The 242,893-nt window shown below is 41.3% G+C and overlaps 17 protein-coding genes and 1 pseudogene across 36 annotated transcripts; 12 read left to right on the forward strand and 6 right to left on the reverse strand.

Moving 5' to 3' along the window:
- Nucleotides 1-2,780: 2,780 nt before the first annotated feature.
- brdt (bromodomain, testis-specific) lies at nt 2,781-22,485 on the forward strand. 9 transcript variants are annotated; one of them, XM_084547755.1, is made up of 21 exons: nt 2,781-2,797; nt 5,370-5,415; nt 5,870-6,139; nt 6,879-7,016; nt 7,253-7,388; nt 13,080-13,207; nt 13,686-14,036; nt 14,489-14,617; nt 15,135-15,335; nt 15,436-15,617; nt 15,713-16,002; nt 16,147-16,257; nt 16,336-16,476; nt 17,567-17,622; nt 17,718-17,895; nt 19,135-19,205; nt 20,304-20,367; nt 20,459-20,565; nt 21,010-21,203; nt 21,327-21,540; nt 21,637-22,485. In XM_084547755.1, the coding sequence occupies exons 3-21, from the start codon at nt 5,948-5,950 to the stop codon at nt 21,700-21,702; spliced, it is 2,949 nt and encodes a 982-aa protein (XP_084403881.1). In that variant the 5' UTR covers nt 2,781-2,797; nt 5,370-5,415; nt 5,870-5,947; the 3' UTR covers nt 21,703-22,485. The 9 variants fall into 9 exon arrangements, with proteins under 9 accessions (XP_084403881.1, XP_084403882.1, XP_084403883.1 ...); XM_084547756.1 differs by having other exon boundaries at nt 13,086-13,207; XM_084547757.1 differs by having other exon boundaries at nt 13,086-13,207; nt 15,138-15,335.
- Nucleotides 22,486-24,634: 2,149 nt separating this feature from the next.
- On the forward strand, nt 24,635-37,708 carry ephx4 (epoxide hydrolase 4; the record flags this gene model as incomplete). Its single annotated transcript, XM_084547676.1, has 7 exons — nt 24,635-24,877; nt 27,661-27,746; nt 29,968-30,125; nt 32,423-32,551; nt 32,911-33,014; nt 34,622-34,770; nt 37,468-37,708. 7 exons carry the CDS (start codon nt 24,635-24,637, stop codon nt 37,706-37,708), a joined length of 1,110 nt encoding a protein of 369 aa, XP_084403802.1.
- A 1,488-nt stretch (nt 37,709-39,196) lies between these two features.
- On the forward strand, nt 39,197-61,691 carry btbd8 (BTB domain containing 8). Of its 2 annotated transcripts, none has more exons than XM_084548651.1 (18): nt 39,197-39,449; nt 40,366-40,483; nt 41,637-41,816; nt 43,712-43,836; nt 44,217-44,334; nt 45,822-45,911; nt 46,601-46,681; nt 46,766-46,862; nt 48,269-48,357; nt 49,799-49,901; nt 50,753-50,935; nt 51,049-51,219; nt 52,029-52,158; nt 53,058-53,119; nt 53,690-54,233; nt 54,922-55,018; nt 56,218-56,342; nt 56,581-60,914. In XM_084548651.1, the coding sequence occupies exons 2-18, from the start codon at nt 40,380-40,382 to the stop codon at nt 58,524-58,526; spliced, it is 4,245 nt and encodes a 1,414-aa protein (XP_084404777.1). In that variant the 5' UTR covers nt 39,197-39,449; nt 40,366-40,379; the 3' UTR covers nt 58,527-60,914. The 2 variants fall into 2 exon arrangements, with proteins under 2 accessions (XP_084404777.1, XP_084404778.1); XM_084548652.1 differs by lacking the exon at nt 39,197-39,449 and having other exon boundaries at nt 40,298-40,483; nt 56,581-58,515; nt 60,856-61,691.
- Nucleotides 61,692-61,869: 178 nt separating this feature from the next.
- On the forward strand, nt 61,870-63,838 carry cUnh1orf146 (chromosome Un C1orf146 homolog). Its single transcript, XM_084548653.1, has 5 exons — nt 61,870-62,389; nt 62,638-62,731; nt 63,133-63,304; nt 63,465-63,543; nt 63,652-63,838. Exons 1-5 carry the CDS (start codon nt 62,324-62,326, stop codon nt 63,757-63,759), a joined length of 519 nt encoding a protein of 172 aa, XP_084404779.1. The 5' UTR covers nt 61,870-62,323; the 3' UTR covers nt 63,760-63,838.
- Nucleotides 63,839-63,950: 112 nt separating this feature from the next.
- LOC311491186 (glomulin-like) lies at nt 63,951-70,361 on the reverse strand (annotated as a pseudogene). The gene is made up of 17 exons: nt 70,314-70,361; nt 69,858-69,983; nt 68,471-68,581; nt 68,294-68,402; nt 67,740-67,989; nt 67,486-67,576; nt 67,237-67,403; nt 67,063-67,116; nt 66,949-66,979; nt 66,766-66,855; nt 65,624-65,665; nt 65,437-65,510; nt 65,161-65,245; nt 64,911-65,020; nt 64,381-64,666; nt 64,177-64,271; nt 63,951-64,085 (listed from the first exon to the last, which is right to left on the reverse strand). The product of its transcript is annotated as a glomulin-like (transcript).
- A 12,752-nt stretch (nt 70,362-83,113) lies between these two features.
- Nucleotides 83,114-86,796, reverse strand: gfi1ab (growth factor independent 1A transcription repressor b; the record flags this gene model as incomplete). The annotated part of the gene is made up of 6 exons (XM_084548451.1): nt 83,114-84,131; nt 84,281-84,446; nt 84,591-84,728; nt 85,005-85,381; nt 85,937-86,125; nt 86,685-86,796. The coding sequence occupies 6 exons, from the start codon at nt 86,794-86,796 to the stop codon at nt 83,953-83,955; spliced, it is 1,161 nt and encodes a 386-aa protein (XP_084404577.1). The 3' UTR covers nt 83,114-83,952.
- A 2,649-nt stretch (nt 86,797-89,445) lies between these two features.
- Nucleotides 89,446-126,015, reverse strand: evi5b (ecotropic viral integration site 5b). 8 transcript variants are annotated; one of them, XM_084548446.1, is made up of 21 exons: nt 125,362-126,015; nt 119,435-119,472; nt 118,297-118,529; nt 114,140-114,329; nt 109,953-110,177; nt 109,700-109,774; nt 109,474-109,599; nt 109,235-109,378; nt 107,828-107,917; nt 107,473-107,570; nt 106,959-107,019; nt 106,826-106,879; nt 105,770-105,802; nt 105,217-105,369; nt 104,266-104,397; nt 103,989-104,129; nt 103,679-103,837; nt 102,010-102,156; nt 101,722-101,817; nt 94,830-94,925; nt 89,446-91,294 (listed from the first exon to the last, which is right to left on the reverse strand). In XM_084548446.1, the coding sequence occupies exons 3-21, from the start codon at nt 118,446-118,448 to the stop codon at nt 91,022-91,024; spliced, it is 2,445 nt and encodes an 814-aa protein (XP_084404572.1). In that variant the 5' UTR covers nt 118,449-118,529; nt 119,435-119,472; nt 125,362-126,015; the 3' UTR covers nt 89,446-91,021. The 8 variants fall into 8 exon arrangements, with proteins under 8 accessions (XP_084404572.1, XP_084404568.1, XP_084404567.1 ...); XM_084548442.1 differs by lacking the exon at nt 125,362-126,015 and adding an exon at nt 124,158-124,669; XM_084548441.1 differs by lacking the exon at nt 125,362-126,015 and adding an exon at nt 124,158-124,669 and having other exon boundaries at nt 119,435-119,525.
- Nucleotides 126,016-128,355: 2,340 nt separating this feature from the next.
- Nucleotides 128,356-132,923, forward strand: rpl5b (ribosomal protein L5b). Its single transcript, XM_084547943.1, has 8 exons — nt 128,356-128,434; nt 128,914-128,983; nt 129,075-129,190; nt 129,494-129,628; nt 129,770-129,972; nt 131,523-131,700; nt 132,511-132,599; nt 132,764-132,923. Exons 1-8 carry the CDS (start codon nt 128,432-128,434, stop codon nt 132,861-132,863), a joined length of 894 nt encoding a protein of 297 aa, XP_084404069.1. The 5' UTR covers nt 128,356-128,431; the 3' UTR covers nt 132,864-132,923.
- Nucleotides 132,924-133,418: 495 nt separating this feature from the next.
- Nucleotides 133,419-134,910, reverse strand: dipk1ab (divergent protein kinase domain 1Ab; the record flags this gene model as incomplete). Its single annotated transcript, XM_084547782.1, has 4 exons — nt 134,776-134,910; nt 134,562-134,669; nt 134,312-134,491; nt 133,419-134,231 (listed from the first exon to the last, which is right to left on the reverse strand). The coding sequence occupies exons 1-4, from the start codon at nt 134,887-134,889 to the stop codon at nt 133,419-133,421; spliced, it is 1,215 nt and encodes a 404-aa protein (XP_084403908.1). The 5' UTR covers nt 134,890-134,910.
- A 16,167-nt stretch (nt 134,911-151,077) lies between these two features.
- On the forward strand, nt 151,078-153,922 carry LOC311490139 (uncharacterized protein). The gene is made up of 2 exons (XM_084547496.1): nt 151,078-151,646; nt 151,768-153,922. Exons 1-2 carry the CDS (start codon nt 151,466-151,468, stop codon nt 151,983-151,985), a joined length of 399 nt encoding a protein of 132 aa, XP_084403622.1. The 5' UTR covers nt 151,078-151,465; the 3' UTR covers nt 151,986-153,922.
- Nucleotides 153,923-159,585: 5,663 nt separating this feature from the next.
- On the forward strand, nt 159,586-166,593 carry scinla (scinderin like a). The gene is given in 18 exon segments (XM_084548691.1): nt 159,586-159,652; nt 159,655-159,746; nt 160,707-160,896; nt 160,996-161,150; nt 162,018-162,179; nt 162,301-162,450; nt 162,562-162,648; nt 162,768-162,900; nt 163,044-163,132; nt 163,221-163,430; nt 163,520-163,653; nt 164,145-164,235; nt 164,516-164,686; nt 164,779-164,953; nt 165,036-165,151; nt 165,524-165,601; nt 165,688-165,748; nt 165,833-166,593. Coding segments are annotated over 18 exon segments (2,319 nt in total). The 5' UTR covers nt 159,586-159,600; the 3' UTR covers nt 166,006-166,593.
- A 128-nt stretch (nt 166,594-166,721) lies between these two features.
- Nucleotides 166,722-169,827, forward strand: LOC311490920 (retinol dehydrogenase 8). Its single transcript, XM_084548692.1, has 6 exons — nt 166,722-166,982; nt 167,812-167,973; nt 168,110-168,289; nt 168,369-168,462; nt 168,945-169,128; nt 169,219-169,827. Exons 1-6 carry the CDS (start codon nt 166,886-166,888, stop codon nt 169,453-169,455), a joined length of 954 nt encoding a protein of 317 aa, XP_084404818.1. The 5' UTR covers nt 166,722-166,885; the 3' UTR covers nt 169,456-169,827.
- A 191-nt stretch (nt 169,828-170,018) lies between these two features.
- dr1 (down-regulator of transcription 1) lies at nt 170,019-172,793 on the forward strand. Its single transcript, XM_084548824.1, has 3 exons — nt 170,019-171,017; nt 171,152-171,315; nt 171,988-172,793. Exons 1-3 carry the CDS (start codon nt 170,798-170,800, stop codon nt 172,132-172,134), a joined length of 531 nt encoding a protein of 176 aa, XP_084404950.1. The 5' UTR covers nt 170,019-170,797; the 3' UTR covers nt 172,135-172,793.
- A 601-nt stretch (nt 172,794-173,394) lies between these two features.
- On the forward strand, nt 173,395-178,529 carry LOC311490896 (protein wntless homolog). The gene is made up of 12 exons (XM_084548654.1): nt 173,395-173,524; nt 173,737-174,000; nt 174,101-174,225; nt 174,298-174,453; nt 174,542-174,678; nt 175,984-176,152; nt 176,231-176,328; nt 176,406-176,469; nt 176,570-176,713; nt 176,802-176,885; nt 176,962-177,127; nt 177,252-178,529. The coding sequence occupies exons 1-12, from the start codon at nt 173,419-173,421 to the stop codon at nt 177,350-177,352; spliced, it is 1,614 nt and encodes a 537-aa protein (XP_084404780.1). The 5' UTR covers nt 173,395-173,418; the 3' UTR covers nt 177,353-178,529.
- Nucleotides 178,530-179,085: 556 nt separating this feature from the next.
- gng12b (guanine nucleotide binding protein (G protein), gamma 12b) lies at nt 179,086-207,620 on the forward strand. Its single transcript, XM_084548655.1, has 3 exons — nt 179,086-179,102; nt 205,093-205,214; nt 205,305-207,620. Exons 2-3 carry the CDS (start codon nt 205,122-205,124, stop codon nt 205,428-205,430), a joined length of 219 nt encoding a protein of 72 aa, XP_084404781.1. The 5' UTR covers nt 179,086-179,102; nt 205,093-205,121; the 3' UTR covers nt 205,431-207,620.
- A 2,253-nt stretch (nt 207,621-209,873) lies between these two features.
- gadd45ab (growth arrest and DNA-damage-inducible, alpha, b) lies at nt 209,874-212,139 on the reverse strand. Its single transcript, XM_084548874.1, has 4 exons — nt 211,703-212,139; nt 211,218-211,319; nt 210,880-211,087; nt 209,874-210,670 (listed from the first exon to the last, which is right to left on the reverse strand). The coding sequence occupies exons 1-4, from the start codon at nt 211,930-211,932 to the stop codon at nt 210,557-210,559; spliced, it is 654 nt and encodes a 217-aa protein (XP_084405000.1). The 5' UTR covers nt 211,933-212,139; the 3' UTR covers nt 209,874-210,556.
- A 2,149-nt stretch (nt 212,140-214,288) lies between these two features.
- Nucleotides 214,289-225,093, forward strand: sec16b (SEC16 homolog B, endoplasmic reticulum export factor). 3 transcript variants are annotated; one of them, XM_084548028.1, is made up of 26 exons: nt 214,289-214,745; nt 214,900-214,971; nt 215,067-215,351; nt 215,611-215,705; nt 215,784-215,889; nt 216,778-216,992; nt 217,080-217,231; nt 217,716-217,777; nt 217,948-218,086; nt 218,198-218,428; nt 218,696-218,793; nt 220,340-220,421; nt 220,543-220,660; nt 220,739-220,850; nt 221,027-221,132; nt 221,248-221,385; nt 221,479-221,592; nt 222,317-222,401; nt 222,489-222,648; nt 222,780-222,943; nt 223,060-223,088; nt 223,273-223,380; nt 223,686-223,778; nt 223,862-223,976; nt 224,246-224,289; nt 224,362-225,093. In XM_084548028.1, the coding sequence occupies exons 3-25, from the start codon at nt 215,089-215,091 to the stop codon at nt 224,260-224,262; spliced, it is 2,802 nt and encodes a 933-aa protein (XP_084404154.1). In that variant the 5' UTR covers nt 214,289-214,745; nt 214,900-214,971; nt 215,067-215,088; the 3' UTR covers nt 224,263-224,289; nt 224,362-225,093. The 3 variants fall into 3 exon arrangements, with proteins under 3 accessions (XP_084404154.1, XP_084404153.1, XP_084404155.1); XM_084548027.1 differs by having other exon boundaries at nt 214,289-215,351; XM_084548029.1 differs by lacking the exons at nt 223,060-223,088; nt 223,273-223,380; nt 223,686-223,778; ... (1 more) ...; nt 224,246-224,289; nt 224,362-225,093 and having other exon boundaries at nt 214,289-214,971; nt 222,489-222,791.
- A 13,515-nt stretch (nt 225,094-238,608) lies between these two features.
- On the reverse strand, nt 238,609-242,364 carry glulb (glutamate-ammonia ligase (glutamine synthase) b). The gene is made up of 7 exons (XM_084548068.1): nt 241,243-242,364; nt 240,771-240,953; nt 240,512-240,673; nt 240,277-240,423; nt 240,044-240,171; nt 239,763-239,962; nt 238,609-239,677 (listed from the first exon to the last, which is right to left on the reverse strand). The coding sequence occupies exons 2-7, from the start codon at nt 240,934-240,936 to the stop codon at nt 239,359-239,361; spliced, it is 1,122 nt and encodes a 373-aa protein (XP_084404194.1). The 5' UTR covers nt 240,937-240,953; nt 241,243-242,364; the 3' UTR covers nt 238,609-239,358.
- Nucleotides 242,365-242,893: the final 529 nt, after the last annotated feature.

Consider the following 242,893-nt stretch of genomic DNA (forward strand, 5'->3'; position numbering starts at 1 on the left):
TGAAACCAGGACATATCTGACGTTAAGACATAACCTGAGACCAGGTTGAGAAGGCTACCAGCCATGGAACATTAAATGAGGAGAATTGTGATTAAAATATACTCAGTTGCCAATTTGTTAGGTACAATAGTGAAAAGGAATACACTGTAAACACCTTCATGATTGTTATAATGTTCAGTTTGTTGAAACAGCATCAGAAAGGTGCTAATTCAACTGAATGATCATTTTGCAGAATGTAGTGTGTGGTGCTGCTAAACTGGATTGAATGAAACACTGTTATTTAGCCTTATCTAGCCCACTGGCAAAAATTGGGTTGTCAAAATAACAGAAACACGTGTCAGCACAACACAATACACTGCCTCCAGAATGAAAACAGTTGAATTAATGGCTCTCTCAGTTATTTAAAACAAATGCTGAACAACAAGCTCCTTGAAGCTGAGATCTAGTGCAGGACTGTTTTCATTAGTGTACCTAATGAACTGACATTAATTTGTGTTTCATTTCTGTACCGTTCTATAAAATTGCAGTTAAGACTCACTAATTTATTGTTCTGGGGGTGTTATTTACTCTAATTTATGCATTCAATCAGCAAAAGGTCAGTTTTTGTAGGATCTTGACAAATCTCGCTCAGCCCTTGTGACGTGGACACAAAGACTTACGGTATTGTTTTAAAAAATTCTCCAAAGTATCTCTTATCTACAGAGCCCAAGCTTGTTTTTGTTGGCCTTTATCTTACTATGGAGTCATTATCTCACTGAATTTGGGGATGTTTTTTTAGGTGGAAATAAAGTAATATAGGTAAGTAGTGCCTAATAAGAAATGGAAATGGTACCTGTTAATTCTGAATTACAGTATATCACTGTATTACTCACAGTATTACCTACGTGTCACTGTGCCGCTGTTTGTCCAGCTGATTCAAAGTATTTAATGCCTCTGCGATGTGGTAAAGTAGAAAAGTTGCACAAAAATGAAATACTCAAGTAAAATACAAGTAGTTTAAACCAGTACTTCAGTGCTGTAGTTGAGTGTACTCGACTAACAGACACTGCATGTGTTATCAATGGCTTTTCCCTCACTTATTTTGAGGAGTTTATATTTATTCCTTCTCAAACAAATACCAGTTGTTACTCCTCACTTTTGAAACATCAGGGGGCAGAGCCTTTTCCTTTATGACCTCCTCCCTTCTGAACAAGCTTCCTGTCATTGTCAGGGGAACACACACTGTGTCAGTATTTGTGGTCAGATTCAAAACTTATTTAGCGGATGACAGTATGACTGGCCACCCATTCCTTTCCCTTTCTGAACTTTACACACCTCACCTTTCATTACTAGTACTGACTACTACTATGTGCCCCATCTCCCCAATGCAAAATTAAACATTAATTTTGCTAAAGTAGCATTTCCAAGGGGTCTTGACGAATCTTAGTGGAATTTGTTGAATTCTACATCAACTTTTTGATTTGTCTTAATTTTACTTTGGAATTTCCCATGAATGTGCAAAGAGTTGGTCCCTGGCAAACAGATTAAACATCTTCTAACAGAATCTATATTACTTTCAGAAGCCAAATAATCGCATATCACTTTACAATTAAACAAAATTGCAAATGTTTTTGTCTATCATTTCTGGGTATAAAAACCATAAATCACAGAAACAGACCGCATGTCTCTGCAAATAAAACCCAATGGCTCCATCTTGTGGGCAAACAGTGTAAATGATAATATGGTATAGTTTTAGTCCCTTCACTTACAGGATAAAAAGTAGTTATGCCTTTGGTAAATTAATTATAATTAATGATGTGTTTCTGCAGTGTCATATTTCTGAATAAAACGTCAATGATTTTTTTGAGTTTTGAGCAGAATTTCTACTTGACAGGAAGTAAACTCGTGTCTACTTTGAGTGAACCTTGTAAAGAACAAAATCGCCAAATGCCTTTTAATACTGCCGACTCTCTTCACCCGAAAAGAAGAGTAGCTATCTCTTAAACTTTCGTAATCCTATAAGATGTTGGCATTCATCGTATCGCATTTCTTTTTCCATCACAAACATTTCCGAAAGGCATCTACCAAAGGCATCTACCACGCAAGGCAGTAACTGTTGTAATAACTTGGAGTTAATTGTAGTCGTTGCTTATAGCTATGTTTTTCTATAAAGGTCAATATACTCGTGGCATATGTTACAAACAACTAATGCATTACATGCTCCTGGTGAAGAGGGGTCGGTTGGTAGTATTTTTTTATTTATTTTTTTAAATAAATCTGTTCGATGAAACCATGTTTTCCTCTTTTCGGTCGGGACGTGAAGTCACCGCTCCGCCCAGAGTTTTCCGTTCCTTGTAATTCACCGACAGGAACACTACCCCTCCATTAGCAGCTAGACAGCTACTGCCTGTTAGCAGCCACAGCTTGCATTTATAGGCGGGTAACCAGGCGAGCGGCATTATTTGCAAAAGGTTTGGCATTATTCAGTCAGAACTCCAGCCGAGCGATAATGCTTCTGAATCCGTCGGTGAAATCGAGTTGCCATTTTGTTTCGAACGGCGAAACACAAACCTGTACCTAATGCTTTAAAAAAAAAAAAGATTCGGTGAGCTACAACTTTGCAGGAGACGGGTGGCTATTTTTCTAATATTAAAGAACTAGTTTCGATCCCATACTGCAGTACGTGTAGGTAGTGTTTAGGCCAATCAGTTCTGGAGCCTTGAGCAGAGGGGTATAAATTTGAGGTGGTTGCCGTAGAGACGTCTGCCACTGAAGAGTTGAACGCAAGAGCCCGTGTATGGGAGGTAATATTAGCAAGGTAATGATTACCCAAATGCAACATTTGACAAGCGTAAACTCGTATTAAGGTAGTTGGTGCGATTCTATTGACAAATCAAACATTTTTGACCGCTAACAAACTGGCAAAGAGACCATAACTGAATGCAGCCACTTCTGAACAGCTAATTTAGCTAACATTAGCTAGACGTTAGCATGGTTTACGTTAGCAATGCTAGATTTGCGCATAATGTGCCTGGAATTAAAACTTTCGCGGAAAGGAATTTGCTTTATTTCGACAGATAAAATGTCCCAAACGTGGAAGGGAAGGAAGGAGAACTATTGTGACAGGATAGTCTTTAGCCAGTTGGGTAACGTTAGTATTTTTTATTTTTTTTTTTTTCTTCCAACAGTTACCAAGCTACATAAGCTAATGCTGTTGTTTAGGTTACCATTGCGGCATTTATATAATTCATTGAGCGACATTGAAGCAGCGTAATTGTATAACCGAAGCACTGACATCTGTTTTTTCACCGTCTCGCATTTCGCCTTTTTCCTAATGCATTTTCTCGTGTCGGCGTAGAAGTTGGCTAACGTTAGCTGATAAACTAACCGGTGGGCGTGACGGAGGCTTCACGTGTTGGACTGAGGACTGTCAACAATGCGGCATGCAGCCATCTTTGCCGTTAAAATGAGATATCAAACGTTCGTAGTTAGAAATGGGATATCACTGTGATGTGGACACAGTTCATAATGACCGACGACCGACTCACAAACCTTTAGAACCATTAAATTATTAGCTAAATGTTCACGATGCAGGTTAAAAGAACGTTAATTATTTTTTGCCTGTTCCTGATCCTAGCTAGTAATTTCAAGATGCTATTTCAGATGACATATGAAAGAGTAAAACCATGCGTTTGAATCTTTTAATGGCCAATCAACATATTTAGATGGTTTTATATTGTTCCTAATTGCATGTGTACTATTGAATGGTTATCTACTTAGGCTTTAGAATGATGCCACAGAAGCTTTGATAATTATGGCGTGGATAACAAGATGCTAGCTTGCCCCCCCCCCCCCCCGCCTTGTGCATGCCCATATGTGAAGTCATTGATTTGATATTGCTACAATATCCCTGAAGATTTTATTTGATCTTTTGCCGAGCACCTCAACTAATGGACATTTTACATTAGAGTCTGCCAAAATATTCCTTTCTACAAATAGTTTGCTGCATTCTTCTTTGTATGTAAAATAATGACATTTGGTCAGGTTGGCTGAATAGTGAGTGCGTTGAAGATATGGTTGAAACCGTTATGTATTCGTCAACTAGAAGTGGGAATTAAACATTGGATGGCCTACAACATGCCTACAATTATTTGCATTATCATTTAGTTTCTGCTCTTCACAGCTGTTATTACCCCAACTATTTACATGTCTAATAGGCTGTATACAGAGAGAAGTATGAAAAGCAGGCTCTTAATACCCCAACACCTTTTCATTGATTGACTAAATGTGTCCGCTGTGATATTTTCAAAATAAGATAATCCTTATCCCACAGTGGGGAAATTTGCTATGCTTTGTTAAAATAATGCTCAGTGAGTGATTGTGGATGCCAAATAGCACGTGACTCCCTTATTTTTTAACTCAGGAAGTATACAACACACAGGAGACTGTTGTGTACAATTCCTGCGATTAGGCTCCTGTGTTCCCTGAAATTCACCAGATCATTGCACCTACATGCACCCAAGAACAGGACAAATGCAAGATGCGCTGGACCTCATTGCACCCGTTTATGTGTGGAGGAAAAAAAAATGTTTTCGTTTGTCGTCTCTTGAGAAAAATAAAACGCAAATAATATAAAAAGAACTTGCAATGTAAATTATTTGGGTTGGGATGGCTGCATGGGACTTGAATGAAGATATCTATTGCTTTTATAGCTGTTTTTGACTGTTATCAACTGTTTTGACATGATCATTTGGATGATGATCCTTAAATTATAATTAGAGTGCGTTTTGAAAACTATTTAGTTTCACTGTTTTTTTTTGTTTTTTTTTCAATGTTTTAGTCAGGGGAGGGCGTACTGTAGCTTAAGAGATGACATTTCTACTGTTTTAGTACTTGATCCTTTCGCACACAAATTTGGATAAAAATGTGGATCTATTATCATCCACTGTTGTCGAGCTAAAACATACATTTGTACAATATCTGAGGGATGCAGTAGGTGTCAGTATTACTCCTAGATATCTGGAAAGAGGCTTTTAAGCATCCCCTTCTAACTTTGGAGTTTATACCCGTTTGACTCAAATCTCTGTTCTTTCAGTTCTTCTACCTGTAGATGACATACTGGTAAATGGTATTGAGCATACTGTAATCAAAAGCTAATCCCTCAGCATTAAATGTAGGAGAAGTGAAATCGTATATTTTTCATCTGTACTTACTGGCATCCTTTTTTCCTTTACTTTGTTTAAAAATATAAAACTGCTAGTAGGTGTTGGGCCAGTCTTACAGGGTCCAAGTGTATAACAGATTATGTACATGTTAATATGTTTACTGTAAAATGGAATAGGGTAGCACAATCTTTTAACATGCTGATAAATGATTTCCGTTTGTTACAGGCAACATAGTTTTGCATCAAGAAAAATAATGGACTATTTTAAAATGGCAAGTGAAATTTAATGTATCTTTTTCAAATGATAAAGCGGGTGCCAACAGAAAATGCCAACAGGTCTTTAACCTTCCAAATGGCTTCTAATGAAAATATGTTAAATAAATGGGATAAGGATGCATTGTTTTGTTTTTAATTGTTAAGGATATTAAGGTTGGGGTTATTTGTTGGGGGTCTATTCTGCAGAGATACATTGGATGTTTTGCTCTTTTCCTATATTTTTTTTTTTTCATAGAAAACATTCACATTTGCAGTTTGTTGTATTTAAGGTTAACATTTTGTGGCAGAAATATGAATTCTAAAGCAGTGACACCTAATATCAATACTTGTTTGTATGTGTAAGTATGTAAGATTTAAGAGGCATCATATGTTCCAGCATTGATATTCTGAACTCGTAGTTTTTTCAAGATGTACTTAAACACTGGAAATTACTCTTCATTCCTCACTCAGGAAAACGTGCGATGAGCTCTAAGTTGCAGCAAAGCATACTCTGGACAGTTTCCCACTTCATGGCCTTCGGACAACACAATGTCTGATGTGAAAGTCTGTCCCACTGTGAGTCGAAATCCCCCTCCACCAGAGGTCATAAATCCCAAGAAGCCTGGACGTGTAACCAATCAGCTACAGTATCTGGAGAAGGTGGTGATCAAAGCTTTATGGAGGCATCAATATTCATGGCCTTTTCGCCAGCCGGTTGATGCAGTGGCTCTGTGTCTCCCAGTAAGTGGTAAAATTTTAATTATAACATTGGAGTGTGACTCTGGAATATGTTGCTGTTGAGCTGCCTTGAGGTTTTTGCATTAAAATCTATAGAAGAGGGCTTTTAGGAATTATATTCATGCCCTTTCCAAATGAGTTTCCACAGTGCTGATGAAGCAGATCAATGCCAACTAAGTCTCTCTGTGTTCTGCAGTATACTCAACCTTTAAATATATTGGTTGTAGCAACATTACAGTGCTGGTGAATCTGTAGCGATGTTTTATTATCAGTAATGATTTTTTTCCCAGACCAGAAGCAACTGTAGCGATGGAGACATAGTAACTTACTGAAACTAGGAGTATTGAAAGCCTATGTAGAAGAAACGAGAAGTACAAACGTAACTTTGGGTCTATGAAATTAACAGCTCTGGTGGGAAAGAGTGAAATGGAATCTAGGAAGACTTGTAGAAAACTTTCTTATGATCCAGTTCTAAGTCTTTAGAGAAAGGATCACAGTCTAAACATGCAAATGAATGAAGGCCAGTATAAACTCAGATTACTTTTGAGCTAGCTTTTTTTCCCCTCACTGAAAGAAGAGAAGGGACCGTAGATTGCAGGCATACCTTGTAGGTGCTGTAGCTTTAAAAGCTTGAACCTAAAAATTGGTGCATTTAACATACCTCGTTTGCTGTATTGATTGCGGTAGAGCAGTCTGAGCAAGAAAGTCTTATATTCATGTCAGTGTCTTTGTTCTATTTCAGGATTATTACACTATTATTAAAAATCCTATGGATCTTAGCACTATAAAGATGCGCCTTCAAAACAGATACTACTGGCAAGCCCAAGACTGCATACAAGACTTCAACAATATGTTCACCAACTGCTATGTGTACAATCGGGTAAGGGCATGCTGTTTGTGGTGCTGTGTAACGCACAAGCATATACATACAACCTCTGTCTAATTCAAAAGTTGTTAGATATAAATAAGACGTTCACATTCATCCGCAGTAGATTTATGTATTTATTTATTTTTTGTGCAATCTTGGGGTCTGTCTTTGCAGTTAAATCAAACTGTCTAAAGAATAAACATTGCAATGGATTCTTCTATTTCAGTATGTCTGTTTTCTCTCCACAGCCTGGAGATGACATTGTTTTTATGGCACAGACCCTGGAAAAGCTTTTTTTGCAGAAATTGGCCCAAATGCCCAAGGAAGAGTTCGTAACAGCAATCACTGCAAAGGAACCAGTGAAGGGGGGAAAGACAAATACAGGTATTTTTCCTCTAAGGATGCGGAAATATTCTGTATTTTGGAAATTGCAACCATATACTCTTTATTACACGTACTATTTCTTACTGTCAGCACAGATAAGAGCAAAACTCTTTAAAGGGACTACATCCATCAGCACAAAAAGGCATAACGTACAACATTGTGTGTAGAACATACACCAAAGAGCCAATAATGGTTTGCTGCAGTATTTACAGTGAATCCGGAAAGTATTCTCAGTGCTTCACTTTTTCCACATTTTGTTACTGTATGTTACAGCCTTATCCCAAAATGGATGGACATTTGGATCTGTTTCCCCAAAATTCTACACACAACACCCCATAATGACAATGTAAAAAAAAAAATTCCTTTTGAGAATTTTGCAAATTTATTAAAAATAAAAAACTAAGAAAAACTACTCACATGTACCTGATGAAGACTCTAGAGCGGCAATTCCTCGGCCTCCTCAGGCCTCAGGTGCAGCACGCTGAGGACCCTATACAGTTTGTCTCCCGGGCAGAGGTTGGTGTAGAGCAGTGGTTCCCAAACTTTTCACCTTCTGACATTTGACCTCCAGCCATGTACGCCCTACTCTCACGCACTTGTAGCAGCTAGAAAAAGAAATGTCTGTGAGCCTGCTGCCACCCCCACCACCCAGATTTAGCATGCATAACATACAAATAAAATCTTTTAAAGTTAATTATTTCTCACAAAATAGATTTATTTACCAGCATTTTCAGTGAGCAGCAGCAGTTCACTTTTGAAAAAAGAAATCTACCAAACATTTCTACATTTGTGGGCTGACTGGTGGTAGCAGTTGAGGTCTCTCTGGAAGGGCAATCTATCCGTTTTAGCCATTTATCCATTTTTGGCGGTTAGCCGGGCGACCTAGTTTACCTCAGATTGATGACTTGACAGCTCAAATGACAGAAAGTTATTAGAATTGTTGACGACATAATTTATTTTTTAATCACGAAAAATTGGTGCACTGCACCTTTAGAAAAATAGCGCTGTCTCTTTAAGAAAGACGTAGTCTTCAGTTGTTGTTGAAGTTGTGCGTGGCTGTGGATGTGTGCCGCTGAACTGAGGGCATGTTGCAAATATAAAGTAAAAATAAATAAAGATGAACGTTTGTCTGTTTGATTTTGATCTACCCGCAATACCTTCGCGATCTTCCCGCACTCCCTTTGCGATCTACCGGTCGATTGCAATCGACGTAATGGGCACCCCTGATCTAGCTATTAACATAATTGACTCACAGGAAAAACAGTCTTTTGATTTTTCATTTAGGTGGAGAATCAGAAAATGAGAAAACAACCCTCTATCTGTTTTTTCAGTTTCAAAATGTAATCAGGCTGAGTTCAGCGTAGCGTACTCCCCACAACCCCAGATTGGGAATCACTGGTGTAGAGGATGCCATCCTCTACCTCTTACACAGAGCCCACTTGCATCTGTACAAGGGAAACGGCACTGTCATGATTACCTTCCTGGACTTTTCGAGTGCGTTTAACACAATCCAGCCCCTTGTACTCCAGGAAAAACTCAGCGGACTTCTGCTACAACTCTGAAACGTGTCACATCCAGAAGTTTGCAGATGACACAGCCATCATGGGGTGTATCAGAGACGATGAAGAGGAGGGGTACAGGAGCCTAGTGAAGAATTTTGTTGTCTGGTGCCACACGAACAACCTGCAGCTCAAAGGCTAAGGAACTGGTCATTGACTGAGGGACAGACCCAGCCCTAGACCAGTTCGGTTAGGAGCGGAGGAGGTGGAGGTCGTGAAGACCTATAAATATCTTGGGCTGTGGCGAGACAACAAGCTGGACTAGACGAGCAATACAGGGCAGCTGTACAAGAAGGCCCAAAGCAGGATGTACTTTCTGAGGAGGCTAAGATCCTTTAACATCTGCAGGATGCTCCTGGGGATTTTTTTTATTAGTCTGTGGTCACTAGCGTTCTGTCCTATGCTGTGGTGTGCTGGGACGGCAACATTTCAAAGGCAGACTTCTCCAGGTCGGAGAAGCTGATAAGGCTCGGTGGTTGGCATGATGCTGGACCCTCTGGCGACAGTAGCAGAGAGGAGAACACTGTGCAAACGTCAGGGTATCCTGGACAATGGCAGCAACCCTCTGGACACTGCCATCAGCAGCCAGAGAAGCATGTTCAGCGAGAGTCTGCTCCTTCCAAAGTGCAGGGCTAACGGACTGAAGAACTCCTTTGCCCCCGTGCCATCAAACTGTTCAACTACACACTGGGGGGGAAGGAGGGCCAAAAAGAAAGGAACTGTAGGTCGGGGGGGCAGTCAGTTTGATTGGCCAACATAACGTGCAATATCTTAATGTGCAATAATAAAAACCATGTACAATCACTACAATCATTACATACACACACACACATATATATAATCTTTATTTGGGTGTTGGGTGCTTGGGGTATTCTTGTTTATATTTTTGTATATTTTGTACATGTATGTCCAACAGTGCTGTGTGTGATGGAGATGTCTATTTCCCTGCGGCAGCCTTCCAAAGGGATTAATAAAGTCGTCTATCTATCTATGTATCTATCTATCTATCTAGCTATAGTTGAAACCAGATGTTTACACTGTGTTAAAAGACATAAACCTTTTTTCCTCACTCTCTGAAGTTAAATCAAACTAAACCTCTCCTGTTTTAGGTCAGTTAGGATTACCAAAATTATTTTTATTTTCTAAATGCCACAATAATGAGAGAGAGAATTTCTTAGAGAATTTTTTATTACTATCTTCAAAGTCAGAAGTTTACATACATTTCCTTAGTATTTGGTAGCATTGCCTTTAAACTGTATGACTTGGGTCAAATGTTTTGGGTATCCTTCCACAAGCTTCTCGCAATACTCTGCTGGAATTCTGGTCCATTCCTCCTGACAGAACTTGTGTAACTGAGTCAGGGTTGTAGGCCACCTCGCTCGCACACGCCTTTTCCGATCTGCCCACAAATTTTCTATGGGATTGAGATTGGGGCTTTGTGATGGCCACTCCAAAACATTGATTTTGTTGTCCTTAAGCCACTTTGTAACTACTTTGGCAGTATGCTTAGGGTCATTGTCCATTTGGAAGACCCATTTGCGCCCAAGCTTTAACTTCCTGGCTGATGTCTTGAGATGTGGCTTCAATATTTCCACATAATGTTCTTTCCTCATGATGCCGCCTATTTTATGAAGTGCACCAATTCCTTCTGCGGCAAAACAGCCCCACAACATGATGCTACCACCCCCATACTTCACAGTAGGGATGGTGTTCTCAGGCTTACAAGCTTCCCCCTTTTTCCTCCAAATGTAACGATGGTCATTATGGCCAAACAGTTCCACTTTAGTTTCATCAGATCACAGGACATGTCTCCAAAAATGAAGGTCTTTGTCCCTGTGTGTATTTGCAAATTGTAATCTGGCTTTTTTATGTTGCTTTTGGAGTAATGGCTTCTTCCTCACTGAGTGGCCTTTCATTCCATGTCGGTACAGGACTCGTTTCACTGTGGAGAATGACACTCTCTTACCAGCTTCAGCCATCATCTTGACAAGGTCTTTAGTTTTTGTTTTGGGGTTGATTCACACGTTTCGGACCAAAACACGTTCATCTCTGGGACACAGAACCCCTCTCCTTCCTGAGCGGTATGATGGCTGGACATTCCCTAGTGTCTATACTTGCGTATAATTGTTTGTACAGATGAACGTGGCACCTTCAAGCATCTGGAAATGGTACCCAAGGATGAACCAGACTTGTGGAGCTCCACAATTCTCTTTTTGATATCTTGGCTGATTTCTTTTGATTTTCCCATGATGTCAAATAAGGAAGCAGTGTGTTTGAGGTGTAGCCTTAAAATACATCCACAGGTGTGCCTCCAATTAACTCAAATGTTGTCTGTTAACCTCTCAGAAGCTTCCAAAGCCATGACATCATCATGAGGGCTTTCCTATATTGTTTAAAGACATAGTAATCTTTGTGTATGTAAACTTCTGACTGAAGAAAGTAATAAAAAATTCTCTAAGAAAATTTCTCTGTCATTATTGTGGCATTTAACAAATTGAAATAATTTTAGTAATCCTAACTGACCTAAAACAGAGGTTTAGTCTGATTTAACTTCAGACAGTGAGGAAAAAATGTTTGTGTCTTTTAACACAGTGTATGTAAACATCTGGTTTCAACTGTATATCTAAGTATTTACAGCCTGTACCTTGAAGCTCAAAACTGAGTTCAGGTGCATCCTGTTTCCACTGATCATCCTTGAGATGTTTCTACAGCTTAATTGGAGTCCATCTGTGGTACATTTAGTTGATTGGACATGATTTGGAAAAGCACACACCTGTCTGTGTAAGGTCCCACAGTTAACAGTGCATGTCAGAGCACAAACCAAGCTTGAAGTCAAAGGAATTGTCTATAGACCTCCGAGACAGGATTGTCTTGAGTCAAATCTGGGGAAGGGTACAAATAGATTTGGGCTGCTTTAAAGGTCCCAATGAGCACCGCAGCCTCCATCATCCATAAATGGAAGAAGTTCGGAACCACCAGGACTCTTCCTAGAGCTGGCCGGCCATCAGAGGAGAAGGGCCCTAGTCAGGGAGGTGACCAAGAACCCGATGGCCACTCTGTCAGAGCTCCAGCATTCCTCTGTGGAGAGAGGAGAACCTTCCAGAAGGACAACCATCTCTGCAGCAATCCATCTATCAGGCCTGTATGGTAGAGTGGGCAGACGGAGGCCACTTCTTAGGAAGAGGAACATGGCAGCCTGCCTGGAGTTTGCCAAAAGGCACCTGAAGAACTCTCAGACCATGAGAAACAAAATTCTCTGGTCTGATGAGACAAAGATTGAACTCTTTGGCATGAATGCCAGAGGAGGAAACCAGGCACCACTCATCACCAGGCCAATACCATCCCTACAGTGAAGCATGGTAGTGGCAGCATCATGCTGTGAGGATGTTTTTCAGCGGCTGGAACTGGGAGACTAGTCAGGATAAGAGGAAAGATTAATGCAGCAATGTACAGAGACATCCTGGATGAAAACCTGCTCCTGCTCTTGTCCTCATACCAAGGTGACGGTTCATCTTTCAGCAGCACAACGACCCTGGGCACACAGCCAACATATCAAAGGAGTGGCTTCAGGACAACTCTGTGAATGTCCTTGAGTTGCCCAGCCAGAGCCCAGACTTGAATCTGATTGGACATCACTGGAGAGATCTGAAAATTGCTGTGCACTAACGCTTCCCATCCAACCTAAAGGAGCTTGAGAGGTGCTGTAAAGAGGAATGGGCAAAACTGGCCAAAGACAAGTGTGCCTAGCTTGTGGCATCATATTCAAAAAGACTTGAGGCTGTAGTTGCTGCAAAAGGTACATCGACATAGTATTGAGCAAAGGCCGTGAATACTTATGTACATGTGATTTCTTAGTTTTTTATTTTTAATAAATTTGCAAAAATCGCAAAAACTAATTTTCACATTGTTCATAGGGTGTTGTGTGTAGAATTTTGAGGGCTCTGTGAATACTGTCCGGATGCACTATATTTTTTGAAAATGTTTTTATCCTGACCTTTAGTGCTAAATAGTATAAAAATGACAAGTGAAAACATTGCTCGAATTTTCGAACAAAAAAGCTCCAGTTTTGTTTTTTTAAATAGTAATTGCATTGATTTATTTATTGAAAAGTATATTCCCTTTAAATGTTGAGTTGCAGGTGCAATAAAGCATCAACCTCTTATGTCAGAAGTGGTTGTCCAGCAGACAGTGACCGTCATTCCTCCTGATGTGCCTCAGTTCAAGCCATCCATCCAGCTCTCTGCACAAACTGATGCCACAGTAAGCATTTAAATGGTTTGCAAGCAACTTGTATTTTATACATACTTTATTCAAATGTATATACACATGAAAGAAGTTTTCATTGTTACTTGATTGTTGCTTTGCTCATTATTTCTGTAAGAAAATACTATGACTGTAAAATCTAGTTTTATTTTGTTTGGCCATGAATGATTTTTTTAATAAAATGGTCAAATCATTATTTTACTATAACTCAATCTCTTGCCCTCTGACATCAAACAATGGCTTCATATCATGGTACAAAAATGCTTTGTCATGGTTGATAGACTTTCTCAATTGCATGGAATTTGTGAAAGTGTGCATAACAAAATTTAATCATTCACAGCATTTCAGACAGCTGATATTGCCAGATTGCATTACCTGTTCTGTAGCCTGTGTTTGTGCCTGAAACCTAGCTCTTAAATGTCAGAAAGAAAAACAATCGGTTAATTCTTTGTTTCACTGCTTTCTAAATTTTCAGATTAAAAAGGCTGTTAAGAGAAAAGCATACCTTGCAACCCTGACCACCTCAGCAATCACCAGCCATGAGATGTCCCCTGTTGAGGATCATTCAGCACCTAGTACAGTGCTCTCCCGGAGAGGCAGTGGAAGGCCCATCAAACCTCCCAAGAAAGACTTACCTGGTATAGAGTGCAAGAAAGCCAGACTGTCTGAGCAGCTCAGTTGCTGCAACGATATCTTGAAGGAGATGTTCTCAAAGAGGCACTACGCATATGCGTGGCCCTTCTATACACCAGTTGATGCAATGGCTTTGGGCTTGCATGACTACCATGACATCATCAAGCAGCCTATGGACCTGAGCACCATTAAGGTAAAACTACTACTACATATGTACTTATTGGCCACATTAAGTATACGTTGCCAGGACCAGGTTGTCCCACTTTAGTTTTTAGAACTGCATAAATTCTTTGTGAAATGCTCTTATTGCTGGAAACATTCCTTAGAATAGTTTTATACATCTTTCGGCTGCACATCCATGATACAAATCCCCCTCCAGCGGGTTCTGAAATACTCAGACCAGTCTGTCTGGAATTTGTTGCTTATATCACGTCCATTTCCTCCCTGTTCTGATGCTCGGTTTGACAATCATCAGATCGTCTTGACCATGTGTACATGCCTAAATGTAGTTGCTGCCACGTGATTGGCTGACTAGGTATTCGTATTAACCAGCAGTTGAACAGGTATACCTGATGAGACAACCAGTGAGTGTATTATTTTCAATATAAACACAAATTTTCCTGAAACAAAGTGTTACTCCCTCAGAAAAAAATGGATCAACGAGAGTATGGGAGTGCCAAAGAATTTGCCGCTGATGTCCGTCTGATGTTTTCCAACTGTTACAAATACAATCCACCTTCCCATGACGTGGTCTACATGGCAAGACAACTTCAGGTATAGTTTTAATTATCCTGTTAAATCAGCAAGGCAGTACTTGAAGCTACAGTATAGATATTCTTGTGTGCACATATCCTAAAAAACAAACATAGAATTCTTTGAGGTAGAATTTGAAACCAACGTTGTTTGCTTTCATGTTTTCTCACTAGCTGGCTCATTTCCGGGCACATCACGAACAACCACTTATCCTTGCTACAGTGTGAAACCATATCCAGAACCTTGTTCTTTATACATTTAAAGATCCAAGATCTTTAAATGGTAATTTTGTATTATTATTATTATTATAATAACTTATTTATTTTTTCATTCCTTGACCATAGATAAATACACTCCGCTTCTGCTTGACAGTAAATTTGGTATTTTTTATAATAATATTTATATTATTCAACTGAACTACAGTCTTCTTCAGTAAACATCAGGAGGGTTGCCACCCGATTAACGTGCCTGTGAAATTGGGCACTTCACTGCTTATACTCAATTTTATATATAATGCTTACATGTTTGTCTGTCTCAGCAGGATGTTTTTGAGGCCCGTTATCTGAAGGTTCCCCAAGAACCTGAAGGTTGTTCCATGTATCCCCATCAAATGGACAAGGGAAAGGGAAAGCGATTTGGGAGTCTGTCAACCTCCACAAGTTCTGAAAGTGAGAGCTCCTCAGAGGAGGAGAGTTCATCAGAAGAAGTGGCCTCACAGCTGGCCATTCTAGAGGAGCGGGTTGGTGTCATACATGACAGTAACAGTGCCACTGGTTTTTGGGAACTTATCTAGCTTCGTGAACCTGACTTACCTTTCTTATTAATGGCTGGCTTTTCAGCTGAAAGCTGTCAGTGATCAGCTGAAGAAACTTACCCAAGAGCCTTTGATGAAACCAAAGAAGAAGGAGAAGCTGAAAAAGGAGAAAAGATTAAAAGAAAAACGTATTGCTCAACTTAAGAACAAATCCTCAAAACACACGTCTGTTGAAGAAAAAAACACAAACAGCAAGAGCTCTTCTTTGTAAGTGAGCCCCATTTATTGTTTAATAAAGCTTAAACATTGTGTGCTACAGTACATGCTCAGTGTAATTTTACATGTTTGGTATACATGTGTAGGCATGGCAGCAGACCTGACAACAATGGAGCACCCATAAATTGTGAGGATGAGGTCCTATTCACACCAATGACTTACCAGGAGATGAAGCAGTTGAAATCGGACATCGACATGCTGCCTGGTGACAAACTGGGAAAATTGGTCAACATCATTCAAGCCAGGGAGTCTTGTCTGCGGGATTCTAATCTAGACGTGATTGAAGTTGACTTTGAAATGCTCAAGACTTCCACACTGAGAACCCTTCAGAGGTTCGTTGCAGCGTGTCTGAGGAAATGCGACAAGAATGTAAACAGTAAGTGCATCTCAGTCCTGCTTTGCTAAACCTTTACTCAGCTCTACTCAGCAAAGGCGGCTTTTAAAAAAAATTAGATTCAGCTAAAATTAAAGCTTCTTTTCACAATGAGAAGCCACGGTGATTATTTCTTCTGTGCCTCAGAGAAAAAACTGATGAGAACTACAGGGGGAATGCAGACTGGGAAACTGGATGGTGCAAAATCTGAGGTTGTCAGCAAAGTACCGCTATTAATTAAGAAAAATAAGCCACTAGGTAAGAAGAGTCATAATTACGCTTCCACATGCAACGAAGGAGTGTAAAAAAAATCCACTTTCTTCTTTTTATTGGCAGGTAAAGTCATGGCCTCTCCTGACTTCAGCTGCCCTTCACGCCTCAGCGATAGCAGCATCAGCTCATCATCCAGCACTTGCAGCAGCAGCAGCGGCAGTAGTAGCAATTCTAGCACTTCTGATAACAGTGACTCTGAATCAGGTTAGCTGCTCTCCTCAGCTACCCCCTCACCTTTGTTTGACTCTTCCCTTTTCCCTCTTGGGTGCCTCTCTACTGAACTGCAGTCCTGGTTTTCTCGGTTGCACATGAAATATTAAATCACTTTCATATTCTTACGCATACACGAGGCGCGCTTTGTTTTTATTTCACACACACTTTTTATTAGCTCTCTACAAGGATGAGGTGCACGCATATGTACCAATAACATCTGAGACTACTGTGACTACTTTTGTGGCAGGGGGCCAGCATACTGCACAATATTGGTGGCACAGATGTAAAGTTAAAGGCAAAATCATAGATTGAATTAATATCAGTCCGAAAAGCAGTTTCCTTGCACCCTTCAGCTGGAGGGAAGTTTTTCTGCCCTCATTCATCATCATTAATGGACATACTGTGTGGTTTGGTGTGGTCCAATGCCAGCTTTCATCTGCCATCATGAGAAAGAAATAGCCTTCTTAATGCTTTTGAACCCATCTGCTGAGTTGTGCCTATTTGGTGTTGCAAAACATTGCAAAAGGCCCTCACGAGGACCGTCGCAGGATCCACAATTATGAGTAAAGTCCACATCATTGCTCACTAGATCTCTAAACATCAACTGTTCAGAGGATAGGGTAAGAATCAGGCATTAATGACCAAGAAGAAGAAGAAAACCACTTAAGCCAAAGAACAGACTTGCCTATTCTGTTCTTCGGAGACTCAAGTTTATTTTCCCTGTACACTCACATAAACTGCTGTCTTCTCACAGCAGATAGGAACTCATGAGAAAGAAAGAAATTGTAAAATCTTTAGGGACACTTTTATATGATTTTTATGTGATTACATAAAACCAAGGATGTACCTCTCCTCCAAAGTGTTGTGATGTTTGAACACAGTTACTTTCGAAATTGAATTATTAATTGGTGTATATTTTACTGGAAAAGAGGAAATTCTCACATTGCTTTATTGGGACTTGTATCTCAATGTCAAATTTTATGATGGTCATTTTCAGGTGATGCTGCAATACACAGGACTATTCTGTCACATACCCCCCTACATGACTTTGAGTTATTATGTTAATGTGCTTGTTTTGCAGAGCGAAAAGCAAAGCGGCAGAAGTCTAAAGACTCTTCTCGGAGGTTTTGCCAAAAGGTCAGTACATTCCCAGTTTAATTACTGCCATCATGATATTGTAAGCTAGTTGGTTACAGTGAAAAATTAGAATGTCATTTTTGCTTGGTTCAAAGGTGACTCGCACTTCCAGTAGTAAGAAGACATCAGTGAGAAAAGATGTGACAAAAGCCTTAGTCAATAATTGTCAGCCTGTTCCTCCTGGGCAGCAGTCCTTGGTAACAGAAAGTAAAGGCTACCCAACACACCGTAATGGAGACCAGACTTGTGATGAGAGGACTTTATCACCTCCAGGTAATGTTTATGTCTGTATCCTGTTTGTCCATCAGATAAGAATAAAGATTTGTCCAAAAATGCATGTTAATTTCACTCAGTAATTTACAGGAGGTAGAAACAGAAGTCAGCAGGGCTTGACATTATTTTTAAATGGCAAGTGACTGATGTTTTACTTGCCCGACAACCAAACTAGGTCTGAAATGGTAATTTGACATTTGTAAACTTCGCAGCTAATTTCCAGACATTGTAAAGAATACTGCTGTAGGCACCAGCTAGCCTGGTGTAGCCAGACTCGATGTGTATGACTACATTGCTGTTACTCCTCTGTCTGCTGCATAAAGCCTGCCCAAACAATTTAATTGGCCTGGCAGATCTTTGTTGGCGCATAATCAGTTATCAACAGAGCGCCCCACCATAAAGAAATTGTGGGCATGGAAGTTGATCTGGCTTCCAGGCTAGGTATTTATTTTATTTATGTATTTATTTTTTTACATTAGCTACCTTGTTTTGTTAAAACCAGATTGGCAGTTACCCACAAAAGCTGGTAGATAAGTTGAAACATCTACAATCTCATCTAGAGCTTCTTAGAAATTCTAAACAGTTTTGCAACCTAATGCTAACTCCATAATGTTAATATGATCTCATGTCAGCACTTGTCATTCAACTGGCAATACCTAATATTTTCATTGCTACTGAATTATTTCAGCATGCATCTTCTCCTATTTATGGCAAACTTTTCAGACTAGCTCTGTAGGAATGTCTGTTTTTCATTGTCTTAATTTGCGTTTCGTTTTATTGCCTGTTTTGCTTGAAACTTTGCCAGTTTTAGTTGTTTGGAGGCATTTGAGATCAGATTTGCCACATAGTCAGAAACATGCCCTCTGATTGTTCGACAGTCTCACCACAGGATAACATTAATGGCTAGCAGAAGGCAAACGGGACAATGGATCATACAACTGCTAGGCCTTCCATTTGCCTAAACACAGAGTTTACTTGCCTATGCTCCAAGTACTAATATTGAGCCCTGGTCAGTAAGCCTTGGTTTGAGTCACTCCCTGCTCTCCTTGCTTGGTAGCTCTATTGGTGTATGTGATATAGGTGATTGAGAGCCAAAAAGTGTATGGCTTTGTAAATCTCTAAGGTGAAAAAAAGCAATGTTCTTGCCTTACTACCACCTGTTTACCCTTTCACAGTAGCACCTTGCTTCTTATAATGTTGTGGTCATGTATTAAAGATCAGTTCCTTTTTATTTAACAGATTTGTCTGCGCTTTTATCTCCCATGGCATCTCCTGAAGGTGGGCTGGACTGGACTGTTGCCAGATTTGAGGTATTTAAAATGATCCCTCATGGGGAAATTCTCTCTGTATTTGACCCATCCTTTGCTTCGCACAGTAGTGTGTGCACTCAGAGCAGAGGGTTGCCACTTGAGCAAGTTGAGGGTTAGAGACTTGCTCAAGGCACCTTAGCCATGGACAAACCTAGGACCCATCAGTCCTAAAGATGCTTCTCGAACCACCACTATGCACTTGTGACTCTCATTGCGAGCTATTGGCTCTGTGAAGTTTTTACAGTGTGTTTAATGAATGCCTTAATCCTCATCCACAGAATAATTTAGGAGTGTGATTAACCTACAGTCAGCACATTTTGTTAGATGTGAAGTACATACTCTATTATATGACACTTAAGGGCCAAGTTGCATTTACTTGCCCAGAAGATGTGCCAAAAATAAGACAACTGATTTGCCAGAGGCCAAGTCCAGGAACTGATTTATCTACTGATAGAACTGTAGTAGTTATATATGAAAGGCTGGCAGTATCTTTTTCCTCATCCCTCAGCAGTTGCAGTTGTAGTTTCTGCTAGTCACCTGGATAGTTTCCATGCCTTTTGCTAAGTCTTGATTTCAATATAGTGTGTAGTGGGAAAAAATGGAGACATCCTAGCCCTCCAGCCCAAACAAAAAAAATCAAACTGTAAATGTTGGCAGGTATATGAGTGGTAATTCCATGTGCCACATTGCTGCCACAATTTTATGTCATTGATATTTTATATGTAGTTGTTTCTTAATCGTATGAATAGTTCTTCTGTTTGGACTATGATACATGATGCCTTCACACCTGTCACCCGGGACTGAATGACTTTTTTAACTAACCTGCAACAACATGAGTGCAATAGTAAAGTGTAACAATATGCATCTGGTATTTTTCTATTTATGCAACAACCGTGTATGTACAGTACAGTCACAATATTTATTATTATTATTATTATTCTTTTCTGGGTGTTTGGTATTTGGGTTTATAATTCGTGTACATGTATGTCTGACAGTGGTGTATGCGATGGAGATGTCAATTTCCCTGCGGGAACCTCCCAAAGGGATCAATAAAGTTTTGTATCTATCTATCTAATAAACTTAAGATTTACCTTTCAGCAGGGTGCAGTGCTGTCCCCTCTTAGAGACAGCCCGCTGCCATCCAAAGATGTGACGGGGTCCAGTAAGTACCTTGAGAACTCTAACTTTGACTTCACCATTTTTAATGCACTAATACCTTTACAGATTGTCTCTTTTTAATGTGACATTGCCAGATTTCAAATACCTTCAGGATGTTCCTGACAGTCAAGTGACTGATCTGTCTTCCACGAATACTGAGAGTAAATCTACTGAAGAGGAAAAAACCCAACTGCCCAAAAAGGTCAGAGTTACTTAACTGAGTTTACTATTTTAGGAGAGTGATGATCTTTTATCTAGATTGTTTAAAAATCATTCAAGAAATCAAGATGCACACAATGGATTTAATCTAGAAGGAATTATTTTAAACTGAGGACTAAAGTGACATCAGTTTTGGTCCACAGAATTTTCTTCATTACTGCATGAAAATGACTCAAAGCATCAGCAGATTTTCACACAAGTCCTCAAAGTAGACAAAGAGAACCCAGTTCAACAAATGAAACAAAAATATCGTGCATTTGTATTTATTTGTTGAGGAAAGTGAGTCAATATTACATATCAGTGAGGTGCAAAAGTCACCGAGTTCATTTCAAGGCCAAATTAGAGTCCATCAGCTCAGAAGTGTTTCCAGTCAATGTAATTCGATATACCTGGATTGCAGTTAAACTTTGTGATTTGTTTTCTCTAGGACATTGTGCTGAAAAATGCTGAGTCTTGGGCGAGACTAGTGAGACAGTCAGTCATACCATGTGCAATCAAGTCCTCCAAAGAGAGCTTTGAGCAGTTTCGTAAGGCTGCCATAGAAAAGGAAGAGCGTGACAAAGCTCTGAAGAAGAAACCAGTGAACGAAAACAAGGAGGAAAAGGCTCCTGAAAAGAGCAGGTGTTCACACAGAAACCGTATATGCAATTGCTGTTTGTATGTCAAAGCTACGTTGTTCAGCATGATTGCCTGTGAATAATAGTTTATTTAGAGAGCTATCTCTAAGTACTATTGTCCTTCTAGTCTCCCAGGCCCATGTAAAAGAGAGCAAAACCTGAAGCCTGTTAAAGACGATCCTGATTTGCCAGAGAACATTTGCACAGAGGCTCCCTTGGATGCTTCCGAACATTTTGAACAGTCTCCCAAGGATACGCAGCCTTTAACCACACAGTCCGTTGTGGATGGGCAAAGAGAGATGGCCCGTAAAAAGGAGCAGGAACGTCGCAGGCGAGAAGCTGTAAGTACTTTTGTCTGTGTTTTAGTGAGACGTTGTTATACTGTAACTGTAATGGGATTTTCAACAATTAGTTGTGGGTTATTTCTCTTCATATAGATGTCTGGTATTGACATGACTATGCAGCGGGACATCATGACTACATTTGAGCTGAACCTGGACTAAAAGTCAGCTGAGATTTACCTGAAAAGTGAATTCTGATTGACGTCTTGATGAATAACCGGAGCTGTTGGTCCTTTCCTGCTGTTGGCACAGAAGGCAGCCTTATGTATGTTCTTGAGAGTAAGAATAAAATCAGTGTTTAATTGTGGGGATAAGCAAACCTGTACATTTAAATTGGGCTACGGCCCTTAATTAGCATTTGATAAATGTTTGCACTAATGCACTCTTGAATTTGGCATGATTTGGGGTGAAGCACTGTCATAAAAAGCAAACTTGAATCTAATATTTCCTGCATGTTTTTTTTTTTTTTTTTGGTAGTCTTCACATTTCAATGAGTTGTCCTACGGTTAAAAGTTAACGTATGACAAGCTAATTAATGCATCCATCCACTGTAGTTACAATGCCACATTGTGTTGTTTACTTGAATGTGCAGTGTTGTTGAGTTGTCTTTACCACCATGTTTCAGTTAATCCTGACTCTTAAAATACACCAAATGTGCACAAAACACAGGTTTGTATGTATTAAATGCCTGAATCCTATTTTCTTTAGAAAAACTTTTTCCATAACAGAAACGTATATTTTGATCAGAGATGCATAGGTTCTCTCCAAGGTTTCCAGGGCAGGATTGACTTAATCTCAGTTCCTTATTTGCGTTACTACCTGAAGACATTGTACAATGTGTTATCTGTACTTGCACTGCACTTTGTTGTTCATACAGTTGTGGCTGTTCCAAAGTTGAATTTGGGCATTATCAGCATATTCTGTATGTTACAGTTTGTAAATGTTAAAATGAATAAGAATTCCTTTCTTTTTTTTTCTTTTTTTTACTCCAATAAATAAACAAAGGTAATTTTCACTAAATAATCTGCATCTTTATCCTTACATCAGTTAAAACTGCAGTGCAATCAGACACATGGAGTTCCCTCACTCTCTGCTAACTTCTAGGTGGTTGGCCAGGCTCAAAACCTTTGTTATTCTAACTTTTGGGCCCATGTGGAATAGAAAATCCTTGTTATCATTTTACAAGAATAATAATGCACTGATGACCTTCATCAAGGACAAAGTCAGAAGTGGAGTGACCATCAGCCCCATCCATGGACGACCTCAGGCTGTAAACCAGGGGTGAACAACACGTCGACTCCATGATCCACTTCACCAGGATCTAGACCAAGGACACTGGGATGTCATTCAGGCTCAATACGCAGTAACTAGATAAGACTGCATGGTGGTGAAGAGAAGGGCAAATTATCAAGAGTGAAGGGGTGGAATTCCCAGGAGGGAGCATACCGGACATTTAGTACTAGATATCCCACAGCCCAGTAGACGCCATGATGCAAGGTTGTCATCCACGGTCAAATTTGAGGACATGAGACAGGTGAGAAAATGCCAGGTCTGTGGAAGGAATAGGATCGACCAGCTGTTAACAAAACCTTTTTATGACTTATTGAATGTAAGTATATGTTTGTTTGTTTTGTTTTTTTTGGCTAGTTAGTTTTTTTAAATTATCTGTTTATTTTTAACATTTCACTAACATAACCAACAAACAGTCTAGTTATATTTTTAAGCAGCAGTATTATTTCTTATTTCTGTTGTAATGTCATACGCTTTGTCATTGTCTTGACTCCATATACTGTAATCCATTGCTTTGGAGTATAACTGTCTTAAAAAGTTACACCGATCAGCCACAATATTAAATGCACTGACAGGAGAAGAGAATAACATTGATCATCTTGTTAGAATTCAGGGTTCTGCTGGGAAACTTTTGGACCTGGCATTCGTGTGGATATTACTTAGACATGTAGCACCCACCTAGACCAGACCAGGCACCCCCACCCGATAGCAATGACACTCCTTGATGGCAGCAGCCATCCCCAGCAGGATGCAGCCTGACACAGGCACACACACAAAAACAGTATAGGAACAACTCAAAAAACATGGAAAACTGCACAAGGTGTTGACCTGGCCTCCAAATTCACTAGATCCCAAACTGATCAAGTATCTGTGGGATGCAATGGAACAAACCTGATCCACAGAGGCCCCTCCCCTCAACCCATAGGACCCAAAGGCCCACACTAACAACACCTTGTCGCCACTCGCCAGACACCGCAGGACACCCTCAGAAGGCCTATGTCCACAACTGTTTTGGAGGCACAAGGGAGACCTACACAATATTAGGAAGGTGGTTGTAATGTTATGCCCATTCGCGTGGGGGATTCATCTAACCTAAAGTTTGTTATCTGGCTGCTTGTGTTGTCTCCAGCTGTGTTTCCTAACAGAATAATTGACCTGCTCTGATGTGTGTGCTTGACAGGACCTGATAGTCTCACACCTGTGACCAGATCACAGCTCATTGAATATTCCTGCGCAGTCACACCTGCTAATTAATCCACGGAACAGTACGGTGAGCTATCTAAAATAACTACAATTATTTCTCCAATTAGCTGAAATAACGTTATGTTGAACCTGTACCCAGTGGTTTTATTTTATTTTTTATTCTTTTTTTTATTTTTTTATTTTTTTTCCTCCTTGCAGTCTTGTTGCCATAACAGCAGTGCGAAGCCGCGTCGCTTTACAGTATTTTCTGGGGGGGGGAGATCCCGTGTGCCTAACAGCGCCTCTTAGCTGCGCTGAAATCGCCGTAAAGCTCCGCATCCAGCGGCTTATTGCTCGATTTCGGACTTGCCTTGTATAGTCAACAACACCGTCTCCTGCTAAACAACCACCGCTGTCACACGCAAGCGTGAAATCTGACGTGATGCTCTTGCCACCGTCCCATTCAGCCGTTTGTTGGGATCCTCCCTTCACACAGTCGTGCGTATGCGCTGGTAGCGAAACGACGGCAGTGTCAGAGCAGTATTTAAACAGAAACGACCAATTAACAGAAAGGAATCAATAGGTAACGTGGTCTGGATTGATTCCCTGCGGCAATGTAAAGATGGCGAGAGTGCTCCACAACTTGCTTTTATTTGTAATTAGACTTGCGCTGAAAATCAGAGTTTTGGGGTACTGGTCATTGATATACGGTTATTGTGCTCTTTGCACCATCGTAGCCCTGCTGAAACTTTGGTGGAACATCGTCTTAAGGCCGACAACCACCTTCCAATGGGCGATTCGTGAAACTCCCCCGGCTTGTCTGAATGACACGTCCTTGGGAACCCACTGTTATGTTCGGATCAAGGTAAGACACACACACACATATGCACACATGCACACACATGCACTTGGCCATGAAAGGCGTCTGGTCCCTGTAAGGGGACGAGCCCATTGTGTGTGTGAGAGGCTCTCTTCTCGTGTGCTGCTGCGTTCACACGTAAAACACCTTTGTGTGCCGTGTCGCATCGTGAGGAGCCAAACGGGGCCAGATCTTTTGAGCTGCTAAATCACGAGGCGTCTGTTTATTTCTTATTTTTTATTTATTTATTTTTTTGGTTATTTATTTGCTGCTGGCTGGAGTCACGGTTTGCTGGCGCCGAGCTCAGGTGGTGCTGAAAGAACAGCTCCTCCGCCCCACGTCTCTGCATGCAGCGAGCTGCCAGCCTCTAACTACCAACCTACTGTATGTGTTCAACATTATGTAATTAAATACCAAAGCATGTCTGTCACTAAATCCTGTCCGTAACCGAAGTCCTGGGAGAATTATTAACATCTTTCACTTTATACGTGCTTCATGTATAATATAATACAAGTAACGTCCCGCATCTAATTACCAGCAAAATGTACTCAATGAATGACAAGTACAAGAACTCGGTAAACATCACACTGCTCCCTGCCATTGTTATGTTATTAGATGATGTTGCTAAGCTGAGTTTACTGATGCATTAATATTATTAAATCACGTCAAAGAAATCCGCTGCTTTATAATCTGCTCACTGTGACAGTGCATCATATCTAATAAGACAGTTATATGTTATGAGTTCATGTGAAAACTAAATCTTGATCTGGCTACAAGTTCATCTTAAAGTGACTACTAACTTCAGATGTTAGAAAAAAACTGCTTTGCAGTCAAGTGTTTAGTTGTTATTTGTGGGTACAAAGTAATAGAAAATGAAAAAAATTCAAGTTCCTCAACATCTAACAATATCTAGATCGCTGAATGTATTTCTAAAGGTATCTATTTGCAATCAACTGCTTCCAAGTGTTTTTTATACATGGGCTGTGTTTCTGCAAGGACACTCGTTTTCAAAAACAGATGCATCAGATTAGAGCATGAAAACAGTTGATGAAAACCCTGCACATAACAAAAGTTGAGTTTGTCTGAAGACAGTATAATGTCAATGTTATGTCAATGTAAAATCAAAATCATTTAAAAAAAAAAAAAGATTTTGAGCCTGCTGACATGCTGCAGCCAGACAAAGAAAATGCACGTTAAAACAAAAAGCTGCAGTATCTATCCATGTACAAGCTGTATCACCAGAGATCAGAGCTGCTTTCTGATATAATCAGTGAAAAATCTCAAAATCTTGACAAAATTCACAGCAGTAGTCAGATGAGGAATACCTAATCCACTGAAATAATGAAGGTTGCAACCTTATTATTCAGACAGCATAATACAAGGTGAGAGGTGGAATTAAATTTCTCCTAAAATATCCCTGGAATAAACATGGCATTATTATTATTTGGTTTGATTTATTACAAATCTGCAAAGCACTCTAGTCCAAGGGATAACATTTGAATGTGAGAGAACATTTATATCTATGGCACAAAGAAAACCATTGACATCTGTGAAGACAAACATACAGGAGCTTATTATTAACCGATCAGCCACCACATAAAACCACTGACAGGAGAAGTAAATGATATTGACCACAAGGTGTTGACCTGGCCTCCAAATTCACTAGATCCCAAACTGATCAAGTATCTGTGGAATGCACTGGAACAAACCTGATCCACAGAGGCCCCTCCCTAGACCCCCACTAACAACATTCTGTTGCCAGACACCACAGGACACCCTCAAAAGCCAGACCAGTAACTGTCCCACACTTCTGAATTCTTAATGTATTAAGGTGGTGTATTCATTACTGCTGATGTTTTTATTTTGCATCACCCGTGATCTGATCCTAGCTGTCAAGCCACTAAACCTTGCAGGATGTGCATAATCAGAGTGTCCCTGTTTAAGTGATGACTCGCGATGTTTCTGTTAAAATGCTTCATTTTGCAAAACAGGAAGTTAAATCCATCCATATATATTACAGCTTATCCCCCTAGAGTGTCGGGGGGGGGGGGAGCCTATCCCTGCTGACATTGGGCGATAGGTGGGGATGTCACCTTCGTCCTGGACGGGTCTCCAGTCCATCACAGGGCTAACACAAAGAGACAAACAACCATTCACACTCACATGCACACCTACAACCACCTTGGACTCACCGGTTAATCTGACAGACACAGACTCGAGGAGAACATGCAAACTCTGCACAAAATAGCCCCAGACGGCCAACGGGTTCAAACCCAGCACCTTCTTGCTGTGAGGCATCAGTGCCAACCGCTACACCACTCTGCAAAATACTTCACAAAACGAATGCCAACTGAATTTACAGCCGCTCCAAATAAAAGTTATGCTCATTATTGCCTCACGCGATGATTGATGTCCACTGTGCAGAGTGAATTTTGGTGATATCACATCCACATTGGAAGCCAATCTCCATCCAGCACGCAGCCAAATTCAATGTGGGAACCTGAAGACTTTTCAGTGAAATATATGATTTTGCTGAAAAAAAACAACAACTGATAATCCAGAGAATGTAAGGATTTGAATCATTTCAGCTTCAAACTCTCTTTATTTTAAATACATAAAAAGTGCAAAAGCTTTTATTTGAACAGAGTCTGATATTACACTTGAGCCCTCACTTTTACTACATGGAAATCCTTGCTGACTAGTGTGTCGCATTCCCTGAGTGGCTTTTGATAAGACTGACAGCTCAGTGTTTATGTTTAAATGTGTTTATGTGTCTTCTTTCCACCCAGGAGTCTGGCCTCAGGTTTCACTATGTTGCTGCGGGGGAGAGAGGAAAGCCACTCATGCTGTTTTTGCACGGCTTCCCCGAGTTCTGGTAGGTCAAAGGGAAACCGGGGTTGCTCTAATAGCGGGAGCTCCTTGCGCACCCGGGTGCAAAACACTACGTGAGATTTATTTCTGTGCACTCGCTTTGCGTTCGTTGCACCGCTCTAAAATTTACCTTCACTGTTAGAATTCCTCCACTGTAATGTTTCAGCAACAATGTTACAGTAAATCTCTGCGGTCTGGCTCGGGGGCTGCAAATATAAATCCGCGCCATCGGAGGAGTCCTCATTCACAGACAAGATTTGCCATCGGGGGGATAGAGGTCCAAAGCATTTAAGATCTCTTCCTCCTGATATGAGATGAAAAATGATGTTGAGCGTTGCGCCTGGATTGGGGCCAAAGAGGTTGTCAAAAGCTGTAAGCCTGTCCATATCTCCAAACATACTATCTAAGCTGTGGACAGGACAGGGATTAATTAACAGTGGAGGGGAACTCTTTCTGCTTCACTTGCCGTATTCTTTACAGGAATGATGAACCATGCAGAGAGTGAGATGGTGAGAAAGAAGTCTTAAAATGTGCTAATTCCCTCTTAGAGATGAGAAAGAAGTGTGTGCGTGTCAGGAGGAGGATGTAGTGGTCCAAGGGGCTTACTTAGCTTCAAACCTCATCTATATTCTAACATCAGAGGGTTCAGTGCCGGGATCTTATCCTGACTCATCAGAATCCCAGGCAGAGCTCTGCGTCTTTCTTCCCCCATCGCCCAGCTGAGGAGGAGGAGAAGCAGGGATAGGGTGGTGGTGGTGGTGGTGGTGGGGGTGTGTGTGTTCAGGCTTGATGAGCATCCACAGTACAGCAGACAAGATCTTCAATTAGGGAAGTCATCCTGGTCCACTTGATGAGTGGGCTGATTAGAATCTAAAACAGCGTCTATTATCCAGAGGTGACCTTCACTCAGCTGGAAAAATAGCTGAGTCCCAGCTATGTAAAAACAAGGTTTGCCTTGTTTGTTTGAAACTATCTCATAATTTTGCATACTAAAAAGGGGCCCTCTGCTAATTTTACACATCAAGTTCAGCTTCATCATCGTGGACGGTTCTATTCTGCCTCTGAAAACAGTCGCGTAGTGTGCCGTTTGGGCTCGGAGACTCTAAATGTTTTGTCGCAAACTTGTCGATTGGAGCTGAATGAACAAGCAGATTTACACTGCAGAGAAGTAAATATAAGAACTGCATTATGGGAAATGTAGTTCTGGGGGCTTGTATACATCGCAGGGACTAAAAGTTCTGCTGCACCAAATTGTGTATCTAGTTGTTACAATCACAGTGGGTTCTGTCCTTTCACCATGTGGCATCTAAGAAAAGTAAAACTGCGTAAATAATATGGATTCTGTTTTTGAATGCAAATTGAAGAATGTATCTGCTATCAAAAGTCTTGAAAGTCAATATATCAATGTCCTTTGAAGGTACTCGTCATGTATAAGCTAAAAGTGGCATTGTGCAGACTGAGGCTGTTCATTGCATTTTTCGTTTCCCTGAAAGAAAGAAAACTTGAACTGCAGCCTGGAGATGGCACAGCTGTCACTGTGGCTGTTGCGATGACTGTGCTTCCTTTGTTACAGTTGTGTTTGTTTGAAGTGTTTTTAATTGCTAGTAGGACCACACGTGCGTTGGCTGTGTATGCACAGCCATGGTTGTTCTGGTCACGGATCGCATTGATCTTCTGTCGTGTGTTGGTAACACATTGCTCTTTGAATCACTGGAGGTTCAAATAACGGCTGGACAGATTCACAGCACCTTCGGCTGACCGCAGCAGCCGCGAAGGTCTGAGCACTAACCATATGACCGACCACAGCTTCATCATCACAGCAAAGCAGAGCAGCTGTAACTGTGCTCACTGCCAGCTGCTGGATGCTACCAGAGATCGGGGTTTTAAAATGAGCAATGTGTGCTAAATAACACATTATGTGCCAAGTTATCTCTCTTCTTTCTCTCTTGTCTTTTGTAGCGTGTTACCTTAGCAGCTATTATAACTGAACTGAACCCACATACCAACTGTTCATAAGGGTCAGAAGGACAGCTGGGTAGAACTGCCAAAAACTACTGTACAATATCTTGTTATCTGATTAATTTATTTCATCAAGGGTTGTCTCTACTGAATTAAACCTCATAGTATGATATTGAAGAGGTCTTAAGAAGTTTGTAATTTAAGAGCTGTACAGAAACACTGAAATTAACCAAAAGTACATTTCATTTCATCTGTTTGTGCCTCAGGTTCTCCTGGCGCTACCAGCTGCGTGAGTTTAAGAGCGAATTCCGTGTGGTGGCCATTGACATGCGGGGCTACGGGGAGTCCGACTTGCCGTTCTCAACTGAAAGTTACCGCTTTGAATACCTGGTCACTGACATCAAGGATATCGTGGAGTACCTAGGTGAGCCAATGCAGGATGACTGCCTGTCTGTGGACGGTGTTTTGACTGAGACTTGGCTCAAAAATAAACTTGTTTATCAGAATTAAGCTGTGGACAGCCCTCAGGCCTGCGGCACAGCATGACAAACTTCCTGTGACTCATTCACAGTGAACATGGGGCATTGTGCAGAGCCAGAGCCCCGCAGCCTGCTGACTGCATGCTAACACTAGCAGGGAGCTAGCCCGAGGCTGTGTGCACATACCAGCATCCACTAATGATTATTTGGCCAGAATGACATTTTTTGCTCTTTTACCAACCAGCACATTACACTCTCTGAAACTGTCATTTCAGCTCTGCGTACATGCTCTCTGCGGCAATCTGTTTTAGCACTGAAATGTCAGCATAGATTCCCAAATGAATCTAGGAACAGTGTGTGGGAGCTCTTTCTTTGTCTTCTTCTTCACACCTGTCACCACATATTCTGATGTGCCACTGTGGCTGTTTTACCGTCAATTACAAGAAAATTGAAATATTTCCAATATACAATGGCATTTTAAAGTTTTTGTACCCTTCACAATTTTTCACATTTCTGCATAAAAACATCAGCAGATTCACTGAAAGCCCTGAAAGTAAACAAAGACAACCCAATCAAACAACTGAAACTACAATATCATACTTGTGCAATTTATTATTGCAGAAAATTAATCATCCTTACATGTCTGTGAGCGGCAAAAGTATGTGGGAAAAATAGTTTTCAGTGTCGGGCTTGTGCAGCAATAACAGCAACTGAACATTTCTGGTAACTGCTGATCTGCCAACTTTAATTCGGCCTTAAAATTAACTTGTAATTCTAGAAGAGCACTTGCTTTTGCAACTCACAAGTATATGTCTCATTTTCTTGAATAAACAAATGCACAAGTATACCATTCCCCAAATGTTTTAAGTAATTTTTATGCAGAAATGTAAATAATGCCCATTAACTTTTAGACAGCACTGTACATGTCTTGTTTTCTACATCATATCTCAGGAGCTATCGTCATTCCTTCAGTATTAAAAGAAAGAGTTTCATTTCAATCCATGTCTTAATTTAAAGTTTTGCTTGTCAATAATAACCTCTTATTGTAGATGTGGATCAGGACACACTGACACACTGCTAAAATGAAGTGACCTGTGGTCATAGAACATCACTCATCAGACGATCACATACTTCCTAGTTAGCTAAATGCCTCCTCAGGGAAATGTCTGTTTACTGAGCCATTTATTTCTCCTCTTTGTTCAGCAGCTAGTTGCAAACTTAGTTTGTTATTTTGTTTTTCTGGGCAGGAGTGCCAAAAGTAAAGGGTGGCAGTAGACACAACAGTAGAGTTCTGGCCCCTAACGGCAAAACACTGAGCTGAAAGGTTCTAAAACGCTCTGAAGAACTGAGGGGAAAAGCAGACAGTTTGTAATTCTCAGCAGATTTATCAGTATGAGTGACCCCTATCTCATTGCACATTGTTAGGTGGACTATTTAAAAAGAGTATTGTAGCTTTAATCAAAGTCAATACAGGCCAAACTATTTTGACCCATTTAAGATCCAGCCCAGAGGTGCTGTAATGGCTCATAAATATGTGTTTTTTTTCTATATGTTCCATGTAAAACATCGCCTTAGAAAGTGCTTTTTTAGAGAGGTTTATAGTTGATGTTTTGTAGCGTCTTACATTGTCCTAGCTGTCATTGCCAATTACTTTACAGGCTGTCAGGATGTAAGCACTCAATAATGGATATAGCTGCGCAAATGATTCTCTTAATGGTCGTTTCAGTGGAAGGGTGCCTGCCCTGATTGTATCGTAACTGATGTACTCTAATCTGGGATCAGACTGAAGAAGTCTCTCCAACTCTCAGAGCCCGCACGGTCCACACGGCAGTCACATTCACAGTAAACAAGTAGCACAACTATCGATATTCTCAGCAAACAAGGCAACAAACCCATAGACAGAAACTGTTAACAAGTGTTAACAAGTGTCTCCTTGACTTAGTTTTCTATCTGTTCCTCTTTAAGCACATATTATATCAGTGCTCAGATGAGGCTTGTTGGGCTGATTCACATTAGTAGGTGTTAATGGAGCTGTCACAGGTAAGAGGATTACTTTAGAAGGGACTGGAGCAGTAATATGATGAGACTCATACCCTGACCTTGGTCTGCATTTGTCGTGAAATACATATATTTGGATGTGTACTGGTCACTCTCTGACAGAGAAAGCCACCAGTAAAGAAACTGTATTGATTTTCAGGCAGTAATGAGTGTGTATCCTTAATGAGTATCCTTTTCTTCCAAGGGTACAACAGATGTTGCCTTGTTGGCCATGACTGGGGTGGGACCATAGCGTGGCTGTTTGCCATTCACTACCCCGAGATGGTGACTAAACTCATTGTCCTCAACTCTCCCCATCCGTCTGTGTTCTCAGGTATGATTTGCACACCAGCAGATCCGATGTACTTATTTATGTCGTGGAGGAAGCCCAGTTTTCTTCATGCTCATTAGAGATGCTCTGGTTTGGTTCTTGGATTATTGCTGTAATTATTATCATTAATTAGGAGGTATTATTCCTTCAGTTCCATGTTTGCATCCATCTGGCAAATCCTCTTCTGCCTTAAGGAGAAGATGATGAGAAGCTAATTACAGGAGGCTACCGTGGAGCTGGAACAGCTGGTTTTACTGTTGCAGACAGAGAGGCAAAGTCACTGAGAATTGTTACATCCTTGACTTTACGGTGATGCTTTAATTACTATTGAAAAACTCAACCTCTCCTCTCCTCTCCTCCAGATTACGCCCTCCGTCACCCGAGCCAGCTGCTGAAATCCAGTCATTTCTTTTTCTTCCAGCTGCCCCGCTTCCCAGAGCTCATGCTCTCCATCAATGATTTCAAGGTAGCCTGTTGTGTGTGAGCTTAAGCGGTTTCAAGGTCAAGGTTGTGTGTGTGTTACTGTTGTGCACTTACATTTGTGTTTATTTGCCTGTGCACGGTTGTATGTTTCGCATTATTTCTGTGTCGGCCTGTACATCAGTGCAAACTCTAGACATGTCCTGCAGTATAAGAGATTATTGTGGTAAACAAAATGACCAACTAATCCTGCAGGAAATATGTAGATTATAGATTATTACCAAGCCATAGCGTGACCTGGTTATTTTGTCAAAAATTACACGGCAATGTTGAATTTTCCATCTTCTGCACTTTAATGTTCTGCGTATTATTTAAATATCACTAATGTTATTGGGAAACTGATTGTTACTGTTAGTTTGTCATCATGTCGGGGGGATAGTTCAGTTTTACAAATGCACAATTTTGGTCATGTTTTTACTTCTTGGGCACAAATAGAACCACATTTATCTTTCAGTTTAATTGAAGATTAGATTAGTAGGCTTATTTTAGTGAGAGATGGCGCTCCTCCGGACTGCAAACAAAGGCTTGCTAGCTAGCACACAATGTCTCATTTGTTAAATCAATACAAACCCTCATTGTTTCTACACTGTGAGCAGAGTGTAGTAGCAGGCTGTAGTTTTATATCTAGAGTTTCGTAAGAAAATCAATAAATGCATTTTCCTAAAACTGTTAAACTACATATTTAATTTAAATTTAAATGGCTACTTCTAAATGAGCATTAATATGCTGGTGAAATATAACAATACTGCCATATGTCTGTGTTGGCTCTTTCAAGAGAGGAGCATGAGGTTCTCTGCTTGTAGCTTCAAATGCATCACCGTTATTATTATCTTCTTAAATCAGAGTGGCACTTAAGAAATTTATTCATAAAATCAAATGGTGTGGACCTGTCTCAGTGAATTTCAAACAAAATAAAAAACAAAACAAAAAAGGTTGCCTTCAAATGCCTTTGATTTCCTTTCGGTTTAATTTAGTTTCATTTATATAGCGTCAATAACAGCACAAGTTGTCTCAAGACACTTTACAGAACCTGCAGCGCCTGAAACCCCCAGAGCAAGCACTAAGGCGACAATGGAAAGAAAACCTCCCTTTAAACAGGAGCAAAACGTTCATGTGGATGGACCCATCTGCCTGAGGCTGGTCTGGTAGAGACAAAAAAAGAGGGAGAAGAGAAAAGAGAAGGAGAGAGCAGCAGGAGCAACAATAATCTGAATGAAGCATACATGCAGCATCTCAACATGATACAAACAACAAAAGATACGGCTGATGCATGTTACATGAGAGATGCTTCTTTATAAATGAGTTAATCATTGAAAGGTGTTGCTGGAAATTCAGTTTTCATGCTAATGAGATATAAGAATGCTGCCATATGCCCATGTTGGATCTTTCAGAAGTGGAAGCACAGCATGTAATGTTGTCGAGCCAGCAGTCATGGTGCCAGAGCTGCAACTGAAGGTCATTAGAGTTGAATTAACCCCTGAAATACCTTTTCTGACTCACTGTACAGCAACATAGACGTCCTTCTGTAAATGTTTTCTAGATTGTACTGTATCAGCCTCATAAACTCTCTTGCTGTTGCTGTCTCCGCTACAGGCTCTGAAGGCTCTGTTCACCAGCCGCAGCACAGGGATAGGAAGGAAGGGTCGGTGGCTCACCGCAGAGGACCTGGAAGCCTATCTGTATGCACTGTCACAGCCAGGAGCTCTGACAGGAGCCCTCAACTATTACAGGAATGTATTCAGGTGAGTTCACTCACACCAACATAGATCCCTTGGTAACCTTCTAAAAGAATCTAACAGTTTAGATTCGATTAAGAATCTAAACTGTTAAAGTAGTGAGGCAACGTAAGAATATGGCATTCAATAAACGCATGCATCTCACTGTGTATAGAAACTGTAGTGAACAGTACAGTACAGTCCACGACTGAGTGACATTATACAGCATCGGTTAACCATTATTCTTGAAACACAATGACTTTATTGTTGAAACTCTATAATTTTATCACTGAAGCATTATGGGTTTATTCTTGAAACATTATCACTATAATCTTGAAATATTTCAACTTCACTCTTTAAACATTATCACTTTATCATTTAAATATTACAACTTCACTCTTGAAACGTTTCGACTTCACTCTTGAAACATTATCACTTTGCTATTTAGACATTATTACTTCACTCATGAAACATTACCACTTTATACTTGAAACATTATCACTTTGTTCTTCATTTGTAAATCACTATAAATGTATTCTTGAAACATTATCACTTTGTTCTTGAAACATTATCACTTTATTCTTGAAACATTATCACTTTATCGTTTAAATATTACAACTTCACTCTTGAAACATTATCACTTTTCTATTTAAATATTACGACTTCACTCTTGAAACATTACCACTTTATACTTGAAACATTATCACTTTGTTCTTCATTTTTAAATCTCTATAAATTTATTCTTGAAACGTTATCACTTTGTTCTTGAAACATTATCACTTTGCTCTTGAAACATTATCACTTTATCATTTAAATATTACAACTTCACTCTTGAAACATTTCCACTTTATACTTGAAACATTATCACTTTGTTCTTCCTTTTTAAATCTCTATAAATTTATTCTTGAAACGTTATCACTTTATATTTACATATTACAACTTCCCTCTTGAAACATAACCACTTTATTGTTGAAACACTTTATTCTTGAAACATTATCACTTGAAACATTATCACTTTGTTATGTAATTATTATGACTTTATTCTTGAAACTATACGATTTTATTTTTTTTAATTATTCAAATGTGCTGTATGCTGTTGCCCTAGGAAACTGTTTCATCATAACTCCAATACTTTTAGATACTTTTTAGCCCTTTTTCTATTTTTAGTTGGTTAATGTATGTTGTGATAGCAAAAACATTTGATATACAATGTGTGCTTTCCAAAAACGCCATGTTATACACTTGACTTTGTGCACATGCAGTGGATTACAAATTTAGTAGCGCCATCTACTGTTAGAGGCTTGAAGGAGCAGAAAGTTAAAGCTGTCTCGTCAATGCCAAAATACTGTCAAATATTTATATTCACATTTACACCTTCATTCTCACACCTGTGAATACTGAGCAGATTGATCGGTGATCGGCACAAACCTGATCAACAATAAAAAAAAAGAAAAACAGTGCATGGATATTTGACATGTGAACTGTACATGCATGGTTGAGCTCACCATCTGCTCACTTCTCAAGCAACGAGCAATCTCAGAATAGCTTTTATATTACGTAAAAGAAATCTCGCTGACCCATGACCAATTAGTCTCTCCACAAGCCCATACTGTGTACACCTAGGCACTGTCGACAAAAATAGACAGACATCCATGCGTCCATTTAGATGTATGGGCATGACACAGGAGCTGGAGACTTACTCGGTACACACTGGCTGATTTACTGACGCTGATGATACAGTGTCTTCAAAGTCTGAACCAGCGGGACTACAGAGAAACAAGGAAAATTTGGTGCACATGCATCAGAAATCTGGGGTCCCAAAAAACTCTTCATGCTTGAGTGAAGGTCAAACATTGAAAAACAAAAAACAGAAGTTGATGTTGCAGTGTTTTTCTTCTGCTGGTGTAAAAAATGCCTTCATGTCATGTTGCCTCTCACCATCGGCATGTCTACACTTCACCAAAAAGAAGAATGAATATCGGAGGTGTTTTTGGTCTATTCAGAATGTTACACATAGAGCTCCCTCTCCAGGAGCACAGCAGCAGATAAAAATACCACATATATCAGAGTGAAATAAGTCGTACGTGTCATTTTCGGTAAGAATCAACAAAAGGCAGGAGCTGACTCAAACATTAGCAGTTATGTCACACTGACGTCATGAGAGAGAAACAACAATGCAAAGGACAGTCAGAAATGTGTAAATTAAAGAACTTAGAGGAATACAAATGACCCCAGTTAAAACTGGCACTATTTGTTCTGGTCTGTATCTTTTAACATAAAAAAGGTAATTGTTTTAGCTTTTTTTATTGTAGTATTTAACTTAGCTTAAGATTGAGAGATTGAATTACACTTTCTACACTATTAGGGCCCAGTTAACAAGACTGTTTTCAACTTTTAGCAACGGTTCGTTTTATTTATTTATTTATTTATTTATTTTTATCTCTATTAGTTAAAATCTGAAGAGAAAAACAATTGCAATTTTTCCCCTTGGTCCAGTCACTTTTCTTTCTTCACCTTTTTGTGAAGGTTCTCACAAATTATTTACAGTAGCTGCAAATCAGAAGAAAAAAAAAAATCACAAATGTAATTTTTGGTTGGAATCAAGTGAGCGTAGTAATCTAATAGATACATGACCTGAAATCACAGGTGCAGTTTCTAACTTAGGCGCATCTATTTTCCCTCTAAAATCTCTCATACAGCAGCGCTTTTACTTTCTTTCCGTAGCTCCCTCCCTCTAAACCACAGTCACGTCCGGTCTCCGGTGCTGCTGCTGTGGGGAGAGCGGGATGCGTTCCTGGAGCAGGAGATGGCCGAGGCTTGCCGCCTCTACATCAGGAATCATTTCCGCCTCAACATCATTTCTGGGGCCAGCCACTGGCTGCAGCAGGACCAGCCCGATATTGTGAACACCCTCATATGGACCTTCCTGAAGGAGGGAGAGGGACGTAAAAGCTACAGGAACTAAACCCACAGCGAGGCCTCCTCCACCACTCTTCCCCCCCCCCCCCCACTTGCCTCCCAGAAGCCTGGAATATGCCTGTGATACCAAGCAACATAGTGATAATGCAATCATTCTTTAAAATCTTTAACATTTCAGATATTTTTTAAAGATGTCAGCAGTAAAGGAAAGAATCAAAGCACACTTCACCGGAGGGGACGCTGAACAGCACGTGTGACACATATTCAAGATGTTTTTTGCACATGGCATCCGCCTTAAAGTTTGTCGGTTACAGCATTACAAATGTGTGGCAAAATCTCCTTGTGACTTGTATAGTGTGGTGCCTTTTAACTTCTGAGTTGTGTAAAGATGTCCTGAGAGATTGGGATGTGGCGTTGTCTGCTATACCTGTATGTTTCACTGGGTCGCTCCACTCTACTTTGGGCACAGTCCTTTGAGAGCCATAACTCTCCCACTCCCTTTATCAGGTAGTGTTGTCAAAAGGAGTTTTCTGTTTTGTATTTTTTGATGAGAAGTAGAGAATGTCGTTGTCTTGATCTTCCTGTATAGAAACGTCAGTGATGGTTGATTGTTGTACTATTTTGTATCTCTTCCTACACACTGCATTTTGAAATTCACTGAGCCAGGTCTACACTATTTGATTTTATAAATAAACTCAGTAAGTGTCAATCTGTCGGACTACAGTGCTTTTTACAACATCCTCCATGATTTAAGAAGATAACAATAATGACAGCAGTGGTGCGTTTGAAGCAGAAAGCAGACAACATCATGCCCCCATGTGTTTGGCGCTGCCTCCAAGCTTTAACACTGAGGAGATGAAAAACACCAGAAATAGAAATGGATGTTGTGTTATAAATAGCTCAGAGCTGAGTGACACAGCAGTTGGCTTCATCTCTAAAACAGACATTTAGATATTTTTAATGTCTTTTTGTACCTTCACTTTGTGTTTATATGAAAACAGAATTGCTGATGTGGCACTTATTAATTGCACAGAATTCATAAAGCATTACATTTTTAACACTGCCATTAGTTTAAATTGAACCCAAACATGTTTATCATTAGTAAGTTGTACTAATGCTGCACCAGGTCACTGTGCATCTCACTGTTCAGCTGGGCGTCTACGTCCTTTGTGTTTCTGACTCTGCTGAGTCTGATTCAAACATTATCAGTGATATTACACTGACATCATGTGGTAACAATGCAGGATGAGACAAGTACGTCAACACCAGTGGAGACCTTTTGGTGCCTTCACTGGACAGTCGGAAATGTAAACATTATATCACGGAAAAGAATACGAACCACCCCAGTAGAAACTGGCACTATTTTCTTTCTGGTCTGTGTTTCGATTTTTTTTACTATAGTATTGACTGAAAATTCAGTTTGTACTATACTTTCTACGCTATTTATTTATTTTTTTAAATTGTAATTACACTCTTAGTCCTGTCACTTCCTCCTTCACCTTTTTACCAAGTTTCTCATTCAGTAGCTGTCAATAAATAGATTTGTCACAATGGTGTCCAGTAACTGCAGAAATGATCAAAATCACCGCTGATGGCACACAAAATGTGTTTGTCTTCGGAATTTCGAGGTTGGGCGCGGAACCTGAAAGCGTCACTCGTGGCCGTTTCTGACTTCTACTGCGCATGTGCTTCAGCAACCGGGCTGCTGACTCGTCCCCTCCTTCTTCGGTTGACAAACCGTCATAGTGGGTGGTGAACAGCGTGCAGCAGTGATGTCAACAACAACGGTCAGTGGGTCAGCGCGTTAATGTATACGCTTTGCTAGTTTATATTTGCTAGTCTCATGCTAACAGTTTTCGGCTGCGGTTTATTTTTGCTGGTCTATATTTTATCTCCAGGCATTCAGAAAACAATAAGATAACTGTTAACGGTGCCTCATTTTAGCTAGCGCTAGCATGCTAGCGGTGGGAGGAAAACGAGAGTGATGTTGTTTAGCTAACTGTACAAAGCAAACCGCAACCCACACACAGAAACAGCAAATACGTGTGCATCTGTAGGTATATTCGTGGTGATGAATGTGTTTTGTTTTGGGCGAAGGTAGAATACATTTTAAAATGTGTGACTGGTTTTTCTTGGTGACGCTATCAAGGCTGTTTTTTCCTGGACGCCAATGGAGGCAGGCCTTATATTGTTGAGACGGTTACCACTGCTTTACTTGTACAGTTAATTTAATTTAATTTTTATCATAACTTCACAAATTCGTGTCGTTTTCGCGATCACTTCTTCCCATTTTCATTGATTTTTTTGCCAAAACTAGCAAAACAGCGCCTCTCTGGATTACAATGACTGTCAAACCTAAGTCAATAGGAGTGGTCACAGCTGGTATTGCAGTCCTGACAGGCAGGGCTAATCATGTCAAGTCACTCACAGGAGCAAAGAGAAGTTACCAGCATAGTGTATTTATATATTAAACCTCATGTTGTAGTATGTAATAGTAATTCAAGGTCACGATTAACTGATTGTAATGTGATTCCAGCAGCCGTATTTGTCACAGTGCATTTCGTTTACAGTTTTTTAGACGGTCTATCCCACTGTGCTTCCCTAGAATATTCACACAGCCTGCCAGTAGATGTTATCTAGTCCTGTTTTGCTAGAGCTGGTTCATGAATTCACAATTCAACATGTCTGTCTTCTCTGTCTTAGAAAACATAATAAACATGATCACCACTGAGGCCGCGAGGGAGTTCCAGGCCAAAGAGCGCAAATACAAAGAGCAGCTGAAGAGATGTTTATCATCTGCTTTGTCTGCAGACCTTACCAGGTAAGTCATGTGACTGTATGCGCTGACCTGCAAAGGACTGGGTTACAAGCTGTTAAAGCAGCGCAAAGCTACCAAAAGATGGAATTGGTTTTGTGATTTTGCAAAGTCACTTGACATGTTCTTGCGAGACCAGTAACACAGTGTTTTGATTGACCTGGCAAAACTGTAACAGTAATTATCTTGATGGTAGATTCGATTTACTCAGGATTATTGCAGCTCTATGAAACAGCTTCAACGCTTTTTTAAACAAAGCATTCAAGCGCAACTTTTTGACTTTAACAGTTCACCACTAAGTTAACACATGAAGTTCAAATCACTTGTCACAAAGAGTAGAACTGAGACAGTAAAACAAATAAATCATAGTTTATTGTACTTTAAATACATTTTCCAATCATAACCATTCATGACTCTCTACTTACATTTTTAGTAGATGTTAGAGACTGGATATCTGAAAATGTTCTGCAGTGAAATTCTGACAAAACCGAGATTTATTTTTTACTGATCCTGAAAGCATGTACACTGCGTTACTTTATTTCCCTTTTGTCTCAGTTTTTTTATTTGATTTGTGCCAAGCATTTTGTGACATTGGTTTGAAAGGCTCTGTACTAGTAGTAAATCTACTATTCCGTTACATTAGGGGAATTGAAGAATCCAGCTTTTCTTTTTAATGTGCCCTAGTTTAATGGTAATATAATAATAAATTGCTGGAGAACCTTTTTTTTAAACACATTTTCAGAGGGTGTAATTTCAGGGGTATGAATTTCTTTGCTGCAAGAATAGCTTGTCCATTTGGGCACTTCACATCAGATAGTGACAAAAAAAGACACGGCACCAGTATTTGAACTCGGAGCACCCAACTGGCCTTAAGCTGCCTGGTTTCTGGGTCACCCAGATCAGCCACTGAGGCGGGATGAGATGTAATGATGTCGAAGAAGTTATGGACTGCCTCAGGATTCTGCATGTGTCATTCTGAAGTGGAAAATGGGCCAACAGATTAACCTTGGAATATCTGGCCTTTGTTTATTGTTGATAGTCTATGCTGGCATTTGAATGCATATTTAATATGAAAGAAATCCAATAATACTATATTGTTTGTGTGACTGGTATTTATAGGGAAGTTTCCCTCAATAAGTGTTGTATCATATTTTCCCAGGTTGCTGCAGGAGGAACTGGAGGCCGATGTGTCTCTGTATGCTGGCTCAGGCTCTGTTCGAGCACACAGAGCAATACTGTTGGCCAGAGCTCCTCATATCCTCAGGGGACAGACGCACAAAGATCCTATCATCATCCATCTGCCTGGTTGTGAGCTGTCTGGCCTGAAAGATTTCCTTAGGTAGGAACTAGGTTCTAGTGTGATTTCTGATTTAGACAACAGAGGAATGCTTTAATAGTTTCTGTGGTTACAAGTATGATTCTAAAACCTTAACTGGCTTCTGGTGAGGGCACGTTATGGATGTTTCTATCTGTCTGCATCACAGTTTCAGTGTCTCTCTGACAGGGGGCGCCAAATATACCATGTTTAATCCGTAGGGTTTATTTGTGTTTGTATTTTTGTTTTGATGTGCACTGAAAATGCTGCAGCTAGTAAATAATACATTGCACTTCACTTTTGCATGTTAGCTTAGAGACACTCCAATCCCATATCTGTATGAGCGTTTATAATGATCTGCTGTAAGATCTAGTGAAGCACTTGCGTCTTCTTTCACTCATGGAAAGTGCAACACTGCTAACTCAACTTCCTACTGCTAACGTAATGCAGTTGTGGAGGAGGATTTTGGCATTCACGGATCTGTCCTTAAATATAATTGTGTACAGAGTTATCTCTGCTACTACAGAACATTACCGGTTCCAATAGGAAGAAATTTAGAAAGAGGGATTTTGATGGCCAGTATGAGCTGGAGGAATGCTGATAACAAGCATTAAATGTTTAAATGCATATGTGGACATGTGAGGAAAAATAAATAAAAAAATGTGAGAGGTTCAGGTAGAGGGGGTGATTTCATTGAATTTTAATGTTAAAACGATGGGCAAAGGAATCTTTTTGTACTTCCAGAGATCTAAATTAGCTTGCAGTAGCCTATTCCCATATCTGCTTGAGACTACTCAGAAGACGGGGCTACATTAGCAATGCTCTCTCCCTCCCCTTTTACAAGGCTAAAACTTGAAGCTTTCAGGCCTGGATTTTACAGGCTAAGTGCTGAGGCTGGAAGTCTCCCGTCAGATTAGTTCTGGGTATGACTGACTGAGAGACCCAGGTTTCACTAAAGGGTTCACATCAACCATTTGACCTAGCAGCATTTGCGACTTAGGCTCTGTTCACACTTGGTATGAACATGCGTCCTGGGTGGTACAGTCACAAGTGGACAGCTCTCAGTACGCGTGTTCACACCTGGCATTAGAATGCATCACCACATGCGTCCTGAGAGACCACTTGTCATCAGATCTCAGTTTTGCACTCTATGCGCTGTTTGCAGCAGTGAAAGAAAAATCCCTGGCAACGCAGGTAAATAGAGACACCAACCATTATTGAGGGAAAAGTGTAACTTAACTCCACATGGCTGCATTGCACACATCAACATGAAAACATGGCCAATTAACCTTGTGTCAGTACCATTTATTTGAGATGCTGTTACTTATAGCCTACTCAGAAGACAGTCCGTCACTGTGGCTGGGACACATCGTGTGTTGCAATTGCTGAAAGAATGTAATCACAAGTGACCCATACCACCTCCATATGTGGTCTGAGCAACTTAATCTCAAATACTTCCTCAGTGCGTCTTGGGTGTGTTCCCATCTATACTTTAATCTGACCCCTTATGATCAGATCATTCGGGACTTAATTTCAGGTATGAATAGGGCCTCGTGGACTTAATAGACGAAGCTGCTGGGAAAATGACTGTTGCTTTTCTCACTCTTTTCCTACTTTGACTACAACCATGGTAACAACTGATGTAAAGAGCAGTAAAGGAGTATCATCGGCAAAACAAGCATTTTTCCAAAGCAGTTAGGGATTATGCCCTATAACTGCTTGTCTGCTCATTACAGAGTAACTTCATAAAGTTTACAGTCGTTTTATAAAATCCTCCGCTGAGCACAACCACAAAATCCTGCACATTTCAGGCTGTGGCTGGCTGTGTCAGTGAATTCACGGTGCTTCAAATGAGACTGTAAATTAAATATGTATGGAAGGCCGAATTGTAATTAACTTTTAGAGTCTCCACCCTGCAGGCGGGTGTACACAGAAGAGCAGAGCATGCGCTCGTTCAAAATAATCCCAGATGTGGAGGGCTCCTTGCCAGAACTTACTCCCTGTGTTCCCGACCCGGCAGAGCTTCAGAGTTCCACTGACTCAGGTAAAACAGATCAACGCTCTTTCCTGTGACGGGTTTATTTTAGGTTATGTGACCGTTCAGCTGCCCTCCTCCCTCCATTTTCTTCACGTCATGTTATCTCAGCCGTAATCCATTTAAGAGCTAATCACATTCAAATCCCTGCTGTCATTACGGTTTATTAAGGCGTGGCCATGCTACAGATTATTCAGATTTAGTTCTAGTTTATTGTTTGTCTTCTAGTGTTTTTTTTTTTGTTTTTTTTGTGAAGTGGGTTAGTGAAGCGAGTGTGTGTGCCTTTTCACAAATACACACACATAAGTACTCATACATGTGGCCTCCACAGATTAGTGTACACCTAAATCCGTTCTCTTCTTCACTCTGTCCTTCCTGTGTCTGTCCAGACGGTGTAGTTCTTGAGCCAGCCTCCGGCCTCGGAGCTGACCTGCTGGGTCTGTACCAAAGAGGAGAACAGTGTGATATCACCATCCAAGTAGCAGAGCAGGTCTTCTCCTGCCACAGGTAGAACTGTTTACGGTGGCATCTCAGCCCCCTGTATTCACCCCTGTGATCCAAACGCACATTTTTTGTGTCATTGTAGGCTGCATATGTGGCGACAGCATGGTCGGTTTAGCTATTCACAGCCACATTTACTAGACGTTAAACTCCGCATATGTAGTAGACTTGTGAATGTGCAGGAGCAGTAGGCGGTCATTATGCGATGCAGAGGTAGTAGCAGCAGCTGGTAACCATGGAGACAGGTTTCTCCTAGCTCCTGCTCCAGGGAGCAGCCAGCCAGCGAAAGCTCATCAGAGAGGAGAAGCTGGGCTATTTTGTTGACTGCTCTGAGGGAGTGTGAGCTGTTGCAGTTAACAACCAGAGTCAGGGCTTCCCTAGCCCTTCACCAACACACCTGCTTCACTGTATTTAATCATTTATTGACATCCATAAACACACATTAACCTTTTATTAAAGAGACACGGTGACAAAATTAAAACTGTCTCGCACACAAATATCAACAGAATTTATACCACAGGACCTAGTGTTTATGAAGTTGAGAGCTTATCCGCTTCTTCATGTAACATAGTTTATGTTTGGAATTTGATTGTCTGATGTGAAGGCTGAAAGCGGAGGAAGTTTGTCACTATGGTGTCATTAAAAACTTATATGTTGATGATCCGTGGAGTAAAGCTAGAAGTGATTTGAAATAGACGTAAGTACACAGTTCAGTAGGGCTTTGAAGATTGAAATGTACAGAGGCATTCTCAGTGTGGCCCATCCTGTACAGTTTTTTTGTTTTTTTTAACTTTTTTTTAGATTTAGAAAAACTAGTGCAGTGCCCGTCGGAAGTATGTATTCCTATAGTGGGAGCCTACAGGTGCTGTGTATGAGGATTAGTGGAAATATTAGAGCGGAGAAAACCTATTTTACCGATATATTTTACATTTCTTATCCAAACAACGTCAAACTTAGCAGTGCACATCTTCGTGCCCGTAGCGAGACACCTGGCCAGTTTCAAATCAATCGGGACAACGGTTCGCGAGATATGCGTGCCACAGACAGACAGACAGACACACAGACGCTTCTTGATTTATAGATAGATAATGCTAGACTGTAGTGAGCCTGTAGCATGTACTCTTTGTATGTAAGTAACCCTAGTACAGGGCAGATAACGGTGTGCCTGAATATGATTTTGTCTTGCTTCAAAAAGAAAGCATTACAAATGATTAAAACCTAATTTGAGTTTGTAAACAAAATTTGCATCTCTCAAATGAAGCTAATTAAATTCCACAGTTATAAGACTAAATATTTCCTTTTCAGTGACAATACAATTAGGTCAGGGAAAATAAAAACACAGCCTCCAGAGATTAAAGAACACAGTGTAATTTTTGTCCTCTTGCTTGTCACTTCAAAGCCACTTAAGTACACAAAGTCCCAGCAGATGACATGTGAAATATTAAATGGTGGGAGGATCTGACATGCAACTGCCTGCTCTATTGGGTTTCTAGGGCAATCCTGTGCGCACGGTCTCAGTACTTCCGAGCCATGCTTAGCGGGAGTTGGATGGAAAGCTCCAGACAGTGCATCACTCTGCAAGGGTAAGACACTGGGCTAAAATCAGCATCATGTAGCAGCAGGACACAGAAATCGATAATACACATCCATTCCTGTTCTAACGATTCCACATATCATTCCTGAACAACACAGCTGAATTACAGCATATTTTGCATTCATTATTCATGCCTTGCCACAGAGGTAGCTCTCTTTCTATATGAGGTTTCACTCTCAATGCCATGTTTTAACTCCACATGACCAAACACGCAGACACACAGCCACCCACTGCTAGTGAAATCTGAAATAGGTTGCTCAGATTTCTACTAAACAAGGTTGCAATGTTCTTTTACATCCACTGCCTGCCGAAGAACCCCCACTACCACCCACAGTCTCAGTCTTTCAAAGTGGCAGAGGCAAATGAGGCCCTTTTGTTCCTGCAGGAAGGGGCCTGTCACTTTAGCATTACTGATCTGAGGGTAATGGGAGGGGAGACAAGGCTGTTACAATGGAGAGCGGCAATACTGATGTGTGTGGGGAACCTGTTTGGCAGACACACGGATCAGGAGTTAAAGGATAATAGGCATTTGTTTACTGCAACCATAACAGAAAAATGCACAACATACACTGAATGTTTCGGTTAAATTATAACATTATAATGGGGACTGGGTTCAGTTTTGTATGTTAATCTGTGATACGTGTCTTGTAAACAATTTATTGTGTTAACCCTTTTCAGCTTAGGTCCAGATGAGATGGAAATCCTGCTCCAGTTCATGTACGGAGCCATTGTGGATCTGCCCAGCGGAGCCAGCGCCAGGTACTATATGTGAACAAACAGGCTGAAGTAGAAGACAAGACCAGAAAACAAGCTGACCTACATGTGATGTCTCCTGCCCCACAGTCAGGTGGTGTTGGCTGCAGACATGCTGGGTTTGGAGGGACTGAAAGATGTAGTGGAGATGGTTCTGACCCGAGACTACTGCCGCTTCTTCCCCAAGGTTAGAAGTACCTTAAAGAATGGATTTTGTATGTACGCAAGATCATGAGCGATGTTTAATAGGTTTATTATTATAATATGTTTATGAAGACTACAGAGATATTAAGTATAAAGGTCAGCTTTCGCAAAATTCTTAAGAAATTTGAACTTGATAAAGAACATCTTTTACATTCATACATATATAAATAAAACCCTTTCAAAAGTAAATCTGTGTTAAATCAAAATAAGATTTAAAATCAAATCATTATCTGGGTTGTCCTTAGTTTGATACATACAGCATAGCTTGAACTTGAAAAACAAATGGCTGTATTTACTAGGAAAATGTGTGCTCTGGTTTTCATTGAGGTCGCTGCTGCGGTCTTTGTGTATTTAGCTCCTGATCTGCTCAGACAGCAGCCTATTACTCAGCCAGCTCCTGGACTACGCCTCTCTGTGTGAAGGAGAGCTCAAGGCGGTGGGATTTCTAAGAGGTCACTGAGTTTAGATAATAGACAATACCATAGCGCCATCTTGATTCTTAAACATCTGCTTGAGAAAACCTGTTGGAGATTGTGTAAAAAAAAAATAATAAATAAATACATCGGGTTTTTCAAGTTGGATGGCCTCCTAGGTCAGTTTATTTTACATTACATTAAGTAGATATTAGATCTTTAAGTGCTTTGTTAGTGTGTCTAATAATGGGATTATATCTTATTGCTGATCCTAGCAAATCCATCAGAATGTATTATCAGTGTCTGTTAACTTGTTTGCATTGCAGTGGACTCTAGGAACAGAGTTCACAATTATCAGTGTATACGTTCTGCATACTGTTATCTGTTGGTAGGATGTTGGGGGTGGGGAATTTTTCTGCACTAAGATAGCATTGTTGTATTAGTAATACTGTCATTCACTTGTGAGTCTGGGGAACTGAACAACAAACTGATCAAAGGGCAAAATTGTCTGCGTCTTTATTTCTGTAATTTCTGGAGCTTTTCCTCAAAAGCATTTGCAAAGATGAGATCCAGACACAAATGACACAACCTTAACCTTTAGGTCCAGTCTGCTGGGACAGTTTGACAAATACAAGCAGAAGTTTGCCCTTTGTTTTGGGCCAGAGAGTGTGAATTCTGCACCTGAAAAACAAATGCAAATGTTTGCTGTTCAGTGTGGTGCTCTCTTGTAGTCCAAAGTTCAGAAATTAAGATATGTGAGGAGTATCTGATATCACAGCTGAAAACGCCAAGAACAAATCATTTAATTTCTTTATTTTGTTGACTTTGCATGGTAAGTGTCAATAATGATGTGTAATTCTCTAATGTCTCTCTCATGTGCTAGCACAGTATGTCCTCAGAGCTTTATCGTGTGATTAAGATACACTTTGCCACTTTTACTTGCTTCTCACGTGTTTGTTTCCTCCTGTGTTTGCAGTCCGTTGATGGGGTGCAGAGAACAGTTCTTGAGTGCCTGTCCCTCACGCATGCCTTAGGCCTTGAAAACCTCCACATCCTGTGTAAGAGGTAAGTGCCTAACTCCAGTTGGGCAGTTTGTTTTAACCGTCATTTACCGTAAAAGACTTTTTATTACACATTACATTGTGTCATGTGAGATATTTCTGTTTTGGATGTATTTAAAGTGCAATACAGATGATTTTGTCATCTTACCACTTTGAGTATCTGCATTAATAACAGCAGAACTTGAGCTGCATGAAATCCTCAAATTTGTTTAAATCTGATCACTCATGCTACCACAGCATGATGTGACAATTACCATTACGTCCATTCTTGGGACAGATAAGTGGTGAGTTCCTGGGAGGAGCAATACCAGAGACAGAAACACAACAAGCTGGAACCAACGTGGGTGGTGCTGCTGAAAACTTGTGTCCATCTTAGTTGTGTTCTGACTAAGGTTTCCAGGCACGTAAATGCACATATCTATATCAGGTCACCAGTGTCCCAGTAAATGGTTAAGTTGGAATCACTAAGGAGAAAGATTTCAGTTGGAGTGAGGCAATATTGTCCATGTAAACATAGTTATTGTTGCAAAGAGTATTTTGTGATTCTTAGTATTGTTTGGGTTTCTAAGTGTTTAACTGCCCCATGAATGATCCCGGTTCTACTTGGTAAACAATGTTCTGCTGGTAACTTCAGCACAGCCATATTTATAACAGCTGACAAATGGCTTCAAGTTGATTTGCTTGAACAAGACTGATGAGTAAATGAGTGTCATCTGAGTGCTGCGTTAATGGAAGGATTTAACTGGAGGAAATCTTCTTTTGTACATAGGCTTGATCAATGCTAATCTGATTCAAGTTGTTTGCTGACCTAGAAATGCCGCAGAATATAAAGTGTTTCTTCCACGTTTTGCATTGCAGAACTAAGTGCTATACTAAAACTTTCCAAATCCTCCAACTGTCAAATAATTTCCAGGTTAGCCCCCTCCTCCCACAGCTTTCATCACTTTTCCTTTTTTATTCAATTGTGTTCACACAAATGCAGAATCTTTTTCCATTGAGTCCTGTGCTGATACTACTACTGACTGTGGTGTTGCACAGTGCAGCGAGTTGGCAAGAAATTTGTGAATGTAGGTCAAGGGAATAGGATGTGTTGATCGAGGCTGTGAGCTGGTCTTGATGGCTCTTATTTGAAGTGGTGAGTGGGTGTATGCGTGTGAGGGGGGGGCACTCTTGCCATGTTGTCTCTGATGAGTCTGATGAGTCACGCAACTCTGACGGGGAACCGAGCAGCTCAACTCCGTGCAGCTACGCATTGCTGAGATTCTGATTCCCACTCACTTCATTCTGTTCTACCCTCAAGCAAAGCTCAGCTGTTCACTGCTTGGTGCCTTGGGGTTACACTGCAGAGACATAGAAGAGGCACCATGACTTTATCGAGCTGACATGAAGTCAAATTGCGGAACTAAAAATGATCTGTCCTGTTTCTCTACACCATATATTTCCAGGTGGGTTGCTGAACATTTTGTGAAAGCATGGTGTGAGAGAAACTTTTCTCTCTTGTCTCCTGAGCTCCACAGAGCCTGCTTAACTGCTGTAACTGAAACAATGGTGAGTTGTCCAGAGCAAATATCATCAACTCGTTCACCAGTGTTTATCCACAGGAAGGAAATTTGAACCTGATCTAATCAAAGATGACCTTTATTAAATTCTCAGTTATTAAAGACAGGATAATTTAGGAACATGATGTGGAAGCAGACAGCTTATAATTGATAATTGAGTCTTGAGTCTGTCTTTTATCTCTCCAAAGGAGGCGGTGTGCCTTCTGTGGAGCAAGACAAACATACTGTTGTTCTCTCTTGGCAAGCACTGAAATCTAGGGCCCGGCCAAGAACTGTTGCGCTATGAGGGGAATCCCTCCACTGATCAATAGTGGGGAATCTGGGCAGGAACGAAAGAGTGATTTCATATACACTGGTCAGCCACAACATAAAAACCATTGACAGGAAAAGTAAATAACACTGACCGTCTTGTGACAATGCAATGTTCTGCTGGGAAACATTTGGACCTGTCATTTGTGTTGATGCTACAAAATAAAAAATAAAAAAACATGGAAAAACAGCACAAGGTGTTGACCTGGCCTCCAAATTCACTAGATCCCAAACTGATTAAGTATCTGTGGGATGCACTGGAACAAGCCACAGAGGCCCTTTCCCTCGACCCATGGGACCCAAAGGCCCCCACTAACATCATTCTGTTGCCAGACGCCACAGGACACCCTCAGAAGGCCCATGTCCATTCTCTGATGAGTCACAACTCTTTTGGGGTCACAAGGGAGACCTACACAATATTAGGAAGGCGGTTTTAATTTTGTGGCTGATAAGTGGAGGATTGTACCCTTTTGACTTTATGTTGTGTTCTCATGTAGAGAGTTTCTTTAGCTGATAGATGTTTCCACTCAGACTGTGCAGAACGCAGTAACCATGCTCTGTGGCACTGAGCAGTTGCTTGGCAGTCTCCCCGAAGTCAAGTGGGCCCAGCAGGTGAGGAGCCTGGCCACAGAGCTGCAGGAAGAGAGCCTCCGTGTCATTGTCCAACACTTTCCCAAAGTCACCCACGCTCAGGCCTTCCAGGACCTTCGGAGGGTAAGGTGGTGTTGTATCCATGCTGGTGTGCTCAGATTTATTATGATGACCTTGGAATGCAACATAGGTCCATATTTTTTTTTTTTATCTCAGTGTCTGACATTGTGTTACAGAGGGAAGAGTTTACCACAGAGCCGACACTGTTGAGGAAGCTGTGTTTGGCCATCAGGGAAGGTGTTACTGTGGATAACTGCTGTGATCTTTTTACTGCGGTGCACTGTCTGTGTGGAGATGACTTGGAGGAGGATTTTCACCTGGAACAGCAATCTCAAAAACATGACGAGGTGAAATGAAATAGATTCTTATTACGTCATACTCTGACCGTTGACATTCACACCTCATCAGTGCAATTGCTAATTTAATTCACTCCATGTGAGCTGCTTGGATTAATGCCAGTAAAACTCAGGGACAAAAATGTCGCACCGAGAACATCTACAAAGGTCGTCCTGATTTCTATGTTGTTTTATCATCAGTATTAAAACATTGATATGAACTACCGCAGTTCATTATGTTCTAAGTCGTAGACGTTAAAGTTCATGTACTCTGTGAGCTAAGGTCATTTGATCTAATGAGACAGTATTCAGTTAAACAGAAGCATTGTGAAATAATACAGCCATATGAGCAGGCAAGTTAAGCCTTTCAGATGACTTCCATGGAGAAAGTGACCTGGCTGATCAAGTTAAAGCGCATAACCCCTGTAAATACTGTACAGTATGGCAGCAAGGATTAGGCTGAGGGAGACAGTGACGCGTGCCAGCAGCCTTCACTAATCTGTGGATCTGCTGGTGAAGGGTGTGTGTGTTTAGTAAGCGGAAGAGGTCGAGATGGCTCCTCCCTACCTTCCAGCACTGTTTTTTATCATCGCGTGGAAAGGGGAGTATGGGCATCAGCCAGTGACATCACAGATTTCGCTCAAGTGGATTCTGCAACAGAGACGGAGGGGGGGAGGGAGGGACAGCGAAAGAGAGAGCATGGAGGAGGGAGGGGTATTTGTTGCCATGGCGAAAGGTTCTTCAAGCAGCTGCTGATTCGCTTGTGCTTTAGTGCACCCCTTCCATTCTTCTCCTCCCTCTCTCCTCTGTATTACCGCCAGCCGTTCAGGCAAGAGATTTGTACGCTGCGCGGGCGGCTCTGGACCTTCCTGCTTCAGACCTTTTACGCGGTCCGCCACACGCAAGGATGGGAGGCTCTGTCGTCCAAACACAGAGAGAGGATACTGGCAGGTAAAGAATGATTTTTTTTTTTCTAGACACACACAAGAGGTTTATACTGCAGTGGGTATGTGTTTTTTTCTCCCTCTACCCAGCCTAGTGCTGAAGCAGTGGTTTTGCATCATTACAGATGAACTGAAACCCTTGAAGCTTTTTCACTGTTTCTTTCAACATAGCAATCTGGCCACTACTAATGCATTTATTGTCTGGTCAGAGCTTTCCTTCTACATTTTAACTGTGTTTCTGGGCTACATTTTAACCGTCTTTGGTAGATGAGTGCACACTGACACGGCAAATGCACCAGATGCGCCATGCTTGTTTTTAATGGGCGGGAGTGTAAGGCCGGATTCCACTGTTTTTGTGGGTTTGTGGATGTTAATATCCATTTACAATAATATGTTGCTTCCTTACTTTTGAGCTAGTAATGCGATAAAATGCGCTGCATGAATAATTTATTTGACTGGTATCAGTGTGTGACTATTACTGATGCATTTCTTGTGAGTGTTATCAGATTCCCGGTCTTGCATGCAAACATTATGAGTGCACTTTAGTAAATACATTTCACAAGATTTATTTTTGATTGGATGAGACAAATCGTTAGGTTGGGATATTGTTTATGTGTGGAAAAATAGAAATGGCAATGCTTTGTTTGAAAGATTGCTTTCCAGACACGACTGACCAAGGATCAACCCATTGATTTAATGTTTGTTTCCTTATAGTCGGGTGGTAAACACAGGGTGTGGAAACCGGGATTTGTGAATGAAAAGAATGGCCGCTCTAGCTCAGATAATGACGGACCTAGTCAGAAAAAAATTGGTGCAGCCCTTACCATCTGTGTTATGCTCAGATCTGAATCATTTGTTTTTCTGGCAAAACACTAAGTTCATTTTCCTTTTCTCTTGTTTTGACAGACGCTATTGATAAAGGAGACAGTCGAAGACTTGGTAAAAAACCTGTATTCACTAGCTCACAGGTAATAAACAACAATTTGATCATTTTATGTCTAAATGTTTTTGAAAAGATTGAAATAAATATTGAAGTTTAATTTGCTAATAAGGACTCTGCTATGGAGTTGCTGCCATGTCATGAATGGCCCACCATCACAGCAGTGAGACACAGTACGAAATAAACAGCAGGGCCTCTCTAAACAGATGTATACCTAAGATAAGCCTGACTGAGGTGATCCAGATAGGGATTGCCAGCATGTAAGGCATGAGTGCTTAAGAACAGTGGAGCTCCTGTAGATATCTCTAGAAAGGGTTTTGCCTCCCTTTGGACTTTTTGTGCAGATTGCAAGATACAATTTTAGGATGTATTTGTTTCACTATCTATAAAAGGAAATTAGTTCCCAGTTTGGTCACAAAATGGCACACAAAGCAGAACAAGAAAACAGCGCAATTTATTGTTCCCTCTGTCAACTAAGTAACTTGAAAGTAAGAAATCATGTGTTCCGAAAGTCAAAAAAGAGAATTATTCAGTGTTTTTTGCAGGTCAGTGCAGTATATGGAGTAATGCAGCTGAATGTGCTTATCTTTTCCTGCAGTCGAAGGCTGTAAAATGCCCTTCATCCAGACCTGAGAGTCCTCCTGTGCACAGGACACAGAGGGTGGTAGAAAACAGACATTCTTCCTCTCGTAGCGCTACATCAGCCATGAAGTCTGATGGACTGGGGACTGCGAACAAAGCTGGAGATGGCCACACATCCAAGGCAAAGAATGTTAAGAAACCAGGAGACAGGAGCGCAGTAGCAAAAGCAAAGACTGCAACAGCTGGCACACCAGTTGTCAATGGCACAGGTGCTGCTGGGGCCAGGCGGGATGTAGCCAGTGCCAATGGCCCCAGAAGCTCTCATGGGGTTAAAGAGCAGGACAAAAAGCCAAACCCGGGTGCAAGGCCAAAAACGTCTCCCCCGAGCTGCACGGTCACAGGCCAGACAGCATTAATGAAGGCTCACAAAAGCTCAGCAGGAACGGCTGACAACACTGCTGGCACCACCCAAACCCACCCCGGTGCTTCATCCACATCAGGCAGCGCCTCGCCAGAGAATGGTGCCAGCAGCCCTCGCAACGACACCCACCCCATTCCAGGTTTACACTCTTTATTGACTTCTTTACATTTCGTCATTGTGACTAACATCAATTAGTATGTAGTACATCACTGCCGCCAGGCTGAAGTGTCAGCAAGTCAGCTCCAGGGATAATACTGCAGCTGAAATGTGAAAAGAACTGCAGACTAATTAGTATGATGAATGCTGTGCTATGGCCAAGAGGGAGTTTGGGAAGACAAGGTCAGTGTCATGTACAAATGTTGATTTATCAGGAAACAAAGCGCATGTGGCTGTCCTTCGCAGCATGCTGGTATTAGAGAAACAGCAGAGGTCAAAGCTTCATGCAGCTGTCACACAGGATGGCGTGACTGATCACTTTGAGTGTTTGTGTCGAGTATAGCTTTTAGAAAGATGCTGTAATCCCAACTGATATTAGTGCTCAGAGCTCAAGTGGGCCTCAGCTGTCAGTCCCATTGGTACAAGTGAAACATGTGTCACTGAACTCCACCCTGAAAGCGACTGTCTGCTCGCGCACTAAGAACACGGCACATGACACTATCCTAGTATTTAACACTACTCTGAAGATTAGAACAAAGCAAATGGAAAGAAACAGACGTAGAAGGGAGAGGAAAGAAAGAAAGCGATTTGTGTAGTTTTGGCTGACTGACATTAACTGACATATTTTTGCTTATGCGTGTTGTGAATGTGATTCATCTTCTGTGTTTTAGGTACAAAATCCAAACACCAGGCCAAGGCAGTGGCAACAAAAGGCAACAAATCCCCACTGACAAAACCTCAGAGATCAGATACAGCAAAGAGCAGCAGGTGAGGTTTATCAGTTAATTTACCCAGTGTAACAACTTGACCTTAGATATTCTGTTTGGGTGCATTGGACAGACGTGGCATTCTGCAGCCAATGTTGTATACATAACTGAACATTAAAGAGTATTATTCTGCTGTTAATAAACAGTGCTCAGTTGCAAGCATCTTTATTGCAATTTCGCTATGAACAGTTCTAGATGTAGAATGAGCTACACACCCTTAACTTCAAGCATTCTGGGCTGAGGAAGGAAACCAAACATGCAAACAGACTTTATGTAATTAGTAATGCAAATGTAGGGCAAATATGATTGGTGCTGCTTCTGCTTTTTTTAGGTCACATGCAGTTGTCAGGAGGATAAAAGCAGCCGGATTGTGTATTTTGTCAAGCCTCTTATGTGTCATTCAAATATGTTAAAAATATCTGTTTAACTGTCGGCGTCCAAACTGTCTGTCTTGGGAGCACATTAATATTTAATTGTCTCCCCAGAAGGACACCATGTAAGATAGCAAATAAATAGCTGACTGCCTAATAAAACATATCTTTGTTGCATTACTGGGTTGGTATAATTCGAGAAGAAACTTGTGGTAGACATAGTAGTTTATCCACTCAGTATTTTTCTGGATTGTGTTTTCCTGTCCACCTAGACATGTAATACACTAACATGTAGGTGTTCCAAGAGGGCAGTTTAACACTTAACGCCTCTAACCTGACATTGAATGACAGAACTAATCATTTGTACACTCTGTATTTTCAATAAGACCAGAAATACCATACTGTTCTGTACCGTTCCATATGTGAAATCTTTGAGTGAGTTCACACTGTAAGGTTTTACAGAACCAACTGGATGAAAAGTGAAGAGATTTTCAAAATCACCTTGACCTCGAGTTCACAGCAAATCTCTATTTGTCTTCCTAAAGTAAGATTTTGTTAAAAGCAAGGCAAGAATGTCCTTCATAATGACACAAGCAACAATCTAAACAATCTCCATGCATTGAAAATCAGCGCATGGCTCAGAAGCTTGCCCTTGATAAAATGTTGAAAAATAGCATTGCTGCCCTATGCTAGTGTTAAATATGAATTCATTTACTTTCCCTGCAGCTTGTAAAAAAGGGGGATTCATTAAATGGGATATTGTGGTTAAAAAGGTTTTACTGTCACATTGTTTGTTAATGGTTTTGCCTGTCTGTTTCATTACTTACAGTCCAACCAATAAGTCAAGCGTGAGAGAAGCTACCAAAGCCAAGGCTGCTGCAGCGGAGAAAGCGTCCGCTGGAGTGACGGCAGCAAAAGCAGACACCAAGGGAAGAAGCACACCAGACCACCACGGTGAGAAGAAATTAAATTTCACTCTTGTCTTATCCCACTCTCACATATATACGCTTACCCCGTCCCCATCCCACGACAGAATTAAAAAAAAAAAAACAATCCCAATCCCAGAAGACTGACATTCATCCTGTTTGGAAATTCCAATAAAAATGTCAACCCCTTGTCTGCTTGATTTGATTGTCTGTCAATAAACTATGGCAAAGTATAATATTCTATTCTGTTTTCATTTTGGGTTTAGTCTCCAAACATGGACCCTCAATGAAAAAGCCAGCTTCCCCCAGGAAGGAAGACGGCAAGGATGGGTTGAAATCCTCCGCAGCAGACAAAGCAGCGAGTGAAGCCCCTAAAAAGAAGATCACTAAACCTGTTTCAGCAACTGGAGCCTCGGCTAAATCCGGTGCTAAACCAGCAAAAGCCTCTTCAGCCCCCTCCAAGCAATCCTCAGTAATAGCTGCCAAATCTGGACCAAAGCTGAAAAGTACTGGTGAATTATCTACAGAGAAAGCCCCACCGAAAGCCAAAACATCTGCTGCTGCCTCCAAGAAATCTGAAACTAAAGGAAGAGAAGTTGAGAACGGTAAAAAATCTGATTCTAAGACTGAGCTTGGTCCAACTGAAAACTGTTCTGTGGAGCAAAATGAAAATACAGATCTAGTGCCCTGTGACCAGCCTGCAGCACCCAGTACACAGCCAACAAGCCAGGGTGGAGGTGGAGCGCCTCATCTAGTCTCTGGCCCAAATCAGAATGTCCAGAAAACTCGCACACAGTCAGGAAACACTAATGCTGCAGGAGATGAAACCAGCGTTACACCAGCAGCTGAAAACAGCCCCCAAGCCAAATCTGCCAAATCAAATGCTTACAGACACACTGAAGGGAGTAAAGTGAAACCCTCTCAAAGCAGTGTCATCCCTGCTCACATCAGTGGAGCACAGGTCCATGATGTGAGCTCCCCTAATTCCCCAAGAGACGGTGAACGCCCCATAGACACCCCATGCAGCATGGGAAGCACTGACACTCCCGTAGAGGACTCCTGGAGCGGCATCCACCATCAGGTCAGCCCAGAATCCGAGACTGGCAGCACACACACCACTTCTTCTGACGACATCAAGCCCCGCTCAGAGGACTACGACGCAGGAGGCTCACAAGACGACGACTGCTCCAATGATAGAGGTGTGTCCAAATGCGGCACCATGCGCTGTCACGACTTCTTGGGTCGCAGTAGCAGTGACACCAGCACCCCAGAAGAGTTAAAGATGTATGAAGGCGGGGCCGGGCTGAGAGTGGAGGTGCGGCTGCGTGGAAGAGAGGCAGAGACCACCAGCGAGGAAGAGGGAGTAAGACAACGCCCTCGTTCCTGGCTGCAAAGAGACGAGGTTCAGGTAGAAGAGGAGCACTCAGAAGTCGAGGCAACTGTGACTGTAAAGAGTGTCCCTGAACACCAGCTCTTCTCCTCCTCCGAGGAAGAGGAAGATGATGATGAAGAGGAGACGGAAGATGAGCGGTCAGAAGTTGAGGTGATTCCTGGTCAGGCTCCGCTGCCGCCAAGCGAACCATCGCCAAACTTTCAGGGGATCGTCAACCTAGCTTTTGATGACGACGGTGTGGACCAGGAGAACGATCAGCCCGACTACCAATCCAGTTCCAACTTCCGTCGCTCAGTTTTGCTGTCTGTTGACGAGTGTGAGGAGTTGGGCTCAGAGGAGGGTGGTGTCCAAACTCCTCCTCAGCAGCAAGACGATGCTTTGACCCCCTGTGAGGTTTTCGAGTGTGACTCTACAGCTCCGCCCAATAATGCCCCTGTCAGTGACCAGCAGAACCACCTGCCACATCAGCTTGAAAATACAGGTATGAAGCACAAAAAAACTGACGAGGAACAGAAAGAAAAGTCTGTATTCCTTACTGAAATCCAAGACCCCATGCAGGAGGAGAATAATCATATTAAGGCGGATGAAGTTAAGTCCAGCTGTCCTCCCGTGGACTCTGACACTAGAGACCTGCCTCCCCAGGAACGCCCATGTCACCTGGATCTGCGGCACACTGAACAATACAACGGAGGGATGAGAAGAAATTACACCCATCCCTCAGAAAGCAAGAAAGCTGATTTACACCTTGACTTAAATGAGCCTCAGCTGACAGGGGACTCTCCTGTACATGCTGCACAATCTCCAGCAGGTAATGTATGATCTACGGACTCTTCCTAGACCCCAAATCCATCTTATCTCCCCAAACTCCATCAGTGAAGGTACAGCTTATCCCCGCAAGATTCATGCTCCTTTGTTCTGATTCCTAAACCTTACCTACTTCCAACAAATACCTTACCCCACCTTTGGAAAAAGGATATTCTTGAGTATACTAGTTTAGTAACTAGTTACAAATACAAGTTCAAATTCAAATGAAATCTGTGGTCATCATATTTCCATAGATAAATGCTTGCGCACATCTTTCCCCACTGATTGTATAGCTGTTTTCAAATTTGAATTTGCAACATTGGTATCCTTTTAAAGATGGAAATTGGTCTCATCAAGTAAATAAACCAAAACTGTACATATTAAACAACTGAACTACCTTTAGTCAGAGGCGTTTAGGCCTGGTTTAACTCAACGAATAATGAAAGCAGTGTACATTTCACTAAGCCTGATCATAGAATTGTATTTGTCTAAAAGAATCTGCCTTGTGACAAGGCATGTGATATAGTTACACCAATGCACTTTTTATGTACATAAAATAAGATTTTTTGATTACACCTGTCATTTATTTTATGCAGTGGAGTCTTTGGCCTTTTTAAGCCATAGATCATTTGACATAGTCGAAGGTGCTACAGTATAAACAGCATTTTAACATCAATATATCCTCACTAAATTCATTTTGATTTGTCGGTATAATTACTAGCGCATTGTTGAGATCATTTTATGCCGTGCCACTGATGGCGATAGTCCTCATCGCCTTTTGTTTTAGAAGAGGCTACTACAGCATCTCTCTTCACATACTTCATAAGCATTGCTTTTTTTTTTGCTTTTTTTATAAAGGATAAATATGTTTGCCTTTTCATTAACGACACAGTTTCTGTTTTGAGAAACACAAACCTCTAGCTCCATAAGCTCTTCGTTTGCCTGTGCCATAAAGCACAAACAAATCAAGATCTTGTGGTTCACAGTATGAATGCACTAAAGCATCACTGCGCACTGCTTGGCTTCTCAGTGATGCTGTTTTCTGTTTACAGTGATTATACAAACATCTGAAAGTTATGCCAGACAGATTTGTTGATGTTAAAATGCTATATTTAGCACATTTAAAATTGTGTTCAGGTAAATTGCAAGCAATTCATTATTTTATTTTATTTTTTCCAAATTCTGGAGAGTGACTACCTGACATAAAAGTTTAAACAAACAAAATGTCTGTTTAAAACAGACAAACGCTAAACTGCCACTGCTTCTCAGAAGAGATTGTTATACTGGGAAACCTTTTTCCCTCGTCTCCTTGCAGTTTCTGTTTATTTGTATTAAAGAATGTACCTGTTCCTGAGTTTTTGTTTGGTTGCTTTATTTAATTTTTTGCACTGCACACATGCATGCTACTGTTAATTTGTCATTCGCCTATCCCATTCTTTATTTATGTGTGTTGATTTGATTTCCATTACCCCATCATACCCAGTAGACTTGTGTCTAGATGCACAGAACTCCATCCTTTTAGAAAATGGTGTTTTGTCTATAAGCTTTCATTCGGTAGGTTTTGTGTAGTGTCAGTAACCTCCTCTGTAAAATATGTGTTGCGCGTCTAGAGCAGCTGCCATGGTTCTGTCATGTCTCTCTTTTTTCACTACCTACCATAGTCGAAAAAGAAATCCTGCTGCACCATTACCGCAAGTCTAACACGATGCAAACGTGTAATATTTTATTTTCAGCTTCAAGCGGTGATTAGTTACGTCAATGTTTGCCATTTAGGGACTGTTAAAAATAGAAGAAAAAAAAAAAGTCGTCAAAAGAAACAACTTTTGTGCTACTAAGTAGAGCGCTGTTGCTTGCATTTAGATTTTTGTGACAGTGTTTAAGTCTGTTCCTTAGGTCTGCCTGTTCAAAGACCTGCACGTAAATGTGAAAACATATCACTGTTACTTCTGATAAATGCAAAGTTCCCTGGTGCTGGCAATGCATGGTTTACTTTGTTTGAACAGGTGGATAAAGAGATGCATTCAGAAAAACATTCCTCTGTACATTTACCTTTAAAGCAACTGTCTCCCCTTTGACATAAGTTTAAAATTGCTGTTGGTAATGGTTTTGCCATTTAACTGACCACCTTGTGATCATCTGTATCACTGTTTCTCTGCTGTGTTGTCCTCACCTGACATCACCGTGGATAATTTTTTAAAGGGCACAGTTGCATTAAGGATAAAACTTTAAGTAGTCTGTGTTTTTATTTCCGTAGGCAGTGACTAGTCTATGAATTGAAAAAAAGGAAAGAACTGTGGAGGAGTCATTCAGTTTGTCATTTTGCAGTATTGTCAATTGTTTTTAGGGGACAATGGTTGTGACAGATTGGATCAAACCTCCAAACATGACCGCCGACCATCCAAAGTCCTCTCTCCCATTTACGAGATGGATGTGGGAGAAGCCTTTGAGCACTGTTTGGACAAGGACAGGAATGTTAAACAGCAGGCAGAGGAAGAAAAGCAGAGAGGGGAAGGGGACCAAAGTAGTGAGTTTGCCGAGCGGGACTGGAGCCTGCTCAAGCAGCTGCTCTCAGACCACGAGTCCAATCTGGGCATCATAAACCCCGTGCCCGAGGAGCTCAACCTGGCCCAGTACCTTATAAAGCAGACACTTTCCCTGTCGCGTGACTGCCTGGACTCGCAGGCCTTCTTGTCCCCAGAGAAGGAGACCTTCAGACGGTGGGCAGAGCTCATCTCGCCCATGGAGGACTCCTCCACCAGCATCACTGTGACCAGCTTCTCCCCAGAAGACGCTGCATCTCCACAGGGGGAGTGGACCATCGTGGAACTGGAAACACATCATTGAGTACACAGAGGACACCCTGCTGGACAGTTAACGCCTTCTGCTTGAACTCTGAACGTCTTTACACGGATTTTGTCCCAATTTATTATAATTTATCATCTTATTCTGTCTCTTTATTGCGTCCTTTTTTTCTCGGACTCTGCAGAACTCTGAACTTTTTCATTTGCATTACCCATCATGCCCCCTGTGGACTGTCTCCTGACACAAACGGGCTGTTTTGCATGCTGATATTTTTGTATGTTTGTCTGTTTAATTAGTGTCGCTTCTGAAGCTCTAGAAAACTCAGAAAGGCTCAGAAAAAAAAAAAACATTTCTTTCTCAGAAATTTTATTTCTTGAAAGTCTTCTGATATGTTTGAATTTCTTAAAGAAAAATAATATTGGCCTACTGGCTTGCATTTAGTGTCATACAGAAAATAAAGGTGTTTCTGGAATAAAGAAAAATTGTTTGCGACTGTCATGTCATAGGAAGATAAGCCTGTCTGGAGAACAGGCATACTGTACTATGTTTTAGGATCAGGGTTATTTTTTTTTTGTAATTTTATCAGTTTGACCTTTGGTGCAGCACACATTAGACTAATTCACTTGAACGTTTAAATCAGGAAAAGCACAAGTAATTATCGCAGCAGTAGCAGTGAAGGCTCCTGCGTTCACAAAAACACATATGCAGCGATATATGGTAAGTTTCTTAATTTTTGATTTTCATTTATTTATTTATTTATTTATTTTTTAACCTTTATGTCCACAAAAACAAACTTGACGAAAATACATCCAGAAATTTGTAACATGGTACTGCAGCGGCCTCTAGTGGCTTCCTGTCATGACCACAGCACTAGTGCTCGTGCGTACGTTCATGGTACAGAGGCGGCTGACTGACTGATTGTCTCGAGGCCAGCAGGTGTTGGTGTTAGCAGGTTGAACGTCTCGTCGTTATCACAGGTCCACCACTGATTTATCTTCAACCAGCAGCCAATGGAAACACACAAAGAAACCACTCCTCAGTGGAAAACAACGATTGTTGTCAGCTCGTCTCTTCAGGTGATGTTAAATTTTAATTTTTAAACTGTAAAACAATTTCGACAGCTTGGCTTCAAGTGGCGGCTAATTAAATAAATAGCTAGTTTGCTACTAGCTATGTATAGCTAACCCGCTCCTAGCAGAAACCAAATCTTACTTAGCCTAATAAAAGTCTGTGAACTGTTACTTATCCGACAGTTTGTGACTTTTTAAAGAGAAGTTATTTTAATTACCTTTATTGTTTTTGTTTGTTTTCATTGTTTCAACAGAACCACGAAACTAGCAGGATGCTAAGCTCGCAGCAGCACCGCATCAGATTTTCAGACAGTGTCGATTCCGGTGTCTTCATTTTTCCTCTGTCAGGTAAACGTGTTTGATTAATGCCATCAATACAGAGCCTTACATTTAAAACCCACTCAGGCTTGTTCCAGTGCATCCAGCAGATACTTGATCAGTTTGGGATTTAGAGAATTTGGAGGCCAGGTCAACACTTTGTGCTGTTCTTCATGCTTTTTAAGTTGTCCCTGAACTTTTTCTGCCATAGAGAAGTGCCATTGCTATGGGGTGGGGGTGCCTGGTCTGGTCTAGGTGGGTGGTACATGTCTAAGTAACATCCACATGAATGCTAGGTCCAAACGTTTTCCAGCGGAACACTGTGTTGTTACAAGATGGTAAATTTCACTTCTGCTGTCAGTGGTCATAATGTTATGCATAGTATAGTGACATAGTATGTACAGTGACATTAGTAACTTTTGCTTGCCTAGGTACTGCATTTCTGTTAGTTGACCCTCAAGATCTCTCAGAGCCTTTTGAGGATTCAGGACTCATTGAGAAGATAAAGACGTTTGTGCAAGTTCACCGGAACTGCTTTCTACTTCTGCTTGCTCCCTTTAATGGGAAAAAGGAACTTGGAGCATTGACTCTCATTCAGGACAGGTAGATAAGCAACTTCACAAGATCTGGGAACTGTTTTTTTTTTTCTTGCTGGGCAGAAAGGTTATCAAGTTTCCAGTTAAATTGGCTATCTAAGATTTGATATACTATCCATCCAGTCATCATCACCTCTATTAACTGAGTCAGTCTTTGTCTCGTTCAGATTCTTTGGTAGCAATCTCAAGATCCTGCCTGTACGAAACAACGCTGAAATTGTCAAAGGAATGTTGGCAATAGCTAAGGTAAATATAGAGATAGTGCTCAAAAGTTATTCTGTAATTTCTGGACAACAAACTAAATATGTTCTGCTGTGAGGCCTTGAATAAAAACCATCGCTCATTTATCCGCAGGCTACCAGTAAACCCCACGTAGACCGTATCAGGAATCGGATGTTTCTTGCTCGGGCTCACATCATTGAAAGCAGTCCTGTGTGGGAGATGCTAAAAGACAAACTGTAAAGCTCAGCAGGTGATCTGTTTTATTTTATTTGATGCTGACGAGCACAAGCAGAGGTAAAAATAAGTTTCAACGTACAGTTTGATCTGTTTAATTTTTTTTTTATATAATTTTGACATAGGAAAATTCACTTCATTCAATGTGTGCTTATCTTTACTAAGTTAAACAAAGAGAAAAAAATAAAACTGTATTTACAATAATGGCCCAGTGGTCTGAAGGGACACAAGCAGCCTCAGTTTACGCTGGTCACCTTTTCCTCTGTGATCTCTTCGATACGGACTATAAGACTCTCCATCAGGTCAAATGTCACCAGTGCACTCTGCAACACCTGAGACACATGAATAGTCACATAATAGTGAGCTAGGCATATAGAGACTGAGATCAAACTGAGAATAAATAAGAAAGGAAGATTTCTGTACCTGGTGCTGGACCTCTGGGGTCATATTGGACACTTTCTCATGTTTTATTGTTGCGCTTTTGACCAGTCTGGTTGCTCTAGCAGCATCTCTGGCTTCTATAGGAGAAGGCAACACAGATATTTGAGTATATAAAATCAGGCTATTGCACCATTTGTGAAAGGTTATTTCAGTGTGATTTAGTTACAGATTAGCAGCCATCCCCACCTTTTGCTTTCAGCTTTTGGTTCTCCTTCAGCGCTTTCAGTTCAGTGGAATAATGGGCTCTTGATATGCTGATGCACACGCGCAGCATTTTTAGGTATTCGTCTTTGATCCTGCACAGCTCTTCCCACACATCTGCCTGAAGGTAGCAAGAGTGCAGCATAAGCTTTCTGCATTAAGTGAGTTGGCCGGCAGACGAGCATCTAGAGCGCTCAATTGACTTACGTTGCTCTGCAGTTCTTTGTCTCTGATGAGCACATAGCGGAGAAGATTCAAACTCTCCATTATTCTGGACAAAAAAAAAAAGAAGCATTTCTAAATGGCTCTGTCTGAATGTTGAGTTGCAGTTCTCAGACCTTTGTCTCCGCAGGAAAGGCAAATTACTGGAGAACCGTGTGTAGAGCTTGTATCTAATATAGCCAAACCAAATATACATGCTTAGGAAAATAAAACGTCTTTGTGACTAGCATAGACCCAAAAGTAACAAATGAGCAGACCTGTTTGTACGTTACACTCTTGTTCTTATTACTCACTTGTCCATACTGTTGAGCAAATCTGTCTCGGCACCCTGTGGTAAATTCAACACCAGTCTTAGCAATGAGAGATACTCCGTTCCCAAGAACCATTCATTGGCATTTCCCGGCTAGAAAAGAATGAAAAGGTTCGAATAAAATCACTAGTTCAAGCTGTCCACGCCACCAGAACTGAGGTCAAATAAAGGCGGGATCTTGTGAGTTATTTTAAAGTGTGACTTTTAATACGCCTACATCGGCTATCCGTTACCTTCATGGAGAATTCTGTTTGATTCCTGATGTTCTTGATTATATAACTTTCAACTCCTGCATGGTTGCTTGTTTTTAACATTAACCTGCCAAAGAGGGATTGTGAACAAACATTAGTTGGTATAAGAAAAGATATAAAAGCAAGAAAAATAAGAAGGTAAAATGGACTTGGATATAATGTATGCAGATACTTTTTATATGTTATAATGTAACTGCATTGTATAAATATGTAGAAAACAGCAGGTTGATGTAGGAACTCCTGAACATTTTTCCTCACCTGAAGAACTTGTGCTTTGCTTCAACATCTAATTTATTGATGAATAGCTGGAAAACCTGCAATCCCGATTCTCTCTGGACAGGGTCAAAGGTAAGGGGGAAAAGGTGCATGAGGAAAGGTCAAAAGTGCATACCTTTCATAGTATTGTTGAATGCATTCCTCTAATCAAACGTAACTGTATACTCACCAGATGTTGCATTGGGCAGTCAGTAAGAACTTGTCGCAGGTTCTGTGAATTTCAGCACACAACTACTTCAGAGAATGGTCAAATAAATGCTCACATATAGTTCAGTAAATTGAATCAGCTACATTTGTAGATGCAATGTTGCCATAGTGCCTATTAATACACAGATCAGGCATAACATTATGACCACTGACAGGAGAAGTAAATAACATTGACCTCCTTGTGATAATTCAGTGTTCTGCTGGGAAACTTTTGGACCTGGCATTCATGTGGATGTTACTTAGACATGTACCACCCATCTAGTTGTTTCCAGGTACGCCAGCCCACCCCGTAGCAATGACCCTCCTTGTTGGCAGCAGCCATCCCCAGCAGGATGCAGCCTGACACAGGCACAAGGTGTTGACGTGGCCTCCAAATTCACTAGATCTCAAACTGACACTAACAACATCTTGTTGCCAGACACCACAGGACACCCTCAGAAGTCCCATTTCCATTCTCTGATGAGTCAGAAGTGTTTTGGAGGGACAACGGAGACCTCCACAATATTAGGTCATAATGTTATGCCTGATTGGTGTATTTTAGTCACAATAATTATAGTAGCTTCCAGTAGAGAATGGTGATTAATGATTTACATTTAACTAAGTATAGCAGTATATTTTAAAATAGTTTAAACCTACATCTACTTTACGGTCAGAAAGTCCTGAAGTCCAGAAAGCAAAAGACCTCTGTAGCTCAAATGATTTTGTTGCTGAACATTACTTTGTAAGTTGATGCATAATATAAAAGGTATTTTTTGCACATTAAGCAGTTATAGTGAAACATTATCAGTCTTTTTTATTGTTGTTTTGGCCACCTGACAAATGGCGGTGCTGCACTGCTGATGTTCAGTTTCTTAAAAGCTTAAAAAAAAAAAAAAAAAAAAAGCTGCGTGCACCAAGACTGAAAGACGATTACAAAGTTGAAGACTGAACAGATGAACTGTGAGCTGCAAAACTCAGTGTCTGTAGGTTCATCCCTACAAGCATCTCATAGGTGAACATTGTTATCAAATCACCATTTGATACACTGTTAAAAGTATTAAGTATAGTTGCTTCAACACAACATTTAAATATATAAAACTGAGTCTGATAACATGCATGTCTTACCTGTGGTACAGTATTGAAACTCTTCAGTTCCAGTAGACTGACTGGAAGGCTGTTGTCCTGCACACTCTCCAAGCTCTTGTCAAACAGTTTCTGAGTAAAAACAAAACACAATCGCCCCTTTTGTATACTTGATACTTGGTTAATAGTAATCTGAGATTTTTCTTCACAAGTACCGGGCCTTACCAGTCCTTTAAGCAAATGTGATTCTTTTTTGCTGTCAAAGAAACAAAACGACATGAGAAAGCAATCATTTTGAAACCAAAACCACGTTCACATCATGTTGTACTGATAGCATACCTACTGAGCAGCTGGTTGATGTATTCCATGTTGCATTGAAGAACAAATACAGGACTGAAACAGTAGGAAAAGTGCAGGGCAAAGAGTTTGTTACTGTGCATTTACAAATGTATCCTCTGTATGTCGGTGAGTATGAATTATCAAACCCGACCAAACGATGGCTTCTCATCTTACCTGAACACAGCTGGGAAACTCTCCATGGTTATGAGCTGTACAAACAGCAGGTAGGCCAAACATGCTCTTGACTCCTTGGACTGACTGTTGTCCATCAGAGTGCTTTTTCTCAGAGAGCTGAAGAACAGGAGCCCTGAAAGGCACTCTCTGATGGCAGGTAGAGTGACCTGCAATGCACACATGAGAATTGGAGCGCTAAAAAAAACACTCATTCAATAAAAATTCCAAAAATGAAGACATTGCACCTACCACGATCTCTACTGCAAATAGCCACAAAGGTGATTTTCTGTTCTGATTCAGTTCAGCATCAAGCAAAGGCTCTCTCAAGCTCCTCATGCAGCTAAAAATGGAGAATTAAATAAATAAGTAATTTGCATCAGTTAGTGGATCTGCTTGTAACAGTACACCTGCATTTTTCTGGGATGGGATTTTTTTTAATATCGTAATATAGTTTTTTATTTACTCAGCCCTAAATAGAACTATTCATTGGGACAGAAACTCACAATTTCAGAAGCTCAGTCTTCAGCTCCTCATCGTCAGCAGTCACCGCACAGTTTCCATCTTTCCTCTTAAACTCTTCTACAAGAGGCTTTGTAAGCGCAGTCAAAGCGGTGCAGCAGCGACACAGGCCATACTCATCAGCCTCCTCCTGCTCCTGGGTGTAAGGCACAGGCAGCCGGGACAGCTGCTTCTGCAGGGCCGACAGAGCCATACCCACACAAGCTGCCTTTCTTTCATCCACCCTGAGCAGGACTTTAAGAAACGCGTCTTGTTAGTTATCCTTAGTGACCAGCAGGGGGAGCCAAATACCATTTTAAATCAAGCGCAATTTTACATTTCCTATTTCAAACATCACAGTGATGTTTGAGAGATGTTTGCGTGAATGTCTGTTAAACATCATGGAGACAATGAGTAAATGTAATATTAAATTGATCATTAATATAGCACCATAGAGCCATACCTTCTAATTTCATACAACGTGTAGGAAGTGTTACTTCTATGCTTCGCTGCAGTTTGATAATGTGTGGGTGGTTCATTGCATGAAGGCTTGTGTTACCTGTTTGAAGATGTGGAACTAGGACTTCAATGGTCTCAGAAATGGCACCCGGATCAATGTCTTCAATTATGTCAAGGAAGCTGTGCAGGACTTCATTTGGGCTGCAAGTCTAGACACCAGAAAATACATTTAAGCTGATGTAAAGTCTTGTTATAGAGATAAATAGTTTGTGCCTACCTTGGTGAGGTGTGTGATGGCAGCCTTGCAGTGATCAATACTATCTTTCTTTTTAACTTCTTCATTAACAAGATGTGCCAAGAGACCACAGCCCATAGACTTCACAATCTCCTGTGCGTAAGAGGAAATAATCAGTACTCATCATCAAGTATCACTTAAAAAAAAAAGGGAAGCCCTGTTGATGTGGATTTGGTGTGCCCTTCCTTTCCATTTGCATGTGTTGCTGCATTAACAGGTGCATGCAACAAGTGCAGTTTCACACCCGCTTTGTATCGGAAGGATCTGCCAACTGCAGCATGATGTGCCAGGCTGAGAAGCAAGATTATATTTGATAAGAGTGGCATGTTTGGGTATTTCCAAGATGCTAGGGCTGCAGAGCTTTAAAAAGCCATGAATCCTAGTGGCTGAAATCAATAGAAATAAACACAATGCACATCCTCAGAATGTCTGCTAGCATATCTGAGATTGGCTGGCTCAGGGCATAAACTGTCATCCCACACTGAAATCTGAAACTAGTTTACTACCGCACCACAACTCGCTGCTGTGCATTCGTGGGTATCACTTTAATTTTCTAATCATTTCTAAAAGGTTTCTTAGAAAGAATGATCCTGTGTGGTAATTGTTTTTGATCAAATACGAATGTCTTTAAAATAAAAATCTCGATTTAAACCTAAGTAGCTATTTATGCAATGCACACGTCTGTTCCTATTTTTATTAGTTGAAGTTTCTTCTAAGTTATTTTCCTATAACAAAATTTCTTTTAGGAGGCTACCGGAAATTCTGAATCTTTTTAATAGAACTGAATAAATTGTTATAAAACTACAACCCCATCTCTAACAATGCATCAGATTGTGCTAAGCTTAATTTCCTTGTCTGTCCTCTATGATGCCAAGGTTGAAAGCCAGGGATTTCTCATTTTATAATCAATTATTTGAACCCCTGAGAGTGTCTTAGCTTCAGAAAAAAAGGAAGGAGTAAAAATGACATGTGCTTCTAAAAGTGCGCCACACATAACTGCATGAAGCGTGGAGAGATGGGACAACCAAGGGCACTTAGAGAAGTGCCGTATCTGCTTGTTTTCCCTCCACACCTCTAGGTCAAGAGGCCAGCATGCACACAGAGTAGTGACTGCAGCTTAATGTTTAGCATAGTTGTGTATCAAGGAAGTGGCTGCTGCTGCTGCTGTTCGCTTCAGTAGATATGTGGCTGTTGCTCATGAGGGTGCAGTGTAAGTGTATGGGTTTTTTTTTGGTGCTATGTGACAAATTGACGCTGTCGTTCTGCTGTCACCACATATTTTTAAAGTGTAGCTACTGCAGCGCTTGTGAGGATCGAGCACGGAGCTGGTGTGCTTCTACCAGCTGTGTTGGTGCTAGAAGAGATATACCTGGTTTTTCACATCCTGTATGAATTTCAAGAGTTTTTCACTTTCACCCCCAGTAAGACAGGCGCATCCCAAATTCTTGAACTGCTGGTAGTCCTCAGGCTTCAAATCTTCTGCAGTAGTATCTCGCTAAATACAAGAGGGAGGATTAATAACATGGCATGTTGTGTTCTTTTATTCTGTCTGATAAATAAGCTTTGACATTTCCTGTAGACTGCAGATTAATAAGAAAATAAGGCAAAACACCCAACTGTGATCACCTATTTTGATAGGTATCGGTGGGAGTGAGAAGAATGGCATGATACAAAATGTAGACTGCACCACCAGTGGATGTTAGCAATGAATACAAAGCAGACGTGTTGTTAGAGTTATATTCCACCGGATCATTAGGACAGGTGATCATGAGCATGGATAGCCTCGGCTAAATTGTATTGCAGGGATAAAAATTTGTTGACTTACCCATCTCTGGATTATGTCATTCACTTGATCTTCATTCATCATCAGCATCTTCTTAGCCCTCACCGGCAATCCTATTATCAATATGTCCCCTTTTTATTCAGCACAGCACAATAGGCGCTGTGGCAGCGATAAGAACCAGTGTCAAAATGACCAAATATGTAGCTCTCTTGATGTCTCGAGGGAGAGAGAGAGAGTCACTCTGTAAGGAACACAAACATAAACCTCTTATCTCCCTTTGTGCTTGACTTGTAATAGGATTAAACCAGAGCAGTTCTCTGTGGCTGCAGAAAATGTGGAACTGTCTGGAAGGATTCGTGCCAGTAACTCTCAGTCACATTAAAATAAATAGTGCAGAAGTTGCCACCTTTTGGGAAAGATTACAAATCAGACATTAACTGTGTCACACCAGAAACCCCACTGAATATTTTGTAATCGATTGAAGATTTTGCTCACCGTCTATTCATATGTTCACTCAAGTGTTTGCCTAATTCCCTTCAGTGTAGGTGGGGATGTGCCATTTGAGCGTAGTCTGAGACTGAAATAGAAATGAATATTCATTCTCACATAGCGGTAACATCTTGAGTGATGATGAAATTTACCAGAATGACAGAAAAAATAAATAACTAGCGAAAAGGATTGAAGCAGCTCATGATGTAAAGCATGCCGTACTGTCTGTGGGTGCAGAGTGATGACGCGGTTATGCACGGCTTACCTTCCCCAACCTGCAGGACATTTATACAAAACGTTGCAGGTTAAAGGCCAAGAACATCCTGAAACAGCCCAGTCACCTCGGACACTCTCTCTTCTCCCTACTGCCATCAGGCCAGCGTTTCCACTGTCTGAGGACAAAGACTGAGAGGCTGAAGAAGAGTTTCTATCCCCATGCCATCCGTCTGCTTAACTCTTAGCCTTAACTAGACTTAAGTACCACAGCATCACTTCACTTTTTTATTTTTTTCGCAGTTATACATTTATACTTACATTGTTTACCTTGTGTGCTATGTGTAATTAGGGGTCCATGCAACGACATTGCAGGATCCCTATTGATTTTTATTCTTCGCGTTAATGATTGATCTTATTCTGCTTAGCTAAAAGTGTCTGCCCAGGACAAACTGCAAGGGGCGAAAGGCATCAAACCTGGTAACTTGGTAGATGTCCTGGCATTCCACTTTGCCAAGGTGTCAATAGGTGGCGCTATAATGAGCCACTTTACATTTTGGCTCATATCTTGAGTCGTGTGCCCTAGAAACAAAATTCTTTCTCCCTATGATTCCTTATATAGCCCTGGATTGCATCCCGTAGTCGTGGAAAATATGTTTGAGAAGGGTCAAATCACTAGCCTTAAGAAAACCACTGATCAGTGAGGCTAACTGGGGAAATAAGACTTCAGTTTGCTGGGGAACATAAAGATTGGACTCTTTATGCAAAGGTCATGTGGTCTGATGAGTCCAGATTTACCCTGTTCCGGAGTGATGGGGGCATCAGAGTAAGAAGAGAGGCAGATGAAGTGATGTACCCATCATGCCTAGTGCCTACTGTACAAGCCTGTGGGGGCAGTCCTATGATCTGGGGTTGCTGCAGTTGGTCAGGTCTAGGTTCAGCAACATTATGTGCCCAAAGAATGAGGTCAGCTGACTACCTGAATATACTGAATGACCAGGTTATTCCATCAATGGATTTTTCTTCCTGATGGCACGGACGTATTCCAAGATGACAATGCCACAATTCATCGGGCTCACATCGTGAAAGAGTTCATTGAGACATCAGTGAAGTCATAACCAATGAAGTTTGAGACATCATTTTCACACATGGATTGGCCACCACAGATTCCAGACCTTAACCTCATTGAGAATCTATGGGATGTGCTGGAGAAGGCTTTGCGCAGCGGTCAGACTCTCCCATCATCAATACAAGATCTTGGTGAAAAATTAATACAACAGTGGATGGAAATAAATCTTGTGACATTGCGGAAGCTTATCGAAACAATGACACAGCAAATGTGTGCTGTAATCAAAGCTATAGGCAGTCTAACAAATGTGCCAATGTCTAAAAATATATGGACCCAACTGTTCATCTGGGAAAGTGCTGTCTACAGTCCTACTACAGTTCTTCCTGGGAGATTGTGACTTAGTGCCAGAGTGGGTTGTCTATAAACCAGAAGGTTAGTGGTTCGGTCCCCTGAACATGAGCCACATGCCGAAGTGTTCCAGACTGATATTGAACCTCAAGTTGCTTTCTGAGTTGCACTAGTGTGTGAATGTGTGTGCACTGCACACAAAATGTGTCATTGTGACCACAAAGTGCTTTGAGCACCAGTAGTTAGAAAATACTTGTTTTGGCTTGACAGTTTTAAATAAATAAATCCCTCTGTCCAGACTTTTCTATATAATTAAAAGGAAAAGCCTGTCGTACACAGAAGCACAGGGATTAAGAAAGCCTTTCCATGATTGCTTAATGACAACATATTGCTCCTCTATGTAAACACAAAGGCTTGGATCCTCTTTTCCCTTCAGCATTCGTGTGTGTGTGTGTGTAATACAATAGAAGTACAATCACTGACTTCCTGCTCCGGGCCTGACAGCTCCAGCAAAAGGAGTAGCTCAAGTCCTGATTTCTGATGAATAGGTCAAGACGCGTGTTTGAACGGTTGGATTTAGCTAACATCTGCCGGTCAGGTTTGCTCTCTGTATTGCCGTGTGATGAAAGCCTTAGACAAAAGCCACAAAGCAAACACAGCAGACTGCTGCTCACTCCTTGTTTGTCCCTGATTTTGTCGTTCTTAATTGCCGGCTGATGAGGTTCTGTTTTGACAGTGCTCCTGGGTGCAGGAAATAACAAAGCAAATGACATCTAGGATCTAGGATCAGTATGTATTTATGATACTGGAGTATTTCTGTACTTTCATACTTGCATACTTTCATCCGATTGCATTCAATCAAGTTATTGATATTGAAATTGAACTAACTGAACAAACTCTTATCTGCTGCAGATTGACTATTAGATGCATTTGGAAATAAATTAGCCTGAATTACTGTTTCTAAAAATAATGTATAGGTGTGTGATGGACGTCCTGCTTCTTAATGCTTACAGTACTCACTGTATACAAATGTATTTTTGCCTAAAATAGCTTGGCATAAAAAATGAAAATTCTCTGGTCAATATCACAGATTTTTGTTTTTACTATAAATATATCTAATGAGTGCGTTATAGCAGTGATTTCTGTCCAACTCAGGGGGGCACTGTTTGTCTGAGGGGCCATATTGGTGGCTTTAGAATGAATCTGTGAATAGACACTAGTGGTCAGATTTAAGCAAAAGAGGAAGAAATTCCACAAATTTCATAAAAAGTAAAATATTAACTTTGAACTGAACACACTATTCATGACTAAACAATTCATGAGCAAAAAACAAAAAAACATTAAGGTATAATTTAACGCTCAATACTCATCAGTGTGGGCAGATTTGACCGTCATCACCTTCTGATTCAGATGTGACTTAATCTGATCGATGCATAGACGTATGTAACATCGACTTCCTCCCACCCACATTAATCCAGTATGATGTTAAATGATACTATTAAATATGTAGTACGTGCCTCTTAGCAAATAATAAGCACGTGCTAGTAAGCATGGTATTTAAATGAGTATCGTAAGTTACTTTAATAGACACAGACTATTTTTGTAGTTTGACGTGAGAACCTTCTGTTCAGAACGGTTTATTTCACCTGTCTATTTCCAGGTCTTAATATACTTAATATTTTTAGATCTTCTTTAGAGCTTTACAGACTGCTCATGACATTGACAAAAGGAATGCAAATTAATCGCCTATAATTGCCCTTATGTACACCTCGTGGTCCTTTTTGCCGCCTGTATTACGAGGAGAGGAATTAACTGTGACACACGATCTGGATCTTTACACCTGCAAAATATATTAGAGTAGCTTGTGAATCTTATTTGGTTGCTTCGACTGAAGTATCAATTTTCGCGAATGCATGTCCTGAGCAATCCTGAGATCAGGTGGACTCGCTGTATGACAGTCGGTGTACCGTCTAAGCATGTGGGGAGCGGTCGGCAGTGTTTGGAGGCATATCTCAGGTCACTGATATCACATATCCATTTATATTTAATTTACTGGGCTACAACAACACAGTTGTGTTACAATGTCTGGAGAGAATCTGTCCAGCCCCGCTAGATGAGATTAGGATCCTAGTTTTAGGTGTTATTCATTTTTCTGTGCATGCATTTTTCCACAGTGAAATCTGAAGGTATGGTGTAGATTTTTGAAGACTAGACTGTAGTTTGTTCCTAAATTGGAGGATTGAGCCAGGCTGACTGTATCATTTCAGTCGTGCAGCAGATGCGTGCAGTATTTATGGAGCAGTCTAGTGTACAAACAGGCAGCAATCCTATGAGAGCGAGATAAAACCTCTCCATTTTCCCTTTCCATTCCATATTTCCTTGGTGACCTCTTAGAGAGCAAGAGGTTCTAAGTGAACTATTTATCCAGTCAGATTCCCCAGGAGGCCTCGGCAGACTGCTGCAAGCTCTCCTGTCTGCCCAAAACCTCCCCAGGCCCTGCTGTGCTTGTCAGGAAAAGCTGCCGTGTTTAGGGCCCTTCCCCCGGGTCCTGCTGCAGCTACACTGCTGCTTTCTGAGCCACGAAGAGGAATTTGATTTTAAGGTATTTTTTTTATTTATTTTTTTCATACAGTCCAGATTTGCTTTTGTGATTGTTGCCTTGCTGAGAATCTGAAATGAATCTAAATGTCTCATAATTTGAAGTCCACCCAAATCCCCCCAGTAGAAGATACACAAGATATTTCCTCATTTGCCCCGAGTAATGTCTGAGGAGATGTTAATTAAACACTTTTGTCTACACTTGTCGAAACTATAAGAAAAGCCTTTGGTAAGCTTTCTTGGTGTTCAGCAAATATATAAAGGATAGTGGAAGGTCTGAACTTGAAGTAAAACCTGTTCCTTATGCAGGTATTATTGTAATATTCTTATTACTAATTCTAGCTGTTGTCTACTGCTTCCTTTAAATCATTGCAGCACATTTTAGATTTTATAAGCTGGTTGTATGTTTTGTGTGCAGAACTATTTGCAAACTATGACTTTAATTGCAAAATAAGCTTTTAAATTGACACGAACAGCCGACATTTGATCTCTTAATTACTGTACATATTTTATCTGAAATGGAGTCCCAAGGTGGTCCAGAAGACTGTGCAGGACATCACCGCTCCATGAAACTGAAAAGAAATGGTTGTTTTTGATCTGAGGATACCTGTAAGCACTAACAATTCTCAGTTTAATTTGATCTTTTCATTGCATTTGCTAAAAATAGTAAAATATTGGCACATCTTTTGAGCACTACTAATATAGATCCATTCACTTCCTTTCTATTTGTGGAACAGCTGAAATGAACAAATATCTCAGAACCTCTATAAAATGTGAACTGTCCTTGTGCTTAGATGTGAGGTGGGTGGAAGAATACATCAACACAGAGACTCATCTCTGAGTCTGAGTCCTTGAGATGTGGAGGTGAGTTCACATTAGCATTTTGCTTTTTTTTTTCCTTCTTATTCTCTCACCATTGGTGGGAGCCTAGAAGTGAAATATCTTTAGGGGGCAAGAGATACCCCAGTGAACTGAGAGCTAATGGAGATGGTGGTCTCACCAGGGAAAATCTTGACCTTGGCCCCTTTTTGTAAAAGCTTTGCCCCTGTAGCAAACAATTGCAGGGAGGGGCTGTACGGGGAGTGGTCTGAGTGTGTTTAGTGAACATCTGTTTGTGCTCTGTCTGTTGCTGTGATGTAGCCCAGTCTTTCAACATGCCGTAAAGCGGCTTTATGTACAAGTGTACTATGAGTTGAAAGCTCCCAGTGTGAGACAAAGGTCCGGGCCGGACACCTCAGTCTTTCCTGAGCCGCAGCATCTGGTCTCATATTGAGCGACGCTGGGGAACTGCAACAACAAATCCATACAGCCTGAACCATACACGCAGACTTCGTCACCGCCTGCTCGAGCTTTTTGTAAATCGGCATTTTGATGACAATTCCCAGTGTCAAGTTGTTCCCAATCAATACACACAGAGCGGACACCTTAACAGACATAGATAACTGCTGCTTGTCTGCTGTAACTCTGGGCTGGGGAGACTGACACCCTGTCTGACTCTGATCAATAAGTGGTGCGCGGCACACAGGCTCAGCCCTGCCCGCTCTGCTATAACACACGGGGCACGGTTATCCCCAGCAGCGGGGTAAAACTGCCCAGCAACTCCCCAAGGTGGATGAATCGGAGATGTTACATGTGAACTGGCTGTCAAAATGATTTTGTCATCTCCTCTTCTCTCCGGTGTTTAAAGATGCTGACACACAGTGTTTTGGGTACCAATGTCTTGTTGGAAGTGATGGAGGCTTTTAGCCTTTTTTTTTTTCTTTCTTTCCCAAACTCCCTTTATCCATTTAAGTGTTCACTCAAGTGTTAGAATTTCTATTTCACCTGCCACAGATGTCTCCTGGCACCTTCTGCCCGCTTATGGCTTCCTTTCAGGTCATCTGATCTGCACCCTTCTTTGAATTTACAGATGTTACAACTTCATTTTCTTTCACGTCTAGTTGTGAAGTTTTCCAGATGCTCTATTATTTGGTAGCTGTTAAACTAATTCAATTTGTGACGACGTTGGTATATTTATGATGAAAATTAATCTTAATTTTGACACAGCTAATCAATATCTGTATATATATTATTCCACAGATGAGGTTGAGTGATAATTATTATTAGTGGGTAGACTGTTCTGAATAAGGATAAAACCCTGAGTAAAGTAGACCAGATCAGATTCAGCTTGGGGTCATTAATGTTTCAGAGGATGCCAGAGGGAGAATGGGAGAGTCACTGCTCTGCTGGGATCCATTTCCTTTGACTGCAGCTTTGTCATTTTGGATCAATCCCATCATACGCTGTCCTATTGTAAAGTGGCTTGTCTCTAATGGAGTGATTGGCAACATACTGACACCTGATAAAAACAAGTAGAGGTATTGGGTTGATGTTATGCTTCAAAGGCAGGTGTCACCTTTTCATAACAACTGAACTTTTAATTTAGGGATTTAAAAAGATTTCAAATACTGCTTGAAAACACACCGTCTCCTGCAGGAGTTTCCAACAAAGACATTAATATAGTAAAGGATTTGCCCCTTTCTCTTTTCATCTTCCCCACCAGTGGCCCAGTATAGACCTCTGGGGCTGTGGAAGTACTTACCATCCTACTCCTCTATGCTGTGATCCCTGCGATGGCGTTACTCCTGCTTTGATCCTGCTGCAGTCTGACACATGACCACACAGACCCCTGAATGGGCATTAGTGCAGGCTTCAGCAAACCCAACATCTGTGCCTCCCAGCCCTGCTACTGCTCAAATCATTCATTAAATCAGAACACAAAAAGTAACTTTACTTGAATGCCTCGGCATAAATATTTGATCGTGGCTGAGAATAAATCTTTGTCATTTTGTACTCCTTTCCTCTCGCTGCGGCCTCTTCTTATAGATCTTCCTCGCCTCGCTCTCTCTTTGCTATTTAGATGCTGGCACGTGCTTGGCTTGGTCATTTGTGAAATGGATCTTATGAATTTTTTAGACAGATTCATAGCTACAATCAGGCCCCGGTTAAGGGGATGGCTGTATCACAAAGTAACATCTTGTGCTGCCTTGCCGCTCGCAAATCATATTCTGTTTGCATGCATAATACAAGCTGAAAGAAGTTTTCTCTCTGTTATTTTGGCAGGGGCGTTAAACTTCCCTGTATTATTACACACATTTGGCGGCAACTGCAATTGTCTGGGTGGATGGGTCCGTATCACCGTTGCACATCTGTACATTTGGTAGTTTTTATTTGGCAAACTGCTCAAACTAGGAACAACTGAAGTATAAAATATCCCAGGCCATGACAAAAAATCCATAATATTTGTTTCATCTGTGTGCAGTCCTAATATTCTGGCTAACTGATGTATCCTACAATCACTTGAGCGCCCCCTTGGGAACTTAATGTCAGATATCTTGGTGGGATTCTTCTTGAGTGCTGTGAACACTTTTTTAAAAAAAGAGTGCGCTTACTCATTAGATACTTTCAGTACCAATATGATAAGCATATTTTCCCAGTTTCTTACTCTGACTGATGTAAACAACTTAAAACTGCATTTTCATTTAAAATAAACCACACTTTGAAACCTTTTACATCCAGGATCAAATGGAAAATTGAAACAAATCTGAGCTTAAACTTTTTAATGCAATTTAACATGAAAATGTTTCCATTAGAAGTGTTGAGGCCCATTCCCTGGGTCTTAGATTATATAAAAAGCACAGTCTTATTCTCTTAGCCGTGTAGCATGCAAAGATTTGTGCAGCTTTACATTCTGCACTTCATCTCATCTCAAATTCTCCAGCATGTAAAACCTTTTATGAGTGAACAAGAATATCATCTGCACACTAAAAGGCTGCTCAGCTCTCTCTTTCTTGTCACTTATGTTCAGAAGATTTCTTTTTTCTTTTCATGAGTTTTCTTTCCCCCCAAAGAGAAGAGAATCTTTTGTTATCAAGCCTTTTAACCAGAGTGGATCCTTTTAATGTCACCTTCAGGATTCATACGTTATTAGACATGGCTCGTCTCTAAAGGACAAAACCAGGCCAACAAGGTAGAAGAATCCATACAGTGAGGATTAAACATGGAAGTAGGGTTTAAACACCGTACAGAACAGAAATAGAAACCTTTGTACAGATACAGAATAGAAAATCAGATGCCCAGAGAGGAGGGGGCTTCTGACTGAGGAGTGGCCTTTTTGTTCCAGAGTGACAGCTCACATCCAAATAGTCTAGTGATATGTAATGCTAAATGAACCACATAAACATGTCTTTAAATGAGCGGACAGCCTTAGCAGCCCTCCTGCCTTTTTATCAAACGTGCGGGTCCGCATCCCAACCTGCCCCCTCTCTCTCACACACACACACACACACACACACACACACACACACACACACACTCCCCCTCCCCTTGTGGACTCACGCTGTTCAGGGCCCCAGACCCTCAGAACAGAGGCCGGCTAATGGAAAGCTTTCAAGGCGGCCGGAGAAAAATGTCAGTCTCATTTGGCCTCCATCTCTTTCCAGTGTCAGTAGCGCGTGCGTTCGTGTGTGGTCACGTCTTGAGCATCACGCACAAACACCTTGGGACGAGCCATTATAAACAGGCCTGGAAACGGAAAACAACAACACGGTCCACATTCTGCACACACACAAACACACACATGCATATACACACACATCAGTTTGGAGTTTATATAACGTAAACTGACTGGATAAAATGGGTGAATAATAGGAAACTGATCAACTAAAATCAGGGTAAGCCGATGATTAAAGAGTATTTTATAAAGGGTTTGATAGTTGAGTGACGTAACCAATAGATCATAGTTTTTCATGTACATAATGCTTTAGATCTTACTGTAATTTATCATTTTACTACTAAGATGAGCAGGTGGCCAGGGTAGAGAAGCTGACCCACCTCTTTGTTCTTATTTTTGTGAAATCTGTAGTCTTTAATGCTCTCAGGCAAAATGGAGGCCCGCACATGTGTGTTTCACCCTCTTCAGGCCAAGGGAACATCAATTTGTTGCTTTGGATGTTAAGTTGATGAAAAACTTGTTTAAAATTGAAGTTGTGTTCAAATGTTGCACAATGAGGTTTGGCAGTACCTGATTAGAAATATCTATGCTAATGAGAATAGCTGTGTTGTCCAAATTTGACTAAACCCATCTGACTAAATTGTGACGTTACTGACTCTTTTTATTTATAAAGTGTCATCAGCATTCAGATTCATGAGTGCTGGAACCTTTTTCAGGGCCATGCGAGACAAACACGCTATCACAACGTACTAACCTAAGGTCATTTTCTAAATTCTTTATTGGTGTCAAACTCTATAAAAGAATATAAAACCCATACGTGCCTCCTTGTTCAATGCTTCACTGTTTAAGTCTTCATAGAGTGTAAAATCAGTCTGGTGGAAGTGGGGTGCAGCCGCAGCCGGTGCTCCAGGAAGAAGCTTGTTAGCCCGAAGAGGCCGTCTCTCGCCGCACGTGTTCAGCCTGTCAGCTGCCTCGATGATGTCTCTTGTTATTATTTTCCCTCTCATTCTGCTGCCTTTTCTTTGCAGAGTCATGAATAATTTGTGTCTACGCCTTGTTGCTCGATGACAGCTGTGCAGTTGGTTTGCAGTCTGTTTTTCAGATCAGGTGAATAATGAATAAGCCTGTGCAACAAAAGAGCTGTGTCCTATATGAGCCCTGCCTCTCTTCGCCTGTCCCAGGCTTAGGTGGCGTGTCAACCACAGGGGAGGGGACAGGTGAGCAGGAAAGTCTCCCTGACGCAGAAACTTTCCTAGACCAAAAGTGTAAACACAAGGTGTGAAAACAGCTTATTTCACATCTTTTCATCTTCCGAGAGCGTTTCCTGTATTCGAGCATATTAATCAGTGCTTTTTCTTCGAAGCTTGCCCTCAGAAGCCCTCTATCTCCATCAGGTCATCTCACTCTGTAACTCGTCAAACCTGTGCGAAATCTGCATGCGAGCAAATACTGCATTATTATTACAATACACACGCCAGGTCTGCTCACCCTCGGGGAGAAATAATCACATTTGCTCTCTCTCTTTATCTCCTCTCTCTTAAAAAGTTAAACACCGCTCACCAGATGTTTTCCAGATATTGACGCTTGTCAGTTGCGTGGGTGTGATCTTGATCTTCTATTTTTTTCATGTTTTTAATCTATGAAACGTTGCATGTGATGCCTTAATCATTCTTTCTTCTGCTGCATCAGCCCACATATCACAGTTGTAAATCAGGAGCTGGGGTCTGGTTTCCAAAGCTGCTGCAGCTTGGTGGCCTATGGTAACGTCTCCTACGTGTTTTTCAAGCAGTTTCGAGAGTTTTTACGTGGAAGGAAGTTTTCAAAGACTTGTTACATGGAGGTGTTTCTCATCTTTCCTTACACAGGGACTCACAGTTGTAGATATTCTTGTTTAAGTCCAGTTTTAAATTCATGCAGCTTATTTTGATACCAAAACATCAAAGTGTGCCTCTGAAATCTCTCTTTTATAATTCATGTTTAAGTTTAGATGAATAAAAAATCATCCAAAACCACAAAAGCCAGACCCTGAACAGCCTAATTGCACAACTGTGTCTGTCAGGATAAATGAATCCAGCCATACCTCTGCATGTATGCATGTGTGGTTGTGCACACAGAGGAGTGTGTGAGTGTGCATGTTTCGCCACCGTGTGCACTTACGGGCCAAACTGCAGGCCCTAGATTTGAGCCTCAGACTGCAGTGCTCTGATTACTCGCCCGGTCGAAATCGATCGAGCCGTATTCTATTCATATTTGATATGCCTCGGGGCAGTGGGGTAATGCTTTAAAAAAAAAATCCACCCATGCCCTTGGAGGAAATCTGGTCGGCCTAATGGCTCGTTTGAAGACTTTTGCTTGAAAAGCTTCTCCCTGAGATTGAATCAAGCAATACCTCATTAGATACCACATCAGATGCAAATGACTCCGTTGCTAAATAACAAGATCCTGTTTAGATGCTTAAAGAAAGCAATGAGAGGTGCTCAGCTGATGTGTACAGTGAGATGTCACACCTGAGGTTACCCACTTGCTTATTACTTCAAAAGGCTTGTGGTCAGGCTGGTGGCTTGAGGCTTCCTGAGAGTGTTAAACGTACTTAATGGAAAACTCAGCTTCATTCCAGCAGCCGGAAGTTCCCCTGTGACCAGATTCAGCATCGCTCACTCTGAACAGAGTGCGGCCTTTTCAGACAGCACCATCTCCCTCCCTGTAATTTACCTGACGCTTGGTCATTTCCTTCTATATCTGAGTCAAGCTTCAAATAATTCTTTTGGAGTGTTCCACAAGTTTATTTCTATTTAAGGAAAGTGAATGATGTGACTCACTCTGTGCCCGGCCCCAGTGTATCCCGCTTTAAAATGAGCCTGCCTCTTCCTGTTCTCTTTTCACCTTGGGGTTTAAAATATTCAGTATTTTCGCAGGCCTGGATGTTGTACGATTTTAGGGGGAAGTGAGGCATAGAAAATCCTTGTGAGTCACTGATTTCAATCAATGTTGAGAGAAGACAGCTAAGTGATAGTTCCTCTTTTTTTTTTTCTTATCTCTCTCCCTCTCATTTTCGCCTCGTTGGAAATGGAAAAGATGAGACAGTGAAAGAAATCCGGTTATTAGTAAGACACAGTTTAGATCTGTTCATCACCGTCTAAACTCACCAAACCAGTTTAACCCAGAGTGGAAACGTTCTCTGTAAGCCATGCACCTGTGTCTTGAATATATTGCCGTGGTATTTTTTTAAATGCAGTTGTCTCTGGATTAATTATTTAATTATTTTCTGCTAATCATTTATTTATCACCTCTGAAACTTAACCTATATCCGGGCTTTATTCCAGCACCCACTCCCCCCAGGTAGAGGAACAGCTGCCACATGTGGATGACCTGTTCTGACAAAACTTTTTTTTTTGTCTTTTGTTTTGTTTTTTTCTTCTGAATAACAGCCATGAGGGTAAAAGGCATTTGGTTAACGGTTAAATCTGCTCAGATTGTTTATGGTCTAAACACATGGCAGCAGTGGTCAAAACAAACAGCAGCCTGTGGGCAATCACAATCACGGCAGCACCATGGTTAAACTGACATTTTTCATTTTCTGAAAATCAATTATGTGAAGATGTCGTTTATATAAATAATAATAATTTTGCTATAATTTGAAGCGTTAAGCCAGACTTTAATGACTGTTCGAGTATGTTTAAAAAGCAACCTTGTACCGTGCCACCTTTTCATTTTACTGTCAACCAAAAACTTGAGAGCAATCCGTGTGGAGGGGGGTAAAAGTCATTTATTTCTTTTAACAACAAAACTTCTATTCCGACAATTAAATGTGCAAAAAAAAAAATATATAGGCCTATATATATATATGCACGAAAGGAGGAATGAGGGCTGCGGGATAGAGCTTCTGTTTGTTAAATCACACAGTCTGAGGAGGCTGTTTTGCCAGCATCGCTCCCAGCTCAAAACAAAATACCTCAGTTCTTTGGAAGAGCGCAGATTTCCATCTGTTTTTCTTTCTTTGTGGCTCCTTTGCCGATCCGGTTGTCGAAGTGTGAGCACGGATATTTTGGGTTAAAGACCTGCGCACGATAAATGTATTTTTTATTTCATTTATTTATTTATTTATTTTATCATGTCCGTTTGTACAGACCACAGCTTATCTCTGGTTCTCTCGGGCCTGCCTAACAGTCCACAGCGTGGTGTAATTGTAATAATTAGTGTTGCTCCTGTCTGCACACTGCAAAGTCTGCTTCGTCTCATCCTCGTATACGTTTCCTTTAATAAAATAAATAATCTACCGTCGTTAAATATATTGCCAATGCACCTCTTACAAAGCTGAACGTAGATCTTGATCCAAGAAATGTCCTCAAGCTGGAAGATTGTCTAAAACGCTTTTCGCCTGGTATTTTTTTCCCACTCGTTTCAAAAACAGGGGATATTTGTACGGTGATTGTTTTATTGTTTTGGTTGTTTTGTTTTTTTTAAATCCTGCTTCATTTCAGTCCGTGCTGCGTCTCCTTGTGTCTCCTCAGATCCACCTTTCTTTGGAAACCTTTGCCGCAGAGGTCGCAGCCGAAAGGTTTGTACCCGGTGTGTTTCCTGCTGTGTGTGATGAGGTTGGAGCTCTGGCTGAACGCTTTCCCACACACCTGACATTTGTGCGGTTTCTCACCTGAGAAGAAAAACATTTCGTCGTGAGTGTTTGTTGTTGCGTTGAATAAATTCCGCAGCTCTATGCGTTCAGACGTTTACGCACAGGGTCGGCCTGTGACGCACAGAAGGCACGCACTTCTGTTTATTTTTTTATTTTTCGTTTCTTACCTGTGTGGATGAAGGTGTGTTTCTTCATGTCTGACTTCTGGTGGAACCTTTTGCCGCAGTACTGACAGGGGTACGGCCGCGTGTCGGAGTGTATGAGAAGGTGAGTCGACAGCGTGGACGACCGCTTAAAGCTTTTACCGCATATTTTGCAGTCGAAACTTCTTTCCTGAAACGTGAGCAGAGGCCGGTTTAGTCACGATTTCGAGTCAACGCGTCAACATTGACAGGAAGGCGGGTTGACGACAAGATGCAAATAAATAGAAAGAGAGAAAAAAAAGTGTGAAGTGCAGGATGCGGTGTTTAAAGGTACCTGAGAGTGCACGGCTTTGTGTTGCTCCAGGCTCACTGCGTGACCGAAGGTTTTTCCGCAGATTTCGCACGCAAACGGCCTGGTGCCGCTGTGCGATCTGCGGACGTGGACTTCTAAACCGTGCGGAGTGGAAAACACCTGAGGAAGACATTTAAATTTAAAGGAGAGATTTAGAATTTGTGTTTTTAAATATAAATAAAGAAGATTCTGTTTATGTAGATTGTTAACTGATAAATTGGCTTTATATTGCTGGTCCAGGAGGTCAGAGGTCCGCCACAGCAGCAGTGTGTGTATGTCTAAGGCCACATTAACGGTCTAAGCTGCTGCTTGTAAATAAATTTAGTATTTTCGTCACAGGTTAATTCATCTGTTTGTCCCTACAAAGCTGGGTTGTGTTGGCAGCTCCATCCTCACCTTACTGCACTTGACACACTTGTAAGCACCATTAAGGATGAGGCTGGAGCACAGCAGGTCAGATGAAGCCTTCACATTGTGTGTTTTTCCACGCAGGCCCGCCTCAGGAAACAGCAGGGCAGCAGCGTGCCTCCTGTAGTCACCGTAAGCCTCCTCTCCCAGAGCCCGGTCTCCGTACAGGGCCGGATGCGCGCTCCTGTCCCCGTAGAAGGCCATCGCGGCCGGGCCTCTCTCCGCGTCCATGCCGGGGTGGAGGCTCTGCTGCACCAGGGGCCTCAGACCCGTCCCTGGGTAGCTGCTCCAAGCGTACGGCCGGAAGGGAACGCTGAAGGGCTGCGTCTCATCCACCAGAGGAGACAGGGATTTCTCTGAATCAGCTGGAGTGGGGAAGAGATCAAACTTTAATGAAACCAGTGACATGGCGGAAAGGGAGCATTTCAAGGGCCTCAGAGGGCTGATATGAAGAGCCATGCGATGAATTCCCAGAAGATGATTGTTGGGGAAACCAGGAATGTCAGATAAAAAAAAAAAAAAAAAGCTCTATAGGCATTATGACAAATCAACAACAACTCTTGTGATCAGCTTCAGTTAAAAATAGTTTCTCTAGAGTGTGACAGAAGAAGTAGAATAAAAGACAAACTGATTGCAGTCTATCACAAAGGCCTCGCGCTTTAGTAATCATTTAAATTCACCAAACAAGTGTTGTATTGCTGTTTCCTACATATGCTGAAAAATGATTCTTTCACTAGAGGCTATATTTATAACAGAAATTATAATATCCCCCGCGACCCTTAACAGGAACAAGCGGTTACAGAAGATGAATGAATTATAATATCCCATGTGTTTCCGCTCTGGGCCTTATTCTTATATTATGTGTTTAAAACGCACTGCAGCATCTTAAGAGGTGTGTGTGTTTATGTTTCTTTCTGTACCCGGCGACGCAGAGGGAGAAGGAGGCCTCCAGAAGTCCTCGTAGTCCGTGGAGCGACCGCAGAGGCTGTCGGCGCAGCTCAGCGGAGACTTGGGGGAGTAGTCGGCAGCGTCGCCCAGGCGGGAGTCCGGAGAGAGGCCGTACGCGTCCACGGACGCGTCGGTGTCTTCTTCTGGCAGCTTGTCTGCTTCTGTGAGGACGCACAGGACAGTCAGCATCTTCAGGAGAAGGGACTCGAGTGAGGTGACGGATTGTTGTTTTAAAAATTAAATACCGGTGGACTGCTCGCATTCTTGAAATATAACCGGTGCGCAAAGTTATGAATAGGTAAAACCATATTTAAACTTAATAACAATAATAAAAAATAAGTCTGTAATTTAATGGTAAAACAACATTGCAGCTCTTTGTTGAATTTTCGCCATCATAAATATGCGGATGTTTAAATGCAGGCCGATTTATGAGCGTGATTTTTCGTTAGTGTGAAATCTCACCACTTGTGTTCAGAATATATATTCACCACATTCATTTTTCTTTTCCTCATTTTTAAGGAAACGCTTTCAAATCTTTTTTAAATAAACCGCAGTAATTCTCTCCACTCTGACAAACAGTAAACAAATCAAATCAAATCAACTAAAAGATCCTACTAGCTACTAACAAAAATCTCAGTTTAGTTTGTTTTGCGGTACACTACACGCTGACGCATTTTACGCAAAGACCAGTAGAAAAGAAAACGCTTCCACTTTGCATACCTGTGCATATGTGCGCCAGGATCGTGTCCAGCCTGCTGTAGTCATCCTCAAAAGTTCTTGGCTGGTGGTAACTGTGCGCCTTCTTACTCTTCACCAAGAAGGAGCGGGGCATCTCTGAAGTGCGATGTGGGGGGGGGGGGCAAATCACTGATGGTAATCCAACTGCAGAGAGGAGTCCTCCTGTGCGCGGTGCCACTCGCTCGAAGATTTGATCTCCACTGGTGGGGGGAGATGTGGCTCCCCAGTGCTTTAAGAGATTTCAACCTGGCCACGGAGCATGCGCGCAGTCACCCGTCCCGCCTGCCAGGTGTCGCTCGGACAGGTGTCACAGAGGCCCCCGCCCGTCTCCTTCTGCGCGGTGCAAAAAAATATCCGCCTGCGGTGTTTTAGTGAGTAGTGCGTGGTGCGGTGACAGGTAATAGGAAAGCAGTCTGCAGTGGGGGCGACTTCTTGTCACGGCAGCTCAGAGCAACTCCACTCATTTCAGAAGTTTACTTGCTGAAGTGACGCCATGTTTTACCTTTGTCCTGCGTGTGTTACAAGAAACACCAGTGGATTGACATCAGCTTATAATGAATGGCCTTGAAAGAACATCATCTCCTAAGTCAAAGGCTATCAAGTGACTCACTTTTTTTTTTTTCTTCTTTTTTTGTTGTTGCAGTGTTCGCCCCGCCGCCTGGAGCTGAGGCCGGTCCCTCGGATCAGACTGCGGCTCGTGTCTCCAGAGGACCCCGTGGCAATCAGGAGAAGTGATAGAAGCTTTATCGGCGTTACTCAGTCTTTTGTGGAGGGACGGAGCGAGAGGAAACGCGGAGGCGCACCCCAGGGTGTCTCGCTGAGAGCTTAATGTTGCACGTAGTGGTAAAATAAAGAGGGTGGGGGAAAGTCCGAGGCGACCTCTAGTCACTTAAAATAATCCAATGCAATGTCACCAGATGTAGCGGGCTTGACACGAGCGTCTTTGGTCCAGTTTAGCCTAAAAACACACACAAAAAAAGAAAATAAATGAGAACCTTGCATAAATACACCTCGTGATTAAGGCTCAGTTTGGCTCCAGGACACTACAAAGTGTGCTGGACCTTTGTCCCGGTCCGGTGGTCAGTTGAGCGGTTATTACGCGACAGACACTCGCCGTCCTCACGCCCGCGGTGACAGTTTCACATTACCCTGGGCTTTTCTTCTCGATAGGAAGAAGCACAGAACAGAGGCAATTTGTTTTCTGTCCGCAGACCAGAGCGCATGTTTAGCGTCATTACGCGTTAACAATAAAAACGGGTGCCTTTCATCCGCTGCAGGTGCAATACATCAATCCCGACACTTTGACAGAGGATGCTCTGATTATCAACAGTCACTGGGAATAAAATAGACCAGGTTTGACCGTAATATGCCAGGCCATTTATTGGATTAAAGGTTGTATTTTTTTCAGAGCTGTGGCTCACCGCACAGCTTCATGTAACACACACATTGGGTGTTTTTTTTTTTTTTTTTTTTAACATTTGCACCCACACGTTTACTTATCAGCAAACCAACTCCCCCATAGCTGTAAAGATTTCACTAAAACAGAAAATTCCAGATTGGTTTCAGGAACCTTTTCTGTCTGTTCGCTCGCTTTCTTTCTTTCTATTGTAGTTGAATTCATTTGTACTCTCGGCCACAGGCAAACCGGTATCAGTGAATGAAGGACAGGAAATCAAAGGGCCACATGTCCAGACTCGATTAGACATATCACTGCCGTGGCATCCGGACACCGTTTTGGTGAAGATATGAATCCTGATGGCGATAAAGGCGCCAGCAGCGTAGGCCCTGGTGCCCCGATAGGCGCACCGGCAGCTTCGTAATCGAGTAAACGCTCAAACCCGATATAATAATATTAATAACACCACATAATATCAATAATAGTACATCTAAAATTTATTTTCATGCCGCAAATCCACAGACTTCAATTTCTGAAAGTAGATTTGATTTTTTTTAATATTGTGTCGTCAATTCGTTTCCTAATTACTTCAGATGAATTGATTGAAAAAAAAATTAAAAATTTTTTTTTTGCTCTCCGCAGAAATTCAGCTTTAAAGACGCCCTTACATGTGAAAACACCAAATGATTCATGCCTCCCACACTGCACCACAGTCTGTGATTCTAACGCGTCCTTCTATAGTAAGTAGACTTTACACTTCAATCTGGTCAAATAAGAAGTTGTTGGGGTTTTTTTTAATGAGGCTAATTTTAAATCAAAACTTTCAGATTAATGTTGATTAAAAAAGAAAATCGGATTACTGTGATTGCGCGCCTTCACGCGTGTGGCGACGGCAAAAAGAAAAAGGGGGAAAAAAATGCGCTATAAACGGACGAGCAGCTTTTCAGTGCACCGTGACAAATATCCGTAAGCAGCAACAGTCACTGCAATATAAAAAGCAACATCACACTGAGCTCATTTTGGCCACCACAACTAAACTGCCCTCAGCGTCTAATAAAGACTCATCTCCGCCAGCGTTTGGTAATGATACAGACCTGCTCAATCTGTCAGAGTGCCCGAAGAGTGGAGCTCTTTGAAAATGTGGTTTTCTGCTTGAACTGATTAGAAGTTGACTCTCAGTGAGAAATCGCTTCCTGAAAGAAAGTCAATCTATGCAAGAATCTTCAGAGGAAGGCAGCGTTGACTAAACATCCCACATGTCACAGGCGTCTGAACGCTTTTCAGTCTGCATGAGATTTGACTCAGCTCGGCTTCGCTGTCACCACTGAAACAAACACCAGGCAAAGAATTCATCAACATTTTATTGTGAGCTCATCACACAAACAGAACAATCTCATTTAGTTTCCAGAGTGTGCTGGCTGCTCCATAGTGTTGCCATGCGTGTCCTTACTGCACCGCAGACCCCAAAAAGTGCCATAACGTGTTCCTCTCCCATTAAACAACACACAGCATCATGAAAGGGACATCGTCATTATCTCAGTCTTTTCTGTTTCCTGGACATGATAGTCGCATTCACTCTCACTGTGTTTTTCACTGAATACAGGATTTAGTGTTCATTAAAGACATTCAGAGAAATACACTTTGACACATCCAGGCCCGTGCACTTGAAGTGGAGTGGAACTGGCTTGTGGATGAGCACAACACAGACCATAGTGCTTGCTTTGGTAACACTCAGCAGCTCCTGATTCCTCTCCAGATTGTGCACTATGTTGCGTTATCTCAGCCTTATCTCCCAGTTCACGTTCCCTCGGACTGTCATCCATTTGCGTGCAAATTTGTGGTAGAAAAATACATGACAGGCGTCGCTCAGGTTTGACTCATCAGCAAATGTACTGTGATCTTGACTTTTTCATTTCCCCTCATCACGAAAGTAAAGTGGGGATGCTTTCAGAGAACATTAGCAACAGTCGCTAAGAAATAAATCTGTCCCCTTCCGCTCTTGTTTTTCATGTTCTCTGCTTAGAAAACGGTGTGATAAAACCTTCTAATGAATGGAGAGTTTTTATTCTAACAGGAAATCACCTCACTTGCCTCAAAAGCAGGATCCATCATTTGTGTCACCGTAACATATGTGTCCCTTTTTCTCAAGTGTACAATATATTCTAAACATCAGATATGCAATAGATACATATGTTCAAGTTCAAAAAGGCATAATACACATTTACATATCTACATTTATGCAGATGTCACATTGACCCCAGTTCACCAGCCGTGGTGAAAGGCATGCAGCATGTGCTAAGGCCAAAACGTCATCAAGTCTTCGCTGGCTGATAGGAGCGGCTTTGATACCAAGCTCATCAAGACAATAGATATATAGATATAGATATATATATATATATACACACACAAACACACACACACTCCTACAATTCTGCCTCTGAATGATGGACACTTAGTAGTAACGGCATCGATACATTTCTCATGTTCATTTATAAAACACTTTAAAAATATAAAAACACGTTGGATGAAGTGTGTAATGTAGCATAAAACGTTTTATTGCACAGTCTCTGTCTCTGTGTTGTACCTGCAGGAGGCATCAGAGGAGTGACACAAAGACCCCTCCTCCTCCTCCTCCTCCTCCTCCTCTCTGTGCCCTGGTAGAGTTAGATATGCTCCACATTATTTTAACCTGTGCTGAGGTCCAGACTGACCTCTGTTTCTGTCAGTGGTGCTCAGACAGACAGAAAAAAACTGCAAAAGGGAGGTAAACAAAGAAATCTAAATCTGTAAGTGTGATCCTAGTATGAAATGATGATGCATTTCCTTTTTTGAAGTTCAGAACTCCAGATGCAGTCCTCTCCACTGAAGTGGCTGCTGGAAGCACCCTTTCTCCCTCAGTGAGTGCTGACAGCCAGGGTGCTGGTCACACGGCAGTGGACTTGTGGCTGCTGCTCTGAGGCACAGAGAGCCGCAGGGCCTCCCCGTCGTCCTCGTCGCTGTCCGTGTCTGCAAGGTTGGCGCGCAGTTTGATACGCCCGCCGCTCCTCTGCTGGGTGTCCTGGAGGGTGGGGTCCTTGACACCATCGTCATCTGAAGACTGGTAAGACTCGTCATCCCCCCCATAGTGATTGACGATATGGATTCCATCAAAAGTGGGCTGGCTGGCCAAGCCTCTCTGGCCTTTTAAGCAGCGAATCTGAACGCAAGTAAGATGAGCATTAGGAGCAGCGTAAACAGTTTGATAGAGCATGCAGAAGTAGACCAAACGCACACACATAACTTCTAGAGTTATGCTTAGTTGCAATCTGATCATTTATCAGTGGCTAAAGGCATGATTGTGGATTGTTTTCCTCTGCTAATAATAAACAACAATGGTAAAAATGGTCTTTAAATTATGAATGTTCATTCTGCCAATCCAAACGTGCAGCATGCAATCTGACAAAAAACATATATGCTCACCAAAGCATGTCATAGCTTCACAGAACCATTCTGTGTGTCCACAGACGGGCTTTTGTGGCTCTAGCTCTTTTCCAGCTCTGATGCATCTCCATGCAGCAGTCTCTTGTTTCTTTATTCACTCACATCTTAATTGTGAGTGTACACCGATCAGGCATAACATTATGACCACCTTCCTAATATTGTGTAGGTCTCCCTTGTGCCTCCAAAACATTTGTAACTCATCAGAGAATGGACATGGGCCTTCTGAGGGTGTCCTGTGGTGTCTGGCAACAGGGGGCCTTTGGGTCCTATGGGTTGAGGGGAGGGGCCTCTGTGGATCATCCCACAGATACTTGATCAGTTTATGATCTAGTGAATTTGGAGGACAGGTCAACACCTTGTGATGTTCTTCATGTTTTTTTTAGTTGTTATTAAACCGTTTTTGTGTGTGTGCCTGTGTCAGGCTGCATCCTGCTGGGGATGGCTGCTGCCATCAAGGAGTGTCGTTGCTATGGGGTGGGGGTGTCTAGTATATGTCTAAGTAACATCCACATGAATGCCAGGTCCAAAAGTTTCCCAACAGAACATTGTGTAGTCACAAGATGATCAATGTTATTTACTTCTCCTGTCAGTGGTTTTAATGTTGTGGCTGATTGGTGTATACAAATGCCCGTAACTCATTTTGTTAAACCCTGCATTTCATTTTTGTTTATAACATTTAGGGTGTTATTAATCTGTGGCTTGCAGATATAATTCATTATCAAATAAAATGGACAAAAACACATGAGTGTATTTGAGGGAGACAACAAACACTGGGACAGGATCTGAATGGTGATAGTTTATCAGCATCTAGGGTGTTAACCATCAGAAACTCGCATCATTGTGCGAGTTTCTGATGGTTAACACCCTAGATGTTCTTAGTTAAACCCTAACTCCACACAAGTCCATTAGAACTGAAGGAGCTACTCGGATGAGTAGTGAAACATCTTCAAGAAACTCTACAAGTCCTTTAGTAAACTAACATGTAGGCTGCAGTTCAACCAAAACAAAAATCAAAGAGAATAATGCAATACAACATGAGCCCATTCCATACTGCACATCCACAGAACACAGACTTTACGGTTAGTTCACATGGGATCAGTATGATGTATTTATCCTCTAGAGTCCAAACAGGGAGTGCAAACAAACTGACTTTATAATGAAACTGAGAGAGAAACATCTAGTTATTTTACATTTTTGTAGAAGGACAAAATGTAAAATAACTGGATGTTTCTCTCTCAGCATGTGACAAAACAAAGGAAAATGAGCAACAGTGGCAACGTGCACGCCAGATTGCATTTTCGTATATGCACAGAGAATGCTGTGCAAATACGGAAATCCGCTGCGCACATTGCCACCGTTGCTCATTTTCCTTTGTCTCGTTTCCAGTGTGAAGGTGTCGTATGGCTCTGAGACAAAGTTATTAGAGTTTTGTTCTTGTGTGATCCATTTGTGACAGTGTAGGAGACAGACAGACGCTTCTTACTTCAAAGTTTAGGGAAGTGTTTTTTTTTTGGTTGTCTTGTTCAAAACCAAGTGCACAAACAGCCATTTGCCATTTTATTAGGTACACGGATGAAAACTGCCCTGCACTAATCCCCTCCATATGATCTGGGTTCTGCTCAAGGTTTCTTCCTGTTAAAAGGGAGTTTTTCCTTGCCACCGTCGCCTTCAGGCTTGCTCTGGGGGTTTCAGACCGAGTTTTTGTAAAGCGTCTTGAGACGATTTGTATTGTTATTGACGCTATATAAATAAAATTGAATTGAATTTAGAAAGGTCTGTTTCAACATAAACTACTAATGAGAACAGTCATGAAGGTGAGAAGTGGGATTTAGTGCGCGACTGTTTTATTAGGATGCGTTCGATTTCACCAGTGAATGGTAATGAACTGGCAAGTAAATCACACTTTGATGCAGCTTCAATGTTTTGCTTTTTCTACTTAGGTCCCTTCTGTTGTACCAAGCCAAAATCTACTGCTTACTGCCCCTCCTGTTTGATGGAGGGAAATACACTGCATGTACACTGCATTAGGGGAAATCCAGAGTGGTAGTGTTTTTGCTTGGTCAGTCATAAAGGAGAGCAATTTGAATACAACAGAGAAATACTCACAGGTCTAAAACATTTATGCTTGATGTCAATTTTCTAAGAATGACTTTGCAGAGAAGAGTCAACAGATAAAGACTCCAGTGTACGCCAGGTTAACTTCTCCATCTCTAGTTAAACGGTGCACAGTCACTTCCCTGAGCTTCTCTATAAAAGCGTGCAGGTCTGTCTCCTTGGTCATGAATTAAACAATGTTTGGATGAAAACCGTAAAGCCAATGAGGTGAGGGTCAACACAAAGTCAGGTATGAAACCGTGCAGGTTACATGGAACGTCTAAGGCCACTCACCTGGGTCGGCCTGCCATGCAAGCGACAGACATGTAGGAAGAGACGCATTCAGAGGCCAGTTCAGAGCACAATACACAATAAACCGGATAAATAAACCTACGTTCACTCGCACCTGTCTAAACTTGGCTTTCCTGTTGTTGACATGCAGAAAGGAAAGTGTGATCAAATCAACATATGACTGAATGCAGTCAAAATTTCCAGAAACCTGAATCAGGTATGAGCTAAAATTGTGAGGGAGGATGACGGTGGGCCTTATCACTGAGCCACGCTATTTTTAGGTTTGCTCAACACAGTCGCTCTTAAGGCTCAAAGATGACCAGCATGCAACAGTGAGAGGGGAAGTGACTTTGTGACTGCACTGGTTGCATCACACTGGTCAATAAGCAGGAGTGGACTGAGCAAAGAATAAAGGGTGAATGTCTGAGGTAGTAAGATTTACAGGGAAAGTCTTCAAATCTCAGTTGTAAGCTGAATTAATCAGTGCTGACATTTTACCTAAATCTCAATCTTTTTTTTTTTTTTTTAAATTTCATTTGTGTTCTGAACGTGCATCCGCTACGTTTGAATCCGGGCTCTGTGCTGTCATAAGCTTGCTAAGGCCCCATCGTACAAATATATGTAGCTTATGTTTGTGAAGGTGTCAACTCCGCACAGGAAGTCTATGGGCGTAGTTAGCACTTCTACTAATCTGTTAGCCTCAAAGTAAAACCATATCTGAAAGAATCTTTTGAAATCCTGTGAAATGCTTGATCAAAGAGCTGGCAAGAAAATAAAAAATCTGAACCTCTACCTCAAAAAATAAGCTGCAAAATAAGGTGGTGTGATCAGTGGCAGACCTGTTGCTTGAGTTTTGCAAGTCTCACCTCATGCTTTAGCTCTGCTATTTGATCTTTGAGGTCGCGGATGTACTGGCTCGAGTCTGTGTGGTTCAGCTGGCCTTGGACTTTTCCTTCTTCTTTCTGTTGGAAGGACAGACATGACTTTAAAATGGCAACAGCACCAAGAGACACAAGTGACTTCTCTAAATACTGAACATGTATTTTAGCATCATATAACGGACCAAGTAGACGCACTTAAATAGATACATGTCTCGTTCTATTAATTATGGTGAAACATTTTACAAGCACGACAAACGGTAGGAGATACTAGAGGCCCGCTAAAAAATAACAAAATCACATGTGCCCTGCATGTGTGGTGGGTGAGCAAAGTGGCAGATGTCTGGGGAAACACAAAACAGTGTCATTTGTGCCCGATTTCCTCCTGGGGCCCTGGGGATGAGGCTGGTTGTTAGTGCTAACAGTTAAACAGCCCATGTGATGTTTACCTTCCTGAGTGAAGACATCTGCAGGCATTGGAGAAAACACATACTATATTCAAACCTCAATCACACTCTTCTACAGTGAATGGTGCGCAGACGACTTCAAAAACAGACTGTAATCGCAGGAACGCTGAGACAAAAAGGGAAGACGTGCGCACAGCGAGGGGTGGGGTGTCGAGGTAAATAAGTGAGACCGAGTCTTCACCAGGTGGCCAACTCCCTAAAATACAAACAGGGTATTTTGATTCCTGTGGTAAGGTGGGGTTGAATTTGGTGGGTCCCAGTAGGCTTTGTTTTTTTCACAAGGAGAGATCTAAACAAGTCAGATCATTCCAAGTATCAGTTGTTTTGGGGGTTTTGCTGCTCCAAAACACTGCAACAATAAGTGCAGGCAGTTAATAAGACTTCCTCATGTTCAGCTGCGTGAATCACCAGGTGTCAGGCTGTTGCTGAGGATGTCAAACGTCTCGCAGAAACGTGCCCCTTAATGTCCCTCGACTCTCATGGTCGTTGCTTTGTTTAGTTGCAACGGCGGTGATGAAAAAGGAATAAAAGTACTTCCTAATTGACAGGAATTGAAATGCACGCTGCTTATTATGTTTGCATCTGATAATCCGTTATGTTATCTGCACAAGTGTCAGCATCACATCATGAGCAAGTGTAAGCAAAGACAGATATCAGTCAGCTCAATCACAGTGTTTATGTGCATCACCACTGTTGTGGCAATGAGGTATGAGTTATTCTGCATCTCCAAATACGTCTGTGATAGATGTGTGAATATTCACAGCTGTAGTGTGAAGATGTATAATTATGACTTACAATGACCACATTCTATTGACTACCCCCTCAGTAAAAGAAGATAAATGATTGAAAGATTCCTGCAAGCGCAAGCATAACTTTAAACAGGGGCACAGGTGCATCATTTTCTTTTGTATAATTAACATATAAAAAAAAACAAAAAAACAGATACAGATTTATCTTGAGCATTAGCACGACAAACACAGAGTTAACGTCCAGGAAGTAAACAAGCTTAAACTTTTAGCTTAAATCTCTGAGCATGTTATAGAAACCTCAAAATAAACCATGCATGTCACCTTTGGCAGAGTCTCTGCTTCAAGATGAGAAACCACTTCCTATCCGGCCCTGAGACAGTGGAGCTGTGGCGTTAAACAGAGGCCATGACTGTGATAGTGAAAGAGCCCTACACCTTTCTAGTTTCACTGATAATGTTTTCCATCGTTACTGAGTTGTTGTTATCAATATTTTGCATCTGTTCATTAAATCTCTGCAGAATTATCTAGTGCGATACTATGAGCATGATGTTCAAACTGACTTGGCCTACATCAACACCTGCTACTCCTCTGACTAAGTATTAAGAGTCAGAGCTAATCTGGCCTCACTCTAAACTCTGAGATGTAACCAACAAGTCGTCATCTCTGAAGAGGAAGTCAAGAAATCGATTTTTTTTCTTTTTTTTTTGCATTTTCTTCTAATTCAAACGAAATCTTCACCCACATGCTACAGACCCAGTAACCAAACCACAGACCAAGTAGTCATAACTGGCACACTGATTTATTACATTGCTCACTGGATAAGCTAATTTGCACGAAGCATCTGCAATAGATACTGTAGCCAATGGCGTGACTTAAGTGCAAGGTTTCTGCATGTTATTGACATACTCATTTCAGGGTTCATTATGCAGATTCTAAAAAGCACAGGGGCGTCAGTGGTGAGCTTTTGGTGTTGCATGCTTTTGCTCTATCACTTAGTAACCAAACCTCAGACCACACTGTGTGATTGTGTGTGCGCCTGTGAAGGAGAAGAAGGGGAGGTTTTTTTGTAGGCGTCATACTTATAAATAGCCCAGGCCTCTGGCTTAGTCGATCTGAAACACCTTTAACGTATACATCTACTATATATTTACAACAAAACTTTAAAAAGTCTCAGAAGTCACAGATGTTTCCATTAGGGCCCTTACCAGGTAACCAAAGTTTCAAGGAAGTGTATAAGTATTACATAAATGACATATCCAATCCAATCCAATCCACTTTACGAGGTTACCAAAGTGCTGCACAACAGATACACAACAGTAAAATAAAGAAAGTAAAAGTTAATACAATAAATTAAAACATATGAAAACAATAAGAAAACCATAAGATCTGGGGTATAGACATGTATAAGGTCGGCGATATACTGAGGTGCCAAACCATTTAGTGACTTAAAAACAAATAATAAAATTTTAAAATTTATTCTAAAATGGACAGGGAGCCAGTGGAGGGATGCAAGAATGGGGGTAATGTGGTCATGCTTACGAGTTCCTGTTAAGAGACGAGCAGCCGCGTTTTGGACTAACTGCAGGCGAGCGAGAGAGGCCTGGTTAATGCCAGTGTAAAGTGCATTACAGTAGTCCAAACGGGTCGAGATAAAAGCATGAATCAAGCACTCAAAATCATTAAAAGATACAACAGATTTAATTTTAGATAAAAGCCTCAGATGATAGAAGCTGGTTTTAACTATTGAGTTTATCTGTTTATCAAGTTTAAAATCACTGTCCATTTTTACACCAAGGTTAGTGACTATGGGTTTTACATATGGCTGCAGGGAGCCCATGTCTATAGAGGAGACACCACAGGCGCGACTGGGACCAAACACCATAACCTCAGTTTTTTCTTCATTTAAGTTTAAAAAGTTACAAGCCATCCATGCCTTAACGTCTTTAAGGCATTCAAGTAAGGGTATAGTGTGATTGTAGTCTTGTATAAATAAAAGTGTATGTCAGCTATTCTAATTTTATATTGTTAATACTGGGTATTACTATAGTGTCCTTCATTGACATTTAAAGGAAATGTACCACTTATAAATACCAAATAGGGTACCGTGTTGCACGCTATCTGAATCAGTTAGTATAAACAATAAATACCATGAACATTAATGCTGGGGCGGCTACTACAGACTTACATGCGCCTGTTTGTGCACCATAAATACAAACAAAAAAAGAAAGTGCAAAAGTCCCTTCTATGTAAGTGTCAAAGCAATATGACTAGGTGACAATTAGCAACTGATGACGCCTCCAGAGATGGTAAATTTAAATAAATATGGATCAAGCAGCTGACTGCAATTTGAAAATGAAGCCAACCGATGCAAAGCAGGGTAATATCGGAAAGATATATAAAAGAACTTCCAGCCAACAATTTCCACTGTCTGAAATGTCATTAGGAAATGACAGTTAACGGGAACTTTAAGACAAAGTACTGCAGAGTACTGCAGAAAGGCAAATATATATGTATATATGACTGCAAAGGAGCTGCAAGTAGGTTCGTCTGATGCGTTGTGGTGGTGCACGCAGCAGAAGTGATGCACAGATGAACAGTTTATAGGGAAAAGTTATTCAAAGGAAACTTTGTCTGCCACCTCACCGGACATATGAGTGATTTGAAAACAAGTGTTGTGGTCAGATGATGTGAAAATGGAGCTATTTTTGCCACAATCATTAAAGGCATGTTTAAAGGTTAAAAAGTTTGTGGTGAAAAGAGGCTGGCTTTAGCGCTGTTCTCTGGTATTAACATGTGTTCACTCGCAACTGGCCATCTTAAGATACAAGTGTAAACACATCAAGATATTGGTCACTTGAGATTCAATCACCACATTTGGAGGAAGTCAGGGCAGTTTGTGACCATATTCCTGGTCAGACTTTTGCCTCATTCATGCAGAAAGAAACACACAACCGCGATTATGAATGATCGCCAGAAAAGACAAAAGCATCAGAAGTGGTCTCAGGAACTAACTCCCTGCAGCTCTCACAGACACATTACATGTTAAACAGCACAGTGGCCAAGTAAATCGTCGCTTTGGATGGCCATCACAATCCAATTCAAGTGTATGGCATACCATGGACCACCTGCAGAAGCAGACAACCAATGAGCGACAAGAGATTTTTAAAACTCATTTGTATTCCCATACAGCCCCATGTTCAGCCCTGCATAACAGCTTGCAGTGCACACATAAACCACTATGCATTTCTTCTGTATTATGTGTGTAATTACAGTGATGTATATTGAACTGTTAATGCAATCTAAAGACATGGACGTTAAAGTGAACGTTGCTGGTCTGGTAGTTAGAAATCATACTGGACTGGATACAGTGATGTGTTGCCTTCATGAACAGGCCATTTGACTTCTCTGACATACATTATATCCTGAAAAGCTCAAGTCACCCGTCACAGTGAACGCCTAATGAGATTTAAGAAACAAACAATGCAGTTGCGCAAAGCAGATACAAAGTGTCCACTTAAATGAAAAGGATGCAACTGCTGTCAAACCTGAATCTGGTAAACACTGACTGGAACGGAGGTACTGTGACATTCAGCTTCTGGGATTTTGATCAATTTGTAGAGCTATGTTCCACATAAACGCTGATGAGTCAGCAAGCTTAGAGACCATGTCACAGCAAATCATGAATAATTCCAAAGTAATTACGCATTATTAACATATGTGGGTTCAGTACCAAGCAACACAAGTGTCAGACGCTTACTCATCTTGGCTCATCTGAAAAGATTCACGTATTCAACCACCTCAAAAAAAAATTCCAAAAAGGTGACAAAGTAGACAGACACATGTCTGACAACATATTTATATACTCTGAAAACTGCAACAACAGCAAAATCAAATATAAATCTAACTTCCAGCTTGTAATCAAACACCAGGCTTGCAACACAATTGACCTGAATCTTCAGCACCGTTCACACAGCCCATTCAAGGTGCTGCGTCTTTATCCTGCCTCATTGTTTTATGTGGAAAGTACATGAGAACAACACGCCAACACAGACAGTGCGCAGACTCTAGCGGCGTAACTGACATGCACCTCTCCAGAAATGTAACTTTGTGTCCGCTTGGTTGTTGCGTATTTTTGCTTGAGTATTTCTGGCTGCTTCTAGATCTCCGCAATTTCTAATTGACTGTTTTGGATCAATACAGATGGAGCACATTGTGGAAAGGTTAACTGAGGAGGTTCGCAGATACAAACATTTGTATGACTTGCAAAATTTTGGCGAAAGTTTCAGTCGCCGCTGTTGAAAGTGAAGCAGGAAGTAGAAACAAAAATTGACCCGACTGGCAAAAAAGACACAGCGCCGACTAGTGTTTGGGTAGTGCTGTTAGAGAGCAAGCCAGACAGCCGAGCACACACGCATAAATGGCTTGGACCAGCGCAGGCTGCACGCGTAAGTTACGGCGTTTATGTCCCGCAGTACTCTAAAAGCGCCTTTACTCGTCGCATCATGCTATGTGAAAACACATAGTGGGGCAACATTACAGTAGCGTTGTTTGGAGGATGATGAGAGGTTAGCATTATGCTTAGCAGCATTATGGTGTGATGACTGTGTGAAAGGGGCTTCTGAAATACAGAGGTCTGACTGCACGTCCAAGTTTAAAACCATAATCCTGATTGCATCACAACAAAAAGCATCTTGAGATACATTCACAACCAAATGCATTTTCAAGCATATAAAAGGATTCACAACCATCATCTATAGCTTGTTTACCCACAACACTGTGACGTTCATGTTGCCAAACACACACAGAATTCACCAAGTAGCTTTACTCATATCAAAAGTGTGGTGTGAAAAGTGTTGAGCCCGAATACAAGCCTAAGGTGAAACAAGATTGGTTTTCTGTTCACTGCTGGAGCTGTAAAACGAGGCCTGTATTTGTTTTGGTCATCCTTGTTGTTGTGTAGCATGTTACATTTGTTTGGGGATAAACACTGCTTCGTTCCTTCCTGCCCGCTGAGACTCATTCACACAAGGAGCAAGTTGAGATTCGGGCGTGTCCAACTTCGTTAAGCTGCTTTTATATTTAGCGCTGGCACAATAATAGACGTGAGACAAAAAAATTCCGTTTGTCATATTTGACAAACGGGAAATCTAAAATAACATAATTTCATTCTTTATAATGCATCTTTCATTTATATTTAAATTTGGGCCGTTTCCTGAAAATAGTGTGACATATTAATGATGAAATAAGTAACAGTTAGGGGAAAAAAGTGATAATGTCATCTAAGGTGCTTCATGAGGACTGTAGGAGTGCGTGGTTTAACCAGATTTGATTGACGCTGGTGTCTCCTTGGCAACGTAGGCAAACAACACATTATCTGTGATCGGATTCAGATAATTATATTTTTTGAAATACTGATTGGAGGACGGAAATTCACAAAATCATCATCTCCCATCAAAGACCTGTGCCCAAGTATGATTCTACAGCTCAATGTAAAACTAGTTGAGAAACATAACTTCTGTCACTACTACCGTATACTGGACTTTCCTGTATAGGACTTTTCCTGGTGTGGCTGAAGGGAGTTTAAATATGTGTAATGTGGTTTGTGAGGCAGTGGAGGAAATCCACTGCTCAATGCAGAGACAAGAGTCTGAGTTGGGACTTTACCTGAATTTCAAGCTCTGAGATCTGCTGCTGGAGTTCAGCCATAGCCGCAATGTTGTCAGCTTCCCTCAGCCTCACTGCCATCACCTCCTCCTTACTCTGCGGAAAGTAAACCAAAGGCAACAGCAAACAGAGATCAAATCTCAAAGTTTACACGTCAACTCAACCCATTTGATTTTGATTTAAAGGTCTGGCGTTGTACTTCACAGATTATGCCACAACAGAGCTGTAATGGTTTGTGCGTCAGCAGCTGCATTGCCAAGTGGTTCACATAAACAGCAGAGTGCGTACCTTGCATTCAATCTCGGCTTGTTTTCGCTTGATCTCTTGCAGTTGCATAAGCAGATCTTTGTTTTGCACCGTCAGTTTTTGAACACGCTCGCTGAGACAGTGGTTCTCCTGCTCCGTCCGCCGCATTTGGTTACTGTGAATCTGATTCTGAAGGAGCAGAAGAAGTAAATAAAGAAAAATATATATTATTTTATCTTCAATGGATGAACAATTAAATCTAAAACAAACTGACAAAATCTGAGTGGTGAGACTGCCAGGGCTGCTTAAAACTACGTTTCTGAAAACAGACAACTGCTGCCCTCTGAAGGCTTTGTGTGACACTACAAGTGTAGAATTCCTTTCTTTTCCAGCTCACTGGTTGTTACTAGGGATGGCTCGATCCAACTTTTTCATGTCCGATACCGATACCGATACCGCAATTTGGAGTATCTGCCGATACCGATATCAATCCGATACCTTCTTTTCTCCTCTGTTAAGTTGTTAATAATACATATAGTTTGTATAGATGTACTTTGCTTAATATGGACATCTAAAAACACCATGGTCAAACTGTGCAACAAATATTCTGCTCCCCTAAGAAGAAAGAAATAAAATAGCCCACGATGTGCCTCAAGCCATAAGCTCTTTATTTAAACTTCAAATCAGTGCAAAATGCAAACTTGAATGTTTCTTCTTTCACATGTAACCTCTGGGGTTGAACTTTATGTAAAACACCCATATCAAACTAGATCTAGAATGGACTCAGTTCCAATGTTCCATTGAAGACTATAGGACAGGGGTGCCCACACTTTTTTGGCTTGCAAGCTGCTTTTACAATGACCAAGTCAAAGTGATCTACCTGTGTATCATAAGCCATATTAATTGTTGCTACAGTGTTAAAAGCTCTATCCATCTTTGTTTTTATTTTTATCAAGAAAAATTGGTGCACTGCACCTTTAGAAAAAGACTGTAGTCTTGTAGTCTCTTTAAGAAAGACTGTAGTCTTGTGTTGTTGTGGTTGAAGTTGTGCGTGGCTGTGGATGTGTGCCGCTGAACTGAGGGTATGTTGCAAATATAAAGTAAAAATAAATAAAGATGAACGTTTGTCTTGCTGTTTGTTTTGGTGGTGCAACAGATAATTGTTAAGCCAGACTAACATCTAAAACATTTTATTTTTTCCAATGGCACGCGATCTACCCACACCGGTCGATCGCGACGTAATGGGCACCCCTGCTAAGTGACTGCTAACTTTAAATAACTGTAACAAACACCCCTTGAGACACTTGTGTTGCACAAGTTGCATTCGGCTGTTTTACATTTCTCTTCCGTGCAAAGTAACTCCACACAGCTGACATGATAAGAGCGCTAGGCTAATTCACTGTCACGAGGTTCTGTTTACACACGCTTGCAGCAGCTGCTCTCTGTTTACGGCATGTCGCGCAAAGTTAAGTTGAGCATTTGGGTATCGGATCGGACGGGCTATAGTTATTTTTTTCGATATTCAATCCTGAAATTTTATTATTTAACCAATATCGGGCTGATACCGATCCTAAGTATCGGATCGAGCCATCCCTGGTTGTTACACACACTGTACATCCACCTGATGTGATGTGTCCATTCTATAAAATACATTTAATACCCTAGAAATCTGAAAAGGAATTCATATTGTTATAATGATGTGACGTCTGACCTGTGTCTCAAGCTCCAGCATTCTCTGCCTGGTCTCTCTGAGCTCTGCCTGGGCCTCGGCCTCACGCAGCCTCACACTCATCAGCTCGTCCTGCAGCTCACTCAAAGTGTTCTTCTTGGGGCTGTCCTTCCAGCGACCAGCCGTGCGTGCCAAATGACGCTGGGGAGAAGGTTTCCAGTCAGTCCTCTTTACCATCACTCATTCATGTGTCATACATGTTTGCACTGCACCTAGCACAGCATTTGTCATCAGACACTTGGTCTACGACTTCTTGTCTGATTGTTTTGTATGCTCATATGTTGCTGCTCACCTGCCAGTGCTCTTCCAGATCTCTAACCTGCTGTCTCAGCTCTTTCAGTCCAGTCAGAGCCTCAGCTTCCCTCAGTTTCACCCCGATCAGCTCCTCTTGCAGTCTCGCCACATTGGTGTCATCCGGTAGAGACGTGTTCCTCTAAAGAATTGTTGTAAGAAAGGTGTTTATAAGCCGGTACACATGGAAAAATATTAATTAAATAAATAAATAAATAAATAAAGCAAGCAAGCAAGCAAGATAACATAGATTCAGACATTACAGTGTCAGCACACACCTTCTCCATATCAAGGATCTTGTCCTGCATTTCCTTGAGAGCACACTGGGACTCTGCCTCCTTCAGTCGGGCCTGCACAAGCTCCCTCTCCAGCTGCAAGACGGACTCCTCAGAGAACCGATTGGCTCCCTTCTACAACCAACAGGACGGGTGAGTAAGATACCTGTGCATACTCACTATAAACAAAATATTCTTCCTCCAGTGATGTAAGGCATATCCTTAAAATAACTGCAGTCAAATAAACAGTCTCAGCTAATTACTCATTCTACCTGTATTCTTCTGCTAGAAATACACCACAAAGCCCTCTATACTTCACGAGAAAGAATCAAACCTCAATTTCAGCTGACATCAACCATTTAGCCGTTCACTTTCATGTAAATAATTCATGAGCACTTATTGCATAGCAAGATGACAAATTATGTAAAACATGGTGATGCCTGAACATTAACATCTGGAATCCAAACCATCAATAATTAAGAATGTTAACAGATATACAAAGGATTCTGTGCACAGGAGCCCATGTGTGAAATCTAACATCCTGTAATGCAGCTACTTACAAATTAATGAATGCATTTCAAAGAATGCAGGAGACTGAAAATGGTGGCAAAAGTGTGGAGTACACCATGTCCCAATTTGAATTCATGCATGCCAAAACAGATCATTACCCAAAGCTTATGTGCAGAGTGAGAAAAACCCTGTGCTGCCACTGCTTGGATTTTGTTGCTAGGCAATAATATGCCCCAGGAACCAGATACCCATGACACATCCGAACTCTAGTCAAAACATATCGTTACTGGCCGAAGAGTGAGTCGTAGAGGACCATGTAATCTTAAAATGGTCACCCTGAGGTTTTAAGCACTGCACGTCACGAACAGGTCTGGGAAATATCCCAGTCTCACTGTCACTGACAGGATCTGAGCCAGTGCAACCTGCCACCGTGGCCCTTCTTACCGCTTGTGGCTGCTGCTGCTGCTGGAGCTGACTGATGGTTTTCTTGGCCTGCTCCAGCTGAGCACTGGCCTCCTCGCTCTGCTGTTTGACTGTGGCCAGCTCCCGTTTGACCAGGTAGTTTTCCTCTGCCTCTTGAGCTCGAGTCACTTGTCCCTTTGGACGTAACCAACCGAGGAGGGGTGGAGTGAGCACGACAAGAAGTTAAAACGAAAGGGCGGAATGGGTGGACAAATCAGAGAAGATGAGGGGTTGGGTTTTCTGATGACATGCTTGTTTTAACTCTAGCAAGATGGGATCTATATTTGAATTCCTAAGCTTGATTTATGTATCCCCTTCTTGTCCAATTAGTCACAATGTGATAATCCATGCACTTATCAAACAATGTAATCGACCTTCATAATCAGTTTAGATTCGTCAGAGTTCGCTAGAGTCAGCAGTATTATTGTCCTTCCATGTGCTAATCGTAAGCATGCAATGCTAAAGAGAGATGGAGAGAAGGAAGAAGGAAGGTGCAACATAAGTCACAAAAGTAAAGAGAAAATGAGGCATATACCTGGATCAATCTATCTGCCAAGGAAGCACTTTCCTACAAAACAGAAATATCAACAAGAGACAGCAGAGAGAGAGAGAGACACAATCCAGAGGACAGTTTAAAGCACACACAAGAACAATTGATTGTTTTAAAGAAGAAATGCAATGTTCATTTTCCCTCCAGAAGGAGTTCTTTACAGACCGTATAATGAGGTTAACATTTGGAGGTTGAAAAAGAACATTGCAAGCTAGCACGGTGAAAAAGGTGCAAATAAGCAGGTGACAAAGTGAAGAATGAGGCAGTGTTGATAGCGCAGGCGAGTTTCAGACAAGAAAAAGCACAGGGTAGTTCTGGTTAAAACAGAACGATAAGAGTTAAGAAGCTACGCGTTTCACTAAACAGAAGCTCTGGGCTTTGATGTGGTTCATCCAAGCGTTTTAATGGTTTCAGTTAGTGAAGAGTTAAAAATGTCCTGGGAGTTATATGACAGAGAGCAGCAGCCTCGAGCTGGATTTAAATAACGGACTCATTTAGACCACAATGTTCCTCCCTGCAGGCAAACACAGCGTAGCGGACACCCTCACTATCAACGGCAGACCCCATGCATGGTGCCGCGACCTGGCAGCACAATACCGTGCAGAGTGATACAAACAGCGCAAATTGCCATGCAGTGCTTTGTATCGACTTCAAGCATCAAGCAGCCTTGTTCACATTCAAAACAGGCTTGTTACAAAGTCTGCTTCGGTTAGTGGTTTCTCGTGAGTTTTTAACATGAAAGTATTCGAGCCATAAGGACGGTCACCTTGACAACCTGCAGTCCAAATCCGGCAATGTTTCTGATTTTATCTACAGTCAGAAAGTTCACCATACCAGTCAACAACCGGTTTGTCACGCACATGAGCAACTTTCAACTAACACAGCCCAGTTAGTGAAAGACAAGACTCCATCATTAGGAGAGATGCATGGTGTATAGACATACACGGCTGGATGGGTTAATGTGAAGTTGATGAGCAGGGAGCAGAGTCTGTTCAATTTGTCTGGTGACGGAGCACCTCTGACAAACAATGATGCACTCACTTTCTCTAGTGTGTCAATCCTCTGCTTCAGAAGCCTGTTTTCTGTCCGCAACCTCTGCAGAAGAAGAAATTGCAAAATACGTCAGACAAAAATACAACAAAATATCACATTAGAGACTTTGGTGTCCACCCACCTTTATCTCCACCTGTTCCTCCATCTCTTTAGTTTTGATTGTAGTGTATTCTTTCTCTAACCTGAAATAAATGCCCCAGTGAACAAGTGAAGACAAAAATAATAGTTTCCTCCACTGAATGAATAAAATGTCTCTAATGTGAGCATCAAAACATGTTGCAGAATGTTTTTCAAACAAATATTTCTGACATAAAAACATCAGACAAAGCTTTTCTTTACATGGCTGTACATTCCTAATAATTTCCAAGGAGGACATGTCTTTTCAAAAACCTTTAATTAGTTTAATCCATTTTTGTCTAAAATCCTATGACTCTCAAGTTCGTCTCAAGTCTTGAATATTCAACATAATAAGTAAAAGCTGCTGTGCAATTATTTGCAGTCATGGCAGAACATTTTGGCAAGAGTAATGGAATGTTTACAGAAAAAAAATGGCAGTTCCAGGATCTTGTGTATAAACATAATGTAAAACCAAAAAAAAGAAAGCCGGTAGGTCATGAGATGACAGCTGTGCTTACTTTTTCATCTTCTTGGCGTTGTATTTAACTTGATAAGCAGCCTGAATCACCTTATCTGGCCCACTGTCAAGTTGGTGAGGGATGACCTTCTGAAAGTGCTGAAGCACAGCAAAGAAAGAGAGAGATGGGATAAGTGGCACGCAACTATGCATCCTGCTGTTTTGGTTGTCTGACTACTTCCAACGTCAACATGTCCACAGGTACAAGCTGGGACGACACATATCAGTTAACTGGGTGTGGTGAAAGTTCCTCCCTTGAGGGTGCAGCATATTTGTGCAAAAAAGTGCAAAGTGCAAAATACACCAGAAATCTGAGCTGCCTGAATGCTGAGTTATGCTGAGGTGTTGTGATATACCTGTAACATTCCCTCCATGTCGAGCTGTATGAGTTCAGCTTGGTTCATCTGAAGGATGGCCAGTCCCACACGGAAAACAATCTCCAGACCCTGAAGAAAGAGATCGCCAGAAACCAGACGAGAAAATAATTAACAACAATTCAGTCTCAGGAGAGAGATAAAAACAATAACGAGGACTATTAAATGTGGACTATATTGTTTCCTCCAACAGGTGGCGCTAATGGATTATCTTTCCTTCACAGTTTAGTTGACTTTAGGGGTTAGTTTCTTTCCAGTAGGCTTGTATGAGTTGCTTATCCTACAGTAGATGGTGATTGACATGCCTCCAGTTTGGAGAAGCAGAGTACTGGCACTGAAGCAGAGCAGTGAGCTGTTGTGAAAGGGTTCAACAACAAAACCTAAAAGAAGGGCATCACAACTTCACCATGCCACCTTTTCCAGCAGGGAACTAAAGCCATTACATCACTCTCTTCAAAGACAACAGACTCCATTAATGAAAACATTTCATTTTACCTTGCACAACACAGGAGCTACTGTCCTACCACAGTGTTTAATTTCTGGACTAACACGTTAACTCACCAAAGTCGCACAATAACACTAATTATTTAACTGATTGATGCAGCAGTAGACCAGCAACACCAGTGTGCTGCACGGTTAGATTGATTTGCAGGTGTTCCTGGTTTTGCATTAAGAGGCTAAAAATACTTTTGGCAGATGACCCCATCCACAGCAGATCACTGCATTTCTTCGGTGCTGGTACTGCAAACTTCTGCAAAGTGGGTGTTACATGCACCATCTACTGCAGGTAATACATTAACAATGTACCTTATATAACCTCACTGCATCATTAAAACAATGGAAGAAGTGTTCACTTTAAACCGTATTTAGTTAAATGTGACTTGACACAAAGTTAAATTCTGCTTTTATCTGCTTTTTAGACACTTTGTCTGGCTATTATCTACAGCGGCACTCAGTAATGATAAACTGCAGTTTAAGATTTAACATATTTCCCTGTGCAGCAGAAATTTTGACTTGTGGCAATACGGAAAGCAGAGGCTAATGACAGATGACTCAGTTCTCTCAAGTTTTCCTGTAGGTCATGACAGTGAACCAGAATGTGCAAAAGCACAACCTCCCTTAAGTGGACGTTAACCATAATTAATACAGCGTGATTCAACGAAAGGCTCTTTTAGATCACAAACATTATAAACAAACAAAAGGTAAAGCCAGAACTGTGAGACCATTTGCTCCAGGGTGTCAATAATACGGGACAGCAATGTGAGCACTGTAAATCAACTGACAGATATGTAAATATGCAACTTCTTGATAGACTGGTACATGTAAGTCGATACAGATTCTCATTCAAAGCAGGCAATTAGCTCAAGAGAACAGCTCTTTTTGACCGACCTCACACATGAAGATATCAAAGATCCTTGTGGCGACGGGCAACGGGAAGGAGGTGAGGAAGATGGTGAGGAACCAAGAAGAGGCGTACATGGAGGTATGAAAGCTCTGAGCCTGGAAATGAATATGAAGTTCTGGGAGATGCTCCTATGAGGGACGCAAATCAAACAGATTTACATCAGTACTACTGTACAAGAATTCATTTGTCTGACTGTTCTTGACATTGAATACGAGGGCTCTACCTGGATCATGCACTCAAACTGGTACATGCATAGTCCCAGCTCAGCCATACTGGGTTTGAAGAGCTCTCGTAATCTGTAGTCCTGCATCAGCTTTACAAAAACACAAAATGCTTCCTCTTCTGGCATCTAGAATGGTAACAAGGAACATTAAACCTCAAAACCTGTGTTACATCAATCACAGATATCAAACATGTTTGTGTGCATGTGTGGTGAACGTTATTGTTACCTGCATGAGCAGCAGTCCTACAATGAAAGCACTTCCCTGACAATAGCCAACTTCACGGTCCACCAGAGAATATGCCTGTGGTATGATCAAGAGTACATGTTTCTCAAAAATCCACCGTGGATGTACTCAACCATTTTGTCCCACCTTGAAACTATTTATCAAGTCAAATACCAGTTTTTGTTATCTGTACACATGACTAAGAACCAGTTCATCTGCATACAAACAGGTTGCTCGGACGCAAGAGGAGATGTACCTTCATGACATTGAAGAGCACTTCCTGGCCTAAGCTGTCCTTCTCCTTGAAGAACTCGTGCTCCGGATAAGTGCGGGCAATGTCTCTACGAATCAGCTTCTCGCAGGGTGACGTCATTTTCAGGAGTTCTGAGTACTGATCCTTGATGGGCATATTCTGGGCGTTACACAACAGCTGCCACACTATTGCCCGGAAGTGGTGCGGAATCCCTTTTCTGACAAGATCCTGTGGAAAAAGAAAAGATGGTTTCATGGGATTTCTGGGTCTAACAGTGCTAAAGTGGTGTGGCTGATGGTGTTATTATAATATTTTTAAAAGGTTTCAGTGAACATTAGCAAGGTGAACAAATCACTAATAAGTGTTCACGTTTTATGACTAATAGGTGGTTTAGGCTTCTGCTTTAAGTACAGCACTTTGTATGACTCGTGTTATGAGAAATTTTGGTAAGATTCAGCTGAAATTCAAATTTTGTTTAAAATGATGCAGGAAGTGGAAACAAAAATTAAACCGACTGGCAAAGAAGACACAGCACCGACCAGCATTTGGGTAGCGTCTTTACAGAGCGAGTGACAAGTGCACAAGTATAAATGACTCGCATCGATGGTGGCTACGCGAGTAGGTCCTTGTGTTTAGGTCCTGTAGTACCATATAAGCGCTTTAACAGCACCAGACAACATAACATTGGTGAAACAAGGCTTACAGGAAATAGATTTCAACCACCATTATAATATACAATTAAAACATTTTTATGGAACTGGTATTAAAATCATAGATAAACTTCCACAAGATATTTAACTCGTATAAATTTCAGTGTGCAAAGATGTTACAGACTGACTGAGCTGATTCATGACTTTCCAGCCCACTGTAGTGTTCCTACTGTTGTGAATGCAGAAGGTATAGTTTTCACGCTGCACTGTTTATTACAAAAAGTATTACCTCAAGTTCTTCATCAAAGTGTAATGGTTGGGAAAAGTGATATTAACATAAACTGATTTTAAAGACATTAATCAGGCGTGTAATTGCACATGAAAAGTAAAAATGTAAGAAAACACAACAGCCTACTGTGACAGTTGCATTTCTTGCAACAAAACCATGGGTGTGCTCATGCCCCAATATTTATTTTGCCATTTCAGCATAGCATGCATCTCAATAATACACTTTCCACTGCCAAATACAATATTTTCAATGAGGCACTCATGATTGTAGAATGATTTGTTTCCATATATCAGTGCTGGCACAATTTGATTAAGCAATTTCCTGTGCTGACAGGGAAGACTGGTCTTTCCTGCTGTGTTGAGAGTGCACATGGCTTTTGTGTGTGTGTGTGTATGTGTGTGTATGTGTGTGTGTGTGTGTGTGTGTGTGTGTGTGTGTGTGTGTGTGTGTGTGTGTGTGTAAGCATCTGGTCAATGCAGGGTGCATCTGGAGCAAAGGTCCACCCACACAGGCTTTCAGCAGGGGATCCCTCTCCCCTCCCAGAGGCTAGACAAGACAAACAGTGCTTTGTTCTGTAGTTAAACAATGCACTCTCATATCTTGATTGGTGAACTTTCTGAGACACACCGCTACTTTAACAACCCATATTTTCTATTCCTTCCATTGTTATTGCTTCTAAGATTCAGTCAGATCCTTATAAATACACTTATCTTCAACAGCAGTAGGTCTTGCAAATTTTGATATCTGATATGAGATATTTGATTTCAATCTGACATGCTGAAAAAATGAACACTTTAGGGGTTTTGCTGACAATTACAAAAAAAAGAAATCAAGGTTCCTTCCTCCATGTCACTGAAACCGGATTTTACTGCAAACTAATGGGAAAAAACGTCAATTCTGTGGAGGCCTCAGCAGTTATGATTAATATCCCAGGCTGGCTGCACCCGTCTGGTGATTATTACTTCTGTTAAATTACATAATAGCACCACGCATGTTCACTAGTCCTTCGCAACACTTCCCCATTTACACACGCAAGGGACAAGAACTACAGAGACCCCACCCCGACAGAAAAGATTAGCCTTCAGTAGCTGATGACATGGAACTCCACATCCATACAGATTTTTGTCAGTTATGTGATTTACCAAAAAGAGGCTTGGAGTGTCACTGGCTAAGAGAAAGGGATGATCAAGGGTGCTGGGCATTAAATTGTATCACCATGACTTTACATTGTGATTCCAATGCTCGCAGGATTATTCCTGTTATTTAGTAGCACTGCATATTCAGAAACACTTAACTGGAATGCACTGGGTGCTGCCATAACTAGAGAATTAGCATGTTTGAATCAAACCATGGATTTCACCTGTTTGGGCATTTGTGAACACATGACTCGTACTGTGGTGTGTACCAAAACAACAGAGACCCTAGTGAGGAAATTGGCAAAGTCTGGTCCCAAACACACTGTAAAGATATATACCACTGTCTTCTACAAGTTTGAACTTAAGTCATTAGCACCCTTGTTCTGCCCAGTAGCCTGAAGACAGCATGTATTATTTGCAGAGTGAAGCAGTATAGTACATTCAAGATGTTCCTTTAAAGTTAATTTGCATGATATACTGTCTAGTAGAGTTGTCACGATACCAAAATGAGTAACCACGATACTATACCAGACAAAGTATCACGGTTCCGGGTATTATCGCGATACTGCAGCCTTTTTTATATTATTATTATTTTTATGAACTGCAATGTATTTGTACAAGTTATAAATACTTATTAATTACTTATAATGTTGAGCAAAATTAGTGGTGCCACTGACGACGACGCCGCGGCAGACTCGCCGCTCGGGCCCGGTGCTTCTGCCGTGGTGAGTGTGTTGTCTCGTGTTTGTGGCTGTAAGCCGTGCGCGCGTCTGGGCGAGACAGAACTTTAGCTTGTTGTTTGTTTCGAAGCGAATTTATATCGAAGCGGAGCTGTCTTAATGGAGTTCGTTCTTGCCAGCAGAAACACATGAACAGCCAATCAGCTAACAGACGGGCGATCCCAGCGTGCAGAAACAGCCTATCATATCCCCGGACGTCACCAGTAACAGGCAAACAGCCAATCATTCAGCAGCTGTGTAGTTCGGTTGCAGTAGTTGCCATGAGGGTTTTCATTTACAAGGGAGTAGCATGCAGTGAGAAGCCGGGAGGAGACTAGAGGCGGCCGCTATGTAGCGGAAACTGGCACCGGTAGTATAGTAATCCACGATAGTACCGTCGTGTAGAATTTCTAGTACAGTAGGAACCGTTACGATTTGGCACCGCGGTGTACCGTGGGTACCGTGCAACTCTACTGTCTAGATAATTACCATGGTTATCAGTGAATGTCTGCACTAGTCCAGAATACAGGACATTCTTCTTGTATTTACTTACTTGCTCCCACCTCAGACACATCTGACCAATTAGCTGAGAGAACACTCTCACATGTTTGTAGTGGTCACTTTCATTTGGATTTTTCCCTGTGTGAAATAAAACCAAACCTAGGGGAAGATTCTCTAGTTTACAAAGTCATCAGCTGATTTGAATGAGACAATCTGACATTCAAACTGTTGCAGCTGCATCAAGCAGTTTCACATCAGGAAAACATTTTTCCCTGCATCGCTATGCCCATCAATTATGTGCAGTTTAAACTGAGACTACCACGGTGACTGGGCACAGGGTTATCACAAGACTTTGCAGAGTAACTGTAGAAACAAGCAACCTAAAATTAGCTTCAAATGTCAAGAACTAAAATAACAAGTTCAAGGACAACACCACCTAGGACAAAGATAGCCAGAGAAATGGTTACTACACCAAGTAAACATTCAAACAGATAGAGCCATTGTAGCATTAGAGCCAGAGCTTATTACAGTTTCCAGTGGAGTACACATGTATAACAACAGAGGCTATGTAGCCTAGATTTGAATTGTCTTGTAAAGTTTAAAGTAATTTAACTGTGGAAACATTATCATGGGAGCTCCTGCCTCTTTCTTTGGGACCTAGAATAATGGACACCGAATATTATTCTTGTTAAATTGGCAATTAACAAAATCATCAAATTTTCATCTAAATCATCTAATATATCTTTCCATTTTTAATAGTATAAAAGCTGGACATCTTCTGCAGACAGGTCAAATGTGTGCTAATAAGCCTGGAATATATTTGTGTTGGAGTAAGCTCTTAAGTAAACCTGCACGCGGCTATTTCTTCACAGGTTGTCATGCGCACTAGTCTCACCTTAAGCTGCTTCTCTTTCTTTTTGCGGACCTCCTCCCACTCATTGACAATTCGACCCCACAGGATCCATGTGTCCTCCTCCAGGTGGGAGAGGTTGGAGGAGGCAGAAGAGCTGGACACCAAGGAGGAGCCACTGTTTCGCCGGGAGCCATTCATGGAGCGCAGTGACTTGCTGTCTGTTTCCAGCAGCCTGCAGTGAAGGTAAGAAGGGGGATATACTGTTAACATTTCATAAGCTGTGTACAGACACAGAATTTTAAATGTTTCTCTTCAATCACTCAACAAAATTTACTGAACGCTTTAATCTTTTCAAACGTGATGCTGTTTGAAATCACAAAACTGAATAGAATATTTTCTAGATTTTACTAGAGTAACTAGAGAGGCCATAATGTCAGGATTTCCCAAACCACTCTGACATGGCAAGATGTTTATTTTAGGTCAAAGTACGAACAATTCCCCTTTTGAAGTCCAAAAGAAAGCTGCATGTACTAATTAATGCATGGCCAGACATTATATTCTCAATTAATGTAAAATCTAAAAAGATTCATACAAATGACCAAAATAGCTTAGCACAATACTGATCAGAATGAAAGGATCTAAAACCCTTCCTTTCAGGAAGAAAGTTGGCATTCATTTTAATTCTACTGGCAGCAGCTACAGTACAAGCGGCACGAAAGAGCCAATCCAGTCAATGTCAGTAAAATATTTTGCAACTCATTATGTTAATCGGATTAAGTGTTTTGGTTCACGTTCAGCATGTGAAAAGCTGACAGTGTAAAGCCAGAGCTGTGTGTTTTTCAGCAAGTTAATCTTGCACTACATCACGTCGGTGACTCAGTTTGTCACCGACGTTACATAGCGTCCCGATCAAGGAGCAGTATGCGGCGAAAAGAAGCTGTGACTCCCAACCTGTGTGGCACCAAGGAGCTCATGACACACAAACAAAGGCTCAGACACCTGATCTCGGAAAAAGGCCGGGGCCTCTGCACTGGAGCCCATGACGTCACTGAGCGTGCTCCCAGAATGGCTAGGGTTACAGGCAAATTTGGGTGTTGTGGGAGGGGGTGAAATGGACGGCCCGAAAGAACAGCCAGCAAGAGAGCGTCTTCACTTGTATTTAGAAGTGAATAAGAAGTGCATCTTGTACCTAGATATTTGCAGGAACGGAAGCATTTCAATTAACCCGTCACGAATTGTAATACAAACTACAGCATCGGGCAGTGTTACACGTGAACCTTAACATATTTACAGGTCTGCTAATAATTCACCAACAGTCAAACATAGGCCAGAAGCTTCATAAACAAAACACATAAAAAAGCTCAAGAAAATTAGTTTGGATCAAGCAATATTTGGGTGATTAAAATAAAATTTTGATTTAAATCGGAGCTTGGACATGAAACAAAGCCAATTACAATTTACATTTTCTTTCAAGTGTCTCATGACTTCAATTTTTAGTTTATATAGCAGTAGAACTGGTCAGTAAATACTACCATCTTACCAAGATAAACTCATGATGTACTCCGCATGTCTCTGGTTTCTAGGAATTCTTAAATGCTGGCATGTCTGATTTCCAGATTGTAGCAGTCAATGCAGGAGTTCCTCATCTAAGTGACACTACTGAACAAATGCCCGTGCCTTTATCTGCTCTGTTGGGTACAAAGGCCTCACTACACACACACACTTGGTAAGCAACTGCAGGATGTGTCAGTTATCTGTAAAACACATGAATACCAAAGTCCTCCCTCCTGTTGTTGCACCTAAACACCTTGACGGCAAAATGATAACATTTGTGTGTTATGTGGGTGTCAGTAAAGACAAACAGTGACACTTAGGCCCTGTCCACACGCAAACGCAAAAACGCAAAAACGGAGGTTTTTTTCATCGTTTTGGCCGAGCGTCCACACGTATCCCGTAAACCCATAGCCCTAAAATGCACTTTTATGAAAACGGGTCCCAGGGTGGATAAATTTGAAAACGCACCTCTAGCGTTTCTGTGTAGACGCCTAAAACGAATACGATGACGTCATCGTATTCGCCCCCCCCAGCAGCCTTCCACCTCCCGCGAGACGTCTCATAACAACATCAACAACAATGGCGGACTACATGCTAGTTTACCTGCTGGAGAAGATATTGAGCCTATTAGGGCTACTAGGGCTAAATATCATGCTCCTGTGCCACCACGCTGAGCAAAAAAAAGGAGATTTGTAAACAGCGCTCAAGATTTGTGCGCATGCTCCGTCTCTTCTTCTCCGTTTTGGGTGAATTTCTGAAACTGAAACAGCGACACCTATAGGCCTGGAATATGAAGTAGCGTTTCAGGTCGAGCTAAAACGGATACGTGTGGACAGGATATTTCTTGAAACGATGACGTCAAAAACGGAGAAAAAAAAGATCGTTTTCCTTTTGGCATTTGCGTGTGGACAGGGCCTTAATCTGCCGTTCAGATGCAGGTGCACTTGGAGCTGCTTAAAGGACATAAGAAACAATATTTCAGCTTATGTATTAATTTAGGAAACGCATCACAACGAGTGTTTCAGGCCATTCTGGAGCAGTAACTGTTGTGGGCGTACCCATGAGTCAACGACTTCTGCATTCAACAGGGCTTTACTGTCTTCTTCACGGGAGTTAACTGTGACACAATCCCCAGTTCTGAACATCACGCTTGGTTTCTATGCTGACACAGAGGGTACTAGCCATGGGTGAGACTCGCAACAGAGAAAGAATTCACAGTTGGCGATGGGGGTGATATTGCGTCACCCTCTAATAGTACTTTAATCTGATGTGGACAATGAGCACCTCTGGGACAGCGCACTGAATCCTCCTCACTGATCCAATATACAGCAAACGTGTCTACAACTACACATGCTACGAAGAAGCTTTTTGGAGCTGACAGTTAGAGCTTTCTGTCCCATTTCCAACCAACTAAATGTTGAACAACCAGAATCCTTCAAAGTGCAAACTGTCACATTTTCCTCCATCTGTAGTTATCCCATTTATTTTCTGGTTAGCTAGTTTGCAAGTCATAACTTGTTCAACGTCACTCGTGTGTCTGTGTGTGCAGATCAGGAAGGGGGATGGTGGGGATTTGCACAAGGATCCTCTACACCAGTCAGAGTAGAGCAGATGTGTAGAGGAGAGCACAAATCCCCAATCACAACAGAACCTTCATGTTAAGATAAAGGCTTGAAACCTATAAATAAAATAGCAACATTTGAGTACACCATCTCTACGACTATGTGAAAGTTCATGCATTTGATGGCAATAGACTTGATTATAATTTATAATCACATCAACTAAACTGTTAATGAGTATCTCACTGTAACCAGCACAAACAGATCAGAAGCAGTTTTTACTTCCTGAGGAAGTTTAACTTGTTTGGGCAGGAAGCTGATGATAGCCTACAAGTCCTTTACATTTCTGAGCACTGCAATCTGTCTAGTGCTGACAAGAGCAACCTGCACAGAATAATTGAGTGCCCAGTCATAGGTCATCAACTGCATTAGGTACAGTCCAGGGCAAATGGGGTCAAAGTCTTGCAAAGGCCTATGTCAGCAAAGGTAGATGGTCATGCTGAGTGATGCTAATGTGTTAACTGTTCATTATAGGCCTCAACAGGGATATACTTTTATTGTGCTCAGTTTCTGATTTTCTGTAATAGATTTACTTTAATAACGATCTGAAAGAACCATTTTCATTCAGGAGCAAATGTATGAACAGGTTCCTTATATGCACCTTTGGAAATGGGAACATATATTCCCATTTCCAAAGGTTCTGACAGTCTGGCAGTCTGCCCACCGGTGAGACTACGTTCTTTAACCCCTGGAAACTATCTAATGACGATTTCTCTGACAGATATCACAATTACATTTTGATCTTAGCCATAAGTCAAGCTTCATTTTGGTATGCACTGTGTAATAGATATAAACCACGTGATGGAGCACTTTTCATCCATTAAACCATCAAACACATCTGCCTTGCATAAGTGTATTAAGTGTCAATTACTAAAAGAAATATTAACTCTAGGTCAGACTTATTGTATAACATTTTATCAAAACAGCCAATTTTCTGATTGCCTTGTTTCAAATTGCGATCATGATATGAATCCATGCGCTGTTGAGTTGACGGGCAAAGAGAGGCTTCAAAGACTGACTGCTCACCTGTTCTGTTCCTCGAGCTTAGCAAGCAGCTCCACATCATCGGGAGTGAGCTGCCCCGGTGAAGACGGTGAGAGGGCAGGCGAAGACAGAGACGTGGAGGATGAGGTAGCAGTGGTCTGCAGGGACGTGGGCGTGGCCACCTGGCTAGCCATCTGACTGACCGTGTGCGACACAGAGTTCTTCACCCATGAGAGAGTAGAACTCAGCTTACCAGCAACCTTGTCTGTCGCCACCTGCAGAAGACAGATAAGGAGAGCATATGACTGTCAGCACTGAAAAAGAAACCAGGTTATTCATTTATAATATGCAGTTGTAAAACCTCTCAAGGAGCAGCCTCAGACGACAATTTCTTAAAATCTTTCCCTGTCAATTATATGAAGCGTACCTTCGCAGTGAATACAATATTAAAGCATCTGGTTCCTTTTACAACATCAACACATGGCAGCATCCTCTCTTCAGTGCTACATTACCAGTTCTGTTAGAGCAGCACCAGCGGTCAGTATCATCTGGATCGATGCAGCTGCTTAGTTTACAAAGTCAGCATTGGCAAATTAATTTGTCTCTTTCTGATAGGAGGCGATCAATACTTTAAATCACTTGCCTGTATTTCAGTAAAAGTGCGTTGAGTAAGGACTGAATCATAGGAATTATTATTGGATATTCTGTAGATCTGTTCCATTTAAAAATAAGAAGCTCAATTTTCATCCATGTCGGGCCACACATTTCAATAAATGAAGTACCGTCTATTGTTTTCTTCCATATGTGATATTTCAGTTTGATTGAGGAAGAGATTATTATGCACAACATGCCAGAAAACTAGACACACTTCCTACCTGCTATTCCAAATCCAAACAAACTGGCCTTTAGCTGCTTTCCATGAGTAAATCCAGCATGTATCCATGAAAAGAACCGCTTCCAAAATATACATTAAATGCTGCTCTTTTAAAAAAAAAAGTAGTCCATGCTTCTGAACTTTCGACCAACTAAATGGCTTTATAGTCATATGCTGATCACACTCTCAGGAAGGGTCAAAGTGCTCGACGAAAGATAGGCTTTCCTTAGGCCTCCTGTTGGAATTAGATTAAATAAGGAAGTGTATCTGTGTGCTCAGCAGGAAGAAATTAACTTCATACTGTACCTGAGAAAAAAAACAGCAGTCTTGCCTTTGGTTCCAACCTAACAGGAAGTCCAGATATTACCACCAGGCAGGAAACCAATCATTCCATGCACTACACACAATGAAATGATGAGTCATTCAGATCTTAAAAGGACTAAAGGCATAAAGGAGGAGGAGAAAAGCAACAAAGAAGGAAAACGTTGAGGTAAATGTGAGGACAGGAATGAGCTATAATAAACTGAAATACATATGAGCTAAGGTGACATTACAGTTCACTTACTTTAAATACAGTATCATCATCACATCTTTAGGAAAAAATGTGTATTGTTGTTTTGGATAGTGACTGGAAGCAAACTCTGAACTCTCAAAAGGTAAAGCTAGAAAAACAAATCAGAGGATAGCTCTTGCATAGTAATTTTCTGTCAAGACCAACGTTTTTCCTGTCATTACACAGCAGAGCTTCAAGTTCAAAACATTTGAAATTGGCACAGTTTTGTGTTTTTGTCTACAACCATCCTCATCATTATCCATTTTTCCTTATACAATATTAACAGGAGTTTCGGGAGGCATGTCTGTTCTGGAGTGGAGAAAAACAGGAAGTTGGTACACCAACTTTACCATTTTCGTAACAACACCCAGGTCCTGACCTGTCACTGTGGGGTCCACGTTTACTGACCATCATCAGCAGTATGATGATAGATCCTCATTCTGTAGCACTACAGGGTGGCTGCATTAAATCAACATGTACAATGCCATCTAAACCACAGATTCAACTTTCACATTGCAGCAAAAACACGGTAAGAGCCAAAAAGGTCTACAGGATAAGATTTTAATGATTATCTTCATCGGTTTGATTCTAGTATGAGAATTTCAAAAGAGGGCAACACAGTTACGTTTGGCTGGGACGGATGACAGAGTGAAATGCAAACCACAGAGTGCTGTAACTGTATCACTATCACAATTAGGGCACATTTCCCCTCCCTGGTTTCAAAAAAACTTGGCTTACACATTAAGTAGAGACGATTAAAAGCTAATTAATCCACAACAGACACCGTGATATGAAAAAAAGGCTTATTTTTTTCTCCATATAACCCAGTACAGCTGTCTCACAGACACTTTGAGGTTTCATCTACTCAGACCTGCACATATTTCATTTACACTGAAATTGTTGTTAAGACAGATAAAAGAATAGCATGTGTATCTTTATCCTGCATAAAACAAGATCTACCAGAGGTGTGTGCATTGCAGACGTCTTTGTCACATTATAGTCTGTATATTGTTGCACCCTAACAGCCACCAAAGTGAGCCTTACACTGTACACTCATTCACCTGAACACCACTCTAAACAAAGCAACAAATTAAAAAATAACTCCAAAGAACGCGCTAATGGCTGAATGAATGTACTATATGTACTGTGTGAGAAGGGTGAGCTACGTCACTAACAAAAACTGCTTATCCTGACAAACTACACTCCTCAAAGTGTATCTTCCATGGATGTTGCTTTTCGCCCTACCCAAAGCTTTGTTCACCACTGAGTCAGGCTTGCATTGTGTTGTCCAAACACACCCCATTTGAAAGCAAAAGAACAGAATGTAAGAGCATGTGGTTTCTTCAAGGACTGACTTCCAATGTGGGATGCCATGCAGAACTAACTGGGGAACGAAAAGAGGAACATGTAAACTAAACATGAAGTTAGGCTTGCCTTATCTACATGTGCTCTTGTCTACATCTGAATAACCTTATTAATGGTAAACATCAATTTCCTATAGCAGAAAATTGTGAAAAAACAAATCCCCTGGGTACAACTGTGACTATTAAATGACCTGAGTAATACATTTAAGGAGCAATATTTGAGTAAACCTTAAATCTAGTCTACTCAATCCACGAGAAAGCCCTGCTCTGACAGATGTCCAGGTGGCCTTAGGAGACATTCCTTCGAGCACGCTGAGCCAACTGAAGCAAGGCCTCCCTGTAAATCCTGGATACAGAGATTGTTGCTGCTTTTGTTTGCCAAAGAACTCAAAGGGGCCAGGAGATGCAGTGTGCATAGCTAATGAAGCCCACAGCAAGGCATGAAGAAAGCCTCAGCAAAATAACTTCAAGGCGAGTGGGGAAGTGAGAAAGGCAAAAGGAAGAACTGAGAAGTAGTTTTTCTTCTAACTCAAAAAGCACAAGCAGCTTGCAGTGCTCTGAAACAGACCAGGCAAAAAAAAAAAAAAAGTGTCACAAACTCTTACGCCTAGGCAAATCTAAACTTCAAGTTTCAGTAGAGAATATTTTTCATATTCATCTCCTTTCTCCTTTTCTTTCATTGTTCAGGTCCCGAGTTTGGACATTAAATAAGAACAAACTTGTCTGGCCGTGCAAGAGAGACCATGGTAATCTTCTGGGGAAAAACCCAATGTCCATGGGCTTCATGAGGCTGTTAAAGCCCAGCAGAGGCATGACTTATAACAACACACTCTCACTTCACACACACACACACACACACACACACGGGGGAAGCACAGATTTTCCTACTGTACAAACAGCATATCAGTCATGTGAAGGTTATTCTTCAATGTGCGACAACAAAGGGAGCTACTAATGCAACGCTACATCGGGCCTCAAAAACTAGAATAGTAGCGTAGGACATTGCGGGAAAAACAGACATAAGGTTGTTTACAGGCAAATGATGGCAACACTTGAATTTCATCATTTGCTAGTTGTTTCTTTGGGAGAAACAGCTATAAAGTTTCTAAAACAATAAACAGTCCTCTTATTAGTCAGTGACTGGCACTCTTTAACAGAGTACTTCCAAATCCTAAACACAATCTTCTCATTGACTTATTTCATCATGTGCTACAACTAAAACTGATTATAAACTGATTTTATGTGTAACATGGTGACAGAAAAGTCTTCCACAACAGGCAATTTTCATTGGTAAATATGTTGATGTGTCACTGCGGGGAAATCACATCTGAAATGAATAACATTAAAGATGGCTGCAATTAATTGATATACTGCACATGTATGTGGGAATTGGTAATGCAATGATATGCTGCGTATGACTTTTTACTATTAGTACTAGGAGTGGGTGACAAGATCTCTGAGGAGGCAAACCACAGTCACGTGAATATAATAACCAAAAACAAAAGAAGTGGCTTTAATTTTTTATCACGGTTAGCTGACAAGCAACTAAATTCCTAATACTGTATCAAAATACTGTAATGACAGTAGGCAAACAAATGTCACAATACTTATATTCTGTTCCCAGTTATTTACAATGGTAAAGCATGTGGAGAGCACATAAAACAAACATGCCGATCTTCTGTTCATCTTAGTCACATAAGATTTATTGTAACTCCTTGATCTGTGCTCGTCCGCGTCTCTGTGTCTACACTGGAGCCAGGGGCCACGGTAAAGACTGCAAAGTGTCCTGTCCTAAAAGCAACAAGCACTGACATGTGTATCCTTGGACATGGCCGCCTCAAGCCTTCCCGATACAACTTAGTGACTTATAAAAAAAAGAGAAAAGTTTACAGAAGCACGACCACATAAGCCACACTCATTAGTGTCAGTGGAGCCACTAGTTACTGCAAGGAGACTGAATTCAGATAACAGAAAGTACCAAGAAGTGTAATGAAACTGAATATTTTAGTCAAATGATGAGTAAGATGTAGTTGGAAACATAAACGTTACTTGAGAGTTTGTAAAATTCCTTAACTATGTCTTGACATTTACAAGCTCAAAACACTGTTATACTTGACCAGTAGTAATGTAATGTATTCAAAACTGCAAACCTTCATATAACACTCATTTAAAGGGTCCAACTCAGTGGATTACATTTAATGGAGTGTTACTCCTTTACAGTCAGAGGTGATCTGTTTCTATTAAAAGACCAATTTTCCCTGTTTACTGGGTTAACATGTTGTGAGATGATGCATCAAGTCAAGGTAATCAAATTAACCAAAACCCTGTTCTCTTCCACCTCAACAGGGGCCTACAGTATGTATCAAACCGGTGCTTCCTCCTGCAATAACCATGTCTGTCAGTCGAGTACTTTCTGCAGCTTAAAGGTGTTAATCTTTGGTGCGTTTAATGTCCACTACCTTCTCTGGTCACAGCAATGCTGCAACTTCCATGTCTGAGTTAAAGATATCCTTGGCTTTAACACAGTCAGTGTCAACACCGCTGAGCAGATTAAAATACGTGGCTCAGACTTTCACATCATGCTCGCACCTATTGGAAACATTTTGGTTTACGGGCAATGAAACCGGTGAACCGATGCATTAGACGCAGAAGTCCCGTGTTCCTTTTATGGCTCGCTAGTGTTGTGAGCTGAAATGGAGATCTAGCATCAGATGTAACAGTATGAGCTCTAACGTCGACGAGTTGGACGAGACTACCGCAGGGTTAAACGTTAAATGAGTATGTCAATATGTCTGGTACATAACCCAGCAGAAATAAATAACACCTTCAGTTACATTGTGTTTTAGTTCCAGGCGATAGTCGGAGTCCTTTACGAACCAATTAGAAGTTCAACAGCTAGCGTTTAACCCAACACGAGCGACAAAACAGACATGCCGTGATACAAACTAATATTACTAACAACTGCGTGGGTGAGTTGTGTGTTGACAATCTCTACCAGTCAGATGTAATGTCACAACACATAGTGATAACAACTAGGAGTGTTTTTTATCAGTTGGGTTCGCTCCAGTAAGTAGACAGGGCCCGAAGAAAAAAAAAAAGCAACACGGTTTACCTTGAAGCGTTTTTAGCCAGCCGCAACAAACGTCGTCTGCTTCCCATGCACGAAACTATAGTCCTACTATTGTGAGAAAACGGGTGTTTTTCCAAGCGTTCCGCCAAGATAGTCTAGCTAGGTTTCCATAAGTAACCTACGCTAGCCAGAGTTAAGTTAGCTTGTTCCCATTGACTCTTCGGTCCTGCCCATGCAGCCGTATAATACGTGTACACAAATGTCTGCAGACAGACGGCGGCGGCCTACCAAATGTTTACATCGCACGGAGCATGCGCCAACTTGGAACGATACTGCCACCCAGTGGATGCGCAGCTGCACTTAAAAGACCAATTTTTTTTTCATTCATTCATCTTCTGTAACCACTTATCCTGTGGAGGGTCGCGGGGGGCCTGGAGCCTATCCCAGCTGTCATCGGGCGAGAGGCGGGGTACACCCTGGACAGGTCGCCAGTCTATCAATTTCTTTTCATTCATTCTAAAGAAGACAGACTCCATTTCCAAGCAAAGAAGACATGTATTGTTATGTTTTCTTATGTCTTCCAGACTTTGTGGACAGCCTGGCCTATGTTTGTCCTGTTACTGACATTTAATTGATTTACACTTAGTCGGCCAGTAGTGGCCTTTATAGCAGTTCAGACACAAATCTGAACATAAAAAGAAAGCGTTTTAGCCTTTTAGCCTTGGTAGTATTGCATATTATGGAATATATTGTTCTAAATATGACTAATTAATAGATGGTGAAAAGTTTATATTACATCAACTCGTTTGATAAGTATAATGTTTGTGGCAGAGATGTGCAATAATGCTGTAAACAGTGTTAAACATATAGATATAACAATTTCAGGGACACAATCCTTGTGTTTGATATCAACCTGTTTAGCTATACAAATATTTAAAGAATGAGAGTATTATGTTAAAGCTAAAAAGGACTATGAAAAGTTATTTTAAATCAAATTTAAATTCTTATTTAATACGGTTTATTCTACTCCAAAGCTGGGGCAGAATAAGGATATCAAGAAAATGAAGCATCTTACTCACAGCCAAATTACACTCATGTATTCCTTCCCTAAGTTTATCAACAGTTTAAAATTTAAGTTCAGCAAAGCTTTACAATGTACAACCTTCAAATCAAAGAAAATAGTCCTGTAGCATACACATATGTGCAGTACTTATCTAACCAGTATCAGGTCTGTAAAACATCTTACCTGAACTTCACTGATGTGAGAAAAAAATACTTCTGTTAGAGCAGACCGGAGGCTTGAACTCTTTGGTGTCTGGGCACTCTTTCAGTTAGGGCATGCTGTCTTCATTGTCAAGACTGAAACTATCAGAAATCAGTTTTGAAAAAAACAAAAACAAAACTTCCGCCAGAAAATAGATCTGTAATCCAAATAAAATACAAAACAGAAATGTATAGGTAATAATATCTATAATGTGCTATTAACTGCCTAAAAGTCTCTTAACTATTGCTTTGCACAGCTGGCTCTCACAGAATGAAATATGTCAATAGAAACTCGAAATAAAGTTGCCACATCACAGCAAAGTTGCTCTGATGAAAAACGCACTCCCTCGATTCACATACCAACCACACATAAAACCAACTTTTCAGGTTTTACATGAGAGCTGTGACGCATACCTTTTGTTGGCTGGTAAGACACTCCCCTTGTCATAGAAGTAGCTGAAGAGCAGATGACGTTGTAGGCTGCACTTGGCAACGCCATGGTGACTGCAGGACTCTGAATGTGATACACTGACAAAACAATCACATCTCCCCCTGTCAGAAATAAATTATCACAGCTATTTAGCTGTGAACACAATGCTAAACAGTGATGTTAATTTTTGAGTTTGTTCAAGAGGAGACAGTTGAGTTCCAAAAAGAATAGCTTCCTAAAATTAAAAACAGATGTGTCAAAATATTAGGCTACCATGAGAGTGTGAGTTTGCCTTTAATGAATAATTTAACTTTTATAATTTTATGACAGTCACCATTTGTCACATGAGTGAGCAAAGGCCATAATCATTGTGTATTGTTTTCAGTCACAGCTGCATGGTCACAGATAAATGCAACTTTAAAGGCTCTATTTCTGACACAGAAGTAATGTGACCTGATACATTATTTTGTGTTTGACCACATTTCTAAGCCCAATGTCACGCACAGGAAAGGTCTCTTTTTTCTTCTCTGACTTCAGAAGGTGGATTCCCATAATTGCAAAGACAAAAACACATGTTCCCACTTTCTCCGCATTTCTATCTATCTATCTATCTATCTATCTATCTATCTATCTATCTATCTATCTTGTTTTGCACGTGGAGTTCTGACACCGTTACAGCAGTAATGGACTACACACAACATTGTAATATTATATTTCAACAACATGGTCTCTGTCCAAAGACATTTCTCAGAAGAATTTGCTGAGCTTGCTGTAGACAAATCATTTTTATTTCAGCTTCAGTAGAATATAATTTTCACTGAAAATAAGTCACAGTTGGATTACTCTAGCTAATCAGGACATTGACTTTTAATTACATGTCTTTTTAAAATATTGTTTTTCAAAGCAGCGAACACCAAATACCATTCTGCACTTCCTGTCTGGCAGTGACGTCAGACGTAATGTTGATGGCTACTATTTTTAAACATTACATAAGTAGCTATCAACCTGATAGCACTGCTGGTTGGGGGGATCTGTGAACTGATCTTGCAAGGAGCGCAGAGGACCACACTGGAAAATACTAGTTCAGCATTAAAATCTCCTGTATTCCTAACACAATAAAGAAATGTTTTGTTGCTAACTGTCATTTGAAGAGTGTATCAACAACACAACTCCCTGAAATGAATTAACTTGTAAGTCAGTATAGATTGAACATGGGCACCAAGCTCAAACAGTATCTTCTTCTTCTTCTTCACGGGGCCTGTCTACTTACTGGGGGGGGGCTATCCCAGCTGTAATCGGGCGAGAGGCACCCTGGACAGGTCGGCACTCTGTCGCAGGGCTAGTTCAAACAGTAAAGGGAGAAATTTGACTTAACAACAGGCCTCATGCACATTTTCTTGATAGGGCAACAGCAGTAGTTAATACCAATAGCATTATTGATTGATTTTCTATATGTTTCCCATAATGCTATGACTAGCTGAGACTAGCCTTAAATATGGGGGGCATATGAATAAAATAACTTCCACTAACATAGAACTATCTAGTATGCGCCGCCAATGGGCGCTGTGTATTTTCTTTACACTGTGAATGTAAAAACAGAAGTCGCGATAGCACAAAGTTTAAAGTTTAAATTACATTATCCCGATCAAAGGAAATGTGAAGAATAAAAACTGTGGAAACTATGCTTAAGTGAGAACATTCAAAAATTGAATTCTATAATGTGAAACCATTTAAAATGGATTGTATTAACATTTTGCTATTGTAAGTATCATACGCCATATCACTTGACTTTATCTTTCCCCACTAAAGTGCCCCCTCCAAATTGCAAGTTCAATATGCCACTTTTAATTTATTACTGAGTGTATGCAATGCATTACACAGATTCCTTGTGACATGAAATGCCTTGTTGCTTTTCTGGTCATCAAATCAATTCAGGCCAGTAGTCAGAACTATCCACTTCCACCATGCTAGGTAATCCTTTAATTTATCCCATAGTGGGGGATAAATCGTGACCAGGATCATGATACAGCATCAGAACAGGCGGATATAGAGCCCTGTCAGGCAGGTGATCTGATATCCATGAGTTGGAAAAAAGAATAATTAATAAAGGTTAAGTTCACATTTTTGCTGCACGGTTATTTATAAGATAACAGCTGTGAATGCTGGTTGGAGAAACCCCCTGGAAAATTTGGCCCAGGGCCCCAATAGACTCTATAATCGTATCTGTATGTAGGGAATAAAGACCAGAATTCATGTATTTTCTACAGTATTTTTAAGGAGAAGTGTCAAACTGAGAGTCAAAACTAATATCATCATACTAACAAAAAGAGAAGAGCTTGACCTGAAAAGTGCATTGAATACATAAAATACCTTGACCAGATTTAAATCGCTTACCTGGTTAAAAGAAAAGACTGATATGTTGAGTGTGTTTGATAACAGGCCGCCCCAGCTCGATAGGGGGCAGACTGGTAAATCCACCGCAGCATGGCGTCCCTGCTTCTCATCCTGTGACACGGTATTTACTGAGCATGCGCACGAACATCTTCCTTTTTCCAGTGCAGCGGAGTCAAGCCACAGTCTTTGGCTCCGGGCTCCTTCATAAGGAGACAAAAAGACTGCAAAAATGGTTGGTAATTCGTCCACATATGTGCCTACATGCATACCTAAGACATACATTTAGTGCTCTGTGCTCTCAGATGTTTAAAAACATGCCGCTGGTGTTCAGATGAAGATAGATTCAGTCCTGCTAATGCCTACCCCGGTCTGCTTAAACGTGGCCTAACTGCTGGCTTCACTAAGTCAATACTTCCTGTTGTCTGATAACTGTTTTACTGTGACATTTTCACTAGTGTGTGACCAGCTAGTCTCTATGGTCATAACCACTTATTTTCCATTTTAACCATCTTAACTGTGGTCCGTTAGCTTCTCTTCAACCCTGCTTAGCAGTTGTGCTAACTCGCCTCGTTCATTTCCATTGGCTCAGCCTGCTAATGTTAGCCGAGTGTAACGTCACCCCCTGACACTGACAGTCCAACTACTAATGTCGTGTTAACATTTGTTGACTATTGTTTACCCGTTGCTGAGTCGGTGTATTCTTTCTTGCAGGGTTTTGTTAAAGTGGTAAAGAACAAGGCCTACTTTAAGAGGTACCAGGTCAAGTTCAGGAGGAGGAGAGGTAAAGCACCCCGTCACAAGCACTGACAATCATGTTTAGGTTATTGTATACTTCTACTTACTAATAATAAAAATTCTTGTGTTCTTTGTAGAGGGAAAAACTGACTACTTTGCTCGCAAGCGCCTGGTCATTCAAGATAAGAACAAGTACAACACACCCAAGTACCGGATGATTGTCCGTTTCTCTAACCGGGACATCGTCTGCCAGGTAAGCGTACGCTGACATTTTTCACCGCAAGGGACGGGGCTCGGTCTATGAGGAGCTTAGATGTTTGATATGACGGGGGTCGTAGTTGTATAAACTGAAACACTGATTTAGATGAGTCTATGATAAATGTGTGCGAGTGTCCTTGGCACAGTCACATATACACGTGGTCAAGTCCAGATGTGAAGTGTTTGTGTTTTAGATGCAGTATCAGTTGATGATGCAACATGACACCATTGTGAAGATGTCGATGTGAAGAGTGCTATGTACGTTCTGTAAGCCTGTTTGCCTGTGATTGTGTTGCAGATCGCCTATGCCAAGATTGAGGGTGACATGATTGTGTGTGCTGCCTACTCACACGAGCTGCCAAAATATGGGGTGTCCGTGGGCCTGACGAACTACGCAGCAGCCTACTGCACTGGTCTGCTGGTCGCCCGCCGAGTATGTAGAAATTCTAACTCATGCCTATACATCAATCCCAAATTGAGTAACTACACAGACTGTATTGGTACAGATTTGAGGAACCTAGTCCACAGATGTCCAGCTTAAACTTTAACGAATACTGTCATTTTCTGTCCTCAGCTTCTCAACAAGTTCGGTCTGGATAAGGTGTACGAAGGCCAGGTGGAGGTGACAGGCGATGAGTTCAACGTGGAGAGCATTGACGGTCAGCCAGGCGCTTTCACCTGCTACCTGGACGCTGGGCTTGCTAGAACCACCACAGGCAACAAGGTGTTTGGTGCCCTGAAGGGGGCTGTGGATGGAGGCCTGTCCATCCCACACAGGTAACCTGTCCCACATTCAGGTCATAAGCATGCCTGGATGTTGTCAAGTGCTGCTGTTGACAATTCTATGTGAGAATTGATATATGTTAGAGTAGCATCAAGTAATGAAAAGACGGCAGGAAGCGAAACCGAACTAAATATGCAAATGCAACCGTTAAACATACTCGCACAGTAGTTAGAAACGGTTATCTTTGTTTGTTTTTCTGTTGAAGTTGAACCCTAGGCCTTTATCATTGAAAGCCTGTTGACAAGTCTGTGTACAAATAGCTCAAGGAAAAAGCTATATGTATGATGGCTGCATGCCATGTAGGGTTTTTTTCCTTGGTGAAGATGTTATTTAGCCAGGAAGCCAGACCATTTTCCCAGAAAGTTGGTCCATAATTGATTATGCTCTTGCAAATATCTTATGTTAAGATATTAACATAATTGACAATTAAGTCGTTCAGGCAGTCTTTGCCAGTCTCAGGCAGGCGATGGACAGCAGAGTAACAGTGATATAGTCATACCAAGCGATTCCCTGATATGATATACCGAGAGCAAGGAGTTCAATGCTGAGGTTTCACCGCAAGCACATCTTGGGCATCAACGTGTCGTGAGTACATGAGCTACGTGATGACAGCAGAGTAATAGTGATGTAGTCATACACATCATCTGAGTGCCGTGGAGTTGAATTTAACAACAAAATGGCTCTTGTTGTAGGGATATCCAGTTGTGTGCAGAGTTTTTAGTTGTACCAGCCCACTCTTGGGGTTAACTGGGTCACGTGGTGGAACATACGACCTTGTCATGCAGACTTTTCTTTCAATAAGCTTGTAATTTGGATGGTGCTTGTACAGAAATACCACTGTGACGATATGGAGTGCATGTGTGGGTGAAACTGCTGTATGCCGGTTCATCTTCTGTCCAGGTGGTTTCATTTATTTCTAAGCATGTTTTGAAGCCGTTTTGTTTAATTCTGACCTGTAATTAGTTTCAGGAGCAGACTTTTTGCACAAATTAAAAAAAATATATACTAAAATCACAACTGATCAGCAGTTCCACCTCTTCTAGACGGAATAACTGCCATCTGGCTGTCTACACGTTGACTCGCTAGTCAGTTTTTCAGCATTAAGGGGCGCTGTGAATTCTGGGTTATTTAGCCATTACAGCTGACAGATGAGTCTTCTATTGACAATTGGAGGACGCATTCTAAAAACATCTGTTACGTCCCGTTCTAGGGACATCTCAAAGCAAGCACATTTGTCAATTTGCCCAGCTTTGCAGACACTGACGTGGCACGCACTGCACTGCACATCTGTACTTTAATACATTTTGCATTTTATATTATGTACCTGTCAAGGTATGTTAACATGGTCTAAGCCAGTTTCAAGGTTGAAAGACCCTCTGTCGTCATGCTATTGAGTCATTTAAATATGCCAAGAACAGTTTTGGGCAGAATAGATGATGACTGCAAATTAGTACCAGTGCAAAGTGCTGGATGTAGGAGTGAATGGGCTGATGTGAAAATGAAAGTGTTAAGTTATCAATTAACTCTTTTGTTTTTCCTCCAGCACCAAGCGATTCCCTGGATATGATGCCGAGAGCAAGGAGTTCAATGCTGAGGTTCACCGCAAGCACATCTTGGGCATCAACGTGTCTGAGTACATGAGCTACCTGATGGAGGAGGATGAGGATGCTTACAAGAAGCAGTTCTCCCGCTTCATCAAGAATGGAGTCACCCCTGATTCGGTAAGTCCTGTTTGTGCATTACTAAATTGCCTTTCCATTTAGAACTCCACAGTGCTTATAAAGTATCTTGATGGTTTTGAGGCCAAACCTCAAGTGAACTTGGTCTCCCAGTAATGGTGCAGTTATTGCATTCTTTCAAAATACAAGCCTAATATTAGTGGACTATAAAGTGCCCTCAGCATTTAAAAACTTGTACAAGCCAGACACTTGACTTTGTTTGTATTAACAAACTTGTACATCATAATCCCAGTGATGATGTTGTTCTTTTACAATTTTAGATAATGGTTTGAGATGCACTTCTGATGGCTTCTCAGCCGCTTTCATGTCAATTCTTCGACCCTGTGGATTAAATAATTTACAAAACCAGTCGAGAATCGTCAATCTGTGCCTTTGTGTCAATGCTGAACATTTGCCTGAACAGCCTGACACTCTGCATGTTGTCTGTTGGTAAATTCCTGGACAACAAGCTATAGCAGGGCGAGAGTCAATTGGGCAGAAGATTTAAATGCTAGCTTCAAGATTTGCCTTTAACGGTCAATCTGCATTTTTAGAACTGTAAATGACTGCATCTTAGTCCGTGTATAATTTAGTGAGGAAGAAAATTACTTTATGCTGTAAACGGTGAAAACGAAATGTGGTGAAGCTGGATGAAGTCTTATTTTTTCCAGACACTTATTTTGATGCTGAAAATATGTACAAAAGAACACATCTAATGTTAGTGGCGAGTCAGTTTTAAAGAATATATTGTAGGAGCTGGAGTTGAACCTGAAATAATTTGGACAGGAGACTGAGCAGTTGTCTTTCTTTCAGATTGAAGGAATGTACAAAAAGGCTCATGCTACCATCCGCGAGAACCCAGTCCATGAAAAGAAGCCTCCCAAAGAGATCAAGAAGAAGAGGTGAGGAATGCCACTTTTTGTTCCAATTCTTTCTGATTTTGGTCTAAGCTCTCGTCTATTAAGAGAATATAGTGACTCATCAGTGTGTTTAATTCTTTTTTTTTTTCTCTCAAAACTTGGCGGTTAAAACTGAAAATGCTAATTGTGCTGTTCTTGTTACAAAGGTGGAACCGTGCCAAGCTGTCTCTGGCCCAGAGGAAAGACCGTGTCGCCCAGAAGAAGGCCAGCTTCCTCCGGGCTCAGGAACAGGAGGCTGCAGATTGAGGTGTTGGTCTGCTCCTTTCCTAATGCAGAAATTTGTTCTAATAAATCGTATGGAAAACATTCATTACTCTTGTGTACTTTTTCACGTCATACTCAATATGCAATTTTACTTGCAGTATAAATTACAATACCAATTAAATACTAAGACTTTTATACAGTAGTTTCTAGGATGCTACAGTCTGGCAATAAAAAGTTATTTCAGTAAAACACCGCTAAACAGAAGACTTACAGTTGATGATGGTGGAAGGTGAAATTAAAAGGACATGAAGGGTGTTCACAAACTACCTAAATGAATGTAGACAATGTAGTTTCTTGGTTTAAATTTATTAACTTATCTGGTTTCAAAAATTGCACTTTCTTGGTTTACTATGACCTACATGTAAAGTTGACCTACATAATATTAAAATAACATTCCTGACAGCTGTATAACTAAAAATACATCATTAATATATGCAAGTGGGATATTAGGAGATATATTTCCAGAGTGAAAACGATTGTCAGTTTTACTGGGGAAACTTGGAATCAGTCTTTGTGCCAGAGTATTGTGCTTGTTTACTAGGAATCTTTAGTATGAGAGATTTTCTTCCAGAGCAAAGTCTTTAAATTGTTCAGAATTAGTGAATGCTCAATTTCCATCTGTTCTGCAGAACCTTTCAGTGCGATACAAGCGTACAGCTGCTTCTCAAGCTCCTCTCTCACGTCGGACGGTGCTCCCCTCAGAATGTAGTCTTTGAGTGCTTCACAGGCTTTGGCCAAGTTTGGCCTGGTGACCTCGGGTGTGCAGCGATGCTTGGTGAGGTCACAGGAAGTGAGGCAGTCGGCCCCGTAGAGACAATCCTCGTCCACATCGCAGCGCTGCTGCCTGATAACTTCCTGAAAGATAGCTTCAGGAACAATGTAGCGCGCGTCCATCACCTTCAAGTCATGGCGGTCGTTGTAGCCAAAACTGGTAGCGCTGACGTCGCACATTATGAAGCTGCCAAAGGTGCCGTGGAAAATGTCCTCGACCAGCTCCAGCAATCCGATGGAGATCTTGGCCTTGTGTGGCCAGGATGGGGTGAACCACTGGTCCATGCTCCGTCGCAGACCAGCAGGAATCCACACCTCCATGATCCAGGGTAGACTAATCCCATACAGGGGAGAGTATGGCACCTTCTCCATCACGTACAGGTCTCCACAGAAGCCCAGTAACTTGGGTGTGTGCTCTCTGTCTTGCAGGACTAATGCTAATAGGAATTCGTTGAGCTGCAGCAGAGCCCACGTGGAGCGGGCTTCTGGCAGTGAGATATGGCCGTCCTTATTGGCATCTGCTATGGATAACACTTGGGTTGCTAAGTCTGCGAGGTTGGCCCGATCCCCCACTTTGGCCTGTAAAGAAATAAAAAGGTCTCAAGGCAAACCAAGGCTGTAAATTCAGATTGTTTATTGTTTAATGAAGACCTCCTGACCTTGAGGTGGTTGAGGATCATCTCCCTGAACTTCTCCACAGAGGTCCCCTTGGTGGGCTTGCTGAAGGCTGCTGCCGCCTCCTTCTTTGGCTCCATCTCGCCTCCCAAATCATAACGAGGAACCTCCTCCATCTGGCACTTAATGACCCCCTCTAGGTCTCCCCAGCTCCCAGAGTACACCTAAAATACACAAGGTAGGGCTGAGCTCGATCAATACCAAACAGACTGGGCAGGAGTGTTTAGGACTGACCTGGCTGTTGGGCTTGGCAGTGAAGCACTTTCCCAGGTAAAGTGTCTGTTTCTCACACAGGCTGCTGCAGGCCGACCCATCAATGACTCCCTTTCTGTATTTGTCACACTGGGAAAAAAAAATACAACAAAATATTTTTAAACATCACAGAATATTCGTTTTGCAGGACAAGATCTGATTGGATGGGAACAGTTAAGGGAAATCAAATACCCACTATTGAGTTTTTGCAGTCGTGCCCTCGACACAGCTCTGTGTAGGAGGAGTACTCCACATACACTATCCAGCTCCCCACAAACACTGCCAGCCAGGAAAAGAACAGGTACTTCATGTGCTGGTAGGAGAATCTAGCCTGTTGGCAACAGATTTGAAAGGTTGAAATTACTGTGAGAGCGAATGTCAGCTTTAAAAATTCTTATTGAAATTGTGACTTAGTATTATTGTATTAGACTCAAATACTACTGAAGTTCAGTTATGTAGTAGTTCTTTCCAAAAACAAATAGACTTTGGATGCACCAGTGTTAAGATGGATTTTTTCCAGATACATGACGAGAAGAAAAGGGTCATGTTTGTAGCTTGAGGCAAGTTCATCATTCTCCTTTTTCATATAAGCACAAAACATTCTCTTGCTGCGATTTTTCTTTCCTAGAGTGACCCTTAGACCTGACTATAGAAGAAATGCAATGTTTGGGATGGGAACAAAAGTACAGCGCGTGAAAGGGTCACACGTCGTCACGGCTCTGCTGCTAATGTTGCAAAATTTAACAGAATTTTCCGCACGTTAAGGTCATTTGTTGTGAGGAGTAGTCCACATCCTCTGGAAGTGGTTATATGATATCTCCTGTTGTGCGTAAGTATCTCTGCAAAGTTGGGACAGAAGTTATTTCAGTTCATTATCACCTGAATAGCTATTCTAGGCTCGGAGAAATTGTCTCCTGACAGAGTAAGAATATGTAGTTGCATTTATAGGAATGCAACATCCAAGGTTTCAGGGGCTTTGTAGGAAACAAAAGTGAGGACACATCGACTTTTGCCCCTCTCCTTTTGATTAATTTTTTTGTTCATTTGTTTTTGTTTTTCACTCTAATGGAAATGCACATTTTTGTATTTTTACCAAAGAAATATATTCATATAATTATATTAATATAATTACCTTTTAACGGGAATGCGAGAATTAATTATATGGTGGTCAAAGTAATTAATATTAACATTAGTATCTTCTAAAACATCCAATGCGAAGGCAGTATTTAGCTAAGGTTTATCTTATTTATGTCCTTGGCAAAGACACCAAATTCCAAATGGCTCCTGATGGTCACTTCAGCACTTTGCATGCTAGCTTACTGGGTGAATGGGAATCAGACTGTAAGGGTTTATTTATTTACTATTTTTGAAAAATGCAGTAGTTACCATTTTATTTTTGGCCACTTGGGGGCAACAAAACAACTTGTAAACACAAAATATTAACAGCATATTTTGCCCCTTACGTAGATCTGCAATCTGTTACTCTTTTAGTTTAGTTTATAGTTTTTAGTGTCCTTTTAGTGTTGTTTTACCACTGTTTATATTCTCCATCATCTCCAGACAGGGGAAAAAATCTGCCTCTCAAACCAGTCCACTATGTTTACCAGGTAGTTGTTAATGTCGTCAGCACTTTGGTGCTGGGCAGAATGCCGATTCATCAGTGATTCTGAGCTAAACTGAGTGTCCTGGCGAGAATACATCTAGTAATGTTGAGGGATGTAAAACAACGACAACAAAAAAAATAACTAAAAGTCCCTAATATGCCAAAGAGCAATGAAGGTACCTATTGAGTCAGTTGACTCGTTCACAATTAAATGAAGCAGTGCAGCCAAGTGGAGAGCTACTAAACCACCACTAAGTAGAACAAATAAGGTATTGCAACGTAACAGCTGAGAAAAATACAAAGATTCAGGTCCTACTTTGTTCTAGGGGATGCTCTGTGCCCTCCACCACCTTTACCAACAGAGAGGGAGCCAGTTTTAAAAATATTTACAGAAATGCTATAAATGAGTATTTCAATATGTGGATTTAGAGATCACGATGTGCTAAATATAAAATCTCTGCCTTTTAATTTATGTTAACAACAGTCATTTGGTCAGTTAGTAGGGGAACAAGTCCCTAAGTGGAACACGAATTAGCTCTAAAATGACTTGTATCACAGAGTACATCATTAATGCAATTGCTTCTAAATAGGTGCTCTGTAATTAACAGTAAATGCTGTTTGCAGTCTGGTGGAACATTTAGCGTGACTCCAGACTCATTACCTTGTCCTTTGATTTTCTTTCTAATTCCCCCGCTGGTAAAATATACAGCCTGCCTAGATCCATAACGGCAGCCATCCAGCTGGAGAACATTAGTGAAAAATGACTGACTTTTAGCAGTCCTACTTCCCCGTCTTTTAATGATTCTTGCGTTTGGTGCCTCTGACAGTGATGGACTCCCTCAGCTTCCACCCAGTGCCTCTTTTAGTTCCAATTTATTTATTGGCATTGGTCTCATGATCTCCATCTCCCTTCTTATTTTTCCATTCTGTAATACTCTGCCCTCCATCTCCTTTTTTTTTTTTGACCCAACAACAGAATGCAGTTTAACCATATAAGAAGAACAAAATGTGTGAGATTATTTTCAGTATTGAACAGTAGATCACGTTGTATTTGTCATTAGCATCTCTTTTCAAATGGAACTTCCATCAATTTTATGCTTTTAACAGAAAATGGATGAAAGGAATCAGCTTTCAAGACCATTATCCTCTTATTTTGGGGAAAAAGAATGCTGTGTCTTTTTCGGACATTCGGAACATTTTGAAGTTGTATTAACATAGTCTTTTCTCCAGCTGTGGACAGATCACACTCATTATTGTAGACAAAGGCGATAGCAAACAGTTGACATATCCACAGACACGGAGAAGCATTTGCATTCAAGTGGAGCTCTGTTTGGACAGCAGATGTAATGTAGTTCAATACTCACTCCCCTTTTAGTTGTTTTGATTCGCGCCAACTCTCGAGAGGAATAACTGGCTCTAAATGTTCCATTATGTTCACCAGCTGGTTGCCAGCTCCCATATTTTTGCAGTTTGGATCCGTTAGGTAAAGTACTGTATGATTATCAGAGTATTTTTATCGAGTGGCTGAAAAACTAGAGTGATGACAGTAGTGAGAATAAATGTAAACATTAAAGACGAGGGGCACAAAACCAAAACTCTGACCTGAAAGACAGTGAACGTCTAACGAGTGAGTTGGATGATAATTCTCTTTATGGTCATATGGTCATTTGCTCTATTTTAGCTGTGCCTTAGTGGGTAAGAGCGGGTTGATTCATGTCAGTGCTCCTCCATCCATATTATTACACCTTATTTATCTTTCCTATGTATATACTGTATATTTACTTCTGTTTCTAATTCTTGTACATATGTAAATCTTATACATTTTTTGCTTGTACTATTTTATTTCATTATTATTATTATTTCATTATTTATTAATAGTTTGTTCTTAATTATTTTTGAATTATCTTACACCAATTTTTCTTTTTCAAGAGTGTTTTTATGTGCAACTGAGCTACTGTGACCAACCTAAGTCTAAGTTGTTCACATACCAGGAGGTTAGCGGTTCTGTCCTCGGTATATGGCCCACAAGCAGAAGTGCCCTTGAGCAACCCCAAGTTGCTCCCAGCACGGCTACAGAGGTCAGCGGTGTCACTGTTACTGTAAAGCGCTTTGAGTACCAATAGTTGGAAAAGTCCCATCTAAATATATTAATATATACATTTATCATAAAAATATTAATTATTGCAGCTTTAATACACTGCCTGGCCAAAACAAAAGTCGCCACCATTCTAACCACCTTTAGCTTTGATTACAGCATGCATTCTCTGTGGCATTGTTTCAATAAGCTTCTGCAATGTCACAAGATTTATTTCCATCCAGTGTTACATTAATTTTTCACCAAGATCTTGTATTGATGATGGGAGAGTCTGACCACTGTGCAAAACCTTCTCCAGCACATCCCAAAGATTCTCAATGGGGTTAAGGTCTGGACTCTGTGGTGGCCAATCCATGTGTGAAAATGATGTCACATGCTCCCTGAACCACTCTTTCACAATTTGAATCCTGGCATTGTCACCTTGGAATATGTCCGTACCATCAGGGAAGAAAAACTCCATTGATGGAATAACCTGGTCATTCAGTATATTCAGGTAGTCAGCTGACCTCATTCTTTGGGCACATGATGTTGCTGAACCTAGGCCTGAGCAACTGCAGCAACCCCAGATCATAGCACTGCCCCCACAGGCTTGTACAGTAGGCACTAGGCATGATGGATACATCACTTCATCTGCCTCTCTTATTACCCTGATGGTTTCCCACTACTCTTCCAATTTTTAATGCGTTGGACAGTTCTTAACCCAGTTTTAATAGTTTCTTCAGTCTCCTTAGATGTTTTCTCTGCTTGATGCATGCCAATGATTTGACCCTTCTCAAACAGACTAACATCTTTTCCACAACCACAGGATGTGTCTTTCGACATGGTTGTTTAAGAAATAAGAAGCTACTCGTTGCATCAGTTGGGGTGAAATAACTGTCAGCTGAAAGATAATCACCCATGCAGTAACTATTCCAATAGGAGGCTCCTACCTATTTGCTTAGTTAAATCCAGGTGGCGACTTTTTTTTGGCCAGACAGTGTATATTGACAATACTGTCTAAAATAAAATCAAATATATATATATATATATATATATATATATATTTCTGCACTTGCAGAATTTCACAAATTTATTATTAAACTGTACAGTTAACAAATACAAAATGAGATTGTGAATTCATTCATTCATTGTGGCTACTTTAACTGAGATCCGATTTTATGTATCTACAATAATTCTCCAAACACCTCACAGAAACACTAAATGGTTCCAGTTATGAATTGACATGCTATTTGAATATGATTTCTGCTGCTTTATCTATCGATTGGTATACTTACATATCTGACCATACGGGCCCACAGCAAATTTAACAGCACTGGCCACAGAAGTAAGTGCTGCATGTACCTCCCATCAATTTTTCCGTAGATGAAATGCATTAACAGCAAAAACATTATGGAACTAACGCTCTGTGGGGGCAAACGTATGCTCGGCGTTTTCCTGATCGATAATTTGTGGCTATCATTTCAGGTCTGGCAGATGCATTTCTGTCCTTGGGATTATGTATTGACCCTTTGTGAGTTACACAAACATGGCTAATGAGCCAATATTGATTGTGGCTGCTGTGACAGCTATTAATTAGAGGCTGACCGAGGACTGCGGCCATGTGCTGAGCTGGATGGAAATGGTGGAAATGGTGGAAATGGCCCATCTCTGTCTGGTTGAACTACTTTCTCTACACCAAACACAGTCTTACTAGAATAGAACAGACAGATCCTGTATTCAAATCACATCAACCATGGAGTTTCGGAATATGCAAAGAGTCGGGTCTGTCTGTATTCTTACAAAGTCCAACTGATGCTCAACTACTGAAGCAGGGAGGAGATTAAAGCTGATCACGAGCTGCGCATTACTGTTCTGACACTTGGTTTTTGCAGCATGCACGCCATTCATTCATTATGTATGATCATAAAGCTATCCCTCTGAGGTTGCTAGTTAATGGGCTGCTGTGCAGACCTTCAGACAGAAAGACATCAAAACAGAAGCTGGAGAGAGCTGGAGGAGATTTATGAAGAGTTTTTCTGATATCACTGATATACAAAACCAGCCTGATACTCTATGCACACAGTGATCCGGTTAAAATGTTTATGGCAAAGACCACCTGAGAGAGCACCAGTGCTTCTCCACTTTTTCCCACGGACTCTCGGAAGGAAAAATTAGTCCACAATGTCCGTACGTCCGTACAAACAGTACAAAGATCTGACTCATTACGGTCCAGACAGCAGGCAACCCCCCCGTCACACACACACACACACCCTACCCCCAACCCCCACCCACACACAAAGCACTGATATTCATGCTGACTCAATACTGCGACATGTGAACATTATTTAATCAGCAGTTATTCTGTCCGTCAACAAGCTTCATATCAAGAAATTGAAAATCATGTGCACACGATAAATGCAGGTGTGTGGTATTCCTGCAATGACTGCAGCCTTCTGTCAGAAGAAACACACTCCTACATATAAAACCCACAAGCCTGGGGCGTAATGTGTGAAAAGAGAAGTTAGGCTAACACTTAACATTTAAAGCCTGTTAAATCATTCATCATTGAAATCGAACTGCATCTGCGGCTGCATTTTTCACAAAGATGTACTTACTTGTCTGCAGTTGCAGCCACAGAGCCTTTTCTCTGTTTCTTGTGCCTGTTTTTTTGATGTGGAGAATGTAAGCCGTGAACAGGAAGGAAAGTTAAAAATGCTGCAAATTCAAATATGTTGACACTGTCGCAGCATCTTTGTTGGCGCATGTTGGAATGCTCTATTTTGGAGAGAAAAATCATTCATTTCCCCAGTTGCTGATGGATTTTGTTTCAAAAAACTTGAAATGATCAATTCCTTTTAAATACAGGTTACAAGTAAAATACAGAGAATTGCAATATGAAAATGTTTATGGCACGTATAAGGAAAGTCTGAAAAAAAGGATAAGACATAAAATAGAAAAGAAAAACTTAAGTGTGATATAAAGAGTGATCTTTTATTACTTGTATGTAGCAGCATTTGTTGCTGATTGCCACATCTAAAGACAAAGAAAACAACAGAGTCTGCTCATGAAAAAGACCAAAAATGTTGCATTTCAGAGGAAATAGCATCTCTCCAAGGATCACTGAATGACACTTCTTAAGTTGCCACTGGAAGGCCGGGGTGGCCTAAAAACTGAGCATTGCTCTTGGCTGTCCCTTGAGACTGGCTGTCTCTTCCTCCTTACACCACACTTGACAGTTTTTGTCTCTCACATGGGTAAGGACAGGAAGCAAGCCTCAGCAGTAGCTGAGATAGAGCTGCTCAACCGAAATGACAGAAGCGGAGGACTTGAGCTGAATGTCTCAAATTAGAACAACAGTCAGGTGCAGCGGTTTCACAATATATCTTATAATAATATACATACATATTTTGAAAAAAAAAAAAAAAAAAAAAAACTGTATTTGCCCAATTTGAGTTTCTGAGACCTCCACGTGTCCTTGAGGGACTTCCCCAGCAGTTTAATTTTACTTATGAAGAATGCCACTGTGGACTTCACCTAATTTTGCTCACATCAGACTGTTACATAATGTTCTTCAACAGCTCCCCAGATGAAAGCGATCAGGGCTCTGTTGCGTCACATACAGGTCTGTTTGATCCAGGTGAATGTGAAGCAGCCCACGAATCACAGATATGTCTCATTCCGTGGCGACTACCCCAAATATGTCGCACTAAAACTACAGAAACAGCACAAGACTAATCCAAGGTGATCCTAAACTTTGGGAGCCCCAGAAACAGCCTCCTCTGTATGTATAGCTGTACCATCATGGAAGTGGTTGCTACAGCAACGGGAATCAAGAGGATTGATTCCTGTCGAGCATCAAGTGACTTCATGATTCATTCTGAAAAACCTTATACGAAGCATTATACGAAGGTCAAATGATAGATTTAAATAAATTTAGCAGCTATCAGAAGGCTCGATGCTCAAACAGGCTACCTGTAACATCGGTCTGTACACAGACAGATCTCCAACTGGACCTCACACCGGAGCGAAGAGGGATTTCCCAGAAGCTTACCTGGATGTACAGAGGCTTTCGGAAGAACCCCCATGGAAACAGACCTCTTGCCATGGCAAACGCAGAACATCTCACAACAGCCGCTGAAGGAATTGATTCGGGGCACACATCGCATTTGTATCAAGCAGCGCCTGTCGGACTAACCGCGTTAAATAAAAATATAAAACATTACTAATTCTGTCCGCAGCACCGTGGATGCGCGTTTTGGACGCAGAGAAGCGGCAGACTGAGCTGCGCCGCCGACTGCAGCGAAGTCAGACTCATATTGGGCCAGGCTCGTGTGTGTGTGTGTGTGTGTGTGTGGGGGGGGGGGGGGGGGGGGGGGGGGGGGGGGCGTTTTGACCAATTACAGAGGAAGGATGGCTACCAGTTCTCTGTTTCATTCAAATGCTCACACGCTGCTCCTGTAGTTCTACACATAGGGGCTAGGTATACCCGCATAACATCATCAAACTGGAAACGTCCAAATGCATAATGAAAAGTTGGATGCGGGGGTGCTGCATTAAAATCTCAATTAAAATCAAAATCCCAATTAATATTTTCTGTGACAAATTTAAATATGACAAACAGTTTTATGAGCACCTCCACAACATATGACAGCATCCAATGCTCTCATCTTATTTAGTATTCAGTTACTTTTGTTAATGTTTTAACGCTTACATTACAAGTGTTTAAAAGGAGAATCTATCATGGGGGGGGGGTCATAATTCTTGCAGATGTGGACACATAGTGGATGGGGATTTCAAATCTGTGACCTTACAGTCCCACAGCTACTTCTCTTACTACTACTTCACAGCTCCCCATAAAGACAATATCCTACTAATTTAGTTTTGTGCAAGATTGTGCAAGTTGACCATCAGCCTAAATGCCACAAGGGCATGAACAGAAACAAGCTGTTTCTGAGAAAATTGGAAGACCTAAGATAGTTTGATTTGTACACACCACGACTTTAAAGCACTGGTATTTTTTCTTATTTACTTCAGGCACTGAAGAAAAACACAAGGGGCTTCTGGGGATTTTTTGCAGCCTTGCTGGTTAAAAAAAAAAAAAAAAAAAAGCAGCACAGAAAAACTCACTCCAGTCACACAATCACAGAATCGGCAAAGGATGACACACATCTCCTTAGGGATCAGTCTCACAGCTCAGAGGGAGGCTTGTGTCAGCACAGGGGGATGGAGAAGAAACTGTTACCTTAAATACAAAAGTGGGATCATGAATCCATTCACCCTTGTTTTGGGTTTGGCCTACATTTGTGTGTACTGTATGTGTTTTAAGGGGAGTAGAGGAAAACCTCTTATTATGTCTTATAAATGAAGGGATTCAAGGCCGTAAAACTGCCTCTCAAGAGAGAGCACTATCAAAAGGTAATGGGCACTCCAGTTATACAGCACATTAGCAGGTGCGGCACAGGCATTATCATCCATCAAAACGGATAGCAGCCTTAACTTTCTATGGTTCTATGAAAAGGTATTGCAGAGCGTGAAAGCACATCAGAGCTATTTGTCTTTACAGTTAGACATGGCAGCCTTAATTGTGCAACAATAAAGAATTCATGCAGCGCACAGAGCTGTGGTAGCTGCAGTGCTAAAATGTTCATAGGGACTACATTAGGAAAGAGAGAAACAAAGCATCATTGCCTAGAAATCTGGATTTGCTAGGAGAGCTGCTTAGAGTTTGGAGGAGCTTGAATGGGTTGCAGATATGGTATTTCTTACTAATTATGTAATGCTGATTACCGCAGGGCTTCTTGAGTATGCAGATGAAAAATTCTGTTCACATAAAATGACAAACAGACAACGAGGTTGTTGATAGAGAGATGAAGTCACACTGGAATGCATAGAGAATATGTCAGAGAAACTGGGATGGACCCTCTCAGTCATACATACACCGATCAGGCATAATATTATGACCAACTTCCTAGTATTGCGTAGGTCTCCCCTGTGCCTCTAAAACACTTGTGACTCATCAGAGAATGGACATGGGCCTTCTGAGGGTGTCCTGTGGTGTCTGGTCTAGGTGGCTGGTACATGTCAAAGTAACCATAGGGCCTTTGGGTCCTATGGGTCCTATGCCATGTCTCAACGTTTCCCAGCAGAACATTGTATTGTCACAAGATGGTCAATGTTATTTACATCTCCTATTAGTGGTTTTAATGTTGCGGCTGATCGGTGTAAACCAGCTCTCTTCAGGTGTCTGATTAAATCCAACTTAAATTAAATTTACCATTCATTAATGAGCAGGTGTGGGCTTCAGGACTGTACAACCCACACATGCTCATTACCTTGTGATAAAGTTAACAGCCATTAAAAAAACTGAGCAAGCATAGGAAGTGTCTGTCCTATAGCCCACCAGAAATGACTTTTTTTTCTGTGTGGCAATCATAGCAGATAGAAATCCAACGTGCCAGCTGATGTTTTAATGTCCGTGGATGTTGAATTCTTAAAGTGAGAATGATTCACTATAGTGAAACATTGCTTCTTCAATAAATGCACTGCTGAGAGGGCAGACACAGTCCTGTGAAATAAGTTTTGTGAGTCTTCCCCCTCATGGCGAAACTTCTGTATTACAGATTTACAGCCAATTTTTTTCACTTTTGACACTGAGTGAAAGAGACAGGAACATTTAGAACATGCGACCTTGGGTTTATTCTGGTAAAGTGTCAGGAACTATTTTTATAAAGTCACACCAAGAAGGTATCATTTTTTAATACTCTTATCTGTAATACTCAATAGGGCTCCAGATACTTATTCGTTCATGTACTAGAAAGCTATATTAGTGGCTTATTTATCCTTCTTCAAAATGCAAATGGTTGTTTTTACACCGCTCCTGAGACTTTGCCTCTCATTCATGCACATGATCTCAAACAGACAACAGTGAGCAACATCCAGGACACTGTTGTGACCTTTGGGATAAATTTGGAGTGCACAATCAACCCTGTGACTACACTGTAAAACATTTCAAGTCGGTAAAACTTAGAAACGAAAGTTCACCTGCTGCCTTAAAAATGCAAGTAAACACAACCTGAAGAAAACCTATGTTTCAGTTCAAAAAGCTAAGTTATAACTAATGATCATTTCTTGTTTAAACTTGGTACTGTGGGTTAAAACAACTTATTACGTTATATTATCCATTTTATCTTGTCAAACGAACTCACAATTCTTCACTATTTAAACTCACATTTCCAAGTTAAGATCAATTTAACTAACTTCATACCCACTTTTACGCTGAGAGCACTAATGTTTTTGTTTCTACTGAGATTTCTCAACTTGATGACTAATGGCAAGTTTCAAAGTTCATGTAAACTTCAGACAGTCATCTCACATCTAAATTAACATTTATTTTATTTAGAGAGGGGGAAATTCAAATTTGAGCCACCAAAAACAGCCACTTTGAAATTTATTCCTGGCAGGGAATTCTGCTTAATTAAAAAATGTGAAAACCTCTATATTTCCCAGTATTCAGATCATATCACCCTTCCTCCTCCCCCATCACTTTTTTCATCTCAAAACTTAAAGAGTTAAATGAACAATGACCACACAGACAAAACTAACAAGACATTAAGACAATAGATTACATTAAGTTTAAGTTGTCATGATTATTGAAGTTAAAGAGAAGAAAAACATTCACCTAACTTAATGGGGCTGTAATGTTTTACAGTGTAGTGGATGACCTTTACGCAATTCTATAAAAAGTGATCAGAAATAGAACATGGTCATCTTTATTCTTCAAATGGACTGACTGATCAGTGTAGCATAATGTGCTTAGTGTGACCGTCACATAGTGTGAGAATGGTGTCTTGGTTAAATTTATTAGCACCATGCTGCATTCTGTGAACAATGAGGAAAGCACCTCATTATTCTGCACTGACAGAGTGGTCAACAGTAAATCTGATGTAGTTACATATAAACCACCATCCGACAGCCTCTATAAAACCTCATACAGATGTTATATGGGCTACCACAAAATGCAGGGCACCCTTACTCTGAGACACACTACATTTAGTGCAGTCCCTCACAAATTTAATTGTTTAATTCATTCAATCACATCTGACCGATCTGATCTTTTACAAAAAGATATTCCCCTCAGAATATTTCATACACCATACATAGAAACATATTTGAGGAGCAGCATGTCTGGAAATATGCTGTCCTAGCTCAAAATTGCATAACAGATGGTGCTCATCGCTTTGAGTGTGTTTCATGGTAATGTGATGACTCATGTTTTCACGATGAGCCTGCGGAATGAGACTGCGAAATAAAGTGGCCCATTTACGTCTCCCCGTCCTCTTTCTGATGTGGATTATGGAGATCACCACTTCTCACAAGTGGAACTGTTGAGAGCAGATTTAGGCAGCTAAAAATGCATGATTAGGAAAAGTTTACATGAGCTGCCCCTGACCTGATTTTCTTTAGCTACTATAACCAGAGTGAGATTGATTTTCCTCTTTGAGAATAAATATGTTGTATAATCTGGGATAGTTCTTAGTAATCCAGGACATGCTGAATCTAAAAACGAAGCTGAAACAAGGGCATCTGGACCACTCATCCAAGTAGCAGATACTGGAGGACTCCAATCTCAAGGTGTGAATGCGGGTGTGCTTGAAGTCTCGAGCCGATAATGGGTCTCTAGAGTACTACTCATCAGGGAAAGAAAACAGGATCAAAACACATTCCTCCAATTACAGGTAAGAATCGGGTTGTTACGGACCAAATACATGTGAGTTTCTGATAGGTATCATCCACAGAACCCAACGAGTCCAGTTGGCCTTGTTTCAACTTGTAGTGAATATAGTGGACATATGTGTTCACTGTACTGCACCCAGCAGTGACAAACAGCTCTAGTCAGTACCACAAACCTGACTGGACACTCTGCAGCCGCCACATGATCTGGCTTGTGGACACTGATTAGCCGGGTCACAGTCAATTGTGATCAATAATTCTGTATGCTTTATTTTGTCATATGCATGTATCGGGAGGTTCAGAAACACAACGGCTTCATTGTTGATCAAAGTTCGTGACATTTCTTCTGTGACATTTCAACACAACAGTCTTCTGTGGATCAGTTGTCAAAAAAGGATTGCCCTGAAGGAAGAGTTGCTTGTTTTTCATGAAAAACATCCTATTTTATTTGAGGTTTTTATTTATATATATCATTTTCTGTTTTGTTGTTGAGATGAGTAAAATTGTGACTGTGACAAAATAAAATGTTATAAAAAGACTATGATATACACTGATCGGGCATAACATTATGACCACCTTCCTAATATTTTGTAGGACTCCCTTGTGCCTCCAAAGCAGGTGTGACTCATCCAAGGATGGACATGGGCCTTCTGAGGGTGTTCTGTAGTGTCTGGCAATAAAATGTTGTTGTTGTTTTTTTCCCAGTGGAACATATTTTTTTTAGTGTTTCTGCACGTGGGAAGCCCAGAGGACGAAGGTGGCTACAGAGACAGTACGAGTCACACTAAAGTGAAGAACAAGGAAAGCCAAAGAATGCCTGGAGACGAAGGAATGCAGAGACATGTGGCAAAGTAATAATAGCACAAATCTTGAATCACTCATTAAACTAGATTCCTATATTGATTATGGGATTGCAAGCATGTATTTCTGATCACTGCAATCAGTAGCTGCTGATTAGCTCTGCTTGATGGCAGAGACATCTGTGCATGAGACACAGCAACACAAGAACACGATAAAAGGGTCCTGCTCCATCTGTGCATACTCTAGGTTTCAAGTCAAGCATGCAGAGAACATGATGGCTCCCTTATTATTTGCTGTAACTGCTCACTCTGTAATTGCTCTGTATAGCCGGATAGCTGGTAACATTATAACCTTGCTACTCCACTCCTCCCACTGCAGTGCACAGCTAGTCACCAAAATAGAACACCAAGCTGTGCCTCAGGAAAATGCCTCTTTACAGTGTGGTTTATATGTGTGCCTCCCATTTAGAAACGACATTAAGGCCCGAATCAGTGATATAAAGTGTAAAGCCCCTGCTAAGATTCAAATTCCAATCACAGATCAAGTGACACAAGACAGCAGCAATGAAATTTTTAAAAGTTTGTTACTTTAGTAAATATGGAAAGCTTCGACCACTCAAATCTGAATTCTAAAATAAACAAAGGCAAAAAAAAGACATGAAATATAAAGTGCTGTAATGTGCTTTTATTTTGCTGTACAAAGCGGTATAATAATGACTTGATCTGCTTACTGTAATAATGCCAAAGGAGCTAGTTCGGGATGCTCTTTGTTTTTTTTAATTGATCAGAAAGAGCCCCCCAGTGAACAGACTGCCAGCAGCAGGCCATCAATATATATCAACATCTTTACAGTGTAATATCTTGGGAAATCATTCTCTTATTCTCTGTCCCGCTGGGAATTAGATGAGAAAATCAATACAAAGCTACTAGAGACAGTTAGTGTATATATGCACAATTGTATACAGGAAATGGATCCCTGGAAATGGAAATAGCTCGAATGGCTTTCTCCAAATGTAACCGAAGTGTGGCTTTTTACCAGGACCTCTACACCTCACAAATGACATAACATAACATATCTCAGTCTTGCTGCTTGCTCCTGTTTCCAGTTTGTACATTGATCAGCCACAGCACCAAAACCACTGACAGGAGGAGTAAATAACATTGACCATCTTGTGAAAATACAATATTCTGCCAGGAAGCTTTTGGACCTCGTATTTGTGTGGATGTTACTTAGACATGTACCACCCACCTAGACCAGACCAGGCACCCCCACGTCATAGCAATGACACTCCTTGATGGCAGCAGCCATCCCCAGCAGGATGCAGCCTGACACAGGCACACACACAAAAACTGTTTAGGAACAACTAAAAAAACCATGAAGAACAGCACAAGGTGTTGACCTGGCCTCCAAATTCACTAAATCCCAAACTGATCAAGTATCTGTGGGATGATCCACAGAGGGCCCTCCCCTCAACCCATAGGACCTGAAGGCCCCCTGTTGCCAGACACCACAGGACACCCTCAGAAGGCCCATGTCCATTCTCTGATGAGTCACAACTGTTTTGGAGGCACAAGGGAGACTTACACAATATTAGGTAGGTGGTCATAATGTTGTGGTTGATTGGTGTATGTTCAGTTAAGCTAGCCATTCCTTGATTGTGGCTTCATTTAGTATGTTCCTAGATGTAAATTTGTTCAATTTGAAATCCCACTGTGTACTTAATAAAAATAAATAAAGCACAATGCTTAGTTCTGAACTAATATACTGTATGCAGCAGACTACAGTTCACAAGTTTAAAGTCTGAATGAGAAATATAGACACATGGACTAGATGGAGTTATTATTTGCAGATGTTCTGGCTAATGACACAGTGTTTGTGAAAGATTTCCCATTCTGTGATTCTGTGATTGCGGTGGTTTATTGGAGGCAGTGTTTGGGCATAACTTCACTCTGTGGTACATTTTGTCACATGCAGCAAACACTGCTGACCCTCATTCTTCTGTGCGGAACGATAAAAATCGAGGTAGAGTTGGGCATCCCGATGGCTGAAGAGGGTTGGTAGCCCAGCCATAAAGAGATTTAACAGCAGGATTTTAGTAATTTTATGTGCATCAGTAGACTACTGTGACATGGTCTTGTGCGCCTCACTGGTACTAGTCCACTGAAGAGTACAGCAGGGGGTGCTACAATAGTCTGCCTGTTTATTCATATGGCAGAAATCATACCAGCTTGTTTGCTGCCTGGATCATGTGCCGCTGATCTGATCTGCGTACGCTCTAATATCTCAAGCTTGCAGCAATGTTCACTAGATCTGACCACAAACAACAAGTCTGTCTGCTCCATTCGGCAATTTTAAAGATTCATGAGCCACTTGAGCAACATTGCAAGCATACAGCAGGCGTACAGGAAAATTTCTTTGAAAGGCAAAGACACCCTGACTTAACTAGTCCAAAAGACACAGTCTAGTTTTTGTACCCCAACCACATAACACAGTAATTTCATGAATAAAATTATATTTATTAGCACTGGTTAGACTCTGCTAACAAACAGAATGTACTTGGGTAAAAATGTTCACAACTCCAAAATGTTCAGCACACGAATATATATACAGTAAATCAGTCCATAACAGTCTCATGCAGCCTCTGCAGCTCGTGTGGATCACCTTTTTCCGTCACAACTCTTTTCCAAGGGATCTTGGGGTCAAATGCAGGAAAAAGCCCCCATACCATTACCAGGATCTACTCTATTCTTAGACAGAATAGGCTATATGTTGACATGTGCTAAATGAGCAATATGTCTGCTGAGAATGTCAGACGCAACCTTATGAGAGACGGTGAATCATGACACCAAACCCATATGATAGATGTGACATAAGATACTGGACTGATAAGGCAGAATTATTGCATGACATGTGTGACTACTGTAAAGATCATTCACATAGAGCTGAATAGTTCCCCATTTGCTATCTAGGTAGGTCCCTGATTATACAGACTCCTAAAACACTTCCGTGATGGTGCTGCTGCTCCAGTTTCTTGGTAAGGTCAATAAAAAAGCATGGCTGTTTTGTTTCTACCAGGTGTTCACAGACCAGACCTTGGTTGACGACAAAAAGTTAAAATTTTCCATATCCACACCAATAGCACAATGTTGCCAACAATTGCTTAACAATTTTTTCAATTCAGTAAAGACAAATACATACAAAGTTGTTACATCTACTAAAAGGACAAACTCTCAAACCCCTGCTCTTCCTGACATTTCTATTTAGTGTGAAAATTCTCTTTTCTCTCTCTCTCTCTCTCTCTCTCTCTCTCTCTCTCTCAAGGGCTTTGTGAAGCCAGTCTTATGACTTGCTAATTGCAATGGTGCATACTGAGAGATGTCTGTTTTCAGATGACTTCCAGGCATGTGCTGAGGTTCTGGCCTATAAAAAGCCAAACATCACCAGCAGTACAGATGGACTGCAAATAAACACGTGTTTTTTGTGCTACTGTATCAGAAAGAGAAGTCTATGCTGGTCACAGTTTCTCTAATGCGGCGCTTCATTGGACGTCAAAAGCAGTTTTCGGCGCATCGTCTTTCTGTCTTGTGTTCACTAAGGTCGCTGGCTGTTGCATTGCATGTCATTCATTGTCTCTGAGTAGAGTTTTAGGCTGTGCCGTTCAGACTTTTAACACTCGACATGAGTAAGGGTTTCAGTGAGCTGACTCAGAGGGAGCAGGAGCTGCTGAAAATTCGCCGTGACAGCGACACAAAAGCTGTTGAACTGGTCAAGATGGAGAAGATGCTGCAGCAGACTAAAAACCTCCTGGATAAGAAGACAGAGTCTGGTTTGGATAGCATGGGCTACCAGGAGAACATGGGTCTGTATCACAAACACAGCCCTCTAACTGTTGTAAACATTGGCTGTTGTATTTGTCGTGTGTTTGAGTTTTCTCAATTTCCTCAATTATCTGTTGTTGTTGGTCTTGTTGCTCGCTGAAGTGGAGGACCTGGAGGAAAAAGTGCGCTCCAGCAGGCGATACAGGAGAAACTCCCTCCACCACACACAGATGCTGGAGAGTCAGATGAAAACAGTGAAAGGCGAGCTGGCTGGCACACTGGACCATCTTGAGGAGCTGAGGAACAAGTTGCGCCGTTCCCAACAGAAAGCAGAAGAGCGCAAAGTTGTCATGGAGAAGCTGGCTGCGGGGCTCAGGTGAACAGCGTGCTCTGCGGCCATGGTCTATTCAGAACCAGCATCTGACCTTTTCAAGCTCCAACACTCCCGACAACTTACAGCCCGCCAACACGGCTGCATAGAAATTACATCTAATAAGACCGCACTTTAAAGAAGAGACTTGACCTGCTTTTTCTGATCTCCTACATCTCTGCAGCGAGGCTATGAATCCTCATCGTTTGGACTGTATTGATGATTTCAGGTAGCAGCCTCTTCTCACTTTTCTTCCTCATGTTTAAATTTGTATATTAAAGACTTAATTTTGTCTTCTGGAAATAAATGATCATAAATCACAACTGCGTAAACCAAACACTTTTGAACCGATACTACATCACACATTCAGTTTTGCATATTTTAGTGAAGAAGAAGAAGTGAAAAGTGTTTTTCAGCTTCTAAAATATATACCCTGACCACCCTGTTCCCTCAGGGTGTTGTCTTATGCATGCTTCCCCTCTGTTTATGAAAGTGCCTATGATATTTTACTGCCTCGTGCCTGCCAATAAATAACATGTAAGTATTTCACAAGTCACGTACAATCATTTATATAATTTGTTATCGTGGCGTTATTAAATTCTTACAAACTAACTCTCATTTATGGATGATTTCTTGAACAATCAAGTTTATTGCACATTTTGAGTCAGTATATAAACTGAAAATATGTGTGACCAAGGCAGGACAGAGATCATTTTCCTTTACTATCTTTAGAAAAATAAATGTAGTAGAGAATTTATTGTCAGAAGTTTCAGTCTTGTACTACAGGTGTATCAAAAGTATTAGGCATACGAATTAGGCATAAGAAAACACAGTTTAGATTCCCTCTGGGATCAATAGGTTGTTGTCTGTTTCCTGTGGTGAGTCGTCTGAATTCTGTATTTGTGCCTTCCCTGTGGCTGAGATAAGATCACACCTAATTTAGTACAGCTTGTTTCACACAGCGTCACATGCTGTGAAGTAGATGGGGGGGGGGGGATGTGGATGTTCATTCTCTGACCCTGGCCTTTCAGCTTTTATTTACAGTGGTGTGAAAAAATTAAATTTGTTTGATCTGAAACATTTAAGTGTGATAAACATGCAAAAAAATAAGAAATCAGGAAGGGGGCAACACCTTTTCACATCACTGTATAACACAAATACATTTTAACTGCTGTACATCTGTGTTTCTGATCCTGAGTAATACTTTCTGCATACTTATAATAGTTTTGTCTTATATATCTAAGCTTTTTTTGTGTGTGTGTGTGTGTGTGTGTATAACTATAGTGTTTTTATTTTATTTTTTTCACACTTTTGAGGCAACTAGTGCAGAGGCGGCGTTTGAGAGTGATCTAGAAGTTCACAGCTAATGAGCCCACAGGGGGCAGTGGAGATTTCTCATAAACTCATCTGGGAAAGAAAACATGCAGCACATGTTCCTACTTGCTTTTTCTCCACAAGACCACACAATAGGATTCAGCTGATTTGATTTATTATCCCAATTACACGCAGGCATCTGATATCTGGAGCTAAGCTAGTTGCGTATTAATATGATTCAATTAATGTTTAAATGCTTTCAGACAGCAGTAATGACAATTATATAGGACTAATTATGAAGATAGTTTGTAAGCTTCAATATATGTGGCTTAGGTGTAGCAGGTCATGCAGTTCCCTTCACCAACCCATAAGTTTAAGTGTCTTTGAGCAACAGTGAACAGACCAGTACAGAGCACTACTGTAAACCGCCTTAAATACAAATGCTGTGTGAGTGTTGTCACGTGTCACATGCTAGTTAACATCGTATCTTATTTGTTCCGTCTGTCCAAATAAAAGCAACTACTTCAGACTGTAGTTCATTCTTGGCTCTGTGCACTTACTTCCTGCAGTCTCTGCTGGTTGCCTGGCAACTTCATAATGATGGCAAGACACCAGGAAACACCGCCCTCAGCCAAGAAATGTGACACACAACACACACTGACATAACACCACTGAACTTTGTTGTCGAGGTTTGCACAGAGCCATGCTAGCATTCAACCAGATTATCACTTTGTTATAAGATAAGATAAGGAAGTAAGATAAGAGTGCACACAAGACAAGGAAAAGTAAATGTTAAATAAATACAATAAATAGCTAATTTAATGCAAAAGTATATATATATATATGTGGTCTACTGGAGCAGGGTTGGTTGCACAGCCTCACAGCAGCAGAAAGGAAGGACCTCCGGTAACGTTCCTTCACAGCAGTGTGGCAGAAGTAGTCATGCTGCTGAAGGCGCTGCCCAGTGCTGTTATTGTACCATGTTGGGTACAATGACGAGGGGGTTTTCCATCAGGGATGACAGCTTACCTTCCATCCTCTGTAACTGTTGTTAATACTTTCATAAAGCTTCACCATGCACTTACTAGTTTAGCTTAGCATAAAGACCATGGGGAAAGCAACGATGCAAACTATGGCCTTAGGTGTCATCACCTTGAGGTTGCCAAGCAACCAGCAGAGACTCCTGTAGGAAGCAGCTGCACACACGCAAGTAGTCCAGCATACCTCCAACAATTTGTGGTTTTACAGAAACAAGATGCAACGTGTTAGTTAGTGTTCTATAGAGCTGATAACAGCCAGATTGTTTCAACCTTTGGTCAGAGCCAGGCATTCTCTTGGACTGTTTACAGTGTGTCAGCTGCAGCGTTGTGTTGACTTTTAAGATATGAAAGCAGTATTAATCTTCTCATGCAACTCTTGTCAAGAAGCAATTCTGTCAGATTTTCTCAGCCGCTGTTTGATCACTATAATTTTTTTCTTTTTTTGCATTTATCCCAAAACAATCTGTAAAAAAACATAACTGAAAACATACCTGATTTCCTGTTTTCTATGCAGAGTTCTCAACCTTTCACATTCAGCTTTGTGTAGTCGGTGGTTATAGGTTCAACACCTGAATACCTTCCAGTCACTGATTCAGTCAGTTTAATCAATGCTGCTGTCTCAGTTCCACCAAAGGAGGTGAGAGAGAAAACAGGTTGTCCTGCTTGCCAGCAATATTCTTTGTTCAAGTTTAATGATGTCTTGGAACACGTCTAAAGGGTTGCCTTGATACAGAGTTGTGACACCGCCTCCTCATGTTAATCACACGTATTATCAAATCTGTGACTTAGCTACTATGTTATTCAGTTATACATTGATCAGATATTGTGTTGGTCTTCCTTAGGCCTTCTGAGGGTGTCCTGTGGTGTCTGGCAACAGAATGTTGCTAGTGGGGGCCTTTGGGTCCTATTCATTGAAGGAAGGGGAGGGGCCTCTGTAGATCATCTCACAGATACTTGATCAGTCTGGGATCTAGTGATTTTGGAGGCCAGGTCAACACCTTGTGCTGTTTTTCATGTTTTTTGAGTTGTTTCTAAACCGTTTCTGTGTGTGCCTGTGTCAGGCTACATCCTGCTGGGGATGGCTGCTGCCATCAAGGAGTGTCATTGCTATGGGGTGGGGGTGTCTGGTCTGGTCTAGGTGGGTGGTACATGTCTAAGTAACATCAACATGAATGCCAAGTCTAATAGATTCCCAGCAGAACATTGTATTGTCACAAGATGGTCAGCATTATTTACTTCACCTGTCAGTGGTCTCAATGTTGTGCCTGATCGCATGTGTTGCATAATGAACCCATTGTAAGATTGGGCAAGCACTAGTGAAACAACACCAGTGGATTTAATAAATGGTTGGGAACTGTTTGTGTGTTTACTGTATGTGCAGAGTAAAAAAAAAAAAACATATTGTCTACTAGAGCCATGACAGATGTCCTTGTTGTGACAGTTTTGCAACGTTCACTAAAACCCAAAAGCCCCAAAACAGCATCATAACAATGAGTGTGGTGATCACAGACGTGTTACTTTGTCATAGCTGGATTTTTTAAATACTTTACAGAAACCTTTCCCTCTCTGAATATTTGCTCCTTCAACATAATGGCATATACAAATACAGTAAAGACTATCTACATTTACAAGACACATTTACAACTATTCATTTTCAGCAGGGGCGACATACAAATGATCCACATGGCCACACGTGCTTAATTTTTCAAATGGGTTTGATAAAATTTCAGCTTTTCTGGGCATCCTCGTGTGTTGAACCTTACCCACTCTCAAAAAATTACTTTATGGATAATTTGTATGCTGTGCCAAAAGCTTTTATGTAGCAAAGTGGATGCTGAATGCATAAAAGTGAACATGGCAGATGGATGTGGGCCAGATCGCCATGCAAACTATTGGAGTGTGCACTCAACTTGCAAATCATCTTCTTGTTTGACCATGGCTACAATCTTTCCCCAAACATAACCACAGCTTAGATTAGAATAGAATACAAAATATTGTAGGATAAGACAGGGAAATGAAAGCATAAAATTACTCTGCAGTTATAGAACGATCAGGCATAACATTAAAACCACTGACAGGAGAAGTGAATAACATTAACCATCTTGTGACAATTCAATGTTCTGCTGGGAAACTTTTGGACCTGGCATTCATGTGGATGTTACTTAGACATGTACCACCCACCTAGACCAGACCAGGCACCTCCACCCCATAGCAATGACACTCCTTGATGGCAGTAGCCATCCCCAGCAGGATGCAGCCTGACACAGACACACACACAAAAACGATTTAGGAACAACTCAAGAAAACATGAAAAAAAGCACAAGGTGTTGACCTGGCTTCCAAAATCACTAGATCCCAGACTGATCAAGTATCTGTGGGATGATCCACAGAGGCCCCTCCCCTCAACCCACAGGACCCAAAGGCCCCCACTAGCAACATTCTGCCCCCAGACACCACAGGACACCCTCAGAAGGCCCATGTCCATTCTCTCATGTGTCACAACTGCACCTATTTGCCCTTTATGATGTTTGTTAACTGTATTTGCTTTAGACAAGAATAGGTAGATGGTGTGGAACAAATCTGTTCTGTACATTGCCGCAACAAATGCAGTAAGACTGTACAGATCCTGACCTGCAGTTCAACTGTCCTCTTCAGGTGAACTCCTACACTGATTCTCAAATACCTCTTCTCTTGCAGCATTATGGTGTATTCCAGTCAGGTTATTGTTCTACTCTCTTTTATCCTGTATAAATCCATATACATCTAAAGTAAACCTTGTTAAATGAAGTGCAGGGTGTTATGGGGAGCTTTGTGCGGATTGCACATGATCCAAGAATATTGCTTGGTGGTTTTCATCTAAATATATAATAAAAAGCAAACATGCCGTCTCGCTTTATTTGTCTTTCAAATAAGCCCGAAAGTTGGAGATCAGTGACTGTACGGACACTTTTGGCTGTTTATATCTCATGAGATAAATGTGGAAAAAACAGCTTGGTCTGAATTCAAATTTGGGGAAAGCAACAGTTTTGACAAGAATTAAATGAGAAAACTGATTCTGTATGTATGTATGTATGTATGTATGTATCTAATACAGTGGGCTTAACCCAAGTCAGAGTAGGAACATGAGGAAACAGCTGTAATGGATCTGTGAAGAGGTAAACTTGTCCATATTTCTTTTTTGGTCCTCTTGCCTCTTTTAAATTATTAAGGGCGACTCAAACCTATCTAGCACTTAATTAAACTGACTGGTAAATTACAATGATCCTAACCTGTGACCAGTGGACCCTTTTTATGGCTGAAAAACATCTGCAGGTGCTGGTGCAGGAAATTAAAACTGAGACACGCCTGCAGACAATTTTGACTGATTCTTGTATCTGTGTGTACCCCTTATGTCATATGCCTCACAGTAGTGTTCCAATATTACGCTGCTGAGGGCTGTTAATGCCTTTGTGTGAAACTCTGCGGCCTCCTTGGTTATGATCACAGCCCATATTCTAGACAGTTATGCAACATGCAGTGCTGAGCGCACTGCCCCACTCAAGTTAGAACAAGTAGCTGGTAGTTGGCACCCTTTGTGCTCAATCACCATGTTAACACTGTGTGCTTGTGTATGTGTTTTGTCTTGTGGAGGCACGGTGGTATGTCCCGGACAAGAGACTGTTAGTTGTGTGCGCACAACACAATGAGGCAGAATGTGCTGATGCAGCTCTGACGGTGGGAGTGATGGAGCCAGCCCTAACCTGAGGCGACTGCCAGAGCTCAGGGGGGAGATTTGTGCCTTTTTTTTTTCTGTCACGCTGCCACGTGGGAGTCAAGTGGTCACAAAATTTGAGGTGGTGACAGTTCTTTGACAGACAATCACACCCCAAACTGAAATGAGCGCTAAAACAACAACAATGTAATTGCCAAATCAACTGTGCAAGCAGAGAAGACGAGTGTCTATCACTTCCAAGAGAGGCCAGCTGTTCTAGTCATCACAAATCCACTGTTCGAGACTCAGGAAACAGATGAGTCAACGTTCCGTTTTAGTCCTGTTTTTTCCTGCATTTCAGAATTTCTGACTCATTCATGTGGCAGTTGATGGTTGGAGTTCTCAAGTTCTGTGTTAAATATTCCCCTTGACTGTTACTTACAACCTTATGTGTCTTTCTTACAACAATTAATATGGCCTCACTTCTGTGCATACTCTGGACACCAACTTAAGTTTTTTGCTCTTTTGTGAGTCTGAAATTTCTCTTGCATGAAAAGCTATAAACTTATGTGGCAGGTATAAGATGTCACTCCAAGAACAACCCTACGGCATGATATTGCTGTTCATCAGATTTAGTTGCATCAGTATTTGAACTGTCCACTTTGTCTGATTTGGTTTCACCTACAGCACTATAATTTGCACGATGTAAAAGATAATACTGACAAAAGCGCAAATGCAAATGATGAGCAACACACCAAACTGATATCAGAGTTATACTACATGAACTGTCTCTCATTTACAGTGTAACTGCTGCATGCACGCACATGAATGCATCAAGGTGGGTTTCAACTCAGTGTTGGAAAAAGCATTCATATCATCTACTTTGTAAAAGAACACATGTAGTTCATTCTAAATGAATCCAGAATGAAGGCCGTTGTCATGCAGAAAACAGCCCTTGTGTGTTTTACCAGTTTAACCACTGACAGTGAAGTCTGAGAATTCTAGTTGGCGGAGGTGGAGCAAAACGTAATTGCTTTTCAGTTGGCTGGGTGGCTTTCTTAGTATATTATGGGCTTAAACACATGTTTTGCTAGTAAATCCTGCATAATAATCATTATTTCAATCTGAGGAAAGGAGTGTGAAGTGTGCTATCACACTCCTTTCGTCAGATTAAATTAGGGGAGTGGAGGTTGGTAAAAAGGGAAAATAATCAAGCATGCAGCAAGTAGGTCTTAGAATAGTTAATGTACTTCTTTAGATATCTAAGGGAAGTTATTTGACGTTTGTGTTGGTGCATTTTAGGTTTTAAATCATGTGCTGCTTCCATTTCAAGTAAAAATCCTGCACTCAAATCCCCACTTAGTAAAAGTTATGAATTACTAGTGCAATGTGCAGAAAGTAGCTCTAAAGAAGTCTGGAGGTCAAAATGGCTTCAACGCGCGTTGCACTGTTTGAGACGATCATGTTTATGTGATGTCTTACGCATCATTTCGTTATATTTGGCAACCTTACTTTGTTCGGGAATCCTTCCAGCATGGACGGGGGGATTTGTGGCTGCTCTTATAGTGGGTTGGGAAGGGATGTGGCCGGACACGCCTCTCCGTCTGAACGCGGATGTTTGCCCTGCGTATATAGCAGACCTGAGCGCAGGCAACCCTGTGCGGAGAACTGGAAGAGCAGCGGCGCAGCTTCTACACACACAGCATCTGTCTTCTGTCCTCAACAGGTAATGGATTCTTTTTTTATTTCTTTATTTTTTTTATATAAAACGCCTGAAGCCTCTTTTTAATGCCATCAAAACCTGCTGTAGCTTTTCACACAGCATTTGCAAAATGACAAGTGTTTGCAAAACTGATAAATTCAGATGTGCCTGGTTTTGTGTCAAGGGAAATAAAATAGTTGGAACATATTTTCATCGTAAATTACAGGTTGTTGGTCAGGACAAAGATGGAATGCACGAATATATTTTCATCTAGGACAGATTAACATGAATTTTGCAAGTTCATCAATATGAATAAAGGAGATAACAGTTGTATCTGGGCTGATAATATGCTAACATTTCCCACTGCTGGGTGGAATCTACACAGGATAATAACTACATGCGGTACCATAAGACACATTTGTCTTGCAAGTGGGGAGTGGCTCTTCATTCCACTCAGCCTTGCAGTTTGGCAATAGGTACAGAGGACACACCCTGGCAATTTCTTTCAATCAGCACAGGTCTATAAATCAGAACAAGGACCCGTATGACAGGTTAAGCAACAGATGCTGCGGAACCATACATGCTATTCTGGGAAAACTGAGAACCTTTAATGGAGATGTAATAAAGAAAAGATAATTCACCATTGTAAAGGTGGGCTGGTTGCGTGAGTGAACTTTTTGATGCTTTGTGATGTGCATAACCATGATGAGGAGATCTGACTGATTATCAGTGGATTTGAAATCTGCATAAAACCAGGTGTGCAACAATTGACATTTTCATCACTGAGTAATTATTTAGTAGGAGTGGCAATCCGATGCTATTTATTCAAGCCTAAGATGATGCCATCAAATTGCTTACTTTATCCAACTAACTGTCTCAAACCCAAAACCAATCAGTTTATTACAGCATAAGAAAAAGAAACTAGGTAAATCCTTTGCTGTGACTTGAATGGTTACTTTTTCATGAAGACATGTCTCCTCTTAGCCCCTGACCACCATGGCACACGAACAGTTCGCGAGTGCAGGGAAGAAGCCTGGCCTGCAGGTGTGGCGGGTGGAGAAAATGGATTTGAAACCAGTCCCAACTGAACTCCATGGAGACTTCTTCACCGGAGACGCTTACATAGTGCTCTTCACCACCCCGGCTCCTTCCTACAACGTTCACTCATGGATTGGTATTGCATTCTTTGCCGATAATCTAAATTTGATTCAAATTTCATTTTTTCTCCATTTGTTTAGGCATTTACATTTTTTGCTTACCTGTTATACGGCAGGTGATGAAGCTACCAAGGATGAGAGTGGGGCCGCCGCCATTTTCATAACTCAGCTGGATGATCACCTGGGTGGGGCTGCAATACAGTTCAATGAGTTTCAAAACCAAGAGTCACTCACCTTTCTGAGCTACTTCAAGGCTGGCATCAAATACAAGGTGAAATATGCATGCACACTGTTTCCATGGTGGTGTAAACCATATTATTAAACATATATTTTGCAATAGAAGATGAGATTTATTTATTTCTTATTATCGGAGAAAACAGTTTAATGACCTAACCTAGAGTGTTTTTTAAGTATCTTGTTTGCATGAGAAGTAGGACTAACGGTGCTATTTTGGGAGCTGTTTGGAGTTGTGGTAGGTTTCTCCCTGGGGTTTTGTGCGGAAGGTTTCCATGGGAGGTTTGAACCAGCAAACAAGTCGTGCAGAAACATTCTGCCTTAGTGCCAAAACACCAAATGGCTGCAGACGTCATGAGCTGAAGAAGGCCTCTGGAAAACAGACCAGGCTAGTTTTGTGCTTTAGTACTACACACTGCGCAAATTAAGATACTAATCTTCTCAAAACACGAGTTAATAATTGAGCTTATTGTGATAAATGAACAACTCCTTCACAGAGCTCAATAGCGAAGTTTAGCTGATTGTCATGGTCTATTATATTGTTACCACTACATCAGGAAATTACTGGAAATTGTTTTCTAACAGTTATGGATGGACTTAAAAAGAAATGATACAGTCAAGTGGCCAACAATGTTATTGCAGTTGACAAGAGGCGATTGATGCCAGAACGACAAGAGACATCGTTTCTGTCACTTGGCAGATATGAGAAGTTCTGTCCAAGACATCTGGAACAATGTGGCAAGAGATAGATGACAGCTGGGATAGGCTCCAGCAGACCCTTAACAGGAACAAGCGGTTACAGAAGATGAATGAATGAATGAATGAATGAATGGAATTACTTGTGTTTCACTAGAAATCTTAATACTATGCAGCTTATAGATTAGTTTGAATGTTTTATTTACAGAAAGGAGGAGTGGCCTCAGGCTTCCAGCACGTGGTGACCAATGACATGAATGTCAAGCGCCTGCTGCACGTTAAAGGTCGTCGGACAGTCAGAGCTGCAGAGGTGGACCTGAGCTGGGATAGCTTCAACAAAGGAGACTGCTTCATCATCGACCTGGGAAAGGTGACCTGGAACAGGGACCACACACTCAAAAGCATTTGAGTTTAATAGCAGGTTTCAAGTGTTGCACAGCTGCGTGTCATTTTCATCTTCTTTTCCCCGGCTCCTCTATGTGACATGACAGGACATCTACCACTGGTCTGGAAGCGAAAGCAATCGCTATGAGCGCCTCAAGACCACTCAGATGACCAATGACATCCGTGACACCGAGCGAAACGGCCGCGCCGAGGTTCACATGATTGACGAAGGTTCCGAGCCAGAAGCTGTCATCAAAGTGAGCATTGTTTTTAATTCAGAAAATCTCTGGGAACATTTGTGACTGATTTTATATTGCTTGTTTGGGTGCTAGGAAGGATGTAAAGTACAATGCTGTGTATATTTATAGGAACTTGGACCCTTGCCTCAGCTCCCACCAGGAAGCTGTGATACATCTGCCGAAAAGACCAAAAAGAACCAGGCCTCACTCTATCTGGTAAACACACGCATACAGTGGTACATACAGGGTACAACTTTGTGTGTTTCTAAATCCTGAATGAATTACTTCATGTGAATCAATATTGCAGTATCTTAAGAGCTCTCTCTTTTTTGTAGATTTCTGATGCTGCTGGTTCCATGAAAACAACTTTGGTGGCCAATAAAAACCCATTCAAACAAGACATGCTCTCCCAGAGTGAATGCTACATTTTGGATAATGGAGGAGATAATAAAATATTTGTCTGGAAAGGTAATAAGCTTGTAACAGCCACAACTTTTTTGCAACCTGTATCACTGCTCATTTTGTTGCTCTGTGGTTCCTTGCCATTGACTGACTCACTGAAATAGATTTTATCAGAGCTTGACATCTATGTAACACGCTCCACACTGCAGGGCGGAATGCAAATACAGATGAGCGCAAAGCAGCGCTGGCTGCAGCACACAAGTTCATCAAAGACCACAATTACTCCAGGAAAACTCAGGTAATGTGGTTATGCATGAAAGTCTGCAACCTGAACTCCATCCCTCCTATCATGTCTTACTAATGGATATACTTTTTATTTTGTGCAGGTCCAGGTCATACCAGCAGGAGCTGAGACCACAATGTTCAAACAGTTCTTCTTCAAATGGTTGGAAGGGGATGCATGCCCAGGCCAGGTCTACACTATTGGTCGCATCGCCAAGGTGGAGCAGATTCCCTTTGACTGCTCCCAGCTCCACAGCAACAGAATCATGGCTGCCCAGCACGGCATGGTGGATGATGGATCCGGGAAAGTTCAGGTACGCCAGTCAGCTTGACTATAATCAGGCTTTATGTCCATTCATTAAAATATCAATATGCACATGTGACACTGTTGGGTTATCTATAGATCTGGCGAGTGGAAGGAAGCGATAAAGTAGCCGTGGACCCTTCCACCTATGGACAGTTCTATGGAGGTGACTGTTACCTGGTGCTGTACTCTTACAACGATGGAGGCAGACAGAAGCACATCATCTATACTTGGTGGGTCAAACCTTTTAAGCATAGCCCGGTTTTATCTATTACGGGGCCAAGGGCAAAAAATTGACTGATGGTTCTTGGTTTGTTCTGTTTAAAAGTTCAGCATTCACCATGATGGTCTCGTATTGTCTTCAAGCACTGATATGACAGAATTCACAGTTGAATGAATGACTCCAACCTGTTCGGTACCCTTCCAAAAGGCCTGGTCTTTGCCTGTATGTTCATTGGCAAAGCTTGAAGACAACATGATGGCCTGACAGACTGACGAACAGACTGATCTTACCATCTAAAGCATGGCTGAAACTAGAAAAATCTGGACTCTCAAAAAAGTTGTGGACTTATGGTGCAAATTCCAAAATATAGTTGCAGGCCTCCTCATGTGGTCAAGCGTTTGACCTGGTTGGTAAACTGGCATTGCTTTTCAGACTTACAGTGAGTGTCACCATTTGTTGCACATTTGTATGAAATCTAAATCCACTGTGGCTTTGCTGTAGGCAAGGGCAGAAGTGCACTCAGGATGAACTGGCTGCCTCCGCCTTTCTCACTGTCAACCTGGACGACGGCATGGGTGGAGTAGCTACACAGGTAAGACTGTGTAGATATGAAGCTACATCTAACAGCTAGTTAGCTTAGCAAAAATGGAAACGGTTAAACAGCCTGAGCTTTAGGGTTTGTGGCTGAGGGATTTTGTAACCCTCAGGCAGGACCAGACAAGATGTTTTCCTCAGTTTTCTGTGTTTATGCCAAACTAAACTAACCCGCTGCTGGCTGCAGGAAAGTGCAGCAAATGCTCAATAATACTGTTCCTGTGATGACTAACTTCTGCATTCAAGCATGATCCACAACGACTCTCATGTCTCTGCAGGTTCGGGTCACTCAGGGGCAAGAACCTCCTCACCTCGTGAGTTTGTTTAAGAGCAACCCTTTGGTCATCCACCTGGGTGGTACCTCTCGCACGTCTGGCGACAGCACACCTGGCAGCACGCGGCTCTTCCATATCCGCAAGAGCTCCACCAAAGCCACACGAGCTGTTGAGGTCTGCCTCATTCATTGTACTGTATGTACAAAAGTAACGCCTTCCAGTGACTAGTTAAAAACCATTCCTCCCTCTCTTGCTGGCCGACCCAGGTGGTACCCACTGCCTCCGCCCTGAACACTAACGATGCGTTCGTGCTGAAGTCACCCAATTCCCTGTTCATCTGGAAGGGAAAAGGAGCAAGTCAGGAGGAGATGACTGCAGCTAAGTTTGTTGCCAGCCTGCTTGGAGGAACTCCCACTGAGGTGGAGGAGACCAAGGAGCCCTGTAAGTGTCAAACAAATAAGCTGCAAAGTAGTAGCAGTAAAATATTTCCTGTGTTAAACTGTGGACTTTCCCTTGTTGTCAGCTGATTTTTGGACAGCACTGGGTGGAAAGACGGACTACCAGACCTCCAAGACCCTGCAGAAAATAGTCAGACCCCCACGACTGTTTGGTTGCTCCAACAAGACTGGCAGGCTGACTGTGAGTATTCAAGTTTGAATTTAATAGAGTGAGATGGTTATTTAGGACGGAGTGTGCATGTTCTCCCTGTGTCTGCGTGGGTTCTCTCCCGGTACTCCGGCTTCCTCCCACTGTCCAAAGACATGCTCGTTCATTGGTGATTCTAAATTGGCCATAGGTGAGTGTATGAGTGTGAATGGTTGTCTGTCTCTCTGTGTTAGCCGGGCGATAGACTGCCAACCTGTCCAGGGTGTACCCCGCCTCTCATCTGATCACAGCTGGGATAGGCTCCAGAACCCCAACGACCCTTCACAGGACGAGCGGTTACAGAAGACGAATGAATGAATGGAATGAGATTGTTATTCATTTTATTTTGTTATGAACAATGTTTAGGTGGAAGAGGTGCCAGGTGACTTCACACAGATCGATCTGGCAACTGATGATGTCATGATTCTGGATACCTGGGATCAGGTATGCCACCACATTTGATAAAGTTTGTAAATATCATTTTTATTGCTTTCTTGGCTCTAAATCCCTTTGGTTATTTCTCCCACCAGATCTTTGTCTGGATCGGAAAAGATGCCAATGAGACAGAGAAAACTGGATCATCCAAGATTGGTGAGAATAACCGAATTGTTAGAAACAAAGGGAAAATTACAAAAAAGACTTCAGTTTGCAAACGTGTCCTTGTTTTCCTTTCAGCCCAAGAGTATGTGAATTCAGACCCCTCTGGCCGCTGTGGTGTCCCCGTCACCATCGTTAAGCAGGGGCAGGAGCCACTCTCTTTCACTGGCTGGTTCCTCGCTTGGGACCCCGAGATGTGGGACAAAGATCTTTTGAAGTACATGCAAGCTTCCATCAAGAAGGCTAACTAGGAAAAGCACAAAGAAGTAGCATCTGCAAAACATCCAGGAAGTTTGAACGCTTATCATGTGTTGCTGGTCTTACATAATCCTAATCATTTAAGATATTGTGAGCTTAGAAAAAATTACGTCTTTCCATGTAAGTGCACTGAGCTTTAAATACTTGACATTGCCGTTTTGTAACACTGATGTGCTTAGCTCAACGCCAGATGGTGTGTTTTGGGAGTAACACAACAAAAATTCAAAGATCTGCATAAGAAAACACTCAAAATCTTGCAATTCAATGCACACGGTGTGAAAAATATGTTAAACATTGGTGGACAAGGTTTCTGGATTCTTCTTTGTTTCTCATTTACGTTCTTTCATTTGCTTATAACAATAGTCATTCAGGCTCTTTACAATTGACTTTAAACACCACGATGTACCGTATTCCTGAAGTTATTTGTGGCCTTAGAATTAGAAAAATAAGCCTTAGAATAATAAAAAAAAAAAGCTTTATAGATGAGGTACTGTCGCACACTCTTTGTATTTTTGCGTAAAATGTCACTCTTTATAGCCCTGATTGAGAAATTATGAACTTTAATAAAACATATCACCATTTTCAAATTCTGCTTTTTTATTCCATCAAGGTTTTGTTTTGATTGTTTACTCGTTCACGGCAACGATGGACTTGTTGTCATTAGCTTAAATCCCCACTATGCTGCAGGACCATGAGTACGCCACGCTCAATGGTAATCTTCAGGCCATGTGCACAAGGCTTCTGCTGAGTTGCAGACCTGTGGATTAAGGAGAGGGCTTTAAAAGCGCCTCCAATTCGCCTTCTACCTCTCTATCTTTTGTTCTCTCTCATTCTCTGCGACTGGAGCTGCAAGGCAAACACCAACCAGGCATAATGAACCAGAAGGTGGTACTCATCACAGGCTGCTCCTCAGGGATTGGCCTCGCTTTGGCTGAACGCATCGCAAAAGATGAGAAGAAGAGGTTCATGGGTAAATTTTTAAAGGGTTCGGTCTAAACTACATTGTAGTGGACAGCTGCATTTCTGAAGGGAAGGGAATGTACAGCACTAAGAGGAAGGTAGACTTTTTTGAAAAGGAGTAAAAGGGTCTTATAAAATGTTATGATCTCATATTCATATTTTCTTTCTGCTCTTGTTTAATTTAGCAACTTTCATCGATAATACCTAGAATGGGAATAGCTCTTGTTTCGAAGAAAGAGAAAGGTTTTTCAGGGTCCAAACCAAAACTTTAACCCACACAGTCTCTTGTCTAATCTACACTTCAGTGAGACTCTAAACTTAAATGATTAAATCCATTTCTATATGATGTATATTCAACATGGTGGCAATAAAACTGACCTCTGGTAATACTAAATGTTAGAGGCTAAAACTAATCCTTCACTGATAATGTATGTCATAGCTATGTAGATTTTCTTTAAGTGGAGAGTTTCAAGGTTTTTGCCTGAGATACTTGAGCTGGTGCCAGCTGAACAACAATTTCTCTTTCCCCCAAACAATGTCCAGGTCACCCTGGATAATCCACACGTTCGCTGTCAACAGCTTTCATAGGAACTACTTTCTGTGGAAGAAATAGACACGCAGGGGATTACCTTGAGTAGCTGGGACTTTGCCAGCTGTCAATTTCCAAGGATTTAAACATCATAAATACTGTTCTTTTGCATCTATTGCATTTGTTAGGCAGCAAACGTATAACTGTCAGGTTCACAAAGTGTCTGATGTTCTGTATTTTGGTAGAGTTTTCAATCATCTGCACAAGCAATAACAACACCTCTGCTTCAAATGAATTCTGTTTGGTGTAGTCTATGCCACCATGAGGAACCTGAGTAAGGGTGAGGCCCTGGTTGAGGCAGCAGGTCGGACGCTGGGCAGGACCATGGAGATCAAGCAACTGGACGTATGTGACGAGGACTCCATCAAAGCCTGCGTGGACAGCCTGCCTGAGCGCAGGGTGGACATTCTCAGTAAGCCAGCGCCAATTCATTCACAGCAGACAGAAAATCTATCTATGTAACTATGTATCCATGTATAGTTTTCTAATATGCAGTTGTACTGTACATGCCTCTATAACATTTCTTACCATTCTTGAATTCCTTACAGTAAGTAATGCTGGGATGGGTCTGATTGGACCCATCGAGTGTCAGTCTATAGATGAGATGAAGAAGGTCATGGACACCAACTTCTTCGGGCTTGTGCGATTGCTGAAGGAAATCCTACCTGACATGAAACGGAGGAAAAAAGGCCACATTGTGGTTATTAGCAGCGTCATGGGCATTCAGGGTGAGGACAGCTAAAGCTCTTTGTTATTAGAGCGTTTTGGTTACTATACAGTGTCTTACAGTGTGCTTCTGTGTTTTAGGAATTTTATTCAATGACGTCTATGCAGCATCCAAGTTTGCAGTGGAAGGCTTTTGTGAAAGCTTAGCAGTACAAGCCCTGAGGTTCAGTCTGAAGTAAGACACTGATCCTACTTTGCTGGCGACGCTGCACATTTTGCCAGTTTCATTTTGTATGGGTTTTTCTGTTGAGATTCAAAATGTATCCGCAAAGCTGGGAAACTACTTTCCTCCTTAGGGCTAACGTGAAAATACCTGCAACCCCACCCTCTGAATGTGTCTGAATGTGTGGAGTCATATTGCATAAGACATACAACTGTTGCACCATTAAGAGCAAAATATGCCTGTCAACGTATTGCATGGTAAACGCGATCATAGCACACTGAGGTTTTAGGCAAGTTCAAACACAGCATCATTCAGACTGAATATTGGAAGGCACAGCCATGAAGGGTGGTTTCAAATGGGAGTGGAGTACGCTATGTATTTAACACAGTGTATATGTTTTAAAAGTAATATTTGGTTTCTTTGTCACTTAGAATACTTACGTATGTTTCCTGTTGGGAGTAATTATATTTGTGCTGTTTTTACTTCTTCTTTAGCATCAGCCTGATAGAGCCGGGTCCAGTGATAACAGAGTTTGAGCGTAAGGTTTATGACGAGGGCATGAAGACTGATCTCAGCAATGCTGATAAAGTTACAGCTGACATGTTCACAAACATCTATTTGAAGAACTACAACCAAATCTTCGAAACCCTTGGGCAGACTGCTGAGGATGTTGCTGAGGTATGCTATTGCTCAGCCACAGTTTGATAGAGTGTGTTGTCTGCACCTCTGGTTTATGGTTTTTAATCCTGTGATGTTTTCTCTTTATAGCATACCTTCAAGATCATCACCATGGACAATCCCCCTTTCCGCCATCAGACAAATACTCTCTACACCCCCATGACCACACTCAAATACGCTGACCCCAATGGTGACCTTCCAATTGACACATTTTACAAAATGGTGTTCGAACATGACAAGGTCTTCAACGCCAGCCTGAACTTCCTCAAGCTTTTGCGCTGGAGAAGCCGAAAGAGCTTTACCTTGGACAAAAAAGAGGGCAATTGAGTTTTTTGTTCCGTTACCATGCATAGCTTTTTAGTATTTCTCCATTTATTTTTAGCTGAAAGACATTTGTGATAAAATGATAAAATAAACAAAGAAATTAAACATCATGAAGGATGACAATCTGTTTTCATATGTCGGGAAGCTTCTGCCGCATGTTTCAAGCCATATCCTGGTGCATTCAACTGACTCTCATAACTTTATCAATAAGCTTTAAGCCCTATTATATACTATATGTCTGTAGTAAGCAAAGCTGTGGCAATACCAAATCAACAAATAGATGAACTATTTCATGAAGTGTCATTGAGAGCTAAGGTCATAAAACCTGTTAAGCATGACATTTAGAAGTGATTAATTAAAATTATTTATTACTTTGTAATCCTGTTAGTGACATATTGTGTTTGTGACAGTGGATTATCTAATCTGGGATTCAGCTGTTTTGCTCTGAGCCTCACGCCACGTGTGCTTTAACTAAGAAAGACTTAAAATATTATATTCCATTCTACTATTTACTGGTGCTCAGTATTTAGACAAACAATGGACAACGATAGAAGATTAAATTATACAATATACTAGAATAGAAACAAATTACACTCTACGTGACCGGTAGATGGCGGTAAACACTAGTTAAGCAACTTGAAACAACTCTTGGAGATACACTGCTTCCGGCTCTTTGTCGTTGACGTTGCATCCGGGCAATTTTAAGCTAATGTTGCCCAGAATATCAAAATATAAATTTATCGCTACTGCCTATACGTTTGTTTAAAATGTTCGGTTTACTTGGCGATGCCAGTTAGAGTAACCAGCAGTGTTGTTGCTGTTTTGTACTGTTCGTCGTCCCCGTAAAGCCAACTATTTAGTTCTATATGCAAAGGGGTACTTCATTGTTAGCCTAGCTTTAGCCATGCTCTCAGACTCCGCTTTCACTTGTCTTCTCCGTTGCGGCTTGCCTGGCACAGGGACCACAGCTACTAGCTAGCCTGGTAGCTAGCTAGCTAAGCGTTTTCTCAGTATTAACGTGTTTGTTATTTGTGCGTTGACGTTTCTTGGACTTTTAATTTCCGGTCACATTCCACGTTAGAGCGCCGGTCTGGAGAAACCGCGTCTCGTTTGTTTTGACACGTACACTTAGCTATTAGCTTTGTTAGCAAGCTAGGCAGCCGGCTAACTTTGAGGAAACGTTTCATTGCTTCATGACATTTAAATTGGTGTTGACGCTGCCTTGACCTGGGCGGTTTACTTCAGCCGCATCGACTAAAACAGTCATTTCAAGGTTCTGGTGACGACCTTCAGGTCAAGAACCGGAGTTTCTATTTCTTGGTTTGTGGTCGTTTTGCCTGCCACGATGGCTTCTTCCTCTGGGAACGACGACGACCTCACCATTCCGAGAGCAGCTATCAACAAGATGATAAAAGAAACTCTCCCCAACGTACGAGTGGCTAACGACGCCAGGGAGCTAGTGGTGAACTGCTGCACAGAGTTCATCCACCTCATATCCTCAGAAGCCAATGAAATATGCAACAAGTCCGACAAGAAAACCATCTCTCCCGAGCATGTCATCAATGGTGAGCCCTGGTCCTTTTTTTGCTCTGGCCTATATGTACTTTTAGGGAATGGGCTACTGCTTAAAAGGGGTGTGTCTGTCTTAAAACCACAGAGAGCAATTAATACACTTTCGCCTCTTGCTTTAAAACCACAGCGCTCGAGAGCCTCGGTTTCGCATCCTACATCACAGAGGTGAAAGACGTCCTGCAGGAGTGTAAAACTGTAGCTCTGAAAAGGAGGAAGGCCAGCTCTCGACTGGAAAACTTGGGCATCCCAGAGGAAGAGCTCCTCAGACAACAACAGGAACTGTTTGCCAAGGTGGGAAAGACAAGCCACTACCATAATCTACAAGTCTGCATGCATCGATGCAGTTGATGAGCTTGAGCGGGAAGTCACTGTGTTGAGAACTGCAGCATGATAGTTTAAGTGCCCATATAAAAACGGCTAATTTATTACTTAATATAAATAATCTAATGTGACAGAGTGCATCTTTCCAACCTGGTTGGACTGGTTTTGTTTATATGAACGCCTGCAGGAAAGGCATAATGCAAAATTGCACCATTTGAATGTTGTGAACTAGCAAAGCCATTTCCAGTCGGTGTGTCCATGTTCAGCTCAGCTGCTGCTCTGTGAGAAATTAAAAACTTGACTACTTAGGCATGTTGCACGACTATCTACTAATGCACTGTACTGTGTAGCTCAATCTCATTGCAGCAACTTGATCAGAGTTTAGGTAAGATACTTAAATAGACATATAAGCGCTTACATTTACACAGAAATAAAGCTTGCCCTCTTATAAATGGAGTAGAACATGTAGCTCCTTAAGAAAAAGTACAGGGCAGTTGTAATGTGCTGCATAGGATTTTGATCTTGCAAAACTCGGTGAATGTCTTACTGTTGTAACAGCAGCAACAATTTCCATTTGCATAATGAGTTTATATTTAAGTTGTCATGGCTCGTTTCACGTCTGTCCGGTCTGTGTTCCTGCAGGCACGGCAGCAGCAGGCAGAGCTCGCCCAGCAGGAGTGGTTGCAGATGCAGCAGGCTGCCCAGCAGGCACAGATGGCAGCAGCATCTGCAAGCGCAGCCCAACAGGCCGGTTCCTCTCAAGATGAAGACGAAGAGGATGACATGTGATCCCCGGACACCGTTCAACTTGTCCGAACCCCTTCCTGGGACAGTGTTGGCACAAAAAAATCTCCCAGTGCTGTCATCGGTAGAGACATGAGACACGTATGACTGCTGGTATACATCTGCGAAACATGGGAAATGCACATTTGGAATGGACATTGAAAAGAAAGCTGAAGGGGGATTTCAAGATAGCCACACATTCAGATAACAGTACCTGAAAATGATTTGGATTGGACATCTGAAGTTTTTGATTATCCCATTTCTCCCCCTTTTTAGTTGTTTCTGTTTAATACTGTCATGATATTATGTTGTGAGTTCTTTGTAGAGTTCTGGGTATGCTGTGGATACACTGAAGGCAAACGCTGTCTGGCATATGTCGATGAGTTTTAGTGGTAATGCAGCAAGAGTTTGCTCCTTCAGGTACTGCACCTATGCTTGTTTAAATCATCCATAGGTCTTGATCACATTCAGTGGTTTAGGAGAACTGCTCTTGAATGATTTCAGAGCATCTAATTCCTCCTTTCTTGGTGTTAGATGGTCATTTTTACAGAAAGGGTTCACTTTATTCCCTTACTGGTATATTTGTACAACAGTGAATTGTTTGAGGGGATGTGAATATTGAATTTGTTCTATTAAGTAGAGAAATAAATGGATATTTTGGTTAATTTTAACTCAATGTACTTTATGTTGCATTTTCCTTCTACCTTGAACCACCCACAGTATTGGTAATTAGCTACACCTTCGAGAAACGGAATATATTTGTCTCATAGAACCAAAGATAGAGGACAGACTAACAGCCCAGTTTTTTTTTTTTGTTTTTTTTATAAAGGTGTAGGTGCTACTGTAATTCACGTTGCTGAGTTCAGATCAGTATAAACAGTGATTAACCTATAACTTTGTAAAATGCTTTGATATCCAGGCCGAATTTGTTATTGCCCTTCTCCTCGGTTGCAGTATCAAACATTTGCATTGTGACTGTGGTCAGTCCTCAGTGTAAAGACAAGTAATCTAGTTGTGATACACATTCAATTGCCTATACTACAAAGTTGTATTCTTTAAGCAATAAAGGAAGCCTGTTTTATAGACACTTGCTCTATGTTCCTTTCAATGTTGTAATGACCCCTCCCCGCCGCCCCCCACCACCCTCAGATCCCACCCCCCTGCACATGCATTGTTTCACTGTGATGCCTGATGTTTAAGGACAGTCAGATGTGCGGCAGCAGGTGGACAAGTTGCAGCACTTTGTTTTTTTCAGGACAAGTATATTTCTTTATCAAATTATCTCTTGAAATGGCGGGAGCTATCATAGAGAGCATGAGCACCAAAAAGTTGGTTGTGTTTGGTTGCTTTATTTTGATTTTCCAACTTTTTTCCATCTTGGCTGGAGCATTAATTGGTAAGTAAACATATTTTATTATACGTTTTAATTTAGTTACAAAAAATAGTTTTTGCAGATTTGTTTATGTTTTTGTATGTGTGTGTATCTTGGAAAAGCATAAAAAGCCACTCGTCTACTTTCAGCTAAGTAAGATTTTAACTGTTTACTTTTTAGAACATATCTTAAAAACCTTAAACTTTTTATTTATTTATTTATTTATTTTGCCATAGCTCCCAGTCCCACCAGTGCAATCCATTACTTGGCCACAAAATGCATTAATCGCCACAGGACACGCGTCTGGCTCATGCCGTGGGGTTCAAATCGGTGCCAGCAGATCCACAGTTTTGACGAGCCTCTGGCAAAAACTCTCGATGCCAACGACATCGTTTTTGCGGTTCACATACCTCTTCCCGACAAGGAGATGAGCCCCTGGTTTCAGTACATGCTGGCTGTTCTGCAGTTTGACATTGCTTTCAAAATGATAAATCAGATCGGTAAGAAGTGCATCTTGGATTTGTCAGTAATGCAAATAATGTAATTACCAGGTACTATTGTGGATGTATAACAAACTGAGTGATGTCCCTGTCTGTGTAGAAGACGGTGCTGTCGTCACTATTGATGCTCGTCTGGGGTACAGGGATGATCTGATGTCTGAGTGGACCGCAAAATTCCACTCAGTGGAACAAAGGCCACTCAAATGTATATTGGCTGTCCCTAAGGTAAACCTGCATGACAGCACTGATGCATCAAATGAAGCATTATCACTTAGTATAACCCCTGTGCTTCTGCAGACATATGAAAATGAGGGCCGCTTTTATCACTGTGACCCCATACCATTCATGGAGCTGGGAAGCATGGCCCACAAATACTTTTTAATCAACCTGCGTTTGCCAGTCAATGACACCGTGAACATTGGCATTGGAGAAATAAAGGACATTCATATCGTGGTGAGTTTAACTCTTAGAGTACATTTTGATTTTGTGTGTTTAATTTGCATGTGTCGCATTCAGACATTTGACGTGCCTCTCCTCTAAGGGGATCCACCAGAATGGAGGCTTCACTAAAGTGTGGATCAGCATGAAGACTGTGTTCAGCCCCTGGGTGTGTGTGGCCACAGCGTGGTACTGGCATAGGATCCGCCTCATGGCGAGGCGACCTGTCCTTTTGGAAAAGTATGTCTCAGAATGGCTGAATGTGTCAACCACACCAACCACTTTGTTGTAGCTGCACAAAGAATATTGCTATATTTTAGAACTAAAGGAACCAAAGAAGTGTTGCATATCATTATAATGATTTAATGATGCATAATACACTCACTAGTCGGTAGATTATTAAAACATTCCTGCCTTAAATCTTAGCTTCATGAAGGTTAATGTAGTCAGCATTTGTTTCAAATAACTGAGAAAGCTGTAGATTCAACCGTGTTTTCATTGCGGGGGCTGTGATTTCAGTTGCTCTTTAATTGTATTGTATTGTACCAACACATCTTTCTTTTACTTTGAAGCTCCCAGTTTAAGCTGTGGGCTCGGCTAAATTACAGAAACACTTTAGTGTTGAATTTTATCCACAAACACCAGAATGATCATCCAGTTGAATTACCACCTTTCTGACTCTTTCTGTTTCAACATAAACTGAACATTAGAACAGTCATGAAGGTGGATTTTGTGGAGGACTGTTGGATTATATTTTTTATCACTAGGGTAACTAATTTTTTGAAAAATTAGTATATAATAAGTATTAGTAATTATAAGTAATTATTATATGAGTGCATTTACACACAAAAAAAAGAGTATTTCAAAAGGGTATTGCAAATTTATTTTATGTTGCACAGTATGTTTTATCATATAAGATTTTTGCTTTAAAAGGGCTAGCAAGTTGTTAACTGGCTACCAGGTTGGGCAGGTAGAGGCATGTGGCGATTGACATTTTTGGAGATTAAACATTTGCTATACAATTTATACTTTTATTTTGTCTCATTTATTTCCTTGGGACTTACTGAATGGTGCTAAATTAGGTTGAATAATCACTAAATACGCAATAGTCAGAAATGATCAATTTATTCCATAACGTCTTAATTATGTCTTATTTTATATTGAACACTAAGGGCTTCCATACAGTTTCTGCATCTGTACAGGCCATTTTATTATAGGCTGAACACACCATTACCTTTTTTTAAAACATAAAGTGACGTTATACAATGCAGCTCCATTGCTTTTAGGTTTTTAGATTTGTGGGAGAACTAAAAACCACAGGTATGCCTTCTGGCCCACATTGGAGAGGTATAAAATGATTCAGTTCAGTGGTTTCATGCACAGGAAATGAAGATTATTCAATCTGAAGTGCATGATTGCCTCAAACTAGGTCAATACTGTGTCTGCAATAGAGAAGAGAGAGCATTGCTTGTCTTTTCAGAGCAGAAGTAAGCACTTGCATTCTGTAGAGTACTAGTTTGGCTGTTTGTGGCATCTGTTTTTCAGAGTGATCTTTGCTCTGGGCATCTCGATGACCTTCCTGAATTTGCCGCTCGAGTGGCTGTCGATGGGCTTTGAGTGGACGTGGATGCTGCTGCTTGAAGACGCCCAGCAGGGTGCTTTCTACTCCACACTCTTCTGTTTCTGGATCATCTTCTGTGGTGAACACCTCTTGGTTAGCATCTCATTCTTGTTCTCAGCTGTATGTCTCCTTGTGCTTTTCTGCAAGTTGATGAATTGACAAATCCTTCAGGACCAAAGTCGGAGGAATCGTCTCTCGGCATACTGGTGGCAGGTTGGACTTGTGATGTTTGGCTCATCTATTCTTCTCATATTTGACCTGAGCGAAAGGTATGTGACGTATTTCTTGGTGTTGTTACAGTTTTATCCTTTTATAAAATAGTAATCCTTTCCCTCTTTTACCCAAGGGGAGTATATTTGAGCAATCCTTTCTACAGTGTGTGGGCATCAGAATTCGGAACAAAGGTTTCAGTATCCTTCAGATATTAATACTGCAGTATAAAATGTCATATAAACATGTTTTCCACCCAGCTCAAAGCTATTCTAGCTTTTTCCTTGATTGCTAGTACAGATTACCTTCATTATCGTGGCGGGGATTTCCATTTGTCTGTATTTCTTCTCCCTGTGTCACATGGTGCGTTGTGTGTTCAGGAACATTGATGGGAAAATGCAACAACTTCCTGCCATGCCAGAGGCTAGGAGCCTGCACTATAAGGTTGGACTGGTTATATCTGAATCACAAATAGAAATTTAATCACTGAATCTTTATACAATACTCTTGCTGTTTTTTTTTTTTTTTGCAGGGTAGACTCTTTAGGTTTAAGTTTTTGATGCTGGTTACTCTAGCATGTGCAGCCATGACCATCATCTTCTTCATCTTAAATCAAGTAAGTATCAACTCTATAGATCAACACGGGATATGTTTTTGTTGATTGGGCTCCTAGGACTTTTATTTTTCACCAGGTCAGTGAAGGTCACTGGCACTTGGGAGACTACACTCTCCAAGTCCACAGCGCCTTTCTCACAGGGATCTACGGCATGTGGAACCTGTATGTCTTCGCCATTGTCTTCCTCTACGCTCCCTCTCACAAGCACAAGAGAAACGAGTCAGGAGACAGTGGGCAAACAGGTGTGTTACACTTTTACTGTTTGGTTAGAAACCACATCTCTGAACAAATGAAAAAAGATACTTGCTTTGTAAGTATGTCAAATACGTTTGTCACAAGTGCTGTTTGTCTAAGATTATGTTACAGATGTGACGGAGAAGCCAGAGAGCCAAGAGACACAGCTGACATGTGGAGAGCAGGGGCCCACGGAGGCGTACAGGATCACTGGGAAGGTGGCTGAGGACTAAATGACTCAGTGTAGTTTCAGAAACCTTTTTGTTGTGTTGTTGCTGGTTCTTGAATGGTTTGTCTGTGTACTATGAGCTGTAAACGTTAGCTGTTGTAGAATACTGAACTTTAAATGTATGTTTTATATAGCTGCCAGTGAACCTGACAAACTAGCATTTCTTGCTAATTTCCCTCCTGATGAAAGCAGCAGAAATAAAGCAAGGGTATACAGGATCATTCTTTGTGCTCACATTTAGACAAATTCATCAAGAGCAATCATCAAAAACCCATTGGATGCCATTTCATCACTCGACAGCGCAACGATCCTGTGGACAAGGACAAAGCAATCAGAGATTTTTCAGTGTGAAGAGGTGGAATATTTTCGACTGATCTCGAACTGACAGAGCAGTCCACCTACTGAAGACCAGAGTGAAGACACAGACACTAAATCAAATATATATACACTGATCAGGTATATCATTATGACCACCTTCCTAATATTGTGTAGGTCTCCCTTGTTCCTCCAAAACAGCTGTGACTCATCAGAGAATGGACATGGGCCTTCTGAGGGTATCCTGTGGTGTCTGGCAACACAATGTTGTTAGTGGGGGCCTTGTGGGTTGAAGGGAGGGGCCTCTGTGGATCATCCCACAGATACTTGATCACTTTGGGATGTAGTGAATTTGGAGGCCAGGTCAACACCTTGTGCTGTTCTTCATGTTTTTTTAGTTGTTCCTAAAGCGTTTTTGTGTGTGTGTCTGTGTCAGGCTGCATCTTGCTGGGGATGGCTGCTGCCATCAAGGAGCCTGGTCTGGTCTAGGCGGGTGGTACATGTCTAAGTAACATCCACACGAGTGCCAGATCCTAAAGCAGAACAATACAGCAGAACATTGTATTGTAACAAGATGATCAATCTTATTTACTTTACCTGTCAGTGGCTTTAATGTTGTGGCTGATCGGTGTAAGAGCTGATAGTGTGAAGGTCTTCATAGCCGTTCAGTTACCTTTTAACCTATGATCACTGACTTAGGCTTAAATGAGCCATTCAAGCTATACACCAGCAATTGCAACAGCTGCTCTACACAGATGGGGAAAAAAACACAGTAGAGGAAAAAAAAAATGTAATAAAATAATTATTTACAGACACACTTTATGTTTTGTCATTTTTTCTCACTAGGTTGCATTTATTTTTTTGTTAAATGGGTTGCATGTTTTGCAGGGCTCGTTCTACAGTAATATGAACTGACCCTAATGATAGCTGAGACTCTTTTAATGTCGGTAGCTGGAAGAACAAAACAAAACAACATAGGTGACTTTCCAAAATCTCACTGTGTGGACTGTATTCACATGAATATCGGTTAAATGTAAACCACATGGAGGCCCGATCAGAAGTGTAATGAACTGCATATTAGAACATTTTCTAATATCCATATTTATACGAATACAGTATAATAAACTGTACCATGCGTAGTGGTGAAGTGGTGTCCAGAGCTGCCGACAGAAGGCGCTGTTGTCTCATCCAACCAGGGAGCTACGCCGTCCGCGTCGTCCAGCCCAGCACAGCAGCCGTCAGCAGCAGAGGACTGACCGCGTCTCCAGTCGCTGTGCTTCAACGCAGCACGGCCGAGCGTTTGTTTGTGATCCACGGCGAAAGTTTTCTGTCGACAGTTTCAATTTAACCGAAGGAGCTCCGTGGGGATTATTTCATGGCTCGACTCTGAAAAAAAAAAAAAAGAAAGAAAAGAAACTCCTTCGGATTCGAGAGGCCAGGTGAGTATGAGCGCAGATTAGGCTGCATGAATAATCTTGGTGGCTCTGTGTATGGACACTAATGCTGCGGTTAAATAACGCCAGATGGTTAAACAGTGACTTCCATTAACATAACCTGAACAGCAACCCGTGTGAACAAACCGTGGTTTGGGGAAAACACCATAAATGGCATATATTCCACCAGGTCGTTGCCTGTTTGATTTGCTTTGTAAGATTTACAGTTTGTCAGCAATATATTTTATTCTGTAAACACACTGGTGGTTAAAGCATCATTGGTGACAGGTGGTTGTAAAGAAGACAAGCAAACGGGGAGGAGGCCACCTGTTTCCCAGTAATATCATGGAGGTATTTCTGAGAGGCATTGTTAAATCTTCTGCAAGACTCAGTGAATATCTGAGAGATTTACTATAATAAAACGTTACCTCTTGTTTTTTTGTTTTTGTTTTTTGTTTTTTTTTAGGAAGTAGGCCTTTCCAGCGTTTTTTTTTTAGTTGAACAGAAGCAATACAAATGATTGAAATATTCATATCAGACATGAAAGCATTTCGTGGGATGGCAGAGAAAGATGTATCACACCGGGGCCACAGTGGAAACCTAGAAACACTAGTCTATTTTAGTACAGTGAGAATGAATGACCTCCCCATGCCCTCTCTTCAAGTTCTAGGTTTGCATCAAGTGAATTGTGAGGGGCTGTTGTGCACATCAGAAATGTTTGAGGAAGAAAGATGGCCGTGGTTAGATTACCAGAAGACAAATAAAGGATTGGTCACATGTTGTTGTTTCAGTCTGAAGCCTGTCTGCAGTTGTTTTGAACAGCCTCTGCGTGATATTAATACTCAAAGTCCCCCTCTCCTCAAAAATGTGCTTTGGGCTTTGTTACTAGACACAAGAGGACTGTTTTCAAAGTGCTCCCCGGAAAGTGCTTAGATAAAGTCTGGATAGGAGGCGCGTACATGCCAACGCGATTTGTGACATTACAAGTAGTCTGGAAGCTAGTCCTGGTCCGACGGGCGACTCACGCAAGTGTGATGACTTTAGAGTGGACTTTCAGTGATGTAGGGGACATCTTGTACCCATTTCCTAAACACTGGAATATGAAGAAAGATATGTATATTCATATTCTTAGTTTTATTTAAACCAATGATATATAAGAATTCTAACAGTGTAAATTAATCTTTCTTCTAGAAAAACATCTACTGTCTTCCATACACGACTTCCTCTGAATGTACCATTAAAACAGTAATTGGTAACTCCTTTTTAAAATGTAAGCCTAGTCTATAATTTTAAGTCTAACTTTTCCTACTAATCTACTAACTGTTCTATGTGTCAGCAGCTGGCTTTGATCTAAGCTCAGCCAATGTGGTGGTGACTATGTGTGCCGATGTGTGCTGCTTGACATCGTGAATATAGGGCACTGAGCGCCACTTCTGTGCCTCGCTTTGAGAAATTATATGAGAAAATATCTCAATCTCTCGATTCCGTTCGTTTTGATCAGTGCCTTGAAACTAAAACGGCTAAACGTACCTCAACCGTATCATCTGTGTGCTGTCACATGTCAGAATGTATTTGGTGTAAATAAGGCCCTCCGTGAAGCCCTGTGTTTGTCATTAAGCAGATGATGCTGGAAGTTGCACATGCAAAACGTGTTCCAAACATAAGCAGCGGTGCAAAATTTCGATTTAAATCTTCTGATCAGAGAATAAGTAAGCCAGCCCTGACTCAACATGTGAGCATGTCTTATTCACATTTGAGGTTATTAAGGTTCAGTCCCAGTCCTAATATCTATCTCCTCAACTGACTAGATTGCCTCTAGGTTAGGGTTCCTGGCATAACTTGAGCTAGATTGTTGGTAAGAAGCACAGATGTTTAATTTGAGCATCACAAAAGATGGTTATTTAGGGAATGATATGAATTTTGCCATAATTAGTGATTACTCAGAATAACTGCAAAAACCACATTTTCATCTTATAGGAGCATTATTTTTCCATGACTTCTGGCAGTCCAGTGTGACTCCACCTGAGTGGGTTTTTGGTGCTGACGTGGGTTTGGCCTTGTTGCCTGGCTACCCCACAGTCACTGGTGCAGACCTTAGCATGGTTTAATCTCGTGAGAGCGTCCCCTTCCCCTCCTTCTCTCTGTCCCTCCCTCCCTCCCTCCCTCTCTCCCTTCAATCCCTCGACTCAAATTCCACGCTCGGCCTCCGGGGAGTTCATCTGTGCGTCACTGCTCTGGTCACAAAGACCTTCAGAGAATGCTCCTAGTCAACACAGCGGAGCCGCCGCCGTCACCCTCCGGCTCTGTTAGTCCGCAGCAATGTGCGAAAAATGTCCTCCTGCTTTGACGCACGTCAGAGCTCTCTCAGCCTCCTCACTAGAGCGTGTCGCGGTGATGGAGGTATTGTACACTCACCGACTAGGAGGAGAATGTGTCCCCCATAAAAGGGCTGCTCGGAACACAAAAACCTTCGCTGCTTATCAACAAGTGATGACAGGCTCTCGCAATGTGGCTCAGTGGCTTTTCCTCGCACACTTTACATTTTTAAAGCGGATCACAAGTTTACATCCATCATATTATCCCAGTGCTGACTCCCTCTGCCTTTAAACAAGCTGCGGCTTGTCTGCGCCTTTTGATGGCTTGCAGGCAGTGATCAAATGCATGTTGTTTTGTTTTCATATCATTGAAAAGTTGCTGGATCAGAGTTTTGGTTGTCATTCGTGACGGCATAGAAGTTTTATCTTTTTCCTTTAAAATTTGTGTAACCAGCGCAATCCTTAATGAAAAATACAGTATCTAGAAATCTTCAGTTAACATATGTGTACCAGATCATTAGAGATCTGTATAAACATAGAAACTTTTCAGGTTGGTCCAGAATCCTGACCTTAACAAGAATGCTCGTGCACATAAATCTAGCCACATAAGACTGTGTGACGGTCATTGTGAAATTCTCTGGTATCTCCAGGATGATATGGAGGTGAGGACGCTCCCACACTTCACTTTTTTTTTCTTTTTTTGGGAATAAAATAGGATGCTGTGTTTCCGTGGCAACCTGGCAGCAGCATAGATGAAATTAGGCCTTTGTGCATCTCCTCTTTTTATGTGTTGCTTGGTTTGCAGACTGCCACACATGCAACTCAGAGTAGATATTTTCTTCTTTCTGTCAGCATCCCCTCAACTCATGCATCATGTGATGTCCTAGAAATGATGGATTCTACCATCAAGTTATATTTTGGTGAACAGCATGGAAAATTGCAAACAGGAAAAATCCCAAAGTCCAGTGGCGTTAAAGATGAATTTATTGAACTCTATTACTTCAAATGTGCACAAGAACACATTTTATTTGCAGATCTGTGTCACCCTTTGGTCAAAACATAATGATATCTAATATTTTAGATAAGATGTGGCTGAGCCGCCTTAAGATAACACATTTAAAATTAATTTAAGATGAATTTATTGAACTACGTTACTTCAAATGTACACAAGAACACATTTTATTTGCAGATCAGTTTCACCCCTTGGTCAAATATTTTAGGTTTCGTATAAGGTCCCTCACACTTGTTGAAACTCAGTACAAAGGCAGAATAATTTCATTTTAACAGATAAAATATATGTGTTACACAATTTTCCCCAAGAGTCTTTGATCTTCAAACCCAGTTTCTCTACAGAACTGTTTCTGTAGTCATTGCTGTCAGAACTCTTGGGACTTGCTAGAGGCTCCTTTAATCATCTACTGCGAGCAGAAAGTGCTGCCTCGTTGTTATTCCTTCCTGTTCCCGTGGCAGGATGTCCTTGAAGCTGCGGGGTCGTTCCCCCTACAGAGTGACACACAGGCCCCCGTGTGACAGTGACCAGGACGCTCGCTGGTGTCACCCTGTGTCTGATCTCGCTGACATTGCGGGACCTGTCATATTGCTGTGGCGGGATATTTATAGACGTGCGCTTTTGTTGTGCAGTCCCACATGATGTGCATCTCGGCTGACACGATTACACAAACCATCTCCAGGTCTCTGTGGTGCGTCTGTGCAGCATCAAGGGACTGACTCTGAATAAAGCCACTGCCATTAAATGTAATTAACATCTCTTTATGTCTCCACTGGTTCCTGTGGGTGAGGTATGCACTGATGTGTAATTGGTCAGTTGGGTTGCATTATGTATGTCAGTGTTTTTTAATTAAGGGTGGCCTGTGGGAGATATGAGACTACTATAAATAAATAATTCAAAATCACACATCTATATAGATCTTTAAGTTTAGTCAGCCAGTCGTCTTTAGTTCTGTGTCATACAACTATATCCATGATTTATCTGCTTTAGTGTGAGATTGCATGGACTGCATTTTTTTTGTGGCAGAAAGTTGATCTGGGGTCACTCTGTTGAGAACTGATCTGCACGGCCAGTCCAATCGTCTGGGTGGGCTTTGTGCGGTGATGGACGAAAGAGTAACAGCAACATAGTCACTCATGTCATCTGAGCAGCAGATTGTTGAATCTGTTTACAACAGAATGACTCTAATTGGTTATCAGAGCTATTTTTGTTCCTCTGTACTGGTTGAAATCCAGATTGCGTTTTAACAGGCTCATATTCTGATAAGAACATTATATTCTGAGTCTTGCTACACCAGGCCAGGACTGTGTATGATGGGTTTGTTAATGTTTAATTTTTAGTAGCGATACAAACCATGAGTTTTGGTGCAAAACATTTTCCTCAAAATATCAGATCTACATAGCTATGTACACACATGGACCTGATATTTACAAAGCTGTAGGCTCATAGTGATGGAGCAGAACAGCTGTTGTTGATGCAAACAGTCCCTGCATGTGTGCGTTACCAGGAGAGGTGTTATTGCCTTGATCACAGGTTGTGAATCTTTAGATAAGTGTGGGTTGTGTTGTTGTTGCATGCGTAGCAAAGATGTGTAATTTCTCATTTAGGTAAAGCCGAATGAACCGGTCATATTTTTTATTATACGTCGTTTAGTTCCCATCAGGCAATGGTATGTTTATGCTCACCTGAAACGCTCACACATCAACCCTCCACCCGCCCTTGACTGATACTGGACACTATGGTCAATTATAAACTAGACAAGGAAGTAAGTGGTTGCTTAGCAACTAGAACACAGCAGGTAGTAAAAAAAAAAAATAATCTTGCTCTGGTTTTGGATTTGTACAATAATAGATGTGTCAGTTTAAGAGACAGTATATCTGATATAACCATAAATAAGTGAAAGAAGACCTCTTTATATTTCAAATTTACAGTAATGACACAAAACAACTCATTATTCAAGAAGTCAGGATGTTGATATGAGGATTTTAACAGTAACAGGTGAATCATTTCTTATTATCCTTGTTATATTGAAGTGCATATACAGCTGAAGATAGAACTTTACAAAAATAGGGATTTTTTTTGGTTTCATGAATCATATAAATGTACTTCTTGTAACATCATGAAATAATTAAGACATAACTTTAAATTAATTTCTCCGTGCATTAAATTCTGTGATAAAATGTTAATATCAGGTCACTGTGTTTCAGCTCTTATCCGGTACATTAAAATGCTTGCCTGAAATTGTCATAGAAATGATGGATTCTGCCATCGAGTTATATTTTGGTGAACAGCATGGAAAATTCATTAAGAACTGTAAACAGAGGAAAAACCCAAAGTGCAGTGGCAGTAAAATTTAAAATGGGGGCAAATATTACTTAATGTTGCACTAATCTATGTTTTCATATTTATAGAGTTTTAAATCATTACTAAAGTAAATTAGTTAGTTAGTGAGTTAGTATCTAGGTAATATAAGAATGAAGTCAATGAAGGAGCCTGATATTTCCATCAGTAGTAATGCAAACTTAGCATGTGAGACAAACGGATTCTCTTGAGATTTATGAGATTGCAAGATTTGCACATTGACTTCAAATGTAAGCACAGATGTTTTGTATGTGCTAGTTGAAATATATAATTCCCATTTATATCTTTCTTTAAAAGCGGTGGATTTAGCCTGTATATGAGGGCAAAATGTTGAGAGCGTTAAAAGCTGTTAAAAGCAAATAAACAGCATTTTAGACTTTAGACACACAACAACATCATACCTCCACGTTGTTATTGTGACGGAAAGTGTTCAGACACAGGAAAAGTTCTCAAACCAAAGGGCTGGCCATGTGACTGATGGCACAGAGGAAGTAGACTGTACCCACAACATATCTGGCCTAAATCATTTTGTCTAAATGATGAGAAAAGTGGTGTCAGCGCACTGGTATTCATCACACTGTGTGACCTCACGCTCATTTGTCATCTGCTGGAAGAACTGTTACATATAACTACACCAATGTGATTGTGTGTTTCTGGTTTAACTGTTAATTGCAATGTATTTCCTTTGTTATTTTGTCCCCAGATTAATGCCGTTTGCACAGACAAGAAACTCAAATACATACTCCTTGAGATATTTCTCACACAGGTCAATGTCTTTGTCTGCAGACTGACGCCCTTTTAAAAACAACCGTGAGACACCAGCATCTACGGCCTTTGCTGTAATTGAGAGGTGACTCAGGTTGCAAACATTGCTTCACAGCTTTATCCATTATTTATCCCGGCCAGTTAAGTATTTCATATCTCCAGCTCGTTTGTTGACTGTCTGGGAGGATGCTGGCCTCTTGTGGTAGAAAGAGAATTTTCAGTGGACAAGTTTCTTCTCATTTTAAAGAAGAGTCATTTACTTTTAATGGCTTGAGTCTTTGTTTAAAAGTGAAGTTTGAAAAAAAAAAAAAACATCAAAATGCTACTTATGGCATCGTGGGAAATGTTTGATTCTTCATTTTTGGACATCATCCATAATGTCAAATTTTAAATCCACCGATGCTTTTACTTGTTTATATTTTTTTAGTCATCCAATTTAATTAGAAGGAGCTTGTTTACATAAACATCTACTTACTTAGACTTAGACTTTATTTGTCATTTAGATTTTCATCAAAATGAAATTTCGGTGCAATGGCTCAGAGCACAGCAGGAATATTGACAGAAATGGTATATACAAAATAGAATAAATATACATATAAAAAACTTAAAAATGGAGATAAATATTATCGCACTTTTTAATTGCAGGGTAATAGGAGTGGGTGGGTGAGGAGGGGGGAACTATTTATAATGTGTTAAGCAGTCTTATGGCATTCATAACCAGCCTTTATACACTGGTTTATGAAGCATCCATTCGCTGTGTCATTGTTTCAGTAAGTTTCTGCAGTGTCACAAGATTTATTTCCATCCAGTGTTGCACTGATTTTTCACCAAGATCTTGTATTGATGATGGGAGAGTCTGACAGCTGCGCAAAGCCTTCTCCAGCACATCCCAAAGATTCTCAATGGGGTTAAGGTCTGGACTCTGTGGTGGCCAATCCATGTGTGAAAATGATGTCTCATGCTCCCTGAATCACTCTTTCACAATTTGAGCTCGATGAATCCTGGTATTGTCATCTTGGAATATGCTTGTGCCAACGGGGAAGAAAAAATCCATTGATGGAATAAACTGGTCATTCAGTATATTCAGGTAGTCAGCTGACCTCATTCTTTGGGCACATGATGTTGCTGAACCTAGACCTGACCAACTGCAGCAACCCCAGATCATAGCACTGCCCCCACAGGCTTGTACAGTAGATACTAGGCATGATGGGTGCATCACTTCTTCTGCCTCTCTTCTTATGCTGATGCGATGGTTCTCCACTATTCTGTTTTCTCCAGTTGTTAATAATGCGTTGGACAGTTCTCAAACCAATATTAGTGGTTTCTACAATCTCCTTAGATGTTTTCTCTGCTTGATGCATGCCAATGATTTGACCCTTCTCAAACAGATCTTTTCCACGACAACGGGATGTGTCTTTCGACATGGTTGTTTAAGAAATGAGAAGCTGCTCTTTGCATCAGTTGGGGTTAAATAACTTGTTGCCAGATGAAAGATAATCGCCCATGCAGTAATTATCCAACAGGAGGCTTGTACATATTTGCTTAGTTAAATCCAGGTGGTGACATTTTTTTTGGCCAGGCAGTGTATGATTATTATTCTAAATGATTATTTGTTGCATTAGTAGTAGTAGTTTTCTTGCTGGTTTTATGCAACAAATGCATGTATAAATGATCCTTAGAGGAAGAAGAGGCACTATTTATGAATAAATGAATGAAAAATATAAATTACATTTTTCTCGCCCGTAAAAACAGTCACAATAACCTTCACCAACAACATAGAGCAACGTGTAAGTAAACAGAGAAGCTAAACCTGCAAAGACATTCACTCCTTTAGATGCCGTAGTAACTAAATAAAGATTTTGCAAAGGCAGTAGGTCCAGTAGGTAAATGATGCATTTACTCCACATGATGGCAGTGTTTGACAGTCTGTCACTTTGACTTCATGCCTTAAGGTTTGGGACACTCCCGACAATACTGTCCTAAAACCACTTTGTTTGTCCTTTATGCTTATGCTATTGAAACATCAGAGTCAGCCAGTGCTACATACGCATGTGCATCTGCTTCTTTTTGCAGTTGTTAATAAGTAAAGAACATCTATGTGTAACGGCGCTTTATGGGCTTATGTTAAAGAACTGTAAAGAATGTGTTAAGTGATAGAACATGGGCAGTTCTCCGTGCATGTGTTATTCTCCATATTTACTACAGGACAAAAAAAAAACCTATTTATAGAGCATAAATATGGGCGGATTAAGCCTGAATAAAGTGAAATGCAATGTCATTTGCGGGGCAGCAAAACCTTTTAAATCAGTTCCAGGTCAAAATAAGACATGATTCTGAAATGAATGTCTGAGCGCATACAGTTGACCTTTAATTAAAACACAATGTAGTGTACGAGTAAAGAAAAAAGAGCCAGTCAACATGCAGGTGCTTAACAAAGGCTCTTTCTGCCAGGGTGCAGGTGTGTTGCTAATTGGCTGCAGGGCCTCTGTCTATTGTGCATAGCTGGCAGAAAGAGAAGCCCACTGGGTCAATAGCTTGCATTTGGTAGAAATAATTCATTTTCCCATTAACTCCTTTAATTTCTAACACCTGTTTGTCGCGATAATTACGTAACACACAGGTTTCAGGTGGGATGTGGACCGAACACAATGTAGTGTCAGGATGAATGAAAGTCTGAGCTCGGTGGAACTTGAGCTTTTTTGAGTGTGAGGGTGTGAGTTTATACGTGTAGGAGGAGGCTAACACATTTACTGCACTATTGTCGCACCCCAGGGAGATCTCTACAGACCTCTTCAGGCATGTCCTCCATCCTGTTTCATAAGCATCTGCTCATATATGGGCATCTTCCTTCCTTCTGCGCGGTTGTACTCTGTCTCCGCTTCCTGAACACCCCACACCCCACGCGCGCACACAAACACACACTCCTACTCATGTTGGTTAGCTATGGGAAGAGGCGGGAGTGGCTGTTCCCCGTGCAGGAAGTAATGTGGTTAATACTCATTTGATCACCGGTTCTGATGGCTTCCTTCCATGACCAGCAAAGCCGGCACTGCTTGTGTACATTGCCTTTCTTGCTTCTGGTGGGAGCGGGTTCCATCTGTAACATATGCAAAGGCTGATGAAAATGGCTCATATGTCTGCACGTGAAGCTGTTTCTTCCTCACATGCCACACATGCCACGCTTCAAGTTGTTCGTGCAAGCGGAGGAAGAAACCTGTTTGATCTGTAACAGACAGTAGTGAATGCATTCAAGACCTTTGCTTCTCATGTCCTCTGCAGATTTCCTCTGTTCTCAGGAACTTGTAAAAATAAATCTTGGACTAATAGAGATTTACATCCTTAACATAACATCATTTTGAGAATTTAAACCAGGATTTCTGTGCACTGGGTGGCCTACAAACGTCCTGGATACATGCAGATACCACTGGAGATTAGCTGTCCTATCAGCGCAGCTATAACGTAGACACATGTTGGCTTTGAAGTAGGACAAACAGCTTCTTCATGTTGTTGCTTTGGGGGGAATAAAGTACCTCTGAGTGTGCAGCTGGAACTCCTCCAGCCACTGGCTTTTACTTTTTTCCTGTTCACCTGTAAAATTATTTACAATGGGAACCACACGGATTAGATTGATACAATAAACGTATTATGCAGCTTATTAGCAACGGAACATCTCCTGTGGGATACATTCTGAGGGAGAGTGTCCATGCTTGTCGGCATCGTGCTTAAAAAAAACTATAGCATGAATTATTAGTGCAGTTTCACATGTGTAATTACCATGTCACCCCCTTCTTGTTGCCCCCTTGTGACATATTACCAGCCCACTCAACAACTAGGTCACTGCAGATCCTGTTTCCATGGATTCGGATTTTCACACAACTGCCTGCCAGGCACTGACTTCACCTCTGTCTGTGAGGGGAATTACAAATTTAACTTGTATGTGTTGTTTGAAACCTCAAGGCAAGGCGAAAATTGGTCCACTTTCTTGCTTTAGACTGAAATTGCAATTACTGGGTGGACTGGCATGAAATTTTGTACAGACATTCTTGATCCTGAAAGGAAAAATACTATGGACTTCTCTCACTTTTCCTTTTGGCCTTGACATTGTAGTTAGTTAGTGAAATGCACCGATAGAGTTAGCATTTGCATATATGCTTCTGACCTCTACACTAGCCACCATTAGGTTAAAATACACAAACCCACACAATCTAAATTACATGCTGGGTAATTTATGCAAAAATCAAATCAAATCAGCTGCTTGCATGGTGTCACGTTAAGACTCTTTACCTGCTAAATATCAGGGTGTCAGCATTGTCCTTGTAGGTATGTTACCCTGCTGGCGTTAGTAATTATCCTAAAGCACCTTGTGTGGAAGTAGAGCCTCACAGAGTTGCTAATGTGGCTGCAGATTCTTAAGCTACACAGGAAGTGTTTCAGCCATGTTTTTCATTTTGTCTGGCTCATGTGCATCTGCCGGAACCGATATGCTTCAACATTAATCGGTTCAGCTGTCTACACGGGCTGATCTGGTTTTATACTTGCTATGCTCTATATAGCATCATCCATATTAGAGTGTATACACTGCAACATACATGTATTTTTTACTATTACCCTTTTTTTATGCATGTCAGTTCTGCCATTGTGCATTTTCCTCCTCTTTCACACTGCTCTGTTTTGTGCCTGTACAATTGCTATTTACACAAACAGTTTTGCTGTGCAGTGCGTTTCTGCCTTTGACCTATTTCACAACAGACAACTTGACTTGTCACAGTAGGGATAGAACAAACGTTTTAATGATGGCTCAGTTCCACTTCAGGGAAGGTCATGCTTTCGTGCATGCTGTCTCACCGGTATGGCTTACTAGGGAACTTGATGGAACTGAGCCATGATTAATACACCTGTGTGTCAAATGTCTGCTTTAAAAACCGGTTTGTTGTTTTTACATCTGGTGTCCTCAATTTATTAGAAATTGCTTCTGCACTGCAACAGAATAGCTTCTGTTATAAACCCCTCTAATCAAGACTGCAGGCCGCTGACAATAAACAGTCCACGGAGCCTGCTTTATCTGTCCGTGCGCTGCTGTGTCCACTTTAAGACACCACTCCTGTGCCACGTGTCTGCCAGACAGGAATTCCAGCCACCATGGTCTTTCCTGCAGGAGCCATCCTGGGGAATGTCGGCCTCTAGTTAACAAACATAAGTGTCTGGCAGTTAAGAGAAGAAGACCAAGCAGCCGTCAGGATGTCACCCTGCCCAGAAAATTTGCCCAGCCACTAGATGCATGCCTGGGATTCTTTTCTACAAACTGCTCTTTCCTCCTTTGATTTTTTTTTTTTTTCTAAAACGTTTCCCTCCACCAGACAGTGGCAAAGGAAATATTTTCCAATCCAGAAATAATTTAATTGCATCGCCTTGCGAGTGTACACTTGGTGGTCTGTGCTGCTGTAAAAATGCGCCTTTGATTGATGTTCATTAGGGGCGAAACAGGGTGGTATGCTGCTCGGCATTGCAGCTGCGTTCCAATGGAGTTACACTGTTCTGAAAACAAACCGCTCCAAGCGGCCCGCACATATTTTCCCTCTGAGATCCTGGCCAGTACTTTGAATGAATACAGCGTTATAATGCTCCAAAAGTGCATGAGTGAAAAAGGCTCAGTCATCATCTGAATGCTCCAGACTAGGTTTCAGTGTCATATCATGCAGGGTGACTGAGGTCATGCAGAGTCTTGCTCTAAAATTTCTCAGTTCGGATCATAAGCATTTCTTAAACTACATATTTCTGCCCTGAAAGAGCAGGTCTTTGTGACCTCACGGCGCATAAATGTTCTCTCTCATGTAAATGATTTCCTGCTACTTGATACCATGTAATCAAAAGTCTTGGTCTAACTTTCATTGTCAGACGACGTTCTACTGGTCATTTCAGGAGAGAAGGTTCTGTGTTTTATGTCTAGACAGAGACACAGCGGGTTAGGACACGTGGCCCTTGAGAAACAGACAGACCAGCTGACATTAAATTTGTGAAATCCTGCAAATCCTGTGAGTGGATTTAACACTGTGCACGCTGGCACACCCTTGTATTATAATAAATACAAACATAATGTGCAGCATTACTTCTTTGCAAAAGTGCATGCATTTGTCTGTATTTTAACTCAGTGCTGTCAGTATCACGTGTTGTCGCTCATATGCTTCTAAGCATCCTGCTGACATGAGCTTAACATGTGCCTATGTGCATGAGTGATCACACCACTCAGGACATACAGTGTTTGGTTTTGCACCAGTGTCGCAACCTGATGGACTGTGCTCTAGCCTTGACTGAACAGAGACAGTTACATTCTCCCCCGTGCTCTTTTCTCATTTTGCTCTGCTGCACAAATATAAATTTAAAGCATTATCTTATATTATTTTGCATAGAAATGAAACTGGAAGGACCTGTGCAATGACAATGATTAACTTTAAAACAGGGCATCAAACGATACTGTGATCATTTATGGTGAGTTTCACCTCCTTGTTTACCTGTCCAAACTGCACCTTTAAGGCAGGCAGCTGTTTTCAGTGAAATGGCTGTGGAATACCATCTCAGCAGTAAACAGCAGACCGGCACAGTTATACTCAGTGTATAGTGGAGCATTTAGCAGCTAAAGAGCCTGATATGTCCCTTAGGACTTGGTGTAGAGACCAAAAACAGAGCTAAAAGAGTGTGTATTAGACTGCCATCCATCAGGTTGACAGTGACATCAACTGATAGTAAATGATAATGGTCAGGATGTGTGAATAAGCAGCTGTTTGCTAATGATTATACCATATTAACTCAGAAGGCAGTGATATTATTAGTTATTACAGTTATTGCAGGTTTAATTAGAAATAATGTAGCTAACATCCTTGCAGTGACAGCTTTAACATGGTTCTTAGTTTACATTGCAAACATGCTAGTAACTATTTAGCAGTAAAATAACAAAGTGTAGCAGATGCTAGTAGGATTCTGCTAGCATGGCTAAAGTGCATCGTGTTTTATAATCAGTTCACATGTTTTTAATATTCTGCAATAACTAAGTTATGTCTTGCGAGCAAGTTACGTCTTGCGAGGTGTCATAAAAGTACAAGTGGTTGAGTAAAAGGAACGTTCTCTGTCTGAAGATCATACTGAAGCACAGATGATTATGAATTTTATCCACAATCTTTTGGCTTTTTAGTGAAATTTTAAGAATTTTTCAAGAACCTTAACTTCCCTTTAACATTTACACCTAAACATTTTAAATGCATGCATTTCACCAAATATCATTCTAAAACTAATGATTGCATTCAGCAGGAAAGCACATGAAACTTTCCCGTATTCTTGGAAGTGTGCACTTTGCCTGCAGTGACCCTTGTGCAGAGCTGGGTGAGGTAGATGTCTGGAATTCCTTCTCGGTTAATAATACCTGTTTCATTGCCCTGAATCGCTTGGCTCGCTGTGTATGCAAACTCGCTCGGTAATAACATGTAGGGCCAAAGGGCAGATTACCAGTGCGTCAGGACCACAGGCTTACGATCAGATGACTTCCTGACAGGGAGATGTCATGAGAGAAAAGCTGCAACCACTTGTGCAGCTTCCCTATAAGGACGCTTTGAGCACAGTGTCCACCCAGCAGTCCTCCTCAAGCCTTCTCCTTTGCCTCCCCCGCGGCTGCTCATTACGTCCAGTTTAGTGCTCACTCAGCTCTGGGGGTTCTGCAAAGTTCACAGGAAGGAGAAGAGGGAGGTGGGGGCAGTCATTTCTGTTACTGAGGTCAGATGGCTGTGTTTTTTTTCCCATGCCTCCCCCTTCTTCTGTCTCACTCTCTCTGTCTTTTGTTCGTCGTGATAAGCAGTCAGGTGGCAGCAGGGTAGAAGTCTCCCTATCACCTACCACCACCTTCTCTCAGTACTGTGCATGCGCTGATTAAATCAACCTCTTTAACTACAAAAACCACAAGACTACTCTCATTTCCCAACAATTCAGACTCTATGCAGTCAGTGATGTGTTTGCATATTTCACTTCTGTCATGAAGAATCATTTTCCTGTTGAGCTGCATTCGAGTCTTGCATGTATGCATGTTCTCTAAATGCATTACCACCAACAGGCAATACAGATACTTCACTTTAAATCCTGCAGGGCAAACTTAAATTAAAATGAGAAGCCATCGGTTTGCATTGCAAAAACATAAAAAATGACATAGAAGTTACTAGAAGTGTATTTGGTGTCAGAATACTTTAACATTGGTATGCAACACTGCTATAGCTAATGTTAGAACATCTTGCTGATAAACAAAGCAGCATTGTGTTAAAGTGAGTGAATCCACTGTGGGTCCACCAGCACCAATTTCTCACGCTACTGAGTTCGTACCAAACGTCACGTGAAGTATCCGGCAATTTGCAGAAGGTCTGTTACAAAGACACCAACTATGTACAATAAGTGTGCACAACAGGAACTTTTATGGTTCTTTAGGGTTTATCATGTGACTGCTATTTGGTAGCAGACAGGAGTAGCATATGTTATAAGTTAATTGACATGAAATCGAGTCTCATTTGCTGGTCTTTTAATATGAAACACTGTTTCATAGGGGCCAGAGCTAGCTGGATCTCCACCTTTGTGTTGTGCTTACAGTCTACTGAAGATGCAAAAAAACTGTAACTGAACTAATGCCGTAAGAACTATATGCAATAATGATGGGGCACAATTAGAGAAATCCAACGTCATCTGACAATGAAAGTTAGACCAAGACTTTTGATTACATGGTATCAAGTAGCAGGAAATCATTTACATGAGAGAGAACATTTATGTGCTGTGAGGTCACAAAGACCTGCTCTTTCAGGGCAGAAATGTGTAGTTTTAGAAATGCTTATGATCCAAACTGAGAAATTTTAGAGCAAGACTCTGCATGACCTCAGTCACCCTGCATGATATGACACTGAAACCTAGTCTGGAGCATTCAGATGATGTGACTGAGCCTTTTTTACTCATGCACTTTTGGAGCATTATAACGCTGTATTCATTCAAAGTACTGGCCAGGATCTCAGAGGGAAAATGTGTGATTGTGCAAACTTTGTGCACTGCAAGCACGTCAATGCTCGTTTTGAGGAGGGGCTGTGTGACGATTTTTCTATTCATCAGTAAATAATTCCAAGCACACGCGGCTAACTTTAGAGTCTCTTTGAGAAATCTTTCCAAATTCTCCAGAAGTCATGATCATTTCTGCTTTGACAAAACAGGAAGCAACAGACTCAGGCTGCAGGCGTTTGACACACCCCATCATTGAGACTTGGCTACAGTCCAGTCTGTAACCAGCTGTTACTATATACTGGAGAATCCTGTATCTAAAAAGCACAACTTCACAGCTAGCTGTTCAGAAACAGAAGGGCCTATGTGATTTTTATCAGCTGGATAGGATTCCCGGAAGTCTTAGCTAGCTAGCAAACTGTGTAACTGTAAAAATGCATGTATAATTTTTAAAACATTTTAAAAGGGTGGGTTATGTAAAAAATGTAAAAAGTTTTGTTTGTTTTTGTAACGGACAAATTTTAATTAGTTTTTCTGCTATAAAGTTTGGCATTTTGACATGGAGGGCTATGGTCTATGGGGATTGACTCATTTTATTCAGCCTCTAGTGGCCATTTGAGGAACTGCAGTTTTCTGTGCTTGAGCATTGGCTTACTTCTTCAGCCCCAGACATTTTTGCTTGGTGTTTTTCTTTATTACATTTGAGGAGCATCATACCTCGTCTGTGTAGAAGACCAGTGCATACCTATGCAGTATGAATGTAATTATGTGCACAACTGCTGTCTGCGTTCATAGTTGGCATTGGTTTGCACACAGATGTTGAAATAAGTAGACTTATGATTCACTATTTCCAGCTTTTATGAAATGACATTTATAGCTTTAATGGTACATTTTATTTGTAGGAACTGTAATGTAAAGGTAATGTAATAATTTCAAAGACCGTCTTTCAACTGGTTACAGTTTATTTATTGCATTAGCACTGCTAAAATCCTTTAGACTTTTTGTTGTCAAAACTAAGCAGACAAAGTGGTGCTTGTGACTGCATGTTCTTGTAGACAGCAGTGTTGTGACAGAGGTGCAGGACAAATTATTTCAGTAGTAAAACAAGTAGTAGCAAGGTTTAGTCCTGATAGCCAGCAGTGAGTGACATGATGCATGAAACTTCACTTGAGACAGAATGAATAAAAGAACACAAAGAAACCTTAGCACACTGTACATGCAAAGAGATGAGTGTGTGGTAGGTTTCGGCTAGTTAGGCACGTGAGTGTGGGGAATTGGGGAATAGGTGAGACTGTTAATAACCTTGGAGGAATGTCTTGAAAACGTCAGCTTTGTCTAATGTAAGACGGGGGAGGAAGAGTTGGCGATGTTTATCCTCAAGCAACGGACCATGTCGGAAAAGAAAGGCAAGCATGTTGTCCACTTGGACTGACACGCCATTTAGTTCTCCATGCCCTTCACGTGCCGCTGTTTCCAGCCCATATTACTGGTTTTGAATCTTGATGTGAAGTAGAACGTGATGAGTGGCTCAGGGTGTGCTGCAAGGATGGAATGAAGGGAATTTTATTCAGCATGTTAAAGTAAAAAGGGCTGATTTTTGTATGCAGAAAACACCCTGTTAAGCCACATGCACCGCTCTCTGTTTTACTTTTGAATGGCAGGATGGTGCAGTTAGCTGGGAGTGTAAATGCTGGATTATTGTAACAATGAGAGCTGTGACTTGGTTGCTCGGTGCCATGTGAGAGCAGCAAGCTAAAGGTGGTGTGAGAATGAAGGGCTGTGGGCTTACTGAATTCCTATCCGGTGAGCGGAGCATTGGTTTCTGTCTAGACAAAGCTCAGTTGTCGGGGAGACCCGTGCAGATCCAGGACTGCCCCAGGCTCCAGGAAGTATTGGTGGGAGAGAGTGGGCTCTTTTTTTTCCATCCTGCTCACTTTTCCCTCCTTGGGGGATTTCAACGAATGCAGCCTATTGCTGAGAGTGTTTTTTTTTTAGTGGGAGTTTTTCTCCCATGATAGGGTGGAGACAGCCTAGTGCATTTTTTGCAGTGATATCAGCGCCATAAAAATCTCCCTGCTTTCATGTCTCCCACTCACCAGGAAATAGCCGCCTGGACCACCTTGCATGCAGAACATTCACAATCACAGATGCACATGCTGCCATACAGAGTCACTCATTTATGTGTAATATCCGTCACGTTTGCAGGTTTTCACCAAAAGACAACAAAAGCAGATCTCTAGCCTCTGCCTGTGGAGCCACTTTTTGCGGCTCTATTGTCTCTGAGTTGGTGTGCAGCGAGATAAGGCAAAGACAGGCAGCGTGACGGTTCACACGGCGTCAAATCAGGGAGCAGACAGGGATTACTAAGGGTTCATTAACTGTTACACTCATCCGTGCCCTGAGGGCTCTTTCTTGGAGCCGTGTGCGCTATTCCCCTGGGACCGAGACAGTTCTCCTTGTCTTTAGAGGATTTGTAGTGTTGACAGTAGAGTTATTTGGCATTTCAAATATCTAAGTGAAGATAATCAAGTCTGGAAAGAGACAGAAATAACCCATCAGACCCCACTTCTTAGACAAAGTTCTGAAACCTTGCTGATCCATATAGGACTTTAGACCTTGCACATGCCTTTGAAATTAACCATAATCATTATCTGTCTTATATTATGGTGTCCAGGAATTTATAATACTGCAATGTTCTCTAACTCTTATTTGCTGAGATATTCCATGACAAGCCAGATATCTAACTACACAAAGTCCAAGTATGTGCAAAGCTGACACGTTATTTTTTATCTCTTTTTTTTTTTTTTTTGTTTTTTGTACTTTTTGGGATTGCAGATGTCAGATACACAAAAACAAATTTTTGCTCATATTCTGTCACATGAGTTGTGGCAGAAGGTGCAGGTTCATTATTTGCACTATGTTTGCCAAAGTAGAAGCTGCACACAAGCGCAGCTCTTAAAAAAAAAGAGTGAATATATTTTTTTACTAAGGGTCACAAACCCAGCAAAATAATAGTTTCATTTTTTTTTCCATTTCGTGTTTGCAATGCCATCAGGTCGTTAGCTGGTAGAAGTTTCAGATGCTCTTAGCCGGCTAGAGAGCTGAGAGGGAAGCTAATGTGCTTGAGCTATGTGCCCCACAAAACGCAGAAGCATGGGGAAGCTCCAAAAAGATGCAATGCTTCCTCTCAGTCTTGCATTCATTTTTTTTTTTTCTGTGCGGTCACTTGCAAATCCCCTGGAACAAAAAGCACATTTTCCCACGTCCATAAATGCAGAACACGTCCATAGCGGGGACGATGGGGATTTGTTTTTCATTTGTTGTGCTGCTGGGTCTTCAACCACGCTAGTGACTTTGTGAGGCGGTCATCTGACCTACATGCTGGCGCCTATAAGATTTATCATAGTCACCATCAGTGTGTTAGCATGCTAACATTTGTTAGCTCAGTGCTGAGGTTTTTAATCAAAGCAATAAACGGTGGTGCCAAGGGGAAGAATCATGTGATCACCAAAGAATTTAAAGTCAGTCTTCGGTAGCCCATGAAGGTGTTTTATTGCAATCCCATTTTAATTTCTTCATGCAACGGGTTTGCATGATAACCCGTATCCATATTCATCTGTATGACAGCATTTCTTTATTAACAGAAGCAGCTGGTGGTGCACTGCGTTGCATCTGGCTGTCCCCGTGTAGCTGCAGACATGCTGGGTGCGCTTCTTTGTGTGAGTCTGTTGCTTCTTTTCTGTGTTGCATGTTTCGGATAAAGGCAATATCTCCTAAAAACAAATCAATGTTTTTTTTTTTGGAGAACAAGCAAAGCAAAGCAGGGAGGAAACTGAGCACATGCATGATCATGTGTAGTAGAAGAGAGCAGCACCTGGTTTGGGGCTTTCTAGTTGCTTGTCTTCTACTGATTTCCAAGCACATGAAAGAAAAGTCGCCAAAACTTCAAAGAGAGCCCTAATCCATGAATGTTATTCACTATACCTCTCCACAGGGTGTGTATGAAGGGCTGTAGATGAACTTATTTCTCAGGGAATCAGAAGCACATTACTCAAAGCTTTGAACTTTATAAACGCCTGTGACTGACTGCAGGCTGCGACCATACACACACACACACTCTCAAAGGAACCAGTTTTTCTGCACATGGGCCCCAGGTGGGAAGAAAGGACAGGATGACAGAAACTGGAGTGAGAATGTGTTGTCCCACGGCTGACCTCACCTTCAGCAAAGGTGTTGCATGCTGCTACAGAGCTCAGGGGAAAGGTGTACATTGAATTGAGAGGCCCAGAGAGAAACCCAAAGCCTGTGACTCAGTGACTTGGAACCCTCCTATCTTGTTTTAGTCTGCAGCACTAATACCAACGCCTCCTGTGTTTCTTGTCACGGCGGTAGACTTCACACAGGTCTTCAAAGCTTCAAAATGTATTTGTCACCATCAAAGCTTGTAATCGATGGTGTTCCTGTACAGATTGGAATGTTATAGCATTAGTCACATAGTGCGTCTCCACCAAAACTCAGTGTAGACACTGTGTGTTTGTTTCTCTTTTGGAAGCCGCTGTCTCTTTTCCTCTGCACGCCTGACTGGACAGTCTGGCTCACAGATAGCATCAGGCTGTCTGAGATTAGCACTCATGAGGGCGCAGTTAAACTTGTAAAAGCTCTGGACTCCCGTCCCCGGTTGCCTCTGCTCGACACAATGCACAAATAGCCGTTGTGTGTGGCACAATACTGATAGCCTGTCTGCATTGTCACCGTGCCTCTCAAATGTGCCTAAGCCTCGGAGCTTATTGTAGAGGCAGCCACAGATCCTGACCTAAGAGCCGACTGTGGAGCCTGCTGGTGTTGATGTTTTTGCCAGGCAGTTTAGCAGAGTAATGGACAGATAACGGAGCTGCACTGGGTCCCATGGCCCAACATTTGTGGAACTGGGCAGCTGATAACTAATCATTTAGGCTGCAGCGTGAAGCCTGGCTTCTCTTTTGTCAGATACTGAATGACACCTCTCTGAGCTTTGAAACAAATCTTCCATGGTCTGTTTGTGTTGTCACTGTGAATGCAATAAATGCACAGTTGTTGAAGTTTATGTTTTAATTGGTGAATTTTAAATAATACACTATGAATTACATATATACTATGTAGATAACAGATAACAGCAGAATACTATAATCATAGAACAGTGCGTTTGGAAGTCAGCTGCCGTAGTTCAAGCTTTGGTTCAGAATGTACGTGGTATTCATCTATCAGGATGCAGGATGTTCCGAACAGTACGAGATACAAACCGTCACCACCAGGAGTTGATTGACTGTATTTCTGCATTCTCGTGCAAGTTCAACCCAGAACTTTTTGGTATAGTGAACCTCTTGTCTATGGCCTGAAAGTGTGAAAGTGTGATTTTAGTTTATCTTGTGTCAACTTGCAACTGCTCTGCTCACACTGTTTGCTTCCATTAGCCGTCTAACTTGAACCACCAAAAGATCTGCTGATTTGTGGCTAATTGTTTTCTTTTTCTAATGTTTCATACTTAATTACTTCAATTATGCATTATTTTATACAACCTGAAAGCAAGACCAACTTCCCAGCAGAAAGTAATGCATGACTTCATGTTGGGATGTAGCTGATTTGAATCTAGTGTTATCCGAGTACTTGTTCAGGCAGCAGATCTCATCAGTGCGTAGTGTTACATACCACAGGGCAAAAGCTGCTGTCATAAACTCTGCAGGACCTCTGTGCTGGCGCTGTGAGAGCCCACCTGTGCAAAGCCCTGCAGCCACATCAAAGAAACATCTCTGCTGTAAGACTTCAAATATATTTTTGTCAATGCTTTCAGTGTGCCACATGTTTATATCCACCACACACAAGCACGCACGCTAGATGCAGACAGACACACCACAGCTGAGGGAATTGCAGACATTCTTTGGGCGAGTAGGATCTTAAAGGCTCATTGCACACACTAAAAATCACACGCCCTGTAGTGATAAATGCTCCCTGCTTGTTTGTGTTTGTTTTAGCGTAATGAAGACTCTCTTCCCTCTACTGCATTTGTTTGACTGCGGTCTGGTTTCAAAACTAAAAATGCATTTAGGTAATAGCTTTAAATGGATTTTTATGTTTTCCCTCAGCGGCTTCAGATTTTGTATAAGTTGGTCTTTGCAGGGCAGATTGGTTGCATGTATTATAGTAGTGGTTTCAACAATTAAATATTAAAGGACTCCTTGCCAATACCACTGTAATGTCTGTTTGTTAGACATGCATCAGTGCTGCCAGATCAGGATTGGGCGGTTTTTAACTTTGTTTTGCAGATAAAGGTAGAGTTAGCCCTGTGATAGACTGGCGACCTGTCCAGGGTGTACCCCGCCTCTCGCCCGATGACAGCTGGGATAGGCTCCAGCAGACTCCGGGACCCTTCACAGGACAAGCGGTTACAGAAGATGAATGAATGAGTGAATAAAAGTAGAGTCGGGCTGGTTCAGGATTCTTTTGGTGTCTTTTCTAATTACTTTTCAAATGAGAGGAGCTGCAGAGCAGAGTCTGTGTGATCAGTCAAACCAGCTGGAACTGTGTGTGAATCTGTCCACCTCTGTTAGATTGCAGACAATATTCCACATACACTAGTCAGGCATAACATTATGACCACCTTCTTAATATTGTGTAGGTCTCCTTTGTGCCTCCAAAATAGTTCTGACTCATTGCAGAATGGACATGGGCCTTCTGAGTTTGTCCCGTGGTGTCTGGCAACAGAATGTTGTTAGTGGGGGATTTTGGGTCCTGTGGGTTGAGGGGAGGAGCCTCTGTGGATCAGGCTTGTTCCAGTGCATCCCACAGATACTTGATCAGTTTGAGATCTAGTGAGTTGAAGGCCAGGTCAACACCTTGTGCTGTTTTTCATGTTTTTTTTAGTTCTTCCTAGATCATGTGTGTGTGTCTGTGTCAGGCTGCATCCTGCTGGGGATGGCTGCTGCCATCAAGGAGTGTCATTGCTATGGGGTCGGGGTGCCTGGTCTGGTCTAGGTGGGTGGTACATGTCTAAGTAACATCCACATAAATGCCAGGTCTAAAAGTTTCCCAGCAGAACATCGAATTGTCACATGATGGTCAATGTTATTTACTTCCCCTGTCAGTGGTTTTAATGTTGTGGCTGATCGGTGTGTCATCGGTGTGTCATCGATGTGCGTGTCTGCCCCCTTTGGTTTTATTGACAGCATGCACTCAGGCTGCATGAATATGGACTGTAAAAATTTGACAGTCTTCCAAAGAGCTTTTTAGGGATGTCAGTTGTTTATCTTTCTCAGTCCTCATGTGCCTCCGTAGAGGAAAAGTTCGGCAGGGTTGAAGTGAGGTGACTGTGCTGGAAAGCAAATCTTTTTGCAAAGCTATACTGCTGCACTATAAATCATGTTTCATGTATCTGAAGAATGCAGCGCTACTAGTCTTTGATCAGACTGGAGTCATCTCCGTATCGTGTCCTTATTTGTCCTTTTGTGTGTTCTAAGATACAACTCGAAAGCTTTCTTCTCACAGGACTTGGAGCTGTACTCTTGTGTTCTTGGAAAATTTTAATTTGTTCATCATTTTTAATTGAAGGGCACTGTATCATAGTGCAGAATGTTCTGCCAGCTACTGAACATACAGGAAAGGTAACTCTTCAACTGAAGCATTTCTCGAACATACCGATCATGCAAGGACAGGGAAGGTATTTGTGCACTCTGATATTCTGTGGCAAGATGAAAGGGGGCGTAAATATTTTCAGCGTGAATGTTGGTTAATTAAATCTAATAGTTGGACAAGTTCTAAGCATCAACTATGATCAAGTGATTCGAGGTTACAGGTCCGGCCAGTTCTGCTTTCAGTGCTGTCTAGCAGCAGCCAGCGTCACACAGATTGCAGACGTTCGGGTGGGTATTACTAGCCCTGCAGTGACGCAGACATCCCTTCTTCAACGTCTACTCATGCCTGGCTCATGCAGCTGGGATCCTTGAAACTACAGCTGTGTTGACAAGACAGGCACGACATGAAGTGTTAAGCTCCTTGGGACAATGAGTGCGCAGGTCAAGACAGCAAAACCTACGACAGCAGAATGTATCTACTTGCCTAACAATAAATAAGCTCAATATTGCACATGTCAGCAAATCCATTCCCGAGTGCAGTTTCTAGGAAAGCAGTCAAATCTGTTTTTCCATTCTTGTTATAGCAGCTACTTCTTTTTCCTTGGTTACCACTCTCTGTGTGTAGCGGCTATTTTTAAAGCCTCCACCCCATATTTAATCATTTAGACTGTGTGTGGCGATACTGCTTCCTGTGGAGGAAGCGGAAGGGAGTGGGTGGGGGGCACCAGAGGGTTGCATGCTCATGTCTTCTTTTTGCATTAACTTCTGCAGTATCCCATGTGTCATCTCCCTTCCTTTCCATCATGTCCCACTCCTCTATAATATCCGGGACCAGAGCGCAGAGCAAATATTTACTGCATCACATGCCAAACATTATTTCTGTCAGTCCTGCAGAGCCACTTTCCACTGTGTTGTCTTTATTTTTTTTCCAGGAGCAAAAGCTGCAAATTATCAGAGCTGAACGGTTGTTGCGGACACAGGGGAGTTGCCATTTGTTGCTCAGCAGAGTATGCATGTCCTGTCCTGAGTTGTACTATAAACTTGAATACTAAATGTTTTACCACCGTTGCATCAGAAGCTGTAAATTGTTCAAACAATTCCAAGAAATTATGTTTGTGCACAAAACAGCCAGGAGCCAGGAATTTCTCAAAAGCTGCTTCCCTTTTTGAGTTGTACCCGGAGGGAAATGTTGAAAAGACAAGTTGTGCAGCCTACTTCGAGTGGTTCAGAGAGTGACGTAATGAAGCGGTAAAAGCAAACCATTGTATCCTGGAAGTGGGAATTGTGAAACAGTAGTCCGTTAGGTTGGGTCACAGCTTTTACGCACATTGAATCAGTTCCAAATTAAGTCAACTGCTTCTACTTCTGAGAAGTTACACGGTTCTTGAGATGCTATTTCTGTTTCACTGTCTTAGTAACTTCACTTTTTAGGTACTGTACACTGTCATATTGTGCAATGCTGCTCATGCTACATGCTCAACTCTATCTCAGTACTGATTAAATGGATTGCAGTGGCACGTAAATCCATGCAGGTTGTTACTTGGTAGTGAGTCCCTCACATTTCCTGTTGTACCACCAGCAGGTGACGTTGGTCCCGTGGAATTTCATAACTGCTCCTACAATGTGAATAGTAGGAGATGTCTGGTATTCTGTTCTATGGTTTCCTTGTGATCGATCCTTTAATCCTGTAATAATCGCTTGACTTTTCACAGAGGTGCTAGTGTGGCTGGAAACTTTCTTGTAAATGCTGAATATTATATATAGTCTGAAGACAGTCAGTAGCTTTAAGTTTTTGTTTTATGTAGATTTAGTTTCAGCTGTTAAATAAGGATGTTGATGTCGCAGAAACAGTACTAGAATTTCTGGTTAACCTACAGCACGTGTAGCAATTACCCTGGCAAATGGCATGTGAGGTTTCAGATGCACTCCATGTCCAGACTAATTAGACTAAAATCTGTTTTTGGCAGATGCTGTTGCTTTTCCAAGTGTTTAAATCTGAATTTTTGTGTCTGTGGCGAAACACTGAAATTGTCCATCCAGACTATGAAACTGAACTCAAAACTCACTGAAACTATTAGAATCTGCCGGCAATAAGCAACGTCTTCAAAATGACAACGGCCACCTCAGAAACAACAGTATATTATTTAAGCTTTACTGATTTCCTATGTCTGGCTAGCTTGTGTGTCGTCTCCACATACCCTTACATTGGGGGATAATTTTCCATTTTGGCAATTTAAAGCTATAGTGTGGGACTTTTTTAAAATTGAAATTGAATTATCCATGAAATTCAAGCTCTACGCTGTGGCTTAAACATGGATAGATGTATGTGCAGAACAAAACTGAAATATCTGTAATAGACCCATATCCGTCATGCACAAAAAACGTTTTATCTGCCTTAACAAAGAGTTTCTCTCACACCAATCCACGCTCTTAACTCGACCAAGTTAAGCCCAGTTTGGCATCTCCTGATATCCATCTCTGTCTGGAGTGTCATAGCTTCCAAACGACCTGCATCCCTCATAGTGGATTTTGTGTTCTAATAACACCTTGATCTTTCATATTGTACTTGTAAATACTAATCTTGGCAGAACAGGTACATTGGATACACTGCAAACAGCTCTCAAGATAGATAAGGAAAGAGTTGTTGATGTCCTTCTTAATATCACCCATTTACAACATCAAATCTTTTCATCAGCTCAGTTGCTGATTTGGCTGACTTTGCATAAAGGCAGTAATGACCTCAACTGTATTTATAGCAGCAGCCTGACCTTTGTGTCGATTCTTTAATCCCTTGGGAACATCTTGTTGCCAGTCAGTATTGGAGCCGGTTCATTACAGTGTGGTTTTGCTGGTTTCCTTTGTGCAAATGCCAACTGCATCTCTACAGTAATTAAATGTACATGCACTAAGCGTGTTTCTTTCTGACACAGGTTTATGCACAGCTGTCCCCAAAACTGCGATGTCGTCAAAAATGCAGAGCTCTAGTAGCATAGCTCAGGCCAGGCGGACGGTGCAGCAGCTGAGAATGGAGGCCAGCATCGAAAGGATAAAAGTGCGTCTTCATTTGGAGTTATTCCCACCATCGCCACCAACTCTTTCTTTGTTTTACATTCATGCCGTGTGTTGACTGATTTCATTGCAGGTTTCCAAGGCTTCTTCGGACCTGATGCGCTACTGTGGAGAGCATGCAAAGAATGACCCGCTGCTCATGGGCATCCCCGCTTCAGAAAACCCTTTCAAAGACAAGAAGCCTTGCACCGTTTTGTAGAGGAACACCGGGAATCTTGCTACCTTTGATTTTGATTCTTTTTGTGTAAAAGTCCTGATAGTAATACCCACAACCTGCCTTAAGGTCAGTGTACCCCTTAAAGTTTTCACATGCCTGCTGCTGTTTGATAAGGAATGCAGACCCTTCTGCCTTTCAGTCAGATCGTAGTGACACCAAAGACCAGGCAAGAAGTCTGACGCTGTGGCCTCGGATCAAAGCTTTAGCTTAAACAAAGATGATTAAAAGTGTTGACTTTTGTTTCTCTACGCTGTAATCTGGCAAGATCTGCAAGGCCACAGACCTCAGCCTGAAAGGAGCTGTGCCATGAATGGGAGAGCTGATGACTCTATAATTATCACAGCATGCATAAACAAGCCCCCTTAATGACTAGACCAATCAGATTTAGACTTTCTGCTTTCACCTCTTACTTTCATCAGGCTTGCTTGAGGAAACAGTTGTTGTAGTTTGCGTTCTACTGATAATGAGCTCCCAAGATAATGATATCCTGCCGTTGGACGAGTAAACTGTGCCGTCCATCAAAGGAGGACAGATGGAATGGGTGAAGGGCCATTGCCACCAATGCACAGCTCCTGCTTTACTTCATTATATATTGTCTTCAAAATGTTTCTTTTGCATTGTGCTGACGCGTTTAACATTCCAAAGACAAACGTCTATACATCTATACATTTCCATATACCAGACTGTTTCTCCTGCGTTTAATGCACAGTATATAAAACATCTGTCCAGACCAATTAACACTGTAATTTGCAGACGAGTTAGTCCTTTTTCTAAAATTATCTTTACAGATATACAACCTCTATTGCATGAAAACAAAAAAAATAAATAATTCAACACTAAATCTGTGCCATCTGATCAGATCCAGTCTTTCTCTTCGTCTGCAGAGTTGAGGCTTCTTACGGGTCTGTTCAGGCGCTGTGAAACCTCTTAACACTATGACTGTTATGAGTTTGAAACATTCCGTGTTTGCAGACGCTCTAAACCTTTGATTCTATCACGTTGACGTGGCTGTATCTTCATGCCGTTTATGAATTGTGCTCATGCGAAGACATGAGATGCTAGTTTTGCAATTTTACCAGCCAGGGCCTTATAAATGAAGTGATCCTTCTTCAACCTCTTGACTACCTTTTGGTCACACAAGTGCTGTTGTCTAATACTGTGAACGATGCCGGCCCTTTAAGTGAATTTAGAGTGTATATGTCTTACTATAGGCTTTAGCTCTGTGTATGACATGATATTTCAAAGTGACTTGTGTTCAGTAATTCATTGCTATAAGTCCATAAATGTTGTAGCATATACGTTTATGTAGAATGTGCTTGCTTGTAACTGTACTCTACAGGATTGTGCTGATTCTCACCTTTACATTTTGCGACATGATTCAGCTTTTGGAATTAAAATTGAATGTGTTGTTTGGGTTAATAATGCATTTATTTTATTATTATTTTTTATTATTAGTGATTATAGGTTTGTGTTACAGCAAACAGTTATGGTGTCTGTGGTTTCTCACATATGATTGTTACTGTCATCTTCTGCCTTTACCATTTGTGGTAAATCCAAATAAACATAGAAATCAAGTAATTTATATTACTCTTTTTTTCTTTCCAAATAATACCTTACGGGAAAATGAGATAACTTATTCGCTATGTTAGAATATTTTACTTAAGCAATTTGTTGTAATTATGCAGATTTTATGTACAGTAAAATGTCTTGATTTATATATTTTAAAGTTACACTAATTGAACACTTTCATATAAACAATGGGTCAAATGACAGTTTGTACAGTGGAAAGAGGGTCTTGTGTACTGTGGTGGAAATTACTGTCTGATTTTGCAGTTTCTCCATCTTTACAGACCAACTTAGTATCTTTTAGCTCATTGTTTTGTTGTACTGATCTGCAGCTTTAACATTGCGGTTTAAGTTTGAGTAGAGTCCTTCTGTATTTACACTGCGTAAGTGCTAGTTGCTGGTGTTGCTGTGTTGAGTTTCTTTGTGTACTTCAAACAATGGCAACTGGATTCCAGCGGAATGTGTTGGAGTTGAAACTAATAAATGCTATTTTAATGAAATCACTGCAATGACGAAAAGACAGAAGACGTCTAAGTAGATGGTGTGTATGAGGCTGAAGGAGGCTGGATTGACTGTGCTTATCCTGTCACTGAGAGACGTAAGTAAGGAAATGCATTTTTGGCACTCAACACATTTATAAATTTCAATTCAGTCTTGCAGCTCTCACTAGACTTGTTTTTAGTCACAGCAGGCGTATAAAACCTCCATCATAACAGCCTAGCGCCAAACAGCAACTGGTCAACGTTAGCTGTTAGCTAGGAAACACAATAGAGTGTTTCGCTGCTTAAAAACTTAAAAGTATTTAATGAATACATGAGAACATACAGCTAACAGCGCCATAACATGGAGCTAAAGGAAAGGGACTATTGGATTTTCATTGGTTGGGTATGCAGTCGGGTAACAGTCAAAATCATTGCCAACCTTGTAGTAAGCAATTCTTTGCCAACTTGATAGCCATATTAACTTCATAAGATGATAATATTGTATGCCAGTGTTTGACTTCCACTAGTGGCCAAGTAACCGATCAATGCTGCTTTAAAAACACTTATTGAGTTCTGTTTATTGAGACAATTCCACATTTCCAGCAGTTTGTGCGTGTAAATTTTTAGATTTGGATAGTTACGTATTCAAACCAACACTGTGTAGTTACACATTCACGTATCCTCTTCTTTAAAATATACTGGTGTATCTGTCTGGTCATAGAGCCTTGTTATTATCTTGTTGGGATCGTAGGTCACGATGTAAAGTATATCAGGTCAGGAGCCCAAACATACATGTTTGCTCTGATTTCTCAGCGCAGGTGTTTACATGCCCCCGAGCCAGGACCAAGTTGTTATGCAATGATCCCTTGTCCTGAGCAACCCTTTCTCTCCTTTCTCAGTCTCCTCCGGTGTGATGTTACATCCTCAATCAGGTCAGGTCATATTTGTTGGCCCACTTTGATGTAATCCTCACTTGAGTCAGATGATGGATAGCGCTGGCTTTGTAGCGGCTTTTATTTGCCGCGATTGTGTTGCCTGTCGGTGCAGCAAAGAAACCCTAGGATAACCTAATAATCAGATATCTCCAGTATCTCACCTACTTTCAGTTGCCCCTCCCATGTGACAGTAAGGCCTCTCTCTTCTCATAAGGAAATTTGGCCTTCAGGTGTCACTCTACACTCATCTGTCTCTGGTATTCCTGGTATTATTGTTCCACTTTCTGTGAAAGTAATATCTCATACCTTTGGCATAGTGTGTCTTTCACACTGAAAATGCTTTAGTTCTGCAGAACTTAATTTCCCTGCAGCTTGCCTTGAAAAAACTAGCAGCTATTCTTCTGGTCATGAAATAAAGGGACTCTGACATATCTGCATGTTTTGGCCTCAGTCCACATTTTATCACACTTGCGAACTGCTCCCTTTAACTTCAGTCAATTTAACATGACCACAAACCCTCCAGCCACTGTCACGCCCCACATTCCTCTCCTGTCTTCCAGTCAGCCCTACATTTTGAGCCAGTTTTCCCTCCCCATCTGTTACCCGCCACTTGATGGCACCACCAGAGAGGCTTGTTGTCTTCCAGATATCCCCGGCTGCAAACTGACATCTCTGCAGCAGGTCGGCCTCTGTGCGTACGCTGCCTGTTAATTACAAGTGCCACTATTGTCCATGTGTCAGTGGTCAGGGGGAACGCCTCTATTCATGGAGCTATTTTTAGCCACGAAGCTAAAGTACTGTACAGCTCTGGCAACAGAGACCTAAATAGCCCTGAGTCATGCATCCATTGTCTCGTGACTCTCTGTGTGCAAAGCTTTGTCCCTCCCCACTCTGCAAGCACCAATAAGTTCTGGTTTTCTCTTTTTGCTGCCTGAAAGGGGTCTTCAACTTTTTTCCCCCCCTCTGCTATTTTTAATCCACTCAGCAGTAAATTTAGCTCTGATTGCGTAAATGGAGAGTGCTGTGAAGAATGAGCTCTCACGATGAGCCCCGTCCCTCGCAGACTCTACTACAATGGGAATTCTCCACCCATTGCTGTAACAAGATCTCCAACGTGTGCAAAAGGTCGACTTTTTTTTTTTGTAACCAGAGTTCCCATGCAGGAGTGAAGCTGATTTTAAAGGATCTTGTGCCTGCAGCTGATTTTTGAATAGCAATGTTTTGACCGTGCCTAAATTCAACTAATTCCAGGCTGCAGAAAAGGTTAGAGATGTGTCAAGTAAATACTTTAACCCGCCTGCTGACGTGCCATCAACAAACCCAAACCTTGTGTGACAGCATACTGAGCCTCATACATGCTGCCACAAAGGATACCGTGCAGCTTTATACAAGCACGTTAAACCTGTAGTAGCTGGAACACATTGAGTCGAAACCAACCTGAGAACAGTTGAGTTGTTTATTTCATTCAACCTAACAAGGCAGAGTCCTGTGAACTATCAACAATAAATATAATTCATTAAATTATAACACATAAAAACATTAGTTAGTGGACAAGTCTAGACATTGCAATGTCCTTAAAATAATATAACAATATGAAAACTTTCCCTTTTGAGTTATCAAAGTGACATGTCTTAAATACTATTAAATAAATGTGCTGGTAAAGAAATGCGCAGATTTGGTCAAATTTCTTTGAGGAATTCTTCAAGCTGAGAGCTGACTGGTCCACAGCAGCGTGGCCCAATTCTTGGAGTCTTGTCGACTGAGGCATTCTCTTGTCTGCTTTCCCTCAGTCCCGACACTTGTGCTCACTAGCACGTGTGCTCACATGATTCAGTTTCCTCTGTAGGAATCTTTCTCGGCAGAGAAAGGCGCAGTCATACGTTGGAAATCCTGGAACCCAGAGTGCTGAGTCACTCTTCCTTGGCCCACAAGTTCACCCTGGCCTGGTAAATTTCTTGTCCTGGTGAGTGTCTCTCTTCCTTGTGCTCTTTTTTTTCCATCTCTCTCTCGCTCTCTCGCTCTCTCTGGGGTGCTTTCCAAACGAGTCCAACACAGACATTAACACAGGCCTTGTGCAGTAACTTTTTCCTCCAATGCACACAATACATTAATATTCCAAGCAGTTTCAACGGTCGGGAAGGTTGATAACAGGCACCCACTGATCCAGACAGCGACTGTCTCTGCAGAATCTGTTCACTTTGCTCAGTGCAGGGTCCTTCCACAAGGTTGACTGAGGGCTCTGCAGAAGAAGAAGAAGAAAAAAAAATTACGATCTGCTGATTTATGAAATGTGCAAACAGATAATTCAGATTGCATAAGCCGTGCTGGCAACAGTCCCTTCTGACAATGGCTCTGGGAAACAATAAAGTCCGGATACTCCTGACTTATGCAGGACTGCAATAAAAAAAAAAAAGTTTACAAAGAACAGACATGAGTAATGACACTTACAGTAACAAGAACACAGTGCAGGTCCATTGGCTCCCCTCCAGGCTTCACGCCACCGAGTATTTCTGCCAGGCGCCTCATGTTGCTCACTCGCAGGATGTTGATGTCATTCTCACAGCAGAATGCCTGGATCAAGGTGAAGTGAATCTGCAGAGCCACATCTTCCTCGTCGTCTGTGGCCAGTAGACACAACACCACATTGTCTGGGTCCCTGAGGGCAACAAAGGAAAACAGGAGTCAGGAAAGGAGAAGAAGAAAAATGCAACAGCCTCAACCTCGTTCCAACTGGGCCCTCCAGAGCTAAGGTTACATTACAGTAGAGATCTCGATTATTAACTCACGCATTCAGTGACTTTGCTGCCTCGTAGACACCGACAGTGATGCAACCCTGAGGCAATGCAGAGCTCAGGACCTCCTCTAAGGCTTTAGCCACCGATTCCATCCTGAGGAAACACAAAAATTGCATACAATGAATTAAAGCCAGCTAGTGAAAACACAGCAGGGTTATTTCACATTTCAACTGTCATTCATTCGTTTAAGAGGGATGGCAGCGAACGGTGTAAAGTTGCATGTCTATTACAACTGCAACCAAGACACAGCCGTACACAGCGCTCCTGGTTATCATACGTACAATTTTATTACTGAAATAATATCATATCACGAAGCATTAACTTTAGCAAACAGTCATAGAAGAAATGAAGGGTAGCCGACCAACTTCCATGTATCTGTCAGTCTCCAAGAATATCCCATCACACACTAAATCAAATAAAACGTGTCCACTTTCTTTTTTTTTTTAAGATTCTCCAATAATAGTTGAGGAACTAACCTTTCTGTTGAGTTATCTCCACTGGTTTCTTCAAAAGTCATATTGCACATCCAAGCGGATAGGTTTCCTATAATATCCAGAGCGGAATCCTCTTGTCTTGTTCTTAGCTGCTGAGCTTCTCGCTGTTTGCCACCGGCAAGTCCTGTGTTTCCAGTAGTAAACGCCTGCGTGCCCACAGCTGATTTGCATGCGGCCACCCCATTGGTCCGTGATTGGTCACGTGGTAACATAACGTTGAGTTTGGATCCGTTCTTGTGAATATAGCGACGCCCGGCGGTCAAAGCTGGACAATAATATTTCTAGCAAACGGGCATTGTTTCGGGGAATGGCATCAAGCCACTCCTCAATTATTAGTCATGTTTGTTGTTTTAATTGGTTACGAAAGCTTCAGTGACAAGTAAGATCATATGACGCACAATAAAATTGAAATTGAAATAAAGAGTATTTTTTATTTTAGACTGCTTATTTCATTTCATTTAAAAAGCAAACAGGCCCCAGAGCTTTACAAAGACAGACATACAGTAAACAGTACCACTCAAAACCCTCTCATTATATTTATATATATATATATATATATATATTCTACATTGTTAATTAATACTGAATTCATCAAACTTACGATGCATCAAAGCAAAAGGTGTCTACCTTGAGGAGTCTAAAATATTGGATGTCTTCAGTATTAATCTACAATGTTGAAAAACAATAAAACTGAGAAAATACATTGAATCAGAAGGTGTGCCTAAGCTTTTGACTGGTACTGCATGTGTACAGATTTCTGCTCGGAGTTCTGTGGGTTCTTAAGCAGTGAGATATGTGCAGTGCAACTAACCTTCAGATGGTTACAGCAGAAATAAAGTAAATTGATAATTTTTAATGAAATCAGATATCCAAAAAGCGTTTTACAAAGGGCAACTGAACTTGTAGAGTTTTTTGATAAGACGTTTCACCACTCATCTGAGTAGCTTCAGTAACCGTTAATGGAAATTAGCTGCACCAGTTTCTGGTTGTTTTATACAAACAAGCTGGTTTCTGATGGGTCACCCACAAGAGTTTCCTATTTCAACCTCAAACTTCCCACCAGTTCTAGAACCGAAGAAGCTACTCGGATGAGTGGTGAAACGTCTTATCAAAAAACTCTACAAGTCCAGTTGCCCTTTTTAAAACGCTTTTTGGATACGTATACCATGACCTGGATGACTGAGAACCTTCACAGACACAATGAAATCAGAGCTCTGATCTGAATTTATATTTAAACTTCTGAGAAAACATTTGTTCTGTACGGAATACTATTGCAATGGCCTGAGTTATTGTCAAAGAGTTTATCAACAGTTATGAGTTATAAGTGAAAAACATTTCGTCAATCCTGGAGAACTATTAGTAATCACAAAAGGGATTGGAAAACTTCAGGGAATAACCCATGAGTCACTATATTCGCATTTCTATCTAAGAAGTAGGTCAAAACTTAACAAAAATGAATCATAGGGCTGAACTAGCACGTGATAAACTAGCATCAACAGTGTCAGCCAAGCTGACCATTAAATGAAAAGAGAGTATTTGTCATGGTTTTCATTAACATTATTCTCACATTTCTAATGTTGCAGGAAAGGATATTGTTATGTATGGCTATGTGTTTGTGCATTTCCATTTTTTTCCATTTTCCATTTTTTCCATTTTTTTCCAGGTTCCTCCCCCAGTCAGTTCCTCAGCGTCAGAGGTGGGTTTGAACAATGGCATTCATTCATGTATTCATTCATTCATTCATTCATTCATCTTTTGTACCCACTTATTCCTGTTAAGGGTCGCGGGGGTCTGCTGGAGCCTATCCCAGCTGTCATCGGGCGAGAGGCGGGGTACACCCTGGACAGGTCTCAAGTCTATCGCAGGGCTAACACAGAGAGACAGACAACCATTCACACTCACACTCACACCTACGGCCAATTTAGAATCATCAGTTAACCTAATGAGCATGTCTTTGGAAGGTGGGAGGAAGCCGGAGTACCCGGAGAGAACCCACACAGACACAGGGAGAACATGCAGACTCCACACAGAAGGGACCCAGGGGCCCATGGATTCGAACCCGGGACCTTCTCGTTGTGAGGCATCAGTGCTGACCACCTCGCCACTGTGCCGCCATATATATATTTATATATATATATTTTTTTCTTCTTCTTTTTATCTTTCAGGCACATCATTTTGCAAGTGGAAGGTTTAAAATCCTCCACTTGCAAAATGGAGTTTTTCAAACTATTGGCAGAATGATGTCTACAATAATTCTGCAAGCAGTGGAACCATCTGCGTTTCTATCCACTTGTGTAAAAATCCATAAACATTGCTGTAAATGTGACACAAAAGTGACTTTAAAAAAATAAAATTCACACTTCATTTTTTAATGTTTTTGGAGCTAAATGTGGGGAAAAATTGCGTGTTCACTTTAACATGGAAGTTTACAAACGGCGCCCCAGGAATCAATAACTAGAGACAAAATGAAAATGAATAAAATAATTGGAATGAACCATGAACAGAACTTCTCACGACAGACTCTCGAAAACTTTTCCATGCGTGTCAGTGCGCCTCTGGCGGGTGCACGTACGAATACTTTTTTTTCTTTCTGTTTTTTAAGCTCCATGTTTTCAGCGCTGACTCAGAAGCAGTTTCCATTGGCCCCCGTTCCCAGAAACCCTTCAAGACCTGACTGGAGACCAGCTGATTCCAAATAAGACCGTCATCTGCATCGTGACTGCCGGCAGGCAACGTGGCAACACTCACAGCTTCAACATTGCACCAATTCCCTGCATCTTAATCTACAGTAGCGAAGAAGACGCGGTTAGTCATTTCGCAGTGACGCGAGTGTGAATGTTGGTATTTTCTTTTGTTATATTTATCCCAAGGATGGACGTGATTTCCTCTTCTCCAGACTTGTGGGACTGCAGCTGTCAAACTCGTTAGGGCGTGCTCCCACTGTTTACTCTCAGCTCACTGGGAATGCACAGGGCAAACACAAAGGAGATGACCGAATATACGACTATATAGGCTACACTGAAATGTAAATTAAACTTTTTTTTTTCTCTCGCTCTCTCTTGCATTTGGACCGTTAACAGAGTTTGATATCTCTGGCTCCAGAGCAACTGCACATTTTGAAATGGGTCTCAGCATTGTGTGAACTTTATCCTCTTGTTATCATGTTGACTGGTTATCAGCTGGTGTGAGTTTCCCATGAAATGATGTGGCAGTAGGAGACGTACTTTGACTGCATCTGGTATGTGTGAGCGGTAAGTACCCAAACAAAACTTCCATGCACACATTTTTTATTTATATTTTTGGGGTGGGAATCTTACTTCTTAATTTTACTATTCACCTCACACAGGTTCTCGTATTGAGGGGTCATCATGGATCACAGAGGTCAACAGTGGCCCGACTCTGGACCTCACTCCCACAGGGCAAAAGACAGAGAGGGCTATTCCAGGCATTCTCAGCAGGAAAGAGAGCAGAGCTACCCACCACCAGACCCCAGAGAGAGGGACAGGCACTGGGGTTATCCCGATGTCCGCTACAGACCTCATTTCACCAGTCCTCCTGGGCAGTTTCCTTACAACACTCAGCAATACCCCTATGGCTATGGACAGCCAGAATACCAAAGACCCCAGTCAAGGTTTGCATATTTACAGTTTTGTAGGACAACCCCCAGTTACTAGTATTTTTAGTGAGTGTAATCATGCAATATAAGACAAAGCTTGAATCACTGTACAGTGTGATGTTGTGATTCTGGGGCGGCAGGTGGTGAAAAAGCCCATGTCATTTTTCTCTTCTTGCCGCACGGTGCATGTTGGAACATGCAAGGCTTCACAGATGAAGAAAATGCATGAATGTAGGGATTAGCCTGGATTCTCCTTTTTTTTTTTTTTTTTCAGGCATGGATATGACTACCCACCCCACGGCCACTGGGAGTACAGAGACAGCTATGGCTATTATGACTACTACAGAGGACAGCATGGACGCCAACAAGGTGTGGTGATGCAAAACAACTCTTTTATGTGTCATTTTCAAAGCTCTGCATAATTAGACGGGCGTTACTCTGATTAAGATGCTGCTCATTGGGGTCACCAAGACTCCTGGAGAACAGATCAGTACCAGGAGAGAAATCCCGGGCAGGAACATCCAGCAGGCGGCGTCTACACAGAAGAGTACAGGTGAGCCACGGTTAACTCCTGAGAGTATAGAAGTGTTTACTGTCTCCAGCTTCTCTGGTGTGACTTAGTCTTCAGTGATAGTTTTTTTAATTAAATTTGGAAAAATTAATCAATAATTTAAAGTTGGAGCCCCAATTGAACATTTTAAACTAATAAAAAGGTTTTAAAAACTTTTATTGCATTAATAAAAATTGTTGACATTAAACCTGTGCCTCTCTCAGCGACTATAATGTTTGTTTTTAATGGTATGTTAGTAATAACAGCTCAATAATAGAGGTCTAGTGGGTGAAGAATGAGCATTCACTGAGAAAACATGAATGTGCAAGGTAATAGTTGGGCGGCTAGACTACAAGACTGTGTCATTGAGTACGATCTCAGACAATGAAGGTAGACAGGCATCCCCAGTAGATAAAGTTGGCACGTTGCTGAAGGAGACCTCTGATGAAGACTTTCTGGGATGACCATGGAGAGGTGGAGATGGGGCAGCCTGTAGACAGAGTGACAGATGAGAGGGAATTCAAAGCACGAGGACGAGGGAACGATTGCCCGGTCGAAGGCAAGCAAATAGTTCATTGTGAAATAGAAACTGGCCCGTTAGTAAACGGCCCACGTTTACTGGAGGAGAACAGACCATGACGGGACTAATCTTTCTTTTACCTAAGCTTCATTAAATAATAGTGACAATGTGCAGTCAGAGGTGTGGAGGGACCTCTGATGGTGTTACCTGAGTAAAGTATGTTCCAACAGAACAGAAGAGAGAGAGAAAAAATCTTGTAGCTCTATGTAAATATGACTGGAGAACTTTGAACTCATGTTTGATCAGACTTTCTATGTGCTGTCATTATACCAGATATGTAATTTAGTCATGTGAAACTGTCATTCTTTCAGGTACGACAAAGGGAGAGACAGCTCCCAGCATCACCTCAATGACTACGAGGACATTCCCTCCAGAGACAATGAAGAGATTTCCTCCTATTACCTTGGGACGTTAGAAAGTTCCAAAAACTCAGGGCTATCCTCCAGCAGCTATGAGCTGAGTCAGTACATGAATGGAGCCGAAAACACAGACTCTGTTCCTCAGTCTGTTAACGCCACTGATGGAGGTGAGTGAACAGCTAAAGCAGTTTTCCCTCATGTCCACTTCACTTTGCGTTCATCCCCCTCTTCTCTTGTGCTTCATATCTCCACAGATCATGAACCTCTGCCTCAGATGTCAGCTCCTCTGAAGTACTCGATCCCTCATGCGGTCGTCAGCTTCGGGCCTGGGGGCCAGCTGATACGGGTCACTCCAGGCTTGTCGACTCAGGAGAACGTCAGCCAGCTGGAAATCCACAGTCTGGAGGTAAGTTGTTAGTGGAGATTTGTTTATGGAATAACTCTTAAGCAGCAAAGTTTTTATTTGTTTCGTAGGAACTCCACTTGGTAGTCACAAACACAGAGTAGCTATGGACCTTAGAGGTATGTTTCAGCATGCTAAACTATACACACCGATCAGCCACAACATTAAAACCACCTTCCTAATATTATGTAGGTCTCCCTTGTGCCTCCGAAACTGTTCTGACTCAACAGAGAATGGACATGGGCCTTCTGAAGGTGTCCTGTGGTGTCTGGAAACAGGATGTTGTTAGTGGGTTGAGGGGGGGTCCTCTGTGGATCAGGCTTGTTCCAGTGCATTCCACAGATACTTGATCAGCTTGGGATCTATCTCTCTTGCCCAATGAACCCCCGTGACCCTCCAGAGGACAAGCGGTTACAGAAAATGAATGAATGAATGAATGTGATAAACTAGCATCAACAGTATCAGCAAGGCTTTTACGTCTGCACAGGTCATTTTGAGCGAGACACAGGAACAGCAGCAGATGAGAACCTTCCCAGGGCCTTTAACCAGGTACAGCTTTGTCATTTGATGTGATCTTAGCAAAAGTCTTGAAAACATTTCTCCCACCATCAGACTGCATTCTGTTTTTGTCAAATCTAAAACCATTATTACTCTTGTGAATCTCATACAAATGTGTTTGAATGTTCTTTGTATATTTGTTGGTTTTCACATTTTTGAAGGCAAGATTTACACAAAGTGGATGCGATAGAGTTTGCCCACCAGAGGGCAGGCGTTTGCATGAGGGATGGAAAACTGCACGATAAGAGCTCTGCTGCCCTCTTGTGGAATCTATTGATACTGGTCTGCAGACAGAATGGAGTAAGTGAATCTCTCCTTGTTATTAGTGGTAACACCACATTACCATCAAATGAAAAGAGAGTATTTGTCACGTTTTTCATTCACATGATTCTCACATTTCCAATGTGGCAGCAAATAGTTGGGTCGGATATTGCAGAGCTGTTGATGCAGGGCTCACATTCCGATGGAAGCTGGGACTCAGACACTCCCACACTCATTGACTTCAATGACAGCACGACTGCTGAAGCACCACCATGTAAAGGTGACGACCTTCTCACAGGAAACTGGAGCAGCTTCGCCTGCGAGTCTTCCGAAAAGGCCCTACAGAGCTACACTCAGCTGCTGCTAGCTGGAAGGAAGAAGGTCTCTACATGTTTATCTCCCTCATCAACTGTTTGGTTGTTCTGCTCATAATCTTTACTGTTTACCTGCTATGGTTGGCAGCCTGGACATGAAATGTAACGGTTAGGGTTAGGGTTAATAAAGTAGGAAAGTCTAACTTTAGCTGTCTATTAATTTTTTAGAAACTTTTCCCAATTCTTTGCTTTAGACTCAAATACCAGGATATAAAATACCTAACCGGGATATTTTACCAATCATATTGTTGTTGGTTTCCTATGTGGTTTCCAGGAGGCCCTGGAGTCGGCTATGACTTGCGGCCTGTGGGGGCATGCTCTTTTTCTGGCCAGCAAAATGGACAACAGGTCATACACCACTGTTCTGAACAGGTGAGAAATGCCAAGGCATCTGGGACGCGACAGCTGCGAGAAATTGGTACACAAGTCTATACACGAGTGGTAATTTGTATAGAAGTGCTCCCTCTGACTAAACTTAGAAACTTATGGCCTGCTGTAGCGTGGATTGTATTTCTGTCAGGTCACACTTTGGTTGAGACTGAAATAAACAATTAGACAGTTGCTATGAAATCTAGAGCAGATATTCATGGTGCCCAGAGGGTGAACCCTAGTAACTCCTGACTCTCTGACTTTTCCCGTAGCACAACATGTGGACAGAACTATTGGACTGATTGCTATTCTTGTCTTCCACGGTGGAAACCACAATATCATCTGTGATGTTGGCACTGCATTAAAATTTTTAGTTTGTCCCGTCCAGTGCTTCGCTTTATGACAAAAAAAAAAAAAATAATAATTTAGCTGCAGTGCGTGTTTTGTGCCAGATTGCACTTGACAGAGAGGATTCACATTAAAGTTTTAAACCGAGTTCCAATTGTGCTCCTTGAACTCAGTTACCCTCCATACCCTGGAGTTGCCCTTCAAGTTAAACCCTTCAAGATTCGGAGTAATCATAAAATATGCTTGCGTGTTCCCACTGCATTTGGATTATTTAACAGCCAAGTAGAAACATTTAAAAGAGTGCAGTGACCTGATCACCTGAGATTTAAATGAGAGTGTAAATGTATTTATTGTTTAATCTCCTCAAACGGAAATGAAAGACTGAACTGAATTCATTAGTGCATCAAAGCAAACATTATGAGCATTAAGTTTATCACTGTGGAGCATCAGCATTTGTGTCCATATTACATGCCGACGATACGTGTAAATGAGGTGTGAAACAGGGACAAATCACACCTTAAATTCATATTTCCCTCTACCAACAGATGATAAGATCATTCCAAAAATAGCACTTAGCTGCAGTCAGAGGAGACGGAGACTCACAGAAATGCATACCTTGACTTGTGTTGCACGTGACCAGACACAAGACATCCACTCCATTCAATATTATATATATTATAGTATATCATGATTCATATCATATTATATTACAGAGACCGTTAACACTTTCTAGCAGCATGATAATTATCTCGACTGACATATAGTGAGTTCAGTTAAGTCTTCTACCCTCTTTGCACCTTCACTTCATGGAAGTGTCGTCCATTTAGAACATGCCAAATAAGGCTTGTAATAAGTGAGGGATCTATTTAGAATAAAGAGAAATGTTTGTACTGTATCATGACACTGCACTTCTGTGAACTATTTATCATGAAACCCTATCTAATTTTACAGACTATTTTGGTATCAGCCGAATGTTCTACAGGAACACTTTGTCAGGTTGTCACAAGGAGAATGTCTGGGAGATAGCCAGAATGATTTTGGTCTGTGATTTACTAGAGAAGCAGAATTTGATCCGTGTGTGGTGTAGTATCACATTAAACCTTGAAGCATTGATGATCTTTAAGTTGGATGCTCTCTGTTGCATGATGTACAGTAAAGCTTTGGTTGAGATGCACAGTGACACAAGCCGCTCTGTTGGCAGGTTTACAGGCCAACTAACTGCCAGCGATCCCCTCCAGACTCTCTTCCAGCTGCTCTCTGGGAGAATCCCTACTGTAGCAACGGTAAATATCAAGAGTAGAAAACTCTTACAAGTAACAACCTTGAATACTCTTTTATTAATTAGTTTAATGTTTCTTGTCTTATTAGCTGATATTATTTTTAATAGTGATGTTCTGTGCTCAGTGCTGTGGAAATGAAAAATGGGGAGACTGGAGGCCCCATCTGGCTGTTATGATCTCCAATGAGACAGGAGATCCAGCCGTCCAACAGAAGGCCATCGTCACCATGGGAGACACACTCGGTATAGATACTCTGACTGACTGACAGGTTGTCATGCGCAAACATACAAGCTGAGGTTTTGTGTTGCGCTTCTCTGCAGCCTCCAGAGGGCTCATACATGCCGCCCATGTGTGCTACTTGACAGCCGGCATTCCCTTTGGGGTGTTTACGCAGAAGGCAGAGAGACTGGTGCTTCTAGGCAGCAGCCAAAGGTGAGCTATACATCCAATTTGCCGATGTTCATCAGTCAAACTGCTGTTCAGACAATCATATTTCCATTTTTACTAAAAGACTGCATGTCTCACAGTTCTCTGTATTTATTGCTCCATAAATATTTGCTTTAGTTTTAGGTTGCGACTGACTGAAGATCTTCTCTCATCTCCTCTAGGCAATCTTTTAAACACTTTGCCACAAACTCTGCCATCCAGTGCACTGAGCTATATGAATACAGCCAGACGCTTCAGGGCAAATGCTTTTCAATACCATCCTTCCAGGTAGGTTCCACTTACATTAGCGCCTACTTCATTTAACAATGACTGTTGTTGTGCATTTGTAATAATTGAGCCAAAATTAACTGTATGATGGTGATTATTTCTCTGCTGTGGTCAGGTGTATAAGTTCCTGTATGCCAGTCGGCTGTTGGACTGTGGGCTTTCATCTCAGGCTTTCCATTACTGTGAGGTGATAGGACAGGCCATCCTCAGGCAGGGGGAGCCGTTCTTTGTGCTGACGAATGAGATTATTAAGGTATAAATAATTATTACGCCTTACAAACCTGCGTAATCATCAGAGAGAACCATCTCCATGGACATACTATACTGTGAGTTTTTTCTCCTGCAGCTGTCAGACAGACTGAGATACTCAGAGGGTCAGTTCAGTGAATCAGGACTAAGCGGAAATGTGCTGGAGCCCGACTGGCTCAAACTCCTGCGAGCAAGGCACCACAGTTTACAGGTGATCAGCTACTGCAGCCCTTTCATTTCACTCTACTCACGGGATATTCGGAGAGCTATCAGTGCTATACAAAGAGGAATTCTAATGTTGAGGAAAAGTATGATATATATGTAAAAATGCTACCATTAGAAACCAAGTCAGGCAGTTATTCTCTCATATCACAGCTTGGACTGAGCCAATGTTGTATTCTTCTTCACTGTTGTCATATGTATGTACTGTTTCAGTTTTATTCTTGGTATATAATTTATTGGTTGAGCTACTGCTTTGGTGCAGACTGAAATATCTCATCAACTACTAGATGAAAAATTTCACGGCTCCATTCATGAAAGAGAGAGAATATTGACCTTACAGTAATACCCTATTTTCCTTGTATTCTGCTGTGCTATGATAAGGACATTCGCAGTTTTGAGTTATAAATCTTGACAAAGCGATTGCTGTGCCATGGACTTTTGTATAAACACCACGTCAGAATGAAACGCAATACCTTAAACTTAATGCTAATATTAGCCTGCTATCATGCTAATAAAATATGATAATCCTTTAATTTATCCCACAGTGGCATGTTAGCATTGTCATTATTTCCATGCTTATATTAGCATTTTGCTTAAAGCACCACTGTACACTGCTCACATTTGGTAGCTTATAGTATATGTTAGTCTTTGTTAGACAATAAAATTACAATATGTAACTATACTGATGTTAAACCGTACTTTTATTTCTCCAGACGGGGAGTTATGACTTTACTGAAGCACACCATTCAGCTCCTGAGAGTAGTTTCTTAGCACATGAAGACAGCAAAGTGTGCTCAGGTAAGTTTTTTTTGTCACCTCATTTAATTAAATGATGCATTGTGTCTTATTTATTGTACATAAAGAATACTTTTTTTTCCCTAACAGAATCTAATTTGGACGATCTAAGCCATGGCGTCCAGAGTCCAGAGCCTGAGCTCCTTTACTACAGGGACACTGAGGACCAAGAGACCCTTATGCACCAAGCTGGAGGAAAAACAGAGGAAATGACAGCAATGTCGTGGGGCGTCAGAGGAGCTCAGGACTGGTACAAAATATGTAGCAGCGTGCCATATTCACAGCTGTCAAACACACAGATGTAAACCCTTACTTAGCACGTGGAATCCAGTCCTGGCAGACGCTGTTATGTCACTGTTCTCTCTTTCCTGCTCTGTCTAGGCCACAGGCCAATTCCTCTCCTATGCCAGTAATGGTGGTCTATCCTACTCCAGTGCCCACAGTGACAGAGAGCCAAAACATCAGTTATCATAACACAGATAGTGCTGAGGTCAGGAGTGCCTCACTACATTGTCCTCCGAGTTATCTGCCATCAGCATCTGAGGGTGAGAATCTAATGTTAGACTGCATTCATGCCTTTCTCTATTTAAATATTTACTATGGCCTGTGAGGGGAGGGGGGTCAGCTTCTGTTTGATATTTTGATTTTATTACTCCCACAGAGGCTGGGTTCTCCCCTGAGGCAGAGACGGTGAGAAGAGTTATTTTAGGTTGCACTGATTTAAAAAAAAAAAAAAAAAAAAAAAAGCTAGCAGCAGGCTTGGCTTGATGTGATCACATCTGAATCATTTTAATGAATACATTTATAGATCACTGGCTTCTATATCAAAAAAAGTTACCTTGATGTCTGCTGTTGTCTGTATTTGTCTTTGAAGATGGATACTAGGATGCTGGAGGTTGACATCAGTCATCACGAGCAAAGCCAGCAGATAGTCCCTCAAGGTTTAGAGGCTCCAGAGCAGACCAACAAGTCCCCTGTACAGGTTGGTGGGGTCCAGGCAATGCTGACACCTATTGAACCACATTTGAATCTTTTTAGAGATTGGACTCTATTATCTCCCCTAGGAGAAACTTGTCTTGGGCATTCAAGAAAAGACAGCCGACGTACATTGAAACCTCAATTAACACACAGTTACACCCAGATCTATAAATAGTAACATGCATACTGATTAAAGCACCACGTCTTACATCAAAATGTTGTTCAGATGCCCATGCACAAAGAAACTGCTTAAATCAAATACCACATTTTTTACATACATCACACCTTTTTTGTCTGTGGGATATGCAGAGTGCAAAGAAGGGATGGTTCAGTGGCTGGTTTAAATCAAAACCCAAAGATGTCCAAAAGGAGAATTCAGAGAAGGGAGCCCCACCTCAGACGGTAAGATTCCACGTTTACACTATACCTCTCAGTTATAATCAAGGTTTCCATTTGGTGATATACATTTGTGTATGTTTTCTCAGGAGCTATCACACACTACTAGCTTCTGTCCTCCTCCCCCACCTGCTGTTGTCCCTCCTTCCACGCTTCCATCCCAGCCTTCCTCTGCAGGGATAAATCCATTTTCAAGGAAAGCAGGTGAGATTTATGTAATGAGTTACATTTTGACTCCTGTGTCAGTGGTGATCTGTTATTGCTATTTTAAAATAGATGTCAACAATGCAAGTCGTAAATGTGCCACTCTTATTTCCTGAGGTCAATGACCCTTCAGGAGGAGCTGTGTCTCATCCATGTCACTGCCATTAACGTATTTGCTGACCAGCACTGGCTACCACTGTTGGCATTTTGCTGTCATTAAACTATGCAAATGTAATAGTTTTCCATAAATATCCTTGTCTTCTGCTTAGGCCAGCAGCTGGGGTAAAAAGGAGGTCATTCACCTCTAACTCAGGTAAACTAAGACCATATTTGTACCATACTGAATATTTTTAAAGGATTTAACTTTTAAATGTTGTGTCTGCAGGACCTCTGATGCCACTAAAACACAACTGTAGATATCACACCGCCCACCATTAATAGTGTTTATTTGCCAAATGATTGCATCACCTGAGCATGGAGGGACACCATGTCCATGTTTTAGAGATGACATTTCTACAGTTTGCCCACCACCATCTTGCATGTTACATACAAAAATACTCTGGATGGACTGCAGTAACAACTCATATTGCAGCAACTAACAGCTGAGGTGTGTTTCCTGAATGCTGACATCAGGGAAATTACCAGTGGGTGCAGGACATCTGGAGAAAGGGATAGCATTATTAACCCTTTATACATGAAGGATCCGAAAGGGACGAAATATGCCAGCAACACTGAGGCAATCTCATTACACTATCTTTTATGATGCAATATCTCTGCACGAAATACTACTTTAAATATGGCATACCATTCAATAAATGCTGTTGTAATTCATCAACTTCAGAAGAGTTACCTTTAAACTTCTAGGCTGAATAAGCAGAATTTGTTGCCTTGCTTTGCAAGGCTAGTAAATTATATTATATGTACATATTATATGTGCACATCTTACTATCTGTAAAGTGCAGTAGTATTAGTTTTAATTATACATGACACGTGCTGAAAAGTTAACTGAGTATGTTCTCAATTGTCATGCTGCCAAGATAGATAATGCCACATGGTGGGAGGGAGAGGGGGAGCTGCAGGAGTGGGTGGGAGAGGGGAATGGGAAAGACTTCTGCCAGGCAAACAGCCAATACCCTTTACAACCTTGTTTCCCACCCCCCAGACAGTTAAAGGACTTAACTGTTTGTAATTTTTGCAATGCCTTCATATAGCGTATAATAATACTGTCTGCCCACTGGGCTCCTTAAAATGTATATAAAACACACAGTGAAATATATACTCTTGAAATTAATTTTAGAACCACTTTTTTTATTAGTGTCACCTTGTAAAGATGTTTGGATGTAAGTGTGACACCTTTCCTTAAGTCATATGGCCTTGTATTAAGTATTAATTATAGTGTGTTTTTTGCCTGTTTATCAGTGCATTTGTACTTTAAAGTATTTTGATGCGTATATAAGTTTTCATGTGGCTGTTTTCATGACAAGCTCCTCTGATAATAGAAAAGTAATAGTCACATGTTGAATGAATGCATCGCGCCAAGAGATCGCTCGGATTCCAAACGGGAACGCTCACTTAATGTAGAGCAAGTGACAACACAGCAGGTGCTGTCTCCTTTTACGTTTAGTCTGCGCTGGCCAAGCGCGTCTCACTCACACACAGACAACCAGCACACGCATCACTTGCCAATATTGTGTCACAGCGTAAACACATTCCGAATGGATAGATTTATGAAAATCTGTTTCAAACTGCATCCAGACAATAACGCAAAAAGTAAAATGTGATTAAAGATAATGAGCTTCTCTTCCATTTTTGACAAAATTGCTGTTTTCCTAAGTGTATAAATGTCACAGGTTCATGCATTTGCTGTGTCCCATTTGTTTTAAATGACTCTTCAGAAGGCAAGCATTTGGTAGGATTTTTTTTTTTTTAATGAGATTCACGTTCAGAGTAAAATATTCACACTTTAGGTTTGTCATAACACAAAAAGAACCAAACGTTAGCACATTACATGGCATGCATTCCTGCATAAAAGCAACAACTGACTGATAGGCTAGCTTCCCTGAACCACTGGTCTATTTATATGGTCACAGTAGTGTTCCTCAGGAGCAGCGGTGGAAAGTACAGATACTTGAGTACTTTCTGCTACTTCCATTTACTACAATTCAGAGGTAAATACTGTACTGTCTATCCACTACATTTGCTTGACAGCTTTACTCATGACTTTGCAGATTCAGACTAAAAATGTGTTCCACAACAAAAACAACAACAAAGAAATCCACAATATATAATAACAGCCTGTTGATCCCAGATGGGAAACTACACCAAACTATACCAACTTTACCACCTAAGACATCAAAGTGATAAACTCAATAATACAACAAAAGACATACATTATTCTAATTCTATAATGGAACATTCTCCAGAATGAGTACTTTTAGTACTTTAAGTATATTTTGCTTTCAATAGCTACATTTGTACTTATACTTTAGTAAGAACATCATTACCACAAAGTGTCATACATTCAAAATATTACTTAAGTAAAAGACCTATGAACTTCTTGAGTCACTGCTAAGCAGTTGCCTCCCAGGTTATGAAAGGCTATTACAATATTGTGACCACTTTTATATTAGCAATTATTGCTGTTTGTGCGTCCACAAAAAGTACAGCATTCAAAACTGCCCACAGCACACCACACATAGTAAAAACAGCAGAAACCTGAGAACAAATAGGTACTGGTGAGGTTTATGTGCAATTGAAACAATAAGCAGCATACCATCTAAACTGGTCACAACACTGATGCTAAAGTGAGGTACTGAAATCTGTAAATTCAGGGATAAGAAAATAATGGTTCTTTTGACGGTCCCACCTTTATCACCAGATTCAAAATGATCAGAATACACAAACTACTAAAACAGTAGTGACCAAACATTGTCATAAAAGACCTGCATTTCCAAAATGCAACGTGGCTGTGTTATGCATATTATTAAGTGCATTGGTATTATCACTTTTAAAAGGGTCTACCGGTCTTGTAACCAGTTTCATATCGCATCGTTTAAATGTCAGCTCCAGTGTCAATGCTGTGGTGGGGTTCATTTTTGCCCCACAGCATTCTCATGGGAACCCAGTACCATAGTGAAATAGGGTGTGTGTTATACAACTCATGACGCACAATTATTATAAATACAGTAACATATATAAACTGGTGCCCTATGACCTTGAATGGGTCCAATATGTCTGGTATCTGAAGTGAACAAAATACTACAGAACTGTATTTAGATATGTAAAGATAAACGTAATCACTTCATGCCCAAGGATAGATGTGTATAGCACCTGGCCCTAAACTGGCTCAGACACTTGTCTCCCTGTGTTTCAACACATGCTGTGCAAGCTTTGAGGCACACTGGAAGGATTTGTCACACTCCACACAGACAAAGATCCTCCCAGCACAGGTCTGCTCCTGGTGAAGCTTCAGTTTTGCTGGATGGCTAAAGTTCTTGCTGCACCCCGTGCAACTGTGGGGTTTCTCTTTATTGTGGATGAACTGGTGGCGAACCAGGCGAGAAGCCATGGCAAATGCCACACCACACTCTGCGCACTTATAAGGCCGCACTCCGCTGTGAATGGCCTCGTGCTCGGTCAGGTTGGAGGACTTTGTGAAGCACTTGGAGCACACAGAGCAGACATATGGACGCACTCCTGTGTGTATTTTCTGGTGCTCCGCCATACGACTGGCCAGGGCAAATGCCTTCCCGCAGTCAGGGCAGGAGAAGGGCCTTTCTCCAAGATGCTTTCGCTCATGACGCTTTAGGGAGAGGGGTTTATTGAAGGTCTTGCCACAGTGTGTGCATGGGAAGGGCTTGTCATTGGTGTGCATGTTCCGCTCATGCTTTCGCAGGTCAGAGGAGCGAATGAAATCCTTGCCACAAGTGTCACAGGTGTAAGGCTTTTCACCCGTGTGTGTCCGGATATGCTTGCGGTAATCTGAGGACCATATGTAGGTTTTGACACAGAAAGGGCAGTGGTATGGTCTTTCGCCTGTGTGGAGCCGCTTGTGCTGCTGCAGCGTGCCTTGGTGAGAGTAAGCCTTGCCACATATATCACACACATGGGGCTTGATGCCAGTGTGAGTCTGTAAGTGACTTTGCAGGTTGCAAAACTTCTTGAAAGCCCACGGGCAGTGCGTGCACTTGTAGGGACGGTGCTCTGTGTCAACTTCACTACGTTTTTTCATTGCTACTAAAAGTCGAGGAATCTTCTCATCTTTGCACTTGTTCAGTGATTTCTGAACAGGAGGACCATTTACATTCTTCTTTTTGGTCTTAGTCCCACCTCCACTTGGAGAGTATTCTTTAATGTTGAGCTCTTTGAGCTTAGATGTCCTCTGTTTTGGGACATCACTTTGGCTCTTGAGGTATTTAAAGCAGTTCGTTTCATTCTGTTGCACAACATCCAGGGGCACTTCATTACGCTCATGCATTTTATTGGTCTCAGAATATTTTGTGCATTGTAACACTTCTCTGTCGTGGTCTTGGTCATCATTGATTTCTGTTTCTTCTTCTGCTGAAAGCTCACTAAACCTTTCGACCAGAGACCAGTTTGGTGTTTGGGGGTTCAGATAAAGGATTTCAGTGTCAGTGTTCTCTGAATGTGAATCCACACTTACATAAATACTGCCAAATGAAGAGTCAGATTTAACATTGTGAGTGTTACTTAGGATATGTCCATCTGGGGAGAAATAAGCGGCACATTGTCTTGCTTGGTGTTTCCTTTTACTTCTTTTTTCAACAACTTTCTTGTTAGACATCTGCAGGATGACAGAATTGATTTTGTCACAGTATTTTACACACACACACACACACACAGGCACAGGCACATAACTGATGCCACACAGACCCTCTTGCGATTAGTTTGCTCCTGCATTTATCAGTATCTTGAGACTATCCTACAAATGACCTTGCACCTGCCATATGACACCAGAATTTCAAAACTTCAACAAATGCCCAGCTTAGAGTTATTGCTGCCGTTTAAAAATAATTACTTTAACACAGACTGAAAACATTTTAAAGAGCAACTTACCCTGCGGTCTCCTTCCGAGCAGATCAGGTCGAGAAGATGCCACAGAAACATACCAGCCCCCGGATTTAGTACAACTCTATGGGTGATGCCCAGTGCAGTTGACGGGCGGAGTTTGGCAGCAGCCGTCTGTGGGTCAGCACCTATCGTGCAAGTCAGCAACAGCTATGACTTCTTCACAGCCGGTCTCAGCTTTCCGTCCTCTCGCTTGGCTCACCGCGTGTATATTATAGCCTGCTGAGTAAGTAGTGCAGTACAGTTTCAGAGAGACCTTCAAACTCCCCTTTAAATGTAGGAAAACGTACTGCTAGCTCGCGTTCTACTGGATTAAAAACATTTGTGATAACTTTTAGAGTACTTCCAGTTAGCCGTCAGAATGCCTGGCAGCTCCTCGCGTTGTCACAAGCAGACTAGCAATGCCAGAGTAATGTAGCCTACTGAAACGGACGTTTAAAGAAAGGGTGAGGATAGTTTTACGTAATTGAGAGTAGCCTTTGAGAACTTCCGCCATGTTTTGTGTAGCAGCTGGTCGCGCATGTTCGTGGGGTTTATGAGTTCACGCGGGCATAGAAGACTTAATGGATAGAAAATTAGAATGTATTAAACATTTACCTGATAATTAAAAAAACAACAACAAAAAAACAGTTATTAGGTTGTTACATTAGAATTCCCGGATAAAACTATTCAGCTCAATATAATTGAAATAAGGCAGACAAAAACAAAACAAAGGCAAAACACCAATAAATACATTTACAAATGTAATATACATTAGAAATTGTACCCAACATGGATAAATAATCACTCCTACAAAACAAGATAAAAACACTGCACGCTAAGAACATTTGTGAACAGTCCTTTAATTTGCATCACTAAATAAATGCTAAAATATGCAAATATGCTGACCTCAGCTGCCATTTCCGTGTGAACTGTCTGCTTTGCGTCATTAGGAGACTCAGAATGTACTGTTGACATCAGTGATGCGTTTCAGGGTCACACTGAAACGTCAGCTGCCAAAGCATGCAGCTTCAGCTGTATTTTAGGTTTACATTTTCGGATAATGGCCTCAAGATGTCGCTGTTTCCCAGTTCTTTTTATGAACTCATGACCTACAAGACTGGAAAATAACCGCCACATCACACACACGCACACACACACACACACACCTAAAAGACAGGGTAAATCTTATCCAAAAGTACATCTTATTGTGGACACATGCGCTCCTGAAGCAATACAGAATGTTCCCAATTGAATCTTTGAAAAAGAAACTAACTTCCAATGCATGCGGACAGAATGGTTTGTTTTATAATACCAAAATGTTAAACTGTAGCTGCTTGTGCCCTATTCTCAAAAAAAAGTAATGGCTTTAATTTAGTCTGACATTGAACATTGTGTGCTGCTCTTATTATTAGATGATGAAGTTGCATTTCAGGTTTTCTTCAGTTGGTGTCCTATTACTATATGATTTGGAAACATAGAGTCAGTATTTGGGAACCATTAAAACTCAGTAAAGAGCATGGACATGCACAGGGGCTATAATCAGTCTATAGTACTGTTACTTTTACTCTCAGTACCAAACTATGTCGTCATTAGTTTTGTGATTTTTTTTTACAATATTTCTTCTCTAAAATGAATCACTAACTGCAGAAAAATCTGTTACTGGTATCACAGGCCTTTAGGTAGGGAAAGGGCTGCTTCTTTTCTTCGGACATTGCCTCTCTCTTTTAACACTGAAGAGACGGAAAGGTCTTGAGCAGTCAGCCTTAATGTGTTAAGTAACTGAAAGGTTAATTAAATGGACAGCGCTGGTCTGCACTGTGCATGTTTTCCCAGGAGAGTAGATTGAAATAGGATCCTCAACAATTCAGTATTACAAGAAAGGGTTTTAAGGCACATGCTTTTAATCTCACATTTACTCTCTACTCCTTACTTCCTTCTCTTTGTACATTCCCACATGTCAATAATACAAATGTAATGGTAAATTCCACCATGTGCGCTTTCCACAGTATTGAACAGTGGCCCCTCTGTTATTCAATGGCTGTAAATGGAAGAAGTGACTCCTCATTTTAAGAACATACCACAGCCTTTGGGACTTGCATACATGTCTGTGTTCAACAGTATATTTTCTAATGCAGATCTTTAAATTACGTTGTCTCCAAATGAATGAATCAACTTCTAAGTTTCCAAAAGGTCATCTCTTTCTACACAAATCATTTGAAGTCACAAAAAGTTAAATCGGGCCGAGTGAAAACTAAAGCTGGACAGCAGGAGTTGAACCGGCCATGACTTTGCGTCTTTGTGTTTGTCAACTGGAAGCTGTCACAACAAAGCTGTGGTGCACGTTATGTAAAGTGCCTCATAGTGATGTTATACATGAACCCGGATGCCAAAGCTGTACTAACATGCAGCTTAAAAAGCATCACCCAGGAAGTCCCTATTGGGACTAAAACGATTTGGGTTTGTTGGTTTACTTGGTGTTTGTGTTTCTTCCAGACCCCCAGTCAGGAAAGTGTTTTTCCCTTGTGACTGCTTCAAACAAATAACGGAAAAGACATGTGCATGCTTTGCCAGACTGAACATAAAATGTGTTATCTTCGGTCAAAGGCTGTTCCTTGTTTTAAAATGTTATGTTAATGAATCTAACTTCGCAGGATCTGTAAGTACCATCAATGGACATAAATGAAAGTAAGTTGAATATACTTTGCTCTCCTACAGGGGCTGTCAGAGTTATGCACAGAGAGAAAGTGCTGAGTCATTTCTGAGTGGTTTCACGGTGGAGTAGAGTGTCTTAATTGAGAACATACCCGATCTGGGAATTTTCCGCAGACTTCCCGGCTGTGGAAATTGTTGGATTTGTTTCGCTATTCATCCAGTTGCATAACCTGTGCCCTAAAGGATATGGACCCAGAGAGTACCTATTTAAAGCAGCTACACTTTTCAGCAATTTTCTCATGTAGATTTTACTTTTCTTCTTTGTTTGTCTTCTTGTAATATCAATCATTTTACAAAGCAATACACTTTAATCGTTGTCATCTCATATATCTTAACCTGCTACAAAATAACTTTCAATGTATTACTGTGCTCAGTAACAACACAAGGTAGAACTGGCATCTTCAGTCAAGTATGATGAAAACATACTGTATTCGAATGCAATTATTGTCTTAATGATCAGATTTAATCACGAGTAATGACTGATTCTCTAAATCCACTCACATAATTCCTCAGCAAATACTCTCTTTTTAGACTGCTGTGACAAACATCCACAATGAGTACGCTGAAGAAAGCTGATGAGCTTGGCACTGTCAATGCTATGCAAAATTGACAACGAAAATGGCTTGTCTTATTACATAATGGAACAATCATAATAAAGTCCAATCTGAAAGCATGCCAGTAAAGAAAAACGAGATTTTAGTGGTGTTTGCCAAGAGGGTGAAGCTTCCCTTCTTAAGGTGCCACCCAAAAATGTACCATCAAATGCACAGCTTAGTCTAAGAGGAGGGTAATTGTCCTCAGTCTTAAAAAAAAAAAAGGAAGAGAAAAAAAGAAAGAAAATAAAAGCACTGGTTGTACCCACAGCTATCGATACACCCACAAATTCTCAGTTTACATGGATGTTCTTTGTGACTGCAGCAATCTAAAACTGGAGGGTACTATTCATGAATAAACCTGTCTAAGTCTAATAATTATTTTGATCTGCCATTGGCGCTTGAATCTGATGGGTACTTTCGTTCAAGAGTGTCAGATTTAGGATAATTGAAGGCTTAAAGTAAGTGCACTCATAACTAATCCATGTAGAGAGACAATCGGTTAGTATTTTCAGTTTATTAATTAAAGGTATATTCACATACATGATAGGCTATTATAGAGTTTGGTTGTTTGTTGATTGGCCATATTGAAACATAGATATATCTTAATATTTACGTTAATATAAAGGAACCTTCTTTTGGCCTCATAGTATCAGAAAGGCATAAACTCTTTACTTTTTCTGGCTGCGACTAAACACCTCGCTCTATACCATGCAACCACAAACTCACGAAGCAACATGTCTTGTTTAGACATTTAAACTATAAAAGTTTCCACTGAGGAGGCAGTGAATACCACAAGAGGGGGCCCTGCATATGGAGTTTACTTTTTAATAAACAAGACCCCATTTGAAGATGGTGTTAGTTAACTTTAAATGGAGCCGAAAGATTACATGGAGGGCATTTTTAAGGAAAAGTGTCTTAGTTTTTACAGTCTGAATGTCTGAAATATTAGCATTTTCCACTTAACTGTGTGTTAACATGACTACACCAAAACCTGCTGAAGTTTGCAAAACCACAAGCGTTGAATTATGTGGTCAGCTGAAGGAGGCAAACAGGAACATCCTACATTTGTTTTCAGGCTGCTTTTGTCACAGGACAGCATGTGGTCCACCAAAGCTCAGTGTGCAGAGCATGTCATGACCGTTGACAATGGTTAAAACTGGAGCATTGAATGCATTCTGAGTCCAAAAAGAAACTTTAAAGGCACAACTATAGCAGTATACTTTCCTAAAATTAAAGAGTGAGGTGTGGCATGGCTGTCTGTTTTTCGCTAACCCTGTAGTTGCTTGTGCGACTTCTGTAAAATTCCATTATCTCTGGCTCTGGTGTGGGGGTGGTGTTGCCCTTTAGGTTCCTGAAGGTCTTGGAGGGGGCATTGTAACGATAGGATGGGATTTTACAAAGGGGAGGAGAAAATGCAGCAAGAGGTCCAGGGAGCCCAGAAATGCAAGCAAACAGATCAACAATTAAAAACAACTATCTTTAGATTACTTTTGCTTAACACTTATCAGTTTGCAGTGATTGAGTCATTGATGGGCACGCATGTCCTTATATACTGATAGTCTGTGAAAACAACAAAGATAGTTAAAGAGGAATTTGCTTTCCGTGTAAAGACCGATTTTTGTGTCTTTTTTTGCAAAAAGCAGGGAGTCAGAGCTTTCACAACTATGTTACAATTTTTGAATTTTACTCAAAAGAACAAAATGCACTTGGGTGGCAGACACATGTACATGCGTTAAAGAACACTTGGTCCCGGGCGTGTATTAGCAACTTGACACCAGTGAGCCAGTAAAACAGGATAAGAGGGGGAAGTATTTGGGGAAGAAGTGTCTAGCCTGGTCTTGTCAGCCGCGCAAAATGAGAAAAACAGGTGAAGTTTTTACCCATGTTTACATCTTCTCGTGTTTGGGATGACTTTGCAATGCAGGTCACCTTACTTTGTTGTAGAATTTGTGCCTCTGAAAACAAGCCAAATCTTAAAGTTTGTGATTTTGTTTCAGCTTGTATGTGTCTGCAGTATGGTGTCTGCAAAAAATAAAAAATAAATAGTACAATTTTGTGTTAGCTTTGACAACTTGCTTTTATCTACAGCTGTTGTGAGTAAACGTACAGAGAAGTGTTCTCTGTACGTGATTATTTTCACTTGTTTCACAAAACATAGGTACATAAAAATGACAGCAGATAAATGTGAAACTATGGAACTGAGAGTCTGAATAAGTAAATTCTAAGCTGGGATTTGAAGGTGGTGACAGAGTTTGAATTTTTTTATTTGTTCTGGGTGGGTATTGATGATCAAGTGGGCAGGTGGGAGGGTGAGTTGGATGGATGAAGATGACCTAAGAGTGCGACTGGGAATGTTTATGTGGAAGAGGTTAGTGAAGTACTGAGGGGCGAGTTTGTTTATAGCCTTGAAGGTGAGAAGTAGGATTTTATAGGTAATGCAGAATTTAACAGGAAGCCAGTGGAGTTGCTGCAGCACAGGTGTTATGTGACTTAAAACAAATAAGAGGGAGTTGTAGTAATCCAGACGGGATGTGACCAGGCTATTGACCAGTATTGTCGGGTGAGAGGGATAGATGGAGATGGAGATGTTGCGTAGGTGTAAATAGGCTGAATGGGTGATATTGTTAAGACGATATTGGAATGAGAGAGTGTTATCAAGGATGATACCCAGACTCTTAACCTGGGGAGAGGGGGAAACTGGGGAGTTGCCAATCTGAATGAAGAAGCTGTTTATTTTAGATAGGGTGGATCTGGTGCCAATGAGAAGAATTTCAGTTTTGCTACTGTTAAGTTTGAGGAAGTTGATGGAAAACCAGGTTCTGATTTCCTGTAGACAGTCAGGGTGGAATTGGGTTTGGTGGACAGGTAGAGCTGGGTGTCATCTGCTTGACAGGAATTAATCCCACAACTGTGAAGATGTCGAGGAACCAGCCGCTGTTTCCCCCAAAATACCAAATCCAAACAAACTACCTCCTTGCTGGAGCTATGTATGTATATTAAGGAGTTGAGAATGACATCAGGCTTTAAGAAAGCAAAATGTCAAACTAGCACATTTAGAACATTTTTTTTTTTTTAGGCGTCAAGTGTGGCAGATTTCACTGTGGCAATTGAAATGTACAACAAATAGTTTATCTGTATGTTTTGGAAGCAAGAAGCCTGTTCTTGGACCTGTCGGTCACTTTTCTGCTCACTCGCGTTTCTTTATAGCAGGTCAGCTGTGGTGCACGTGCAGCCAGACTGCAAAACTTAATAGGACACCCACACAGGCACACAAAGAATCTCCTTGTCCAAACAAGTTGGACTATTTTGGACTCCTAAATGTGGATGTAACTCGAATTGAACCTTTTGGTATCCCATTATCCACCTGGAGAAAGTAAGTGACTGTTGTCATAACTAAAGATCTGAGTTTTAATGTCAAATTCAGTCAGTACTAGTCCTTGTTGCATAACTGCCACATTAAAAAAAATAAAAAATGGCAACAACATTTGGAACAATTAGTGGTCTGATTTTGATCCATGCTCCTTCATCTAGGTCCGTGACCTCACTGTCCCGTTGTGCGGCTCTGCTTTCTCAGCTGCAGAAGTTTCCGACCATCGGGCCAGCCACGTTGCAACAGTTTTCATGACATGTCCCCAAACCCACCACCCTGGGGGAGAAGGCTTGGGAGGGGGAGGAGGGCATTCATAGCTAACGTGTTGTCACCAGTAATTGTGGTGATAGTTGGGCCTCGGGGTTTTGAAGAGATTGCATTCATGTGATGAGATTAGAACTAAGGCAGTCAAGGGTGGTGCTTGTTTGGAGTCAAGATATTTGATTAAACTGAGGCTCTGTCTGCATCTCAGACCTTTCTGTATTTACAATGAATAGTCTGGGATTTGTGATGAAACAGTGAGAAAATGTAGTGTATGTGTGTGTTGCTATTTGATGCTGCACTATATTTTTTCTACTGCACCTTCAGGTTTGTGAGCTACATTCTTTATTCTGTGTACTATACATATTCTTGACCTGCCTGTTGTTATGTAATAGCCTGGTATGGAGCCCAACCCCCGCCTCTCTTCCATATACCAGATTGCTTAAGCTTCTACTCTAGCTGCCATGGAAACAAGGCTTGCGGTGTTACGGCTTTCTTCCTCAGACCTCTTCTCTGTCCACTTTATCTATTCAGGTTATCGCATCTCAACTATCCGTGCTCATTTTCATATTGGTAAAAAGGCGCATTCAGACACTTTTTTCACCCTTCCGTGCGGACAGGACAATAAGGATCAAATGACACAAGAGTAGCTGAGGGGAGTTATGTAACTTGTAACTATGTTTTAAAACGGCAAAAGATATTGCATATCTGTAGCATCATCAGTATATGTATCTGTTTTTTTGTTTTTGTCTGTTTTGTTTTTTTGTTTGACACATCTCTTTGGAAGTGCAGGAACATTTCCTGAGCTTGTCAGATGTAAATGATTTAAAGAGGCCCATGTAACTTGATGACTTTTTTGTTTGGCATTAAAGTCTGAGCCAAGTTGAATTTGGTGTTCTTATACTTCTGTCAAATGCATTGGTCCAAGCAAATACCACCGCACGCACAGTGACTCAGTTTAATATGAGAATTCACGCTAAACTGAGGAGAACTCAGTATGGAAATAAACTGACACAAGGCCTTCATTTTCACAAAACTTGACATCTTGCATGTTATGTGAAAGCACGAGTTTGATTTCACTTGGAACAAGATGTACAGACACACAATAATCCTGAAAACACAGACTAACCAGTGAAGATGGACTTTATCTGAGGCTGATTGTCCCCAACCTGCCAGTGTGTTGTCCTATATCAGAACTCAATAAACGCCTATTGGGTAACTTGTTTGTGCCCTCTGAGGCCAAAGTGTTCACTCCTTGAACCTTTGATGTTGGTATGCTTTGCAGAGAGCAGTGCTCAAGGATTTTTGTCAGAATTTTAGGCTGATCAAAAAGTGGAGCATGGCTTGAACCTAACACTGATGGTGTGTACATGCAACACACAGTTTTCCCTTACCAAGTACTTGTGAGAAAACTGTATCTGTTTTTTGTGAGTAAAGGTTCAGCGTTGCATCCAAGGTCACCTGGAAAAGACTCAACTATTCAAAAAAAGACACCTTTACAACTTTTACTACTGACCCTAGTGATCCCTAGTGATCCTTAGTGACCTGGGACTGAAATAAACTCTCAAGCACATATTTTCAGCCATGTTAAATTCAGGATTAATTCCCAGATGAGAAGGATAAATCATTTAGATTCATGTAAGATACATTATCATGAGTTAACAGCTTTAAACTGGAGACATGTATACCTTAATTCGTGTCATGCAAAGTATGCTACAGCGAAAGCGGACATCATTGTGGTGAAATACACAAAGCCAAGCATATTTCAAATCTTCACAAATGGATATTCACGTGGGAGTGAATAATGGAGACCGCTGGCTGCCCTGAAGAAAAATCTAATATAGCGCTGCATTGAAAGTATGTTATGTAGAAGTACACATGAAGTGGGTGGGTAGATGAGGACCTGGGACGTGTCCTGACTGCACTAAAAAGTTGGGAACTGTATCCCCACTGAGCATTGGGTTTGCTAATTTTGGCAGCAGAACAAGTTGGACCTGTGTGTGGGGAATAGCCTGCCCTCAGCGGCTCAGAAAATATTGTAGTTATTGCTGTAGATTTGTTTTTGAGTTTGTTGCTATGGCTGTTAAATAAGAGGTTATGTATGACATGGGCAACATGGTACAAAATCAGAGTGTAGCTGCAGGTTTTAATTAGGTATTCAGTCATTCATAGTGTGTGTGTGTCTATGTGAGGTTTATAATTAGTCCTTATTAGTCATGTGACATTTTTTTCCTTTTCATTCTTAAATTGTATTAGTTGCCTTAACTTGTTTAAGAAGCTCATACGTCAGGTTATACAGCACACTGTACAACCAACCGTTTTCCCTTTTTCGTGGGCTCTGGAAAGTTTTCATATAGATTTCAATGCAGACTCCCCAAACTCTCTTTTGCTTTGCTGGCCTACTTAAAAAACTAGTCCCCAAGTTATCGAGACTCGTGTCAAAACAACATACCAGAAAGACAGACAGACAAGCTATTTTGGGACAGACGTGTTCTATAGATGAGCACCTCATGGCTGCTTGGCGAAGTCAGTACGCTCACAAGCATGCCGGGGCCACCTTCACAATAAATGACACAGCTGCTGAAACCTGTAGAAAGGTTCGCCGTTTTCCCGAGGACGGGTTTTGCTGTTCAAATAAGTAAGAGGATGTGGATGCAACTCTGAATTAACTGCAAATTAACCACCATTTGTTAAACATTACGGCTTGTTTCCCCTTAACAGCAGTCACATTTCAGGGATTTATATCAGCTGACAGCGTGGTCGGGACAAACTGGTTTCTGTTGGAATATAACTCGAGGTAGAAAATGCGGTGCGTGCCGGATTAAACTGCGGACAAACGTCACAATATAAAAATGTTAGCTGTTTATTAAAGACTTGACGATTATAAATGGAAAAAAGAGACAAATCAGACATGCACCTTTTTTAGAAAAACATACAGAAGTAGATTAGCTTACATAATGACTTTACCTACATGATAAAACCACCATTGTGACAAAAGCCAAAAATACTAAAACATTCAAATGCCTTTGGAATCCTTTGGGTGAGAGTTACAAGAGTTTCCACAAAATGCCCCTGGATTTTGCTGCATTAGTAGAAGTTAAACACAAAATTGTGTGCGTCTATACAAATGATCAGCTACCATGACCTTATTACAATTGGCATTGTTGACAAAAAGGCAGTGTTTGCGTCAGTGGCTGCACAAGACTCAGTGCACAAAGATTACAGAAATACCCCATCATTATTTCATTATTTCATATGTCAAGTAAAAAAAAAAAAAACAAAGCTAAAAAATAAAGGTCAGTCTGTAGAGTCTTGAAGTGGATACAAGGCTAAATACAGTACTGTTTATTATACTTTACTTATACTATACTGTTCATTTGCTGTAATCTGTGGGCTCCTCTCCCTCTTCTCTTAGCAAACATGTGCGAACCAGTGCTTCTGTGACAATGTAAGGGTCGCAGTTGGCGGACGGACGGCGGTCCTCGAAGTAGCCCCTCTTGTCATGCCCAACCGAGCGGGGGATGCGGATGCTGGCCCCACGGTTGGCCACACCAGCCGAGAACTCATCGATGTTTGAGGTTTCGTGGTGACCGGTGAGGCGTCTGGCGTTGTCGAGCCCGCCTTTGGGATCGTATGCCCGGATGTGATATCTGTGCCTCTTCGCCAGCCTTTCGATGGACTCTTCAATGATTCTGCGGAAAAAAAAAGAGGATATTAGGAACACTCCCCAAAAAAACCACATTTTTATTTCTGACATTTACATAAGTTAATCCTTACTTAAGACCTCCTTCCTCTCGCATCTCCTTGGTGCTGAAGTTGGTGTGACAGCCGGCGCCATTCCAGTTCCCTGAGATAGGTTTGGGGTCAAAGGTCGCCACCACGCCGAAGTCCTCACAGACTCTGTGCAGGATGAAGCGAGCAACCCACAGATGGTCCCCCATGTTAATACCCTCACAAGGTCCAACCTGGAACTCCCACTGAAACACGATGAAGATAGCGTTATTAACATTTATTAACAGTTATTACGCACTGGGTTGCCCTTCATTAATAATAGTTACCTGTGCTGGCATGACTTCAGCATTGGTTCCACAGATTTGAACCCCAGCGTACAGACAGGCCCTGTAGTGTGCCTCCACTATGTCTCTTCCGTACGCCTTATCTGCTCCCACTCCACAGTAATAAGGCCCTAATGGGGGTGGGGGGCTGTTATTTACACTTAACAGGCCATTTCTATGTTTGATGTGTTATATTTGAATAAAAAACAAGACAAATTAAATAATCCAACACTCACCTTGAGGACCTGGGAAACCATTCGATGGCCAGCCAAAGGGATGCCCATCTGTGCCCAGGATGGTGTACTCTTGCTCCATACCAAACCAAGGGTGGTTATTCTCCACCGTGCTCATAATTCGTTTACAGGTGTGGCGCAAGTTGGTCTCTATTGGAGCAGGTTCAGAGATTAGATTAGCCGAAACATTAAACAGCTTCTACAGCAGTAACGCCCAGGTTTGTTCTGTCTTGCTAACCTGCTGGCTTGCGGTTGTACTTGAGCACTTCACAGAGCACGAGCTTGTTGGGGTCTTTTCTAAACGGGTCCCTGAACATGGCAGCAGGGATCAAGAACATGTCGCTGTTGGAGCCCTCTGACTGGTAGGTGCTGGAGCCATCAAAGTTCCACTCAGGCAGATCTGAAAATTCCGAAAACAGATTTTAAAGCCCTGCTTCAACGTCTTAACAAATACTGATTTAATGGAGGACAGTGATCATATTGGAGCCAGATGTTACCTTCAATTGTCTTTGGCTCAAAATCCAGTGTTCTGGTCTTGCACCGCAGTCCCTCTCCAGATCCATCTATCCAAATGTACATGGCTTGGACCTTGTCTCCCTGAGGGAGACTCATGTACTGCTGCTTAACAGCTTTGTTCAGTTTGGAACTTGCTGAGGTAGCCATTTTCTTGACCCCAAAACCTACAGACATAAGAGGACACATAATGAAATTCAAAACTGATCACTGCGCCTGAATGTGAAACGAGAGAGGATGGCAAGAAAAATCCCAGAGGGCTGCTGCAAAACAGTTACTGAGAAGGGAAATCTCCATCATGACTGATTATACAACAGCAACAACAACACCGCCAGGAATCAACCTGTTTAATCATCTGTTGCAAACGCCCGCTTTAGGGTGTGGATGTAAGTGAAGAAAAAAACAAACACAAAAGTAGCCTTAAACAGAATAGGTGTAAATGAAGATGCAACATACCTTATGTTAAGTGTAGAAAAATATCAAAAGGTCAACAGAGTCTCCGGTTACGTGATCGAAGTGTAGGTTTCTATTGTTTTTCATTCCTGTTTTTCTCACCGCTTCCACGTCGGATTTATAGCACTGCCGAGCATCTCAGCCGCCTCTGATTGGTCAGGGGAAAACGTGACCAACATACTACGAGGAGAGATACCGTGTAGTCGATGGAGTGGCTCTCTGTCACAACGAATATCAAATGGTGATCCCCGCGCAGAAAAGCTTTCCACACTCGCTCGCCCTTGTGGAATATATTTAAACACATTTTATATGAGGCACACAGAGGAAAAAAATAAATAAATACACACTGTGGCTGATAATGATAGAGACTGACCACAGCGGAGCGTTAACCAATGCGCCCTCTAGTGGCGCTCAAGCCAATAAACAGAACATATTGTTCCCATACGTTAAAATCTTTAGCGATGATCAGTATTAATAAATCACTTAGAGACACTCTCCTACACTGCGGTCCTGCGCTAAGAACCTGCTGCTATGTTTTGTGTGTACATCTGTGTAAAATACAGGAATGTAATGAGGTTGGTACTGGTTGGCCCTAAACATGCTGCGCCCTCTGGTGACGCTTCAGCTTCCGTTGTGAGCAATATTCAGTATTCAGATGTTAGTTAAAAATATACACCAATCAGACATAACATTATAACCACCTGCATAATATTGTGTAGGTCTCCCTTGTGCCTCCAAACTAGTTTTGACCCATCAGAGAATGGACATGGCCATGGGCCTTCTGAGGGTGTCCTGTGGTGACAGAATGTTTTTAGTGGGGGCCTTTGGGTCCCACAGATACTTGATCAGTTTAGGATCTAGTGAATTTCGAGGCCATGTCAACACCTTGTGCTGTTTTTCATGTTTTTTGAGTTGTTCCTAAGCCGTTTTTGTGTCAGGCATGCATCCTGCTGGGGTCATTGCTATGGGGTGGGGGTGACTGGTCGAGTCCACATGGGTGGTACATATCAAAGTACCATCCGCGTGAATACAAGGCCCAAACGTTTCCCAGCAGAACATTGCATTGTCAGTGCAGTAGGATATATATATATTTCACCCATACATAATTTACATACACAACACAGGGGACTGGTGACATACCCGTAGTATTTGGATGATGGTTAGATTAGCAACCTGTTTGTTTAACTTTAAATTTTGGTGAAATTCCATTATGGAAATAATAAGTGGTTGGTACAAACTGTATGTTGTCATTTATATATTTGCACAGATATGGTCAGAGAAGTGAATCTACATTAAAAAAAAAAACACCCCCACTAAGATCAATGCAAATCTTTTGACACTTGCAAAAGGCCTAGATAAAAACTTGATAAACATGTGCACAGTTACACATTCCATATGCCAGCTCTCAGGTAATGATAAGTGATCAAATCAATTTAAGTCTTGGACTTTAGTCCTATGTTCCAGCATGCTGAATTGCCAAATTCCATGTTGTGGCCTGCCAGTAGTTTAGTCCCCACAAACTCAATCTATGTACCAAGACCTTGTCCAAATCCATTGAAATGTTTTAATGCAGATCCCAGAGATCAAGAAGTACAAGATATAAGAAATCATACATTATCCACACACAACACGTCTATTTCCAAATAAAAGTCCA

The sequence above is a fragment of the Chelon labrosus genome, assembly GCF_963514085.1.
Source record: "Chelon labrosus genome assembly, chromosome: 7".
Classification (NCBI taxonomy): Eukaryota; Metazoa; Chordata; class Actinopteri; order Mugiliformes; family Mugilidae; genus Chelon; species Chelon labrosus.

Bases quoted from the DNA above. Each gene is read 5' to 3' on its own strand.
- rpl5b (XM_084547943.1), top strand. The intron at 129,191-129,493 runs GTAAGCGTACGC...ATTGTGTTGCAG, and splicing joins ACCGGGACATCGTCTGCCAG to ATCGCCTATGCCAAGATTGA. The intron at 129,629-129,769 runs GTATGTAGAAAT...TTCTGTCCTCAG, and splicing joins GTCTGCTGGTCGCCCGCCGA to CTTCTCAACAAGTTCGGTCT.
- brdt (XM_084547749.1), top strand. From the start codon at position 5,948: ATGTCTGATGTGAAAGTCTGTCCCACTGTGAGTCGAAATCCCCCTCCA. The intron at 14,037-14,488 runs GTAAAACTACTA...TTACTCCCTCAG, and splicing joins TGGACCTGAGCACCATTAAG to AAAAAAATGGATCAACGAGA. The intron at 15,618-15,712 runs GTAAGTGAGCCC...ATACATGTGTAG, and splicing joins AACAGCAAGAGCTCTTCTTT to GCATGGCAGCAGACCTGACA.
- LOC311490896 (XM_084548654.1), top strand. From the start codon at position 173,419: ATGGCGGGAGCTATCATAGAGAGCATGAGCACCAAAAAGTTGGTTGTG. The intron at 176,153-176,230 runs GTTAGCATCTCA...CAAATCCTTCAG, and splicing joins TCTGTGGTGAACACCTCTTG to GACCAAAGTCGGAGGAATCG. The intron at 177,128-177,251 runs GTGTGTTACACT...ATTATGTTACAG, and splicing joins AGGAGACAGTGGGCAAACAG to ATGTGACGGAGAAGCCAGAG.
- cUnh1orf146 (XM_084548653.1), top strand. From the start codon at position 62,324: ATGGAAACACACAAAGAAACCACTCCTCAGTGGAAAACAACGATTGTT. The intron at 62,390-62,637 runs GTGATGTTAAAT...TTGTTTCAACAG, and splicing joins TTGTCAGCTCGTCTCTTCAG to AACCACGAAACTAGCAGGAT. The intron at 62,732-63,132 runs GTAAACGTGTTT...TTGCTTGCCTAG, and splicing joins CTTCATTTTTCCTCTGTCAG to GTACTGCATTTCTGTTAGTT.
- LOC311490920 (XM_084548692.1), top strand. From the start codon at position 166,886: ATGAACCAGAAGGTGGTACTCATCACAGGCTGCTCCTCAGGGATTGGC. The intron at 166,983-167,811 runs GTAAATTTTTAA...TGTTTGGTGTAG, and splicing joins TGAGAAGAAGAGGTTCATGG to TCTATGCCACCATGAGGAAC. The intron at 167,974-168,109 runs GTAAGCCAGCGC...AATTCCTTACAG, and splicing joins GCGCAGGGTGGACATTCTCA to TAAGTAATGCTGGGATGGGT.
- dr1 (XM_084548824.1), top strand. From the start codon at position 170,798: ATGGCTTCTTCCTCTGGGAACGACGACGACCTCACCATTCCGAGAGCA. The intron at 171,018-171,151 runs GTGAGCCCTGGT...TTAAAACCACAG, and splicing joins TCCCGAGCATGTCATCAATG to CGCTCGAGAGCCTCGGTTTC. The intron at 171,316-171,987 runs GTGGGAAAGACA...GTGTTCCTGCAG, and splicing joins AACAGGAACTGTTTGCCAAG to GCACGGCAGCAGCAGGCAGA.
- evi5b (XM_084548446.1), bottom strand. From the start codon at position 118,448: ATGGCTAGCCAGGTGGCCACGCCCACGTCCCTGCAGACCACTGCTACC. The intron at 109,600-109,699 runs GTAACAATAACG...TTACCATTCTAG, and splicing joins TAGGACTGCTGCTCATGCAG to ATGCCAGAAGAGGAAGCATT. The intron at 102,157-103,678 runs GTCAGACGTCAC...CTGCTCCTTCAG, and splicing joins TGCTGGAGCTTGAGACACAG to AATCAGATTCACAGTAACCA.
- btbd8 (XM_084548652.1), top strand. From the start codon at position 40,326: ATGAATTCACAATTCAACATGTCTGTCTTCTCTGTCTTAGAAAACATA. The intron at 41,817-43,711 runs GTAGGAACTAGG...TCCACCCTGCAG, and splicing joins GGCCTGAAAGATTTCCTTAG to GCGGGTGTACACAGAAGAGC. The intron at 49,902-50,752 runs GTGAGTTGTCCA...GTTTCCACTCAG, and splicing joins CTGCTGTAACTGAAACAATG to ACTGTGCAGAACGCAGTAAC.
- sec16b (XM_084548027.1), top strand. From the start codon at position 215,089: ATGGATCACAGAGGTCAACAGTGGCCCGACTCTGGACCTCACTCCCAC. The intron at 223,089-223,272 runs GTGAGAAGAGTT...TTGTCTTTGAAG, and splicing joins TCTCCCCTGAGGCAGAGACG to ATGGATACTAGGATGCTGGA. The intron at 223,381-223,685 runs GTTGGTGGGGTC...TGGGATATGCAG, and splicing joins CCAACAAGTCCCCTGTACAG to AGTGCAAAGAAGGGATGGTT.
- gng12b (XM_084548655.1), top strand. From the start codon at position 205,122: ATGTCGTCAAAAATGCAGAGCTCTAGTAGCATAGCTCAGGCCAGGCGG. The intron at 205,215-205,304 runs GTGCGTCTTCAT...ATTTCATTGCAG, and splicing joins CCAGCATCGAAAGGATAAAA to GTTTCCAAGGCTTCTTCGGA.
- LOC311490139 (XM_084547496.1), top strand. From the start codon at position 151,466: ATGAGTAAGGGTTTCAGTGAGCTGACTCAGAGGGAGCAGGAGCTGCTG. The intron at 151,647-151,767 runs GTCTGTATCACA...TGCTCGCTGAAG, and splicing joins GGGCTACCAGGAGAACATGG to TGGAGGACCTGGAGGAAAAA.
- glulb (XM_084548068.1), bottom strand. From the start codon at position 240,936: ATGGCTACCTCAGCAAGTTCCAAACTGAACAAAGCTGTTAAGCAGCAG. The intron at 240,424-240,511 runs GTTAGCAAGACA...CTGCTCCAATAG, and splicing joins GTACAACCGCAAGCCAGCAG to AGACCAACTTGCGCCACACC. The intron at 240,172-240,276 runs GTGAGTGTTGGA...CACCCCCATTAG, and splicing joins TGGTTTCCCAGGTCCTCAAG to GGCCTTATTACTGTGGAGTG.
- gadd45ab (XM_084548874.1), bottom strand. From the start codon at position 211,932: ATGTTACCACGTGACCAATCACGGACCAATGGGGTGGCCGCATGCAAA. The intron at 211,088-211,217 runs GTGAGTTAATAA...TGTTGCCCTCAG, and splicing joins GCAGCAAAGTCACTGAATGC to GGACCCAGACAATGTGGTGT. The intron at 210,671-210,879 runs GTAAGTGTCATT...CTTCTTCTGCAG, and splicing joins TGCACTGTGTTCTTGTTACT to AGCCCTCAGTCAACCTTGTG.